Source organism: Micrasema longulum, unplaced genomic scaffold (genome assembly GCF_059751315.1).
Source record: "Micrasema longulum isolate JH-2025_06_02 unplaced genomic scaffold, ASM5975131v1 h1tg000023l, whole genome shotgun sequence".
Classification (NCBI taxonomy): Eukaryota; Metazoa; Arthropoda; class Insecta; order Trichoptera; family Brachycentridae; genus Micrasema; species Micrasema longulum.
In genome coordinates, this window is record NW_028277231.1 from 162,645 (window position 1) to 403,698 (window position 241,054).

Consider the following 241,054-nt stretch of genomic DNA (forward strand, 5'->3'; position numbering starts at 1 on the left):
TATTGCATCGGCCACGCCCCTAACACGACACGCTTTGGTTAAATTTTGACCTTTGTTTGTGCCCGTTTGAATTTTAAAAAAAACGTCATCACGAATCTCGGCGTCACAATAGGGTCTTTCCACGTTTTAAAAATATTTTTTATTTTAATTGAGCAAAAAATTACGATGTTGCTTTTCATATATTTTTCCTGCAAAGTTGCATAAATTTACTACAAAGGTTTGAAATATGCATGTTTTGAATCACCAGAAACGAGACGTTATGCGCCCTGTGGGACAAACGGCACGGATGACGTTTTGGCACCAAACTTGTACGCAATATTTATTAGAAGCCCAGTCGGCGGTCGTAACGCGTGACGTCAAAATGACGTGATGCCAACTATGAGCCGTTTAGTATGTGTTCATCTTTAAACCCAAAACTTATACATGAAAACTCGTTTTGAATACATCGATAGTTGTATCCATAGAATTAAGAATAGCCCAGAAGGAGCGTAGAATCATATTTGAATACATCGGACTGTGTCCAATAATTTCTCCACTTCGCCTTACTTTCGCCGCGTGCATTCGTGAAGTCGCCAAGTAATGTTGCTTGATGGGAAAAAAAATCATAGCACAAATGTAAGGTAAAAAAAAGTAATCTGTTAATTTCACTAAAAATTTTTGCGCACGCGGAAACATTGATTGACACAAAAGAGTAGATAAGTAAAAGGTCATTTAATAAGAGTAATTGAAGTAATGAACTTTGAACTTAAAATATAAAACAAATTTTATTTTACATAAAACATATATTTTTATATCATGTTTTTTGAAGATAATTTTTTTTTTTTTTTTTATTTATTTTTCAAAAATATTTACAAAAAATTCTTAAATTAAAGTAAAGTCCTGCTGAGTTGCATACATACAAATCGTCAGCAGGTTCTTATAAATTACATTAATTATTTACACTTAGCCTACATTAACAATAATTTTACTTGAAAAACAATTACAGATTACATTTTGAAAAATTAAAAACTATCACTAATACAATGTCATTCAAATGTCAACGATAGACTTGTTAATTCCGATATCCAATTTTCATTAGTTCACTCATTAGAAGAGCAAAGTAAGGCAAAAAAAATTACTACCCTGGCAACACTAACGAAATGTGCATTTTGTTTCTTCGACAATCTGACAGATGGAAAAATAATTAAATTTTTAAGTAATGCATTTGTTATATACACATTCATTTACAAATTACAGATGAAATGTGATTGCATCCTGTTTCTTTAAGATCCTAGCAGTATTTCTAAACTTTAAAAGGACGCAACACGGCAGAGTTGAATTTAAATCAGGAGTTGGGTACTGAGCGACGTCTACAAAGAAACTAATGGGTCAAAACGTAAACCTAATCAATTATGAGTAGTTGAGTCGCCTTCTGTTTGATGTGCGTATGCGGTTTCTGGACTATTCTTAATTCTATGGTTGTATCATTAGAATCGTAAAAATCCACTCTAAATACACATGATATTTTTAACGCTATTCCCGACTTGTGATAATATCCTATTGTCGAGTTTTCGATGAGATGTATTTTGTAACAATTTTATTTTCAAAATTATAAATGAAAAGAATTTTCCAAATTTTTTTTTCTAAATTCTAAATCCATTTCACATATTTTCATCGGTATTCGTAGTATGTGATATTTCACTATTATTAAATATATATATATATTTTTTAAAACCTCTAAACTTTCTAATTAAAAATGGTACTTTTCCTCATTGACTAATGGGTTTTACTTGTTACATTTCCAATACCCGTGAGGTGACGACCCTATATTGGTAACCACCTGCTCCAGTGATACATTATATAATATATTATAATGTATACCGTTTCCATATGGAAACGCCACACCGCTTTATTGAAATGTACAACAGGAAATGATAAATGTTCAGCGGATAACAATACAATATGTCTCAATATTAACTTGCCAACACCTCTAGCGACCAAAGTGATCTGGTAAAGCGCCTGAAATGGACTAATTTGCGAATAAGCTCCCTTCACCGCGCACCGGTAGTTTGGTTTACTATGTACATACATTAAATGTTTTGAACAAATTTTGAACTATACAGGTTATTTCGAGGAAAACAATGGCGAGCTATTTTCAAAATTAGTTTCAGATCTATTTGTTAATAAATATTTACCTAACAATGTTTTGAGTATGTCCAAATGTTTTTATTTAGAAGAACATTAATTGTAATTGATTTAGTGGAATTTTGAAGTTTTTGGAACGTGGAGGTGCTGAGACGAGCCAGTGCCGAAAAAGAACTACTGTCCTCAATAAAATAGCCTCAAAAACTCGCATATCTGGGGCATATCATGCGCGGAAGCAAATATACGTGTCTACAGCTGATTATGATGGGAAAGATCGAGGAAAAGCATGAAATTGGAAGGCGACAGATGTCCTGGCTGAGAAACATCCGCGACTGGACGGGAGTGCGCGGGGTTGAGGGCGCTGTTTCAGCAAAACCATTGGCAGGTTGATCCTGTATATTGGAATGTGAAACAGTCTATGCTGACGCTGTATAAGGTAATTATCCGGAACATAAAAGCTAATGCTCCGCATAATTTCAGGGTCGTCAATAATACCGCGCAACAATCGAAAGAAGTGCGTCGTTAAATACACATTCCTTCTGGCCTTCAAACTGCTGAAAACGACCATACCCCGGAGGAACTCAGTGGGATAAAGCCATGGATAATATCTGTTATATGCCGTTTTTGTGATGAACACTATTTTTGAGAAGGTGATTATTACAGTTTTTTGTATGAAAACGGCCTACATATTTTTAACAAAACATATAATTGACCTTACTGCACCCGATAACACCAATATCTCATTTATCCAAAATTATAGACTGGCTGCTTTCAGCATAAATACGTTCAATTGTATCTATCCATGGTCCATAGCGAGCCCGTACAAATATACTACGTTCCTGATAAATGTTCGCTGGGAATAACGTGAGTTACACTGTGCTCCCAGGGGAACCATAACTTTGGAACAATTCTAGATTTCTAACGATTTATACTGCATTGCAACTTCAATCTAAAACGTAGATTAGTAAGTCATTTTTCCAATAGACTAAGAGATAATAATATATTTTTTATTTACCTCCCTATTTTCCACAAAGAACTGTTCAAAAGCTTTCTATGTTAATCGGCATTAAACAGTACGTAGTAATTTACAGATTGGATTCAAACGCTTAGAATATTGTAAAACCTTTTTCAATCCTCTAATTATACCAGATCAGTCTTATCGATTATATCAATTATTAGATTATACCGGACCAGTCTCGAAGATGTCGCGAATATTCCAAATTTGTGGATTAAAGTATCTTCTTCTTCTTTTCCACATCCGCTCCTAAGAGGAGCATGTGGACATCACCAGTTGCCTCCGGGAGACCCTATCGCCAGCCAGCACTCTCGCTTCTTCCCATGTCAATCCAGCGCCCCTTAATTTCGCCGAATGAAGTCTAAAGATCGTCATTGACGGCCTTCCAGGATGGCGTGATCCCGCAGGTTTAAAGAAGAGGCAACTAGGGTTTAGGTTCTCCTGAGGCACGCGCAGCACGTGTCCGAGTCAGGTCCATCGCCGCATCCTCAAGACGCTCGTTATAGGAGGCTGCTGCGTCCGCTCTCGGACTTCAATGTTAGTTATAAAATCGAACCACCTTATACCTAATATTCTTCGCAAGCACTTACTCTCAAAACTCAGAAGTTTGGTGTTTCGAGCTTTGGTAAGGTGCCAAGATTCGCACCCATATAGGAGAACTGGCATTATACAAGAGTTGAATAATCGGCAGTTTGTTTTGACCTAGTATAGACCAGAGTTCCAGACAACACGCATCATGTTAAAAGTTGCTCCAGCAATTCCTAGGCGGGTTACGAGCTCTTTATGCTGTGCATTCATCCATCCTCAGTTATGTGTACTCCCGAGTATTTAAAGCTGTCAACTTTCTCAATCCTCTGTCCATTATTATAGAGAGGCTGATCAGGATCAGGACAGGATTTTTTGCACATAATCTGAGTCTTGTTTGTATTAATATTAAGACCCAGACGAGTTGAGTTTTCCTGCAGTGTGTCAACAATTTCCTGAAAATCACCAACAGACTTTTCAAAAAGCAATGCATCATCTGCATATTCCAAGTAGCACAACTTTAGGGGGGAGTTCACTTCTATACCTTTAGGTATAGAAGGTATAGGATTAAAGTATCACTCGTCTGTTATTTCTATAATAAATTACAATGACCTTAAGAAAGAATTGTCACTTACAAACTTAAATGTATCTCTAATTATAGTTTTGGATGGGTTAGAAATTGCAATATCAGAAAATCTGACGGTTCTCTTAGAACTGCTATCAGAAATAACTTTTACCCAGAGTCCGCGACACTCTTTCCGGAACCACAACTCATCTTTTATTGTGATAAGAAAAATCATTTTGGCGAGAAATATTACTATGCGAAAAAATATTATTAAAATGAGAAAAGTTTTTGCACCACAACAGGTCAGGAGGCTAGAGTTTTAAAATTTTATTACATAAGATTTGTATATATATTGAATAACTGGGAATCTATATAAAATTAAAACGGAGTGTTCTCTGTTTATGATAGTCTCCATCTAACATGGCTCAGCCTGTTCTAAGATGGAGATTTTTTTTGGTGGTGATTTGCAGCATTGAACAGAAAAATTCATTTTTTTGTGTTCTCACTGGGAATCGAACCCGGAACCTTCTGTGCTTGAGCGTCATAACCACTACACAATGAAAATATCATCATTTCAAAATATCACCCCTTACCGTTACTGGTATGAAGGTAAAAAAAACCTAAATAAGATGCTAGAAATTGAATATTTCAACCAGAATTATATTAGTAAACAAAAAGCTAAAATATTTCTTTAAAAAAGGGTTTCAACTAAAATATTTCAATGACCAAACTGACCGTATTTAAGTATTAGCGAAGGCATAATTTTGCGTAGAAATAAAAGAAAATGACAACATTTATGTGATTTTAATGCTTGTATTTATTTTCAAAAACAAAAAATTATGATTTTGCTTCCGCTATCTTCATTTTTAATATATTTATTATATTTAAATCATTTGAAAAAAAAGTTCGATTCCTAGTCTTTATGTGAGAATCAAGGCCCCAAAGTTTAGTCTAAATTTGAAATGGAGGAATCTGCCGGTCAAAAAGTAATTATATTTCAGTTATATAAAACTTTTAAGTATATGTTTTAATAGAAAAACTTTTAAAATAAAAAATAAAAAATTCGTTTAAAATGGCAAAATCGTATGATTTCCTAATTTTTCGCGCGTTTTACCATGCATATTCTCTGAGGTTTTACCCGACTACAGCCTTAATGTTCTTATTTTAATGAATACCTACTTGTTTAAAATAGCTATTTTGATGTCAAAAAACGTCTTATTAATATGTTACCAATTCGTGAGTTATCTCCTGTCTGTCCTGCTCAGTTATTCGGGCGTATAGTGAAACGACAAACAAAGGTGACGCGTATATGCGGAAGGGAGCGAAATACTGAATAGAACTTACAATAGACCGATGTAAACAGTCCGCGCTTTTTACTGTTCTACGTGTTTTGCTTGCCAAAGTCGACGTGATATTACGCGATGACACTTGTTTCCTCCACTTGTCATTCCCTTTCCTTTGGGGACGACTTTTTAGCTCGGATTTTTACGAAGTGCCATCTCTATTTATTATATCTCTATGCCACTACCCTAATTTATTTCACATCCCTTCCTGGATTCAAACGTAGGACCTCAAGCATGCTAAGTAGGCGAACGCGCCAACTAGCTATATTACCAAATTACAACAGGGATGGAGAATACCTTAGAAAAGGGAATATGGAAGTGTAGGTATCTACAGGGCTTATGACCTGTCAATGGCTAGTTTAAGTGGCCACTTTACACACTGTGTAACATTCACCATTTTGCCCATGTTTGAATATTCATATTTCTTCATTTCTTCCATTTGTTGATTTTAGTGAAGTTAAAGAGCTGAAACTTTTATTGTTGTTTTGTCTACAAACATTTGGACAAACTCATATATTGTAATAACTTTATTATGAGGCGGACATTTCCCCGTTCGATTTCTTTTATCGGTTTTTTTAGGTTCCGGTTCTATTTCACACTCAGAACTGTAGTCTTCATCGACCACCCGGATACAAAAAATATTTTTTAGTCCTAAAACAATTATTTTAACAATGCCATAAAAAATGTATCAACAGAAGCATGTTGTACAAAAATACACATTAATTTGTAATTTGGGTATTCTTGCTATGAAACGTTAATATTTTACGATTTCGAACTTGTATAATCTTGGTTTTACGAAAACATAAAATAAATTAACGCAGTTTATGCCTTTTTAAGCATGCAGCATGCGTGTTTAAACCGGCACTAGGAGAGTTATTTGCTACTTTATTATAATTGAATTTCTTATCGCCTTAAAAAAATATTTAGAATTCGTTCGCTAAATAATTATTTATTTATAGTCTGTAAACGCCCGAAAGCGTTGCCTAGTATGTGAAATAATTCGATCAGATGAATCTCTTCACAACAATGAAGGTTTTAGCTTTTTAACATCGCTAATTTTTATTTTTTATTTATTCATACAAACCAATATTTATTTATTTTACAGAAACAAACAGTCGACAGTGATAAAATAACATAAAAAAGATTTAAAGACAGACCAGCGAAGTTTCCAAACAAAAATCATACATATTAAATTGTGGTTCGCGTGACAAGAAATAAGTATTTATTCCATCTGCCAGTCTGTAGCACTAACTATGCACAACACTCTTTTTTATATCGTTCTTGCTCTAACTATAATGCTTTTTTTTCATCTATTGATATATTTTACATGCCTACGAAATATAAAAATATCTACGAAAACGCGCAACGCAAAGATCTATATTTCGCTGGAAACCGCAGGTAAATTGGTTAAGCCGTTTAGGAGGAGTTTAGTGACATCACACGTACAGAAGAATTATATTTATAAAGAAGATAACCACAAAATTAGTGCTTCAAAAATAAATTTCAAAAGAAGTCTTTATTAAACATAAATAAGTCGTTGTTTCCCTAACCAAGTTAAAACATGATTTTTTACTTAACGTGTCCTTGATCAATGTCAGTTACAATTTGGATTTCATTTCATTTTCCAACCCCACCCATCCCTGCTCAATTGTTTTGACCCGGCGGGGATAAGAAACATTTATTATTTAAGAACGTGGCCAAAGTTTCACACGCGGAGGCCCTAAAATAGGGGTGTGAGTTATGTATTTATGGCGCACCCCTCATCGAATTCCAATATTTTAAACATTTACGTGCTTATAAAAGAACTCATCATTATTATATTTATATTTACTTTATTCGTATCTAATAGTGCATTGAATGTGGCACCTGCTATTCCTAGCCGCATTCCATAACATATACTCCCAGGGGCCTTATGCTGGACTCAATCGTCTTTAGAATCGTATGTGACTTCCGTAATTCGACGAGTGACAGCATTCTTGAACCACCCCATAGAATTAAGAATAGTCCAGAAGGAGCGTAGAACCATATTTGAATACATCGGACTGTGTCCTATAATCCCCCCACTATGGCCTACTTTCGCCGCGCGCATTCGTGATGTCGCCGAGTAATGTTGCTTGATGAAAAAAAAAAATTCTAACCCAAATGTTTTGTGCACGCTGTTAATTTCTCAAAAATTTTATTGTGCACGCGGAAACATTGATTGACACAACAGAGTAGATAAGTAGGGGGTCATTTAAAAAGAGTAATTGAATTTATGAAATTTGAACTTAAAATATAAAACAAATTTTATTTTACATAAAACGGATATTTTTATATCATGTTACATAATATTTGATGTTTTAAAAATAATGTCGTTCGAATGTCCCCCACGACGATGTTTAATCCGAGGTCTAATGTTTATTAGTTCTTGCATTTGATGAGCAAAGTAGGGTAAAAAAAATTACTACCCTGGCAACACCAACGAAATTTCCATTTTGTTTCTTCGGCAATCTGACAGATGGAAAATTAATTCAATGTTTAAGTAATGCATTTGCTACTTAAACATTCGTTTGCTAATTACACATGAGATGTGATTGGATCATGTTTCTTTAAGCTCTTAGCAGTATTTCTACACTTTAAAAGAATAGTTGAATTTAAATCAGGAGTTGCGTACTGAGCGACGTCTACAAAGAAACTAATAGGTCAAAACGTAAACTTACGCATTTATGAGTAGCTAAGTCGCCTTCTGTTTGATGTGCGTATGCGGTTTCTGGACTATCCTTATTTCTATGAACCACCCATACGAACGCAGTCGATTGAAAACCCATCTACTTTATCTCGAGTGCCCCAAAGCACTCGACATTCGTTCTCGAATGATAACGGTGAAGTGATTCATCTAGTAAATCAGATAATTGTTACGAAATGCTAGTAAAAAAAACCTCATGCACTTCAATTGCACTTCTTGTGAAATTTTGTCGAACATTGTTTAATATGGCCAATATTAATTTCCCAATTATGTTTCACGTCTTTGTAAGAAACATATAAACAGATACAATAATTGCTTTCCTGGAATAAAGTAATGTATTCGAATTCATTAGGTAAAATAAATGTTTTCAAAGCTGTGAAAGATAAGTTTTCACCAAATAAAAAGAACACAATAACCTCTCATTCTGTTTCGATAGTAATGTCAGTCAATGAACAAATTCCTATACACAATAATACATTCATTAACTGATAATTTTATTCGATCAAAAAGCAAGGTATATTATGTTATCTGAATCAATTATTTGAAATATTTCATAAATACATTTTTTTAATCACCATAATATTTATCAATTTTAAATTTGATTTATATTTCAATTATTATTTTTGAGTTTATATAAAAATTCCATTTTTTGGTTTACAATAATTAGAAAAATAATGTTTGTTTCATGTGGAATAAAAGTATATTATTTTTAATTACTTTTTTATTTAATGAGATTCGACTTAAACGCTTATTAAATACACGCCTAATCATAATTTGCTGATACCTGAGTGTTTTTTTTGCAAGTAATTTACTATCGGGGGATGGATAATATAATTCAGAAAGAAGTAAAAAGTTATATTTACGATTCTTTTTTGTGTAGCACTGACTGAAAACACCGTTTTTTTATAATTTATATGTTATACTAAAAATATTTACCGATTAAAAATAAAATAAACAAATTATTGTAAAACGTCACTTCCCATTTTATACACAAGAATCGTTTTTTTTACGTAAAGCGAAACGTTAATGTAAATATATGTATAAATTGATATAAAATTGTATTTAGTAGTAATGTTGTGTACGTTGTATGAATATGAAATGTTCAAAACAAACGCATAAAATCATGATGTATCAAATTGACCCCACTCCAAAGGGTTGACTTTGATCACCAAGTTTTTATTATTTTCTCGCTCACACAACATAATATTTTCATTTAAAAAATAAAAAAAATAATTTTTCTTTTGCGAAGGTTTGAAGTTCGAAACTGAACAATGTCACCCCATTCCACTTACTCTACTCGAATCATTAATTTTTACGTAAATACTATATTCGCATACGATGTCGTCAAACTTGGTGACGTCATGAGTTGTCTGTTTTTATTTATATTCAAATGACTAGACTTTAATCCTTTATATCTCCCTTATTTCTTAACGAATTTTGATAAAAATAGTACCGATTGTCTTGTGATTTTTTCAATTAATTTATTAGCTAATAAAAAAATCCGTGATAATAGCCCATTATCATTTAACTAAATACTTACTATAGTCCCTAAAATATAGCTTGATTAAAATGGCAGCTGCCAAAATAATGTCACTAGTGACGGGAAATTACTGATCACTGATCATGTACCGATCAAATCGATTTTATCAGTTTTTTCGTTCAAACATGAAACTCTGTTTCCGAAAATTGATATAAAAACGCAAAAACAAGCCTATTATAGTGTGTTTAAGACAATTATTTACTAAAAAATAAGACATTAAAGATAATAGGAATAAGGCTTTAGGTACCGGTCCAGGGACTATAAAATACTCCAGTGTAAAAACACCTCTAGTCTTACAAAATCCAGGTACGCTTATTTGGGTTACTACTGCAGTGCCCTGTGCACCACAGCAAAATGCGCTTACCACTACACCGTGAGGTGGATAATACTTCAACAAAATAAATTCATTATAAAGAAGAAAAAATAAATGAATGTGAAATGAATAAGTCACTCAGATACCAAAATAATATTAAAACACCTAAATTCCAAACAAGTCATGGTCAAAATAGCTTTGTCTTCAAAGCTGTCAAAAATTACAATAATATCCCCAATGAACTAAACACGATTATTATTTTATCCCTCTTCAATGTAGGTATAATTTATACGCTTATTGAAAGTCAATTTATAAATTAATAAACAAAACAACATACAGAGATCGTCAGGTTTCAATAAATAACCACACACTCCAAAAATAATCAAATAAACTAACACAAATAAAATAATACTGTCAGTTCCATATACTGCTATCTTCCATGTACTCATTAATTTCATAAAAGGCCTTTTTTAGAAGTACGGTTTTTATGCAAATTTTGAATTTATTATCCGTCATAATTAGTTAATTATTAATTAGGACATTGTCGGGTATTCTATTGTAGAAGCGTACGCAGTGCCCCACAAACAATGTGCTTAACTTATTTGGCTTTAATTTTGGTATTACTAATTTGTCTTTACTTTTAGTATTGTAATTTTGTTTGTCGCTATTTTTATGAAAGAGAGATATATTTTTACACACATTCATAATATTATCATAAGTATACTGCCTATATATCGTCACAGTGTTTATTTCTTAAAAAATATTTCTTAAATTATTAAAACTAATGTTTCAATAAATAAATTCAAAGTAAATAAAATATTTTTTTGAACAAGTGTAAAAACTGCATTCAAATTCACTTAGTATGAATGTATTATTATTTTCTGTTTTTCCTATTATAATTTTTTTTTTCATCATTTACTCGTGTATTAAAAATTATATAAATTCTAATAAATAAATAACTATAACAACATTGAGAGTTACAGTTACAACATTTACTAAATGTATAAAAGTAGATTTGTATAGAATTTGAAAAAAACACGTACCATTTATAAAATATATTGATTAAAAAAAAAATTAAAAAAACTTTCTACAGATTAACGAAATCGTGTAGTTAACTTCAGCTTTATCTGGCAATGAAAATTACGAAGGGTAAAAATAAATTCACATTATTGTAAGTTCTTACTTAAATGGGCCAATTAGGGGATGATAAGAATGGGGGTTTGAAATTGGAATCATTCCGGTCAGTGCGATAAGGTCATAAACGCCCTACAAAGTTTTAAATGGAGGACACAGCTTATTTTATTTTATTTAGTTAACCCTAATGTATGGAAGCGAAGCATGGAGTTGGAAAAAAAGGGACGAAAGTAGACTGAATGCTGTTGAAATGCGATCCCTCAGGCGAATGTGCGGAAAAACAATGTATGATAGGTGCCCTAATGTCGAAATTAGAGCAGAATGCAAGGCTGAGTTAAGCATTATCGACAAAATTAAGAAAGGTCTTTTGCGATGGTTCGGTCATGTGGAGCGAATGAATGATGAAAGAACGGCTAAAAAGATTTATGATGCGAATGTGTCTGGTTGTAGAAGTCGAGGAAGGCCGAGAAAGACATGGCATGATCAAGTACAACAAATTCTTGAAAGTGGTCATGTGAAAAGTCGGAATAATCGACGTGCGTGCATGAGAAGATGTATGAATGTGAAGGAAGCAAAGGAAGTGTGCCAGGACAGAGTGGTGTGGCGTTCTATCCTCTCTGCCTACCCCTCCGGGGAAATGGCGTGATGGTTAGTTAGTTAGTTAGTTAACTTTTTGTACAACGTTTGTGTCTAAGGATTGCCCAGCAAGACGCTACCCTGGTGATCCAGCGAACTTCCTGACTGCGGTTTCTAGATCGATCGAATATCTGATTGGCCTGAATCGTTCATTTTTACGAAAAATAAATAAAATAAACTTTATAATAATTTTTTTTGTTGTTATTTACCATACCCCTTTTATCATACCACCCTTTTAGAGGAAAAAGACTTGATGTATAAACTCCACGTTTAGTATTTAGTAAACATGGATAAAATAAAATAGTAAATAATTCATTAGTTACGTAAACTTTGACGAAGAAGCTTGTTTGCTTTGAAACCGGTCGGTGGAAAAAAAAAATAGTGTTTAAAAACAAAGTTGTTTTACTAAATGTTATTAAATATTTGTAAATAACCACTAACCGACTTTTCTATGTCTACCGGTTTCGATACGTACCCGTCTCTTCGGCAGGACATCAATTAAACCAACATGCAAAACCCACTATACACCTTCACTATAGTTGTTGCACAAAAATATAAAACCAACACGACATGCATTTTAATAAGCACATGCACTGATTAGGACAAACATGCACTGATTAAATTATGAAAATATTCTCTTGTTAAAGTTGTTTTATTTATTTTATTAAAATAAATTTAATTGTATACTTATTTTAAATAAATAAATAATTACAACACTTCATACTTTTTTTATGTAATAAGTTATATTTACGTATTATAAGTTACTAATTAAAAATACTTGGTACTCTTCCACTTATTTTATCGATCAATAAGCGCTTTCACCCTCTAATGGGCATCTCCAGACTGGTAAATATTATACAGTGTAGAGGTAAGGATAATTTATATAAAACTAAATATTATTTAAAAATAAGTTGAAGGAGATACCATACGCAATATTTCAATGCAACAGAGTGGGACAAATTAATTATGAAAACATGTGTTGGCGGTGTACTGTCAGAGAGGATTATATTCTATGAAAATATTTATTGTTTTATTGCAATCTACAGGGTCCAACTAAGGGGGCTAATAAGGGTGAGTTTTTGAATTATATCTGCTGATTTATTAAAATTCTATCGCTTTTATTTTTTATCCTATTTATTTCTCAAATTTCTAATCTATCTAACTTTGGACCTTTATGTCCTACATGTAAAAAAATATGTCTTTTAATTCGTCATAATAAATAAATTAATAACGTAATAAATTTGTATAGTAGTTTATAAACTACTTTATCCGTCCTTTCTCTCTTTCTCTAACTCTTTCACTATCGTTTTCTTTCACCTACTAATACTACTACTGCCTTTATTTATTTTAACACTTTATATACATATACAGTTTATATACATATAAGGGCGGGCATATTGCCTTAAGGCAATTTCTTCCTACCTACCCAAACCGTTCAGTTTGAGAAAATTACGAGTACATGGACATATTGAATCTTACAATTTTGGACAAAAATTAAGAAAATAAAAATACATAAAAAAAGAACACTATACTATTAACACCTTTACGCCATTTCCCCGTAGGGGTAAGTAGTGAGGATGGAACGCCACACGCGTCTATCCTGGCATACATGCCCTTCGATAGTGTCCGCCATGTATTTTTCGGTCGTGCACGTCCTACTTCACCATTCATTCTGGCCATAGTCTGTTTTACCATTCTTTCGTCATCCATTCGTTCTACATGAGCGCGAGCCATCTGAGTGACCTGAGAGTAGTTTATAAACTACTTTACCTGTCCTTTTTCTATTTCTCTTACTCTTTCATTGTTCTTTTCTTTCAATATTTTGTATTACAATAAGTGACACCCGCAATTTCAACTTATTGTGAAGATGATGTTGTAACCGCGAAACTGGTTGAAGTTTATGTGTTAATTAATGAGGTGTATTCATAATAATAATTTCTACAAGCACTGCTAAAAATAAAAAGAATTTATGAAATGTTGGCGGCTTCGGTGAGGTTGTGGTGAAGGCATATGACTCGGGCACGGAAGGTTCCAGGTTCGATTCCTGATGAGAAACTAAAAATTAAATGTTGTTTTTCTCAAGCCAGGGTGCCTTGTGATGTAATTCTCACTGTAATTAGACTTTCTGGCCTGTTATGGTACAAAAAACAACAATAAAACTGTTTCAAATCGACCTCAAAATGCGAATATTCTTTTCATCATACGCTTATTCGTATCCGATGGTGCGTAGATCACAGCATTGAATAACAAAATGCAGCGTATCTTGATCATTCGTTGAATGGAGGTGAGATTAATAGTCTTACGCTTCAGGTGTCAACCCTGGAGAGGATTGTAAAATCACCTTCAGCACCAATATTTTACACCAACTATAAGAGGAATTTAACCCGGGATCTCAAGCTTGGTAGAGAAAAGCGTCAGGGAGACAAGGGAAAGTATAAATAAAATAAACAAATAAATCCATCACCCAGTTCAAACCCCTTTATGTCGACAGTGATAGGAAACGTAAGTTTCTACTCTCTGGAGCACCAGAACGCCTAAACTAAACTAAAATCAACAGATGGAAAAATTGAAGAAATATGGATTTTCAAACGTAGGCAAAATGGTGAATGTTACACAGTGTGTAAAGTGGCCACTTAAAGCACCCAGGAGAAGTTATAAGCCCTGTAAATGTCTAAGCTTTCTTATGAGAATATTCTAGTCTCTAAAATGTTTTTTTTTCCCTGTTGTAATTTGTGAAACTAAATTATTAAAAAAAAAAAAAAAGTAAATCTATGATTCTAACTTCAGCAACTAAATACGGATTATATTAAAAGGTAGCATTAATTCGACTGTATCAAACGGCGTACCTCAATCTTCTTACTTAAACCAACCCTCTCTGTAAAACAAGCGTACTTTAGCAAAGTTATACATTTGTATGAAAACAGTATAACAGGGTGTCCCAAAAACCAACGTGTTCCTTTCAAGAACTGATATTCCCACCAAAAGATCTTTCGTTTTGGTTGCGAATTATGTGGGTATGTATAGGTCAAGTATTGTCACAACTTCTACATCCTTTTACCCATAACCACTGTTCACTTCCTACATCAGTATTCTTTGATCACCCGCCACATTAAGACCTCGTGTCGTACATCGCGCGTTTATTTCGTTAAACGTGGGTGGCTCATTATAAAACTTTGTTTCCACCAACCACCAATGTTGAGCTCCAGAACAAGGCCTGCTCTCGTGTTAGTGACGTTCGCAAGTGTCAAGTCGGATCCGACAAGTCCATCAAGAAAGGAGATAAGGTTAGTGGCATCCCTTCCTAATCCATCTCATTTGTTGGGGTTGTGACCGATTGACACTGCATACAGCATATCGAGGATACTCACTTGTTTTTCATTAAATTTAATTACAGTCCACTCTGCTCAATAATATCTTAGAAGCTCTAGAGCTTCGCCCCCCGCTGGTTCGCGCCCCGCATCTGCACAGGAATTCATTTTCCTACCACGTTTTAAAGATGATAATAAAAATGATTATGTTTATTTGCTACAGAAATGTTTTTTTTAATTTAAATTTTCATTGATAAACCCTTACGGGTAACATACATTTAACAAAATATTTTTACTTTTTAAAATTCACATTCTACTGTTGATAATAATATTTTTAACATCTTTTGTAAAGATTGTCTGAGTCTTTTGCCTGGTAGTTAATTGTATAATTTCAGTCCATGGCTTATTAGTCTCGATTGTCCATTTTTCGTTTTAGAAGGTTGTATACAAGGTTGTATCATATATGATATTTTTCTGATATTCTCGTATTGTGTTCATGTTTTTCATCTACAATTAAATCAGTGGCTAATTTATGAATAAATTTTAAGGATTCTAGTTTAAAGAGTTCAGTTACATTTAATTATTTAGTTTGTTTAAAAAGTTCTTTAGTTGCTGTTAGATAGGTTAGGTTATGTACCAACTTTTATATTTTATTTTGCTATCTTTGTAGTCTGTTTATGTCATTTTGATTTCCTGTTCCCCATAATAGTTACATATAACAAATTTTAGTTTTTACATAGGCTTCGTATTTTAATTTGTTTTCCGTTTTTGGAACAAAGTTTTTGATTTAAAAAAAATCTAATACTTCTTTTTACTAAGAAGAATCTTCGTGGTGTAGTTGTCAGCGCGTTTACCTACTACGCAGGAGGTCTCGGTTTCGATTCCCGGTATGGTTGACATTTAATATTTATTTAAAAGGGTGTTTTTACACTTTAATCAGTTGCCTCCGTGGTGTAGTGGTTAATACCCGTGACTCATTCACGGAAGGTTCCAGAACCATTTTTCCGGTGAAAACACAAAAATCAAATGTGATTTTTTTCAAGCCTGGGTCTTCTGTGCTGTAATTCACCACTAGAATTGGGCCTTCTGGCCTGTTGTGGTACAAAAAAAAACACAATATACTGCTAATTGGGTTGGGTTGTGGTCCTGTGGCTAGTGTCTCGGACTCACGGACCAAATGTCTGTGGTTCGAATCCCACTTTACCTCAACTTGATTCCATTTTCTAATAGTGAGTTATTTACAACTCGTTGAAAATGGCCCTCAAAATTAAATATTTGGGTAAATCATAAGAACGCAAATATTTATTTTTATAAAAAAAAAAAAATCCTTAGTCTATGAAAAGCGAAAGAAACTTAAAATCAAAAGTGTACTAAATAGCGAATCCATGAATTTTTGTCTAAGTAAAAACTTCAATGTTGGTTTGCCAACAAACAAGAATAGGGAAATAGGTGCGAAGGTTTTCACGGTCAATGTTATCAATATTATGTATCTTTTTTGGGTGATACCGTGTATGTTGGATTTGATCCGACGTTTCAGCTACCATTGCAGGAGCCATCTTCAGGGAAAACTGTGTGTTTTATAGAGAAATGTATGTGTTTATGTACTAGTAATTTGTACCGTGTCACAGTCAGCAGTAGGCACATTTCTAGTTTTGTAGGAGAGAATAATTATGTTTATGTACTAGTAATTTGTACTGTGTCGCAGCCGGCAGTAGGTACATATCTATTCGTTTTTGTCATATGTAGTGCTGGGAACCATGTTGAATTTAATTTAAGCCCGTCGTCATTGTATTTCAATTGCCTCTTTTATTATTCGTGCACTATAATTACTAGGTTTATGTAGAATTGTAGAAAAATGTCCTGTGTCTATAAAGTGTTCCGCTATTGCGGATTTGTCTGGATGCCCAAGTTTACACGCTCTTTTGTGTTCGTCAATTCTCTTCTTTGCTGTGCGCCCTGTTTGTCCAATATACACTTTATACACTTTATCACATCCTTGGCAACTTAGTTTGTACACGGCTTCAGTTTCCAGAGGATTTTTATATTTTGGGTTTACTAAATGGTCTTTTATTTTTCCCACAGTCCCAAACAATAGGGAAATTTAAGGTTTTTTTTTTACGAAATACTGTCCAGTATAAGAATTTTTTTTTTTCGGCTTTTCCTATTAGTAGCATAAAAATACTACTATTAGACTTTGTCTACCTCGGGAGCAAAATAACGTGGGACGGTCGGTCTAAGAGCGAGGTCGACAGCCGTATACATCAAGCTAGACTAGAATAATTTAATCAAATAATATAGACCTAAAACTATGAATACTCCTAATCAAGACCTAAGTATGGAGTATCTTGATGTATGGCTGCGAGACATGGTGCCTATCCGAAAGAGATAAACGGAGGCTAGAGGCTTTTGAGATGTGGTCCTATAGAAGATTACTAGGAATTTCCTGGAGAGACCACATTACAAATGAGGAGGTTCTCCAAAGAATCGAAGGTGGAAGGCACCTGCTCAGGACCTTGTCCGAAAGGCGAGCGAGATGGACCGGCCATGTAATACGTCAAGAAGGCCTCCTGCATGTCATAATGGAGGGGATGACCGAGGGGACACATTCTAGGGGACGCCCACGCCGAGAGTACCTGGAGGACCTATTAGAGGACGTGCGCTGCTCATCATATGCTGACTTAAAAGACCCGCCCAAGACAGGGAGGAATGGAGGAGAAGACTGAATGTAATTGCTGCCAGCCAATCCCAGGATTGAGACCAGAGAAGAAGAAGCATAAAAATATTTTTTAATTTGTAATTTTGAATTCCCGCAAAAACAGCACCATTCCATTGACCATGCCCCTAATACGTCACGATTCATGTTTATTTGTTCCTGCCCATTTAAATTTGCTAAGAACATTATCACGAATCTTGACGTCACAACAACCAAGGCCAAACACGTCGCATTTTCCTTGTAACGTATTTATATAAAATTTATTTTTTGCATTTATATATGAAAACGTTTCTCCACACTATTGATTTTGAAAATACAATTGACTAGTCTAAATTAGTTTTATTTATTTTTATCAGTATTCGTAGAATGTGATATTTTCCTTTTCTAACTTGGCTTTCGTCCTATGTTCACGATGTATAAAGCCGGGTTACACACTTACACAGGTAACAATTAAGATAGTGTGGGAATCAAATCCTTCCCCAAAACCCAATTTACTCGTTCCAATCGTAGCTATAATCCCAGTTAATAATACTTTAATTATTAACCTACATTCCTCAAGCAGTTACGTCTGTCTGAAGTCTGTAGGATACAGGCTCTGCTAGATTTATACCATACGTAATACGCTTGCAGGGGCGAACCGTGTATAGAAGCAATTATGCGCAGCTTACCATTATATTTGACATAATAATGTTTTACGGTAACTTTATTTACAGTTTACTTATTTTTACTTTAACTTTATTTACAGATACACAACAAATGTTTATCGCAGGAGGCTAAACTAGCAGTTCACAACGGAGTTCTAGTGCCAACTCTAATGTATGGGAGCGAAGTATGGAATTGGAAAAATGATGAAAGGTGGTTGAATGCTGTCGAAATGCGATCCCTCAGGCGAATGTGTGGTAAAACGATGTATGATAGGTGCACAAATGTCGAGATCCGTAAAGTGTGTAAGGCTGAGACCTGCATTATTGACAGAATCAAGAAAGGGGTGCTGCGTTGGTTTGGACATGTAGAGCGAACGGACAGCAAAAGAACGGCTAAAGGGATCTACGATGCGAATGTTGATGGATGCAGAAAACGAGGAAAACCGAGAAAGACATGACACGATTAAGTCCATCAAATACTTGAAGATGGACATGTCAAAAGTAGGAATAATCGGCGTGCGTGCATGAGAAGATGTATGAAAGTAGAGGAAGCGAGGTCTGTATTCCAAGATAGAGTGTTATGGCATTCTATCCTCTCTGCCTACTCCTACGGGGAAACGGCGTGATGGTTTGTTTGTTTGTTTGTTATTTAGAGAAAAACAAATAAATAACACTATTTCTTATAAATCATTGCCACCATTTGTATTTTTCTCCAAATAAATAAAAATATTAATAAAGCGCGCCCAGCGCCAGCAATGGGCGAAAGTACTAGCAGATTTTTCCAGCTTATTTCTTCATACAAATGAGTGTACTATATTTTAAACATCTTAAACCCAGTAGCGGGTAGTTTTATAAAAATAATGTTAAAGCATATAATTAAGAAAAGTCCAGAAATCTCATTCGCGCACCAAATAGAAGGCGAATAAACTACTCTTAAAAGAGTAGTTTTATGTTTTGACCCATTAGTTTCTTTGTAGACGTCGCTCAGTACGCAACTCTCAATTTGAATTCAACTATGCCGTGTTGTGTCCTTTTAAAGTGTATAAATACTGCTGGGATCTTTAAGAAGGATGAGATCACACTTCATGTGTAATTAGCAAATGCATGAATAGTAGCAAATGCATTACTTAAAAATTGAATTATTTTTCCGTCTGTCAGATTGTCAGGGAAAACAAAATAGACATTTCGATAGTGTTGCCAAGGTAGTAATTTTTTTACCCCACCTATATATCTAGTGAGAGAACTAATGAAAATTGGATTTCGGATTAAACAACGCCGTAGTGGACATTTGACCGACATTATCTATAAAACATCAAATTTTATTTGACATGATATAAAAATATCCATTTTATGTTAAATAAAATTTGTTTTATATTTTAAGTTCAAAGCTCATGAATTCAATTACTCTTATTAAATGACCCTTTATTTATCTGCTCTGTTGTGTCAATCAACGTTTCGCGTGCACAATAAAATTTTAGAGAAATTCACAAATTGCTTTTTTTTACCTTACATTTGTGTTATGATTAAATTATTTCCCATCTGGCAACATTACGCGGTGGCTTCACGAATGCGCGCGGTGAAAGTGGGGCAAAATAGGGGGATTTTCGGACACAGTTTTATGTATTCAAATATGATTCTACGCTCCTTCTGGAATATTCTTAATTCTATGTGTAAAAGGTACAAAATATAATAATGAACACACATACTTAATTACTGACATCGTAAAACTAAACGGGTGTACTGTCTATAAGGAATCTTTTATATTTCATATTGGAGAGATGAAAAATGTCTGCGTGACCGGAGGGAACAGTGTTATAACAATGACGGGACAGGAAAAATCGTTTTTCATCGAGTTAGCAGTCTTATGTATCGGCAAATTAAATGTAGTATGGAGTCTTGTTCTGTTGGGCACAAGATATTCTAAAGAACTTTTGAGTAAAGGGCAGTCTGTGACGTTAACTAGTTTGAACAGGAATTACTTTACTTTATTTATTTTTTATTTTACGTTTTACATAAAACTTTTTTTAAATATGAATACCTCACTGGGCACAACCCATGTCGACGCTTTCATTTACATGATTTAGTATATGATACTTATAGTCAATATTTTGAGTTTGTCCAAATTTTTGTAGACAAGGGCTGGATTTAACTCCCTGGGGAGCTGCTTATATTAACATATGTTAATGGTCCATGTGGTCCACGAAGAAGTATAGAAATTGAAAAAATAATATTTTCAGGCGTTGCCTAGTATGTAGGTGAAATAATTCAATTAGATGAATCTCACCCGCATAAATAAAGGTTTCAGCTCTTTAACTTCACAAACATCAACAGATGAAAGAATTGAAGGAATATAGATGTTCAAATATAGGCAGAATGGTGAATGTTACACAGTGTGTAAAGTGGCCACTTAAACCAGCCATTGACAGGTCATAAGCCCTGTAGATGCCTAGACTTCTATATTACCTTCGCTTAAATGTTCTTCATCTCTGTTGTAATATGTTGATACTTATAGTGTCTAAAAAATATATTTAAAATACATATAAAATATAACATATTCATATTTAAATCCACACATATATAATAGTAAGAGAAAAAAAAAGAGAAGAAAAAGAAATCAACATTATATTATTAGTACAGCTCACACATTTAACTACTGTGCAGACATTAGGTCGAGTAACAAGCTAATGTCAGCTCCCGGTGGCCCAACATCTGCACAAATGCCAAATATACGAGTATATGACATATATTCATACATACACTGTGTGGATACAAATACAAAACATGAAATGCAACAATAATTATGTATAAACAAGTTTACTGCTTTGGTGGGGTGATCATCTCGAGACAGTTCTCGGGACCCAAATCAAGTAGCCATTTTTTTACAAATAATTTAAATTGCTCAAGATTTTTATCTGCTTTTGTGGCAAATGGTATAATGTTATATATTCTTGGTCCAAGGTATATTTGACTCCTTTGACTAATGATGTTGTCATTTTAGGTGCCATGTCTGTTTTCTTTTAAGCCGCGTTTCATAGCTAGTATTGTAAATTGTATTTCCACCGTGTTTATGAGTGTGAACGAGAAGTGCCTTAGCATACAGTTGCCTGACGTTCAGAACACCTACTCGTTCAAACACCTCAGCTGTAGGGTCCTGATAGGGACCCCGAGAGAGCCTGGAGAACACACTTTTGTGCAATTTCTAATGCTTGAATAGCATTTTTCTTGGCCCCACCCCACGCAATAATACCATACTCAATAAGACTTTGACATAATGAGAAATACACTTTTTTCGAAGTTTTTTTGTCCAGAATTTTTCTTAGAGAGTTGAAAACAAACACAAGTGTTTAAATTTCTATTGTTAAATTGTCCAATTGTCAATTTGAGCAGCCCAGTCTAAATTCGAATCTATGATTACTCCTAAATATTTTATATTATCAACTTTATTTATAAATTTAATTTATTTAAAAATAGGGCACATTTATGCCGTTTTATGAGATTGCAAAAACGGTGCTTCGAGATGTAAATAAAGACTCTCTCACTAATATTGGCTATACCTTCAATCGTGACGTCCATCAGTATAATAGGCGACAGAGTCAAAATATTCACGTACCTGGATCACACACGACAAGGTGTGGTCTAAGGTCTCTGCTGGACGTTGCTTGTAGCGAGTACAACAGGCTACCGGAGTCCTATAGAACGCCCAATAATGACTGGATTCATAAAAATAAATACTACTTGAGGAGGTACGTGGAAGGTGAAATTTAGTTTTAAGTTCTTCTTTTTCCTCTGATATTTCTTTCTTACAATATGTAAATATTTAATATTAATGTTATTATGAATGGTTTTTATTTCTTTGTATTATATTTATTTAACTTTTTGTACATAATGTTATTTGTACATTAGCGGGCATATTGCCAAATGGCAATTTCTTCCAACCAACATTGGTTGGTTATTGAAAATAAAAGTTTTAATTTTATAATTCAAGTTAGGAGAAATGAGATGTTTCTTCAGACGTGATTTAAACAGAGATAATGTAGCATCTTTGATGATGGATGTGAGATGATTCCACGGTCGAGCCGCATGGACACTACATGAGTTAGAGAAGAAAGAGGAATTGTGGATGGGTATTAAGAGAGCCTTGAGAATGAGGAAGTTCAGTGGTTTTTAAAAAAAAAAATATTTGTTAATAGACTGTTAAACCAAGTCAAAAATTATTTTTTTTAATTTTGATATATATGATTTTTCAAAGTTTTGAATTTCTGAAATAACTCCGCGTGTAACGTCAGAGGTTCATTTCCGCTTATTCTCATTCAGTTCTTCCTATTGGTCCAGAAGCGACAAGCAGACCGGAAATCTTCCATAGCTCTCAGATCATAGGTTGATTCACATGAACCAGTGACGTCATTTAAAGTAGTGCGTTTTTATCAAAATATTTTTTATTATTTTTTCAGTACATTTTCAAGATACTTTGTTTTACAATTTAATGCTTTAACTTTTACCCCGCGTAAGAAAACATTTTTTGTATCCAATTTCCCGTAGGGCTGAAGTTCCTCAATAGAACGAAGAGGTAAACCATGAACCTATAAGCGTTGAAATTTTTCACGCAGGTATATAGGAGCGTTAGAGACTATGACGTACATTGAACAGAAGTGAGAGGCAGTGATAGTCTCTCCGCTGTCTAATTTTGAGCCATTTCAGTTGCCTACGGTAATCAGAAATGTGGCCATATTTTCTAAGACCAAAAATGTACCTTATGCATGCATTCTGAAGTCGTTCAAGTTTATCGAGTTGCTCACAGCTTAAATCAGTCATGGAAACATCAGCGTGATGCTTGTACAAGAGTGCATTTAGTATTAATGGGTAAGAATTTTTGCAGTCTTCTAAGTGAGTGGACACTGAAAAATATTTTGCAGCTTAATTCATTAGTATGAGCTCGCCAGCATATTTACAGCAGATTTTCTGCATTGAATATTGGTACCATTGACATTAAGAGGATAAAGTGAAGATACTTCCAGCTTACTAAGCAGTCTTTGACTACCCGCAAACATAATTATATACTCGCTTGCTATCTTATTTCAGTTTTATGTACATATTATTACTTGTTACCATATTATTATTATTACTATACCTTTGTGTAAATATTATTCGGTCCCAAAATGAGTTTGTTGTAAATAAAAAATAAAAAAAAATTGTAAACGGAGTTGGAAAACAACTAATAAAAAATACATGCGTATGTTAATATTATGTATGGAATGTGGTCATTCAAACATGGAATAAAAGCGAAATAAATACTTAAACCATCCAATGACCGGCCATAATCCCAATAAATGCCAGGATTTCCATATTCCCGTACGTGTCTAGTATTTGAACACCGAAACAATCGTACTGGTATTAAAATAAAATAAGATCTGTCGTATTAGCAGTAGCAGTCTGGCGGTTTCTTAGGGTGTAGAAAGTATTATATTATTTAAAATGAGGTAACACGCGTACAGCGTACAGCGTACACGCGGTGCGGTGCGGTGCGGTGTGGTGCGGTGCGGTTTTGCGGTAACCCGGTAATAAACCACGCTTCTACGCCGCAAATTAACGCTGTGCTATATGGTTTTGTTAGGTTACCATGCCTGTAAAGCTCGTAGAATACTTCAGAAAATCATTTCGTCGCTTTAGTTCGTTTTTATTATAAAATTCGATGTATTTATACAAAACAGTTGTAAGTATAGAGAATCAAAAATTATATGACAGTAAATTAAATCAAATTGTTTTTGTCTTAAGGATCATTAACAAAGGGTTTTAGGTTAACTAATGAGTTGGTATAATATTTCTAATGCGTTTAAGTATTGTATGGATATTTATTTATTTGCGGTTCCATGAACCTTTTACATAATTCCAATAAAACAAGTGAAAAAAACACATCTAAAAATAGCATAATAAAGAAGAAAAACATCAAAAAAAGTTTTAAAAAAGTGTGTAAAGTATCCACTTAAACCAGCCAATGACAGATCATAAGCCCTGTAAATGCCTAGACTTCAATATTCTCTTATTTAAGGTATTCTCCATCGCTGTTGTAATTTGTTAAATCTTAATGACTCCGAAGGGGTGAAATACAGTATTTTGTCTTCAAACATTTGGACAAACTCAAATATTGTACATGTTAATGGTTTCAGCTCTTTTACCTCACAAAAGTCAACAGATGGAAGAGTTGAGGAAATGTGATGTTTTAACATGGGCATAATAGTGAATGTTACACAGTGTGTAAAGTGGTCACTTAAACGAGCCAATGACATGTCATAAGCCTTATTAATGCCTAGACTTCCATATTCCCCCCTCAAAATGTTTCTCTCTCTGTTGCAACATATTTAGATCTATAGGGAGGAAATTCGGCACGTCTGCAAACATTTGAACATACTCAAAACATTGTTGGGCGATTTACATTCGTACGGCTCCTGGGTACGTAAAATTTGTTTTTTTATCGAATAGATTAAATGAGATCTTTATAAAACTGACCTTATCTTTTAATACGATTTTGTTTGAAACACGAAAAATAAACGTAAAAAATAACCCTTCGGCTTGTTAATTTATTAGGAACGACGCGGGGCGACCGAACGCTTAAATAAATATGCAGCGGGTACTTTAGAATCGCATTTTTAAGGTTTCATTGGCATAAATTTGAGGTTACGTGGTTAACTTAGCGTTCTTACTGGAAAAGGAGAAATTTGCCGACTCTCCGTGACAATTGGAACGCGGAGCGTGGCTGGAATATGGCCATTCTAAATTTGGGGGGCGTTTAACCGTTCCGAAACTGAAAACTAAATTGGAACAATTAAAATTGACCCAATTTGGTTCCAAATATTCAGGTGATGTCTTTACCTCGCTCGGAGCCGTCTCCTTACGGGGCTTACCATTGGGCATAGTTTCAATGGGAACAATTTTATTTGGTATGAATGTAATTTTTAAAAATAATTTTGAAAAATTAATAAATATTTCGATTCATTAGAACACAGATGGGATATTTTCGATCAGATCCTGCTTTATAAAATTGTAAATAATAAATTTGATTCTTCATAACTATTCATCTACTTGCTTACCGTGTCCCCTCCAGACCAACTGGTTGTCTGATATTTTCTATATTCGTAATATTAAACTAACCACCGGAAACATTCTACGATCCCTCGTATATGTGAAACATTTAGCAAATTTTAATAGTCTCGATGTATTTAACACTCCATATAAAAGGTACAGAAGAGAACTAATTAGCTTGATTCAGAATATCAGAGAATAGATGTTTTGTCCCTTTTCTTCCTCTTAATCATGAAATCAATTGCAACTTTCTACTCCTACTTTCCTTCAATCATCCTTTACCACTCCTTATCAATTTCCTGCTTTTCCTTCCCACTATATCCTTGTTTTGTCCATATTTCTTTTATTTTAATATATGGTATATTAATTTTATTTTATTTCATTAACATAAACGGCAAATCTGCCTTTTACAGAAATTTATAATACTAACATATTTGGCTTAATATATATATATATACGAGTATATATTTTTAAACTTCAATTTCCTTTTACTTAAGATTTATAAAAAAAATTAAACATAAAAATTATACAAGATTCAGTAGAAAGTTTAAACAATTCAAGAATAAATTTAAAAAATAAATTAAATAATAAAATATTTAAAAGTAATATAACAAGAAAATCGTAAGTACTGTTTCATACAGCTGGGCAAAGTGAACAAAAAACAGTATATATTATGAAATGCATGAATAAATAAATATAATTACCATTCACCATCTTTGAAAAAGTTCAAAAGGTTTGTTCTATAGGAACAATACCCTGGAATAACTATTGCCGAGTTCATGAAGTCTATTTAATACGGCATTCCAAGTATACACCGTCCGTGAACTGTTGTTACAAAGCGGTGGCACCTGTCTAGTCATTCTTTATATGGTTTAAATTTTCAGCTATCGTCGCTTTATTGCAGCATAATTTAGTGAATACATATAATTGGATGGCAGGCCCTACTATGTATACATTTTTTTTGTTTTTATTTATATTAATTAAACTTGTACATCTGTTTGTATTCGAAATAAATAAAATAAAATAATAAATGAAGTTATCAATAAAACTTCTTGGTTTAGTTTTACTTTTTTATTATTTTGACCCACGAGCGCTTTAGCCTAAGTAGACATCTTCAAGACTTTTAAGTTTGTAAGTGAAAATTCTTGATGGAAGTTCATTGTAATTTATTATATAAATAAAACACGAGTATCACACAAATTTGTGGATTAAAGTATCACTCGTGTTTTATTTATATAATAAATCTTCAAGACTGGTCTTTCAAGACCATGTCAACCATGTCGGGAATCGAACCCTCTCACATGGTAGGCAAACGAGCTGACCACTACACCAAGAGGCCGACAACAAGTATTAAAATTAATTGGATTTAAATTTAATATAAAGATTCTTAATTTTGTCTTTCAATTTTAACTTTTTAATTTTAATTCTTAATTTTAACTTTTAATTTAAACTTTTCATTTTAATTTTAACTTTTACTTTTAATTTTAATCATTTGATTTCAACTCTTAATTTATACTTACCTACATCTACTACCTGCATCGAATAATTTATTGTTAGTTGTGATTTTTTTTACAATTAAATTGAAATGTTCATGGAAGCAGAGAGAGAGGGAGGAAAGTAGAGTAGCTATACAATGTCTTCTCCTTTTTATGAACTTTTTATGTAATATTTTTATTTTTACTTTTTTAGAATAAAATTATTTTTCCCCTCTCCTCCTGCATTCATTAGTGTGAAATCTGTAATTGGTCTTACTTTTTAAAATTGTTAATTTGTTCCTTGTTTTATATTAAAGACTGTATGATTTCATGAATAAATAAATAAATAAATAATATTATTTTTTATGTTTTAGGTAGTGAAAACTTCCAAGTTTAAGAGATCGATTAGAATAAATTTAATAGTTTTATGTTAATTTATACGATGTTTATACTGTAATAAATAAAACAACAGTTTAATAACTCCGCAATTAAGTTTGACTTCGACTTGTGAAAAAATACAAAAATATACATGTGTAAACAATAATAAAAAACTTTGTTATTTTTAGCCTTTTTTTTGACAGCTATAGATATAATAAATTACAGTTTAAATAACATAGTATAATAAGAAATATCACGTTTTTTAAAAACATTTTTAAAGTAATAAACGTCCATGAAATACTGTCCAGTAAAAAATATTTTTTGCCAATGAGGAACTTCAGCCCTACGGGAAATTGGATACAAAAAATGTTTTCTTACGCGGGGTAAAAATTAGAGCATTAAATTGTAGCGCAAAATTTCTTGAAAATGTACCGAAAAAATAATAAAAAATACTTTGATAAAAACGCACTACTTTAAATGACGTCACTGGTTCTTGTGAATCAACCTATGATCTGAGAGCTATGGAAGATTTCCGGTCTGCTTGTCGCTTCTGGACTGAATGGGAATAAGCTGAAATGAACCTCTGACGTCACACGCGGAGTTATTTCAGAAATACAAAACTTTAAAAAATCGTAGCGCCGATAATACGATATGTAAAAATTAAAAAAAAAAAAATTGACTTAGTTTAACAGTCTATTAACGAATAAAACATTTGAAAAAAACCACTGAACTTCCTCATTATTAGTAGCATAAAAAATACTTTAAAATTTGTAATTTTGAATTCCCGCAAAAACGGTAATTCACGATTCATGTTCATTTGTTCCTGCCATTGAAATTTGTGTTGAACAATTTCACGAATCTTGACGTCACAACAACAAAGGCCAATCACGTTGCTATTTTCTACGAACGTATTTTTATTGAAATTCTTTTTTACATTTATGTATAAAAACATTCCTCCATAACATCCATATTGATTTTGAAAATACAATTAATTATTTTAAATCCATTTCATATATTTTTATCGGTTTCGTAGTATGTGATATTTCGCTATTACCGCAGGAGACGAAATTGGCAATATATACATAACTATGAAATTTGCAAAATCGCTAATAAATTTGGGAATATTGTTGACATTTTTAACACGAGTAATACACAAACCAAAAAATGTCTAGAATCTCACTTTTTACTTTAAATTTAGATTAATTTTATTTAGTTCTCTCCTCATATACAAGAATCTTATCTTTATTTTTGTGTTCCATAATTTTGTTTGGTTTATATAATGCATAAATTTTGCTGTAATGTGTTTGTTTTAATTTTATTATCACGGGAACCAATGTAGTGGTTATATTATATTATATAAAAGGCGGTGAGCGGCTTAAAATATTATTTTTTATTTTTTAAAAAGGATTAAATTAAAACTATCTACAATAAATGTACAAATGTCAAGCAAAATGAAAGGCTAAAGCAAACATCATCCTCACCATGAAACCCTTACCTACAACTGATGGTGTGTAGGCCACTACGATGTTAATTCTAATGCATACCTTACAGGAACGTGAGGTGATCAGTCTCACGTTTCAGATGCCAGTCACTCCTGTCTTAAAAATTCATATTTAATGCTAACCTACCCAAGAATCGAACCTGAGACCTCGAGAATGGTTGGCAAATGCGCCAATCACTACAACACGAGACAAACCTTTTTTTACTCAATTTCCTTTTTCAGAATTCCTAAAACTCGATGGCCAGGTTTTGTGTTGTATTTATATGTTTGCAGAACTGTATTTTTCCTTTGGTGGGCCACAGACATCATTTTCGACAAAATTAATACGAGTTCGAGGTCGCTGCGAAAGAGTTGTCACCCTAATCTTGCACCGGAGTTCAGTGAAATAAGATGTTATTTTTCTTGAATTTGGAGCTAGGAATTAATTAAAACTTGCCAAAAGTACGGTCACAGGATTGAAAAAGAAATTACTGTACTTTTACTCAAATGACGCAATATCCTTAAAGCTCAAATTAACGTGCCAAGTGGATTTCATTATTTAAGGAAACAAGAACGCAATCAGTGAACGCTAGCTTACGGCTCGAGTATTCGAAATAGAACCCTAAAGCTTTCGATACGGAATAAAATATACTCGTTTGATGTGAACAGCTAAATTTTAAAATGTTTAATATTTGTGGGGATCATATTCCATTATTCCACGTGCAATGATTTCACCTGAAATAAAGAGCATCGACCAATGAGGCAAGTTATCATTTTATATCGAATGCAATACATGTTCTGCAAGACTAACAGTATTGCACATAAAACATATGTCTACATAATAGCATGTCCTTCAGTACATTAACTTCGTTCCTCTCACGGAGACACGAAGAACCAAAAGAACACGGCCTATAAAGAGACCACAGGGCGTGGTAACCACTGGCGGCTCCTGACCGAAAACATTGGCAGTGCATTTTTTTACATGTTGTCAACTTGTATATTATTAATTTCAATAATATTATAATAATATGATAGGTCTGACGTGATAAACGAGCAGTAGTATGACAGCCCGCGCATCGGAACTAGAAACGCTAAATGCGCCCAACATAATACGCACGTTATAGTTAACTAAATTTGTACTAATATCATGTCATTACGAATGTTCAAAGTGACATTTCAAACGAACTTCAAATCTGCGCATGCGTCGGCAATGCCCGGAATATGTATATTATCTTCTACCTCTAACGCACAATTCATTGGTATGAAGCATTGTCTGTCTCGCCCAAATGACGATTTTAGGAGACATAATATAGTTCTTACAAATTTAGGGTAAAAGATTGTGCAAAACAGAATATGCACTAGGACGATTGCGCATGCGTAGACAAGATGAGAAAATCGTCCGCTAGAGTCAATCTCGCTAGATCTTTTGGCGCTAGTATTAAATATTCTGATGTTTACGTGTATAATATTGCAACGAATGCCTGTTTCTTTCTACCTACTTGAAACATATTTTTACTGTCAATAAAATTACTAATTTATTTACACAAATTTCACTTGGCAGTGCACTGCACTTATGTACATACTAAGGAACCGCCTCTGGTGGTAACGTCAGTCAACTCAAGCAAGTCAGCCCAACAAGTCAGCGCATCCAAGTCAACCCAGTCGTGCAGTTAATCAGATCCAATATCTAGTTCAAGTGCAGTTACTTCAAACTATCGTCGCCATTACTCTCGTGTTTCGTAAAAGTTACGTATGATATGAGTAAATACACCTTGGAACACCAACATCGTATTTTCTGTCAATCTCCAACTGGGGTAGGAGCTCCAAACCTCAACAGGCAAATTCCCATATATTTACTTTTTTTTATTATTCAGATAACAAATATAAGTATACAAAATTACTACTAAATACAATTTTTTTATCAATTAAATACATATATTTAAATTAACGTTTCCCATTACGTAAATAAAAAAACAATTCTTGTGTACATAATGGGGAGTGACGTCTTACAATAGTTTTTTGTTTTATTTTTAATTATTAATATTTTTAGAATAACTAAATTACAAAAATATATAAAACGTGTTTTTAATCTGTGCTGAAAAAAAATATTTATAAATGTAACGAATCGGTTGTAGTCCTCTAGGTAGTATCTCGGACTCACGGACCCAAGGTCCGTGGTTCGAATCCTACTCTACCGCAACTTGATTCCCATTTTCTAATAGTGAGTTATTTACAACTCTTTTTAATTTATTTTAACAATAAACTAAAGACACCCATAAATAATATAGTAAATATTTCAATTTCTTTCATCAGAGAGGGAAAACATTTCTGAGAAGGAAATATGGAAGTCTAGGCATTTACAAGGCTTATGACCTGTTATTGGCTGTGTTTTTCTGCCCATGTTTTGACATCCACATTTCCTCAACTCTTCCATCTGTTGACTTTTGTGAAGTGAAAGAACTGAAACCTTTATCACATGGGTGAGATTCATCCGGCTGAACCAAATCACCTACTAGGCAACGCCTGAAGGTGTAAAGTAGTAATACAGTGTAAAGTGAATGCCTAGACTTCCATAAGCCCTGTAAATGCCTAGACTTCCATATCCCTTCTCAAAAATGTTTTCTCTCTCTTGAAATAAATTCAAATATGAATAACTCCCTAGGGAGGAAATCCAGCCAGTCTGCAAGCATTTGGACATACTCAAACATTGTATTTACAACTCGTTGAAAATGGCCGTCAAAATCAAATGTTTGGGAAAATCATAAGAACGCAAATATTTCTTTTAAAACAAAAAAAATATAAAAAATTCACTTCTTTCTTAAATAAATTGTATTCCTGACTGCACTTTTTTTTTTCTTCAACATTTTAGTAGAGAAAAATATTCCTCTGTAAGTATAATGATGTTGTGCTGTAGTTGTTTTTAATTTGGGAATTAAGATATTACCACCTGTTCTAGGTCGCGTACTTTTTGTTTTGTGACCTAGAAACACTACTATTTAGTTTGGTTTTATGTATTTGAAGCAAAAAAATATTTTTATGTAACATTTTATTAATTAAGTTTACGGCCTCAGTCTAATGGGGAAATATTACTTTTTTACATTTTTAATGCAGTAAAGGTCTATGAAATACTATCCAGTATTTTTTTGCTAATTATTAGTAGGATAAAAAATATTTTTAAATTTGTAATTTTGAATTTCCGCAAAAACCATCATTCCATTGGCCACGCCCCTAATACGTCACGATTCATGTTTATTTGTTACTGGCCATTGAAATTTGTTTAGAACATTATCACGAATCTTGACGTCACAACAACCAAGGACAAACACGTCGCGTTTTTCTACGAACGTATTTCTTCTTAACATTTACGTATGAAAACATTTCTCCACAATATCCATATTGATTTTGAAAATACAATTAATTATTCTGAATCCATTTCATGTAGGTACATAAAGTCAATCACACAATTCTTCTGGGTGAATTACAAGCCATTGGTATAAGAGATCCTTTATTATCATTTTTCAGGTGTTACCTGAGTGAAAGAAAACAGTTGATTCAAATTAATAATTCCTTGTCTTCCCCAATCACTGTTACTTCTGGAGTGCCTCAAGGAGCCCACCTTGCTCTATTATTATTTAATATTTTTATAAATGATATTATCAATGTTTTTCAAAATACAAAATTCTGGCTTTTTGCTGATGACAATAAGATACTTAAACTTATTGAATCTTTCAATTATTGTCTTCTTTTTCAACATGATATTCATTGTTTTAATGAATGGTGCGACATCAATTGTCTTCAAATTAACATTGACAAATGTAAAATAATATCTTCCTCGCGACGAACAAAACCTATACAATTTAACTACAAACTAAAAAATACTTTCCTTTCAATGGTTTCGTCAATAAAGGATCTTAGCATTACTTTAGATAGTAAACTCTTCTATCGTGAACACATTGATAATATTGTAAACAAATCTTTCAAACTTCTCGGTTTTATCAATAAAATGACGACGGACTTCAAAAATATTAATATCATCAAAACTCTTTATTGCTCACTAGTTCGACCTCATCTATAATACGCTTCTCCTATTTGGTCTCCATTCTACAGGACTCATATTGACCATATCAAGTCTGTCCAACTCCGTTTTCTAAGAAAAGTGGCATGGTTGCTCGGATTACAAAGGGGTAATTATTCTTATTTGAAATAGAGCAATCTATATTTCTATCTTCATTGGAGAAACGTAGAACCAAGATGGACCTTATATGCATTTTCAAAATACTTAATGCCATAAGTGATGTCCCATCTCTGTTGAAATCAATTTATTTTCATATTCCCAACCATGTCGCCAGAAGTCAAAATTTGCTATTTATTAAATCTTCTAAGAGCAACCTTTGTTTTTATGCGCTAATGTTCAGAATGTGTAGATTAGTCAATTCATCACACGACTTGTAATTCTTTGGGATAGATCTTCCGGATTTTCGTAGATCTCTCCGCGTCTAAAACAGTGTGGGATGAAGTTGGATTGGCATGGTTCAGCTCAATGTCTTTCGTTTTTATAAATATATTGTATACCATTATTGTTTTGCCCTTGTTTGTCTTTGCTACATAGTTTTATGTTATTTTTGTTCAGTTACTTGTATTTTTGTTTCTTCGTGTAACTGTTGTAATTTGCCAAGGCCGTGTATATAATAATTAAATATATTTTTATCGGTATTCGTAGTATGTGATATATCCCTATGGCAACATTTAAAACATGTGAATAAGAAAAATGTATATAAGAAATTGAACAAACAGAACATAAATTCATTTAGTAAAGACAAACAAAGACAATGAATTAATGGAATACAGCAGTGTTTTTCAACCTGCGGGTCGCAACCCCCTGTGGGGTCGCGAAGCTTCGCTTGGGGGGTCGCGGCCACAAGAGAAGCGAATCGTCGCGTCGTTGCGCCGGCAATATCTGTTAAGTAACATTTGAAAAAGAAAATGGAGATAATTTAAACAATGTTTTTACCATAGAATTAAGATTAGTCCAAAAGGAGCGTAGAATCATGTTTGAATACATCGGACTGTGTCCAAAAATCCCCCCACTTTGCCCCCTTTTCGCCACACGCATGCTTGAAGTCGCCGTGTAAATGTTCCCAGATCGCGAAAAATATAATCATAACACAAATATAAGATAATTATATTTTTTTTTAAAGTAATTTGTTAAATTCCCTAAAATTTTATTGTACACGCGAAAAAATTGATTAACACAACAGAGTAGATAAGTAAGGGGTCATTTAAGAAGAGTAATTGAATTAATGAACTTTGAACTTAAAAAATAAAACATTATTTTACATAAAACGGATATTTTTATGTGATGATAAATAATATTTGATGTTTTAAAGATAATTTCGGTCAAATATCCACCACGGCGTTGTTTAATCCGAGAGGTTTATTTTTCATTTGTTCTCCCATTAGATTAGCAAAGTACCGTAAAACAATTGACTACCGAGGCAACACTAACAGAAAGTCCATTTTGTTTTCTTTGACAATCTGACAGATAGAAAAATAATTAAATTTTTAAGTAATGCATTTGCTACTTACACATGAAATCTGATACCATTCTGTTTCTTTTTGATCCCAAGCAGTATTTCTACACTTTAAAACGACACTGTTGTGTTTTAAACACATTAAACTATGCTGTGTTCAGCATAGTTTAATTCAACTCGGGAGTTGTGTACTGGGCGACGCCGACGTCTACAAAGAAACGAATGGGTCAAAACGTTCTGTTTGATACGCGTATGCGGTTTTTGGACTATTCCTTGTTGTTTGGTATTTACCTTTTGATAATGAATTTTATTTTTACATATTTTTTTATTGTTGATAAAAAGGAAGAATATACAATTATGTTTCGATTTTTTTTTGTATTTTGTAAATTTATATGTAAAGGTATGTTTTGATAAAACCAAATGGTTTAATCTCAGTGAGATATTAAAAATACACAACGGAACGACGAAAAGTAAAAGGTAAGGGATGAAAACCTAGCATGTTAGGGGAAGGGGGGGGGGGAAATCAGACACCATATATCCTCTTAAAGATGGTTTATTTATTTATTCCCTTTCCGCACCTAATGGTGCATAGGGCACTGTATTGGTACACCAATCTCAGCGTCTTGATCATTTTTGTTACATGAGGGTAATATGATCAGTCTTACGCTTCAGGTACCAGTCCTGGGACTATGAAATATTCTAGTGTGAAAACACAACTTTTTTTTTAATAAAAGAAATATTGGCGTTCTTAAAATTTACCCCAATATTTCAATTTTAGTGGCCATTTTCATCACTATTAGAAAATGGAAATCAAGTAAGGGTAAAGTGGGGTTTGAACCTCGGGCCTCTGGCCTGTGAGTCCGCAACACTAGCCACGGGACCACAAACCGATTCGATTTTAATATTTCATATCAACCATGTCGGGAATCAAGCCCGAGACCTCTTGAATTGAAGGCAAGCGCGCTGACCATCACACCACGAGGCCAACAAAAAGAAAGATGGTTTAGCAAAGTAATATTTCACTCTGTCTGGACTTAATTATTTCATCGTCTCTGGATTCAGATAGTATCAGGTGATGATACTTACATCTAATGAAAAATTATTTGTTTTTAATATCGTTGATTCCCCTTCGTGCTGCTGCGGATATCCTAATCAATATTTTGAACACATCCTGTGGTGTTGTACCTTTCCCTCTCTCTACGAATACCGAATGGAGCTTCTCGCTATCCGTGTCCCTGTTATAGGTCCTGTCGGATATACAGATCTGGTGGCTTCATTTTTAAAAAAAATATTTTAAAGTATTGTATTATAGGATGGGTGCGCGAAAGTTGATTTGAGGCTAAATGAGAAAGATGGCTTACAATTGAAGTTATTTATTGAGTAGATAGATACAAACAAGTTACATCCTATTATTTTATACAAAACGATTTACAATAGCGAACACTGGCGGGGAGCTTGTGGCCGGGCGACACGAAATGCCAAGATGAAATGTAACGCAGTAGTTCTACATTATCTGAGATGTAACGAGTTCTTCCGATGCACGGCGTTTAATATCTTGTCCGAGCTGACGTTGCGGCGGACTACGCATTCGGACCTGTCAACCTCCCGGCTATTAGTGTTGCCCTCCACAGTATTATCATCGCCGTGAATTTTTAAAGTTTTGTAATTTTGACATTACTCCCCCCGTGACGTCACAAGTTCTCATCGGTGAATTTTGCTGACATTTAAAAGTAGGGGCTCTGCTTTTAAATGACAGTTTTTTTTAGTGTAAAAATCGTAGTTCAAAATGGTTCGTTTTTATTAAAACCATTTTATTTTTAAGAAAATTCGCCGTACGTTCTCTAATTTTTACAGCATGTAAGAAAACATTTTTATATCAAATTTCTCATAGCACTGAACTTCCTCATTGGAGTACCAATACATTGCCCTACGTACCGCTGGATACGGATGGGAAAATTAAGATAATTATTGTTATTGAATTGGTTTGTTTATTCATTATTAATTAATTACCTAATAAATACAAACACAATTTTCGAAGAAACTCTTTTGGTATACAAAGACGCCTTGAAATATGCAAGCTGTTTACATAATTCTGCGAGCGATGCTGGAAATTTATTTGAAAAGTATTCAGAGATCGCTACCTACATACTATTTATTTCGTTACAATTTAACAATGGAGGTATTGCTTTGAGAAAATCTGAGGGTGATTTTTTGCAAAGTGTTTATTGAAAACGACGCCGACGGCGAACAACGCTACGCCGACGCGACGCTCCACTATGGTTCAATTAGAACATACTAGCTAGACAAAATTCTTTTTTGCGATTTTTGTTTTCTTGTAACCTGTTGTGGTTACCTAACGCACTTTTAGGGTAATGGAAGGAAGTGTGGTCATTGGGTAGGTAAAAAATATTTTTACTCAAATTCTATAATATAATATTAAAAACACACTACAAAAAACAACAATAAACCAGAATTAGGTATGTAGGTATTTTACAGGTATTAAAACATGACAAATATTACAAAAAGTCTAACTGTTAGAAAACACGTTAAAACGATAGGTACATGAAAAGAAGAAGGAAAGGGTCTAATAGGCAGTGGGTACATGAAAACTCTTGCAAAAAAGGTGTAACAGGTATAAAACAATAGACAGGACAGGAATTACAAAAAGGTCGACATGTTAACACAGGTAAACTACCTTCTGATATGCTAGACCTAATTACGCCTTTCTGAAATTAGCGATAGGAAAGGATTAGTAATTGTAACTAATCTTCGTCACCTCTAATTTTGTCCTCTGATGAATCATTAACAATATAGTCCTGCATGCTAACATTAGGGTTAGTTATCATTCTACTTTCAGAAGTATTTACATGAGGTGGTTTTATTAATTCTAGTACCTCATGAGGGAGTTCATCTGCGTTTTTTTTTTAACCTCTCGTAGGCCGTTTATTAAAGGGTCAGATGTGATTAATAACATATTCGACTTCGATTCTACATAATATGCCAAAGCCTATTCTCTCGATAAGCACCTTTGACTGCTGTTTTCACTACTACTGAAACTATCTTTCATAGATTTGCACTTTTTGGGACTTTCATTTGCATCCCTCATAACAACAGCAAGGCTCCGGTGCCCAGACGATCGCATTGAAAACCCTTCTACGAGCTTAGTAGGTGAAGATTGCTTGTAAAGCAACACTTTAATCTCAAAGTCTTTAGACATCTATTCTCCATTTTTTGTTGAAAACATCTCGCCGCACTTTTTGTGAAAATAACATTTTTTCCAAATTGGTGGAAAATGCACTTATGGTCTTCTTCAGAGCCCTCTCGGAATCTCCAGTAATACTAGAAAAAACATATTTTGACGATATGAATGCAAATAATCCGCTATTCCGGTTTTTTTCCCCGTGTTTCAGCCACTCTTCAAAAAGTTCCGATCTTGAGATTGAGAAGAGGTGCTTTGGAAAAAAAATCATAAAAATTAGTTTCACAGCCGTCCACCGCCTAAATTTATTATTGTTAGAAATAAAAAAAAATAAGCTACAATTTTATATAAGTTTTAGCCTCTTGACTCGTTTCGACCAAGTTTTTCCGGGTCCAAAATATATAAAAATTACAGAAAAAAAATGCGAAAATGAACTTTGGGATAACGTAAAAAAAAACAAGCAGCAACTTGTGTATAATACACACAATAAAAAATAGTACATACCTTAAGCTCTAAAATCTATTACTAAGATAAACAAATACTACTATCAAAGTCAGCGTAATAAGTATTCGCGTCAAATACAAAATTGCTAATGAATACTAGTTCACTTATTCCTTTTCTTATATACTTACCTGCTACCCTCATCTACCGCGGCCCTTGGGGCAGTAAAATTCTTGGAATCCGAGGTCCATGGGTTTTGATTATTAGATTAAGAATGTATTTTTGGGAAATTCGATAGTGAATTTTGTCTAGCTAGCATGTTCTAGACGAACCATAGTGCGCTGGCGTGTCGTTACGGTTTAGTTTAAGTTATCAATTCGAGGAAAATCGTAAATCGTAAATCGTAATACCCAACTTATACAAGCATTTAATTCATTCTAATCATTATTCTTAGGATTCCTATTACTTTTATTATCACAACTCATTGCACAATAATTCGGTAGTCAGATGGCAAAAATTTTAAGTATTCAACAGTTTTAATAAATTATTCGGTAAATATACATAGAAAAAAAAGGTGCGCTAGGCAGGTGATGAAACACGCATAGACATGATCCGTAATGAGTATATCAGGGGGTCGTTCAATTGGCATGGTCGTTCGATAGCTGAAAAACTTAAAGAAAGCAGGATGAGATGATGCGTAGAGATGGGGACTATTCAGTGAGAAGAGCCCTCAACGTCCCAGCTAAAACTAGAGGTAGAGACAGACCCCCAGCAACGTGGTCTACTCTGCCGTCATAAGAAGGACGCAGCTAACATTTTTTTCGAAAATGAGTTAAATACATATTTGGAATCAGGAAAAAAATACGCATATACTGGTGCTTGAATTATCTTCTCTGGCTTCTTGGCTCTATGATGCCTTTGAACGTGGTTCGGTTCGTGTTTTAGACATTCTGAAATACTAAACAAAAATTAAAATAAGCCAAAAAACTGACTATGTACTAATTATACTTGCTGATAATACCGGTCAGCTTGGCCGGAATTGTTCGCCTAGAAACATTTCCGTAAAAAAAAAATTAGCTAAAAAATCTGCGAAGGCAAGTTCAAAATCGAAGATTACTTGAAATGCTTGATAATTAGACTAGAATAATTATAAATAAGGATGTAAAAAACGTAATAAAACAAACGCTCACCTCTTATTGTCTGACGACGAAAATTCACATTGATTTGGCGTGAAAACAATTTACGCTCATTTATCCCAAACGTGTGCTGGTAAAGCTAGGGTTTCCTAGGACAGCGGTGCCCGTATTTTAACGGCCGTAGTGAACAGTGATGCGGTTGACAGCCGTCGTAACGGTGACTAGAGAGTGGTTTCCTATAAAAATGGTGTTGATAACACCGTTAAAAAATAAGACCACTCTCTATTCACCGCTACGACGGCTGCCTACCGCATCACCGTTCACTACGGCCGTTAAGATACGGGCACCGCTGTCCTAGGAAACCCAAGCTTAACTGAGCGGCTGTCGGCACAGCGGCACGGGATATAGTTACGCCACCCGTTTTATATGTGTCTGTGCGCAATAACGTAGTAATACGAGTGATATTGTAATGACCGGTATTACCTCCTGACCGGCACTACCCGGTTTTACCCTATGTCTAAATTGACCATTTTGCAGGAGCAAAAACAAACATTTAAAAATTAGTAATGCTCGTAACTTGATGTATATTGACATTATGATGCCCAGTATTTTATGTGGTATTTGCTTATTAAAATATGAGAACTACACTGTAGCATCATGATAACTGCAGTTTTCTTCACGATATTTTAATCAACTGATTTAAAAGAATATGTTTACGGTATCTCGCCCAAAAAATACAGATACGTGAGTGTTCGCCTAACATAAAAATAAATGTGGTTAAACTGCATTCATAACTCAAAACCGCCAAATTTAGACCTTCGACAGTGTACTTCTGGAGATGCGATTTGGGAATGAGATACAGCTAGCCCACCACATACCGCACACCGAATCTGAAAACACAAGTCTCCTTGGTGGTGCCCACATACACGGTAAAGTTGCTCGTTGCCGAGCGAGAAAAGCTGCCCGAAGGAGCTCTCCGTAATCTGGAAGCCTTAGCATCTTTGTGCTTTAATTAAGTAAAGAACGCGGAGTAAAGTTTCAGCGTCGCTTGTTGGTGTCACAATTAATTTGTGGGAAATAAGAAATACAACACAATTTAATTATAACAAATAAAATATAATCATTGTAAACCTTAGGATATAATTTTGTGAACGTGTGGTGACTAAAAACGTATAAAATTAATATGTAAAATTGCTCTTTAGATAATATTACAATTTGAATAATGTATGTTTCTACAATTAAGATGTATTACAATATTTGAGTTTATCCAAATGTTTGTAAACAAAATACTGGATTTCACCCCCTCAGAAGTCATTAAGGGAAAATTGGAAAATTGTTTTCAGGCGTTGCCTAGTATGTGAAATAATTCAGTTAAATGAATCTCTTCACAATAAAGGTTTCAGCTCTTAACTTCACTAAAATCAACAAATGGATGAATTTAAGAAATATGGATGTTCAAACATAGGCAAAATGGTGAATGTTACAGTGTGTAAAGTGGCCACTTAAACCAGCCAATGACAGGTCATAAACCCTGTAAATGCCTAGAATTCCATATTCCCTACTTTAAGGTATTCTCCATCCCTGTTGTAATTTGTTAATTAAGATGTAATAAACATTGAAATTGCCCTGACTCGACACAGTTTTTCTAGCAAGTCTCGATAGGTCCACAGACATAGGAATTGTTCTGTGTCCTCACTGTATGTACTCGTATATATTTAGTACTTATAAAATAATAAAAAAATAACTACACACAATTAACAGATCATTACGAAAGTAAAATACATCAAACCAATATTTGGAAATTACATTAAAAATTTTAAAACACTAACTTTGTGATTTTCAATTTTGAATAATTTAAGTACACGTTAATTTTGTTTAAAATCACTATTTAATTAAAAATTTAACGTAGTTATGCAGAAAGCAGCCAGTCCACAATTTTGAAAAAATTAAATATTGGTGTTATTGGGTGCAGTATATTCAATTGTATGTTCTGCTAAAAACAGCCAGACCACTTTCATACAAAAAGCTGTGATTACCGCCATCTGAATTTAGTGTCCATCACAAAAACAGAATTTCTCAATTCGCAGAAAATACCCACAGCACTAGAAAAATCTTACGGTACTCTAAAAATCATTAAAACTGGTCAAATATATAAAAAGATTCTTGTTTATAATATTAAAAAACTAATGTATTCATTGTTTATCATTTGTCAAAGTCAAAAACATTCTAACTGTTGTGTAGATTTAATTATTCAATCTTTTCACAAAAGTGCTATTATCTCAGTTTCACCTTTCTATGGCTGGCTGCTTTTTTTTCCAAAACAAACAATTACACTAAATGTTAAACTTATTATGATTTAAAAATATCAATTATCATCAGTTCCTGATGTCGCTTAGAACTCGGCATTTAAACACCAAACACAGAATATCTCGATCATCGATTGTTACATAATGATCATCATCAGCCTCACACTTAAGATACCAGTCACCAGGAACTGTCATTCTTTCTTTTTTTTAGCTGCAAAACTTTTTTCGAAAATTGTTTCTTTTGGAAGCTAAGATAAATTATTTATTTTGAGATTACTTACTCTAACGATAGGCGTGTCTCTATAGTTTTACTCTTTTTTAATAAGCTTATGTTTATCTAGCATAGCTTAGCTTATGCTTATGATTTTTTACACACCAATCAATAAATACTAGTGTGTAAAAAAATTATTTCTCTAAGGCCATAATCCAGGGAAAAAGAACAGGAATACGGTTGTATGAAGAAAAGTGAGACCGCATTTCCCCTTAAGGTCCCTGGTTCGATTTCTGGCAGGGTCAATTTACAGGTAAACGTCGTTTTGCGCGGGTTCGATTTACGCCAATTTACAATTACGCCGGTTGGTGCCGGCGTGGGATTCCCCGGTTCGGCCGACACCAGACGACAGTAGGCGCCACGATTCTAATAGCAGACACCCTTTTACATGTTGTTTTATTCTATTACTGTGTACGCGAGCAGCCTATTGTGTGTGAGAAACTGTTTCAGAGTTAGTTTTCGTTTCGTTTTTAAGAAAAATAAAAAGGTATGATTATATCGAATCAGGTTGTGGTCCCGTGGCTAGTGTTGCGGACTCATGGGCCAGAGGTCCGAGGTTCAAACCCTACTCTACCCCAACTTGATTTCCATTTTCTAATAGTGAGTTATTTACAACTCGTTGAAAATGGCCACCAAAATTGAAATATTTGTGTAAATTATAAGAAAGCTAATATTTCTTTTATTAAAAAAAATTAATATATATTATTATTAAAATTAAAAGAATATTCAAATATTTGTAGTTTATGCTATGATTCTGCAAAAAAGGAAGCAACAATCAAAGCAAATGAAATTGGATGCTTTTTTAAAAAAAGTGTGAGAATTTAATTTAGCACTGACGAACTGGTGAGTTAGTATTTATTTTTAAAAAATTCATTATTTATATCAAGAGATTATTATTTATTTTGTAAACGAATTCAAACTGTATTTAACAATATTTTGAGTTTGTCCAAATTTTTGTAGACAAGAACTGGATTCAACTCCCTGGGGAGCTGTTTATATTAACATATTACAACAGAGATGAAGAACATTTAAGAGAAGGTAATATAGAAGTCTAGGCTAGGCAGATGAAGAACATTTAAGAGAAGGTAATATAGAAGTCTAGGCATCTATATTACCTTCTCTTAAATGTTCTTTATCTGTGTTGTAATATGTTAAACTGTATTTATTAAATACATTTATAATTTATTTTGAATATACGTAGGATACGTATGAAATAAACATGTTAGATTGTTCTTAGAATTTTGACACGGAACCTAACCTTATTTATATCTTCCGTTATATTTGTGTTCATTTTACGCCGTTATCTGTCGGAACGGAACCCCGCCATAAAACGACATTTACCTGTATATTTTTTTAAGTGGTTCACTGCAGTAATTCACTGTTCCTAGACGGCACCCTAAAATGTAAGGCATATCACCTTACCTTCGTGTGACAGATGATCGAAATACGCGGGATTTGCTGAACAACTGACTGAGGATAGTAAAATTATTATTATGGTGATGATGAAGAAATTTAGTTACAAAACCTGTCAGTATACAAATTTTAATGAGAGATTTTAAACAAAATGAATGAATAGTTAAATTTTCAAAGTATTTTATTTATTTCTAACATTTACAAAAAAATGCATAAGATCAACTAATGACACGTCTCTTCAAAAATAGCATCGAACAATCTTTGGTTTAAATAATTTCAATCCTTAAATAATATTTATTTTTACAGGGGATGAACTTATGTTTAACTGGTCCAATATTTATAAAACTTAATGTAGTAATGCATTGGAATGAACTTAAACATACAAAATGATATTTCAATTGAATGTAGTCATGCAGAAAGCAGCCAGTCCACAATTGTGAAAAAAATATTTATTGGTGTTATCAGATGCAGTAAGGTCAATTCTTTGTTCTGGTAAAAACAGCCAGACCGCTTTCATACAAAAAAACTGTTATAATCACCTTCTAAAAATAGTGTCCATCACAAAAACGGCATTTTTCAATTTGCAGAAACTATAAAAATCATACGGTACTATAAAAATCATTAAAACTGGTCTAATACACAATTAGATTCTTGTTTGTAATATTTTTAAAAACTAATATATTACTTGTTTATCATTTGTCAGAGTCAAAAACAATCCAACTGTTGTGTAGATTTGATTATTCTCTCTTTTCATAAAAGTGCTATTATCTAAGTTTCACTTTTCTATGGCTGGCTGCTTTCTGCATAACTAAGTTTAATTGATAGTTCAGTTTATTAGTCAGACAAGTCTAAAAAATAAGATTTAAGATAAGTCCCACCTGAGCGATAATGGCACAAGTCTAAAATTGACATTTTTGAGTTAAGTATGCAGAAATGCCCCTGAATATATTTTCTATCCGCACAATTAACGGCATAATTCTTCAAAACATTTACGTGGCCTTAAAAGCAATAATGACAATGTAATTATTCAAATTCAGGAAATAATAATGGCACAATTATCATTATGCGATTGTTATTTAAAAAAACATTTAAATCTAGATAGCATGAGTCAATTTTAAGTTGTGCCTTTGGGAATGAATATTAGTTAACTGATAGCGCATGTGTATATGTAACTGCTTTCCTGTAAAAATAAGTTTTTTTTTATTAGTGTAGGAAAACACACTACTAGTACACACATAGCTGTATTCCTCATTTCGCCTGCCCACAAGAATTATAAACTATTTATAATAAATGTTACATGAGATTCACAATCAATTTAGCGAAACAAAACCGTTTTTTTATTTTATTAAAAACGAGCAATTAAAAAATACCTTAAAGTAAAAAAATTTTAATACTTGAAAATATTTCCACCACTTGAAAATGTTTTTTTAAAAAGTACTATGTACTTTACTTGTTCTTGTATTAAGAAGTCAAATTGCATTTAAAGATTAGGATGTTGATCTAAGTAGGCTGTAATCTAAAATCTACTCTCCTTTGAGGTACAAAATATCTTACACAATCTAAATTACTCATTTCCAGACCATCATATGGGCCGTGCACACAAAAGAAGTTGGTGTTTATCTTACGGGAAAATCAAATCTGGTGGTCAAATCACAATCTTTTTAAAATGGGTCTAAAAATTTTAGCAAATACGTACGCACAAACATATTTATAATGCACTTGGAGCTGTGAATTTTGAATTTTGGCTTTTAATTTTGTGAAACAAATTGAAAATCTAGTTTGTCGGTCTTATCTTGGCTTTATTATCCATACAGATTGATTATTTAAAAAGCTAAAAAAAGCACTTCACACACTTCAATATTTCAAAATTGGCTATGCAACTAAATTTCTTCAAACAAAACTTCAATAGATGTGTACATTTTTTTCAAACAAACAAACCGCAAAGATGCCACACCGCCCTTGCATACAGACCTCGCATTCTCTATATGTATTTATATATCTTCTCATATTTTTTATCAATATTCCTACAGAGATGAGGTAGAATTTTTTTTTTCTTCAAATTCAGGATTATCGATATTCGAGCGTTTACAGGGCTTACGACCTGTCATTGGCTGGGTTGAGTGGCCACTTTACGTTTTTTAACAACATTCCCCATTCCGCTTATTAGCGAATATCGACATTGGCATCATTTTGATTCCTGTATATATCCTATTAAATGAGAAAGCATTCACTAGCGTGTTGGAGCACCATCTATGTATTGATGTTGAAGTTAAGTTGATATTTTAAGTTAAGTTAATATCTTCTCATGACGCGTGCCGATTACTTCAACTTTTGACATGTCCATCTTAAAGTATTTGTTGAATTTTGTCATGGCATGTCTTTCTCGGTCTTGCACGTTTTCTGCATCCATCACAACATTCACAATATAAATATTTTAGCCGTTCTTTCGCTGTCCATTCGTTCTATATGTTCAAACTGTCACAGCACCCTTTTCTTGTTTAAACATTAAAAAAAATGATTCATAAAAATTTAGTTTAGATTGTCATTAGAAAATAATTGATAGAATTGTCCTTGGCTTTCCCCGTTGCTTTATTTTTACATTTTTTACAAAGTCAAAACATCGCATACCCAGAACTTTTCCAATGCACCTATTCTCAAAACTAAATTGTATTATGGGTCCTAGTGAGGTGCCACGATTCGCATCCATAGACAATATGTGTTTTGCGGACGTCGCATATGTTATACACTTGTTTGATAAAATTTACAACCCATTTTTCTCATTTGGCAGTATAATTTGTCTCCAGTCCTTGTGTGCAGTGCCGAATTAAAGCGCTAGAAGTTCATGACAGTTGCTAAGCATCTTAATTTTTCTAGAACATTCTAAAATGACACAACTAGAGAGTGTGAAGAGAATTCACAAAATTTCGAGTGCAAACATGCGCCAGTGAAAAATATCATTCTTAATCTTTACTTATTACTCACTACCAGAAAACTCAGTGTTTCAAATCATCTTCTTAGACTTTAAACGGCGAATATAACAAATCAAATAATTTAGCCTAATAAAATATTTTTTATTTTAATGGCAGAGTGACACTTTAATCCTCTTTGGAGAAAATTTATTTAAAAAAGAAGCAGTCATAGAAGATCACCGGTAAATAAATGCAGTTAATTTATCACAGGCATTGAAAACATATACATACTTCTTAAAGGGATGTGACCAAAGTTGTTAAAATCAAATCGATATAGTGCAATGATACGGTATTCAAGACAAATCATTATACAAGGGTTGTGTAAAAAATAAGGTTCTCAATTTTTTTTCAGGTTTAAGGCATTTTTTATTTGAACTGAAAAATACATCATTGGAAAGCTTAATTTCTTAACTATTTTTCAACATTATTATGTTATTACTAGATTTTTCAACGAATTTTTGTTGACGACTAATCCACTTTTGGAATCAAGCTTCAAAGAAGTCCGCTTCAAAGAAGTCCGCCGCCAGTCCGTGGAGGAATTTGGTGACCGCTTCCTGCACTCTTTCATCAGTCTCGAAACGTTGTCCACCCAAGTGTTGCTTTAATTTTGGAAACAAGTGGAAGTCACTCGGTGCAAGATCAGGGCTGTAGGGAGCCTGTTAAACGAGATCCCAGCCAAAATTGTCGATAAAATCCTTGGTTTGGCGAGAGACGTGCGAGCGCCCATTGTCGTGGTGCAGTCTAACGCCTTCCGCCAGTCTTCCTCTCCGGCAATTTTGGATGGCTCTTCTGAGTTTTTTCAAGGTCTCGCAATAATTTTCCGAATTTATTGCGGTCCCTTGAGCCATAAACTCAACAAGCAGGACGGTCACCAAATTCCTCCACGGACTGGCGGCGGACTTCTTTGAAGCTGGATTCCAAAAGTGGATTAGTCGTCAACAAAAATGCGTTGAAAAATCTGGTGATTATGTTGAAAAATAGTTAAGAAATTAAGCTTTCCAATGATGTATTTTTTATTTCAGTTCAAATAAAAAATGCCTTAAACCTGAAAAAAATTTGAGAACCTTATTTTTTTACACAACCCTCGTACATATCTTTAAAATTGATATTTTGTAAAATTTGAATAATTGTTACCAACTTTTGAATAAATTTGAATACAGTGGAATCCGGAAATTAGAATTGAGGATAATGTTAATGTTGAGGTCAATCGGTTATCGGTATCGTAATCAGTCAATCCCATAATCATCTAAATTAAAATAATCTGCATGTGAAATAGGCTTATTAGAAAGACAAGATGAGCATATCATCTGATAGCTGCCTGCCCCTAATTTAATGATAATAATAGTATTGTGAACAAACTTCACCTACTATTACACATGGATACATGGTACCAATTCAGTACCCTATGCACCATTAAGTATGGAAAGGGATAAATAAATAAATGAATGAAATTTAGCTGGTTATTTTTATCAAAAGTTACAGTTATCATTATTTAGTACCATATCATTTTGATTTAAACATTTTAAGACCTAACTTTGAAAATATTTATCAAACAAAAGAAAAAAGCAACAACTAATTTTTTCACCTTTCTGAAAATATTGTGCTAATACTTCATTGTATATTTCATATAATTCTAGATGCAAATTATTATTTATCTACATTTATAAATTGCAGCCATTTCAATTTTCATCAAAATGCATTATATAATTATTGAAATACGGCAAAATTCTAACATCGAATATATTTTTTCATAGCAACCTTCACTAGCGTACTTTTCTACCCGCTTTTACTAAAAGCTAAATTTATAACATAATTCAACAATTTTAATTAATTTAATTGTTTTCTATACGAGCCTGCTAAGTATAAAAACTTACATTTGTCAAACACTTATTTAATTCATGAACATGACTTAATTATAAATTTTAAGTATTGTAGCTTTCTATACAATCATGTATTTGTAGAGATCAAATATTATTCAATAATTTATATGTTTGGTAATTTTTTTTTAAATGAGTACACTTTGCATAGCGCGAAATATATAATCATAAATGACACTGTACAAAAATTAATACAAAATATGATATTGAGTGTTTTTGCGAGATTTTGAATCTTTTATAAGTAAATGTTATTTCAGATTTTTTATTTATTTTTTTGTTTTACATTTAAAGCAATGAGTATTAAATATTACTTATATTAATTAATTTAATATTTCATAAAAGTCACATTGTTTTTTTATTTAAAAAATAACCCTGTATTAAGTGTTGTCAGAAAAAGGGCTAAAGTGGGAATAAAATAAAAATGCTGCAACACAAAATTGTCAGAGATTTAAAAAAAACTTATACCTACAAGTCAAGCTACCGATAAACTTTAACAGGAATGTAAATATCACTAGCCAACTGTAAAATATTATTAATATAACAACTAATTTAAATAACAGCAAAAAATAATATTTTTTATATAAGCATAGACAACACAAGAGGATGGATATACATATTTGTACTAGTATATTTCTATGAATCTCCTTTCCCTATTTTCTCTTTACTTGCAACACCGAGACATTCATTTTTTAAATTTTCTGCAAAGCTGTCACCACTGCCAACTTCATGTTTCTTCTCTTTTAAAATGGCCGCCGAGTCAAGGGCCATTTTCTCCATGTTTAGGCCCGAATCTTTTTCATTTGTGCTCTCTGATGACATTTTGTCAGTTTGTCCGGGCAATTGGACTCCATTTTCCGCCGTTGCTGTACCAGAATCGCATTCCTTAGTTTCGGTTTGGACAGATTCCGTTTCTTTTATTTGTTTTTGCTTAAAATTATTGTTTTGTACTGTGAGAGACAGAGAGCATGGTCTGGAGACAGTTTTGTGATAAGGCCACACCCCGGAAGATTCCCCCTGTTTGGAAAATTAACAAATGTTTATTTGTCAATTTATACGCCCCAGGGGCATTAAAATTGTTTTGATACAATATAGTGCAGAAATACAAAAGAAATTGAATTTCAATATAATATATGCTCATAATACAAACATGTATAACAAACAAATCTATGAAATTGCCATTTTGTATGTATAAATTAAACAATTTTGCTAATGAAAATTATACAGGACTATCTCAGTAATCCACCAGTCGATTATCCGACACGTCTATAATCTTTTAGTTATTTTTACTAATTGAAAGCACATAATCAGTCTATAATTCGCCAGTATTCATGTGCCTATAGTTCCTTTAAAATAATTTACTTAGTTCAAGCAAAATAATTGATTCAGAAGGTGACTGAAAACTCGCAACTGACACTAATGTTTTAGAAGAATGGATAACAGAAAGTTCTGAGGAATAATGAAGAGTTCTGAGCCACTTAATGAAGACGAGCCCATAAATATATAAAGGGGCCTGATGATGAAGACAATAGTTGTAAACAGACTGCAGATAATATAGTCAAATCGTCACATAAATGATTCCTCGATAAAAAGTATTTTTTACGAAATATTTGTTTTGAATTTGACCATATTTTGTATGTATGTATGTATGATAATCTGCCATTTTCACTAATTGAACACTTGCCTGGTGGCGAATTACTGAGAGAGTACTGTATATTGAATTAATCAAAATATTATCCCATGTTATCTACACAGTTTTGCCATTTTTATGGTAATTGATTGATGCCTCCATTGTAAAGGTCTTGTGAGTCAGAGTCGACAAATGCTAAGAAGGCATTTTTCAAAAAGTTGTCAATATTTTTTTTAAATGGTCAGGTGGAGCTAAGTTTAGCCCATACAAAAGATTGATTTTGCGTGCTATCTGCTCCGCGTTAGTACAGCAACAGGAATCGTGTGAAAAAATTATGCAGATTTTTAACATATCCATCATTTAATTTATGAAAATATCTGAGATCAAATGTAAAAAAACAAATGACATACCATTTGAATTTGGAATTTGTAAAATAGCTATTTCATAAGTAAGCATCTAATAAACAACTTTTTTTAGACTATTTATTATTATAATTTTTCTTTGCATTTTAAAATGGGTATTATAAGTTACAAATACAAAAAAATCTATTACATTAATACAAAAAAAACCCACAAAGGCATGGCCTGTGTGTAGGTATACATTTTATTTTAAATTGAAATAAAGGCTACTGGAAGAATACGATAGATATCAAAAAGTTAAAAAATGAATGCTAATATAAGAACACAATTTTTTTGTTGCTAAAAATGAGAAAATTATAATAAAAGTATATTCTATTCATTAAAAAAAAAAGCTATTTAAATCTGCTTTTTTCATCCATAATTTCAAGAAAAATGTAAATTGAAACAAATTCAAATAACTAATCTATCAGATTGTCCCTATGAAATGCAGTGAACAGTTTTGAAGCTATGAAAAATGAGTGTCTTTGCCCGAGTCTGGATTTACAATAAGGGATTTCAAGTAAACTATTCAATCTGACTAGGTCTATTAAAACTTTTAGGAAATAAATGTTGGCGCATAAAAACATATTTTAGGCATTGCTGGCAATAGATTTCTCGTAGCTTCAAAAGTTCAGCTTCCTGAAATAATTGGTTGGAGGGAAAAGTTGCATTTTTATAAAGTATAATTTTAATAATTAGTTTTTGTACGGTTTCTAAAGGCTTAATATGATTATTAAAGGCTCCTCCCTATCCAACTATTCAAGACAATGAACTTAAAAGCAGATAGTGAGGAACGAAAAACATCAATGAATCTCATTACTGAGTAACAGAAAAAGACTGTAGAAATAGTAAAATAATTTTGAATACCGGACACTACCACAAACATGAATAAATTACTAAGTGTAGGAATTTTTATATTTAAAAAATCTTTTTTCGGATGGTAAACTGTTCACACATTCACACTTTACCCTGAAGATGGCTCCTGCAATGGTAGCCGGAATGTTGGAACGAATCTGACATATCCGGGATCACCAGAAAAAGATACATATTGATAAAAGTGACCGTGAAAACCTATTGAAGCGTAACTTTAATGTTTTCTTAGTCTAAATTATTTTTTAATTAAATCCATGACTTTATTGTAGATATGAATAACTGTTAAGTTGTCCCCTCGAGTGCCTACCTGAGGAGTGTGGACAGCACTAATCTCAGTTTGGGTGGCCATCCCGCCACAGTCCGGTTGAGATTGGACCCCGGAATGTTTACTGGACACGAACTGAAGTATATCCCTCATGGAGCCTTGTAACTGCTGAACCTGGAAAAAAATAATACCCGAATGAAACAATTGAAATAACTGGAAGAATTGAGGAGATAAAGGCAGTCTTTTATAATGAGGAAGTTCAGCGGTTTTTTATTATTTGTTAATAGACTACTAGACTGAGCCAAAAAATTTTTTTTACAATTTTTATATATCGTATAATCAGCGCAACTATTTTTTTAAGTTTTGTATTTTTGAAATAACTCCGTGTGTGACATCAGAACATCAGAGGTTCTCTTCCGCTTACTCGCTTAATCTCTTCTCTCGATCAGTTCTCCCCATTGGTCCATTCACGGCAAGCAAACCGGAAATCTTCCATAACTCTCTCATCATTGGTTGATTCATATGAACCAGTGACGTCGTTCAAAGTAGTCAATTACTAAAATGTTTTTTTTTTTTTTTTAACATTTTAAAGAAACTTTGCAGTGCAATTTAATGCTCTAATTTTTACCGCGCGCAAGAAAACATTTGTTGTACCCAATTTCCCATAGGGCTGAAGTTCCTCATTGTGAAATCAATAAACTTTTTGCGTCCATATAACCAGTTTTAAGACTTTCAATCTGACGGTTCTCAAATTCATACAATTGTCTTATTTATACAAATTAAAAATGTATTTTTTAGTAATATATTAAAATTGTCTACTGACATTTTTTCTTGGCAGAACTGCATAATAATGCAAATATTCTGATTAGTTTTATGCAGTTTTATTTATAATTTTCACCAGTGATCGGGTTTCGTCATGAATGACATCATCAAACTGGCGGGAGACTAAACAAATTCTTAAGTGATAATAATGATTTTATACAATTATGGTAATAAACGAGTTTAAATCAAACTAATTTAAGTATGACGTTACAATAATATAATTCTAAAATCCTGCAGTGATTTTTATAAAATGTAAATGTATTTCATTTAGTTTTTTAAATTATATTATTGTTATTATTTATTCATTTTTTTTCCCTTATAAACAAAGATTAATAATAAAATAATGTGACCTCACTGAGTTACAAACAAACATGTACATTCAAACAATACTTAAATTCATATAATTATTAGAACTAAACTCTGATAACTATTGTTAGGAGAGCATCAAATTGATTTGTAAAGTGAAGCATAACTTTTAGGTTTTGTTAAAGTGAATACTTTTGAAACTAAAATAAAAAAAAATCAGGAACTAATTACTAATATGTAATTATTGAAAGTTGAAATTTGTACGGTAGACTGGTCATGCTTATTTATATTACCGGTAAATTGGACATTGCAGATACCGGTAAATTGGACGCCGCTGATATATTTATTTACCTGAGCTTGCAACATACTGCAAGTCTGTGTCAACTCCCTCACTGCATTATCTTTGCTAGACTTCTCATCTCTCTTCTCATTGGTCAATGCTAAAATATCTTTCGAGCAGCTGTCATCTTCTAGAATTATTTAAAAAAATATACATATTATGCATTCAATATATTTTTAAATCATGTTGCAACAGCACAGTATTATTTTTACAATATTTGAGTTTGTCCAAATGTTCGTAAACATTGATTTGCATAATTTATAACAATTTTTTGAGCTATACCTTTTTATAACTAAAATGTTGTAAGCTATACAACTCTTTAGAAAATAAATGTTGTAAGCTATACATTTTTAAAACAATAATGTTGTGAGCTATATATATTTTTAAAACTAGAATGTTCAGAGCTATATCTTTTTAAGACTAGAATGTTGTAAGCTTTACTTTTTTAAACTAGAATGTTGTAAACTTCTATATTTTTTTAAGCTAGAATGTATTGAGCTATACCTTATTAAAACAAGAATGTTGTGAGCTACATCTATTTTTAAAACTAGAATGTTGAGAGCTATATACCGTTTTAAAACTAGAATTTTCAGAGCTATACCTTTTAAAACTAGAATGTTGCGAGCTATACCTTATTAAAACTAGCTTGTGAACTGTACCTTTTCCACAGCTAACTTCCATAGCGGATATTTTCTTCCAAAGAGCATTAATGGCTTGCATCTGCAGTTGTTGTATTTTTCTCTCACTGTCTAAAGCTGCCTTTGTGGCTTCCATGTCACAAGATAGTTTTCTACAATGGAAAAAATCTTATAAAATGCACGTGAAAAAGGGTTCATTATTTAAAACAGGTAGGTGTTTTACACTGCAATTTTGCATAGTTCCTGGCACCTGAAGTGAACAAATGCAATCCTTTATGTAGCATTAGGTGCATATAATAGAATATTGTCAATTATGAAAATGAAGTTTATCATTCATGAAGCGTTATGAAGTGAATGCCGATTCAATCTATGAAAAGATTTAACTCACTCGATATACTGTCGGGCCCTCATAGTCTGTATGGAGTGCATAATGCTGCCAGTTTTCTGGTTTAAATTTCTGGTTCTGTATCCTCTCCACAACTTCTGTATGGTGACCGCTGCACAATGGGGAGTGTTGCCTATTTTATTTCCCGATTTGTTTATTCCGGTAGCAACACCTTCCGATGAACCGCTGTCGGATACGGACTGCTTCTGTCGCCTAAAATAATATTTTAATTAATAAAATAAATATAACCCAACTTTGTTTTTATCCACTTTTTTCTCTACTGGCCGGTTTCAAAGCTACACAAGCTTCTTTATCAAGGTATACTTAACTAATGAATTCTAGCCTATTCTATTTTTTACAGTGATTTCTAAATATTACATCGATACATATGGAGCTAATAAGTCAAGTATTTTTGTCATATTGTTCTTAAGAAGTGAAGTGTGAAGTGAGATGGATACGATCTTTAAAACTAGACAGGAGTGGACTAAAGAAAATATTGTTTAGATTAATGATTTTAAATGTTTGGCATTTAGGATAAACGGAAATTATTGAATAACTTAAATATTACATTTTTGGCATTATACAGAAAGGAAGGGAATTTTACAGAGAATCATATTCTGTAAAAAAAAAAAAGCATTTTGAAAAATTGCCAAGTAGGATAGTTCAGAATTGAATAGACGAAATACTCTATGTACATTTTAAATATTTTTAATGTAAGAGCCTTCTGGGCCTTTTTTTAATTTAAATATTATGTTTTTATAAACGCTCAGACGGCTCTTACAATATTTTGTTAAGAAATAGATAAAGTATTATAGCAATGGACATAAAATAGAATCATAATTATTTGACTAATATGTAAATAATTATTTAAAAAAAAAGAAAAAGCAAAGAAAGTAAAGATGAATAGAAATCAAAAAGAGAAGAATGAGGGGACGACCATGAATAATAACATAAAATAATTTACCTTTGATAAGCCGCATCCTTAATGGATTGCAACTTCTCTACACACATTTCGCTATCTTCATCCGAACTGTTGGCTCCCTGAGTATCTGGTGGAGTAACCTACAAAATGATTTTGATAAAAATATATTTTTTTTTAAAATTATTTACTATTGAGATTACCACTTTAGACTCTTCCTCTCTATGTATCATAATGTGTATTAGTGAATTATTCGCCCTTGTTTGGAACTAGCTATCGCGCCGGCAGTGTCCCTAGCGGTGAAGCAGTGAAGAGGAGAAGAGGAGAAGAACTGGTCACGTGGTAGACGGACTGGCCAGCACGATTGTTAGTAAAGTATTGCGCAATATCAAAGTAATACCATTAAAATGCTGAAGGTTTCTATCGCGTCTATGCGCGCAGTGCCCAATGGATACATATAAGGGCGCGGGACACGTCACTTGCCCTTCTCTGCCTCCGCCAGCATTCAAATACACTTTATAGTATTATTTATTTAATTTGTTAAACCACTGTATTTTCCTGTGTTAAATAAACCAAAAATTTAATATTTTACACTTACCGCTGCAAACCAGTAGAGTAAATAAACCTCTAAAAATTATATTTGTTAAAAAAAGGGATAATCCTTAATTGTTTATAAATTAATTTCAAATAAATAAAAAATTATCACTCTGTTACTACATATGTTGTATTCTCCGTGTGTTCTTTCATATAAGATATATTTACAAAAAGTATCATTCTAAGGAAACAACCATATTTTTTTCAGCAGCGCCTATTTTTATATTTTTGATAACCAACGTCGAATTGACATAATCATATATGGCGCCACTGCGCTCGCCGTTCCTGCCAACTCAGTCAACCCTCAGAACTTGCAGGACACAACCGTGCCACTCAGGTAAGTGCACTACTTTCGTGAATATATGCCTACCATACGTCGAAGTGACGTATGGTTATCTTAAATGTACTATAAAACATTGTTATCTTTCTGGGGCTTCCTTGGCATGGAGCATTCCAGTGAAGACACAATCATATTTGTATTAGATCAAGTCAAAATAAATACATTTTTTTAAGTGCATACCTGAATCTCCATTCGACTAGATAATGCGTTAATGGTTTTATTATGTCCGTTACTTTTCTTGACACTATTTGTCTGCAAAGTTTGATTATATAAATTCTTGGCAGACTGTATCTCTTCGTTATTCTGCAGCAACAAACGGGATGAAAAGCTTCCTGAAACAGCACATACATAGCATAACATTAATTTTAGAGACATTTAAAACCTGAATGGAAAACAAAAACATAGTCGTGAAAACTGACACACTATAATATCACAGTTCTGAGAAAAATGACTTTTCTGTTGACAAGTTTTCAATATTTCTGTAATAAATATTGCCTTCAGGCAATATTTATTACCCGATATACTAGTAATTTCAAAAGGAAACATTATCAAAAAGATTGTTACAGGAGATATTAGCTATTTTTCACCAGCAAGTCTCGCAAGCAATAAAATAAATTCTACTATACAAATTTATAAGGAAGAAAAAAAAAATTTTGGTGAATAAGTCACTCTGATACCAACATAATATTAAAATTCCTAAATTCCACACATGTCATGGTCAAAATAGCTTTGTCTTCAAGGATGTAAAAAATTATAATAATCTCCCCAATGAACTAAAAACTATTAAAAATAATATTTCAATAAATAAATTTAAAGTAAATCTAAAAGAAATTTTTTGAACACGTGTAAAAACTACATTAAATTTTAATTGGTATGAATGAATTATTGTTTTGTGTTTTTTTCTCATTTACTCGTATTCAAAATTATATAAACTCTTATAATAAACAATAAACAACTAACTTCACTAAAATCAACAGACGAAAGAATTGAAGAAATATGGATGTTCAAACATAGGCAAAATGGTGAATGTTACACAGTGTGTAAAGTGGCCACCTAAACCAGCCAATGACAGGTCATAAGCCCAGTAAATGCCTAGACTTTCATATTCCCTTATTTAAGGTATTCTCCATCCCTGTTGTAATTTGTTAAACGACAACAGTGTAAGTCACTCTCCAAGCACAAGAGTTGGTCTCTTTTTTGGAGAGTTACAGTGATAACATTTACTAGATGTGTAAAAGTAGATCTGTGTAGAATTTAAAAAAAACATGTACCTTTTATGAAATTTATTAATTTTTTTTAAAATTTAAAAGTCGACACGAAATAATTGTATTTTACATAAACTTTGCATTAAACTGTCTGGATTTTCTTCAGCACACGTTATTACAATAAAAATGTTTATGGCGTACCTTTTCTCTGATCAGTAGAATTTCTCAATTTAGGACTTGACATAGCACTTCTAGATAGCTGTGGAGACCCTATAAAAATCATTACATAATATGAAATTAGCTTGACAATGTTATTTATGTTGGATGTAGAAACATATATTATCAGTCAAATTGAAAATAATTATAATACCAGAGAAAAGTAAAGATCAGACTCCCATTTAGAAAAAGGCAAAGTCACAGAATTTATTTTTATATAAGGTGGCAATAAATTATTATAAAACTAGCAGGCAACAGTCGGCTATCGCTGACTGTTACAAGCTACAATTTTCGGCAACAGGGCCTCAGTTGATCGGCTCTTCGGGCTTCGGTTGATTAGCTTGAGCACCTAGAGACATCGCCTCTTTGGACATCACAATTTATATTTTGTTGTTCGGAGAAATCTAAATGTAAAAAGAAGAATCTGTCACTCAAAATAATGCTACCAATACTACACAAAATTTACAAATATATTTAATATCAGCAGAAAAGTTTCGCTTAGTGAGTGATTAAAATTGAATAGCGAAGAATCTGAAATTTAAAATAATATCAGTCAGCTGTTGGCGACTGTAACAAGCTACAATAGCAGCCAACAAAATAATATTTAACGATGTACCTTTGTTGTTCCGCATATTGCTAGGTGCTGCCTTCACTCCCGTCACTTTCTGAACGGCGATCTTTCTATTACCCGAACAGTTCATCACCGGCAAGTCCGAGTGGGAATTGGCATGCGGGCCGGCGACACCCGCACTAGGTGCATAGGACTGCGCCGAGTGCACCGCAGATCCGTGGCTGTTCGCGTTGTAAGGCTGAGCGCTCCCCGCGGACCGCCGGGCGAGAACTCCTTGTCCAGTTTGGTTGATGATGAGGCCCGGCTGCGCAGTAAAGAGAGGACCCTGGTAGTCGGGGCTCATTAGAGAATCGGGAACCGGAACCATTTTAGATGCAGCCTCCAAAGGCTGGTTGAGAGCTTTGTTAGAGTCGATATTGGCTGAAAAAACACAATTATATTTGTTTAGGCCTTTTTCTTGTGAGCAGATTTCTTGGCACATTTTCTTTTTGTATTTAGCCTATTCTAGTTATGTCTCATGGAGTATGAAAATTATATTTTTTGTATATGATACTAACATTTTCTTTGTACTTGTACTTTAGTTATGAAACTGTAAAGATGTCGGCTTCGTGGTGTAACTTGTTTTGGGGAGTCGGAAACCTTCACCTGCCCTCGTAGGATAGCGATGAATTTTGTTATTACACGAACAATCACCAAACATGTATTCGGGCAATAATAGATTTTTTCATTTAAATATTAACACTAATGTATTTAAAATTACTCTTTGCTTTACCGAAAGCAGGCTCAGTACCATCAACATATGTTGAATCTTCGTATATCTGCCACATCTCAATATCATCCTCATTCCCCTATTCTGAGCTTTCTGCATGACTGCTTCTTAATGTTGATTTTAAATTTATCTTCAGTACAATTTTTAAGCAGTCAGTTAAGTCATCTAATAGTACGGTAAAACCTCGTTTTTACGTTTTCCCACTTTTTACACCGAAATGTTCAGGACCCATTTTTCTTCATACATTCTCATACAAATATTCCCCCAATTAACGTTTTTTACATTTTTCATAACCCTGGTTTTACGCTTAAAAAAAAGCCAAAATTACGTCATAATAATGATGCCGCGGCCCCCGCGGCCCGCGCGCCACCGCGTGTGCCACGCGAATGAAGAATATAAACAGGTAAACAACTAATAAAGGATAAATTATTGTCTTAACCTAAATTCAAAGCAGATGCAGTGTAATTGTCATTTTTGTTTAAGTGTCTTCCTTTAGGGTTAGTCTTAGTTTTCATTTGAACAAAAAAGTCAAAAGTCGATGTCAAAAAAGTATTGACTTGTACAAATCATGATACGCAGTTGACAAACGTTTAGGAACAATACAGTTTTAACATCATTGAATTGCGATGTTTAAAACATAACAATATAAATATTTAAAGTTATAAAAAAGATGGTTTAAAAAGCCGCGATCTATATGACAGTTGTTTTTAGTGATGCCATAGAAAAAAAAGTGATACCGTATAAATAAAATTTTCCAACATTTACGGGAAAATTATTTTATGTTATTTTATGCAAACTCAAAATTCTATTTTGGTTTTTTTTTATTTACACATAAAATTATTTTAACATGCTGTTTTAAATCAAATAAAAAACAGATTACATAATATTGTTTGAAAAAAATATAAAAATATTTTTATTTGCATTTGTTCTTGCTTGCTTGCTTGCGGTGTTTCTTGTTTGTTACTACATTTGTAGAAGTCAACATTTAAAAAACGTTAACATCATCGACACTTACAATCAAATTTTTCCTTCTTTTCATCTTTGGCATTCTGTTCGACGATGCTTCTAACCGCCCTGGTCTCGGTCACCTTCTCCGCGATCTTCTGACTCCTGTTTCCGTCGGGCTCCGAGTTGAGGATAGCGCTCACAGCGGAGGAGTCGAAGCTCTGGCTCATGGTGGCGGGGCTCAGGTCCCCCGAGGGCCGGCCGCAGGACCTGGAGGAGGGAGAGTCTCCGGAGAAGCTGGCAGACATGAGGTTGGACTGGGCCAGCAGGCTGTGGTGCTTGTTTGAAAGGGCAGAGTGATAGCTGCTGGACATCGCACGGTCAGGAGACTTGCTGACCATCCTCCCTGTGATGCGGGCTGAAAGTTGTATCGAAACATTATAAAATACTTTAGAACGAGCTATTTTAATTTATTTAAACACTTTACATGAGGCTCTGAAGGCCATCGGACCTTAAGCGACATTTAACATCAATTTAATCCGAGTATGTAGTTAGATGAAAGAAATCCAAAATTTATAGCCACACTTACTCAAGTACCAAAAAAATGTATGGCTCAATGTCAGTTTTACAAAAAATTTATGTCAGACAAACGTAACTGCTGAATTTATATGAGCTACCATTTTACATGTTTTATTTCCTTTTCATTTATGTTAAGAAAATATTTAGATAGTGACATTTTTATCATGATTACACATTTTCAATTGTGACACAGTTGATTAGACAGCTAGCTGTGAAACTGGCGTCGCGGGTTTAATTCCCGCCAGTTGCAAAAAGGGAATCCAAAAAAACAAAAAAATCCCAATTGGCCTGGGTGTGATGGTGTATTTTTCATAACTTCCTTCCATATTTTCTCTTCCACCTGCTGAAAAGCCTCTAAAATGAGGCTTAGCGGATTATCCTTTTTGAAAAATCACATAGTTATGTTGAACATTTAGAAACATTAATATGAAGTTAGTTTTCAATACAGTAATTCGATAACGCAGATAAAACTTGTAATTTTTTACACCCTGGAACCCCGCTCTACCACAACCTAATTCCCATTTTCTTATAGCAAGTCATTTACAACTCATTGAAAATGAGCCCTCTAATGAAAATATTTGAGTTAATCGTATGAACGCAAATATTTACCTTATTTAAAAAAAATATAAAATAATAATGAATAAATTTATTAATGAACTTAAATTTTCCAACCTTGCATTCTGGGGGAGTGTTTGGCTCTCGGGGGACTGGGTCCTTGTTCACGTAGTTGCTGTTGATAATGTTGAGCCTAAATATAAATTCAACATATTATGAGCTCGCTTATAAATAAAATATAGTGCATAAATCAAGTCAATCAAATCAAGAAGATTTTCAGAATTCTTCATTTTTACTTAAATCTTTTTTATTATCCTTTTAGAATTTTACAGAAATTATTGATAAAGATGATAAATACCATTCTTGTTGTTTTAGGAAGTTAGTATAAGAATATTGTTGCCGTTATAAAATTTCATAATTATGTAGTTTTTAGTTTTAGTTTTTATTTTTTCTTCAATATAGGTATAATTTTTACGCTTATTGAAAGTCAATATATAAATAAATAAACACAACAACACAAAGAGATAGTCAGGTTTCAATAAATAACTACACATTCCAAAAATAATCAAATAAACTAACACAAATAAAATAATACTATTAGTTCCATATACTTCCATCTTCCATGTACTCATTAAGTCCATAATAGGCCTTTTTTGGAAGTACGCTTAATATGAAAATTTTGTGAAAATACTAATAAAATTTGTAAATGTAAGTAAATTATGGAATCACTTTACCTTACTGAGGATGAGTCTCAGTTTCCTCTGCTCCTCAGTTTCCGGAGCCATGTCTCCGTGCGGACACGTGCTACACAGGTACTGTACCAAGAGGTCTTGTTCCCCCTCGTGGAATTTCCGCCCACGCCCCTGGCTGTACAACCACTCTGCCTTCAAGCTATTGGAAAATTTTAAACAATATTTAACCATAGTCAAAAACAGGGCAGTTACACAAAAAAGTTCAAAGTTAAATAATTGAATTATGCCCCCGTATAAGATTATACAGACCTAATAAAGCTCAGCCGAAATCAAGTGAGGGTTATCACTAGAGCCCGCCCAGGGAACTGCAGATTGAACAGACACCTTGCTAGAATGAACCTTTCCGAAACTTCTAGGTGTAGGTTCTGCAGTGCAGATGAGGAAACACCTGTACACATTCTATGTGAATGTGATGCTTTATATCATGAAAGGAGCTTCATCCTCGGGGAACCAATGGTTAAACCTGAGGATGCTAAAGAGCTCGCCCCTTACCTAATAGCCCAATACTTTACGGATCTGGACTTGGAGGGAGAGATTTAGCAAAATGTAAACTCTCGCCTTCCAGACAGTAGCCAGGCTCTTTATAGACCTGGGCTTTGAGGGGGAGATTTAGCAAAATGTAAACTCTCGCCTTCCACACAGCAGCCAGGCTCTTTATAGACCTTGTCTTGGAGGCCGAGAACTATTCACGGGGACCCGTCACAATAGATCTTCACAGGTCGCAGTGACATCAGGAGACATGATCTACTTTATTTTTAGAATTTCAACTATGCATCAAAAAAAATTTTTAGGCAAAGCTCTATCTATAAAATAAATTTCATTGGTTTTTTATTTTCAAATAAAACTATGCTTATTTCACCATTTTCAATGATAGTCAATGGTACCTCGTTGCTACATATACTATTTTATGTTTAAATAAAACAGTGTTTAGTTAGTTTTTTTTCATTTGTATGGTATATGCCTTCTACGTGGGCACAATTCAATTGTCGTGTTTTGTCAAATTCCAAAAAATGGGTTATGTCATCTTAGTTTTTTTCCTGCAACCCATTTTGTCCATTTGACCAGTCTGAAAATGCCCATTAGAGGGTGAAAGCGCTAATTGGTTAAATAAATAAGTGGAAGTGTACCAAGTATTTTTAATTGGTAACTTAAATGTATATATTAGTTATAAAGTTATTACATCATAGCTTTGTTGGTATTTGTAAAAGTAGTTAAGGGGGTTTTTCTGAATGTATTTTTAGGAAATAATTATTTTCTACATTACGTGGGCAGATGATATTGTTCAGCTTGCCGGTCGTAGACAGCAGTGGAACAAGTGTGGCTAGCAGTAAGTAATTATTTTCATATTGAATATTTTAATTTATGCCTTTTGTCAGAGTAGACTACACATTCAACGACTGATCGCTTAAGATGTTCTTATTATTTTTTGTTTTTGATAATTTTTTACTTTTTGGTCAATATGTAGAATCGTCATTTTCTGAGGTAATATTAAAATACATCCGTTTCAATTAAATTATTGTCAAAATTAGAATCAATATAGTTTTATTTTTTTATTTTTTTTATTACAGAAATAAAAGACGGTTGATACTTTAATCCACAAATTTGGAAGAAGATGTCGTGAAAGTCCCAGTCTCGAAGATGTTGGGAAAGCGATGAAACCGGTCACTGGGTATTCCAAATTTGTAAAATAAAGTATCAATTGTCTTTTATTTCTATAGTAAATTATAATGAACTTCCATCAAGAATTTTCACTAACAAACTTAAATGTTTCAATATAATTATTCCTTCAATCAGAGGCCCATCTGGTATTTATGTTTCCCAGCATCACTATCCCAGTGTTTTAACCCCTGGAAGAAAGGATGGTCAAGTAAAAGTTCAAGGCGAAAAGTTTAAAACTTGAATTGAAATGTTCGAAAGATCTGTTGACCTTTTTAACTTATTACCCAGTTTATGTAATAAGTAATATGTAATATTATTACCATAATATTATTACCTATTTCATTTATTTTTTTTAATAAATCACGAGAATATATTTTAATTCCTATAAATGTATTATTATATAATATCCTGACAAAATTTAAATGACTAATATATATGAAATATTTTTATAAATCCCCTTAAATTTAATCATTTTATACATTGCAAAAATAATTCAGTTGTATCCTAAATGACATATGTATTTTATTATTATTATGGATAACTTATAGAGCGCCTGAATATTGATATTAATTCCTATTATGGTTAACTAATATAGCGCATCCGAGATCTTAATAAGCCCTTAGAGCCGATCAACTGAGGCCGATTTAGTAAGGTCTTTAGGACAGATTCATTAAGGCCTGTAGGGCCGATTATATGAGTAAACAAATTTATTCGCATTAAAGATTCTTCATTATTCAATTTTAATCGTAACCGAACTTATTGCAAAGACATTAAATATATCTGTAGTAATATAACTGAAATCCGTAGGGCCGATTTAATAAAGCCGAGAGTACAGATTCATTAGGGCCCGTAGGACCGATTGAATGGGGCACGAAACGAGACACCCGCTAGTTATTTTTGTTGTTCTTCCGAGATTTAATGTGTTCGATGAATCTATTTTATTTTAACAATCACAAAGAGTAAAAGTTAAACATACCTTTCCATAGCGTTGATCGCATAGCCATCCACAGTTTTGACATTCATCACCCAATTTTTCACAAAAGGCCGGTGATCAAATTCACTGCTAATGTTAAGTTAAGGATAAACATATTCAATAAAGAAACTGTCTTCTATATTCCCCTAAAAACATAAAATTCACAATTCTTTCATGTTTAAATATCCAATTATACCCATAGTATATTTGTAGACATTGACAAAGGAATTGTGTCTCAAAACCGGTCAGCACATTATTTTAATTTAGTGAGTTTAAACAAAGAAAATCACAGCTAAAGTTCTATGGAGTTTTATGAAGAAATAATTGTTATTATTTTAGATGATTTATTCGATATACCATTTCCATGAAAATTACATTTAACATCCCGACACGTCTTGCAGGTACAGAGCCCATGGGTACAACAGATAGATATATTTTATTTGTAAAAAAATACAATCAAATAATAAGTAAGATGTTCAATCTTACATTTCAGGTGCCGCCTTTTTAAATAAATATTTCAATTCAACTACATCGGGGATCGAACCCGAGAACACTTGCATGGTAGGCAAATGCGCTGACCATTAGACTACAAGGCCTACTAAAAAAAATTTAAAAAAAACATATTTATACTATGAAAAGTAAAGGATACATTTTGTCTAGTCCAGGCAGAGGCTTCAGACAAGGATTTCCCTCTACGGCGATAGTTTCCAGGTGCTCCAAGTGACTGAGGTGGCATATGGTGTTCAGGTCTGTTAGCATATTGCTGGCCAAGCCCAAGGTCACGAGAGATGCGGGGAGGTATCGATCACATTGCTTCAAGTTTCCAATTTGGTTCTTATCCAAGTATAAATGCTAAGCAAAAAAAAACAACAATATTTAATGGAGATATAGGTAAAAAAAAAATCAATCAATAAATCGTAATGCGAATTAAATGATAATTACTCAATATTTATTTATAAAATACATAACAGATTTTCGCTTAAGTAGCCATCTTCAAGACTAATAAATAATTTACAACAATTTTAACTTGACACTTTTTCTCATATGATCCACTCATATGAACACATATCATAACTTTCTTATTTTTTGGAATATTTCACTTCCGATTGGACCGTAGTTGATGATTTGAAGTAAATTCTATTTTACTAGCATACTGTGACACTATTGTTGCTGACTATTTTTTATAGGGACATAATATCTCCTCCTACCACATAATAGAGAAATATCACATACTACGAATACCGATAAAAATATATGAAATGGATTTAGAAAAATTAATTGTATTTTCAAAATCAATGTGGATATTGTGGAGAAATGTTTTCATACATAACTTTAAAAAAATAGTTATAAAATAATACGCCCCTAGAAAAACGCGACATATGACGTCAAGATTCGTGATGATGTTCTATAAAAAAATTAACAGTTACAAACAAAAATGTAAATTGTTCAGAAGAGGAAAAATATTCATCCATTTTCAATACTATTTTTTTCTCAAAAATAATTGACACATTATCTCTACAGCATTTCAAATTTCAATATTTTGTTACAGAGTACAAATGTAAAAAAAAAAAAAACTGGCGTTATTAGTTTGACAAGAGACAGTACAGTGGAACCTCTATATTCATCATTAATCTGTTCTCGGGGGGGGAGTCTGATGAATACAGGAAAAAAAAATTCCATACTTTTAAATTCTCAAATAGATATCAGTAGCGAGCGGTGACTTTTTATATAGGTAAGCTATAATTTTTTTCGTAATTTGTACCTACATTTAAATACACGGCTTCCTTTTTCTATGGTTTTGTGTGAATACAACATCATCTCTCCGCTTTACCTACTGACAACAGAACACGGAATACTTACTTATTTTTAATAAAAATAATTATTACCAATAGTCCACTAATTAAACTTAAACAACAATTAATAACTTTGCAAAATATGTAGGTATATTCTTCATTATTTTAATACAATACATGTATGCAAAAATATTGCAACAAAAATGTTGCAACGCCACGTGACCACCACCGTCCGCTTCGATTCATCCTAAAAACTAATAATGCCAAAAATTGACGCACGCACCGAGTGGAGCGCCACTATTATTAAGACGGGCAGACGAAAGAACTGGTGTCATAGGTGAATACTATCAAAGGAAAATTATTTTTAGAAAATAATGTTCGAAATGCTATTCTCCAAATAGAGAGGCTTCAAATAATATCGGTAATCTGCGAGCTTACTCGAGGAGGAAAAAACACCGACTGAGTTTTGAGATGTTAAAATGCAGTATACATTTTGTATGAAGAAATAAGCTGAAGTAATCAACCAGTTTCTTTCTCCCACTGGGAACGGGCTGGACGCTGGGTGCGTTTATAGATGTTTTTATTTATTTTTTTAAGAAAATATAAACGGTGACATTAATTTATACTAAGTATAAATTATTTTATTTATTAAAGCTACTATAAAAAAATATTTTCAATGGTCAAATATTATAGTAAGCTGCGCCATAATCGCTTATGTGGACGATTCGCCCCTGATTCTGATACATGGTGGTAGAAGAGGAAGAGAAGGAGGGTTGATGTTAAGAACAAGAGATTCCCTATTAAAACAAAACAGCTAATAGTAATTCCATTTCTGATCCTGTGGCTGGAGCCGAGTGCCGGTGGTGGGAGTGACGACAAATAAGGAAAATATTTACAAATATGCAGGGAAAAAACTGTCATAAAAATGTGGCGATTATCAAACATTATGAATATAGGACATAACAAATATAGAGATTTCACTGTATTACCAATTGAAAGCTCTATTATGATAAAAAAACACCTGTTATTAGTATGAATAAAATATTACAATTTGTTATTTACCTTAAGATATTTTAAGAAGGATATATCAGTTATGTGTGATATTTGATTACCCGACAAATCCAGATTTTCCAGATTAATGTTATTGTTGAGGTGTTCTATTGACTTAATGTTATTACCTGCAAAGTTAGTGAGGGGTACAATGACAGTGTTATGGCTGTATTATACAAATCAGAGTACAATAAATATGCGTTATGCGCACGAAAATTCAGGATTGGAAAATGAATTAATTCTGACAACAGTGATCGAATATGTTCTCATTAGAAAATGTCATTTTATAAAGTCAAAGTGTCATGTCGGCCTTTTATCCATTTTTTAAAATGAAAAGTTGGATAAAAATTCTGTGGCCTTTAGGTAAAGAGGTACATGTTGAGGCAAAAGTCACTAACCCTAAAAAATTCTGTTTTGAGTTGAATATGCCATTCAAAGCGAAAAATTATGTTTTTTAAGAGTAACTAAGTTGGAAAAAAGTTGCGAAAAATGAAATTATTTGTTATTAGTAAAAAACAGTGGTGTGACTTTTAATAAAATCTCATCAAGCCTAAATCACTAAAGGCAGATTTTTATAATTTTTTAAGTATGATAAATTTCTTCCTAAAAACATTTTGTTTGTGTTTAGGTATTTGTATAATAAAACAAACTTGTTAAAAAGTATTTCTTTATATAAAACATATTTTTAATGACAAAATTCAATAATCATTTGTAATATTGAATCGGGTTGTGGTCCCCTGGCTAGTGTTGCGGACTCACGGATCAGAGGTTTGAGGTTCAAACCCCACTCGACCCCAAATTAATTTCCATTTTCTAATAGTGAGTTATTTACAACTCGTTGAAAATGGCCATCAAAATTGAAATATTTGGGTTAATTATAAGAACGTAAATATTTCTTTAAAAAAAAAAAAAAAATATTTCATTCATTTTTTTGGGTTGCATTGTCTAGATTATAAACAAGCGAGAGGCAATAAACCTAATTTTAGCCACCTTGCCACATTAAAAACGTTCCAAGGCCTCAATTACAATGGGAAGTTATAATTTATCTTCATCTTTATCTACAAAGTAAAATTAAGTTTTCTGTATGAAAAGCAGAATATGCATACATTTTTTTTTTATAAACATGTTCAATTATAGGTTACCGACGAAGATACTTTAAATGTCCACACAAATATACTCATTTTCATACACAACTATCGATTTTTCTTTATAGACAGTCAAAGATAACTCTGTAACTTCCGATTGTAATTGAGGCCCAGATATATGAAAATATATCTGAAAGAGATAGTTACCGATGGAATTTATAAAAAAGACATGAAAGAATTGTGTTGTATACGTAAAACTTCCAAAACACAAAAATCAGTTTTTCCTAGTTCTCCAAATTTTCAAATTGCGATTATTCGAAATGAGGTTATTTGGGTTAGTGACTTTGCCGGAACGGCGATGATATTTCTTGTACCGCTTACAATAGGTGTAAGCACATCTATTTCATCCTTAAATTTACGCATTTAAAATTTATCTTAACATAGCACGCAAAATTGGATGTTAATTGATTAAATCAATAAGAAATTTTAAATTGCTCCCTTGCACAATCAGCTAATAGTGATTTGTACCATTTTTTTTAATTTGTTTTCCAAAACAATACCTTAAAACTAGCATACATATAATATTTTTTGCTCCCGCAAAGCCTAGGCTTGTCTGCGGGTTTATTTAACCTATTTACCTAAATGCCACAGAATTAAGATGAGTTGTAAAATTTAGCATTCACATACAAAATTTTAAGCAATTTGTTTAAGTATTACACAGTACACTATTTTCTGAGTCAAAATCTGATTCGTATAATACGGTCTTTGTACAAAATAATGTGAAAACACACACAAAACCACAAACCATAAAGAAAACAAAACAAAATAAATACATTGCACAAATTGATAATTACATATTTAATTGAAAGATGAACTTTTTTTTTTATCGAATTAGTTGTTCACTACAAGCTCATAAGCCCGGATGATTTACAGCACAGACCATCAAAGTTTAAAATAAATCAAATTTTGAATGATAATTATAATCCCCACGCATGAGGCAAGCAATTTAGCATTTTAAGTGTTCTCTCGTTACACCACAGGGAATTCTGCATTAATATTTTACCAAGCATTATATAAATAGTGGGATCAAAAGCCTTCATAAATAAATAGTCATCTTTGCACTAGAAAAATAAGAAGGTCGTCCACTAGAGACGATCTCGCGAGTTTTTTCAATCTAGTTTTGTTTATTTTTTTTGCATAGGATTCATTGAATCTCCTGCAAACGTCAATAAAAATCATAACCATTTAATTCAATTCAACAATTAATAAATTAAAATCAACAAATTCATTAACAGAAACCTGTTGTCAAGCTGTTTTGTCTCGCAAAATTCTAATTCTATAATAGCTCTATCCAAACAGCCTGCGCTGGACAAAATCTTTAAATTATTTTGTTGATAAAGCCTGAATATCAAGAGGTACATTATTATAGAAGCATTTGCAGTCTGAAGCAAAAAAATGTCAATTTTTAGCAGTCTAGTAGTGGGCACAGCTAGTTTTTCTTTATTTTGGCGCTAGTATTGAATAAAATATACTTAAAATGTTGCAATGAGTACCTGTCGCTTTGTATTACATATTTTTACTAACAGTTTAATATATTTTTACTTGCACTGCATGCATATACTAGAAACCATAAAGTCTAACACGTAATGTATATCTTTAAAATTGACCTTTACAAAAATAATACATTTCGCTTGTAATATAAGGGTAGCATATTTATGGCATATTTTAGGAAAAAAATGTTTCAAAACTATGGCAAAACCAATGGTAATAACTAGAGATGAAACGGATAGTATCTCAATATTTAGCGGATACCTAATATTCATTTAACTGCGAAAATTTCATGAAATAATAATAATAATGAATTTTGACAATTTTTATAGCGCCGTTTTCGTGAGTAATCACTTCAAGACAATAAATATCGACTATGTTTAAGAAAAAGGAAGTAACCCTCATTATTTTAAAAATTGACTTTTTTTGCATACAAGCGTTCGTCAGTGTTCAGTATATTATACACTTTAAAAAAAACAATTTAAAGCGCAAATAAAAAATATTTTAACAATATTTGTGAGAAAAAAATAAAGCGCAAGGGGTGAAACTACCAAAAACCATTATAATTAATTAATTAATTAACTAATAAACCATGTCGATATGCAACTTAGTGATCATTAAAAATTCATGAAAATATTTCAACCCCTTTTTATTTTATGTCCATTCAAAGTTTTGTTTTAATTCAAATAAATTCGAGTACCAGGTGTTCTCACTATTTTTTGGTCACCCTGTAAAATTTTAATTTTGTGGGTTACCGCCTTTTGCCTGAACGTGGTCAATGTCATTAATCACAACATTACAGCAGAGTAATTTTACAGCCATTTTGTGACATTATAGTAAACTGTTTGAGGTGTTTGAAACCATTTTCAATAAAAAAAACACTACTATATTATGCATGTGTATATAATTTTTTTTAATATGTGAGGGTATTAGAAGCAAATTTAGAAATCTCCACCAAAAATGGAAAATTAGTTATTGATGCCAGAATAAACTATCCGTAAAAACCTACCTACCTTAATGATAATTGATATGAAATGATAACAATAATTATAGTACTGAGATTAGAGCACGGCTATCGGCAGCAAACAGATGTTATTATGGCTTGTTTAAACATCTAGGATCCAAATTGCTCACTAGGAAAACTAAGACCATTATTTACAAAACTCTCCTCAGACCGGCCATCGCATATGGTGCCGAATGCTGGGTTATGACCAAAAGAGATGCAAATATGGTATAAGTATTTGGAAGAAAAATGTTAAGGAAGATATTTGGTGCTGTCAACCAAAACGGAGTGCGGAGGAGACGGTTTAATCCTGAATTAGAGGCACTGTATGGCGGACCCAACATTGCACAATTCATAAAAATAAGAAGAATACAATGGTTGGGCCATGTGCACAGAATGAATGATTACCGTACCCCAAAAAAGATTATCTATACCACTCCGGAAGGCAGACGAAGCGGAGGCAGGCCAAAATTAAGATGGCTGGATCAGAGCAATTGGCCTGACGAACTGGAGAAGAACCGCTGCGAGGAATGGAGACAGATTCTGGAGGAGGCCAGGGCCCACAACAGGCTGTAGCGCCTAAATAATAGCGTAATTCAAAACCGTCTCCAAAAACAGATTTTAACTATACTACTTGATACCGCAGACTGAGCATTCTCCATTGAGTTGGTGAAGCATAATTTATTAAAAAACTCACAATTATTTTTGCAAAGTTTTTATCAAATATCTCAGTAACTCCTTCAATGCCAGTGGAAACTTAAATCAGCCAATGACCGGTCATAAGCCCTGTAAATGCCTAGACTTCCATATTCCCTACTCAAAAATGTGTTTCCTCTCTGTTGCAACAAATTTGGATCTACAGACAAACTTAAGAAAACTGTATATTATCGAAGGATATCTGGCTTAGGGGTTCGGTGAATCTTCGGTCTCCGGCCAAACCCTATCCGTTTCATCACTAATAATAACAAAGGAAAAACTGGATGAGATGATGGAAGCCGGTTAGTAAATATGATTTAAAAACACAAGAGGAATCGACTTAATTAGAAATAAGTAATAACTCTATAAAACTTACATGAGAGATCTAACTTTTTTAAATACACTAATTCCTTGAGTCCTTCAATAGTAATTATGGAGTTGTTGCTAAGGTTCAAACTGCGTAAACTGGTTAGGGAACTCACTCCATACATACGCATCAAATTGTTTCTGCATGCTGACAACTGAAAGTAAAAATATACGGCATATTTAAGTGAGTGAAATCTTAACACAAAATAATATTTCATTTTATCGATTGAGTTTCTCCACGCCAAGATCGACGAATATTCTTGAGTGACAAAAAACGAAATAACAATATTGGTGCTCGATTTGCATAAATACATAAATATTTTATAAACACAAAGTAATTTACATTTTCCAATCGTGTATAGGAATCTACAGCGTCAAGTTTTTGTAGCTCATTCTCATCGAGTATCAATGTAACAATGGTTCGAGCCTGATTTTCCGTAGCTTTCTCAATTTTTTTCAAGTATTTCTTGGAGAAATCCAATGTTTCTAAACCCTCCTCTGCTGGAAATGAAAACAAAGCAATATAGACAATGCAAACACGGAACAACATAGACATTAGGAATCGTAATTTTATTTAAACAATCTGATGAATACGTATTGTATATGCGTAACATTTATCTTACCCATTTTTCAATTACTCGAAATGAAAACTAAACATTGCCTGCCAATTTTATTGTAATTCGATTGACAGCGACAAGAAAACTACGAAGAAAACAGTTAGACGTCATTTTTATCTATGCACAAATAAATACGTCTATGACTTCAAAGTGATGTATGTTTATGGTTTTTATAATTTTATTTTTCTATTTAACCCTTAGACCGCTGGCTTCGAATTTGCCGGTTGTCCGTAATGTGCCACAAGTACAGATCCCGACTATAGCCGTTTTTAATATTTACTCGCTTACTGTAACCTCTATATGCATTTACATTAACTTTAAGTTTATCCTGTAAATCATTTCTCTACAAGGAAAAAAATATATTTAAATTTTATTATTTTAAACGTATTTTTTTGTAATTTTTACCGTACGCTTCTGTCAAATAAAAAAAGTTTATAATTTTTAAAGATAATTTATTTTTATTTTGTTTGCATGATTGAACATTTCTTAATACATTTTAAGTACATTTGTAAGTACATCTATAAACTTTTTTTGTTTAAAATTAAAAAAAATCAGAAGTAAATTTTAAAGAAATCAAAAGAAAAATGTAAATACGATGTATACTTGCATGTATATCTATGAAGTATGTAAATTAAACCCTTTTTGAAATTGTCCTTTATTTTTATTTGCTAACAAGATTGTGAATATTTGCTCACACCGGTCATCATGGTTTCCGATGTGACAGGGTTTACGTTTCGCGTAATTATAATGCATTTTTCAATAATATAGGCATATTTAACTACAGTAAACTCACTTTTAAAACAAGAATTAAAAAACTGTTTTATTAAAAAAATATATGTTTATTTATAAAAAATATATATTTTTTACATTATGAATTTAAGATTTTTCTATTCACTCATATTAAACACACACTCACCCTGTCCATAAACCCACCCTTACACCCATATACACTCACACACATATTCACATACTTACCAAAACCACACTCCACTCACTTACACACGCATCCTCACACAAAAACTCGCACACATGCACTTTTATGAATGAATCTCTAACTGAACTGAATTTTTATAATTGTATTTATGTGGAATACTGATTTGGCTTCGTTTTATGTTTTTTTTTCATAATGTTGTGTACGTTTTTTTGTATTGCTATTGTTATTCTGAATAAACAAAATAAAATAAAATACACATTCAAAGAACTGTTTTTGCCATATTTAAGTTGTTTCAGCAAATCGCTGTCCCAGTTTTGTATGTTCAATAGACCATTTTTTAAAAAGAGTTAGAAATGCCAATATGTTCATTATCTTATTACGCGTTCTTGTAGTGAAAGAATTATTATTTTTTCAGTTAGTAAATAGTATTTGCAGCATTTTTCGAGTGCCAATCTCCACTCACTAATTTGACTTATTTTACTTTAAAAACAAATAAAATGTGTTTTGTGGAAAAGATCTATTGAACAAACAAGAATTAGGGTAGAGAAATATAATTGTTTTTGTCATAATTAACTAATTGCATACCTGAGAACAAAGTTTTTAACTCAAGGTAAACTTCGTAAACCGATAAGAGGTTTTTGAAGTGTGGCTTCACTGGAGAATGCTGAAAGTCTCGTGGACTGATTTCGAGACCACCGTGAAGGTGCGAGCCAGTGCCGAAAAAGAACTACTCTCCTCAATAAAACAGAGAAAACTCACATATCTGGGCCATATCATTCGCGGAAGCAAATATGCGCTTTTACAGCTAATCATGATGGGAAAGATCTAGAGAAAGCGTGGAGTTGGAAGGCGATAGATGTATTGGCTGAGAAACATCCGAGGCTGGACGGGAGTTCGCGGGGGTTGAGGCGCTGTTCCAGTAGGCACAAGACCGGAATGCCTACTCTAGAGTGATTGTCAATGTCGGGGGCCCGATATGACACAGAAAAAAAGTGACTTTAATATACATATGTGAATATATTTTTATTTTTTTTATTAATTAACGGACATTTTCATTGGCAATCATTTAAAAGAAAAAGATTAGTATTTGAGTTTATATTATTGAATATGCATCTTTGCATGAATAAATAAAAATCAGTCAATGAATTTACTAAAATATTAACATTTTCAGACCATTTCCTAAAATTCATAAATAACTTGTGCTAGGAAAATGAAAATCGAGTTGTGGTAAAAGGTCCGTTAGTCCACAATATTACCATATAATTCAAGTATCAAAATATCTTCATTCATTCAAATTCAATTATTCAGCAATAAAGGGTTTATTAAAAAATAGTTAACCTTTAGTTTTAGTGTAAGTCGGCCTTAATATACACGTAGTGGCAATACATGATATGACGTATGACATTAGCGACTAGTGACAACATGTCAAAAATGGCTGACTCTTGCCCAGCTAAGGGCGAGATTGAATCAATATTTACCAGATTACGAGCTGTCCCAGCGAATAAAGTAAGTCTTTTAGATCCACAATACGTCCAATTAGTGTTGATTCATGAAATTTTTATGGTACATTTTATAACCAGTTGGATTTAAACGAAATATTCATGTTTATGATGCATGGTTTTTGAACCTACAAATCATAAACTATTATTGTCTTTTTTAAAGGTATGCTTCGACTGCAGTGCGAAAAACCCTACATGGTCATCTGTAACCTATGGGGTGTTTATTTGCATAGATTGTTCGGCAGTACATCGAAGTCTTGGGGTACATTTAACATTCGTTCGCTCCACTCAACTTGACACCAATTGGACATGGTGTCAAATCAGGAATATGCAACTCGGGGGAAATGCAAATGCCGTAAGTTTAATGAAATAACAAAACAGTATACTCCGATTATTATTACTCCTGTTAAAGGGTGATAAGATCATGTTAGCCCAGTTTCAAGGTTCCACACAGGTAAGTAAGTGTCATTTCACAATAAAACAATATTTTTATTTATTTACATGTACAATCAGCTTTGCTGCCAATTACATGTACATAAATTATATTATATTAGGTCATTACAAAAACATGTTTTAAAAAAAAAGCACATTAGATTATTAACCCAATTCATAAACTATATTTAGGGTTACATTGTTCATAAACATATGTCTCTGATACACCCTACTTTTAAGGTCACCTAATTTAATAATTACGGGAGATATTGAAAAAAATCTACATAGATTAATTAGAAAAAACTTTTATTTGGAATTAAAACAAAAAAACAATTAAAAAAACTAATCAGAGCATTCTAGGCACACACTCACGGACATTGCACGCCGTACGCTGTGTATGAAAGACGTGTGTTTATGAATCTAGGGTTAAGGTCCAACATATCAATATAAACAATAGTAAACAAAGACGATTAAGTCACTAATACACATTATGATACATAGTTAGAGAGAAGGAGTTTAAAACTGGTAATCCCAGCATGGAAAAGATCCACCTCTCTCGGTTGGCTGTTCAACAGACCAATCATTCTCCCCACAGGCATCATCAACGGTAAATTTGTCCTGCATTCAGGAAGAACAAATGGTCTGTGTTGCCTAGCTCGTAAATAGTTCCTCGGTCACAGGTCGACAGGTCACAAACTCCAATCTGTGTATTCTCTTATATATATATATATATAGTTGGATAATTTATATAGCGCCATTTTTGTGAAAATCACCTCTTCTCAAAGAGGTTCTCGATCTGTGTCGAAATATCTTCAATGTATTTGAAGTTTTATTGATTTTGAATTATTTGTTGCAGGCCCAGTTCTTCCGCCAACACAATTTGGTCACAGATGACGCCCGCCAGAAGTACAGTTCAAGAGTTGCTCAACTTTACAAGGACAAGCTATCCTCCTTGTCTACCAATGCCATGAAGTTGTATGGCACACAGGTGATTGTTATAAAGGCCGTCATATCATGAAAGCATAATATGTTATAGCCCACAAGTGTCTTATCATAAAATGGCGCCATTGAGCACGCCTTATCATAAAATGCAATTGATCACCACCATCATATCTTGATATGCTGTTAATAATTGAGGACTACTTTATCAAAACTCGACATTCGCTTGAATCATATTTATTCAGGAGAGTGTTTTTTTGTGATTTGCGTCAAATCTCTAGAACATTGTTTCAAAAAATTACACCTTACAACTCAGCCTGAAGGTAATCTGAATAATAATTCAAAATTGTTTTTTTAAAGAATTTTCTTTTATATTTCACTAGCTGAACCCGGCCACGCTTCGCTGTGGCTTTGTCTGATATTAATTATTAGGGGAGTAAATAAAAATAGTCTTGCAACTATACATTTACCGACAAAACACAAACATACGGAACCTAAATTTTTATATGTATAGATGGTAGGGAAAATAACGTTTGGTAACTTTGGCTAAAATTGATAAAATGGCAACACTGTGTAGAACTGTCATTCAGTACTTGTTAACTATGACAAATTATGAGTCAATTTAAAACGCATGGATTGTTCCGTTTCCGTTGGAACTTCCGAATAAAAAGTATATAGAAACACTCTTCTGCTAAAATGAAACAATCTGTAAATTTTTTTAGTCAATCCATCGATTACTTGCCGAGATTTGCGGCCACAAACATACATATCCTAAATTTATTTATATATATAGATTAGCACCCAATATAAATTATTAAAATTAGGTATCAATATATTAATAATTAGATGTTTTGAAAAAACTATAAGACTTTAATATTTTGTGTTTTAGTGATTTTTTTTCAGGTAATTGATGCGTCTTGATACTAGCTTTAAATAAAAATAAAAAAAACAAATCTCGCTAAGAATGTTTTTTTTTCTCTTTATTTTAGGTATTCATAGACACCCACCAAGATCATCATAGTGTTAAGGAGGAGAAAAAAGAGGTAGATTTCTTCGAAGAGCACACTAATCAGCCAGAAATATGTGTGCCTTTTGAAACTAACCAATCACTTGTAAGGAATACTAATAACATCACTAGTGTTCAACAGGTAAGTACCCCCGGGTTGTTTGTGTTCCTTTTATTTAAAAAAAAAACCTTCTTTTTGTTCTTTATTTGAAACAAAGAGTTGTGTTCAGTTATTCGGTGTGTACGTTCTAGTGATCAAATACTTCAAAGTATGTTTTTAAATATATCCACTTAATTATTAAAAATATATCTGTTAGAGATCTTATTTCCCTTTTCATAGAAAATGTGCTTTACATAAATTGATATTCTTGAATAAATGCATATAATTGTGTTTTACATAAAAATTATGTAGCACCTACTAACGAAGTAATTATTCATTTATTTATATGCCATACTGTATATGAATGTTATGAATATTATTATTTATAATTAATTATAGAAGTTTTAGTATGTCCAGAATTGGCGAATCGCCAATTCATTCATCTTTTCTTCAATTTCTAATCTGTTGAAATTGTGAAACAATAACAAACGCAATTATTGTTTTTACTTTCATAAAAATAGAAAGAAAATGATATTTGCCTCGACAATTTCACTGTTAAAAATTTTAGAATATTAAAATATTTTGAAAATTAACATATGTACATAATTACATACTTCTAAATTATAATGGCAAAATATTAGTTAGCATGCTAGTGTAAAGCCGGTTCAATTATTTACATCACCTAGTTCTTGAACACAGCCCTTAACATGTTTTTTTTTAAACATGCAACATTAAAAAAAAAAAAAAAAAAACAGCCTGGCTAAAATAATCCACTTGCCTTTATCAAGTTACTCATTAATCCTTTCTCTTTTAAGTAGATTATTATTTCTTTTTAAACAAATTCACAACAGTTTCAAATTAAATGAAAAAAATACAATGTAAATATGTCTGATACGAAGTCTGGCCTTAAACATACCACCATTTAGAATGCTTTCAGAAATGTCACGTGGCACTTTTAAACTACATATGTATGCGTGACGAAAACAAATGAAGGTAGTAAAATATCACAAGTTATCACGGGCATTTTTGGACATAACTTGTATGCTAAAATTTATCAAATTATCTTTTCTAATTCTCATGTGTGTTGTTGGGATGTAAAAAAAAAAGATAGCAGGCATCTTGAATAAAATAATATGACAACCCTTAAATATTTTCTGTTTCAAACAACAATGAAATAATCTTTAATTCATATCGACGCTGGAAAGGAAAAAGTTACCAAGTGACATTTAGCACCTTTACAGAAGAGCCAATAAAAGATTATTTTTTTTATTAATAAAAAAATCTCACACATATCATTTTGGCACGATACCTACATAATTTAAATAAAAAATTAAAATATGAGGTTCTTAATTAATTTTTAAAAATGTGTTACACAGCATGTAAAGTGGCCACTTAAACCAGCCAATGACAGGTCATAAGCCATGTAAATGTCTAGACTTTCATAATACTTTTTCAAAAATGTTTTCCCAAAAATGTTGCAAAAAATTAAAGACATTTTTATTTCTTTATATCGAATTGTTGAAAGTAACACAATATTTACGAAATATGAGATTCGGTTAACATGGGGACAAATTGTCTATTTATTATACATCAGTGATCGATATCATAAATTATTTTAATAATTTTTTATTAATTTTACCCTTTTATTTTCACATAATTTAATGTTTTCAAATAGTCATATTGTATTTTCTAGAAAAATATAACCGTTTTAATTCAACTGTTTTAAAATGGATTCATTTTATTTAATACATTTTCAATGAAACCTGATGACCACAGTAAACTATTTTTAAAGGACCTCATTGTGAAACCTAAAATTTCTGTATCCGGATTTTTGTGTGTTAAAAATCTTGTAGTTTTGTTGTGTTTTTTTTATGTTTATCCTTGTATTTTTTACAAATTTGTATTTACCAAAAATATTATATTTGATATATGTAAATTTATGTGGATTTTTTTGTGTGCATTTTTTTGCAGCGTTTGAATATTTTTCAACAATTACCTGTCAGCATTTTTACGGGAAATATTTATGACCTTTGGAATTTATGTACACTGTAAGAATTTACCAATTTCGTAGTGAAATATTATGAAGTTTACAAATCTTGTAGTAAATATTCTTCATATAAAGAAAAATGTTTAAAAAATTGCTAAAGACTCTCAGAATAACATCCAAAATAAATGCTATTAGAATTTCGTAATGAGTTTTAACAGCACTGTGTATTACGAGCGATATTACAAAATAATGCAGTATTTAATATTAATTTACTAAAAATTTGCTGTTTTTATTCAACATCATCATTTCAAAAAAACATCAAATACCGTCCGTACTCAGAGTAATAATTCACTAGAGAGACCTTTTAGCTCTATTGCATAAAACGTTCCAAATTTTTGGTTTGGTTTTAGTTTGGTTTTTAGTTTAACAACAGTTTAATTAGTTTAACCATTCCTTTGTTAATTAGTTTTTAATAGTGGTACGTTTGTAGGCTTTGTAACTATTATCTTAAATAGTTGCATGCTCATAGAAAAAATGTTCCTGCCTTGATACAGGTGCTCTAAGAAAGGTGTTTAGTTAGAAAAACTAAATATCGTGATATTATTTTATTTTTTTAACATTTAATGATTTTTTTATTTATTTTTACACATAACTAAAATCCCACCAAACTACTTTTAAGAGTATTTAAAAAAAAATCAAAATGTTTTTCATTATAATATGTACAAGTTTATCATCTTGACACATTCTTTCATGGGAATTTGTGTGAATCAACCATTACATACAATGTTTTTAAGTTGTGGTGAAAGTATTTTATCATTGAATTTATGTGAGTTTCTATGTGCTATAATATCCGTGTACCTACTCATACATGTGCTAAACTCATTGTAAAAGCTTGTGGGTTTATTTGAGTGCAAATGACCTAATACGTAATTGACACACTCCTACCATATTCTGTATTTTATTTCATATTCTTATCAAAACAGTGAGTAATAAACTTTAGCATGTTTTGCAAACTTGCTATAAAATTTACTGATAATACTGCGTGTCAATAAAGTACCTTTAGTTTTCCAATAAAATACAAAATAAATTAGTTCAATTATTTCACAAAACATTTATATATTCCTTTAAAATAAATATTTGCACTCTTTGGATTGACCCAAATATTTTCATTTTATAACCATTTTTGATAAGTCATAAATTAGAAAAAATATATTTAAAGTTGCAGTAGAGCAGTATTCAGAGCTCTGAACTCCAATCCGTGCATAAATGGCTGTATCTCGTACATTTTTGACTCAATATATTTAGATCCTCGATAACAATGGCAGTCTCCTTTACGTTATAGAACAAAAACCAAAAAACAAACCGAAACCATCTATAATTTAAAAATAAGTCAACAATACACAGAGTAATTTCTAGCAAAAATTTTAATTTAAAATAATAAATAAGGGAAAGAGATGGCTATGTATAATATGTAACTTTTTTTAGTCATATTGAGTTATATATATATCACAGGATTCATCTCAATGAGATTTATAATCTTAAAAAATATGGTATGTCTTTGTTTAGTGGGGTTAGAGAATATTAGCCGTGTCACTTTATAATTATGAATATTTTTCTATTCCCAAAGATGACAAATGGAGATATGTCACTTAACAACAAATATGACACAACAATTGACGTGAAATACCATCTTAAGAAATAGACTAATAGTTGACAATTTATGAAAAATACGTCTAACACATCTTGTTTTGCCTTAGTTCTAGGTGGCAAAATATGATATGTCAAACATATCTTGTCTTGTCAACCATTACTTTATTTCTAAAGATGGTATGTCATGTCTGTTGAAAGATGGCTAAATATGGTATATTAAACATATCTTGTTTTACCGACTTTGTTTCAGATGCCAAATAACGATATGTCAGCGAAGTCTGGAAAAAATATTGAAATTTTTTTAACACACTGGTTGTAAAATCTTGTAGAAGCAAATGTTCAATGCATCTACTGACATTCGAATTAGGCTTGTAAACTATAATACTGATTTTTCAGAGCCCATCAAACTTTCAGATTGCTCTCTTTTAAAATTTATAAAAAGTTAAATGTTACATTAGCCATCTTTCCACTGAAATTATCCTTGAAGTCTGGGAAAAGCTATAAAAAAACATTTATTGCATATTTTATTTTATTTTTATTACTCAATATGAAAAAATGTGGAGAATACTGTCTTTGTTATAACACGCCTCATATGTATTCATTATGTTTGAATTAGTTTATATGGCTTCTATCGAGCCAAAACACTTTCCTTCGGGTAGTGATTTGAGTCTCTAATGCGTACTATTTAAATGACACATTCCCGGTACTTTTTTGACCAACTAGTATTTTAAAATCATCTCAAAGATGCTGGTTCTTTTCATTTTGTTAATATTTTTCCCTTTTATTCAGAATATGACAGCAGTTTCCAAAATGGCCGCTGAAAGCAATAATCAAAATGGTGCCTCTGCTCTCGGCCCTAAAGTCGACCAGCTAACGGATTCTTCTCTAATCGCTGATGAAAATAGAAAACCTTCTATTGGAGTGCGGCGTGTACAACCCAAAAAAGCTGGCGTATGTTATTTTAATATATTTTATTATTTTGTCATGCCCTACGTAAAGTCCTCAAACTGCATTTTTGACGATTTTGAGATAATTCAACTCTGTTATTGTACGATCCTTATCTATTTAAGTAGTACATATTAGCAAATAAATACATAAAAATGTTAACACATAATTTTAAGATGTATACAATTTAGATAAAAAGATTAATTAATAAAAAAATATGATGATAAAGATTAGAAGCTCTCTCCTACAAAGTAATAGATTTGCAGAAAGAGCAATTTGCTTAGGGCATGTCGATTTTCTCAGCAGATAAATGTTTAAGTAATTAAAGAAGAATGAATGCAATTCTGTGCCCAAGCGGATGAAGAATTACAGCTTTGTGTGTGAAATAAAACCAGAACCCTTGACGAGTGTTTGTGACCCGATGGTTACTCTCATATAAAAATCCTAAATAAAGAAATCAAGTAGAGATAATTCTGCCTCGTAGTGTAGTGGTTGGCGTGTTCACCTACCACACTTGAGGTCTCCGGTTCAATTCCTGGAAATATTTATTTTAAAGGTGGTTCCCTGCAATATTTCGCTATTCCTTTACTGGCGCCAGAAATGTAAGACCGATCATCTTACCTTTATGTGCTGATCTGACTGATCATCTTATCTTTAATGCTCTGCATCGCCGGGTTCAAAAAGGGAAATGACGATGAAATAAATGCACTTTTCTATTTAAAAAAATATATAAAAATGGTTTTGATAGACCTATTAATTTATTTGTTTCTGTTATTTACACAAGGTATACATGACATTGTTTTTATATTTATTTACCGACTTACTAGAATTAAAATCCATGTCAAGTCAGAATCTACACATGAGTTTTTTTGTGATTGTAACACATTAACTTCTCAAACAATAAAAATTGTTAGTGAACAATGCACAATTTGATTATTATCAATTTGTTTTGGGTGCCTATTTTTTTTTTTTTAAATTACAGCTCGGCGCTAAGAAAGGTGGTTTCGGAGCCACAAAAGTAAAGGCAAACTTCGACGAAATAGAGCAGGCGGCATTGGCCGACAAGCTTCGGGTGGAAAGCGCGGAGAAGACGCACACCGTATCCAAAGTGGACGAGGAGGCCGCCGTGGCATCCATGCGACTGGCCTACCAGCAGCTGACCACCGGGGAGCAGAGGAAGGGCAAGGAGATGGAGAGGCTCGGCATGGCCATAACCTCGTCCAAGAACGCCAAGGGCAGCGGCATCTCGCACTCCGCCCTGGGAGACATGCAGGTCATACACCAAGACTCGCCGGAACCGCAGAAGCCCAAGAGTAGTTTCGATGACTACGACGAGTTTTCTAACTATTCCTCTGGATTTACAATGTACAAGTAAGGAGATTATTTTTTTCATTGTGTAGTCTCAATGGGTTCTAAAATGGACTAGATTGTTTGGGAAAAGTTAAAGTGCGCCAACAGCTAACTTTCGGTAAAATAACCTGCTCACTTAAAATTAATAATTATTATATGTATCATGTCGGGGTGTCACCACTTTGGAGATAGGTGAGGTTCGGAAAAATATGAACGCATGTTTTTAGTAGCGTGTTCCTTTATTGACTCTATGCGACTCGTTCTCTTTGACAACAGCAGTTATGCGTGTACATAAGTGTAAGTATGGTAAGAGGTATGCATTGTCCGCAATATCTGAATATAGTCAATTTAAAAAATAATGTACCATGTTAAAATATTTATTGTACAATGCCCTCGAGGTGATACATAGTTTATTAAAAATATATGTTACACAAATATTGCATTTTGGAGGCCATTTTCAACAAGTTGTGACACACTCACTATTGTAAAAGTGTAATCAAGTTGTATTAGAGTGGTAAATTAATTGTCAAACTCCTCTGAAAAATGTATCTGTCTCCGGATGAACCGGGATAGACGGGTGGGGAAAAAATGAAGATCCTAGATGAGTATTTTTGACTCTTATCAAAAACACTAAACCAGGATATTGCTACTATTTTAGACACCAAACTGTATTCTTCATTCACAAAAAAACATTAGATTCCTGGTGAGATCACAAAAACAAGTGTGAATTTTCTCAAATCATATTTGAAATATTAAATAACCCAAAAATAAAAGAAAAATATTTGACTTTTAAAAAAAATGCATTTCCGTATTTTTTTTTTTAAATAATGCAAATATTAAAATGTATTTTTTGACTTATTTTAGAATAGAGTAACTTTTTAAAAAATACATTAAACTTTCTTTTACAAAACAACTTATTGTCGACGGCAATCCGTCACTGCATAACTCAAATTTGACCACTTTATAGGACAGAAATTAAAACATTTTTTTTTATCTGTGTTCAGTAAAATGTACATAGATCAATAGTAAGAAAAAAATTCATAATTTTACTGAACATGCATAAAAAAAGATGTTTTAATCTCTCCTCTAAAGTGGTCGAATTTGAGTTACTCGGAGATGTGAGCTCAAACATGTAGAGCTGTGATAATTGCATGAATAGTTTAGCCATGTAGCTACCGGGAATTCAGTGCTATCTTTAATGATTGGGAAAAGGTGGGTTCAACCACTTTTAGTTTATAAAATGCAGAGTAAGGAACCCCTTCCAATAATTTATATATTTTTGGGTTACTTCACTTCTGCGCTGACTGCCTCAAATGTAAGTCAATATGCCAGTCTTTCAATGGTGTTTGATTTTTGACTTATTTCCGTTTTAGTGAACCATCAAACAAAGGATTGGATTCCTTGTATTTTGACAATGCCAGTTCCAGAGAACGTGGTAGCAATACCACAAGCAGCTCTTCCGGCACTTGGGAGATTATAGAAACGGAATCATCACAACCAGTTAGAGGAATGTTTGACAGTGAACCTTCTACTCCTAAACTTTCCAAAGGCTACGGTAAGTCCACAAACTCATTGTTCAAAAGTATTCAAGTTTGTTGGTGAAAATTCTCTGGAAATTATTGTAATTTTTTGTGGTATGTATTTAAACTCATTAAAATAACATTATAATAGAAATCTTGTATTGCTCAATCCTTTAGACAAAAATAACCTAACCTAAATATTATGCCTATATGTATGTATCTAAATTTTATTTCCCATTCCACAGGAGCCAGTTCTACCAATTCATCATATGGCAGCGGAAACCGCTCTTCCCGCCTGACCTCTGCCAACGACACCACTAATGACGACTCAGCGGTAAAGAAGTTCGGCGGAGCGAAGGCAATCAGTTCTGACCAGTTCTTCGGAGATGATTCCTCCAATAAGTTCGAAAGGGACGCTAATCTCAATAGGTGACAGATAAAAAGATAAATTTAAAGAAAGAAAATGTACTAAAAAGTATAACGACGAGCCACAAAGTTAGCGCTACAAATATCCAAAATATTTTACCATAATGTTAATGCTTAACGGCAGCCAGTTGCCAACACTGAGGTATTCCAATTGGGCCGTGTCGGCCACCGGTGGCTGACACCCTCATCTCCTAAAAAATTTCCTCAAAAATACCTCAAAACAAATTAAATATTTTTTTTCGATCTAATATTTAATTAAAAACCTAAAAACATTTTACGAAAATCCTATTCGCGATCAATGTGTTAAAATATGAATGATATAATTAATACATTTAATGTAAAAATCAAACACTGATTTGAGTCTACTGAAAACTTTATTTTATTTTTACATTATAAAAACAAAAAATTCTGTGATAATTGTTTCGCCTTGTTAGGACATTTTCAAAATTTCAAACATTAGTTGAAACAATTGTCGCAGAATTTTTTGTTTTTATATTGTAAAAATGAAATGAAATGTTCAGTAGACTTAAATCAGTGTTTGATTTTTATATTAAAAGTATAAATACGGAGTTCTACAAAATTAACACCAAATCAATAAATAATATTATTAATGATTTGTTTCAGATTCCAAGGCAGTACCAGTATATCTTCATCAGATTATTTCGGCACCAACGATAAACAGCAAAGTAAGTTTCATTTTACATTGGAGATGGGTGTGCATAACATCGGGAGTGTGGTGAGGTTTTCGAAAGGAAGCAGTCACTGGGTACATAGATGTGCCCACTACTAACACAAGCCATTTAAAATTAAGTACTTAAAAGAAAAAAAAGATAATTCTGGCTGTAATATTTAATTTATAACAACATCTTATTTACGTTTTTATGACCTTCAGACCTGCCTTTTTTGTTTTCGGTATATTTATTGTAGTTACTAAAAAGATTTATTAACGTATAATAGCTGATTTTATTATTAAAAAAAAAAATATTGTTTAGATGTCAAATTTTTACGGAAGCATCGGTTCCATCCAATCTATGGACGGACTATGTACGCGTAACATCTATTGCTAGTGAAAAAAGGGAGGATTAAAAAGGAATATAAAATACTAAAGTTGTGGCTAGTGTTATAATGAGGAAATATGTCTCTTGTATTTCTACTAATTCACTTGCCTATAACAAGTACAGCACAAGGTCACCTGGCACCCAATCTAATGGTGGACAGGTATTACCCAGTGTTGGCACAACTTGACTAATTATTATGTATATAGATATCAGGGGCGAACCGTGTTTAGAAGTGATTATACGCAGCTTACCATTATATTTGACTACCCATAATAATGTTTTACGGTAACTTTAGTTACAGAAAAACAAACAAATAATTACTTTTTTAATAAATCTTGTATTTTTCTCCAAATATAAATATTAATAAAGCGCGCCCAGCGCCAGCAATGATTCAAGGAACTAGCCGATTACTACAGCTTATTTCTTCATACAAATAAGTGTATTATATTTTGAACATGTTAAACCCAATGGCGGGATTTTTCTCCTAAAGTAAACTTTCAGATTACACAAATTCTTTGAAGATTCTCAATTTGGAAAACAGTATTTCAAACACTTTTTCTTAAGGACTATTTTTCTTTTAGGTGATACTTTTGACATATGACTCACAACACATGTGGCGCTCGACGTGGCCGTTTTTGGCATTATTCATTTCTAGAACAAATCGGCCAGTTGACATTTCAATTGTAATGAGAATACCTAATACTGACTGAATTCATTGTTTTATTTTTTATGAACTTTTATATACCTAAGTTAAGTTAAGCTAAGTATGTGTTAAATTAATGGATAATATAGCTACACAATATAATATATCACAAAGTAACGTCTTTTGAGTTGATTTCATAAATGAGAGTTGTTGTATCACACAGAACCACAGAAAAAATAGCAATTTATAGTTGGTATATATAACTTACATTATATTATATACCTACTATGAAGGTACCAATAAATGTTTTTTTTATATAGCTTACCTGCAAATAAAATCAACGTTTGCCACTGATAGATATAGATACCGTAGTTAATAATTTCAAAACCATTTGTTTTTTGTTATTGTACTATATGAAATATGTTTTATTTATAATTAATTTAAGAGTCCTCCTCACTAGAGAAAACTGTTCTAAGGAGGACTGTACGTTTCAAAATTTTATTTACATATCCTATGAGGGAACAATCACATAAGTCAAAATGCTTTACTTTTCAGGAGGTTTTGTCTTTTGAGAATTTAGCATTGGGGAAATTAAATCTAACATTGAAAAAATATCATTTTTTTCTTCGTGCTTATAGGAATTGGATCATTGCTAACAATCAGGAATACATAGTCAGGTGGTATCTCTTCAATGTTACATTGTTTATGGCATAAATTAGAAAAGGTTCTTCTTCGAGAAAACTTTTTTTATAACCGATAATTAATAAATTTATTTTGTGCGATCAAGTACATTGATAATATCTGTACCTCAGAGGCAGACGGATGCAAATCCAGAATTCGATGATATGACATTTCGATTTTCGTATACAGTTTATAATCATGTCGATTGATTTTGAAGAAATGTAAGTCTCATAATGAAAATACCAATGTATTAAGATACTGAACATACAAATTGATATTCTGAATTATTAGAAATCGCTCAGAGAAAGTAGATTCTTAAGGTTATTGTTGAACATTTGATGTTTGGATTTGCATCCGTCTGCCTCTGAGGTACAGATATTATCCCTCATAACGTTATTTGACTTATGTGCTTTGGAACACGTGTGAACATAGTTGCATACTACAAAATGAACAAATAAAAAAAGTTGACTTATGTAATTTTTGTCCTGCCCATAGACATTTCATGTATCACTCATTTAAAAAAAAAGTCTTATATCCTAATTTCCTTCAACCAGATTTTGATTTCTCTTTTGAATATTGTTTGTTATCAGTAAACTTAATTTAATGGGTACCATATTAATCAACGTGGCAGAAAAATCATCTATAATGTTTCTATCAAGGTATACTTAACTAATTAGTAATTAGTTAAGTGTACCTAAAATAAGTGGCTGATATTTTATTATAACGAGTAACCATGCTTTTAATATAAATTTTAAAATTAGATTTCTTTATAGAAAAATAATTCTTGCACCTTTGACCAAATGTCATTACTTTTCATTGTTGTTTTTGTTTACAAAGGAAATAACCCCAGCGCCAGCAGACAGTTCGTGCCTCCAGATCTTGAAGACGTTAAGGAAAGTGTTAGACAAGGAGTCACCAAGGTGGCCGGAAAACTCTCATCTCTGACCAACGGCGTTCTATCCTCCATCCAGGACAGATACGGCTACTGATGAATGTTCTATAAACCCAAGCGATGCTAGCCCCCAAGCCAATTTGCTTCCACGTATGAATATTATAGAATTATAAATACAATGTCATAGACAATATTAGTGTTTATCAATTTATGAGTACTTGCATAGTTTGTTTTCAAACCCCCTATTATTTTTTAATTATTATTTAAAGGCTAAATGACTGATGGCCCTGTAACGTGAATTTCGCGTGAGAATTAAAGATTCTTTTTTTAAATGAAAAATGATAGTTTGTTCCAAAATAATGTAGATGAGACAAGTATTATGTAAAATTATTATGGTTCATCATCATTCCCTTTCCTCACCTAATGGTGTATAGGGCACTGCATTGGTACACCAATCGCAGCGTATCTTGATCATTTTGTTACATGAAGGTAAGATGATCAGCCTCACGCTTCAAGTGCCAGTCCAGGGGACTATGAAATATTTAAGTGTAACTTTTATAAATAAATGTTTCATGTCAACCATGTCGGGAATCGAACCTGAGACCTCTTGCATGGTAGGCAAAAGCGCTGACCACTATACCACGAGGCCGACATTAGGGTTATGTAGGATAAACACCAAAAACAGACATATTACAACAGAGGTGAAGAACATTTTAGAGAAGGTAATATAGAAGTCTAGGCATCTACAGGGCTTATGACCTGTCATTGGCTGGTTTAAGTGGCCACTTTACACACTGTATAAATAAAATTCAATTAGATGAATCTCACCCGCATAAATAAAGGTTTCAGCTCTTTAACTTCACAAACATCAACAGATGAAAGAATTAAAGGAATATAGATGTTCAAATAAGTGCAGAATGGTGAATGTTACACAGTGTGTAAAGTGGCCACTTAAACCAGCCAAAGACAGGTCATAAGGCCTGTTGATGCCTAGACTTCTATATTACCTTCTTCAAAATGTTCTTCATCTCTGTTGTAATATGTTAATGTTAACAGCTCCCCAGGGAGTTGAATCCAGTCCTTGTCTAAAAAAATTTGGACAAACTCAAAACATTGTTGACCAAAACAGATTAGAATCTAAATCTAAACTACAATTTGTAAAATAGTCCAAATTTGTGTGATATAAATCCGTTGATTTAATGAACGCTGTACACGAGGGCCTTTGATATATACGCCAAAATTTACGTCCGATATCCACGAGTGTCAGCTCATACAACCCAGCTTAAAACTCTGAAAAAGGTGGTATGTATAAACAGCTCTATTTCGGCTTTTGTGGGCACGTCAGTCATTGGCCTTTTTATTGTCGAAACTATATTCCCATTACTCTTTGCTCCCTGATAGTAAAAAATTGTCCAGGTGTAAAATAACTAGTATATCTCTTAAATGAGAATGCATTTGATGTTACTTATCCCTTTCGGTACATATTTGGTCATTTTTGAGTAGTTTTAGCCTTTTTCAAGAAATAAGTTCCAAAAATGACTCCTGGGGATCAGATTTGCGAGCTGTCATCCATTTGGTTGTGTAAAATTACTACTTTTACAAATCTCAGTATTGTAATTATGATAGCATGTACCTTTTTTTCAAATATTTTTGTGGTTTGATTATAATGCGGGTTTTTGATTTATTTTTGTAAATATATCGTATTGGAAAAACAACAACTTTAAACATTGCAATTCCTTCATGGTGCGAATTTGTACCACTTCTTTTTATGTAACGAGTTTTTAGAAAAAAACAAGAAATATATATAATAGTTTTCAAGCTAGAAATAATATGATTCAAAAAGAAAAAGTTCAAAAACTCTACTAAATCTATGTTCAGGGAACAAAGTGTTAATATTGAAAGTTAGGAAAAAACATTATAATCCACCCTAGAGAGAATAGTCTAAATTATTTATTAAAAAAACTTGTTATTTAGGAGTCCTTTATAATAATAGGCCTCTTTACGATGATTCAAATCACATACATTGAAAATTGACCAAAAATATTTTTTTCAATGCAATTCATCATTCTCCTATAGCTACAGACCCAAAGGTGGATAGGGTACTGAATTAGAACAGGCAAAATTATCAGTCTAGAAATATTGCACTCAATTAGGAATCAAATCTGAAACCTCTTGCCTGGTAGGCTAAAGACCTATCCACTAGACTGTGAGGCGGATATTTATTTGTGGACGAAGTAGTTTCTCATATTCCACATTTGCGGCGGCCATATCTCTTAGAGAGAGCTGCGTGTATTAAGTCTCAATCAGGGGTACACTTGCAAAATATGCAGTGCTGAAATGCTTTTTTTTTCTTATTTTTTTTTAGATATTAATGTAGTAAAATATTGGGGTTTAGCCGGCCAGCCTAGGCGTGAAACTTACTTATGTTTCTTTCATCTTTTAACATTGTAAATAGTGGCTGGAATTGCCATTTTCTGGCTGGTGTTAGGGTTTAGAAACAAGAAAAAACATTGAAGGAGACAAACTAATGCTATTATAGTAAGGTAATTCTAATCTGTGGTTCGTGTAGTGCCAATCACGGGGAGGCTTGGATACTTTTCAGCACTCGATTAGTGCTGTAAATCTGTCATAACTTTCATCCAGTGTGCTTGATAACGGTTACAGTTATTATTTTTCAAATCATCACCATCATTCCCTTTCCGCACCTAATGGTGCATAGGGCACTGTATTGGTACACCAATCGCAGCGTATCTTGATCATTTTTGTCACATAAAGGTAAGATTATCAGTCTCACGCTTCAGGTACCAGCCCAGGGACTATGAAATATTCTGGTGTGAAAACACCCTTTTAAATAAATATTTCCTATAAACCGTGTCGGGAATCCAACCCGAGACCTCTTGCATGGATGGTAGGCAAATGCGCTAACCATTACACCACGAGGCTGACGATATTAAAATATTTTATTAAATTCAAAGTAAGCACACCAAGCAATTAAAACCCCTTACATGGTTTCACCCTTGGAAAAAAATTATGTATAATTTTTTATCTTAAAACAAGTGCCGGAACGGTGTTCCAGTGCGTTCCGGCACCAGTGCACCCCTGGTCTCAATAGACTATTTAAATTATCTTCGCTATATATGTATGTAATATCATGTCAAAGTACAAAAGCATTCATAATTTTCAAATTCTGATTCCACTGTTTTGTCTTTGAAAAATCATCTTATTTTTTTATCACGAGGAATGTGTTATCACATTTCGCATTTGACTCCTCTAATCCCAGCACATTTTTCTTAGAATATGCAAAAACCCAAGCAATTTGTATAAAAAACAGCTTATATTTTATTCATCAAAGTCAATAATTACTGAATTTTGAAGTTAGAATATTAAGCACAGTTGATTTCGACTAGTTGAAAATGGCTTCAAAATTGAAATTTTTGGGTAGATCATAAAAATGCAAATACATACTACTTATCAATAAAAAGAAAAACCTAAAATTGTTACAATTAAAGTTATTCAACATAAAAACTTAAAAGGATGATCATGATACAAAATATGATAAGAAAAATTCAATTTATGTTTTGTAATTTAAAAATTAAACTAAAACAAAAGCGGGGTTTGAAACTATGTACATATAAAATTTAATAAACGAATTCTATGTATGTATATTTATCTAGAGTTAACCAAATTAAAGGATGCATTCAACTCGACTGTACTGTGCATATAAAGTTTTAAAACGCCATACCAGAATTAGTTACTTAACAGAAAGGTCAAATGCTTTCCTGGGGGACGATTACAAACGCTATATTTGTATATAATGAGGTGTTGCTGTTGCGAATTCCCCGAATTATTAACCCTAGATGGTGCTGACTTCTCTGTCCAACTTGGCTCCGCATTTCTCCTGGTCTGAAGCATTTGTATGTAAGTCGATTTTGGTCCCGAATACGTTTACTGATGCTTTTTATTAGATTTTATTAGAAATATTTTTTTTGATATGATAATTAGTTTAAAAGATAGCCAGGTTTATAAAGGCGGAAGTTATATTTATTTTACGAAGGATGCGGACTTACCTTGGCATATGACAGTATGCTTCGAAGTGCCAGGCACCAACTCCAATAGCATAGAACAGTAACTCATCGTACGCCTATAAAATTATTAGGTGTATGATTACACATAATAAATTTATTTAGCAAAAGGGCGTATAATATTTTGGAAGCAAATAGACGTAAAGCATACATAAACCCCCATAGTTTTACATAAAATGCGACGCATACTATCTTATTTTCATATACAATCATATTGCATAAAATTTTATGGAAGCATAAGGGCGTAAAACTAACTTATGCTCTTTTTGTTTTTGTAATTTTGGTCTCATAAGGTCGTAACTATAATTACGTCATTTTTCAACAAATTCATAGAGGTGTAAAACAATTATAAATTTAAAAATATTTTTTATGCTACTAATAAGTAGTATTTCATAGACCCTTATTACTTTAAAATTGTGTTTAAAAAACCGTGATTTCCCTATTGTGTTGAATTATTTTTTTTAAATACTTGTACTTCAAAATACATATCTCGTCTTCTGCTTAATGTAACCGTTACAGCACCATTTGTAGAGGGATTTTTAGCTGTCTTTTAAGAGTTAAAAAGGCTTGTGTCTAACAAATTACCCATCTCAAAATGATTTAAAATACAAACAAAAAGCAATAAACTCAAAAAGTGGTCACTTGAACATGACTTTTGTCATTTCTAGTGTATAACGTGGAGTACAGGGGCCCTCAATAGTTATCAATGTCTATACCTTTTCCAACTGTCAAAAAATAAAGATACAGAGTCGACCGTTTGGGAGAATTTATCTTCAAATGTATCGTCATTGTGAAGATATAGCTTCCGAATCTTCGGATTGTAATCGCCCCCTGAATTTGGTTTCAAATTATAGAATTCATGGGAATTTAAAAAATCCTTTTGGCTTTTGTCACATGTTGTATTGTATATAAGACATCCAAATTGAAGGCTTTACTTATTTGGGAAATAATCTCGAGATTTTTATATTTTTTATGGTTTCTATTAAAAGTATTGTAAGAATTAATTAATTTTCAGTTAGGTTACTTTATTTAGTGCACATGTTGGCAGCTGCGTAAACTATCATAAGTTGAAAATGCCAACTTTTATAGACAATCGACTAAAACATTTAGATGTGTTAATTAGATATTAGAATGACATTAGAAAGTTATATTTATAATCAATACATAAATCGGATTGTGGTCCCATGGTTAGTGACGTGGACTCCTAGATCAGGCATCCGTGGTTCACACCTCGCTCTACCACTGCCCACGAGACCACAAACCTTTCAATCGTATCATCATAATAAATGTTGAAACGAAACAACTTTTGCAACTCGGCCGAATATTTATATTAATATGATAGAGCGCGATTTGTGACTCACGTTGTCTTATTTTGTAGATTTTTACGTCAACAAGTTACCCTCGCCTTTTTTTTGTCTCCAAAGTTTAGTAAATTTTTAGCCTAAATAACAAATTTAACTTGCAGTACTTTTCTTAGTAACCATTGAATTTTTGCGGAAAATCAAACATTTTCCATGATATTAAAAGAATTCTGGTTTATTACTTGTAATGATTATGTCATGATTTCTTTTTATTTTAATTTACATTATATTGTCTATGCAACCGTAATATGTAATTCTAAATTTTACAAGAGAGCAAAAAAACAAAATTATGTTGTGAACTTTATGTCATTCTTTTTCAGTTAGTGAATTAATAATATTTTAGACGTATAAGTTAATCGGAGAAAAAAAACTTATTATTTTTCTGGGTTTGACATTAAACAAAATGATGAGCATATGCGATGGCTGACAACATATTACGATCGCATGGACGATATCTAATTTTTAATGTTTATTTTAGAATGAATATATATATGAAGAATATTCACTCTATTTTTTAGACTTTTTCTCACTTTGTAGTATTTGAGATATTTTTAGTGAAATAATATTATTTTAAACACAGATCCTTTAAGGAAATGCATTCCTTTACCACTAGACACCATGTTTTGTAGAATATTTCACTCCGCAGCATTATTTATAAATAAAGCATATTTTTTTGTTCAATCTATAAAAACATATAATGGCAGATAAGTTTCAGTTTCCGATCACCTTTTGTATATTAAAAAACCATATCTCTATTTTGTCAAGGTGGCATTTATAATAAAAAATAAGTTTTTAAAAATGTGACAATTTTCTTTTATTCACTAAAACCCAACAGAAATATAACCAGAATCCTGAATGGGTGTTCTCAACTCACGGCGGCTACTATCAGGTAAAAGATCTTGAAAGGGGGAATCGAGTGGAGATAAGTATGCCTCGTCGTAAGTGTAAACCTTACCTTCATGTAATAGATATGTTGAATTTAGTTAACCAATGCAATTAAATGGTAATGATGAAATAAGCTAAAAACTTTCTGAATACATAGGTAAGATCCTATTAATTTGGACATAATATATCGAATATGTTTATGACGAAGCCTTTAAACTACAATTTTGGCCAAGGCTCTTTATTTTTATCTCACATACTTTTTTTTTTTTCTACCTTACTGTTGGTATATCTCAGTCCAAGTGCTCATCAATGTTTATTACGCTGATTAAAAGTCCTTAACCGTCACTTCTGTGGCTTGGATCTAGAAGGGCTGATATCAGATTTTGTATTTTTCTTGCCACCATTTTGTAGTGCCGATGTCAGTTAAAAAACTTGTATATTTAACTAAATATAAATAATTACTCTCCTGTAATATTACAATTTATGACATTTTAGCCATTTATGCCCTTATAGATGAAAACCACAGACTCATCCATTTATTATTGCATTAGTAATTACCGATAAGTGCGGCCATTATGATTGAGCTGCTGGTTGATTTATAAGTTTTAACACTTTTGCCGATAACTGCCAAAATCGTGTCTCATATAAGAAATGGTGGCTATAGCTGTCAGTCTCAAAACATTGTAGTAAAAAGACACCTATAATCTATGTGAAACTGAAGTATTGTATGGTAGAAGTATGTGTCCCTATAAAAAACAGTCTGCAACTTAACTGTCCCAGTATCTAAGAGAAATAAGACTTACTTCAAACCATCAACCACAGTCCAATCGGAAGTGCAATATTCCAAAAAATAAGAAAGTTATGTGTCCATATGAGTGGATCCTATGAGAAAAAAGTGTCCGGGAACGTGTTTTTAACCAATTATGTGGGTCTTATACACACACATTTTGGCTAAAGGATTTCACCGATAGGTGTTTGCGGTCTAATTACTTTTGCTAGAATATGTATAAGACCTATGTGATTGGTTATCTTCTAGAAATCAGCTTATAGAAATGTTTCCCAAGAAAAATTTGACGACAAGATTCGAGGTGTTGTAATCCAGCGTCCCTGTATCTATCTAAGTAACGCAAAAATCACCTTCGAACCTTCTTTATTTCGAGGTAGTGGTTTGATTCAGAAAATGAAACAGCTTTTTCCAAAATTGTGGTTTGAAGCCTTTGTCCTGAAAACATAATGTAAATAAGGGAAAATCATTGGGATGAGATAGATAGAAGCAATGTTATCTATTTATCAGAAAAAATAGCTAATTCTTTCAAAATTATTTATTTCTATCTTATTTGTTTATTATGTCCATAAAATAAAGTACTCTTTGTAGTTTGATGCAGACATCTTTAAAATCATAAATAAGAAATCAAATTACAAAATTTACTAAAACCAAATAAATTAAAAATACGTACAATCGAAATAATTTATTTTCACGGCAAATTTTTACTGAAGAAATTATTGATTAATATAAAAAACAAAATGTTAATTCAATTTATATTTTCAGCAGTTTAAAAAAAACAGATTTGCAAACAAATGCATTCTATGAAAACTGGCTATTTTTTACTTTGCTATAATACAATAATTTGGTCATTGGAGCCAGTTTCTAACCAATGAAAGCAACATAATATGCTACAATTATTTTTTCATACCATTAAAAATGTTGCGTCAGTTCATCGAGAAAAATATTTAAACCTACTGTAACAAAAATGGCCAAGTTACATTTTTGCAGAAGATTTGAAAATAAAAATATTATTTCACATGCATGTTTTAATAGAATAAAATCGATGTCCTAAAAAAATGACGAATTAATCAAGTCTTCAATCCATTTTTGTTGTAATTTTCACTATAACAGGTACATAAACACTGACTTATTTCCCTAAAGATGAAGTTAATAGAAAAAAAAAATATTATTTTCAACGGTACTATAGATGATTTAAATAAATACATTAGGTTATTTGCTAAATCTTAAGCATGGCAAATACAGCAGGTTGTCGCCAGACCTTAAACATAACAAATATATTTGGGTGATGCCAGGTCTTAACTCATTCACCGCGGTGCTCACATACGTCTGCAAGCGCCTATGACAGCACTACTACGCTCACAGCATATGTAAGTAATTTATTATCAAAAAAGTTCGAAGCTTTAGTATTCATCGAGTATAGAGTCTATATATTCATGGTCTTTAACAAAATTTGTTAAAAATAATAAATAAAATGTGTAGATTTTGAACGCGGGGAACGGGTTAAACTTGACAAATACAGTGTTGCCAGGTCTTAAACATAACAAAAAAGCTAGTTGTTGTCAGCATTTAAACATAACAAATACAGCAGGATGTTGTCAGGCCTTAACCTCTTGGTGCGTACCGCCCCAACCGTGGGGCCAAAAATATTAAGTCAAATAGCGTACGGCCCCCCCATTGTAGTTTCAGATTATGTCAAGATTTAGACTGTCAATGACATCTACAAAGAAAAATCAACAAAACGTTTTTTTTTGTTTTACTGACTGATTTCCAATAATTTTAAAATGTCTCTTGATCTTACCATCAATAATTTGGTAAATACATATTTTTTCTCATGAAAATAACTCACTTTGCAGAATGCAACTTCTTCACTAAAACTTACTCATCAAGAGGTTAAACAAGACAAATACAGCCAGTCATTCTCAGGACTTCAACATAACAAATAGAGCAGGATGTTGCCAGGTCTTATACATGACAAATACAGCAGACAGTTGCAGTTGACAGTTGTATTAATGAATAAATGTAGATAACTTATGATATTCAACACAACTATATCTCATCTCTTCGTAATAAAAGTCCTAAATAACAGACTACATACATACATCAATACAACATAATATTATGCACGAGTTCATGGGTTATTCCTAACATTGTGATTATGAAATATTTAAAAGTGATAGTTTTTTAACTCACCAAGAATGGTATCATCTTGGGTAAATCTCCAAGGTATGTATACACTATACACCATTAGGTATGAATACGTGTAAGGTGTAAACCACTAAACATTACTACAGATATTGCAAATTGGCCAAGTAAATGTTTTAGATATAAAATGTTTGTATTTAAATGTAAATCTATATCACATTTATTATAAAAATAAATATTATTTTATACAGTCGTAAAAGGTCTGATTTATTTTAGGTACTAAAATAATCATTGATTGCATTATTAGTCAAATTTTAATAAACTCCGAATTATGATACTACAGAAATATTCCAAGTAAAAAATATTAATTTATATAATTGATTTCATATTTTTAAAGTATTCTATAATCAATACCATATATCAAGAAAATGAATTGAATAAAACTTTTGAATAAAAAGATCCATGTAATCCATAAATATCGTCGCCTTCATTTGAATACAATGTAAGTCTCTAAATCAGTGGTGGCCAAACCGTGGCGCATGCGCCAAACGTGACGCATTGAACGATCACAGGTGGCGCATTGCATTCTTGTTGCCATTATTTTAAAATAGGCGCCATGACGTAAATTGATTAATTGAATTCCGTGATTGAGGTATTCATTTTCCTCTCATAAGCGAAGCAGTTTCTATTCCTATCTCTATTTTACAACCCCAAACGTGAACATAATAAGGTAAAAAAAGTTTGAGTTGTATGGCGCATCTGACCTTGTATGTTAAAAAATTGGCGCATTGTATGCAAAATGCTGGCCACCACTGCTCTAAATGATAACTTTACTTCTACTCTAAATGATAACTTTACCAGTAAATTTATATGAAACTTTGTAGGAAAGCTTCTGGATTTTAAAACAATGTTTTGTTTTTGAAACCATTTTTGTATATAGGTATATTGTTTATTACTTTGTTAGTCATGGTATAACTAGGTGTTCAAATTTTATTTGTACAACTATCTAAAATAAATACATTACATTATACAAACAAATGTAAACTACTGTACTACTGACCACCTACTAACTTACGCTGTATTCCAAAGAAAATATATCTTCTTTAAAACGCATTATTCTAAATAGGTATGTGTTATATCCTTAGAGTAATAAACTAATACAGTTGCCTATATGGTTAAAAACCATTATATGCTTATTGATCACGAAGTTAGCTACAGATTATGGCAATACAAATGGCCGTAGGTACTTGGGTTGAGAATTTCTAGGTGCAAACCAAAACCGTCCATTACAAGTTTGTTGTTAAACTAAAAACCAAACTTAAACCAAATCAAAAACTTGGCCAAAAAACGCTTTTGTTCTATGCAATGAATTACTGCCCTGAGTTTTTATCTCTTTTCACTCAACAATTTCTACATCCAAATGACAGAGATAGATGCTATTTTGGATGGTGAAAAATATTCAATTATAATCTCAAACACAGAAAAAAAAAACTAGGGTTGAATTCAAATTAAGGCGACGATATGTAGTTAAACTATTGAACAATAAATTAGGGTTATCTGCTGACATTTCTCGGTGGAATTGAATTTTAATTACATAAAAAAACACGATCAATTACACAGGAATATTAATTAGTTTGTTAGTAACAATTATTGATGGAAGTTCCTTGTAATTTATTATGAAGTAAAAGACGAGCGATACTTAAATCCACAAATTTGGAATCACGAATCAGATGTCCGTGATTCGACCTCACTCCACCACAATTTGATTATGATTTTCTGATAGTAAGTTATTTACAACTCTTTGAAAATGACCCCAAATGTCAAAGTATTTGAGTAAATCATAAGAACGCATATATTTCTTTTCCCAGTAAAAAAATTAAATAAAATGCTGATTGAATTTAATTTAACGCCTATTCTCCTCTATGGATGCGAATCGTGGCAAGGGCCCAAAACAGTGAAATACTGAGTTTTGAGAATAGGTGTCTCAGAAGAATCTCGGGTGTGCGGTGGTTAAACTTTGTAAGGAATGAAGTAATGAAAGAACGGATGCAGCAAACTCCGGTGGCAACTGCCATTGAGCGGAGACAATACAGTTGGCTGGCCTATATATTGCGGATGTCTCCTGAGAGCCTTAACCACATTTGCCTACTGTACGAGCCATCAGGTTCTCGACGTCCGCTTCTGACTGTCGGCAGTTTGTGTCAGAACTACGGGATGTGAATCTGACTTAGGGAGACGTTCAAGAGCTGGCAGCCGACAGAGATGCTCGTAGGCTCCTTGTGGCCACCATATACTCCAACACCGTAGCCAGCGGACATGGAATGATGATGATGGTGATGACTGAAGGACCTCGTTACAAAGTGTTACGGGGTATGAGTCGAAGATGTCATGAAAGTGATGAAACCAGTCAATGGTAATTCCAAATTTGTGTATTTAAGTTCACTCATCTTTTATTTACATAATAAATATTAATTCATTTTAGCTCAAGAGTTTATTTAGCTCTAACCTCCATTTTCAGAATAAGAATAATTCTGCCTGTAATAAAATTCAATCATATTTTTTCTTGGACACGATAACAATACATTTGTACGACGAAACTTCTCTCAAAAGTAGCAGATGTGTGTTAATCCACATAAAAATTAAAGCATATGGGTGTATAAACACTTTGATGAAGGAACAAAGCTGTGTTCCGAAACCGGTAGGCATATTCTTTTAAGTGTGTGACTTTAAATAAAGAGGAAGTTCAGTGCCACTGGAAATTGGATAGAAAAAATGTCTTCTTTTGCGTGTTGAAAATTAGTGCTTTTAATTGTAGAGCAAAGTTTCTCAAAAGTGCATTAAAAATTCATCAAAATAAACTGCTTTGCAATGTCACAGGTTTGTGTTTAAAATAGCCAATAAATTATAGTGTTGTTATGTCGTTGTGGCTAACATGAGCGATCGTGATTGCACCTGGCAATAGATTTCCAGGGAAGCCATGTTTTTCGACCTTTAGCATGTTTTGGTATTTATTAAGCAGGTACAAACCATAATTGTACGGGGTTCAACTTTTTGTCAGAAACAAAAACAAACTTTGTTGTTCCTACGAACTAATCTGACCATGCCTGCGAGTCAGCGGTTCGCACAGTAAATGTCAGTTAAACCCATTTTTTACTCGCTTCTTGTCAGTTATGTTTCACAGTTCAGATGTGTGTTTTGATCACTCATCAACCAGAACTCGTGACATCGTGGGCGGTGTAATTTCGTAAGTATTCAAAGGTATGTAAAAATTCACAACTTAGTTTTTAAAAAATTGGCATAGTTTGAGTCTGTTAACTTCCTATTTATCACTGAACTTTCTCATTATCATAATTGTTGTGATTTAAAACAAAGTAGACAAATATTTCGAGATAGAGAATCCCTTTGAGAAGAGAATATTTATCAATCTTAAAGAACTCCCTAATTTCTATTAAGATTTGGACTTACTCAAAATACTGTTGATTATTCTCTGTAGCTACAAGTTATGATATAAAAGTATTCATCCTTGTCTAGGCTGAGTTTGCTCACGTATTTGGTGAACTTCGAGGTGCCGGAGTCAGAGTAAACGAGGTTTAGGGAGTTGTTGGCCCTCTCCACCGTCACAAGGGGCTCCGTGTTGGCCTCTTCGGGGGCCAGGTAGACCGTGCAGCCCCCGCAGACCGGCTTGTCGGGCAGCCCGAGGTACAGTATCGTGTCCAGCTCCGTCACTGAGTAGTGACACTTGGGCGGCAAGACCTGAAAACAACAAATCGAACATGGGTATTGACAGATTGTAGACAGAGGATGGAATACAAATTCTTTTGGCTTATGTACAAGTCACTGCATAGTGCTGCGTTAAAATATAAAAAAAAACTATGCATTCAATATGAACTAGCTGACAGACGTGTTATATTTAGATTAGCTAAATTTACAGCGATTGAAACCATAAAAATGTTGATGAGTGTTTGCTCATATATCCGAGATCTCGCTATTTCCAATCTCGTTTTAACCAAGGTTGACTGTTTGTAACTGGTCCCTGTAAGTTGGTTCTCGTCCTCCAAGCCAAGGTCTTTAAAGAGCCTGGCTGCTGAGTGGAGGGCGAGTGTTCTCATAAAGCTAAATCTCCTATTCCAAGCCAAGTCCTCAAGGAAGCGGGGCATTCGGTAGGGGGCTAATGCTCCGACATCCTCAGGTTTAACCAATGGTCCACCGAGGAAGCGGCTTCTTTTGCAATATAAAGAATCACACTTGCGTAAAATATAAATTTCAGAAAAGTTCATTCTAGCAAGGTGTTTATTCAACCTGCAGAGCCCTGTAAAGGCTCTAGTAATAACTCCCTCTTGATTTTTTTAAAGAAACGTTTGGGTTCTAACAATTTACCCAAATATTTCAATTTTGGTGGCCATTTTCAATGAGTTGTAAATAACTCACTATTGGAAAATGGGAATCAAGTTGTGGTAGAGCTGGGTGCGAACCTCGGACCTTTGATGCACGAGTCCACGATACTAGCCACAGGACCACACGCCGGTTCAACAGATCCTTCACGTGGTGCAGACCAGGTACTTCTCGCTGAATCAGCATGCTCTGCTTTCGGCACCATGACTCGGGCAACCCACAGTAGGCCTCAGAACCTGTCGGGGCCGTCTCAGCTCCCAGCTTCACCAATTCATCAACTGCCTCGTTAACGATGTTTGAGTGTCCAGGTACTTAATGTTCATTAAATTGAGAAAAAATATTTGATGATTTTTTTTCTTGCAACTGGTGGGAATCGAACCCGCGACACCAGTCTCACAGTTGGCTGTTTAACCAACTGCACTACGGCGCCTGGAGCTAATGTTACACAGTCTGTAAAGTGGCCACTTAAACCAGCCAATGACAGGTCATAAGCCCTGTAGATGCCTAGACTTCTATATTCCTTTCTCTGAAAAGTTTTAAAAAAAAATTTAAGTCAATTTAAATTTAATACTGCATAGTACTTTTGTAAAGCGCCCTTGAGGTAATATATTACGAAAATGGGCTACATAAAATATTCGTAATAATAATAACTCACAGAATAACTAGCGGCAGTCCACCTTTGCACCTGTAGGCTGTGGTAATTCTTCAGCCGCAGTTCGGTGAACTCAACGAGCAGGCGGAGAAAGTGGTTGGAGCTGAAGATTTGACACACCTGCTTTATCACTTCGCTAGCGTCATCCAACGAGAGGACGTCGTGGTGGCGGAGATGGGCAGGTCCCTGCTTCTTCCATGGCAAACCTAGGAAATTAAAATATATAAATAATGGGAAACACATAATATATCCCAATAGAGTGCGAGTCCCTAACATTGACGGTTTTTGTTGCAGTGTCACAAATGTAAATCTCAACTATAGCCAATTTCAATATTTAAATTTAACCTTTTTTCAACCAATTTTTAAACTCATTTTTAACCGAGATTTCTGCCGTGTATACGGCGTATGCCAAATAAATATAATATTTGCTTAGAAAGATAACAAAGAACTGGTTTTTAACAACATTAAGTTAAACTAATAATTTAAGAAATCAAACACTGATTTGAGTCTACTGAACACTTTATTTTATTTTTACAAATATAAAAAAAAAAAAATTGTGACAATTGTTTAGCCTTGTCAGGGCATTTTCAAAACGAATGTGAAGATTAGATGGATTGAATGTGCTTATATAGTTATATAATTCAATGTACTTAAGTAAAAAATAAAATAATCTTATGAACTACAGCATGTACATTAATCATAATTGTGGGGAAAACCAATAGTTAAGGGCAAGGCTAAGTGTTTAATAGGTAATGGGGAATTTAGGTATTTATATTTGAATTTTGGAAAAAATTATAACAATGTAAGTATTTATTAACATACATGTTTGTATTGTAAGATAATTAATGAAGCTTTAGCTATAGTTTATAAGATACTTTTTATTTTTTACTTAAGTACCTTGAATTATATAACTAAATAAGGACATTCAATCCATCTAATCTTTATATTCGTTTGAAAATACCCTAACAAGGCGAAACAATTGTCACTAAATTTTTGTTTTTATATTTGTAAAAATAAAATAAAGTGTTCAGTAGACTCAAATCAGTGTTTGATTTCTTATATTATAAATTTAAATATGAAGTTCTACAAAATAAACACCAAATCAATCATAATATTAAGTTATTTCAAGAAAATTATATTTGTGTATAAGATTGCACACTAGTGAGCAAAGCATCAAATTGAATAGCGATCTTAAAGCCAAAATTCTATTTTTGAAATGAATCCAACACTGGTGGAGGGATCGCGTCTAATATATTCAGCAGTGAAAGAGTTTTAATCAAATTAATTTTCTATTTTAGTGTATATTTATGTTTAGTTTATAATAACACCTGTAGATGGAAGGAACTGTGCCTTCCGAAACTAGTAGTGTTTTGAAATAAAAATTTAAGTGGTCTAAAAACAAAGTATTTTATTAATTATATATTTAATCATGTTATTTCACAAAGTTAATGCCAATTCAATCAATTATTCTTATGCTGAAATAGAGTCAATGTTAAATATTTCTAGTCTACAAAAACGTAGAACTAATATTGACTCCATATATATGTTCGGCATACTAAATGGTATAATCGATGTTCCATCATTACTGGGACAAGTAAAATTCAATATTCCGACTCGTAGATTGAGAAACAATGAAGTACTGTTCATCGATCAGCATAGAACAAACTATGGCCTAAATTCTCCAATGACCCGCCTTTGTCGTATTGTTAACTCAAGACAGGATCTGGACTTTTTTGGTTTAAGTTTACAACGATTTAAACGAGCACTAAATAATTGGTCCAGATCTTGTCTCGATGTCCCTTATGTTTGTCAATGCTTCTTTCTTTTTTCTTTAAATGTTTTAAACTACTCTTTTATTGTAATATTTAAACCTTATAAATTGTATACATGGACAATGTCCGTTAATAAATAAATAAATAAATAAATAAATAATATATTTTACATGCGACAATAAAAAATACTTACTTTTATCTTGAAGGCTGCTGACAACACTGTCATACTGATTCTTGAGGAAAAATTCTTCTAAACTAATTTCTGAAGATTCTTCGATCTGCTGTTGGATTTTGAATTTTGTTCGTGGTGATAGATATGTCGATGTTATCCAGTCATTCATTGTGGTTTGGAACTAAAAAAAATATTTATTTGTAACAACAACAACAAACCATCACACCGTTTCCCCGTAAGGGTAGGCAGAGAGGATAGAACATCACATCACCCTATCTTTGCTACAGATTTCGCTTCCTCTACATTCATACATCCTCTCATGGCACACGCACCGATTATTCCGACTTTTGACATGTCCATCTTCAAGTATTTATTGGATTTGGTCATGCCATGTCTTTCTCGGTCTTCCTCTATTTCTGCATCCATCAACATTCGCATTGTAAATATTCTTAGCCGTTCTTTCCCTGTCCATTCACTCTACATGTCCAAACCAGCGCAGAGCTCCTTTCTTGATTTTGTCGATAATACTTGTCTCAGCCTTACATAATGTACGGATCCCAGCATTTGTGCATCTATTGTACAACTATTGTACATTGAGAGATCGCATTTCGACAGCATTCAGCCTACTTTCACCCCTGTTTTTGTTTTTCCAAGTCCACACTTCGCTCCCATACATCTCCCATACATTTGCCAAATTTACTATTCTGCTCAATATTTATTTTTTGTAAATTTGTTAAAATTTTTAGTGGCTGGAATTCCGCTCATCCATGCGCTTTGTAGCTGCAAGACAATTGGCTTCATCTTAGGCTTAATCTAGCTTCAATATGTAAATGTTATCATCTCGGTATGTTATCGACGAATCAGATTGTGGTCTCATGGCTAGTGTTGCGGACTCACGGATCAGAGGTCCGAGGTTCGAACCCCACTCAACCCCAGCTTGATTTCCATTTTCTTAAAGTGAGTTATTTACATATAAAGTTTATATTTGAAGCACTAACTTTGTGGGTATTCATTATAAAAGGACCATTTTCAACGAGTTGTAAATAACTCAATAAATAAAATAAAACAACTTTGTTTTTAACCACTAATTTTTATTTTTCACCGACCGGTTTCAAAGCAAACAAGCTTCTTTGTCAAAGTTTACGTAACTAATGAATTGATTCCTTTTTATTTTATTTCTATCATGTTCACTAAATACTACACGTGGACCCAATAAATCAAGTGGTTTTTTCTTACACGGGTGGTAATTTGATATAATTATTTTCGAGGAAAGCCACTTAGTTACGTAAACCTTGACAAAGAAGCTTGTTTGCTTTGAAACCGGTCGGTGAAAAATAAAAATTAGTGGTTAAAAACAAAGTTGTTTTATTTTATTTATTGAGTTATTTACAACTCGTTGAAAATGGTCCCAAAATTGAAATATTTGGGTAAATCATAAGAATGCAAATACATATTTATTTTTCTACTATCTGACAATCCACATGAGATCCATCAGTTGCAAATGCATCCAGAAAAGTCACTGTTTGGTGTAGGTTTTGGTCCAGCATAACTGTCAACTGCGAGAGGAACAGTTGATGATAAACAATTTTCGGTAAACTGAACTGGAAGATACAGATTTCAACGATATGTGATTCCAACAAGATGGCGCTACGTGCCATACAGCGTATGCATTATTGGATCTTCTCCATGACCAATTCGACAGTATGGATATCTTGCGTTTCGGCGATATCAACTGGCCACCGAGATCGTCTGATTAACGCCATTAGACTTTTTCTTATAAAGCAACGTTAAATCACTGGTCTATGCAAATAAGCCGCAGATGTTTGATGCACTAATAGTCAATATAAATAATGTAATTAATGATATTGAGCCTGATTTGTGGGTGCCGTCCTGCAAAGTTGTGGCGACCATTTAGCTGATATTATATTCCATTCAAAATATAATCAATTACTCTTTTAATTAATAAAAAAATATATAATCTCATACACAACTTGTTATATTTAAATTTAAAGTTCAATCAATGGAAAACCCTCTGTAACATGATTTTTTCTAACTTGTGTTGTAACTAAATGCACTACTACTACTATCGTACCATATGACACCGAACTAAACTGAAAGTAGATACCTCAAAAACTATTTTTGAACACTCTTCAAAAGAAAAAGAAAATCCTATCTCGATATATAAATGCCCTATAGGTGTTTAAAAATAAATAAATGAAGATTACCAAGTCAGTGTGAGGTTTCTCAGCAAGTTCACTGTACGGAGTCAGATCGGGGTCCTCCACGTGCTGGTCTGGAGGCTCTCCATCTTCAGGGGGACCGTGGAACCATCCATTTATGGTCAATCGCGGGAAATCAAATGATAATACTTCTGACACCTAGAACATGAAAATTTGTAAATAAATATTACTTAAATGCAATAACAATTACAAAATAAATATAAAGTTAACTGTGTATCACATAAGTCTAGGCATTTGCAGGGTTTATGACATGTTATTAGCTGAGCATGTTTAAATGATCACTTTACACACTGTATAACACCCATATTTCTTTAATTCTTCCATCTTGTCAGCGAACATTTTGATATATTTATTAAATATAGAATTTAGGGAGGGAAAACTGAAAAACATCTAATCTCCTAACTTTAAATTTTTCCCATCTCAGAGGTCATTCATTAAAATTGAACACTACCTCCTTCACATCCAATCCCAGGAAGAACTTCCTGACAAACTGAGTTTGGGAGCAATGGAAAGCCTAAGCAGCCTAAGCCCCAGCTGTTAGCCTTTTAGGAAAGTGATTGGTGCAACTCGGTTGATGCATTCAAAAACCGCTTAGAAGAACACATAAATTTGTATTTATTTTCCCTTTTTTTATATTACATTTTTGTACATTTCTTTAAAACAAAAAAACCCACATAGGTATGGCTTGTGTGTGGGTATACTAAATCTAGAATATGTTATGAAATCTATGACGCGAAAGTGAAATAGAGACATCAAATAAAAATGGAAAGTTATATCAAGTTTTTTTGCTGTTGTTTTTAATGTTTAAATAGATTTTAGCGGAAAATAGAAGAATAAGAAATATAAAATAAAAAATAGATGCAGAGACAAAAAATCATAAAATTAAAGTAGATATTTAAATTATGGAAAATTACAAAAGCGAATAAAAAGTTCACCCAGAAAAGAGATCATTGACATTTATATTTACGACCCAATTTATAAATAAATTTACTATTGAGTCGGCATTCACTTCGTAACACTTCATTATGAATAATTATATATATTTTTTATTCGTTGTTAAATAAATAATTAGAAGAAGCTTAAATTATTGTTATCGAATTTCCACTATCCCCCCCCCCCCCCCCTCACTCCACAAACAGACATTAAGACTTGGTTTATTACCTCCATATGCATTAGACTTAAAGACACTGCTGATATTTTAAAATAGGATTTATATTCAATTCTTTGATTCCTCAATAAAGGAGCACATGTAGCTCCGAAACCGGTGGTAATCAATGAAATAATAAGTGGTTAAAAACAAGGTAGATAGTGATAGTTATTAATGTAATTTATATAGATGGTGTAAAGTACTATGTTTTATGTTTCTTATATTATGTTTTCTTACTATTTTGGATGTATTAACTATATATGATATTATGTACTGTCACGAAAATGTTTTATTTTTATGTACGGTCCCAAATGAGTTTTTTTTTATAACTCCTGGGAGTATAATATCTACTATTTGTATTATATGTTTTACTGATAATAAAAATATTAAAAAAAAAAAAGTGTTTTAATTGTATAATAATTGACTAATGAATCTTATCCTTTTTTTTTTAAACTGTGTTTACTAAAGAGATAAAAAGTAGGGTCTTTTTAAAAGTTGTTTTATTTTTATTTTATTATGAGAAAAAGACTTGACTCCATGTATATTTAGATAAATATATTCTTTTTCTATTGATTTCAATGATACTATTATTTTGTTTGTTTTAATACTACTGTATTTTACTATTACTTTCTTGATTTTAATGATACCATTATTTTGAATATTTGGTTATGTGTGAATCTAAATTTGTATAATTTATATTTCAAACATTATTTCTGATTATCTTTTTGCATTGTATTCTTTGGAATTTTATTATTTATTACTTATACCTTTTTTTCTAGATTGTTATTATATTGCATCACATGTCATTATAATTTAATCTAATTAATTTTACTATGTATTGTTAATGTTAATTATTATGGCTTGACAAGGGCATAGCCTAAAAAGCCTTAATAAGTTCATTGATATTTAAACTAGTGTAATTTTAAATGAAATAAATATTTAGTAAACGCTGTTAAAATAAAATAGGATAAGATTCATTAGTTCATTTTACCTTGATAAAGACGCTTGTGTAGCTTTGAAATCGGTCGATAGAAAAAAAAGTGGTTAAAAACGAAGTTGTTTTATATTTATTTTCACAAAAGTTAGTGCTTCAAATATAAATTTTATCCTGAATAAAATGGTTTGTTTACCTGATGGAATGTGTTACTCCCAACCTTGAAGAAGGCGAACGTGTTATTGGAAGGTAATAATGACTTGACACTTTCGGTGGGCAAGCCTTTACTATCTACTGCAAAAAACTGCAACTCTCCTCCCATTGATTTGGTCCAACCTCGCTGCAAGGAAATAAATAAGGCACTACATTAATTTTTCAACCCAATTTTAGCATATCCGGATAATTGTTACAGTTGAATATTGCGGTGTAGAATCACCTTGAAAACCAATACTTTATACCCTCCCTGCTAGGAAACAACCTCGAGACGGACATACTTCCATTTAATTTCCTTTTTTAGGATTTCCACCTAAGGTTCTGGTTCTATTTCACACACAGAACTGTATTCTTCGTCCGCCCAGACACAGAATCAGGAATAATGGGGAAATAAATCTCACGCAAGAATTCATATTCTTTCATTATCTTTTTATTTCATTCATTATTTTTTAAATTCTAATTGTGTAACTGATCACAGATCCAAAAATGCTTATTTTTTTATGTAATGAGGAAGTTCAGTGTTTTAAAAAAAAATATTTATTGATAAACTATCAAACTAAGCCATATTTTTTTTTTAAAAGTATGTATTGTAATATCTATCAGCGCTACGACTTTTTAAAGTTTAGTAATTTTGAAATTACTCTGCGCATGACGTCACAAATACTTCGGTGAGTTCTGCTGATTGATGAATTGGCTTCCCGTAAACAGGAAATCTATCATAACACTAAACCATTGGTTGATTTGGAAGAACAAGTGATGTCATTCAAAGTAGTCCACTTTTATGATTTTTTCATACAATTTCAAGAAACTTCGCCACACAATATAATTTTCTGATTTTTAATGGGCGTATTTCCCATAGCACTGAACTTCCTTACTGTTAATATTTTAGGGCCAGTTACAGCATTAAAAGTTCCATTTAAAAAAAGATAAGCAATAATTAAATTTTTGTAAAAATTGACAGAATGGGTTTAATGAAAAAAGTAAGGTAAAACAACTTGTTTTGCCCACTTTGACGAAAACGTGACAATGACTCAATTTTGAGGTTTTATGAAGTAATAGAGAAAAAAACCTTTATGCTAAAATAAATGTTTTAAAATAAGTTGGCACTATTTTTTACTTTACTATCTAGATATAAACTTTCTAATCCGTGATAGGCGGCACTACTACGAAACCGCAACATGACTCTTATTTTAAGACTCTTATGTTAATATTTAAATAAACATGTGTCTCTTCTTACCTCTGGTTTTTTTTCATCTTTAGTTTCCGGTACTTCGTTATTATCTTTGGAATCGTTCTGAACATCATTTATTTCTTTTTCCTCCATCTTCGGAGTATCCCATGGCGCCATATAGTAAATAAAAGCCACTTTCCTATCCGTCATGAGATCGTCGTGAACTAATAAGTGATCTCCCGGGCCATAGAGAGCGCACGAAGCAGACAAATGTGTCAATTTTAATTTAGTTATTTGTCCAACCTGAAAATTGGAACAGTAAAATTACAAATGTAAAACATGAAAAACACATTGTTTTTCTTAAATTACAAATTAAAACGTTAATTAAATTTATTACTTTCTATAATTACTTTGTAAAGCGCCTTTGAAGTATTATATTATGAAAATGACGCTATATAAGTTATCCGGGTCGAGTCGGGTTGTGATCCCGTGGATAGTGTCTCGGACTCACGGATTAAAGCTCCGTGATTTGAATCCCACTCTACCCCAACTTGATTCCAATTTTCTAATAATGAGTTATTTACAACTCGTTGAAAATGGCTTTCAAAATTAAATATTTGCGTAAATTATAAGAATGCAATTAATTCTTTTTTTTTAAATAAAAAATCCATAATAATAATAACTGTATCAAAATGTAATGTTATAAATTTATTGAGAAAGTTGTACCAAAAGTGTAACAACTATTAATTACTTTATATCAAAACCATATCAAATGATAAAACAAGTTTGTTTTTAACCACTTATTCTAAGTAAACCTTGAGAAAGAAGCTTGTGTAGCTTTGAAACCGGTCGGTGAAAAAAAAAATGGTGGTTAAAAACCAAGTTGTTTTATTCATTTTAATATACCACAAAGTTGGTGCTTCAAATATTAAATTTACAACTTACCCATTTCATAACAACGTCGTTTAATAACTCATAAAACGATTTGATGGCTCTTTGCCACGACAGGTTAACAAGGTCTGTACTCCTGTGGAACTCGTACAAGTCCATTCTACTTCTGACCCAATCCAGAGTTGTAACATCATCCACAATATTATTAACAATTTCATCGTTCTCCAGAAAGTTATCTAGAACGCATATTCTATAGGGGTCGGAATGCAGAGTAACGTCCGCAATACGCAGGGCCTCTCTGTCAGACCAATGCGATGTTAATTTCTCGACAATATCCTCGGACACGAGACACGGATTGATTATCGCCTCAGACAAGCGAGGAGCTCGCGTTTTCAAAACAGAAATGCAATTGGAAAGTGTAGAAGGTTCCGGAGTTATTACTTTGTATTCGTTGTCATTTTCAGTATCAGATTCGTCTCCGCTTGATCCGGAATAACTTTCTGAAGAAGAATAATCTGGAATTAAAAAACACTTTGTCATATTATCAGTGAGACAGTTTAATTTTGTGCAGCAAATAGACACCTAAAGAATGGTAAAACAAACCATCACGCCATTTCTCTGTAGGGGTAGGCAGAGAGGATAGAACGCCATACCACTCTATCTTTGCATACAGACCTCGCTTCCTCTACATTCATACATCTTCTCATGCACGCACGCCGATTATTCCTACCTTTGACATGTCCATATTTGATACAGCTACCCTGATTCTTAGTCTAAACTCGAGAGTTTTTCTTAATCTTACCAATTCACTTCAGTGCAAAAAAGCAAACGTTCGTACTTAGCTTCCAAAGAAATGCAAAGTTTTTAAAAACGCATGTTTTTAAAGGTCTCGATTTGATGAAATTTACCATGTTTACAACTTGTTCTGGTACAGGATTTACTGCTCCCGGTAACGTTTTTGAAACTAGAGATTCTTTCGTAAAGGACTCATTCGGTTTTCAGTATTTTGCGGAATTTTCTGCTTTCAAATCCTTTTCGCGGTACACTCGCAACAAGCTTGCGGCGCACCGGTTAAGAACCACTGCCTTAACTAATCACTATACCTGTTTTTTTACTGAGCCCTTGGGATTCAAGCAGTTTCTGGAATATATTTTCAATTAATTTCCGGTAATACTAAACAGGTTAAATGTTTAAAATTAAAATAATAATAAATATACACAAACCGCCTCGGATTTTTTTGGCTTCTGAAAAACTAGCTTGGTAAGAATCGATGTGACAAATAGAAGAATCATCGCTTTCCGAGTCCGATGATATGGTTATTACAGATAACCTCCTCTTGGGAGCGTGTCTTTCATTTTCTTCTTTCTTTACGGGTGCATCTTTATGATCAGGGACATCTTCGTTTGTTTCAACTTCCATTTTTTTTATTTCACTTGCCGGAGTCATTTCACTAGATTTCTCTTGTTCACTGTCATTGTTTGGCATCGCTTCTTCACCCGCCAACTCTGGGCTTTCACTCTTAAAATTATCACCCATTTCTAAAGACATCAATTAAAATGTTCAATTTGATCCCACATGTAGCGCATATATTGCGCAAATAATTAAATAAAAATGTTTATATTTTGCTTGCATCGACGAAGCATTCATAACCTATTAGATTTTGACAGTTCTCACAGAAAAAAGCGATTTGAATGAAGTCCAAGCACTTTTCCATAGATAAATTTCCAAAATGTGGCAGCTGACAGTACTTAGGAACTGTAATTTGAAACACTCATGGCTATATAAAATCACACGTGGAAGCCATTCTTAAATGTATGAATAAAATCCCGCGCAAAAAATAATTTCCTCGTGTTGCAAGTTGCAATCTTGTTGAAAAGTTGGCTGAATTGCTGCCGGTGTCCATCTTTTTCCTTTTCTACGTTCTTTCTGTGTAGAGGTAGGCTTTAAACTTATTATATTTTTATAAATCATTGAAAACTTAATTTGAAGCACAGTACTGTGATATTTTACATACGTCTTTATTTTTTAATTTCCCGCAAACTCATTCGCAAATTCGTTGCGTAGTTTTCGAGAATCATTTTGCCCCCATGTGGTCTGGCCGCATCGTGTTTTGTGAATTACGCATTATGTTTTTGACAGACAACGGCGTTTTATGAAAGAAAAAATATTGAAAATGTTTAATTTGAACGCAGTTTTTATATTATCTCGCTGGGACCGAGGAGATTTGTCGATGTAACACTTTTTGTTTATACAAAAAGAATAGATAACCTTGCTAATTGCGACGTTGGTTTCTTGCAATTGTCCGTAGTAACGGGCTAGTTTTTTTTAATAAAGACTCAATTAACTGGGTAGTGACTGGCAGATCTAGAAGGATTTTTATAACTCTGAACTCATTTGAATGTTCTTTTGTTTTCTGTTCCGTAAAGTAAATTTTCTATCGTTCGTTTAAAATATTTTCTCACATCGCCGGGAAAAATACTCTAGTTTAATACATACAGTTATTATTATTCAATAATTATTACAATCATCAGTTTCGAATGCAGTTTTAAATAAGTACGTGCCAAATTAACAGGTACTTTTATACTTCTTCATAATTTTCTTTTTTGTAAATATGTTTTTTTTTTTACAGTATTTAGAAGCAATGTTAGAAGATTAACCTAGTCAACTTTGTACCTTATTTGCACATTACAGCATGTTCTTTTTATTTGTTATTTACAAGTCCCAATTTTTTAACAATTCCACATCACAAATTAATGTTTGATAGTTTTCCATATCCTTTAACTCGTGTGATTCACCAGTGTTTTCCTAAAATAGTCCCTAATTGCGCCAGTGAAAAATTGGAAATTATAGGAGAAAATACTTTGGAAGTTGAAACATTGAGAAGATGTTCAATTAGGATCGAATTGCCATGCTATAAAGGTAGCCAAAGAAACTCAGAAAACAGGTAGTAGGTGTTCCAAGAATTAACAAATATCGGTGTTCAAAGTTAGACAGAATCACTTATGTGTAAGACACGTTATTCCCTTTCTAGATGCATCTTAGATTTAGCAGATATTGCATTGCCCCCAAAGAGATACACATGCATTAATGTTTTGAGAAAGAAATTATTGGCTGTCAGTGTTATTATTTATTTACTTATTCAATGTATTTGATTGTATTTTTAAGAGAAACAACATTGTTAGGTTTTTCGCAGTTGCTAGTGTATTTATCAATTTGTGGGTAATTAATTGCCTTCATTCTCAAACGGACTTTCGTCCTGATCAGACATGACCCTGCGCCACTCTGTTATACAAATGTGAAAAACAGTGAAAAAATTGTTTCATTCGTTAATACAATTCAATTAATTGAATAATTAGATAACTAATCGTGTTTTTACGTAAGTTTTTTTTTTTACGGTCTTACTGACAACCAGCGTCTGTAGCTATGAGGATGATTTACACCGAAATTTGAACTAAGTAAATATGTACACATCTTATTTAAATAAAGACTGATATCGAATTACTAGAAAAAGTCCAAAGATGTGGTACGAAAATCCCTAACTGACTCAAAATAATGCCCTACGACGAAAGATTAAAAGCACCAGGACTCACATCATTGTAAGAACCTTGTAGGATACTAAATTATTACTATGACGGTTTCCTGCATAAGATGTATCGATTAAATCCCAACACCAATTTACGAGGTCATAACTGGAAGCTCTATCGTCTCTATTTCCACCTCAGTTCCAAGAACTTTCCTTTCCAGCGGGGTGGTTGCAGACTGAAATATATTGCCAAGCCTAGATGTCCACTCTGTTTCGGTCAACCGGGGCCTTGATTACAAACTGTATAAAGTAAAAGCAATATTTATGTACGAAAATGTGCATGTTCGTTTAAAAATTGAAAGTACACGTAAACCTTGTTTTACGCCGGGGTTCCATTACGAGAGACATCAGCGTAAAAAAATCGCCGTAAAATGAATACAAATATAAGGTTAGGTTCCGTGTCAAAATTCTAAAAATAATATAACATGTTTATTTAATAAACACAGTTCAAATAAGTTTACAAAATCAATAATAATCTCTTGAAATAAATAATTTATTTTTCATAATAAATACTAACTCACTTTTTTTTTGAAAAAAGCATCTAATTTGATTTGCTTTGATTGTTGCTTCCTTTTCTGCAGAATCATAGCATAAACTACAAATATTTGAATATTCTTTTAATTTTAATAATAATTAATTAAAAAAATATAATCATACCTTTTTATTTTTCTTAAAAACAAAACGAAAAAAAATTCACACACAATAGGCTGCTCGCGTACATGGTAATAGAATAAAACAATGTGTAAAAGTGTGTCTGCTATTAGAATCACAGCGCCTACTGTTGTCTGGCGTCGGCCGAACCGGGGAATCCCAAGCCGGCGCCAACCAGTGTAACTGTAAATCGAACCGGCGCAAAACAACGTTTAACTGTATATTCGTGTGTAACCTATAATTAAACATGTTTAGAAAAAAATTTGTATGCATATTCTATTTCTCATGCTGAAAACTTTATTTTATAGATAAAATTGAATATAAATGTTAACTCCCCATTGCAATACGGGTCCTTTTAACAAACCGTTTGCATGCTTTTTTGAAGGAAAAAAACACTGACAAAAAGCAGAACACAAGATATGGGCACACCAGCAAAGGCTGCTTACCTATTACAAATAATAGTAATAAATTATTGCAGGTGTATCATTATTTTCTATCTTTTTTTTCTAATTGCTGAGCAATGCAATGTTTACTCCGTCTTCCATGTAGCTAGTATAGGAATAATGTGTCTATTGATTGTCACAGATAATTACAGCACAGAGCATCCATATTTAATTATAATCTTATCGCGAATAGAACCTGGAACTCACCATCTGTGAGTCGAGCATCTTAGCCGTTACACCACTGGCTGCCAGTTGGGGAAAATGTTAGTTTTAAGGGTCAGATATTGGAAACATCACTTCGCATCATTCTAACGGAAGCAATTTTACTGTTGATGTAAATATCTAAGGTATACAGCGATTTAAATCTCAAATTCAAAAAATCAGTGAGAAAAAATTGCAGGAACTTACTTAATAACGTGCTCCGTCACCTGTTACATACATTTTATTTAGGAATCTTTTCATAATCTTAATTAAATTTTATTCATATTTAAAACAATAACTTTGTGGTGAAGCATTTTACTTAATGTTATTAAATATTTGGATATAACCACTTACCGACTTTTCTATGTCTACCGGTTTCGAGACGTACCCGTCTCTTCGCCAGGAACCAACATGCAAAACCCACTATACACCTTCACCATAGTTGTTACACAAAAATATAAAATCAGCACGACATGCATTTTAATAAGCAACCCTTACTGATTAGGTTAAGAAAATATTTTACGTTGTGGGAGAAATAGTTGAAAAAATAGGGAGAGGATCAATGTAGCCATGATTAAACTCAGGCCCTCACCTCTTTTTTCAACTATTTCTCCCACAGCATAAAATATTTTCATAACCTAATCCGTGTTAGTTTTATATTTTTATGCAACAACCATGGTGAAGGTGTATAGGGGGTTTTGCATGTTGGTTTAATTGGTGTCCTGACGAAGAGACGGGTAGTCCCGAAACCGGTAGACATAGAAATGTCTGTAAGTGGTTATATACAAATATTTAGTAATTCAATTTTTTATGTAATTCAATCAAACTTTGGAAATATTTCAAAACGCTAGAGTCACCTGTCTCATTTATTCGTCAGTTTGGAGGAATACTTTGAGCCGGACATACGTCAGTTTGAATTAAAAAGTAAGTAATAAATACCCAGTGTCGGCGACCTGCTAGTTTTCTTGGGAATTTCTCAGGCTGTCAAGGGGCGGGTGTAAGGATGCGGAGAATAAAGTCGTTGAAAGGTTTCAGATATGGCTTCCGTGGAGCGCCCCGAGGAAAGTAGTGATATGGAGTCTGCGGAAGAAGAAGAGGCCGTATCGGGAAGGGATCTTGCAGAACTTATTTTGCGAAGGTCTTTCCTCAAATTATCATAACCAACCAGCACGGTTACTAACTAATCCTGCCAGCTACTAACTTAATCCAACTGCAACCAAAAATTAATCTAAACTAACATAACTTATCGGTATCTGAGATCCAGCGCCGCAGCGCCCTGTCACTTTCTGAAAAGGGATGGGATTATACACGCATGTAAATGAATACGAGCATATTATTCTCCCGTCCCTTGTAAGAAAGTGTCTGGTTCTTTGTGCTGACTGAACCCATGGTAGGTAGGTAGGCTCTGCTGAGATAAAAAATACAATTCTGTGTGAAAAAGAACCCGAGATGCTATTCTGTATCTTCTCGTTGGGTAGGGATTTCTACTGTATAATGTGGGGATTTTTATTTTTTGCACACCACTACACTTCATATATGACCACACTGATGATAAAACAACAAATTAATGTGGGCATATATAAAGCAAATAGTAGTCACGTGGAAAAAATAAACAGTAGAGATCTTCTCTACCCTCGCCAGAATATTTAGAATAGCACCCCAGAACCCTTGAGTTTATTTAACATTGGTGCATAGTACACTGATTGGTACACCAAATGCGGCATATTTCGATTGTTTATTTCATGTATAAGGTGATCTGTCTTACACTTAAAATGCCAGTTCCGGGACATGAAGTATTGCAGTCAAACAGCTTTTAAATAAATAATTCACAATGACCCTGCCAGGAATCGAACTCAGGATCTCGAGCGGATTTGGAAACTCTCCCACCACTACACTATTTCCGCTCTATTTACTTTTTCAAGATTTTTACTCGAGATTAGCCATCGCATGGAAGGTGCTCATCAAGAATGAGGAAGCTCAGTGCTACTGGAAATTAGATATAAAAAAAGGAGTGAAAATTAAAGCAGTTAATTGTACAGCAAAGTATCTCAAAAATGTATAAAATAAATATTAAAAATTAGCTGCTTTGAATTAAGTCACGAGTTCTTTTGAATCAATGAGTTAAAATTTTGGTAGATTTCCGGTTTTCGGGAAGCCAGATCACCAATCAGCACCACTCATCGACTAGAACTTGTGACATCACTGGGGGAGTAATTACAAAGCTTTAAAAAAATCGTAACACATGTAAACATTTTTTGGCTTGATTTGATCGTTTATTGGCAACTTTTTTTATTTTTTATGACTGAACTTCCTCAGTTTGGTTCTATTTCACTCCCAGAACTGTATTATTTATCCGCCTGAATGAATCTCAGATATAAAAAAAAACAGGGCATTTGACATGGAATATTTGTTATAAAGGTTCTTTTTATGCTACTATATTTCATGGTCTCCGGATAGCAGATGATCGAGATGCGCTACATTTGGTGTGCCACTGCAGTGCCCTATGCATCATCGGGTGCCGACAGGAGTGTGATGAATATAGTTGCAACGAGTTTCCCGCATTATTTTGTTTGGCTTTGCTTGATTTTGCCTTTTCACAATTTTTAATTTATTACGCATGAATGTTTTATTTTACTTGCACTCATTTGTACATTTTGTATTTTAACTCTGTGGTATCGGTTGAAAACTATTTTTAAAAATATTTTACAGCTTTGTTAAGATATTACCACATAAAACTATTTGTAATATTTTTACCTTGTTCAAAATCTTTACGATGTGCTAGTTGCACTAAAAAAAAAGTTGAATATGTGTTCATAATAATAGGTCAAAGACAAAAAAGTTGAATATGTGTTCATAATAATAGGTCAAAGACAAAAAAAAACTAGATTAAGCAACCTGTATAATTAACAATATGTAAATTGTTCAGTAAAAATAATAATTTTTTTGTGGTTGTATGCATTTTTAATCATGATAATTAAAAAGTAAATTAAAAAAATATATAGTCAAACTTGGTATTTTATTTTTTCATATTTTAATGTAATAACTTATATTTACATAAAACTTATTAATTTTTACTAAACTTAGAATTAGTTTTGAACTGATCTGACATCACCCACTCGTAATTCTTTTTATGCACTGACCATTAAAATAAACTGAAAAACGTAAATTATAATGGGGTGCCAAGCCTGTACTTCCTGGGTTCACAAGCATGGATTTTTGCACGCAATTTCAATCATGTGTGTTATTTTTTTTAATTTTGCCGGCGAAAACACCAATTAGATACATGGACACATCGGTCCTAAGTTAGCCGCCCGTTTAGATTTTATTACTCAGGTTCTTATTTTAAAAATTATGTTTTCAAACAATTGAATCTCAGCTGCATGTTTTAGCTCTGTTACTTCACAAAAGTCAACAGATGGAAGGGTTGAGAAAATGTGGATGTTTAAACATAGGCAGAATGGTAAATGTTACACAGTGTGTGAAGTGGCCACTTATACCAGCCAATGACAGGTCATAAGCCATGTAAATGCCTAGACTTCCATATTGCCTTTCAAAAATGTTTTCCCTCTCTGTTGCGAAAAATTCAATGGGAGGAAATCCAGCCAGTCTGCAAAGTTTTAGGCATACTCATAATAGGGAAATATCACATACTGCAAATACCGAAAAAAATATATAAAATGGATTTAAAATAATTGATTGTATTTTCAAAATCAGTATGTATATTGTGGAGAAATGTTTTCATACATAATTTTTTTTAAATATGTCCCTACAAAAACGCGACATGTTTGGCCTTTATAGTTGTCACGTCATGATGTATTAGGGGCGTGGCCAATGGAATGACCGTTTTTGCGGGAATTTAAAATTAAAAATTTAAAACTATTTTTTATGCCACTAATAATTAGCAAAACAAATTACTTTTTACTGGACAGTATTTCATGGACCTTATAAAAATGTAAATAAAAAAACATGATATTTCCCTATTATTAATTTCAAAGTAATAAGACGAGTTATAATTAAGTGACTAGTGTCCTGTTTCATTGCTTTCGCGACATCTTCATGACTGGTGTCTTTATTATGGAATAAAATGAATTTGTACAAAAATGCTTTCTGTTGTAAGCCATTTTCAGACCGGTTGTTCATTCCAATATATAGATATTTTAAGATTCATTTTCTCCCAGACCGAGTCCCATCTCAAGTCAGTGTTACGCGGAAAACCTGTCTTTTACAAGTCGACCTTGCGGTGTTTGCCCACAGGGGTGCAGCCATGGCAGCTATACAGAACCGCTCGCAGTCGGAGACGCTGGCGGCGCTGCCTCCCGCCGTGCGCAGGAGACTGCGCGCCCTGAAGAACCTGCAGCTGTCGGTGACCAACCTGGAGGCGGACTTCTACCAGGAAGTGCACGCCCTGGAGGTCAAGTACATGCGCCTCTACTACCCCTTCTTCAACAAGGTAATTACTCTCTCCGTGTCGCTGTTATTTGAAGGGTACACGGCGAATACAAACGGTCTCATTAATATAAGCCTAATTTTACAAGATAAAAATAAAAACCTTGTTAAATACTGGGTTCATATCTTTTAATTAACTTCCGGCACCCATAAAGAACTCCACCTGTGCCAATGTATGCGTTTGGTTGCTGCACTTCGATAGGGACGAGGTTGTCAATCTTCTTAAGGCAGTCTGGTAAAACGCTCGCAAAATTAGGAAATCATACAATTTTGCCATTTTAAAATGAGTGTTTTCTTGCAATAATAAAAAAATTAAAAAACATGTATTAGATAAAAACAATATTTTTTAAAGGTATTTCTGTTCAAAAATATACTTAAAAGTTTTATATAATTAAAATATAATTACTTTTAGACCGGCAGATTACGCCATTTCAAATTTAGACTAAACTTAGGTATCTGGGATCTCAATAAAGACTAAGTATTGAACTAAAATTTGTTATAATAATTTGAAGATAATAAATTGAACATGAAAGTGTTTGTTTCATGAAAGAAAATTTTTTGTTTTTAAAAAGAAATACAAGCATTTTAAAACACATACATTTTTTTCACATTTTCCTTTATTTCTATGTAAAATTATGCATTCAGTAATACTTTTAAAAAAATTGAAATATTGTAGCTAAAACATTTTTTATTGAATTGTATTCTCCTTTTTTTAAATAGAAGATAATTCTGGTTGTAATATTTAATTTATAACAACATCTTATTTACTTTTTTATGAGCTTCAGACCTGCCCTTATCGTTTTCGGTATTTTATATAAGTATAAGTAATTGCTATGATTTTTTAATTTTGTGATTCTGAAATTGCTCCGCCCGTGACGTCACTAGTTGTTGGTGAGTTCTCCTGACATTTAAAAAGTGAACCCTGTACGTATGGAAAAACGCTAAACATGGCCTCTTGAATACCGGAAACATATCAAAACACATAATTAATTGGCTATTCTAAACAGCTGTTCTCTAGAACTTGCGAAATTTTAAAGCTAGTTCATTTTTATTATTTTTTTTATACATTTTCAGGAAAGTTTGCCTTATAACTAAATGCTCTAATTTAAATTTCCCATTTTCTAAAAATATTTATTGGGTATACCACAGAACAAGTGTTTGTTTGTCGCAGCGGGCTGACATTGTTACCGGCCGCTATGAGCCGGAGGACACCGAGTGCCAGTGGGAGAGCGACGGCGAAGAGCTGGCCGACGGTCTCGAGAAGGCGGCGATCGCCGACAAGGCCGACGCCGACAACAAGAAGATGGACGAGAACGCCAAGGGGGTCCCCGAGTTCTGGCTGACCATATTCAAGAACGTGTCCCTGCTCGCCGAGATGATGCAAGAGCACGATGAGCCCATCATCACACACTTGGAAGATATCAAAGGTTACTTTTCTCAATTAAATTTATTTCTTAAGAGGATAAGCGGTGGAAGAGTGATTCAATGAGTCGGTATTTGAATATATTATGCCCAGCTAAAATCAAGGTCTCATAATATCCCTTCCCCAACTGACCCCATTTGAATTTTTTTTTTTTTAATTTTCCGGCCTGTTGTGCCAAAAAATACTGCGTTGATTAAAAATGAAAACCAATCATATATGATTCTTTTAATTTATTACAGTTGAGGAAATGTTGATGCTCAAACATAGGGAGAATGATGAATGTTGTGTAAAGCGGCCATTAAACCCAGCAAATGACAGGTCACGAGCCTTGTAAATGCCCAGACTTTCATATTCCCTTCTCAATTTTTTTTCTTTTCTGTTGTAATAAATTTCAGTAATAATAATACTCAAAAATAAAAATTATGTAATAAAATAAACAAAAAATCCGAGAAAAAAAATTATGGTAAAAATACAATATTGATGTAAAAAATTTATAAAAACAGGATTATAGTTTTAAATCCTATAAAATAAATTAGGACAAAATTTAAACCAAATTAACATGTACCGGGAAAAAAAAACTGTGTTCAATTCTCGGTAAAGTCAACGTGAAACACTTATTTTATAAATGGATTTTCACTCCAATATTTCACGGCCCCCGCCTTCATGTTTATCACAAAGATCTCCGATGCGATGATAATGTATCCTAATACGGTTGTAATATCTGTGGCAGTAATTCTCCTGGAGAAGGACCCGATGGGCTTCGTGCTGGAGTTCCACTTCTCCCCCAACGAGTACTTCACCAACCTCGTCCTCACCAAGGAGTACCACATGAAGTGCCAGCCGGATCCGGACAACCCGTTTGACTTCGAGGGACCAGAAATATTTAAATGCACGGTGAGTTTACTTAAATGAGAAACCACAACAAATATTATTTTTAATTGTACAAGTATTTACTTCCTAATTCTTATGTTATTTACATTACACAAGTAGTTATGAAACAGATAGTAGTCTGGCCAGATACCGGATTGGTTGAATTTTAAAATATTATGATATTTTTAATGATTTATATGCTGAACACCGACAAACATTTTTATGCAAAAAGCCACCAATTTTGCAAATAATGAGGGTTCCTTCATTTTTCCTTAACACAGTCAGTATCAACAAATCAATTTTGTGGCTTTGATTTTATGAAATTTTCAGAACATCAACCGTCATATGCATTGCGGCTAAACTGTTTCGCATAAACGTAACTGTTTAAACCATCTTCTTTTCACAGTATATGTATAACTTCATATCAGGTTGTGGTCCTCTGTGGCTAGTGTCTCGGACTCACGGACCAAAGGTCTGTGGTTCGAATCCCACTCTGCCCCAACTTCATTCCCATTTTCTAATAGTGAGTTATTTACAACTCGTTGAAAATGGCCCTCAAAATTAAATATTTGGGTAAATCATAAGAACGCAAATATTTATTTTTACTTAAAAAAAATTAAAAAAATATTTCTATTGCCATATTTTTTAACTTTCTGCATCGTAATTTATTGATGTCAAGATTTTATTCTTCTTAAATTTAGTAAAATGTCCATATAATGAAAAACAAACCCCAAAAAAAATCGGAACGTCACTAAGATTACATTATTTGCTTGAAAAATGTCTCAAAATACAATGCAAAATAAATAGCCTTTAAGAAGATTAGACACATGAACAAAAAGGTCAATTTCACTGCGCCTACTTTAATTTAGTTTGAGACAGTAATTTACTCTATTTTTATTATTTACCTTGCTTTTATTCGCCATTGTGGACAAATGCATAGGCAAGCGGCTCGATGTTTTTTGATACATCTAATGTAGTTTGAAAATTGTTCGACGTTTTACCGGGGTTATGAAAAATGTTAATTGGGAGTGTACTTGAATGAGAATGTATGGAAAAAAAATGGGCACGCTTGAAAACTATCAAAATACAATGCAAAGTAAATAGCCTTTAAGAAGATTAGACACATGAACAAAAAGGTCAATTTCACTGCGCCTACTTTAATTTAGTTTGAGACAGTAATTTACTCTATTTTTATTATTTACCTTGCTTTTATTCGCCATTGTGGACAAATGCATAGGCAAGCGGCTCGATGTTTTTTGATACATCTAATGTAGTTTGAAAATTGTTCGACGTTTTACCGGGGTTATGAAAAATGTTAATTGGGAGTGTACTTGAATGAGAATGTATGGAAAAAAAATGGGCACGCTTGAAAACTATCAAAATACAATGCAAAGTAAATAGCCTTTAAGAAGATTAGACACATGAACAAAAAGGTCAATTTCACTGCGCCTACTTTAATTTAGTTTGAGACAGTAATTTACTCTATTTTTATTATTTACCTTGCTTTTATTCGCCATTGTGGACAAATGCATAGGCAAGCGGCTCGATGTTTTTTGATACATCTAATGTAGTTTGAAAATTGTTCGACGTTTTACCGGGGTTATGAAAAATGTTAATTGGGAGTGTACTTGAATGAGAATGTATGGAAAAAAAATGGGCACGCTTGAAAACTATCAAAATACAATGCAAAGTAAATAGCCTTTAAGAAGATTAGACACATGAACAAAAAGGTCAATTTCACTGCGCCTACTTTAATTTAGTTTGAGACAGTAATTTACTCTATTTTTATTATTTACCTTGCTTTTATTCGCCATTGTGGACAAATGCATAGGCAAGCGGCTCGATGTTTTTTGATACATCTAATGTAGTTTGAAAATTGTTCGACGTTTTACCGGGGTTATGAAAAATGTTAATTGGGAGTGTACTTGAATGAGAATGTATGGAAAAAAAATGGGCACGCTTGAAAACTATCAAAATACAATGCAAAGTAAATAGCCTTTAAGAAGATTAGACACATGAACAAAAAGGTCAATTTCACTGCGCCTACCTTTAATTTAGTTTGAGACAGTAATTTACTCTATTTTTTTTATTTACCTTTTATTCTCCATTTTGAGCAAACGCAGTGACGTGCTCGGTTTGACATTAAACCGGGGTTATGAAAAACGTTAATTGGTGGTATATTTGAATCAGAATGTATGGAGAAAAAAATGGGACCTGCACATTTCAGCATAAAATTAAGAAATATAAAAACTAAGTTTTACTGTATTACATTTACACTATTAGCAACAATATTATTGTTAATCTTAACATATTACACCCTTGTCCAGTCCTTGTCTACAAAAATTTGGGCAAACTCAAAATATTGTTGATAAATCCACCTAGTCCAAAGAAGTATAAAAATTGAAAATATTTTTTTCGGTGTTGCCTAGTATGTAGGTCAAATGATTCAATTAGATGAATCTCAATTGTGTAATCAAAGGTTTCAGCTCTTTAACTTCACAAACATCAACAGATGAAAGAATCGAAGGAATATAGTTGTTCAAGTATGGGCAGAATGGTGAATGTTACACAGTGTGTAAAGTGGCCACTTAAACCAGCCAATGACAGGTCATAGGCCCTGTAGATGCCTAGACTTTTATATTACCTTCTTTAAAATGTTCTTTATCTCTGTTGTAATAACAACAGGGATGGAGAATACCTTAAATAAGGGAATATGGAAGTCTAGGCATGTACAGGGCTTATGACCTGTCATTGGCTGGTTTAAGTGGCCACTTTACACACTGTGTAACATTCACCATTTCGCCTATGTTTGAACAACCATATTTCTTCCATTTGTTGATTAAAGTGAAGTTAAAGAGCTGAAACATTGCTGTGAAGAGATTCATCTGACTGAATTAATTCACATACTAGGCAACACCTGAACACAATTTTTCAATTTTTTAACTTCTTCTTGGACCAGTTGGTTTCATAATATGTTAAACAATTTTTTTTTATACAGAATAATGTTCCCTCACTGGGGTGTCCCATGCCGAGGGAAACATTTTACAAAATGTGAAACATGCCTTAAAGTAGTTATTTAACAAAGTTAACATATTAATAAAAAAAACATAATAAATCTAATTAACCTAATTATCATTAACATAATAAACAATATAAACAAAAATAATAATAAAAAACATAACCAATTTATATAGACCAATACACCAAATTTCATAAACAGTACACACATTTTACCTATATGGCTTGATCCACTCATACATCCGTGTGCAACCCACCTCCACTATCCATTTCTTAATAGCAATTTTATACTGTGAGTACTTACTAATTGTCCTTATGGATAATGGAAGTAGATTGTACACTTTAACCGAGTAGTAGGCCAATCCTCTTTGACCGAAGGTTGTATTAATTTTTTTTTTGTAGCATCAGGGTGGAGTATCTAGTAACTCTTGTATTTGTAACGGAAGGTAGAGAAGAATGTTTATGTGCTTATAGTAACAAAGCTTTTACAGAAAGTTTTATAGATTTCACATCAAGATTTTCGAATATACTGAGGGAGCTAGTTCTGATTGGGACTCTTAAGATAATTTTAATAAAAGCTTTTTGTGCAATTATTATTTGTTTAATCAGTGTGTCATTTGCACATCCCCATCCAATTATTCCATATTCCAAAACTGATTTGAGTTATAGCGTAATATATTTTTACAAGTTCTTTTAGGCTAATTATATTTCTTATAGTTTTAAAAAAGTAAATTTGCTTATTCAATTTATTTTAATTAGCATTAATGCTTTTATTTTTAAACTCTTAGCATTAAAAACTTTTTGTATTTAAGCTATTAGCATTATAAAACCATGGTATTTGTTTTGTTGCAGGGTTGCTCCATCAACTGGTGTAAGGACAAGAATGTGACGGTGAAGACAATTAAGAAAAAACAGAAACACAAGTCGAGGGGATCTGTTCGCACAATCACTAAGACTGTTCAGAATGATTCATTTTTCAATTTCTTCAATCCTCCTGAATGTAAGGCCATCATTATGTTCATCTACTTTTACTACTCTCCAATTATAGTCTACTGCCCTTAGATCGTGTTATAATGAAATTGGATTATTAATTAATTCATTGACACTGTCAATAATTAATAAATAATAATACGTGTTGAAACGAAAATAAAAAATCTGAGTAAATTTCTTAGATTTTCATGGCCGTTCAGATCAGATGCACAGTGTGTTTTTTGCACTCTTTTCTGACGTTTCAGCGATTTCACTGAACGTGTACACATCAGCCTTGATGATGGACACTGCGTTGCAGTCCGCAAATTGGGAAAAGAATGCAAATGAACACGGCGTGATAACCCAGAAAAACTCTGCGCAATGAATCGGAGGTCCAAGGTTCGAACCCACATTTTCTTACACCGTTGTTTACAATGAAAAGGAAATGGCCCCGAAATTTAAATATTTGCCTAAAAATGATTACTCAAATATCTATGTTTGAATATTTTTATAAACCAGATAATTAACCATTTATAAGCAATGCCTAGACTTCGTAATTTATTGACAAAATTAGTGAAAACAAGTATATAATATAGTTATTTTATTTTTAATTTTAAATAATTTTTTATATTTAAATTTAAAACACGAAAATGAAAATTTTTATTAGCTTAAATTACATGCAATGGTTTTTCCCCTAAATGTTGGGAAATTTTATTTATAAGGTATCACCATTTTCACCATGGCACCACTAAAAATTGCTTGAATTTCGAACTGTTATTTAGATGCGTACATGCATGAGAAAATCTATGAATGTAGATGCAGGAGGTCTGTATGCAAAGACAAAGTGAGATAGCATTATATCCTCTCTGCCTACCCCCACGGGAAAAAAATGGCATGATGTTTTTTTTTTGTTGTAATTTTTAGACCCATTTGTAATTTTTTGCATTTTAACAAATATTTTAATATTAACACATAACAAAAATTATACCCCACACACAGCACAGTTAGATTTTTTTTCTTCATGTGATGGTGTAATTTATTGTAAAAAGCGATTTTATAATGTAATTTGAATGGACTGTACTTCTCTACAAAATATGAGTAAAAACATTTCGTATTGATGTGAAAATATTAAGGAAATAATGCTTATTTTCTTCCCTCGCTCAGTGCCCGCGGATCCTTCAGCCGATGTAGCCGAAGAGCTCCAGACGCTGCTGTCCACGGACTTTGAGATCGGTCACTACCTGCGCGAGCGCGTCGTGCCGCACGCCGTGCTGCTCTATACCGGGGAGGGGCTCGACGAGGAGGACGACTTCGAAGAAGAAGAGGAGGTGAGTGCCTTTCTGACAACATTGTCTGCCGATTTAAATTGGGCGCCGAGTACCGAAGATGTCAAACTGAGGAAGCTAAAATATCCGCACTGAACTCTAAATTTCTCCTTATTCTGGGTTTCAAAATTGAACTACTCAGCCTACGCTAAAGTTGCCAATTCAATCCACCAAACATCCGGGAGTTAAAATGAAAAACAGCTAAAATCAACTATTAGTGAATAACATCATCACAATTATAGTCCTTAAAATATAGCCTGATTAGAATGACATTTGTCGGCAAAAGTGGCGACATAACTTTGTAGTGACGTCTAAGTAGTGATTTATATTGACACACGAAAAATCACTCGTATCTGGCGTGTTAATAAATATTTTTAATACAATACTCGACATATAAATTAACATAAATATATAAACTCCGCTTTAAAACTAAAAAAACAGAAATAAACCTAATTATTAACGACATTCTTACAAGGTTACATCATTTTGCAAAAATGTTAGAGATGGGACAAATTGATCAATGTAAATTGATAGAATAAAAAAATAATTCATTTGATGTTGTTCATGAAAAAAAGCATAAATGTCTTATTTTTTGGTGAATAATTGTCTTAAACACACTATAATAGGCTTGTTTTTGCATTTATATCAATTTTCGGAAACGGAGTCTCATGTTTGCACGAATAAACTGATCAAATCGATTTGATCAATAATTTCCCATCACTAGTGACATTAGTTTGACAGCTGTCATTTTAATCAAGCTATATTTTAAGGACTAAGTATGTTTTCTTCAAATTTGACCCTTTTTTTTTACCAATTTTTTTGGCAAAAGTTCATTTACTATCCTAATTTGGCGGGTGCCAAGCAACGCATTTGTGATTAATGAATAAATGCAACATTTTTTATTTTATTTGTTCCCACATTTATCTTTTTATATGCTTTCGCTTCTTGTTGTAGTTTAGATCTTCCTTACCACTCCACATTTCTCTAATCTTTTTTTTATTATATTTTACCTAAATCTCATTTTCATTTGTGCATGCTAGTAATTTTATTTTACGACTTAGAAGGATAAGTTTACATCGAACCTATTATTAGACAACTTGTAGAATTTATATTACGGAAAAAAATAATTGTGGTATGTTATATGAACCTAGACTTATTTTAATTGCATATTCCTTTTGTTTACTTTATTTAGCTTTTAGTGCATCTCAAAGCATGATTTTATTTTATGATTTTAATTTATTTTATTTAAGTTATTTTAGCGGTTTCGGGAACAAAACAATAGGTCCTCCTAATCGGGGAATAAATTGTTAATTGGATATAAAACAATGTTTCCATCTGTCCGCAGCGCATCTTTCAAAAATATTATTCGTCCTAGCGATAGTAGACATCGTGCGGATTTTACGTCTTCGATATTTAAACAAAATACCAGCTCACGTGCCTGGTTAGGTAGAGCATATCGTCAGTCGACAGGTAAAACTCATTAAGTACAGATTTATGGTAGTGTCACTAAGTTCTATGTTTATCAACAATCTTTGAAACTGTAGTGAGTGGAATTATACAATCATAAACCGCTGTTTCAGATTGCATAATGGACTTGGTGACTTTTTCACGTAAGAGATCGTTGAAAAGCATATAAGTTAGTGACATAAAGTTGCTCTACCATAAATCTCTACTTTATTGAGTTTAACCTGTCAACCGACGATAAAGTTTTGACTTTCTAATAAAAAATACTTTGTACTAAAAAAACAATCGACTTCAAATTTTACAAAAGTTCAAATTAGCAAACGTGCTACATATTCAGCATCGATTACGAGTTTTAGTAAGTCAGGTATAGACTATTGAGTCTATTAAAATTTTTCAGATTTATCGAATTATGAATAAAAATTATGTATTCATTTTTCAATCTAATAAAGTATAGGTTAGATGATCCGAAAGGTGCGCTGATCAAATCACTTTTTGATAAAGTGCGTTACGACTCTCGGAAAAGGGTTAGATTGGCAACGAGCCTCCGAATTAGAGCCCCCGATGTATGTGTTGGGAACAAGCGTGGAGCTGATAGTGCGATTGTGTTTTGCAGGAATCGTTTGTCGAGGAAGAAGACGAATCATCGGACGATTAAGGGGGAGACTCCATCTTCCCGTACGGCGGCCCCACACACGCAAGCTCGCCTTAATATTACTGCCCGTAGCATTAGGAATGGAACATTGTTTTATGCACTGCCAACTGTATTAAGTAACTTGTCGCCACTATCAGAATATCACTACGATGTTTAGTGAATGTGTCTTTAGTGGAAGGCCCACAGTTATCGATGTTCTCGCTATGCAATATTATTGATTTAGTATCATTTGAATCTCTGGGTTATCGAGGTCTTATCATGTGCCGGACACGAATACTTGAAACATTTCTCGGTTTCCCTTATTAGTTCTTTGTGAAATTTTAGCTGTAGCGAGAAAATACATCTTGCGCGCAAACATATCCATAGCGCCTGATGTAGGCACCAAGTCGAGTGCTAGTAAAGCCTTCTACCCGAGATGGACGATTCCTATTGTAAAATACTAAATAATACAATATTTATTTTATTACTAATTCATCCGCCTAATTACTAACGCTCCCTTCAATAATCTCCAGCTTTTAAACTAGACTTAATTTTTATCTAATTTTTTTAAGTAAATATGTCAAATCTTCCATTTTATTTAATATTTATTTCTTTCCGTTTGTTTTTAAGAATTTTGAGAGTAGAAAGTTTTCATAGTTAGCTTTGCACATTCCTGTTATTTGTTGCTTATTTTGAACTATCACTTGTCGCCGATGCCCGAAGAACGTGCATTAGCTGGAGGGTTTGTATTATTATTTATATTGATGAAATAGTGAATGACTTGTAGTATGACAGAAAATTAAATGTGGAACATTAGAAATGTTCGACTGACCAATTTTCACTCTCATCACTGTGAAGAAAGAATGTATAAAAAATAAAACTAATTAAATGAAATTTCCTCCTTCGGATGTATTTTTGGATTGAATTAGCAAGGTAGCGTGTAATGCTAATATCGGTGCTAATGGCATAATATTTATGCCTGCTAATATTTTTAAATTTATACGTAGAAATAAATTTATGTAAATATCAGCCCGACTAATGTTGATGAAATAATTGCTGTAAACCCAATGTGTGGTTTATTCAATTTAGTCTGAACTTTCATATCCATTCGTAGCCCTTAGTCTTTTGTAGTCATAAACACATTCGTTAAGTTATTTGAAGTGCAGTATTTATTTCCAGTTACTTGTTCAAAGTTGTCAATTACAATCTTAAGTTTACCATATAACCCACACTATTTTGGCTCTCATTCCAATATGAATAAATTATGTTTTAGTTTAAAACATTTAACCGACTTTCCATTAGATAACTTTCGTTAAATTTAGTATTTGAGGGATTAGCTGGACAATTTATACTATTAATTGCACTAGTCTAAAACTAAAAAAATAAAAATACATGCCAGTTTTACCTCATTTTTACTACCATAATTCAATTAGTATTGTAGATTTTTTACATAAATTTTAAGAGTTTCTAAAAAGCATTAATTTTTAATAAAAAATTATAATGACATTTTAGCATGATCATCTTGTAAATAAGGTTCGGTGGGAATTCATATAAAATAATGAGATTCTAATTCAAAGAATGTATAATTATTTGCCTTTATGCAGAAATACTAATTATTTCATTACATGTTAACATTTCTTGTATGTACATAATTTATTTGTATATTTTCTCTAGAATTGTATTTGGATTGCTACTGTGGTAATGTGGCTCTAATAAAATATTCCTCTGAATCTCTGGTGTTGGCTTTATTACTCTCCTCCCACTAATTGTGTAATACGTATTATGTACATCTTTAGGAATTATCAATATTATTATTATTGCATTTATTTTATTAACCGTTTTAATCTCACCGGGGTGATCATCGACCTCGAGGTTTTTGAGGTGATTTTTGGTTATGGTTGTTGATATTTTGTTAATTAACTTGGTTATCCAACTAAATTCACCATATCAATAAGTATCAACGGAGATAAAAAAATATATAAACTACTTTTTTTTATTACAAAATTACTTGGGATTTTTTTTTGCATATTCTTTGCAAAATAGGCTAGTATTAAATCGGTTAATATAAAAAAATATTAAACATGATTACGGTACGTTGAAAAAACAACAATTTCATTTAGCATTTTAAACAAGCACCACGAAGCGTACACAACAGTCGGCTAATTCATAATGGCATCAACTCCTGTATTCAGTATTTAGACCTATTGGTCAGGGTAAGTACCACGCGTACGCAAAACTGCCATCACAAGAATTACAAACGGAACTTGCTTTCTGGATTTATAGATTTAAATGAATTATGACTATTTTATCAGGGGTATATAATAAAAATAATTCTAACCTCTAGAATAAATTTGACGCTTTAAGTGATTTGTGGATCAAACTACCAACCTGTCTTTTAAAAATATCATCTTTTTAATTGAAGTATGATAATTTTTTTTGGTTTTTGAGATAATAATTGAATATTTTTCACCGCAAAAAATAGCATTGAACAAAGAAATAATCAACAAAAGAGATAAAACACATTTTTCAAATAACGCATATCTCAACGAAGATTAGTATATTCCTTGGAATAACTATGGTGGAGTGGAGTAGTCTACATTTGTTTGTATGAAACACTTAAAAATCGTATATACCTTGCGAACAAAATATTTGGAAAATAAAAAATCTTTAATAGTTTCATACAAAATGACTCATTTATGAGGTTTTTATTGTCTACTGTAAAGTTATCATTAAGTGACTTGTATTCAAATTAAGATGACAATATGTTTTTGCAACAACTGCGTCGAACTTGGTTATTACCAGGTAGATGGGGCCGACTGAATTTGCTCATTATAATGCTTATAAGCATTACTTCCGAGAAAGGTTTTGTAAAATACAATCGCTATTGCATATTGTCACTAAGTAAACAAATAAATATACATATAATTCATACAGACATTTAAAAATAAAACTATTAACCACAATTATAAATACTTACAAACATACCACTTTCTAAATTTCAAATGCAGATAAATAAACATTCTTATTTTTCCACCATCTTGACACTGGATAGAGAAAAATTTTACACTACAACATTTTTCACGCTACGTTCTGTTTCACAGATAATTGCCACTTTTAAAAAAATTAATAGACACTTCCTATTATTAGTAAACATGTCATCGGTTAGTTTTTAACTGAAATGGCATCACCCGCTCGTAATGTTTATTATGCATTGACCATAGAATATTGAAAAAAACTGAAAAACCTCCAAAACAAGGATGTCGTTCATAAACTACAAAGAAGTAAATGTAAATTATAATGAGTTGCTGAACCGGTACTTCCCGAGTTAACAAAGCTTGAATTTGTTTACACACAATTTCAACCATATTCTACTTTACACGAGTGCGGTTTAAAAACAAATTTAACACTTGATAAGTACAAAAGTATAACTTTTGGCACTTGAGTTAGTTACACATATTTTATTTTTTCAAGCCTTTATTATAACCTTTTCAAGATCAAATAAAAAAGATTATCAATGTCGCATTTTTCGCACATTGTCGTTCTTCGATCATGACGATATGTGTAATAGTTTCTCAGTGTTGTCGATGAAAACACCAGTCAGGACACACAAGTCATAAACGTAATCCAATCCCGATGCCCAGCAGCATCGGCCCTAAGTTAACTCCCCGTTTGGATTTTGTTACCTGGGTTCTTACTTTGAAAATTATGTTTCTAAAGATTGAAGAGTTTTTGAAAATATTTTTGTTCGGTATGTCCGAGAAGTAGCTTGTTATAGAAGTGAATAAATGTATGGAGAAAGCCATTAAGGCTGTAGTCTGGTAAAACGAACGCAAAATTAGGAAATCATGCGATTTTGCCATTTTAAAACAAATGTTTTTTTTTTAATCGGGCAATAATAAATTAGATGAAAACAATATTTTTTAAAGATATTTCTTTTAAAAAATATACTTAAAAGTTTTATGTAACTAAAATATAATTACTTGAAGACCGGCAGATTACGCCATTTCAAATTTAGACTATTAATTAAACTTTGAAAATTTGGCCGCGGCCACTTTCATGTTAAATTTATTATCTTCAAATTATTACAACAAATTTTAGTTCAATACTAACTTAGTCTTTATTGAGATCCCAGATACCTAAGTTTAGTCTAAATTTGAAATGGCGTAATCTGCCGGTCTAAAAGTAATTATATTTTAGTTACATAAAATTTTTAATTATAACTTAAGTAATTATTGTTTTTATCTAATTTATTTTTTTAAACTTTTTTATTATTGCGCGATTAAAAAAAAAAACATTTGTTTTAAAATGGCAAAATTGTATGATTTCCTAATTTTGCGTTCGTTTTACCAGACTACAGCCTTAACTACACTGTCAATGAATGTTTCCCCATTGCATCTGAGATCTCGCAATAGCGAGCAACGCGAGCATTATAACCAAGTTCGGCTAGTTCATATTGAAAAATAACTGTTAAACTATAAAATCAGTTCATTTAGAAAAATATAAAATATACATAAATGAGGATATTAGAACCAAACTTAGAAATCTCCATTGAAGGCGTTACGGGGATATTTGCGAAAAACTTTGACAAAAGAATTGTGATATTTCTAATCTATTATGCTTCACTAACTTGATGGAGAATGCTAAGTTTGCGGTGTCAAGTAGTATAATTGAAATCTGTTTTTGCAAGATTTAGACAAGGTTTTGAATTACGCTATCATTTAGGTAGGTAGGTTTTTATGTATAGTTTATTTTGGCATGAAACATGTGGAGATTTCTAAGTTTGCTTGTAATACCCTCGAATGTTGTTTCCCCAAATCTTTATGATGCAATATAAAACTCAACTTGCCATATTTTGGGAATAGTCGAAGAACCTTACGATTATCAACGAAATGTTTCTTTCCAGGAGGAGTGCTCCGAGGATAGCTCGGGTGAGGAGGAAGAAGAAGAGGAATCTCCGGCCGCGCCCAAGGGGGCCGCGCGGCGGAGGGCGGGGCGAGGAGGAGGCGGCAAGGGCCCCGCAAAGGGCGCCGCGCCACCCATCAACCCGGCCGAGTGCAAGCAGCAGTAGGCAGCTAACGACTCCTCGTCATACTGTACCGTCGGGGATGCGACATCGCCTCAAAAACATCCATACGTTTAAACTATCGACATTCTTCTTTACAAACATTGCTGTTTCTTAACTGCTCTGATTTCTACCGACTTCCAGATACTGATTGTATTATTCGGAGATTTTTGTTTCCTATAATGTTTCGCGTATGCAATCTCCTATAACTTTTGGAACATTGTTTTGAAATTAGGAAGTTCAGTGGTTTTTTTTATTTTTATGTATCATATTGTCATTGCTATGGTTTTGTAATTAAATTTCGAAAAACCCCACCGAAAGTTTGAAATTACACCGTCCGCGATGTCACGAGTTCAAGTCGGTGAGTGTTTCTGACATTTAAAAGTAGAACCCCGCGCAATTCTAAAAACAAATTATTTGTACCCGCTAAATGTTGAGAAACACGGCTACCCTGGAAACCGAAAGTCTGTTCCCGGTTGCCACAATATAACAACGCTGTAAGTAATTGATTGGTTTTTGTAAACACGTGGGCTGGTATTCCAAACGAAATTATAGCGCGTTTTTACGTACTAAATGCGCATTATAGCGCGCTGTAAACGCATTCAGAATACCAGCCTTGGTCACATGAACCTGCGATGTCGCGAAGTAGTTCATTTTTACTTAAACCATTTAGATTAATTTTTTTATACATTAAAAAAAAAATCAGTCCAAATTTCAGTAGCACTGAACTTCCTCCTTAAACAAAAAAGTGTCTAATCAAAGTTATCTTTATTTGAAATATTTTATTGTTTTAATAAAATATTAAAACCAATGTATTTTTGAAAATTACATAATTCGGTATACCATTTTTTTAAAAACTAACATCGGTGGTAAACATCAATGTTTTTTAAAGATGTTTTGAAAACATTGATGCATTGTGTGCATCCATCCATAATAATGTGTCTACAAATTGTTAATAGATCATATTTAGATTTCTCAATTTTTTACCAGTTTTTATCGGTCTCGATGACTACTTCCTTTAAAAAAGTGTACAAATTGAGTATTATCTTTCATTTTGTAATAGCTAATATCTTTGTTTTATACGAAAATGCTCAAAAATGGTCAGTTTATGAACGAAAATGATATTCAAATAAAATAAAAAAGTTTTAATCTGCTTTTCTTTCAATTCAATATTATTCTAGTTATCCGCTTCGATAAGTGTTAATTCTCATTTTTTTTTATTATTGACTCAAAAATGCATCTTCTCAAAAATACATTAATTCTCAATTACCTAGCCAGTAAATAAATAGTCGATTATTCTTTTTATGAAAAACAAATTACGGATTTCAAATAACCGTCACAAATATATATTTAAAGTGACCTTTTCTCTTTGTAAAATGTCCCCCCTGATGCCCGCATCCGTGATGTGGCCGCATGGAATCTGAGTTAGTAACTACGGCCTCTCCTGCGAGACTAATAACCCTCAGCGAGACCTAAATTGTATGTTTCTATTTTTTTTTACTGTATGATTAATTTTTAGCTATGTTAGCCATCTTAATTTTAAAGTCGAGTCAGGTGGAGAAGCACTGCCTGTAATCCAAGACCCTTTATCATTAGATATATTATTTTTAAATCGTTGTTAAAATGTGGTGTCTGCCTAAATCCAGTTCTTACTCTGTAATCTCATCTTATTTTACTTAATGTCTGTTCAGGATTATAAAAATCCTTAATTTAATATCATTTCACCGTAAATACATTGAATAATTATTTAGTAAGCCTGGATTGATTATTATATGTTATGTATTATTCCCCACATCCTTAACTCGCGTGATATAATTTATTGGAATGTCTGTCAGCCATAATAATGATGAATTATGCCGATTTTATTTCTCGATAAGTTTTATTTTGGATTTTCCCGAGAAATGTGTATTTTTTAACTGCAGGATTCATATTTCCGGTTTGTTTATAAATCTAGATCGACATTTGGAAAGAAAATTCTACGCTTGTTCAAGTTTTGAGAAAGTTGTTTGATCGGTTATTGTCAGTTATATCTAAATTATTTCGTTGGGTTATTCGGAGAATGTACTTTAAAGTAATTTTCTAAGTGTCCTAAAGGGAAGATTTATACACAGTAAAAGATGCGGAATGTATTGGTTTTGTTAATGTTAATTAAGGTATTAAAGTTACAAATTAATAATTGAAATACATTTTTGGAACATATATTTGCCTTTTTTTTGCTTGTGAATTTTCAATATGTCTAATTATTAGTTATTCGCAATTTCCTGCTAGCTCCTGCCCGGGTTTACGCGACTCCGTCCCAAGAAAAACATTAGTTTCCTAACTACAAGTGATTGACCGTGACAGAATCAAAAGCTAATGCATTTGTCATTACTAACACTGATTTTATTTTGATTCGGCATGATCCAGTGATAGGGTCAAAGATTTCAGATCAAAGGTCCGAAGTTTGATCCCCACTATCATATCTGTAATACATACTGCAAAAATTGTGTTCTTACATTTGACTTGAGTTATATTAGTGTGCGTACAGCAAGTAGTCCATTGCGAACAGTCTGGTTGAAAACCGTTATTTTGCTTTGAAGAATGTTTTAATGAAAAATTTGTGGTTCTTAAAATATTTTTTAAATGATTGAAAGTTGAAGGTTAACAACAGCATTATACAAAATGCAATAGAAAATATTACAAAAAAAGCTGGAAATCACGACTTGATCATGTAAATTGAGGTTATTTTATTGGAACGCACTATTTGTGTTATTTCAATATATTTTAACATATGTAAAAGAATAATGACAAACCTCTCTCTCGACAAAATCGCAGATACATAGCTGCAACTGAAACAATAACTGCAACATTATCTATTGGAAAGCCAAGACATTTATAAATTTATAAGATACAATTATAGCATAAAGTCCAAATTATATAATATAAATAAAACTAGGCTTAACAGTTGGATCAAAGGGGTATATTTATTGTCAAATAATATTACAAAAGTACACGCATTTGTCATGATATAAGATGTTGGTTGCCCGAAGTTATTATTACAACAATAGCTTTGTCTACTAACAATTTAAGCCTTTATTAACTTTCGATATTTGGCTAATAAGTATGTAATTCACATACAGTAGCAAACATCACCATAATCTAAATACTGTATAAAAACAAACTTACAAAATTAGTTCCACAGCCTGATCTACAATAGATAGATGCCGTAAATACTTTAAAACATTATTGAGACTAAAAATACAATACATGTCTTTTTCAGTAAAATTGCGTAACAATATTATCACCTATTAATTTTCAACAACTTTGTGCATATTATAGTTTAAGTTCCTCGCTTCGGTATAACGATAGTGTTTATCCTACTTACAGAAGGGAAGCTCTCACGATACATACACAGTTGATATAAAATACATTCAGTTCTTCAACATTCATATTACACGCCAGCGTGAATAGTGAACTGACTTCCACTTAATTTATTTTACCAATTTAAAAATAATTTCTTAAAGAATGTCTCGGACGCGACGATGTGAAAAAATATAATATCAAAGTCTCGAGGTTTTAAATAATCTTAGGCGGCTTTAGCGAATGTTTTACCTGCCTTCATTTTTGTTCAAACTATTTTACCTACGGAGCCGAAAGATGGTCATAATCTTATTCACGCTTTTATGTAATATGTATATATTTGTCAATACCGAGCATTTCATTGTGACTCGAGGAAGATAAAGCACAAGAGAATTCTCTTATTTTTATGCTTTGATATAATAAATACATTCTAACTAAGTAGTGGTCTGTAGTTGACACTTGCTCGTAGGAGATTCTAGTTCCTAGATATCGCTAGCTCGAAGCGACAGTGAGATAGACTCGAAATTTCCAATTTCAAAATACACATGCAGATATGTTAATAAATTAAATAAATTAATATTTCAAATAATATAATATGGAAATTAAATAGTTCAATAGTATTCATAATCTACTTCAAATAATTTCATTCATTCAGACCCTTTACACACCTCAAAGTCTGACTATCTCGGAATATATTCTTCGGGGATATCTCACTGTTGCTTCGGGCTAGCGATATATGTATCTACAAACAATAGAAAATAACCTTACAAACAATATTAAATATTGGTGTGATGATTTAAATCTAAGGAATACACGAGAGGAACGAGGTTTTAACATTATTATTGCTGATGTTATTTAAAGTAGAGTACTTAAACAACTATGCAATACTCTGTAAATATGGAGAGCCGAGCCTAGGAAGTACATTATTATATGGATGGAAATAAATTGACAATCACAACATTTTAAATCACCTTTTAAAAATATACATTAATACAACAATAATCGTTCATCACCTTATTGAGTTAGAAAATCAGACAGACAAAAAATTGTACATTAATATTTCGTAGATTTAAAAATACAGTTGACTCTCAATTTATTTGGTGCATGATAAAAATACTTTCTGTTAATCTGACGGAGTGAATTCAATTGTTCAACAAAACAACAATTGTTGAAATATTACGCAAAATTCATAGACAAAATCAATAATCTTTGGGTTCTTGTTTGGTCGACCAGATACGAAAAGATTACCAGTTAAAAGGTGTACAAGTTATATGATGAGGAAGTTTCGACTGTACTGTCTCAGTATAGTAATATAATACATATTAGTACCTTTGAATAACAGCTCGGGATACGTAATGTTTTAAATGAGGCATCAAACCACAATTTGAAAGCATAATATGTAAGTTCGGATAAATTGAAAGCCAAAAGTGTCTAAAAATATACATGCTGATTAGTATTTTGGTGCAATATGTCATACTAGCCTTGCGCGACATTAACTGAGCAGTAATAATGAATAATACTACAGTTATTTTGGTATAAGAAAAAGTTTCTAAAGGTGAATACAAAATAAAATTATAGATTTTTCTACAAATGTTAGTAACGTGCTCTGTAGATTATACAACGAAAAGTCCTAATTTATGTCTAGATTGAATATGTCTTAAAAGGGTAAATGAAATGCGACGATTTAAATTCTTCTTCCTTACGCAGAAAACATAATTATATAATAGAGTCCTCGTTGCATTCACTATAGTTATCACATACAAAGTTTATCATACATTATTTATTATATAAATATTTAATCGATAGACAGTGATACACTCCTGTAATCACAATCTCATATTCTCAAACCTCATTCATCATTTAATAAAGTTTGTAAAAATTAATTACGATAATATTCTAATGTCTTTCGCATAGTTATACGTGGATTAATTTGTCATCGTCAAAAGCTCTGTTAATCCGAAGTCAAGATATGTTTTTGTATTTCAAAAACAGAAGTTTCAACTTATCACATATAAAATTTCATTTAATTTTATCTAAAACATATTAAAAACTATTCAACACATCAGATCTACGATTTTACATAATAAAAATATAATTTTGTATGACAGTTTAATAGTACATTGTGCAGCAAAATTGCTAATGCACTGTACATTTCTATTTCATTGGCACTATTTATTGTGTGAATTATATACACAGGAACCTCATTTTACACGGTGGATATGTTCCACGCAATGCCGTCTAAAAAAAGTATACTAAAAAAATCATGATGGCATATAAGTTTCCTTGTTTAAAAATCAATTTGGGGTTTCAAAAAATTTTTAAATGGTTTACTTTTCATCGTAACTATTGGTGGGTAGAAACACTAGATTATTCAATTTGAGTATTTTATGTCTCAAGATGCTCCAAATTACACACACACACACACCTATACACACATCTATAAAAAGTAAGTTAAGCTGAACGAACCTTTTGAAAACTTCTAAATGTAGGTTATGCAGTGCAGATGAGGAAACACCTACACGTATTCTGTGTGAATGTGATGCTTTGCATCGTAAAAGAAGCCTCATCCTCAAGAGACCAGGGGTTAAACCTGAGGATGTTAAGGAGCTCGCCCCCTACCTAATTTAGCAAAGGGGGAGATTTAGCAAAGTGAGTACTCTCGCCTTTCACACAGTAGCGGGGCTCGGAGGGGGACCTTTATTACAGGTCGCAGTGACGTAAGGAGCTCGCATAGCGCTGACCCCCACCTCTAAGAATAAGATAAACCGTCCAAAATCCATCTTCTTTTCACACATTTTTATTGAATGATTGGTGAGCGGGATAGCGAAATTTTCAGATTGTATTTTTTATTATATGGATTGTTAACATATTACGCACATTTGGAACAATATCACTTTCATCGCTTGAGATATCCAGAGCCTGCGCAATATTTCCATCCAAATAAAAAAAAACAATAGTATATTACTACAATGCATTGTTGAATTAAGGTTCAAAAAATTTAATTATTGTATTTTAAAACCATGTATAAAAGAGGTTCCAGTGTATCTGTAACAATACCATACATTGAATATACAAATCTTACGGGTGTAGTGAAAAAAATTAAAATTAATTTAACCTGTAAAAGAAAAATCAATTTCTAGTAAATATAATATAATGAGGGAGTTCAGTGCTACGGGAAATTGGATATAAAAAATATTTTCTACACACGATAAAAATGAGAACATTTAATTGTACGGTCAAGTTTCTCAAAAATGTATGAAAACATTAATAAAAATTAATTACTTTGAATGACGTCACAAGTTCTTGTGAATCAATTACAGCTTTGGCATGTATTGTGATAGATTTCCGGTTTCCAGAAAGCCATTTTTTAAAAATATTTAGTGTATTTTGATAGCTACTACTTTTAAATGTCAGGACAACTCCACCAACGAGAACTAGTAACTTCACGGGTGGAATAATTTCAAAAGTTAAAAAAATCATAGCGATGAGAATACAATGCATGAAAATATTTTTTAAATATTTTTGGCTTAGTTTGATAATCTATTAACAAATAAAAATAAAAACCACTGAATTTCGTCATTTTTACTAATTTCAAATAAGTACTCCTATGATTACGAGTAATAGTCAAACTTTATGCAATCGGTTTAATTGCATCACATGAAATAAAAATAAGTATAAATTAATACGATTACGCCACTCATACTCGTAAATTTACATGGGACATTCGTCAGGCACTCGATTAGACTTTACATATAAAATCACACATTACGAGGATACAAATAGTACCTTATTTCCTACACATTTTTAATTGGTTATCACGCGAAGGGGAAAATTAAAAATACTTATTTTTAAAAAATAAACAATTGAACTAACAAGAGATGTTTTACTTTTGCAAATCTATCACATACCATAATAAATATCGGTATCCCACACCTTTCATATCATTCACCAACTAACATAGTAATTTATTTATTTAGAAGTAATAATTTGGTTCGCGATTCGCGTATTCGATTAACAAACTTCTCTGCCGCGATAATTTTAAATTACATTTCTTTTTATTACATGCTAGTGTCGAATATCAGGATTGGTTTACGCTCGTCACCTTAGGGACTTTTTTGGCAAAGGGAAAATGTATTTTTCTGCGTCTCGGCCGTATTTCTATATCTCCGGTGTTGGACCGGTTGACGGAGGAGATAGACTTGGCTCCCGAGTCCTGCATCAGGCCGCCGGCGGGTAACGACTGTTCCGAGCTGCTCGAGCCCGTCCCGTCCTCGCTAGCTATAGTTTGTTGACGAGTGAGACCGACCAACCTGACAAAGAAACAGTATTATAATCTCCATAATAAGCGGTGGCAAACATTGCGGATAAAATAAATAAACTTCATGTTACCTATTGTTACTATTATTATTGTTTATGCTAGAAACTAAGCGCTGAAAGTCATCTGTACAGTCGTCTAGCCCCGCCTCGGAGCTCTGCGAGCGGATTATGGAACCTGAGAACAAAACATAATATATCAGATGCAGATCAGGGTATGTTAGAAATTGAAAAACAAATTTTAGGGATTTTTTTATTAATAAATAAATTCATAATAAATTTCAATAAATAAATTTCATAAATGGTACATGTTTTTTTTAAATTCTATACATATCTACTTTTATACATCTAGTAAATGTTATAACTAACTCCAAAAAAAGAGACCAACTCTTGTGCTTGGAGAGTGACTTACACTGTTATAGTTGTTTATTTATTAGAGTTTATATAATTTTAGAATAAGAGTAATGAGAAAAAAACAAAAACATAAAACATAAATATAAACAGAAAATAATAATAAATTCATACTAATTAAAATTTAATGCAGTTTTTACACTTGTTTAAAAAATTTCTTTAAATTTACTTTGAATTTATTAATAGATATTTTAGTTTTTAGTTCATTGGGGAGATTATTGTAATTTTTGACACCTTTGAAGACAAAGCTATTTTGACCATGACTTGTGTGGAATTTAGAGATTTTAATATTATTTTGGTATCTGAGTGACTTATTCATCTCAATTTCGGATCTCGGATTCGATAAATATTTATTTCCATTACTTCAAAACTTGAGACAAATGAAAAAATCATAAAATAGTTCAAGACAAGGCAAAAAATATTGGTTGGAAATAGAAGAATGACCATAAAGTGAAGCATAAGCAATAGACGATAAAACCACAGAAAATGGTGTTTTATTTTTACATATTTATCTCTATAATATGGACTCCGGGCATTAAAAATACATACATCAACACCAAACCCTTATCTGCACCCGATGGTGCAAAGGGCACTGCATTGTTAAATCATTTGTTACGGGAAGGTAAGGTAATCAGTCTTGTGCCTCAGATGCCAGTCCAGGGACAGAGAAATACTTCAGTGTAAAACCACCTTTTAAAACAAACATTTCATGTCAACCCTCCTGGAAATCGAACCGGGACCTCAAACGTGATAGGCAATTATGCCAATCACTACACTATGATGCAAACTTATCTCCACTCCATTATCTTATGGTTCTATTTCACACACAGAACTGTGTTCTTCATCGCCCAGACACATAATAATCCAACTGAATTTACAAGGAGTGCAAATTCACATTTGAATATAATAAATATTATAAAATGATGTGTTCATTGCGCGCTACCTGTTTGTGGGACGTTCCTCCTGGGGGGGGGCTGGGGGGCTCGCACAGTAGCGGGGCGGGCGGGGACGGGGGCCGGCCCCCGAGCCAGCTGCAGCTGGGAGCGACTCTGCGCCCGCCCGCCCACACTGTTCAGCTCCTCGCCTGTCCAGTTTATACTACAAACACAATAGATCTATGCATACTGTCATTTTTAAATTCCAGTATATCGACACCTACCTATAATATCGTAACCCACAAAATGCGATGTGACAGGAGAAGGATTTAAAAATATTTTTGGATCGTATAAGTCTAAATATATAGACTGATTTTTTAAAAAATTATAAATATTTATTTTTGTATCTAATTTTATAAAAGCTGTTTTACAGTTTTTGTAAAAATGCAGATACGATATTATATTGCATGAAATACAACATTTTACATCGGGATTTATTGGAAAAAGATTATGGTATGTATAGCATACGATAATTATTTGATACTTGGAAACGATATAAATAATTAGTGTGAATCCAGTTAAGCCCAAAACTGTCATTGTCATGTCAAATCGTCAAAAATGTAATGAAATATATTAACACTTAACCACTGTCTGAGAGACGTCGGTGCGATTGTTTTTGTGTCGTATCTTTTCTTTATTATCTTGCTTTTTTCTTTTAAACGGGTTTCTTAAATACTGAAGAACTTAGTTATATTAATAAATAATACAAATATATTTTAAAAAACTAAATAATCAGGTTACATTAACACAAAAGTCTCGAGAGACGTAGGTCAGAGAATGAGTAAGTAAATTAACGTCGGCAGTTTTATTTTATTTTATTCAGAAAACATACAGTCATACATAATAAGTATTAAAAACAACAATTTTTTAACATAAAAAGACCAATTTAGTTTCCATAAATTATGCAAAAGATGTAAACATTAAATGTGACAAAAAAATAAATAAATAAGAAATTCAAGTGAGAAAAGAATAATTATTAACATTTGCGTTTTCTATGGAGGTTATCGTTGGTAATAAATTAAAATAATCAAAAATACCGAATGCACACTCTGAGACATCCACGCACACACACACATGAACGTACATATAAAACATACACAAACATATACATTACATGTGGCACATATACATAGCATAAACCACTCAAGATGCACATTCAGCAACTATCCCAAATAATTGACCCCATGAAGAAATTTTCTGTACAAATGCATCAATACTGAGTCTATTATAATTTCTACAGGTACATCTAATGAATGAATTTGAGGTATAATTGTTTTTACAAGTTGGTATATAAAAAAGGGAATTTAATCTGGTTGAGGGTCAATAAGCCAGCATGTTAGACACACAATCAAAAGTCCATAAGATAAATCGTTATTTGTTACTTACGAACAAACACAATTATAATTATATGAATGTAAGAAAATTAGTTGAAATTTGTTTTTGCTATATCTCAAAATGTAAATTTTGGACTTGACTGGATTCACACCCCGACCCGGGAATTGTCAGTAGCACTAACGGGTAATGTGTACTATACATACTTGTCTCCTCCCAAGACGAACTGTATGGGGTCCCTGAGCGCGCTCCTTGCGTCCTCCGCGTCCAGCTGAGTGGACTGCGACCTCGCGTCCCTCAGGTGAGTGCGGTACTGCAGGATCCTCTCCATGTACTGGGTGCGCAGCTCCTGCGCCTTGCGCTCCTCAGCGATACGCTTCTCTTCCAACTGGGCCCTGCAACGAAATACATAGATTCCTATCGCATTCGGGATAAGGGCTTCCGCTTCAAACCACAACTTGACTATTTTACACCAATGAAGAAGTTGTGTGTTTTTGAAAAAAAAAATATTTGTTAGTAGACTATTAAACTAAGCCAAAAAAAAATATTTTTATAAATCATATTATCAGCGCTATGATTTTGAAAGTTTTATATTTCTGAAATAACTCCGCATGTGACGTCAGAGGTTCTTCTCTGTCAGTTCTCAAGATTGGTTAGTTTACGGTAAGTATACCGGATATCCTTCACAGCTCTCATATCATCGGTTGGTCCATATGAACCAGTGATAATGTTTAAAGTAGTGCGTTTTTATAAAAAAAATTTTTTGCACATTTTAAATTTTAAAAAAGAAAGAAATATTAGCGTTCTTATAATAATAAATATTTCAATTTTGGTGACCATTTTCAACGAGTTGTAAACAACTCACTATTAGAAAATGGAAATCGAGTTGGGGTAGAGTGGGGTTCGAACCTCGGACCTCTGATCCGTGAGTCCGCAACACTAGCCACGGGACCACAACCCGATTTTAATAAACTTTGCCGTACAATTTTCACGCGCAAGAAAACATTTTTTGTATCCAATTTCCTGTAGGGCTGAAGTTCCTCATTGAATGTTACAAAAAACTCGGTGAATTGTCATGACACTTAAAAGTAGAACCCCGTAGCTATCAAATTATACAAAATGTTGAAAAGGGGGCTTCCTAGAACCAAAAAAATTATCACAACTCATGTCAATGCTGTAATTGATCGGTTAATTCACAAGAACTTGCGACATCATTCCGTTTTTATTAAAACCATTTTTATGAATTTTTTATACATTTTTGAGAAACTTTTCTGTACAATTAAACGCTCTAATTTTAATTAAAACACTTTTATATCAAATTTCCCGTATCACTGAACTTCCTCATTTGGCAGAAAAATAATCCTTGCGCCTTTGATCAAATATTATGTTTAAGGGAGGAATATTGACAGGGATGTAAATTCTTGCCCTTGTCATAAATTCATATCCTGAGCAGGGGGATGACGATATCCATCTCCAAATCTGTATAGCTGAATAATTTTACGGTATATTAGGCATATCTCAGGCGCATCAAAAGCTTTAAAGATTTCTATAAACGGACTTCTTATTGCTCTATCTTTTATTTTGATAATAATGTTTATTTGATACAAGAAAAAAGTTTACAGTCCACTAGATTATTTTCCCAATTCAACATAATACTTCTTCTTCTCTTCTTTTTCCTCATCCGCTCCTAAGTGGAGCATGCGGACAACACAAGACGCCTCCGGGAGACCCTATCGCTAGTCAGCACCCTCGCCTCCTCTCACGTAAATCCCGCGTCCCTTAGTTCCGCCGATTAAAGCCAAAAGTTCGTCATCGACGGCATTCCAGGACGGCGAGAGCCCGCGGGTGTGAAGAAGAGGCAAGATAGATTAAGGCTCTCCTAAAGTAGTTTACGCAAATTTATAAACAGATAGTGCATAATGTATCAGTACCTGGCTTCCGCTAATTTGAGATCCATGGGATAATGTCTGCCTTCCGGTGGCGGGTCAAGTTCCTCACTTCCGGAAGAGTCTTCCTTCCAGCCGAGGGTGTCTAGTCCTGCGTTCAACAAACACAAAATCAAATCTAATCAATACTAGCGAACTCAGGTTCAGTACAAACTGGATTAGGCCCCGTCCATTAACCGATTGATTGCGAAGCATTAGTTTCATCTCTTCACCGGACTTTGTGGAAATTGAAAACACGGGAAATAAGCAAAATAGTGGAAAGTTCCATAGTAGAAACGCAATTATTGATGAATAAGTTCGAGGTTTGATCGATACGCTACTCCCTTGACCCTTTTCAAAGTGAATGAGATAAAGCTTTCGTACCTTATTTTTTGCATTTTTTTAGCGATGCTCGCAACATTTCTATAGCTTCCTAGTTCAATCAACCCTTCTATAACGGTATTCTTACAATGCGGTTTCCATATAGCGCAAAGCGAAAATCGTGAACAGCCCTCCTATAACGCGTTTGTCGTACAAGACAACATTCCAACAACATAAATGACTTGAAAAGTTTATCTAATGTGTTCATCTGTATGTTATTCAATTGGAAAATACAAATGTCATTTATGTACAATCAAGGAATTCCCTTAAATATAAGAAAACGATAAAGCATCTCCTTTAATTGAGTATAAAGTTGTCTTTAAAAAGGGTTAGGTCAATAATATATGACAGATGAATGAAAAGCATCTAATATATTTTAAATTAAAGTTAGAAACAATTTTTTTAGTTTATAATTTTACTATATGAACTAAACCTACACTCAAATATGCAAAATTACAAATTTTCATTACCATTTGTATTATGTTTCCATACAATTTTATTTATTAAACGTATCCTTCAAAACTTGGACTTAGAGAATGAAGTTTTTATATATGGTATGTATGTAATGCAAAACAAAGTGGTCTGATTTATGTATAATTTCATTATTTCTGAAATTTACTTAGCGTGATTTCTATATAACGCGATACGAATAATCTGAGTTTCTTATAGCGCGGTTTCCATGTAAAGCGGCACTGGTTCTTTTATAACGCGGTATGAATAATCTGATTAGTATTGATTGGGGTTTCATAAAACGCGGTAGGAATTAATCGTGTTATAGGAGGGTTGACTGTATAACATTCGTCCGGCCCCCACCACTCATGCTCCAACACACAAGGCGTCAGTGTCGAAGGCCGCTATTCACGAAGCCGAGTTTGAATTGGTTGAACACCCCTCATATGTACTCGGTGCTACTGGCTATTCCGAAAACTCAAGGAACATTTGCGTGGAAATACATTTTTGGATGACAGAGAGGTCGGACGAATGTTCTACCGGAGAGCTATAGAAATGTTGGAGAATTTCTGGAAAGAGTACATGTAAGTCGAGTCGAAAAAATAGTGGAGTATACCGATAAACTCTTGTAATATGAGTCGCAGTTATAAAGCCCGGCTTTTCCTACTTATGAATATACTATTTTCATTTTACAATATACGCTAATCTGTAGTCATACATAAGGCCAGCAAACATTTTCTCAGTATTTAGTTATTTCACAATAAATAAATAAATTACAAAAATAAATGTATTTTTTTTTATACAATAAGGTCTCTTGTTAAAAATAATATCATTTTTCCTTCCTTATTAGTTTTTAACCATAGTAAAGATATATATATATATTTTTTAATTAAAAAAGAAATATTTAATTTTGAGGGCCACTTTCAAGGAGTTGTAAATAATTCACTATTAGAAAATAGGAATCAAGTTGGGGTAGAGTGGGATTCGAACCACAGACCTTTGGTCCGTGAGTCCGAGACAATAGCCACAGGACCACAACCCGGTTAAAGATAAAATATTAACCCGGTTATTAACAAAGATAAAATATTGTAGTAGGAAACTTTCTGGATCAAAGAATCGCTCGTTTTCTGCATATTTTAATGTTTAATTATCACCACTATGCGCAGCAAAAATTTGAAAAAAATCTATTAAAATAAAACATCTTTTGTTCCAAAGCTGGTTTTTGCATATTTAGTTGGGCAACTTCCGCATATTATCATCGGCTGATATTCTATTGTGTGAGAGACAAAGTGAATACTGTTCAAAAGAAGGAAAAGACTAGTTAAAAATAAACCGAATACATACTCGTGTGTAAGAACGAAAGCAAAAATCGTTAGCTAAACATTAGCAAACACAAAAATTATGGTTAATTTTACATGTCCTTTTCCCTCTGTTTGTCCCTTACAGCGAAGATATTATTTTTTTGCTATAAATGGCTCTATAAACTTTCAGAATTGAGACCCAAAATAAATTTAATTGCCTAAAAATAGCATCCTGTTATTTTTCCACCACCATTTTACCTTCACCCGCTTAAACTGAAATGTCCGACAGTTTGAAATGTTAGAAGCGGTTTTATATATTACGTTGAATTATAGTAGTTAGAAGCGTCGGGTTGTTGGATTAGTAAAACACTAAAAGGAAAAGCGAAAATTGTGATGCAATGGTACTTACATAGACACGGGTTATCTTAATAATTATTGTTTACTATTGATTTTCCAGTCGAGAGAGATCTCGGGTTCGATTCCCGACAATGTTGACATTTGGCATTTATTAAAAGGCAATATTTCCGAAGCGTAAGATCTCTTGCATCTTGCCTCCGTGTAACAAAATATGCACTGCGATAGATGTAGCAATTGAGTGCAAAAAGGGATGATGATTATTGATTTTAATCAAGTTTTTGTTACAATACTAGAAGGTATATAAAATGATTAATATAATTAGTTGAATTTCTTTTATATTTCATTTTTTGAGTAATTATTATCAAATAAATTATGTAAATATGTTAAATCCAGACAATTTTTGTCATATAATGCACCAGGATGGCATATTGTTTCCTTTTATATGAATATTTCAAGTGTCCTGTTGTTTTGTAAAATTTAACAAAGAAAAATTGTCAGAAGAGAAAAAAGTTAGAAATTCCCAATACAATAAATTCATTTAATTTTAATAACCTAATAATATTTTGATATCATCTATCTTTTAAACTAAACGTGAGTTCCGGCATATTTTTTCTTACAGAAAAATCACTGGTTTAATCTGTCATCAATATTTTAAGAACCTATTAGAAATTAATAATGAGTAGTATTATGATTGTGGAATTTTAAATCTACAATTTAAATTAATAATTTGTTAAAAAAAACCTACTGCAGACAGAATTAGTTCCTAGAATTATTATCATTATTATATTAATTTTAAGCGAGCAGCTTAAAGCTGATATGCTTAAATCTATTTTAATGAAAGTTAGCTGTTTGCGCACTTTAGTCTTTCCAAAACAAATCTAGTCCAATTTTGAACCCATTCAGATCCGTTTTTGTGGCAGCTTATTCCAACCATCAACAACCCTATTGCTCGGGAAATACTTCCGTGGATTTAGATTGAATCTGGTTTTCTCCAGCCTGAGACTTTAGCTTCAAAGACGAACATCTCGTTTTAGCTTGAACACGGATCCAAATTTGGGCAGCTATAGTGAGTGACTGTTGAGTATCTTTTATGACTATCAGCTCACCCCTTTCTCGCCGTTCCTGCAGCATAGTGAGACTGAGAGTTTTTAGTCTTTCCAACAAGACGGTATCTTAACAAAATAGGGATTGCACATTTGAAACTCATATTTGAAAGTTGGTCTGATATAGGTTTTGTATATTTTTAGTAGCATATTCGGTGTTATATATGAGAAGGCTTCTTTTATCAAGTAAATAATTGAAATTGATTTTTTGTTATGTTTAGTATGTGACATTCCCATTTTAAATCATCTGTTTTTGTTATTCAGAGGTCTTTTAGTTGTTTCACAGCTTTCAAATCTACACCATTTAGACTTTATATAAGCTTGGGGTTTTTTGAGCCGATACGAAGAACTGTAGATTTATTCACATCGAGTGTAAAAAGTCATTTCTTGAAGATGTTTGTAATATATACACAATTCGTTTTTCAACTAAAAATATGCATGGAAAACATTATGTCAAACCTTTTTAGTTTTAAGTTTTTATGAATCCCATTTTGTTTGAAATATATTTACAAAAATTTTATTGTTCCTCCATCCGTTGTTTTAGTACATAATATTTATGTAAACAGTTTAAAATGACTAATATTCTGAAACTTTAAAATATGAAAACATCCTTCGACAGTCAAAAGTCCGCTATGTTAAAGTTAGTTAAGCTTGGCTGGAGTCAAGCTTTCAGCGCATTTTCAAATTATTAAAATTGTCATATCAAAGTTAGCATAATCAAATAAATACTGTAGGAACTGATATCATTATCGAAGGGTTGATTTTATACTCTACACCACAAAAGAATACAAGTTGTATTTATATCTTGCATCGAATGTTTTTATATGCCAACATAAAATAGAGCAAGATAATTTGGAATGAGAACTCGGTACTCGGTAACTTGCCTGCATTAATATATTGCCACCTCGTGTCATAACTAAACTGATGCTGATTAAAATATCCAACTGACAATTTAAGGGGACCAGAAAGGTTTCAACGGCCAAAAACTGGGTGAGATTCGAATGACGATTGTGGACGAACAAATAAACATAAACAAATTTTATTTTTTGTGCATTCTTGATGAACAAAACAAGCTTAAAAATTTCCAAAAACATTAATACTTGGGAGGTATATTTATATCTAAAGGCAACCGCGCAACTCGCGAACTGCTTTCTTCTTGCCGCGATCCGGGTGAACGAGTTTAAGTTTTTTATTTTATTAGCGCCATTTTGTTGGTGATATTTTTCTCTATTCGAATGAACCTAAATTTTATAAAGAATCGTCAAAATTAGAGCAATGGCGGCCAAGAAACAAAAACTTGTTATTTGTGGTTAAAACGGTATTAAAAAATATTTTTTATATGCAGACATTGGTTTAGTTTATGTAATACAGATAAAGATTTATCGTTGATTTAAAAAAAAATCAAGTCGATATCTTTAGCCATTCTAAAAACTAGCGGAAAATTATGTTTTACGAAAAACGCAATCAAACTTTTGAAACAGGATTACGGGCACTATGCCGGCCATGCACGGCCTTACATTTTTGGCTCTCCTAAACTTTAAATTTTGCGAATACTGAAGTTTTTTGGGCCAAAATGTTCTTAAAAGATTGAATTAACCGATTATGTATAAAACCAAATATCGAATTTTTGAAACTTCAAACCTTTCTGGTCCCCTTGAGAGTGTCAAAATACAACAAGACACCAAATTTTATCGCACATATGTCGATATTAGGGAGCAATATATTAATGTTCTAGAGCACATGTGGACAACCCCCGGCCCGCAGAAATGTGGAGTTTTGATCATACCAAAATTCGTTCATACACTCAAAACATCTAACTAGATGAATAATATTTCAGCGAGCTTGGGGTGATTATTCCCCAAATGGTTTATAATAAATTACCCATTATTATTTTCATCAAAATATACTATGTCATATTCAATAGTAATAATATACACACAAACATTTTTTATCCGCATGATTTTTAGTTGCGGGGATAATAGGGAAATATGGCTTTTTTAAACAATTTTAAATTAATAAGATTCTATGAATTACTGTTGAGTAAAAAATTTTTTTTTACTTATAAATATTTTTAAATTCCGGCAAAAATAGTTCATTGCATTAGCCACGCCCCTAATATGTCATGATTCGGTTAGATTTCGAACTTTGTCACGAATCTTGATTTCACAATTGTCAAGGCCAAACATGTCACGTTTTTGTTAAGACATCTTTTTTAACAATTTTATTTTTTAAATCTTGTATGAAAACATTTCTCCGTAATATCCAAATTGATTTTGAAAATATAATTAATTTTTATAAATCCATTTAACATGTTTTTAACGATATTTGTAGTATGTGATATTTCCCTATTTTATGCGTATGGTTAATTTTTAATTAAATCCATTGAATTGTGGACAAATTTGCATAGGAACATTTTATTCTCTGAAAGCAGATTTTTAAAAAATATTTTGAATGAAATACATACACAATAATGTCCTAAATTGTGTATCACAGCCGACAATGTGACGCTCATAACTGAAGCGAAGGCATAACTTATAATCACAAGGGAGGGGGATGATGGGAGAGAGAGTGGGGTACAAATAAAAACACATCCAGGATTGCAATAAAACTTCCCAGGAACATGAGGGCCGCGGGCCATTTCATATGGTGCAGTGACCGTCAGTCTATGTATCATTACTGCGAGAGGCAAGCCAAAGCCGAAGACAAAGTGAGAAGGGACAGAGTAAAGACGACTAGCTGTTAAAATCTATCAAACATACTCAAGAAGTATGTTATGTGTTTTCGATGTAGCTTATCAAAACTAGGAAGATGCAGGTAGTTTCCACAAATATGAGTAAATGTATAATTTGTGTTGATTTTGCGCTGGCGTCTCTCGGAATGGAACCCCGGCGTAAAACGACGCTTACCTGTAGTATGTTTGTATATCAAAAGAGAGTAGAAAAGAGTAAAAATCGACACTAAAATAGATTTTTATGTTGGCAACACCAAAAAGTGGCTTGTTTTGTAATCGGTTAACAAGGTCACAATGTTCTATTCAATTCTGTTGTTTTCAAAGTGTTACCATTAGAGAAAAACTCTCATTAAGACCCTCAATTGATTTCTATTATTTTTACACAGACTATAAATGTTTCAACGAGTCGAAGTGAACAAATATGTATTTGTGTATGTATATGAAATTCAAAATATTAATTAAATTGTCGTCGCAAGCATCACTGTAAAACAGCTTGTCTTGCTCCCGCTTATTTGTTATTTTAAGTAAAAAAAGAGACAACAGGTTTATTTGTCGATGTTGACAGATGATGCGATGTTTTATGAAACATCAACGATAGAAACAAACAACTCGCAGTATAACAATCCAGAAAATATAAGTGTAATAAGTAATATGTACCTCAGATATAGTTTAAAAAATAGGTATTCGGTTATAATTATTACAATAAATTTGTGGAGTTCGAAGTATACATATTTTAAAACAACATCGGATAGGAGATTAATTTACGTAACTGTAAAGTTATTCAAAATTTGTCTACATGAATTGGAGAAGCTAGGATCTACTTTACAGATAGATAATATAGAGTAAAGTATGCGAGAGAGTTGTTAGTTACGGCAGTGTGGATAACTAGTGATTCTGAGACGTATTTTGAGAAGTTCCAAGTCGACAGAAGTGAACAGAAAATGAGTCCAGTCCCCAGAAAGCTTTACAACAAAACCATTTCATAGCAGTCAACAGATTTTTAATAATCTTGTAATAAAACAAAGATTTCGTAAAATACCCAACCAAGTAACACAACATTTTATATCTACATACTTAAATAGAAATATAATAAATAAAAAATATATAAAATTCATGCAATTTATAAAATACAAGTCATCTTACAAGAGGATGCGATCAATTTTGCTAAAACTACAAAATTAACATGATGTTTGATAGATAGAGCATCATACTGTAAAAATGTTTCATTGAAGGCTGAAATTTGGTATACATATTTTTATATATGAGGGTATTAGAAGCAAATCTTAGAAATCCCCAACTAAAAACGGAAAATTAGTTATTGATGCCAAAATAAACTATACATAAAAACCTACCTACCTAAATAATAGCATAATTCAAAACCATCTCTAAACCTTGCAAAAACAGATTTCAATTATACTTGACACCGCAAACTTGGCATTCTCTAGCAAGTTTTGCACAAATATCTCGGTAACTACTCCTTCAATGGAGATTTCTAAGTTTGCTTCTAATACTCTATATTTGTTTATTAAAATTATTTCAAGTACAAAATAAAAGAATTACAAACACAAACAAAAAATCTTAATAGCCTTATTAAAGAGCTTGTATATAGTAACTACAAAAATATCAGATATTTTTTTTATTTAGGATAATTTATTTAGCGCAGTTTTTGTGAAAATCCAGCTCAAGGGCGCTGATTAATATAACCTCTTTTTACACGGGGAATACGTTTCATGCAATACCGTTTTAAAAAGGCGATGGATAGGTTTCCTTGTATAAAAATCATTTCAGGATTTCAAGAAAAAACTGTTTATTATTTATTGTACCTTAATTTTATAAAAAAATACAAGACAACAAAATACTTTTGACAAATCATAACAAAGATTATTCTCAATCACCCTTCCCTTGCGCATACCTCTCTGTGCCAGTAAGTAAAAGAACGATGTAGGATATTCCAAAATATTCCAAATAATATTCCGCATTGTTAAATTAATGTTTTTTTTTTCATTTTTGTACCATGTTATTTTGAAACTGTGTAAAAAGAGGTTCCTGTGTATATCTTGTTCTTTATTTGCATTAAACTCATACTTTAAAAAACCAACTGCCCTTTGCTATGCAAAACCTATGAAATTATTGATTCTAATACAGCAACAAATTTTGAAGTGTAAATGTATCGATAAGAAGATCTGATTTTGGACAGGCAATACTCACAGGTGGTTTTGCCAAAAGACACATTCTCTTGTATGATAACTATGTAATTCTTACAATGTACATAGATACTTATAACAAACATATAAAAATTGATAAATAAACTATATAAAAATACATAATCAATAAATAATTGTATATCTCTCGGTAAACCTGTATAATATCATCAACAATTTCTCTATTAATATAAGTAGGACGGTTTTTCTAACATGATCAAATAACCCGAGTTCTTGAGTAGTGATATCGTCGTGATAGTAGAAAAATGACGATGTTCAAAAAATGTGACATTTACTTTCTTTTATATTAGATCATGAAAAGGTTTTATAAAAGCTTTATATTCCAGGTTGTTAAAAAAACATATGGATAACTAACCCATCAAAAGATATACTATTGTGTTTATCGAATTGTGACATAAAGTGTAAAAAAAAATATTGAAACCGCTTTCATGTAAAGTTGAAGAAAATCGCATGTGTCTTTGTTCTACAATCATGACGATATGATTACATATAACTAGGGATGAACCACATAAAAATAATCAAATGCTTTCAAATTAGTAGCTACACCAAACATAACTGCCAACTTCATACTGAATGATTCATTAAAGAGATATTTTCGGGATGAATGCATTCATTTAGATTAATTGTTTCAAGTTCACACTGGATGAAAATAAGTAGAATTGGTATAACTTGACTGAGTTAATCAATTAGAATGCAAATAAACCAATCAGCGAGTTGAGGAGCTGCTGCAACTTCATACCAAATGCAAATAGACCAATTGTCTTCACACCAAATGAATTCATTCAAATAATCATCTGATTATTTAAATCACTCTACTACTAAATTCATTACTGTATCAACAAATACTGTCTACGCAACCATAATATGTCACTAGTTTCGAATTCCAAATTTTACAGGAGAGCGTAAAAACAACATTACTTCAATAATATTTTTGAATTCGGTTCTTTAAATAAAAATGCCCATAATCTCAGTTAATGAATTAATAATAGTATAAAATATAATATTTTATGAAAAATAACAATTAAACTATTTTTCTCCATAAGACTCTACCTTGTGCAAGATGATGGAATACACAGAAAAAATAAAAATATTTATTTTGTATATGTGGTGGTTTACGACATATTACAGTTGCATGGATGATACTTAAAATATATGTGTATAGCTTAGTGATAAAAACATATTTAGAAAAACCCTATTATTGTCATTCATTGCGTAGTACAAAATTGAATGAATTTTTCAAATATCGGAAAATAATATAATCTAAAGAAAGTTTCCATTATAGCTAATGTTTATATATTTGATTGCATGTTACTAACACGATATTTCAATTTCACTTTCAAAACACTACATATCCATTTAAAAGGTGACATGTTACAACTAAAGTTCACTAAAATATATGTAACTACTGTTGGCACATTAAGTATTATAGGTGACTATTTACATAGTAGCTAGCTATCACAATTAGAAATATTTATAGTGATAGAACTATGAGCTGTACAAGATCAGAAAATAAATATGTATAATGATTTGATCAATTGAATGTTTAAGTTAACATTAGTAAAAGTTATATTATGTAAATTAGCTATATTATGTACATTAGTAAAAGTTATAATATGTAGTAAAATTCAGGACCGGACCTGACGGGATCCGACATGTTATTCTCCTGTCCCTCATAAGCGAATGTCTGGTTTTTGTGCCAACAGAACCTATGGTACCTGAGCAGCTTGAGAAATAAATAAATAAAAAATTGCAGATAATTTATTAAACTAATGAATTTGTAGTATTTATATAAATGCCGGAACCAATGACCATTTTACATAAAAAAATATAACAATTTTCAAATGCTTATATTTTCTTCAAATTTATTCTAAGATATGAATCAATGAAGCACAAAAATGTATAAAATCGAATTGACTACATTGCTAAATCAATATTGGACCCGAATTGACTATTTTACTCAAATAGCGTCGGATATAAACTAGTTAGGGAATAAATTAATAATGACTTAAATTATTATCAAGACTGTGAATTTTGTCGAATAAATAAATGGAAACATATTTAATTACCTAATTAATTATATCATCACATAACTATTTTTTTAAAATGCAATAAAATACATCATGGGAATAATTAATAGAAAATTAATGCACATTTTTAAATAAAATAGCTAAATGACAAATAAAACCTAGAAGAAAGAATACAAAATACTTTTGTAGAAAAATATCATTTTTTTACTGGATTTTCACCAAGCCGTGATTTATACATAACGTGGCGCTTAAAACCAAGCAAAATTAAGTACCTTAATTATTTATTTGGTCCCTTATTCGTGTATATTATATTGTCATTACATAAGTACGCTAAATTAAGTTCTAATCACTCGATATATTGTTTGAAAATACATGATTATTAATATTGATCAAATACAATTTTTTTAGCAAAACATTTTAAAATCTTTCCTTTTACACGTAAATATTTGTGAAAATAGGAGTAGCTTCAATACAAACTTGTGAATTTTTATTAGGGGAAACGAAAAAGAAACTAAATATTTTGACACCATACTTTAGTCAGTTTGTGTTGATACACGGTGCAGTGAATACATATTTTTTTGTAGCTAGTGATGTGTTGTTTTCAACAATTGACGACAAATATTTGCATCATCAATATGCTATTTGTTTAGTAAAAAAATTAAGACCTAATGGCTTTAGTTTTTTAAAAGAGGCCTTCTGTAATGAAAAACTGAAGGAATTCTACAAATCCGGATGAAAACATACGCGAGATGTGTAGAAAAATACTACGCCCGATTGTGTCGTATTGTAAACTTGAGTCGGGATATTTATATCCTATCTAGATTCAAACAATCGCTGAAATAGACCAGATCTTGTCTCGAGGAAGTTATTTTTTTTCTCTTGTTGTAGATTTATTTGTATTTTATTTTAATCGTACCTGCATATAAAAAATAAAAAAATGTATCGAATGAGTCCGTAAATAAATAAATTAAATGTTATTGGAAAATAATGGGCTTGAACTCTATTTTAAACTCTTTTCCTTCGCAAAAATCAACAGGAAAATTGAAGCAATTTTGATGTTTAAACATAGGCAGATTGGTGAATGATATGCGTTGTAACACTTAGACCAGCTAATGAAAGATTATAAGCCTAGCAAATGCCTAGAATTCTATATTCCCTTCCTGCTGGGTTTGAAAGGACTATGACAAAACAGGTGCATTTTTATGACCTAATAATTGTATAAAATGCCCACTGGTATGATCATTTCTCAGATTTACACAGGCTGTGAAATATAACTAATGTTATTTTATTTTTAAAAAATAATATAAATAAAATTCTAACTAGCCGTTTTACACTTACTCGATGGTTTTATTTATGAATGATGATTTCAATTAAAATTTACGATGAAAATATCAAATGCGGGATTCTTTTTAATTTGAAAATAAATAATTAACAATTCAAACTATGATGCGATGATACAGTAAAAAAGCATGCAAACTTAAAATAGTTACAATGTAAAACCTATGCAAAAGTAATGATCTCTTATATTTGTATAATAATATGTATGTACAGTGGAATATAATATGTTATTGCAAACCCTAAATTGATATAAAATGATATTTAAAAGGGCAGCCAAAACATTTCATATAAAAAATAATATTTACCAATAATAATATCTAATCAGGCCCCCAAACCAACGTAAAATTTTTGTTAAAAATTTAATATTAAAAAAACATACACAATTTTTTAAAATTATGTAGGATGTACACATAAAAACATGTATATTCGGAGTCAACGTTCAAGACGCACACAACGAATGCAGTAGTGTGTTGTGACACTATCCGGTTGAGTTTAGATAAAAATTAACCAGTTGATATTCAGGAATATACATTATATTCTAGAATATCGTGGCGCCAATTTTTATAGAAACTCAACCGAGCAGCGTCGAAACACATTACCGCATTGCTTCCATGCGCCTTGAGCGTAGAACAGGTCTATACATAATATGCAAAATGTAAGAATGTATATATTTTCAGAGATCGTTATAACTGTATTCAGATTACATTTAATTAACACATCATTTAATTTGCATAATCTTTTCGGTTTTGCGCTACCAGTAAATTATTTTCATCAAATTAAACCATATTCTGTTGCAGATCGAAAACAAACATTTGAGAGTTTATTTATTTACTAATGGAGTCACAGTCCAGTCCAATTCAAGCGCTGACACGAAATACAATAAAATACAAAAACTTGAACTAAAACAAATAGCAGACATGGATGTGAGACATATAATGATAACGAATAATACACCAGAAATTAACATGACAGATTTTTTAGATATTTGATGAAATAAATATGTCTACTTCACGCTAAAATAATCAACTTCTCGAAGTATCGAGCGGCCTGATCATTCTAGGCAAAGGCGACCGAATGCCATAATAATTGGTCCTGTGATGACCGAGGAACAGTATTCCATTATTTCTGGGAGTGGGAATGCTAAGAGGAATTTATGGGACATCATGAATTTTTTTTATTGTTTTAAAGATACAGATCAAGTCTCATTCGATTTGATACTGACTATAGTTGTATAGTGTACAATGCATATTTTAGTGAGATTATTGTGTTATATTTAACCATGGCGCCTGAGGTATATGCATAGTTCACAATGACGAAAATTATTAACATCCAATATTATATTGCTTTAAGATTTAATTCCTCGTAATATCTTAAACACAAAATGAATTAAAGCAAAAAAGTAGTTTAAAATGATGTTTAATTAGTTTTTACTATTAACGTAATATAGTATGATTTTTCTGAGAACGGTCCCCCTGACTTTGAAGAGACTGCCAAGTAAATGAAACTCAAATTTTTAAATTATTTCAGTATTTCATGGTTGATAGTGATGTGAACATTTTCGTTTTAAGACTTCATTGATATTTTCGATCTTTATAAATAATTTTAATGTAACTTTGGCTGCTTTATTTTGTTTCAAAATCGATATAAAAATATTATTTCTGCAAACATAAGTGTTACTTATACAAGCTGTTCAATTGTTTCACATGAAAAGTTGTTTTGTGCAACTAAAATCATTTCATCGACATCTTAAGTTTTATATAAAAAGTGTCATTCTTTTTTTTGCAACCTAGATTTAATCAATGTAAATCTTATACTGCTATGTTCAAATATAACCCAGAATTTGTAATTTAAAAGAACGCGCTTGAGGTATTGGTATTTTTTTCTTTCTTCTTAAAGTTGATAGGAACATCACAGAAGTGTCAATTTTAAGTGCAATTTGTCATGTAGTTTGTGGTAGCTCTGTGAACAAGTCGATCTTTGGTGTGTTTTGCAAATTTCGTTTTTAATTTCCTTAAAAAATATCAACGCAAATCTGATACTTACCATAGTATTTAAGTAAGAAAAATTCATAAAGATTACCGCCATTCAGCACATCATTACGCGATGAAACGTGAGCGTATGGATATGACGTGGAAACAAGTCAACAATCTTTAGAGTGGCGCTGGCCAACTGAGGCAAAACCCAAAAATTCAAGCAAAAATCTCTTAAAAATTAAGGATGCTGACTGTTTTCTTCTATTATCAAAGTGTTGTGCACTCGAAGTTCCTTCCAACAGGTCATACGGTCAATAAGGAATACTATTTAGGTGTATCAAAGCGTTTGAGGGAGAATATTCGTCAAAAGGGCCAGATTTATGAAGAGATAACTCATAGTTTTGGCGTCAAGGTAATGCGCCATCTCTCAAAATACGCAATTATTTAACAAAGCAGCTCCCTATGCACCGTATTCACTTGATTTGGCTCGGTGTGACTTTTCCTGTTCCTTAAACTCAAGTTACCACTTTGCGAAAAGCATTTTGATTCCATTGAGGTGATAAAATAAAATTTGAAGAGAGAGCTGAAAGCCATCAAGAAATCGGCCTACGAGAAGTGCTATGAAGATTGGAAAAGACATTGTCATATGTGTATTGCTTCTAATGGTGATTAGTTTTAAGGGGATAAATGAAACATTTATGAATAATTGAGCTTAAGTTGTTTTTGTGATTTTTTATAAATTCCGGGACATATTTGAACATAAAGTATTATATGCTAGTGCGCTATTTGCGCGTATGAATCAACTAAAAAGCATGGTAAGTTCTGTACTTAATTTATTCACACATAAAGACTATCACTACACTTGCATCAATTTGGCACATCCCTAAATAGAACTGTCGGGCGACTGTTATTAGAAAAATTGTACTGTAACTAAAGTAACCAATCACATCTCTTTTCCCATTACCCACTTTTTTGGATATTTTTCAAAGTTGTGATGGGAAAATCTCCTCAGGCCTGTCGTGTATAGCCTTACGAGCGATGAAGAAGGCGTATCTCTTAATTTGTGTTAAGGTTAAACCTCTCGCTGCTTGGATTTTAATTTCGATTTGACGATTCCATCGTTTAATGTAGCTGTTCCAATGTATAAATCGAGCGATACGTATTATATTAATGTATTATTTTCAGGCAGAGGAGCGGATAGTGGATATGTGAAATCAATCGGCGTGCTGATGATCCGGTTCTTCAGGTTGTGCGGCCTTACCTGATGCTCCCGCAGCCGGTACTCCGTACAGGGAAGAAGACTCCTCCGCGTCCAGGTCATCCTGAGAGCTGCTCATCCTCATCGCTGCGCCAAGACAAGAAAGAAATTAATAAGATGATGATTTTATCGTGTTTGAAATAATATTTCTGTGTGAAATATGACCAGAGCCCTGGATGAGAATTTGTTACTCGACTACTTGATAGCTACTCTCGGGTAAAAACTCCAAAAAAGAAAATCAAAGGAAATTAGTCCGCCTCACAATGGCGTATTTGTCTACTGTTTTAGAGGTCCCAGATACAATGCCCGACAAGGTCGACATGAAACCTGAGGCTTGCATCTAAAAGGACCAATGTCGTAAATCACAATATTCATCATCATCATTCCATGTCCACTCCCTAGTTGGAGCATATGATATCCACAAAGATCCTCCAGGCATATCTGTCGGTTGCCAGCACCTGTGCACTCTCAAATCAGGTTCGTGTCCCGAAGTTCTGACGTGAACTGCCGACAAACAGTCTGCAGCGGATGTCCAGGAGGTCGAGAATCTGATGCCTTATAAAGTAGGCGAGCCTGGTTTGTGTGATCTCCCCCTTTACCCAGTCTCTCAGACACCTCTCTTGTTCCCACACCTTGCATTAGTCGGGTCAATAATGCCAGGGATGCAGCATTTGAGAAATTCCGTCAACTCGTCTATCGTTTAATGAATAAATAAATAAAATTGAAATTAAAAAAAACTCCCGGTGCCGCTCCATTTTTGAAGCTTGAAATGGTTATTTTTATTTCAGCCACTCGTGGAATGCTTTATGCAACCTCTAGGAGATATTGAGGGTGGAAGGCGGAGGAGAGGCAATTAATTACTCTCTAGAAATGACAACGCCATATTTACTTTATGCGGTCTGTGTCTGATTCGATCGCTCCATCAGAGTGTTTACAGCTCCTGGAGTGATCAAGCGTTTATCGCAGATCTTTAAAAAATTATTCGAGCAGCTTATTCCGCGGTTGCAATTAACGAGTCTAGATGACCGTGTATGTCTAGTCTTGTAGAAAGTTTGGCGCCTATAGGCCTCTATGGGTGTCCACTCAGTTAGGGTCATCTTCGCTATCTCTCAGAGCTTGAAGTTTGGTGCGTTCCACTATTTTCACCCATGTAAAATCTAAAATCCAGATGGGTCTTTTCCCCTGTTTCGGGCCAAATGAAATCATTCTTCGGCATTATAATGAACTGTTTGATAAAAAACATTAATAAAAAACGTTACCATGCATGAGGCGCTGAGAGCGGTAGGAGCGTAAGCGACATTTGGTGTCAGTTTAATCCGAGTAGTAGTTAGATGAAAAAAAATCCTAAGATTTAAGCCACACTAACTCGAGCGCCAATATTAAAGCTCGAAACTAAATAAACAAAAAAAATCTGTATGGGTAAATTAAAGATAAACAAAAAAATCATAACCGCCAAATTTGAATGAACTGTTCATTTATGTTAGAAAAAAATCGTCACATTTGACTTGTCTGTATTTAATTGCATTTTCATTTAAAAAAAACCAAAGTCATAAATGTTTGGAAGCCATTTTGCCGTTTTGCTAAAATGCCTCTGGCTCTCAGCGCCTCATATTTACGTGAATAATTGTAAAATCATCATCATCATCATTCCCTTTCCGCACCTAATGGTACGCAGGGCACTGCATTGGTACACCAATCGCAGCGCATCTTGATCATTTTGTTACATGAAGGTAAGATGATCAGTCCTACGCTTCACGTACCAGTCCAGGGACTATGAAATATTCTGGTGTGAAAACACCCTTTTAAATAAATATTTCAAATCAACCATGTCGGGAATTGAACCTCGAGCCCTCTCGCATAGTAGGGAAACGCGCTGACCATTACACTACGATGCCGACATTTTGAATATAGTTGAATGTATATTTTTATTGATCGAGATCAACTCTCGACAAAAAATAAATCCGACATTGGCCCTTTAAGTCTTATGGTCTGATGCGTCTTATCGTCCGCAAAATACGGTAACATGAGGATTGGTTTTTTTTTTAATATGTACAGCCTACATCTTTTGTTCGTAAGGACAATTAGTAAGTCTATTAAAATGAATGTGCCATACTTACATCGGCTAGGGCGTCCATTATTATTTCTATATAAAGCATTTTCTAGGTAATGCAATCCACCGTTGTTGATAATGTTGAACCCGCAGAGAAGTTCCATTTGCTTCCAACGATGAACTCTTTCCTAGTAGTGGATAAATTTAAAAATAGGTAAAAACTACTAATAACTATTTTTGGAATGGGAGAAATAATATTCGCTACTAAAATCAAAAGAACAATGTTCAACCCAAAGATCGCATGCGTGCATACTGTAATGTGTCACTTTTTCTAGTCGAACGCTCCACCTTTTCAGAATTATCAATGCAACCAATCTTTTTTTGTCTGTGTCTAATACATTTTTGAAGTGTCTTTTTCTAAGTATCTTTCTTGTCTATTTTGGTGAGTCCCTTAAAAAATGTAAGGCGGCCTACGAAAAATGTAAGGACAAAATATAATGCAAGTACGTTGCATTAAATTAAAATAATTTGATTCATTATCTCAAGGCATCTTTTACATAATTCGGTTGAATTTCAACAAAACCCCTTCTTTTCATATATATTTATTATGTAGCTTGCAAATAGTTTAGTTTGAAAATACATATAACCGCATGGTTATATGTATTTGCGAACCAGCCACTTACATAAAATATATTTATTAAATATTTCACACATGGAATTGTGAATGAAATTTCATTTTTACTCTTTTGTTACCTTAATTTAAATAATAATTGAGCGGGAAATTTGCACTGACATATGTCTCGAATAGGCATTCTGGATTTTAAAAGAAATATTTCAACTTAAGAACTAAATTAAAAATGGCAAAAAAACTAGGTAAATAGTGTATCTTGGGTGTAGCTTGGGATTTATAGGATACACGATTTGTTATATTTGTTGTAACATGAGATTATTTATAAAACTGTAAAATAAATATAAAATAAAAGATAGGTTAAGTTTCAATCTAAGATAAAGAAGGTTGGAAAAGGAATCTGTTTAAAGGTATTAAAATAAAATATTGTACACACTTGTAATTCTTGGGTAACTTCATTGAGTGCAGTTCTTGCCTCCACAATGGATCGGTCTACATCGTCTATAGATTTTCCATGAGTGGATACAAATGCACCGACAAGACTGGATCGCTTTTTCCTCAACTTCTCACACTGAAAAATAAAAAAAATGAATATAGTATATCTACCAGTGGGCTCATCTCTGGTTGTATTACCCGTCATTTAATTGTAGTCTCTAGTAAAGCTTTTTACCCATAAAAAACTGAAGCTTTCACAGCATGTCACTGACAATTCTGTAGCATTTAGGTAAAGAGGTACATCATCGATCGGCGAGCATTACCGCCGATCTACAATGAGGAACTTCAGCTCTACGGGAAATTGGATCCAAAAAATGTTTTCTTACATGTTAGAGCGTTAAATTGTATCACAAAGTTTCTTGAAAATGTACAAAAAAAAATATTTTAATAAAAATGAACTACTTTGAACGACGTCACTAGTTCATATGAATCGACTCAAATTAGTAAAACGATAAGTTCATGCTTGTCAAATTAGTAGAACGATAAGTTCATGCTTTTACCAGCTGAGACAGATTAAATGCATACGCAAATATTTGCCAGTTTATGCCGCCTGTCAATTAATAAATGCGCTTGTAGTGTCTAGAGTTGATTATTGTAATGGTACTTACGCAGGCCTACCAATGAATAAAATGGCTCGCCTACAGTCTGTATTGAATGCTGCAGCGAGAATTATTTTTGGAATCTAAGTTCATTCCACTACTTCGGGAATTACACTGGCTACGTTTTCCACAGAGGGCGGAATACAAACTCTGCTGGCTTATGTATAAGACTGCACAACTCGGCTCCGGAATATCTAGGAGAACTCTGCATTCCGGATGAACTAGCTGACAGACGTCTTACGCTTAACGCATTTGCAGTTGCAGGCCCTACGGCATGGAATGCTCTCCCGGCAGGGGTGCGAGGCTGTGAGAGTGAAGTCATGTTTCGGAAAAAAACCCACTTGTTATCTAAATCATATGAATAAATCCTTACCATGTGATGACAAAGTACATTGTTTTTTCTTAAGTTACAAATTAAAAGAGTTGAAATTAAATTTATTCCTTTATTTATTCACTTTGTAAAGCGCCCTTGAGGTATTATATTACGAAAATGGCATTATATAAGCTATCCATAATAATAATAAAAATAATCGATGATAAGAGAGTTGTGGAAGTTTTCCGGTTTACTTACCGTCAACGGAGCAATCGGCAAAACTGACCGAGAAGTTACGTGACATGTTCAGATCGGTGAGTGTTTCTGATATTTAAAAGTCGGATCTCATACAATTATAAAAACAAATTATTTGTATCCGCAAACAAATAATAAATGTAGAAAAACATGGCTACCCCGAATACAGGAAATCTATTGCCGGTTGCCACAGCAACATTATAATTTATTGGTTATTGCAAACACGTGGTTACATAAACCTACGACGTTGCGAAGCTATGAATTTTAAAATTATTTTTTGAGAAACTTCACCATACAATTAAATGCTCCAATTTTGAAGAAAACATTCTTCATATATAATTTCCCGTAGCACTAAACTTCTACATTGAGTAATAGCGCTACGGAAGAGTGTGTAATTACCGCCTCCCTGGCCTGCTGCAGCTGCTGGTCGGCGCTGTGCTTCTTGCGCAGGTAGGCCTTGTTCTCCAGCTCGTGGGTCAACTGCAGCCACATCTGCAGGCCGGCTGGCGGCGCCCAGCAGCGGTCCTCCAGCTCCCCCTCGGCCCTCTGCAGCTCCGACCGCAGTATCTAAGAAAACCAAACAAAATATATGATATTTGCGAGAAACACAAATCCAACAGATAAAGAATGTAATAAAATACCAACATATCCATTTTTCTAAGAACACAATAAGTAGGAGTTTTGATAAAAAAAAAATTAACGGAGTATTCCAATTTCAAAATTAAATCCGTTTGTAAGAGCCTACTTATTTTCCCTAAATTGGTACACTTGTTTATAATTAATCTGTCGATTTGCGGCCATTTTAAACATGTAGTTGGTTTTTGACAAACTAGTACCTAAAATGTGCTGTGATCGGTGAATTTTTCAAGATTATTCCAAAACGAAAATGATAATGCGCCCACTCTTGCCTCGCGACTTGTTTGCGACTTTTTGACATAAAACCAAACCACATTGATGCACCAGCCACTGTATTCACCGAATTTGGCCTTCTGCGATAAATATCAAATCGCTGACAGAACTCATCAAATGCTGGCATAAGCGTATTATACCTGATGGTGATTACATTGAAGGTGACAACAGAAATACTGAGGAATAAATAATATTATTTCTTTAGACTGTGTTTTTTCTATTTTGACAAGCTTTCTAGAAATTATGAATATTTATCAATATAATCAAATTTTCTAAGTAAAGGCAAAATTTTATTTTTTATTTTTATGGCTTATTATAGAAATAAAAGACGAGTGATACTTTAATCCACAAATTTGGAATATCCAGTGACCAGTTTCATCGCTTTTGCAACATCTTCGAGACTGGTATCTTTACTAAGAAATTCAATGCATTTATACAAAACAGAGGTAAGGATAAAGAATTCTAAATTATATTAAAGATAAATAAAAAATAATAATAAGCCAATGTCAAATCTAAAATATGCTATATACAACAACTATGGGGAACAGGAAACCAAAATGACATAAACAGACTACAACGACAGCAAAATAAAATATTGAAGCTAGGATATGACCTCCCTTATCTAACACCAACTAAAGAAATCTTTAAAAAGAACTAAACAATTAAATGTGAATTGACTTTTTTTTTGTTTGTTTGAACTTTTACAACTAGAATTGTTAAAATTTATTCATAAGTTAGCCACTGGTATTTTTGTAGACAAAGAACTAAAACTTGAAAAAAATTGTAATAAATATGGACATAATACAAGAATATCATAACAATATCACATACAACATTCCAAAACAAGACGAGAACAATCGAGACTAATAAATCAGGGACTGAAATTATACAATAAACTACCAGACAAAACTAAACAAACGACTCGGACAAACTTTTCAAAAGGCGTAAAAATATAATTATCAACAACAGAGTTTAAATAAAAAAATATATATTATTTTTGTAAAATGAATGTAATAATCCTTAAGGGTTAATAAATAAATTTCAAATAAAAAAATATGAGAGTAAATTAAATTAAATTATTTTTGTCTTAATCATTAACAAAGAGTTTCTGGTAAACTAATGAGTTGATATAATAATATTTCTGACGTATTGTAAATATATTATTTTTAACTGTCACTTAAAGTATCATCATCATCATCATCATTGCCTTTCCGCACCTAATTGTGCATAGGGCACTGGATTGGTACACCAATCGCAGCGTATCTCGATCAATTTTGTTACATGAAGGTAAGGTGATCAGTCTTACGCTTCAAGTACCAGTCCAGGGACTATGAAATTTTCTAGTGTGAAAACGGAAAGTTTTAATACATTTATTGCATAAAATAAATATACATATTTAATAACAGGGAATCTATATAAAACTAGTGAATAGAGAATTGAAACGGAGTGTTCTCTGTTTAGGATAGTCTCCATCTAACATGGCTCAGCCTGTTCTAAGATGGAGATTTTTATCTTTTAAAGTATAAGTAGTTCTACACTAATACAACAATAACAAAAAAACTTAAACTACTTAATTATAAATGCATAGCTAATAAGATGTAAGAAATTAATTATTGTTATTATACAAATATAAAGTATATATATGTGCCAAGAATAAATGTTGCTTAAACATAAATAATATAGTATAATATATAATAAAAAACAAAAATAAAGTAATTTAATACATATGAATATAAATAATATGTGTACCAATTACATAAAGTACTATGTTTATTAATATACATATATTTTTCAAAAAAATCTCTCGCTACACTATTTATATGTGCAGTTTTTTAATTTTTAAATTTGTTTTACATTTTGAGTCTTTTATATTTGGCATTAAATATTTTATTTCGACCATGTTGGGAATCAAACCCGAGACCTTTTGCACGGTAGGCAAACGCACTGACCATTACACCACGAGGCCGACAAAACTAAAAATGTAAAACTATAAATATTACCAGGATTCAATTTAATAAGTATCACTCGTCTTTTATTTTTACAATAAATTACAATAAACTTCCATCAAGAATGTTCACTTACAAACTTAAATTTTTATGGCTGTTCAGATACAGATTGATTTTTATGGGCTATTACTTTACACACTTGCTGATGATGGACGCGGCAATGCGATACAAAAGAATACAAATGACATGGCAGAATAACCCAGAAGAACTCAATCTGCAAATTTTGAATGTTTATATTGAATTTAAATGCACTATTTTATACAAATAATAATAGTTACCTCGATTTCGTTTTTGAGATGTGAAACCTCGAGGTCAGAGTACGAGGTAGTCAGAGAAATGCCAGACGTTTCTTGCAGTTGCCTTTCTAAGTTCTGCTTCTCAGTGGCTACGTTTTCCTAAAATTAAAAATAAATTATGCATTTTTAAAAAAATAATAATATTAACGTTCATATAATTTACCTAAATATTTCAATTTTGGTGGCCATTTTCAAGGAGTTGTAAATGCCTCACTATTAGAAAATGGAAATCAGGTTGCGGTAGAGTAGGGCTCGAACCTCGGACCTATGATCCGTGAGTCCGCAACATTAGCCACGGGACCACAACCTGATTCCATATCTACTATTTATTTAAAAAACCCTTTTTGCCGTTGTGTGTACCTATTGTCTTAAATATATTAATAAACCAGCTGACGGGCAGTATATGGCAGGACAACGTCTGACCCGACAGACGTCGTCCTGCCCGAACGTTGGCTTGCCTGCTATTACCTTGGAAAAAGACTTTTCATTGATAAGTAGGTAACCTAGGTACTTGACTATGATTGAATTCCAAAAATAAAAATTATTAATATTCAAATGTTGAATTTAAGTAGGTATCTAAGTACTTGTGTATGGTTGATTTCCAAAACATAAAATAATTCATTTTTAAATATACATTTCTTTTTGCAAATGTCAAACTCGGCTATTCTCACCAACAGGGGTGCACTTTATTCATGAATACGATTTTAAAAAACGTATTTAAAGTACTGACTTTAATTTTATTAACTGAAATATTATTTTAGTATTGCCAAAAATTCAGTAAAAAAAAAAATGGGAAGAAATTATAAGGAATGTAAGGAAAGAATCTGATTAGGATCCATAAAATGTGAGTGTTGTTTGTAACCATTCATTAAACGAACTTTTTTAAACACAAAAAAACAACATCCTTCCATTTTTTGTACATGCATTCTCGTCGAATGCAACCCTGGTAGGTCGACGAAAAAAAGATTTATGCTTCTATTAAATTTTAATAGCGCAAAGATCTACATTTCGCTGATAAATCTGTTAAGCTGTTTAGGAGAAGTTCAGTGAAATCACACGTACAGAAGATTTACATATATAAAGATAAACCATTAGTTCTATCTGCAAGTGGAAAAAATCTAATAATTTTGCCATTTACTCCTCTTATGATTTTGAGCAAACAAAAAACAAAATGATTTTTTTAGGGATTTCAATATACAGTGAGATATCCTATTATTAAGCGACTTATCTAGGAATTTCATTATTCATTGAAGATATTTGATCAAACAGGGGAAAATAACAGAGGAACTCGTAATAATTTTAAAAGAATTTCTGTAATCCATCAATAATCATTACATATGCCGTCATGTGATTAAACTATATATTTATAACGAAATACATCTACATCATCATCATCCCTCTTCCCGCACCCGGCGGTGCATAGGATACTGCACTGGGTGCCAGTCCAGGAATAATAAAAAGATTGCAGTTTAAAAAAATCAAACAAACCATCACACCGTTTCACCGTAGGGGTAGAGGCAGAGAGGATAGAATTCCATATCACTTTGTCTTTGCATACAGACCTCGCTTGCTCTACATTCATACATCGCTGCTTAAATTCAAAAGGGCCACAAATCAAAATTTGACTTTTTTCAGAACAGCCAATCAAAGTTATTGAAGTGAGATTTTGCTTTTTTTTTTTAGATTGTATTTTTTATATTTTAAATATCATTTAGATGCGTTTTCTAAAGCTGTATCTATCTAATTATGGGAGTCTTTTTCTCATAGAAAACCGATTTATATCTTGTTTATGCAATACAAAGAAATTTCGGGGTTTTTGATTTGTGACCCTTTTGAGTTTAAGCAGTGACATCTTCTCATGCACGCACATTGATTATTCTGACTTTTGACACGTCCGTCTTCAAGTAGTATACACAATGATCTCTACCGTAGGGGGGGGGGGAAGGATTGACACGGCACACAAAGAAGAAGTAGGAGAATGGTGTACTAAATGTGGTAGGAGAATGGTGTACTAATTGTAGTAGGATAATGGTGTACTAATTGTAGTAGGATAATGGTGTACTAATTGTAGCAGGAGAATGGTGTACCTGCTCCAGACGGGCCCGCTGCAGCTCCTTCTGCAGCTGGTCCAGAGTGAGCTCGGCCTGGTGCAGGGACTCCATGTCCTTGAGCATGCGCTGCATCTGGCGGCGGGAAGCGCGGCCCTGCTGGTAAGCACACCACAGCCCCACCACGGCGCCCAGGATGAGCGTCACCAGCACCCCGTCCTTCCACCGGTGACCGCCATCTGAAACAGTGCCGAGTAATAGTAAACCATAACAGAGACATCCATGGCATGAACATTACGGACAGCCGATTTAAAAAAATTATTTTCATCTTCAAAATAAAATTAAAAAAACAACATATTTAAAAAATTTGGACAAACTCAAAATATTGTTGATTAATCCACCTGGTCCATGAAGAAGTATAGAAATTGAAAAAATGACATTTTCAGGCGTTGCCTAGTATGCAGGTGAAATAATTCAATTAGACGAATCTCACCCGCATAAAAAAAGGTTTCAGCTCTTTAACTTCACAAACATCAACAGATGAAAGAATTGAAGGAATATAGATATTCAAATATGGGCAGAATGGTGAATGTTACACAGTGTGTAAAGTGGCCACTTAAACCATCCATTGACAGGTCATAAGCCTGGACTTCTATATTACCTTCTCTTAAATGTTCTTTATCTCTGTTGTAATATGTTAAAATAAGTATTACTCATTAGTGCCAATCTATTAGGGCCTGTCGATTGGCTTAAATTTTTTTTTTTTAAAAAGTCATTAAAACAAGTTGCGGGATAATCGCATTTAAAGCTTTTTTATTCTTTCAAAGCATTATTTCTCCCACAATTGTCGTAATTTTTTTTAAAAAGCTTTAAAGAGTAATCTTTACTCTAGGCATAGCATAAAATTAAAAACCAACATCTTGCACCTATACCAAAAAATATTTGAAATATTTAAAGACTGTTGACTTACAGCATTCTGTCAGTATAGCCTTGATATATTTCAAATATTTTTTAATATTTATGATATCGTCGCGTTGGGGAAACAAGGTTCTATGTAGATTCATAATTTTTTTGAAACATAAAAGTTTGAAATGAAGACATTATTTAATTTAATATTGTCTTAGTTAACTTAATAATAATTAAAGATTGATTTTGTTTTTCTTTAAAATTTTGCTGCAGATAGAACCGATATTTAAATATAAATATAATAAAAGTTTATTTTATTTATTTATTTAACTATTTGCACATAATGTTATTTGTATATCGGCGGGCTTATTGCCAAATGGCAATTTCTTCCAACCAACCAATAAATTTTATTTTTTTTAAAAAAAAGAAATATTTGCGTTCTTATGATTTACCCAAATATTTCATTTTGAGGGCCATTTTCAACGAGTTGTAAATAACTCACTATTAGAAAATGGAATCAAGTTGGGGTAGAGTGGGATTCGAACCACGGACCTTTGGTCCGTGAGTCCGAGACACTAGCCACGGGACCACAACCCGATCAAAATTGTATTTTTATAATTCAAGTTACAGAACATTTTCAATAGAAAAAAAAATTAAAAAGCTAAAGATATATAAAAGTAGAAATAAACACATTTGTTTATAAATTAGCTTAAATCAAAACTATTACTCAATGGGAAAAGGGAAAGGAGGAGAGATTAAGGAAGAGAAAGGAGATGTTTCTTCAGACGGGATTTAAACAGAGATAATGAAGTAACATCTTTGATGGTGGATGGGAGATGATTTCACAGTCGAGCCGCATGGACACTATATAAGTTAGAGAAGAAAGAGGAATTGTGGATGGGTATTAAGAGAGTGCCTTGAGAATTAGAACGAAGAGGCAAACCATAAACTGATAAGCGTTGAAATTTTTCACGTAGGTATATAGGAGCGATAGGACTATGAAGTACATTGAACAGAAGTGAGAGGGAGTCTCTCCGCTGTCTAATTTTGAGCCATTTCAGTTGCCTACGATAATCGGAAATATGGTCATATTTCCTAAGACCAAAAATGTACCTTATGCATGTATTCTGAAGTCGTTCAAGTTTATCGAGTTGCTCACAGCTTAAATCATTCAGTTGTGAAGAGATTCATCTGACTGAATTATTTCACATACTAGGCAACGCCTGAAAACAATTTTTCAATTTTTAAACTTTTTCTTGGACCAAGACACAACAATTAAGGTTTCAGCTCTTTAACTTCACTAAAATCAACAAATGGAAGAATTGAAAAAATATGGATGTTCAAACATAGGCAAATGGTGAATGTTACACTGTGTGTAAAGTGGCCACTTAAACCAGCCAATGACAGGTCATAAGCCCTGTAAATGCCTAGTATGTCATATTCCCTTATTTAAGGTATTCTCCATCCCTGTTGTAAATTGTTAAACTTAGTACATTTTCATTATTCAGAAAAGAAATGTTTAAAAAGTAATGATTTTAATTTGTATAAAGATGATTGTTAATCTTAATGACTCCCGAGGGGGTGAAATCCAGTCTTTTGTCTACGAACATTTGGACAAACTCAAATATTGTAACTTCAAATGTATTTACTATATCGGCTATTTAGTTGAGGTTCATCATTCAGTATTGAATTGGGACCGAATCAATACAGGTGTCAGTTGTTTACCTTCGATTAAAATGACACAATATGTTAATATGAACTAACACGCTTTGTTTGTTATATTATGAATCTGTAAATAATGATATTATGCTAATCAAAATATTCTAAAAAAGTGCTAAAACGGAAGATCTGAACAGAAAAAAAGACAATTGATAATGTTTACGTCTACAGGGAAGATGCTATTAATTATTGACTAATTTGTTGTAAAATAATTTAAAAGATTACATTATACACTAATTTGTTGATTTTTTGTTGTTCACTTGTTTATTAACAGCGTTCAGTTTGAAAAATAAGAAATACATGGACAAATAGAATTCAGAATAGTCCAGAAGGAGCGCAGAATCATATTTGAATACATCTGACTGTGTCCAAAAATCCCCCCACTTTGCCCCCTATCGCCGCGCGCATGCGTGAAGTCGCCACGTAATGTTGCTAGATCGCGAAAAATATAATCATAACACAAATGTAAGATTAACAAATTACAACAGGGATGGAAAATACCGGGAGTCTTTTGTCTACGAACATTTGGACAAACTCAAATATTGTAATAAATGTAAGAGATTTAAAAAAAAAACAATTTGTTAATTTCTCTAAAATTTTATTGTACACGCGGAAACATTGCTTGACACAACAGAGTAGATAAGTAAAGGGTCATTTAATAAGAGTAATTTAATTAATGAACTTTGAACTTAATAAATAAAACAAATTTTATTTTACGTAAAATGGATATTTTTATGTCATGTTAAATAATATTTGATGTTTTAAAGATAATGTCGGTCAAATGTCCACCACGCCATTGTTTAATCTGAGAGGTCCAATTTTTATTAGTTCTCTCATTAGATGAGCAAAGTAGCGTAAAAAAATTGAATACCCTGGCAACACTAACAAAATGTCAATTTTGTTTTCTTTGACAGTCTGATAGACAGAAAAATAATTCAATTTTTAATTACTACTTACACATGCATTTGCTACTTACACATGAAATGTGATCCCATCCTGTTTCTTTTTGATCACAGGAGTATTTCTACATTTGAAAACGACACAACTCGGCATAGTTGAATTCAAATCGGGAGTTATATATTTTTTTTGCCCCCCAACAGGCCAGGAGGCCCAATTACAGTGGTTAATTACATCACAGAATATCCAGGCTTAAAAAAATTACATTTATTTTTTTATGTTCTCACCGGGAATCGAACCCGGAACCTTCCGTGTGTGAGTCAAGCGTCTCGACCGCTACACCACGATGGCCGCCGAGTTGCGTATTGAGCGATGTCTACAATGAAACTAATGGGTCAAAACGTAAAACTACTCCTTTAATAGTAGTTTAGTCGCCTTCTATTTGATGCGCGTATGCGGTTTCTGGACTATTCTTAATTCTATGCATGGAAATATTTTAGGTATTAATACAGTATCTTATAATTTCATACAATGTTTTAAACTAAAATAAACTAAAAATCTACACTGTACTATGAAGAGAGGAGAGGGGATGCGAAGGAAAAAAGAATGAGAAAGGTTCTTGTTCTCTTCATTTGAAAAAAAAAACGCACACAACTTATGTTAAGAAATTATGCTCGGAATTAGAAATAATAATTTTATTTAAAAAATTGACTAACAATAAATTCATTGTTGAGCTCCAAAATAAACTGATTTTGTCACGGATGACATGTATTTATTTTATCAAGTGGGTATGTACCTACTTTCAATTAATCGAAAAACAAATTAATGAAATGAAGCATGCCAAAACAAATTATCGGAAATCAATTGAACATTGGTATTAGAATCGCCATTATGCGAGGCTGATTCATGGGCACAATGCGACAATCGCATCGGCAAACCTTGATATTTATAATGCATTCGGGGGCACAATGATCATAGCAACAAAAAACATCATCGAAGACTGAGGAAGTTCTGTAATTCCTACAACTACCACCACGCCATTCCTCTGTACAAGTAGGCGGAGAAGAGAGGATGGAGAGCGAAATAGAGAGCTCGACGTGTGACGGGTGCGGAAGCCAGGAACATTTAACGATAACTCCGACATAAGAGCCAGACTATCAAGGCGTCCACTGAGTATGTCATGTAGGACCCCCATGTCTAATAGCAGACGGCGATCTTCTAAACTAAGCGAGTGGTGCTTTTTGCAGGAAGACATATAATTGAGATCGGTATTCCTGCATCTCCAGTAAAGATTTAAAGTGACATTATATTTTCTGATTTAAAATTGAGCGTATGATAAACTAAAGAAGTGAGATTTTAGTTGGAATCTGAACTGACTAAGAATGTCGATGATTCGTAAGTTTGAAGGCAATCGGTTCCAGGCAGAGGGGGCGGCGTCGGCGAAAGCACGATCTTCAAATCTAGTGTTTGGGGAGCGCCGGATTTCGACAAGTTTTCCTCTGCCTGAATCAAATGCTGACCTAAGAGAACATTTTCTTTGACATGTATTTTCCCTAATACAAAGGTCCGATAGGTATTTTTGAGCCATTTCATGCAGGGATTTGAATACTGTCCAGCAAAGCTTGTATTTTATTATTTCTGGGCTTTTTAACCAGTGCAAACCTCGAAGATGTTGTGAGATATGAGAATATTTTTTGGCTCCCATAATAAGCCTCGCTGCTGCATTGAAAACAGATTGAAGGTTATCAGTTTTATATTTTGGGAGATTTGCGTATATTCCATTGCAGTAATCTATACGCGAAACGACATGAGCATTTACAAGAGCTTTAGTTGCGTCTATGGGAACATTTCTCCGTGCGGATTTGATTTGTCGGAGATGGAAGAAACCAGCACATACCGTTTTATTGACCTGAGAATGAAGAGAAAGATCTGAATCTAAATGAACACCCAGTAGTTTAACATTTATACTAGGGGCAAGATTAAAATTGGAGTAAAATTAGAATATAATATATCTATTTTACCATTCGTTCTACAGGACCGGACAATCTTAGTGACCCTTTGTTAATCTTGTCAATTACACCTAATCCCAGATTTGCACGCTCGCCTGATTTACATTTTATGTATCGTATTATCAGCGCTACGATTTTTCAAAGTTTTGTAATTTTAAAATAACTCTGCCTGTGACGTCACAAGTTCTAGTCGGCGAGTTCTTCTGATAGGTGAATCGGCTTCCTGGAAACCGGAAATGTATCATAACACTATCATCGGTTGATTCTTAAGAACTTGTGACGTAGTTCAAAGTAGTACGCTTTTATTATTTTTTCGACCGATTTCGAGAAACTTCACCATACAATTAAATGCTCTAATTTTTACCGCGTGTAAGAAAACACTTTTTATATCCAATTACCCGTAGCACTGAACTTCCGCATTTTACATAAAGCAATAAATTGACTCTTTCGCACTTGATATTTTATTAAAACAGACGTGTAATATTAATTTTAAAGGTTGTAAAAAAACTACGATAATTAATTGTTTCTGAACTGGAACTTGAAGTGTAAAACTAATCACCTTTACATTCATATAACAGAATATTAAATACGTTACATTTGGTCTACCGATGCAGTGCCCTATGCACCACAAGGTGCGGAATGGGGTCTGACGATGATAATGATGATGATGAATTTAGCATAGCGATAGGATTGCACATGCTAATCAATTTAGCGCGCTAATTAGATTGAATAAAATTACCAATAATTTCTTTTAGTAATATTAACTTTTGTGTGGCTGTAATGTCACACTAGTCGACATAGGACACAAGACTTGATATATCTCTCTTATTTTCTTAAATTATGAACTCGTATTTTTTACAATCTTCAAATTGACATTTTCACACCGGATTTGGAAAGTAAAATTTGTATTTGCTGGATGTTAATACAAAAACTATTTATCCTTGCTACGCGAAGAATAAATATCCGCTAATTCAGCAACACATCTGTATCTGTAAAAGAGAGAGCACGAAGATAGAACTCACAACAAGGAAGACAGAAACGCTGTTCTGTGGCGGGTGTTGTGTAATACAGATTCAGTCTTCAGTCGGTTGATGATGTGATGGGGGACGCACGCGCGTAATATGAGCGGCGTATTTATGATTTTTTATTTATTTTGCTAAAACAGGGCAAGTTATGGAAAAATAATTATTATACAGCACGTCTCCATATTTTTTTTCAAATGTCTGAACTTTAGAATATTCCGTCTTTTACATGTAGTAACACGATGTTACATCACCGCGCGCAAAGGGATTATTTACCGAGTCTGTGCAGTGCATTGTTTCCTTGGAAAATGATAAATACAAGTTTTTTTAATTTGTCACTCATTTCCTGCGAACAATATTTTCCAGCGCGGCGCCGACCGGCAGACGGGCGTTGTATGCACATGTGCAGTGCACACGGTATGTAAATCATTTAAGACCATGAAAATCATCATTTAAATACCTTGAAAACGACATGCAACTAGATGTTCACCATCTTGCAAGTTGGCTTCGTATCAATAAGCTCAGTCTCAACATTAAAAAATCTAACTACATAACATTTGGTAAAAAACGAGATATTTATCTCAATATTGCTCTTGGAAATGATTATCTTGTAAAGACTGGCGTGACAACATATTTGGGAATGTACATAGATTCACAGCTCTCATGGATTCACCATTTTGATTATGTTAAATCTAAAATCTCTTTAATAACTGGTATAATGCATAGGTTTAGGGGAGTTCTTCCGATCTCACTTCGCCGCGCAGTGTACTTTTCAATGATACACTCTCATTTGGTATACTTGTCGTGCATCTAGGGATTTGCCACAAAAAAGTGTACCTATATCAAAAATACAAGTAATACAAAATAGAGCTATAAGAAACATATACGGTATACCAATGGAAACGCATGTCAAAGACATTTACAAACTTACTGACATTCTCCCATTTTTGGTCATACCGTATTATGAGATTGCAAAAACGGTGCTTCAGGGTGTAAAAAAGACTCTCTCACTAATATTGGCTATACCTTTAATCGTGACGTCCATCAGTATAATACGCAGACAGAGTCAAAATATTCACGTACCTGGAACACGCACGACAAGGTATGGTCTAAGGTCTCTGCTGTACCTTGCTTGTAGCGAGTACAACAGGCTACCGGAGTCCTATAGAACGCCAAATAATGACTGGATTCATTAAAAAAAATACTACTTATTTACCATTAATTTGGTTTTAAGTTCTTCTTTATCCTCGGATATTTCTTTCTTACAATATACTCGTATAAACAATAATTTTAATTTTTACTATGGATTGTTTAAATTTCTTTGTATTATATATTTGGTTGTTATTTTATTTCAGTTTTATGTACATATTATTACTTGCTATATTATTATTATTACCATACCTTTGTGTAAATATTATTCTGTCCCAAAATGAGTTTGTTGTAAAAAAATATAAAAAATTGTATGATTTAATAAAAAAATAAAATATATATATATATATGTGATGTGTACATAATACCTGGTACAGGTGACATTGGCAGATGGCATTGTCACGGGCCGGCCATAATAATGGCCGTATGTGTAATACATAACAAGTTATATAGGCGCGCAAACTACCGCTGGCGCTGTAATTGGCCGACTGACCCGCTGATTTTTCACGGGCGATGGAATCTGTAGATTTCCCCTGAACCGATCGGGTGTTATCACACCAACCGATCGATTTCAAATCAGTAGGTAGATCACAAATAACTATCGACGTGCTAATAAGCGACGTGATAACAATTTCTCACCGTGGTTGTTTATCGTATTCGCAATCACAATGCAACACCCGTGAACACCTAATATTCTTCTTCTTTTCCACATCCGCTCCTAAGTGGAGCATGTGGACATCACCAGTTGCCTCCGGGAGACCGTATCGCCAGCCAGCACTGTCGCTTCTTCCCATGTCAGTTCAGCGCCCCTTAATTCCGCCGAATAAAGTCTAAAGATCGTCATTGACGGCCTTCCAGGACGGCGTGATCCCGCAGGTTTAAAGAAGAGGCAACTAGGGTTTAGGTTCTCCCGAGGCATGCGCAGCACGTGTCCGAGCCAGGTCCACCACCGCATCCTCGAGACACTCGTTATAGGAGTCTGCTGCGTCCGTTCTCGGACTTCAATGTTAGTTATAAAATCGAACCACCTTATACCTAATATTCTTCTCAAGCACTTATTCTCAAAACTCAGAATTTTGGTGTTTCGAGCTTTGGTAAGGTGCCAAGATTCGCACCCATATAGGAGAACTGGCATTATACAAGAGTTGAATAATCGGCATTTCGTTTTGACCGAATATAGACTAGAGTTCAAGACAACACGCATCATTTTAAAAGTTGCTCCAGCAATTCCTAGGCGGGTTGCGAGCTAATATTAAATGTAAAAATATTTACGTTTCGCGACGTATAATCCTGCTGCGCAATCACATATTTGAATTTCACCGGGATAAATATGGAAAATATTATTATTATTTATTAACGGACACTGCCCATGTATACCATGTATAGGGTTTAAATATTACAATAAAAGAATTGTTAAAAACATTTTTTAAAAAAGAAAAGAAGCTTTGACAAACATAAGGGACATCAAGACAAGATCTGGACTATTTATTTAGTGCTCGTTTAAACCGTTGTAAACTTAAACCAAAAAAGTCCAGATCTTGTCTTGAGTTAACAATACGACAAAGACGGGTCATTGGAGAATTAAGGCCATAGTTTGTTCTATGCTGATCGACAAACAGTGCTTCATTGTTTCTCAACCTATGAGTCGGAATATGGAATTTTACTTGTCCCAGTAATGATGGAACATCGATTATACCATTTAGTATGCCGAACATATATATGGAGTCAATATTAGTTCTACGTTTTTGTAGACTAGAAATATTTAATAATGACTCTATATCAGCATGAGAATAATTACCTCTCTCTAGTCCAAGCATCCACGCTACTTTACGAAGCAAGCGATGTTGGACTGACTCAATGTGATTTATGCGATTGACGTAGAATGGAGACCAGACCACGGAGGATATTCTAGAAGAGGGCGAACAGTTGAGCAATAAAGAGTTTTGATTATACGGATATTAGTAAAATAAGAGGATATTCTGTTAATGATGCCGAGTAATTTCAGTGATTTATTTACTGTATTATCTATATGCTCGCTGTATGTCAGTTTATAGTCCAAAACAACTCCTAAATCTCTGATGGACTTAATTACATCAATTTTGGCGTTTTCTATTAGGTACCCTAAGGAAATCAGTTGTTTTGTTCTATGAAATGACATTATTTTGCATTTTTTTAGTATTTAGTTCTAATCCAAAACTGCTTTTATATTTATTTATTTATCATTTATCACGCTATTTATTGCTTTCAGCCGGCGTTTGGCAAGCTAGATGTCAAGAACAGCAGTCACCATAGTAATTGTAATTTAATTTTCACTTATTTGTATTAGATACTCCTTACTATTTTGCAAATGCAATATATTGTATTATATTTTATAGTAAACGCCGATTTTTCGCCAGTGAACTATATTTATTTACGAGAAAAACAAAAAAAAACAAACCGACACGAGCGTTGACTTAGAGATTACACACGTGTTGACTTATGACTGCGATAACTTAAGCATGTTCATTATTGTTCATTGTGATCGCTCAAATAATTAGCATGTTGTTTAAGTACGTCGATAGTTATTTGCGATTGCGGTACAGATCAGTCAATTGTCATTATTTATGTACATACTGTTTGTTTACCCAATATAATAAATAAACACTGAAAATGCCTAGACTTCCATATTCCCTTCTCAAAAATGTTTTCCCTCTCTGTTGCAACAAATTTAGAATAGAAGAGCGTTCAAAAGTAATAAAAAACGGCCAGCGAAATCATTTACTAAAATGATTTTTTGAAGGGGATTGTTGACGTTTTTAGCATAGCTTACCGTGGACTCTAATAATAATAATCCGTATGGATCCGCCGGCGAAAGGATTTTTAAGTCCGAGTAAAAAAAACCTTTTTCTTTTTTTACTTTTTTATTAATTTATTATTACTGTAATTTTTTTTTTTTTACGTGTGCAATGATACGGAGTGGCTATTTCAATGTACGTTTTTTTTCTTCTTTTTTTGACATTGTATTTAGTAATTTTATTTTATTTTATTAGGTAATTCAACAAAGATACATACTAGAAAACAAACAATTTGAAAGCATTTGTCGATACAATTTTACGTGCATATATCTTCAATTATAGAATTACACAAAATAGATTTATACATTAAGTTGTAATACATATTTTTTTATATTTTTTTTATACAGGATACAATGCAATAAAAAATAAGTTGTACGTGTGTACTTATTAAATAAGATTTATTAGCATTTCTAGTTATATTATTATTTTTTGTTTTAGATACTCCTTAGTATTTTGCAAATGCAAAATATTGTATTCTTTTTTATAGTAAACGCCGATTTTTCGCCAGTGAACTGTATTTATTTACGAGGAAAACAAAAAAAAACAAACCGGCACGAGCGTTGACTTAAGAGATTACACACGCGTTGACTAATGTCTGCGATAACTTAGCATGTTCATTATTGTTCATTGTGATCGCTCAAATGCTTAGCATGTTTTTAAGCACGTCGATAGTTATTTGTGATTGAGCTACTGGCCGATTACCTTTCGTTCTCATTCTTCCTTTGACCCATCCTTATGGTACCTACCTAACATCAAGATAGAAGAAATTCAAAAGTAGAAGATTCGGATTTAGAACAAAAACCAAACAAGATTTTTGACTTCACATAAAATCGGATAAAAAGTGGTTGGATTCGTCGCGCGTCGTTAAAAACATTGTTACATTTTATATAGTGCATTTTGTCATCCAGTGCCCGAAATTCAAGAACATTCACATTAAAGGTAGGTATCCATTCCATGTTCCTATCCTTTCTTCAAATATTTCCCAATTACAAAATTGAATGAAAATCGCTTTTCATTTACAGTCCGCCTTTTCGTTTCGTGTTTCACGCATTCGCGATAATTCTAGTGAAAGGAAAACGCAGTTCACAGCTGACACCGCTGACACAGCAGACACAGCTCACACATCGTCACATCAAATATTATGTTGGTTGCTATGCATTTTTATAATTTCATAACATTTTACTTTTTTTATTTAATAAAGCTAACTGCAACTTAACATGCTCGGTACTAGCTACAACAGATAAAATTAAATATCTAGGTGTATAAACAGACCAAAACCAAAAATGGAAAGACCATACTAGAAACAAACAAAACATCACGCCGTTTCCTCGTAGGGGTAGGCAGAGAAGATAGAACGCCATATCACTCTGTCTTTGCATATAGACCTCGATTCCTCTACATTCATACATCTTCTCGCGCACGCACCCCGATTATTCCTACTTTTGACATGTCCATCTTTAAGTACTTGATGGACTTGCTCGTGCCATGTCTTTCTCGGTCTTCCTCGTTTTCTGCATCCATCAACATTCGCATCGTAGATTTTTTTAGCTGTTCTTTCGCCGTCCATTCCCTCTACATGTCCAAACCAGCACAGCACCCCTTTCTTGATCCTGTCGATAATGCATATCTCAGCCTTACAAAGTTTACAAATCTAGGCATTTGTGCACATATCATACATCGTTTTACCACACATTCACCTGGGGGATCGCATTTCGACAGCATTTAACCTACATTCATAATTATTTTTCCAATTCCATACTTCGCTCCCACACATTAAAGTTGGCACTAGAACTCCGTTGTGTACTGCTAGTTTTGCCTCCTGCGTTAAACATTTGCCAAAGTAGATTTCAGTTCACCATTCTCTTAGTAAAGCCTATTTTATCAGTTAGTGTAAACACGTTGTTTTCAGTTGCTTTTTTAATAAGCGTTAACACTGGATTTTTAGTTACATTAACTTGATTTTCAGGTAGCGTAAAAGTGTGCTTTCAGTGAGTGTAAACACGTTATTTCCAGTTGCCTTTTTAGTAGCGTCAAATCGCATTTTCAGTTAGCGTAAGCACGGGTTTTTCAGTAACGTCAAATCGCACTTTCAGTTAGCGTAAGCACGGGTTTTTCAGTAACGTCAAATCGCACTTTCAGTTAGCGTAAGCACGGGTTTTTCAGTAACGTCAAATCGCACTTTCAGTTAGCGTAAGCACGGGTTTTTAGTAGCGTCAAATCGCATTTTCAGTTAGCGTAAGCACGGGTTTTTCAGTAACGTCAAATCGCACTTTCAGTTAGCGTAAGCACGGGTTTTTCAGTAACGTCAAATCGCACTTTCAGTTAGCGTAAGCACGGGTTTTTCAGTAACGTCAAATCGCACTTTCAGTTAGCGTAAGCACGGGTTTTTAGTAGCGTCAAATCGCATTTTCAGTTAGCGTAAGCACGGGTTTTTCAGTAACGTCAAATCGCATTTTCAGCTATCGTAAGCACGGGTTTTTCAGTAACGTCAAATCGCAGTTTCAGTTAGCGTAAGCACGGGTTTTTCAGTAACGTCAAATCGCACTTTCAGTTGGCGTAAGCACGGGTTTTTAGTAGCGTCAAATCGCACTTTCAGTTAGCGTAAGCACGGGTTTTTAGTAGCGACAAATCGCATTTTCAGTTAGCGTAAGCACGGGTTTTTAGTAGCGTCAAATCGCATTTTCAGTTAAGCTAGGGTTTCCTAGGACAGCGGTGCCCGTATTTTAACGGCCGTAGTGAACAGTGATACGGTTGACAGCCGTCGTAACGGTGACTAGAAAGTGGTTTCCTATAAAAATGGTGTTGATAACACCGTTAAAAATAAAACCACTCTCTATCGACTACTACGACGGCTGCCTACCGCATCACCGTTCACTACGGCCGTTAAGATACGGGCACCGCTATCCTAGGAAACCCTAGCTTTAGCGTAAGCACGGGTTTTTCAGTAACGTCAAATCGCATTTTCAGTTATCGTAAACATGGGGTTTTGCTGTATTGGTTTAGGTTTTCAGTTTAAGTTCGATATGGTTGCATTATCTTGCGTTTTCAGATTCAGGTTTTCGTAAATAAAATAGGAACGTAAATAAACAAACACATGTGCATTAGGGTGGGCCGATAATTTTTTTTTCCGAATTTTGAAATGAAAGGGGTCTAAAAAGTTGTCTTTTGGATTACTCGGGACGCAAAAAATATATAAAAAAATATTTGATACTACTTTTGGCTCTCAACCAGAGCTTGAAGTTTTCGAAAAAGTCAATTTTTTGCCCTAAATCCAAAGGCGCGAGTTGCACTTTGTTTAGTAAAAAATGGGTAGCATTGTTTTAATGTGCCATTGTTTTCGTCAATTTTAGTCAGGCGCTCAACGGAATCAGTTCCGCGGAGTGTATTTTTTTTGCATTTCGGTAGTTTTAAAACGTGTTCGAATTCGTAATGTGATTAAGTTATATCTTTACGAACAAAAAAATAATTTTATCAATATAGATAATTAAAAAATGTTCAGACAGTTATAAACTTAAGACTTCTGTTGAAGGCCAAAAGTAGTATGGAATATTTTTATAAATAATTTTTACGTTCAATGCAATCCAAAAGACAACTTTTTAGACCCCTTTCACTTTGATATCTAAAAAAAAAAACTTCATACATCATCGTCCCACTCTAATGTGCATGAATAATTGTTGTTGAAGGGACATTTCATTGTGGCGGGACAGAGTGGGACATTTGATTCCAGAATTGGAAAAAACTTTAAGTTGTAACTATGTCATCAGAATTCATACAATAGTGAAATATTTTTTAAAACAAGATAAAAAACCATTTTATTATACTGCTTTAAGAAAAAGCCAAATAGTGACTATGTTCTGCGTAATTATTATTTTAATGAATGCAACTGGTGGGACACTGGAAAATCTCACCTTTGTGCATTTGAAGACGAATTTAAGCCGAACTACTCAATATTAATTACAGTTTTTTTTATGTGTTATAAAGCGTGTAATATTAAACACTTATGTTTGAATGAAGTATAAATCCAATATACAGAAAAGTCATTATTTATTATTTTGAAAGACGTTTAGCTATATGTCATTATTTAATTAGAGATGATAAATGGAAATTCAAAATCAAGGTCAATTTCCCACTTTGGATGGAATGTCCTTGAACGTTAAATTTTCATGATTATTTATTATATTTAATTTTAGAAGGTAATTCAACAAATATACATTCTAGAAAACATACAATTTGAAGGTATTCGTCGATGCAATTTCAAATGCATATATCTTTAATTATAGAATTACACAAAAGAGATAGAATTACATTGGTTTTTTAAATTATCGTTATAAAACAACGCGTACATAAAGTACAGTGCGTTCAAATGTTTAATAAGCCGGTGTTAATGTGTAAGTACCTGTCGGTGAACCAAGAAAACATACATGTTTTGTTTGTGAAAACACGAACATTTAAATGATATACATGAAAACTTTTTGATACGCACACATATACAAAGATTATTAAAGATTTGAATGGACTGTATCTACATTATAAATGTACACCTATAAAATGTTTTTTTTCTTTGCGGTTTTAGCTGTGAGCTGCTTTGACAAGCGAACAGATTCGTCCTATGCAGATACTAAAAATAATAATTTCGCTAAAAATAAAATAGGTAAAAGAGGTACTAACAGTCTTCCGTGGCCCCTTTGCGATCGAACAGGCACATCATGGCGATTCATCACGTATCTCGAGAGTTCCACTCAACACTTCACTATGCAAGTTGCCATAACACTTCATCGGGACGGGCGCAAGAGCAGCACTTCATCGCGAATGTAAACGTAGCACTCCATCACGAACGCAGACGTAGCACGTCATCACGAATGTAAACGTAGCACTTCATTATCGCGGAAGCCGTAGCGCGTCGTCACCAAACCACCGGCACAATCGCATGGGTACGTTTTCCTTTTTTGTTTTTACCAAATAAATAAAGTGTTAGTGCAGATATTTAATAGTGTGCTAAAAATTCCATATTGTAGATTAAGACTCGCAAAGACACTATTTTTTTAAAGCTCCAAAACTGTTTAATGCATTCTTTAAGATGATATTCAGTGTAAGAGAATTGTATAAATATGTATCTGAACATAGTTAATGCCTCCCTGATACTGTGCAAAAAAAGACCACCGCACGTTGGACTGATTATGCCTAACTAAAATCAATGTTTCGCTCTCCTGTTTTTATCATCATTCATGATTCCCTTTCCGCATCTAATGGTGCATTGGTACACCAATCACAATGTATCTTGATCATTTTTGTGACATGAAGGTAAGATGATCAGTCTTACGCTTCGGGTATTAGTCCTGGAATTACGAAATATTCTAGTGTAAAAACAACAACAGCAAAACCATCACGCCTTTTCCCCGAAAGAGTAGGCAGAGAGGATATAACGCAAAATTACTCTATCTTTGCATACATATCTCGCTTCCTCTACATTCATACATCTTCTCCTGCACGCGCGCCGATTATTCTGACTCTTTTGACTTATCCATCTTCAAGTATTTGTTGTATTTGGCCATGCCATGTCTTTCTCGGTCTTCCTCTATTTGAACATCCATCAACATTCGCATTGTAAATATTTTAGCCGTCCTTTCGCTGTCCATTCGCTCTTCATGTGCAAACCAGCGCAGAGCTCCTTTCTTGATTTTGTCGATAGTGCCTATCTCAGCCCTACATAATATACGGATCTTGACATTTGTGTATCTATCGTACATAGTTTTACCACACGTTCGCTTGAGAGATAGCATTTCGACAGAATTCAGCCTACTTTCATCCCTGTTTTTCCAAGCCCATACATCAGAGTCAGGACCAGGACTCCATTGTGAACTGCTAATTTTGCCTCTTGCGACAAACATTCATTTTCCAAGGTTGATTTCAGTGAACCGTTCACTCTGTTCCCGGAACTCACCCTCCTTTCAATATCTTTCTCAGTCATTCTATCCCTAGAAAACATACTTCCCAGATACACAAATTCCTCTACCTGTTTTATTATAACGCCATCATTCACTGTGATTTCACATTTCTTCCTAAAACCATCACACTCGATTTATCGACATTCATCAGCAAATCGCTTCCCTCGCATACATCGTTGACTTTTGTTAACAAGAGTTGCAGTTCCTCTTTGTTGTTCGCAAGAAGTACGGCATCATCAGCATACAAAATGCACCTTTTTAAATAAATACTACATGTCAACTATGTCGGGAATCGAACTCAAGACTTCTTGCATGGTAGGCAAATGCGCTGACCACTACATCACGAGGCCGAACAATCCCGTTTTCCGCACCCTAAAATTAAATCGATTTTTTTTTTTTAAATATCAGAATGAATTTTTCTGTGTCGGTACCTTATTCGTTTTTTTTAAATTATTTACAATATGTGTATTCCGTACGTCCGAAGACGGCAGATAAAACTGGGTGCTTTTTTGAGTTTTTGGATGGACCTAGCTCCCATAAGAAACAATTTATCAAAAAAAACGAAACGATAGAGGCGCGACAATAGTAAATATCTATACTGTGTAAACAAAGCACATCTCTAGTGCCATAATCCCGGGAGAAAATACGGGAATACGTTTACATGAAGAAAAATCAGACTGCGTTTCCTTTTTACCCCCAGAATTTAAATTTATTACGCCTGTAAGGTTCATAGTCCATAATCGATGACACACACGTGCTAAAACATTTCACCTGAAATAGTGCGATAACCGTAGAAAGCAATGTCATCATTTTCTATAGAATCCAATACAACATATAGTGCAACTTCAACAGTATTGCACATTAAATCGGGAGCATCGTTCTGCAGTACAATAACATCGTCCCTAGCATGAAGAAATGAACCACAAAGGAACGTGGCCTATAAAGAGTCCACAGGGCGTGGCAACGCCAGTCAGTCAGCCCAACAAGTTCAGTTCAGGCAGTCAGTTCAGTTCAGTCCAGCAGTCCAGAATATTTTGTGACGACTAAAAATATTTTTTGTAATTTAGTTTTTGATGTACGACGCTACGAAGAAGACTCGCAGAAGGTAGAAAAAAACTGGTTGTTTGTTATTCGAAAACAGAAGGTTATTTTTTTCCCAAGTAATATAAATGGTTATATAACAATACCACTAGTTTTTGCAATAACAGCAGTAATGATATTTGATGACAATTGCAATGTTTGGTCGTAAAAAAATACAATTTTACCTAAGCACAACTGGCTTTGAACTATTACGCGACAGGGCCGGATAAAGAACCCCGGGCGAATACTAAAATATTTAAAATGACCAACTTTAACATTTTATTGTTCCTGGGCCCCGAATACAACGGGAAGTTAGCAGAGTTATCTTCGACTGTCTATAAAGAAAAACCGATATTTGTGTACGAAAATGAGTATATTTGCATGAACATTTAAAGTGCTTCGTCGGTAACCTATAATTGAACATGTTTAGAAGAAAAAATTGTATGCATATTCTGCTTTTCATACAGAAAACTTAATTTTACTTTGTAGATAAAATTGAAGATAAATGTTAACTTCCCATTGTAATCGGGGCCCTGAACGGTTTCATAGCGCGTCATAGCGAGTATTTACGTACTGAATACGCGTTATACCACGTTATAAAAGCAGCCCAGGGCTGGTATTCTGAACGGAATTGCTCGCTCGCGGAAGAGGTCGCTCTGTTAGCGTGTATTTACGCGTCAAAAGTGAGTAATCTACGCGCGCTTTTGCATTCAGAATACCACCCCTAGGGTGCAATTATGGATATTATCGCAGGGGATTTTTATTTTTTGCATGCGACGACTCTTTGCTTCATACATGGCCACACCGATGATTAAACACCAAACGATGTATAAAACTGTTTGAAAACGGAATAAAAATTATACAAGGTTACAATAATTAAATAAATGAAAATAATCGAGTTTGGTTTCACGGGCTCGTGTTTATTTTATAAAAAAATGACGATGGGAAAATCATCGAGGAATATGTAGATCGGTGTCGGAAAAACGCGGGCAAACAGTAGTGCCTAACTTCAGACACGAAAGGCTAACGAAGAAAAACCATTTGACATACTGACTTCACACAATTAGTATTTTTACCGACCGGATTTTGCAAATCACTAATACCACTTTTTATACGTTATTTAATTTTCCTTCAGAACGCGGAACACAGTTTGATACCTCAACTAATGTCAAAATGGCGGATTTGGCGGCAATCTAAAAAAACACTAAACTAACTTCACACAAATATCATCTTATTTGCGCGTGATATGCACCTGAATCTAATGTGCGTGAAAATTACATAAGGCCGCTTTTCGCGAATCACCAATGTCATAATATAGTAATTCGGATATGTTCGGGCCACCGAGCGCGCGACACCGCACCGTTTGAAATTTGAACAAATGTCAAAATGGCGGATTCGGCCGGAAGACCGCCGCGGTTTGCGGATGTGGGGAAACTGAGCGACTATCGCGCCTGCAATGATAAATCACATGGAATGAACGGCGGTGCTTAGCATTGTTATTTAGTGTTTTATCTGCCACTACACTTAACACAGGTATAATATTGTCGTGATCCAATCCTCTCGAAACTGGTGATGACAAAACAAGCATTAGCATGGATAATTCATCGTTAATTCACGATATACATAGGAAGTTCACTTGCTAATTTTAATAAAAGTTAAAAATAAAATTGATTAAGGCCGCGATACCACCGAAACGGACTAAACGCTTTAGGTATTTAACGTACATACTTTTTCGCTCAGGCCAAGTATGACTCAACGTTGAGAAGCTTGGGGCAAACACTGGCAGAATTGCATGGGGTAAATTTGACTTAATTGGACGTACAAAGATAAACATTTTTAAACGTTTAAAATCTCAAACTAATGTTTTTTTTTTTTTAAATAACTGACATTTAAAAAAATGGCGACAAAGTAATGAAGTCTGAATGTATAAATAAATATATTTAAGTGAGGTAGATTCTATCTCAATGAAAAATATACATGATTTGGTTATAATATCCCGTGCCGAGGAATACATTTTACAAGGTTTTTTGGCGAATAACATTTGAAAAAATAAAAATAAATGCATAACGGCGGCTAGGCGGCCTCCGTGGTATAGTGGTCAAGACGCTTCACTCACACACGGAAGGTTTCGGCTTCGATTCCCGGTAAGAACACAAAAATTAAATGCAATTTTTCTCAAGCCTGAGTTTTTTGTGATGTAATTAACCACTGTGATTGGACCTACTGGCCTGTTGTGGTGAATATATATATATATATACATAATGATGAAATGAATAAATAATATTTGGCTCATTACATTGCATTGTTGCCAAAAAACAAAATATCATTACTGTTACAATTTATATGAACTGGGTGGCCATAATGTTCTTTTCCCCATTTCGAAAACCTGAAACACGTTTAAACAATTGTGTAGTTAGTCGAATAGGTAAAAAAATAAATAAATAAAAAATATTATTAGTTATTTATCGAGACGAACTGTTGCCTCGACTTCACTTATACGATTTGTTTTCGAATTTAAATGTAATTTGTTTTAAGAAAAAACAAAAAAAAACACAATTTCAACAAACTTCATCCCACTTCCAAGTCTCACTCTGTACTGAAAAATAAATGATTTTGATTTTTTATATATTTTAGAATTTCGCGACCGCCGCGCCGTGCCGTGCCGTGCGCTTACAAATGTTCGTACAAAATGGCTATTTTAACGATTCGAATTATTCCCAAAGTTTAACTGAATTACAGTGAAAATTTAATTACTTTGATGCAGTTTCAATGCATTTAGAATATTAGTTAACTTATTTTGTCTTGGATTATGGAATGATTTTGGAATTAAATGTCTTCAATAGCAACAAAGATGCATATAGAAAAGGCATTCTGGTGTGTTTTTACGTAAGTTGCATAATTTATTTCTCGTGGGATTTAGAAAATTTTAATTCGAAATTTCAATCAATGTATACATTAGATATTTACCGAACTATCGGTAAAGAATTAACAATTCGATCATTAGTAATATTCATTCTGATTCGGGTTACGCGAAGTGATGTTCCTGTGACCTGAACCTTGAGCAAAATAATATATAGTACGGTTTATATTTCCAACACGCTGGTAAAAACGATCGGAGCGGTTATTTGTTACATCACGAGTAACTATCACACGCTAACTATTTACAAATATTTTTTTATTTCACATTTATTAGCAGATATTAATTTTAGATATGCAGAAACCCGGATAGTTGGATTAACCATTAAATTAGATTTTTTAATTATACAGAGAAATATTTCAAAACACAGGGAAAAAAAGATTTTTATAAAAATGAACTACCTCGAACTACGCCACAAATTTCCCGAATCAACCAATGAGTGTTGTGATAGATTTCCGGTTTCCGGAGAGCCAACTCACCACCTTTTTTTCATTTTTGTAATAGATATTCGATAGCCTCACATACTCACTAAACCAAAATATTAAAAAATCAGATCGGCAAAGCATAAAGCAGAAATCTAATGTAAAATCTGCAATTCAGCAGATACGACTTTTAGCCTTAGCAGGGCACTATGTAAAGAGCTGATAAAACGATACTTTGTTTTTAAATTTTGGCTTAGTTTGATAGTCTATTGTCAAATAAAAAAAATAAAAAAAATCACTGAACTTCCTTTATTCTTAAAGATCCTGAAAACGCATTTTTGAAAATACTAAAGGCCAGCCAGTTTCACTAAAAAACGTTTTAAGTCAAATTATCGTTGCGTTTTCGTCAAAACTGACTAAATGAAAAAAAAAACGAAACATTTTGTCGACACAATAATCACTATCGACCATTTAACTTAACATTAACGTAACTAAGTGAAAGAGAAAACAAGACATTTGTAAAACTAACCGAATACTGTAAGACCTAAAACAACGATCTTGAAAAAAGGTCCTGAATATTTTCAATATTGAGCGGGAATTTTGCGTACCCATTGTAAAACGAAATAATACAGACCGAAATGGATGTCATTGGAACAATAGGCATCATCCCTTCCCTGCTAACTACACGTGGGCATCAACCATCTTCCAGGAATCAGCAAACAGCCTGTTAGCTACACGTGCGACAGTAACTACTCACAATCTATGAAAGCTGCCCTGCGGATATTTTTTTAGTGTTGAAACGGTGCTTTATCTGTTTAGTTTTTTTATTGTTTACTTTTAAGCATGAGTACTTGAGAAATTTACTATTATGCTCAATGTTTATTTTTGTAAATTGATAATTTTAAGTTGCTAGAATTTCACTCGTCCGTGCGCTTTGTAGCTGCAAGACGATTGGTAATCTAGCTTCAATAGGTAAATGTTATCAGCTATCTACAACCTTAATTTTGTAAATGGGGTCTAGAATCCCAACACTCCATCCGCTCAGTAGCTGCATCACTTGATTGAATTTTAAAATATCGCTAAAACTCTAAACTTCATTGTCAAATAAAAAATAAATAAATGGGGGCTAGATTTCTTACTGTCCATGCGCTCTGTAGCTGCAAGACGTGCTGTAATCTAGCTCATATATATCATAATTGTAATATACCATAATTGGAGACGAGGAACTAGAATCCCAACCGTCCATCCGCTCTGTAGCTGCAAGACGTGCTGGGATATTTATTTATTAAACAGCGCCCTTGAGGTGATTTTCACAAAAGCGGCGTACAAATTATTCAAATATAATAATAATAATATAAAATTTAGAATAGCAATAGCATTTCACATGCTAAGCTAATAAAATTTACACATAAATTCAATTAGCAATAATCGCCATCACTAGTCAGACTGGCGAGAGACAGCTTTATGTATGTATTATGATTATGTTAGCTAGTTAAGTTATAATAATTGAGTATGAACATAAAAAATGCAGAAAAAACACGCTCGGGAATAAACAGTTACATTTTGCTAATAGCCGAGTATTATATTGTGTGCATAACTTTAATAACACATCTTCTGCATGTTTAAAATCGTGGTGAGTGGAAGCAATATGGAAATGTACACATACGAGTAATGAGAGGACATAAAACATAACATATTTTATAATACATTACATTACATACATTGTTCTGTTTCAGAGAAGAATAATATTTTAAACAACTTAAGACTTCGTTTGAAAAATTATTTTTTTAAGCAAAAAAAATATTTAGCGTTCTTTTAACGTCGTCCATCTTTCAAAGAGGCGTATATCGAATTTTATTATTTTTGAGACGACTTTTTAAGAATCTGCTTGGAAAATTTTCGCATTTAAAAATAATCTTACTGTATTTTGCCAGGTTTTTATTGTTATTTTAAGACAGTATGATGCCCATTTAAAACATAATTATAACTTATTTTTTATTAAAATATTCATTAGGCAAATACTTGATAAGGAAGAGGTACCCGAACTTTTTAAAAAGCAAGGGTGCCTGTCCGTAAATGCTATTCTATGGCTCAAATTTGTTACTAGATATCGATTTGATAGTAACTACCAGAATAGGGATATATCCTTATATAACAAACACATAATACGAGGCTAGCACGGCAATTCAAGGCTTGTCTGTACCGAGGTTTTTAAACCAGTATGGCCAAAGAACACTTCATTATACAATTCCTAAAATTTTCAATAAGATTCGTAAGGAGATCTTAAAAGAAAATGTTGACAAAACTTTTAAGAAAAAAATAATTAAATGGATAATATGTAACAAGGCTTTACTTTTGTTATTAGTCACCTATTCAAATTTTTATAAATACATTTTGTGTAAAAATTAGGAATGGTTTTAGTTCTAAATAATGTTTGTATTACTTTTTAAATTTTTAATTAATTTTTAAGCATTGACTTTGAGGTCAAACATTTTACTAAATGTTATTAAATATTTGTGTATGACCACTTACTGAGTTTTCTATGTCTACCGGTTTCGAGACGTACCCGTCTCTTCGTCAGGACACCAATTGAACCGACATGCAAAACCCACTATATTTATCATACTTGTTGCACAAAAATAAAAAAAACAACACGACATGCATTTTAATAAGCACATGGACTAAATATGAAGGGATGTGATTTTATACTCAATTGTTGCATAACTTGTATATTAAATTGCTTATTAAAATGCATGTCGGGTTAGTTTTTAATTTTTGTGCAACAACTATGGTGAAGGTGATAGTGGGTTTTGCAGGTTGGTTTAATTTGTGTCCTGACGAAGAGACGGGTACGTCTCGAAACCGGAAGACATAGAAAAGTCAGTAAGTGATTAAACACAAATATTAAATAACATTTAGTTGTATAATTTCTTTAACTTTTTCCATTGTAAAGGAAAAATAAGAAACTTGCTGACAAGCCGGTTTCGCAGTTTCGTGGGTTTTATTTTATATTTTCTGTTCATGTTTACCTTTCTTACATAAAAATAAATACAAAAAAAACTCAATATCGACAAAAAAACGAGATACGCCTTTTTGAAAGATGGACGACGATATTTTACCCAAATATTTCCATTTTCATCATCATTTTAAGCCAGACAGATTTAAGCATATCAACTTTAAGCTGCTCGCTGAAAATCATAAAAACTACCCGTGTGAGCTAAAATTAAACAAATAAAATCCATTAATAGACTCACCTTTAGGAGGGCCAAAGAGAACAACGTCCATAGCTTTGAGGGCGATCTTTTGCTTGTGGATGGGGTCTTTTATCCCGAGGATTCCACTCAAGTACTGCATATTGTGCACTGCCATTCTGAAACAAAAAAAAAATACATCAAATTTCTATTTGAAGCACTAAGTTTGTGGTTATTCATTTTAATAATATATAGATAACAATTCCGACCTTCTAATCCTATTTAAAATTCTTAACTCACTCTTTGATGCGCCTGAACTACTGAGCTCAATAAAATTAAATATCCCAACTAGAAACCTCAGACAAAACTTACTCTTTCATACCGATAACCATATAACTAACTATGGTTTTTATTCCCCTATGCCCAGAATGCTTATGTCTGCCAACAAACATACCAGTATTGATTTATTTGATAACAAGTTGTCGTCTTTCATACGATCACTGAATCAAATTCAATTATAAACACCTCTCTCCCGCTTCCACACCATTGTGTCCTTCTAATTTCCTTTATAATTTTCAATTGCCCACTGGGCGTATATATTAAATAAATAATAATAATAAAACAACTTTGTTTTTTTACAATATTATTCATAAGTAAGTAGTCTAAATGTAAGTTTGTCTAAATGTTTGTAGACAAAATACTGAATTTCACCCCCTAGGGAGTCATTAAGATTAACAAATTAGAACAGGGATGGAGAACATTTTAGTAAAGGGAATATGGAAGTCTAGGCAATTACAGGGCTTATGACCTGGAGTTTGCTGTAGTAAACCCAACTGGTCCAAGAAGAAGCTTAAAATTGGAAAATTATTATCAGGCGTTGCCTAGTGTGTGAAATATTTCAATCAGATAAATCTCTTCACAACAATAAAGGTTTCAGCTCTTTAACTTCACTAAAATCAACATATTTACAGCGTTTTTTTACAAAAAAACATATACTTATGTAAGTCCCAATAAACCACTTTTGAAGCAATGAGGAACCGCGGCAAATTGCATACAAATTTTTTTTTCTTGCGCGCGGTAAAATATAGAGCATCAAATTGTGCGGCAAAGTTTCTAAAAAATGCACAAATAAAAAAATATAAATATTTCAATAAAAACGAACTAATTCGATCGATGCCACTAGTTATATGAATCAACCAATGATAATAGAGTTGTGGAAGAATTCTGGTTTACTTACCGTCAACGGACCGATCGGCAAAACTGGCCGAGAAGAAGCGGAAGAGAACTTGAGACGTCCACATGCGGATTAATTTCAAAAATACAAAACTTTGAAAAAATCATAGCGCTCATAGGAAAACATTTAAAAAAAAACTCTTTGGCGTTATTTTAGTTAACAAGTAATATTGACATACCTCGGAAGTGTGGCTCCAGTGACCTTGTGATCAATGAAGACCTTAGTGTATTGGGGAAGTTCCACACTCTTCTCCAGCCATTCTGTAGTCTGTTCCACTGTCCAATTGTGGACCTGAAAATTAAACAAATTACGTAACTATTACACATATTTTTACGTGAAACGAAAATTTCAAAAAATAAATATGTATTTTCACAAGGATTCACTGTTCTACGGGAGGACTGCAAAGTTTTTTTTTCTTTTCTTTGTTTTCATCATTCTCAACAACCAATCAATCAACCTTGAAAAAAAAAATGAAAAAATAATCCTTGTATGTAGGGTACTACTGTTACCCAAAATAAACCCGACTAATGTTGTGGTGGGCGGAGTTATTGTAGTACGGGGTTCTGCCAGCAGCATCGTGCAGAGCTACCTTTTCTCAGTCGTGATGATAGATGTCGTCGCTGGAAAAGATTCCGTCGGTTGTTTTGATTTTTTTGTGACAGTTTTTTTATGTCCTCGTCATTTTTGCGATGGATGGCCGTGGAGGCTTCCTGCTCGGAAAAACTGGTACAGAAACTCTCGAAATATTAACAACGGCCTGCAAACATGATGCTTTGGGGAAAACTTGAGCGTTTGAGTGGTTTTCCGATTTTAAGAGGTGAAATTTCAATAAATGACCAACCCCGTTCTGGACATATATCGACCAGAACTGACGTACATGTCGTTAAAATTTTCCAAATCCAAAAGACGACAGACCACCAAACAAGTTGTGGAGCTATTTGGAGTGACGTGAAGTTCGGTGCAGCGAATTTTTAGTGAACATTTGTAAATGAGAATTTTCATTTGCTCTCACACAGCCCTCTCTGTGTGCCAATTTTTGACCAAAAATTGTAGGACCGCTGTGCCTTACCCCTCCCCCTCAATATTCTCCCGATCTGGCCCACTGAGACTTCATTTTATTCCCTTAAATGAAAAAGTACGCGAAAGGATAGCGTTTTGCCGACGTTGCCAAGATGAAGAAAAAACGAAGGAGGCGCTGTCAAACATCACGGAAAATAAATTTAAAAAATGATTACAGCATAGAATATTTTACAAGTCCATTAACTCCAATGGAGAATACTTTAAAGATTATCAAAGGTTTTTTTTTTGTAAAATAATTGTTGGTGTCTTTTGGGCGCCCCCTCGTATTTGTGAAAGTCTTAAAAGGATAAATATGGACATTAATCAATTAGGTCATTAGTAAGACATCTCAAAGTTACAAGTTCAGAGATAATGGGGAAATAACGTAATAATGATCAAATAAAATAGATAAAATATTGTCGATTTGTGTGACATTTTTTGTTTCAATCGATGCTTATTTGCCTAGAATAAAGATTACTCTTTCAAAGCTTTAAAAAAAATTAAAAAGAAAAGAAAATTGTGGGAGAAATAATGCGCTGAAAGAAAAAAAAGTTTTGAATGCGATTATCCCGCAACTTGTTTTAATGAATTAATGCATTATATCAGTAAAGCCTTGATATATAGTATATACCAGCGGACCCGACAGACGTTATCCTGGCCGAACGTTGGCTTGCCTGCTATTGGAAAAAGACTTTTAATTGATAGGTGGTACCTAGGTACTTGTTTATGATTAAATTCCAAAACTAAAAACTATTAATATTCTAATATTGAATTTAAGTAGGCACCTAGGTACTTGTTTATGGTTGAACTCCAAAACATAAAATAATTCATTTTCAAATACAGAATTCTTTTTGCAAATGTCAAACTCGGGTACACTGATGTATTTAATGTCAGTTAATATTATTTTAGTATAATCAAAAATCCAGTAAAAGGAAATAAATGGGAAGAAATAATAAGGAATGTAAGGAAAGAATCTGGTTGGGATCCATAAAAAGCTAATGTTGTTGGTAAACATTCAAAAACAAACTTTTTTTAAACACAAAAATACAACAACCTTAATTTTTTTTTTACATACATTCTCGTCGAATGCAACCCTGGTAGGTTGATGAAAATTTGAATATCTACTATCACGCGCAGCGCAAAGATCTACATTTCGCTGAAAACCGCACGTAAATCGGCTAAGCCGTTTACGAGAGTTCATATGTACAGAAGAATTATATATATTAAGATATAATATATGCAGCTTTAGAACAGGTATTTTTGTATTTGGTGAAGCTGCTAAGAATATTTTCTTGCAATTTTTACATGTGAAACAGTCATTTTGTTTTATTTTATATTCCAAGTATGTTGCAATACAAAATAAAAATTTCGGCACTGAACTGAATTATTATTTTTATATTTTTAAATAATATGTATGCTTACACTGGCATTATGTTGTATCCCAACTAAACACAGAGCTTTTGGTCTCCAGAAGTTTGCCATATGTTATACATGCAATTTTGTAGTAAAAAAGGCGCCGTGGCGCAGTTGATTAGACGGCTAACTATGAAACTGGCGTCGCGGGTTCGATTCCCGCAAGTTGCAAGAAAAAAAAATCAAAAAATATTTTTTTTCTCAATTGGTCTAAGTGTTGTGGTGTATTTTGCATTACCTCCTTCCATATCCCCCCTTTCCCACCTGCTAACAAGCCTCTAAACTCTAAATAGAGGCTCAGCGGGTTAATCCTTTAAAAAAAAGTTATATATATTGATTTGATTTAAGAAACCGATTAAATACATCATATACGGCTTCATATAAGCAATATCCATCAACCTATTTCTACAGTTTATAATAAAAATCAGTATAAACCGACATCAAAGCTCCTGGGAGTATTTATTTAGACTGGATCCATCAATACACTACACAATCTAGTCTCTAGTTAGAAGGGAATCAGTAGAATTCATAACGCTTAATTACTATAAATCAGATAGAGTGCTAACATATCAATTGATCCTAAGCCAAGATGCGCGTATACAAACATACATGCATAGAGACATACATCAAATAGGAAAATATTTTATTTAATGGGACTCATATCTGTGATGTGTTGAAATGCCAAATGTCAAAAGATCGTAAACGCTTCTAAAAAATCATGTTTTAAAATATTCTGCTTGTGGTTTTGTTTAAATTGTTGATTTGGGATGATCTTTAACTAACTTTAAAAGTGTATATGGGGTTTCGCCAGCAAAAATCAGATCTCGGATATACAAGTTCTTCAGAACAGAGCTCTGAGAACCATTCTTGGACTGAAATGGGATTTCCATGGATATCTTCCGACAGTCAAAAATACTCCCTTTCAAGGTGATGCCACTGCATGACATCACCAAGACTATTTTAAATATCATAAACTTTTCTGCTCACACAAATTGAAAATACACATTTAATCATGACATTCGTAACATAACCATAACACACGTTACTCAAAAAATCTTCATGTTACTAAATTTCGCTCAACGAAGTTCGGAAAAAAGTCTCTGGAACATATTGGCCATTCCGGTTTTAATAAACGGCCGGGTGAGCTTAAAAACGAAAAGCCGAATAGAAAAATCAAAAGTGTCGCAATTAAAAAATATTACTAAAATTATTCGATAGTGATAGCTATTAATGTAATTTATATAGATAGTGTAAAGTATAGTGTTTTGTGTTTCTTATATTGTGTTTAACTTATTAACAATGTATGATATTATGTATTGTCACAAAAATCTTTTTTTTTATGTACGGTCCCAAGTGATTTTTTTTTTATATAACTCCTGGGAGTACAATATCTACTAAATGTAGGTATTATATGTTTTATTAATAATAAAAAAAAAAAAAAAAAAATATATCACATTGATAAAATTTAAGTAACTAACTTGTCTCAGAAAACCGACGATATATACCTTAGTATCAAAATGGGAGAGTAGCCATTTTCATAATTTTTCAGTTGAGATGATTTTCTCAAGAACCCAATGTCAAATATATTTTTAAAATTTTTATATTTTAAAGTAAAATCACTTTGTTTTTATGTACCACTTATATTTTGACAACCAACTAGTTTCAGCAATACTATGCCTTTTTCAGGGTTACTTAAATTACAAACTAACATTTACATAAAAAAAATTCACAGTGAGGGTAGAGTGGGCGTGGCTACGGAAGTAGAGAGGAGAGGGGGTTTGTATGTGGTTTTAGGGAGAGGGAACATATTTAAAATAGGACTATTACGTATATAAGATTTATTTGATTATTGCTAATATTTATTTTTTTATTTAAATGTTGTTAATAATCAAACCCCCTCTCCTCTCTGCTTCCGTAGCCACGCTCACTCTACCCTCACTGTAAAAATTTTATAAATGTTATGTTAGTTTGGAATTAACCCTGAAAAAGGCATAGTATTGCCGAAACTAGTTAGTTGTCAAATTATAAAAATATAAGTGGTACATAAAAACAATGTGATTTTATTTTAATATATAAAACAATGTTCCACAAAGTAAGTGCTTCAAACATCAAATATATATTTGTATAGCTTCATACAATAAATGAGTAAAGATTCATTTTGTGCACTTCGGATATCGCTAGCCCAAAGCAGCAGTGAGATAAACCCGAAATTTCCTATTTTGAGACACACGTGCAGATATGTTCATAAATGAATGTTTTCAAATAATAAAATATTGATGTTAGATAGATAGTTAACCCTTTGCATGCCTCAAAATCCGATTACCTCAGAATATGTTCTTCAGAGATATCTCACTGTTGTCTCAAGTAAGAGCTGGTATGAAATATAAAAATTGGAAAATTGTTTTCAGGCGTTGCCTAGTAGGTGCTTGGTTCACCCGGATGAATCTCATCCACATGATAAAGGTTTTAGCTGTTTTACTTCACAAAAGTCAACAGATGGAGGAGTTGAGGAAATGTGGATGTTTAAACATAGGTAGAATGATAAATGTTACACCGTGTGTAAAGTGGCCACTTAAACCAGCCAATGACAGGTCATAATCCCTGTAAATGCCATATTACTTCACACCATACTTCCATATTCCCTTCTCAAAAATGTTTTCCCTCTCTGTTGCAACATAGCTAGAATTTTTTGTGCTTTATTGAGTTAGTTCATAAGGACCTTAAGAACTATTTCAAACATTGTATTTTTTTTATAATTGAACGTCCAGTAGCTCAATCACAAATAACTATCGACGTGATAACAATTTCTCACCATGGTTGTTTATCGTATTCGCGATCACAATGGAACATCCGTGAACACCTAATATTAAATGTCAAAATATTTACGTTTTGCGACGTATACTTCTGCTGCGCCATCACATATTTAAATTTCACCGGTGTAAATACGGAAAATATTCCAAAACTGCTATTATTATTTATCCAAGAAAAGCAGTCGCCATATTAATTGTAATTTAATTTTCACTTTTTTGTATAAGTTGCACCTTACTTTTTTGCAAATGCAATGTATTGTATTATTTTCTATAGTAAACGCCGATTTTTCGCCAGTGAACTGTATTTATTTGCGAGGAAAACAAAAAACAAACCTACACGAGCCTTGACTTTGAGATTACACACGCGTTGACTTATGACTGCGATAACTTAAGCATGTTCATTATTGTTTATTGTGATCGCTCAAATGCTTAGCATGTTTTTTAGCACGTTGATAGTTATTTGTGATTGAGCTACAAGGGTGCTATTCTGAACCACTCTCGCGGCACGACAAAACAGTTTTTGTCGTGTATTTTTTATGTAAATACACGAGACAATACGGCCGCGAGAGCGTTTGGAATACCAGCCCAGAGGGCTCTTACAATGAAAAATCGTTTTTCTCCTCCCTTTTCAAAAATGTTTTCCCTCTTAGTTGCAACAAAGTTAGATCGAAATAACTCCCTGGGGAGGAAATCCAGTCAGTCTGCAAACATTCGCACATACTCAAAACATTGTTGAACAAACATTTCATTTAATAATAATATAAGCGTTGGAATTCACTTCATAGTGAATTAGCGAGAACGTAGAAACAGACGCAATTTACATACATACATAGCTACTCGACTTGGTAAATTAGAATGTGTATAGGATATATTACCGTCTCCATAAAACCACAGACATAATGGTTACGACAGGAGTCATCAGTTTAATCTATTCTTTAAAAAATTAATGGCCGCTAAAGCGACATAAGGAAAACATAAAAGGCTCTTGGGATAACAGAGACAATGAAATGTAATAAAACCATTTAACTAAGACATGTTCACATTGTTCATCTAATTAATATTTGAAGCGTTGGCTTTGTAATTTTCCATATAAAACAGTTTATACAGAATGTCCCAAAACTCGATGAATTTCCTTCAAGGGCTGATACATTTAATACATCATCACTCCTCTTTATGCACACAATGGTGCATAGGGCAGTGTTAGAACGATTGCAGAATATTTGTATTCATTATATCTTTGATCTTCGCAAATTTGACCACATAACCGAGTATTGCACGCAACTACACTGGCTCAGTATCAGGCATAGAAGAAACATTCACATTCTATCACTTCTACAAAATATTTTAAATAATCCCACTTTGCCTGTTTATCTGAGAGAGCTCATCCAACCTCTTTCACAACACGGACTATCTCTTCGTTCTAGTAACGAGAGAACCCTTTTAATACCCTGTCGTCGCTCTAATTTCTTGCCTCCTCTTTCACAGTGGTAGCCGCTCGATTGTGGAATAATCTACCCACTAATGTTAGAGACCCTTCTTTATTAACATTTAGGTCAAGATTGAAATGGCACTATCTAAATATTTTAATTGTTCCTTTATCCTTCTTCTTTCCTTCCCATCCCATCTCCTCTCTTCATAGTACAGTGCTAAATTTTAAAAAAATATTTTTTTTATTTTGTTAACCTTTGTTTTTAATTTTTGTATAAAATTGTATGATTCAATATATTTTTAAAGAAATATTTGCGTTCTTATGATTTACCCAAATATTTCATTTTGAGGGCCATTTTCAACGAGTTTTAAATAACTCTCTATTAGAAAATGGGAATCAAGTTAGAGCAGAGTGAGATTCGAACCGCGGACCTTTGATCCGTGAGTCCAAGACACTAGCCACGGGACCACAACCCGATATTTTTTTTTGTTTTTTAGAAACTTCGCCGTACATTTGAATGCTCTTATTTTTCCGGCGTGTAAAAAACATATTTTATATCCAATTTCCCTACTAGGCGGACTTATGGTTAATGGATTTCCCCTTTTCAGGATGTTTACGTGTTGCAAGGTTCTGCATGCTTCTTCTGTCACAATTTTGTTTCTTAAATTCGTTCGTACGCCCTATATATATTTTTTACCGGTTTGAACCGGAAACCAGTCAATAGAAAAGAAAAAAGTGATATAAAATAAAGCGGTTTTTATTTTACCTCTCGAATCTGCTCAGAAGTCAATAATTAAAATAATTTTTAAAAAGCCCTTCAGGTACCCACCCCAGCATCAAATTATTTGAGGAATTTGTTATAATTAATTAAATACAATTAATTTGCCATATAGCTTCGAAGCCAGGGTAAATTTTGAAGAATGTTTTCAAACATTTCTCCAAGTAAATTATTATGAAAATAAAACATTTTTATTAGTGTTACACAATTTTTATTATTTTACAAGAACATTACTACAGTTTCGGGAGAGCACTTCTCCCATCGACGGGTGATATGAAACAAAAACTCTATATTCTGTAAAATAATAAAATTGTGTAACACTGATAACAAAGTTTTATTTTCATAATAACTTATAATGAAGTGTTACGAAGTGAATGCCGATTCAATTGATAATATTTCTCCGAGTTTCTGAGAGAATATCTCTGTCAATTCGGAATTCAATTGACGGATTTTACTCATCAATGAATGGATTCATTCAAAATCAAAATACGAGGCTGAAGTTTTTCAATTCACAGATATGTAGGAAAAAATAGTGCCAATTATCAGTAAGCCCAGTATCTAAGCAAAATAAAGAATATAGTTGTGTGTACTATAAAACACTAAAAAGCAATTAAGGTACTGGGTTTAATTCCCGGCAACATTGAGATAAATATATCAATTAAATGGGTTTATTTTGTAATATTTCATAGTCCTTGGACTAGAGCTGAAGCGTTAAACTTATCATTTTGCCTTAATATATATAAAAAAAGTTATTTACTTTTATTCTTTGAGCGATTTACTCAGTTTGACGAACGGTGGAGATGGCCACGTTTGTTTTTTAGCGTACAATCTGCGCTGTCGAAGTCATTTAACCTTTAATGACATTGAAAGGTTGATTGAAGAACAGTACAGCTCGTACGAGCCACCCTTACGAGCATACCTTTCTCTTACTGTTCCGGTGCTGTATAGTCAATACACATACGAAAATGAAGGATTTAAAATCTTATATTTAAAAAGTTATATTTGAAATATAATGGCTAAAAAACATGAAGAATCATTTGTTAACGCTCACAGCACAAGCAAACGGTCCACCCTTAGCGGAGCTCTGAGAGCAACTGTTCGTTTTGTGGCAGTGGTACAGGATCGCCAGCGTCACGCGTGAAATTGTCGCTCTCAATTTCAACGATCTTAAGTCAGTATTTATCATATTTACAGAGATATAAAAGTTATTAGATGGAATGTGTACTAGCTACACATCACCGCGAAGGGAGAGTTAAGGTCGGCTACAACTATATGTCTATAAGATCTGTAAAAATAGCCCAAATATACCCCTTCGGCAAGTTTTTAGTAAAACATACTAAAACCTGTAAAAATAGCCAAAACATACGACGAGCAATTATAATGGATTTTTTGTATTAGCTAGTAAATTAATGTTAAAAATCACAAGACAATCGGTACCATTCTTATTGAAATCTGTTAAGAAATAAGGGAGATATAAAAGATCAAAGTCTAGTCGTTTGAATAAAGATAAAAACAAACAATTCGTGACGCCATCAAGTATGACGTTTTCGGATTATGTGTGACGTCGTAGGTTGTTTATTCTAAAAAATATATATGATTCGTAGAGCACTGTGGAATGGGGTGACTGATAATTTTTGAACTTCAAACTTTTATAAATATGTTATTTATTTAAAGACCTCTAGTTATAAGGCATGAACCCATATCGGAAGTTTTCAATCCGGTTACCGAGTTCACTAGTGCAGTAACCACACGCACTGTCTACACACTACATACATGTGTCCACCGAGTAAAATAAATATTTCTGTGTCCTATGGCAATCTCCAAGCTAGGTATTCAATTAACTTACATGCATATAATTAATCACTCATGCCCGAGTACACACGGTGACTCATAGCTCATGGCGATAAAATATACAATCTCAACTGTGCAATGAGATATGATTGTATCAAACAAGAAAATGTCACCGTACGACATAATTGAAGACCTTGTCTTAAAAAACCTCAAATGCCACAAACCGACAATTTTTCAGGAGAGTGTTGAAGCTAAATCTTCTTCTTCTTCTTCAGCCTTATTCTCTTCACTGCTGGATAAAGGCCTCTTCCGAACGTCTCCATTTCTTCCTTTCACCCACTTTCATCATCCATGTTTTACCGGCTATCGAGGCAATGCCATCGACCCATCTTTTCCGTGTGGCCTCCCAACACTTCTTTTGTTCCCACGGTCTCCAATTTATTATTCTGGGTGTCCACTTGCCATCATTTTGCCTCGCTAAGTGTCCTGCCCACTGCCATTTTAATTTTGCTAAACGATCCATGATATTCACGACTCAGGTTCAGCGCCTTATTTCTTCATTTCTTATTATGTCTCTTAGACATATACCGAGCATCTGTCTTTCCATGGTCGTTGCGTGCAATTTAGTTTCTGGCTACTTTGTTTGTACTACAGACATGGTTTCTAGTCCGTATGTTGTCACCGGCAATATACAAGATTCATAGACTTGCCTTTTTAAGCATACAGGGACTTGTTTATTTTCAGAAATATATTTTAGTTTGCCGAAAGCGCCCAACTCAGCCCTATTATTCTTGGCAACTCCCCTGTCTAGATATCTTTACCAAGTTTGACTTTGTGTCGTAGATACATGTATTCATCAACCACTTGGATTTTATTATTGTTAATGAAAATGGCTCTCTTTGTTTTATGAATATTCATTTCCAAACCAATCCTTTTTGAAGCCTCGTGTAGTTCCATAATCGTTTCCCCTAGTTCGTCCATGTCTTTACTAATGACCACTATGTCATCTGCGAATCTGGGGTGACTCGAGTACATGCCATCGATCTTTACACCTTTATTCTCCCAATTTAGGGTTTCAAATACATCATCCAAGGCTAGTGTAAAGAGCTTTGGCGATATTGTGTCCCTTTGTCTGATACCTTTCTATATTTTGACTTTATCCGTTTTTGTGTCCTCATCAATCCTCACATCTATAGTAGCGTTGTTATCGATGAATTTCATTGATCTAATGTATCTAGAATCAACAGTGGCATTTTGGAGTGCTTCAATAACAGCCCATTTTTCAACTGAGTCAAACGCTTTTCGATAGTCTGTAAAAGCTCAATGTAGTGTTGTGTTGTATTCAGTTGACATTTCTATGAGAAGTCGAATTGATTGGATGTGGTCTCTAGTCCCGAAGCCTTTGCGAGAGCCTGCTTGTTCTACAGGTTGATAGGAATCAAGTTTTTAATCGGTTTGTTAAATTTTTGTTAACAATTTATAAAGATGTGACAGGAGACTGATTGGTCTGTAATTTTAGAGATTGTCATTATCACCTTTTTCGAATAATAATTTGATTTCTGCATTTTGCCTATCATCGGGTACTTTTCCTCTTCTAAACATTTATCGAGTAATATTTTTATGGCTTCTGTTAGTTTTCTACCACCTAATTTTAACATTTCGCTAGTAATTTTGTCTTCACCTGGGGCTTTATTATTTTACATTCATTTTACACACCTCTTCTTACACGCTATGAGATTTCATATTATATATTCTCAGAGAACAATAAAATACAATAATATCATTTTTGAACATTTTGGACCTTTGACGTTTTCAGAACGAGGTCTGTAATTATATTACTAGAAAAAAATAATAGAATAAGACTTAGAATAATGCATAGAAAAAATACAGAATCACAAAATTATTTAATATATATATTGAGTTTTTCCACTGAAATTTCTTGGTGGAACTGCATTTTAATTATAATAATAAAAATACTTTATAGTTTTATTCCACTTGTATTATATATTTTTTTATTATTTATGAATTTTTAACCAGTGAACGGGATTCGTCGTGACCGACATCACCACACCACGACACCAGTCTGACGATGTCAGTCACGACGAAACCCGGTCACTGGTAAAAAAATAATTAAAAAAATATATATATAAATAAAAGTGGCATAAAACTATAAAGTATTTTTATTATTATAATTATATTTATTTATTTAACACTTTATATACTTATGAGGGCGGGCATATTGCCTTAAGGCAGGTAGTACCCTAAGGTAGGTAGGAAGAAACTTAGAGAAAGTTAGACAAAATAAGAAGTACATGGACATATTTTAGGTATTTTTTTTCCCTCTTGTTCCGGTTATTTATTGCTTTGCTTATGCATACAAAGCGTTTTTCCCTAGTATGTATATTTTGTACAATAGTTAATTTTCACGGGTCTGGGTCCGTTTCTTCATTGCTTTTTTCATTTTTATAATAAGGTCTTCAGAAAGTCAGTGTATCTTTCCGCAGTGGCTTCATTTTTTATTACTTCCTCTGGGTTTTCAAAAATTTGGCCGTATTGTGCGCACATTTGTTTGCAGTTTAACCTCCCGACGTCATTGGTATTAATACAGAATCTTATAATTTCATGCAAAAATTTAAACAAAAATAAACTAAAAATCTGCACTATACTATAAAGAGAAAAGAGGGGAATATACTGAGCTGTCAAAGATAAAATAAAATTTTAAGATAAATATTCAGGACTGGATTTTCCTTAAGAGGAGGGATTTCTCAATGAGTTCAATTTGTGCTTGGTTATTTTATGTAAACTTAATATTTATCTATGCTGTTTTTAACTTTTTTTTTTGTATCCGAACGGGTGAAGAAATAGAACCGGAAACCAGGATGAGTACTTTCGACTCGATGGCTACTTTCAGGTAAAAATCCTGAGACAGGAAATCGAGTGGCGATAAATCCGACTCGTTGCGTGGAAGGGTGGACGTGAAATACTGATTTTCAAAATTGTTTAAACTACAATATTTTTTTGTTCCTGATCCTGTTTTGTATTTGTGCAGTGCAGAACTGATCACCTTGCCTACATGTAACAGAAGATCAAAATGCAGTGCCCTATGCACCACTGGGTTCGTAAAGGGGAATGATGATGATGATAATAATGAAACTTAATCAAAATTAAATTCTTTTAAAATAGGGAAATTTCACTTTTTTTACATTTTTTAAGCAATAAAGGTCTATGAAATACTGTCCAGTAAAAAAAATATTTTTTTGCTAATTATTAGTGGCATAAAATTTTTATTTAAATTTGTAATTTTGAATTCCCGCAAAAACGGTCATTGCTTTGGCCACGCCCTAATACGTCACGATACATGTTTATTTGTTCCTGCCATTGAAATTAGTGTAGAACAATTTCATGAATCTTGACGTCACAAAAACCAAGGCCAAACACGTCGCGTTTTTCTACTAACATATTTTTATTGAATTTCTTTTTTACATTTATTCATGAAAATATTTCTTTACAATATCCATATTGATTTTGAAAATACAATTAATTATTCTAAATCCATTTCATATATTTTTATCGATAATCGTAGTACATATGTGATATTTCCCTAAGCGTAGTGTCGATGTTTTCAAATAAAACATTATTTTTTTAATTAGAAATTCTTAAGCACGACAAAAATTCAAGAGTCACGCGGTCAATTGCCACAATTGGAGCAGATCATTTGCTCAATTGATTTGTAGACCCATTACCTACATACAAGACGATTGTCATGTCAATACGCCTCACTTAGGTCTCAATGCTAATCATTCCACATTCGGATAATTTAACTATCGTCCAAAAGACAATGCCAATTTATGCCATAGTGAGTTTTGTAGGGATGAGAGTGTGAAGAGAATGTAAAGTGGCCACTTGATACGGCCAACGACAGGTCATAAGCCCTGTAGATGCCTAGACTTCTATACCTCCTAGTCTAAAATGTTCTTCAACTATGTTGTAACAATTGGCAGTAATGATTTTTTTTCATACATTTTAGAGAAACTCCGCGGTACAATGAGGAACTTCAGCCCTACGGAAAATTTGATACAAAAAATGTTTTCTTGCGCGCGGTAAAAATTAGAGCATTAAATTATTGAACGGCAAAGTTTCTTGAAAATGTACGAAAAAATAATAAATAATATTTTAATCAAAACGCACTACTTTGAACGACGTCACTGGTTCATATTAATCAACCAATAATATGAGAGATGTGAAGGATATCCGGTTTGCTTATTGAAACGAACCAATCGGAAGAACTGACAGAGAAGAACCTCTGACGTCACACGCGGAGTTATTTCAAAAATACAAAACTTTTAAAAATCATAGCGCTAATAATACGATATATAAAATTTTAAAAATAAAACATTTGGCTTAATTTATTTTGTCCGCAAGTTTATATGAATTTATTGTGTTTTTTATGATAATTTTAGTTTATTTTGCTTATTATGTTTACGGTGATAATTAGGTTAATTAGATTAATTTCGTTTTTATTTTCTTATTGTGTTAACTAGTGAAATAGCTAATTTAAGGCATGTTTCATTTTACTTATTAAAAAATGGTTCCCTCGGCACGGGACACCTCGGTGAGGTAACATTATTCCGTGTAAAAAAAATAGTACAAAATTGTAAAAGTATAAATAAATAGTCTTTTAACAAAACATTTTTTGTATCCAATTTCCGTAGCACATAATTTCCTCATTGACTGGTAGATTTAATCGATGTCCGCGCTAATGTTTCTAACATTTGAACAGGTGCCAGGAGCGTCTGGCAGGGAAATGGAAAAATGGCATCCACCGTACGGCGTGCCGTGCTGCCGTGTAGCGAGTCTGGCGGTCTGGCCACCGAATGATTCGGGATATTCACAACACAATGCACTGTGACGAAGGAGAAAATTTAGCACTTACTAGGCGCAGTGCAATTTCAAAACACTGTAACTGAATTTTTTTTTTTCATTTAATATTTTTTGACAATGTTTTGAGTATGTCCAAATGTTTGCAGACAGACAAAAAATATTTATCCTTTTTTTTGTTCTGTACACTATTTTGTGAAAAGGACCTAAATTATATTGTTACGGTATTTTTTTTATTTATTATTATTGGGGATATCAACAGTAATACATGTAAAAAAATATATAACAAATAAAATATACAGATAATAAAACCAATGACAGATATCCACAGAAATACATGAAATACTCGTACAATACATGTTAGTGTGTTTGTGTGAGTGTAAGTGTGTGAGAGGGTGTGTGAGTGGGTGCTATAATGGAGTGAGGGTGGACATGTGTGTAAATATTATTGCACAACTATCAAAACTATATAAAATATGAAGAATTAGATAGAAAATAAGATTTTATTATAGAAACTACTTATAAGACAAAAATGTGTGTTTTAAAACGCGAATTTTAAATGTTAATTTGTTACAATCAAACGGATCAATAAGGGGAAATTTCAAATAATACTCACGAGCTAAACGTATAAGTGGAGAGTTCTGGGCATAGTTTGTACGAACTGCTGGAACATGAAATAGAGAGCTCGGCATGTGACGGGTTCGGTAGCCAGGGACATTTAATGATAACTCCGACATAAGAGCCGGGCTATCGAGGCGTCCGCTAAGTATGTCATAAGGACCCCCGTGTCTAATAGTAGACGGCGATCTTCTAAACTAAGCGAGTGGTGCTTTTTGCAGCTTGCTTTTTGTTACAATCAATGTAGTGTAAAGTTTCCGCAAACCAAGTTTCGTAAAATTTCCATTGAAAATAAAACGTAAAAATGGCATTTTTGAGTAAAAAATTATAAAAGCGCCATCTATGAATAATTAGTTTCATATTTTCGTTTAGAATAACCTTCATTTCCTCAATCATTCAAACGAGTAAGAAAAGGGGCATTCGTTCTAATTCGGGGCTGGAGCGTCAAACACAAGCACTGTCAGAAAATCTTTATCTTTTTCAATAAATTGGAACGCAATAGTAACATCTTTGTTTCGAGTTTGGAACAACAACACGTCTCTCTGTCTGACCGACTGAGCAAATACGCCCTTAATTTTATGGATTTTGATAGATGAGTTTATTTGCCCCGTAGTTACTCTTGACCCACCTGTCCTTAATAATAAATGTTTAAAATACATTTAGTAAGTTACCCTTTTTTTATCAATCTGCAATCAAAAATTTTGTTGCGCATAAGAGTATTCCTTTGTTATCTGGTCTCCATATTATGATGTTCACATCAAAAATATTGAATCAGTTCAGTTCAATTCAGTTTTAAGAAAGATAGGCTGGAGGTTGGGCTTATCCAGAGACCAATATACGTATAATGAGTTAGAAACTACCTTAAATATATCTTCTCGTCAAGACCGTCGAAATAAATCCGACCTTCTAGTCCTATTTAAAATTCTCAACTAACTCTTTGATGCGCCTGAACTACTGAGCTCGATCAAATTAAATATCCCAACTAGAAACCTCAGACAAAACTTACTCTTTCATACCGATAACCATTCATAGAACTAACTATGGTTTTCATTCTCCTATGCCCAGAATTCTTAGGTCTGCCAACAAACATACCAGTCTTGATTTATTTGATAACAAGTTGTCTTCTTTCAATCAAATTAAATTATTAACACATCTCTCCCGCTTCCACTCCCACCAAGTTTACTAAATACTATTGTGTCTTTCTACTTTCCTTTATAATAATTTTCTATGTATAAATATGTCCTTAAAAATGCCCATTGGGTATTTATATGAATAAATAAATAAGAGATTTACCAACAGTTGAGGAAATACGTAAAAAGAGGTTTAGTATCTACTTTACACTAAAAAACTTTTCAATCGAAATAATAAGTACATTAGTATATCCCTCTTTAAGTTTTTTTTTTATTATTCATTATCAACATGAACATGCATTGTTTTAGAGATTGCGATTTAAAAAAAACATGACTAGAATTAATGTGCAAGGTCAATCCTTAACACACATGTATACCGCATAGATGCATTATGCACTTGAAACACAATCTAAAACACATAATTTGTTTAATGACTTGTGTTATTATTGCAATTAGGGATTTGCATAATAATTCCACGGAAGTATCAAAAGTGCAGCTAATTTTTAAAATACCAAGAATCGTGCACATTTTGTACGTATCTAAAATGGATTCGCTCTGTCAAGGTGCGAGAGAGTTACCTTGTAAAATATGTCGATAGTGGGTATATCCGTCATTTAATGAATTGTACGGGACAAACAATTCATTTCTTCTGTCACATAAGGAACTATTTGCTGTACCCGAAGCGTGAAAAGAACGGCTGAACCCCATATTTGACTATGGCCATTTTGAAAGAAGCTCTCGAGCATGAGCGTGTGGTGAGGTTTTCGATTAGAAAAGCAGTCACTCGGTACTACTAGGTACATACATAGGTAAAAAATTTGCCTACTACTAACACAGAAATTGAAATTAATGCAATTTTATGCCATAATTCTAGCATAAAAGAGTTACATTTCAAAGTTTAATATTATAATGCCATCGTCTAAAGCGATTAAAGTGGTAAATGTGTTATAAAACCGACACAATACATGAAAAATAAACCTGGATGTGTTTCTTAGAATTGGTTCCACGGATACTAAAAATCTCTATTTGCGCATGCGCGGACTTGTGAAATTCTGCTCTGAGGGACTGCCTTAGAAGAACTAAAACACTTACGCAGTTCCATATTCCAAAATCAGACAGAGCGCAGTGTATTTTATAGCAGTCTTCAATTCCCGCAAAAACGGTCATTGCATTGGCCACGCCCCTAATACGTCACGATTGATGTTCATTTTCAACTTTGTTCCAAACCATTCAAATTTTTGTAGAACATCGTCACGAATCTTAACGTCACAATTATCACTGCCAAACATGTCGCGTTTTTCTAGTGACATATTTTATAATATTTTATTTTTTTAAGATATATTATATGGAAGCATTTCTTCACAATATCCATATTGATTTTGAAAATATAATTAATTGTTCTAAATCCATATATTTCGATCGGTATTCGTAGTACGTAATATTTCTCTAGTGTACTCTAGTGTACCTTTTCTCACTGTTTTGCAAAAAAGACATGTTGTTGATGTTGACAAATTTAAAAAAATGTAATATGTGATTTAAAGACTCCCAGTCCGAGGCTAGAGTTCTGCTCTACAACTTATTTTCCATTTTCTAGCAAGCTTATTTACAACTAACTGAACATTTAAATATTTGATTTTTCATTATTGCATTTTTTTAAATATGATAAAAACAATATTTAAATAAACATGACAGTGGTGATGGCGACCTCGCCATAGTCGCTTCAAAACTGGTAAACATCGTAAAGTTGTATAAAATAAACATTTTATTTACTTAAGATTTCGTTATTTGTACATACATATTCATATCCCAGTAATTTTTACTGAAAACATGCAAATAACTCAAATTCATGTAAAATTCAAATCAATATTTTATGCATTCAATGTAATTTTTTTTTCATTATTTTGAACACAACAAAACTCAAAAAACCCATTTATAATCAATGACGTATTATACATTTATTTATTTTATTTTATTTATTTATTCAATTAAATACATACGTATTATGAAAAAATACTATATTTTAGAAAAATACTATGGAAAAATAATCATATCTCGTTATTATCTTCACCAATCTGTCCCATTTTATGCATGCATCTAGCCAAAGATATATTCTTTACATAACAATCTAATTTGTATATCGGTAGCCCGCGCTTGTTCTGACGTTTGTGTTTTATAACGATTGTTTTCTCAATTATTTCATAATTTTAAAAAACTTCAAATAATAAAGTTTTTAAATTTTTTTATTTATATATATGTATAACTTTTAAAAATATCTCATATTTTTATTAATTTTATACGTTTTTTATGTAAAGATATATGAAACAGTAATATATGCCTTTTGTACTCCGTACCTTTATTTTACACCCCTTGAGCCCCAAAGTCATTCCTGAAGTACATGTTTGTTTTGTAAACTATGCAAGCTTAAAAATAATAAAAAATTAAACTATTTGAATAAACAATAGAATTTTTAAATGCAATATTTTTTTTTTTACTTTGGTACTGAAAGGGTTAAAATTGGTATTTTATTTTAACGATTTTTTTAATATTTTTAATTTCAGTCAATGGTTATTTTAGATTAAGGTCTATGAGTTGTTTATTGTCTATGTTAAATGATTAACCAATAGTAGTTCGATTTTAGCTGTCAAAACAATGACAACTGACAACAGGTTCACTCTTTTGTGTGACAACAATATTTAGGTTGATGATGCCAATTTGAAATTTAAATTGTTTACTCAATGTGACTTGTTTTCTTGGATGTATTTATTAATTCTATAATAATTTTACTGAAGTTCAGTATGGAGGCATTAGTTATTTTGTATGTCGTTTATTTCAATTTATTTTCAACTTTGTGCAAGAACAGATTAGAAGCGTCAGGACTCGCTCACTTAATTTAGATCTCGCATTGATCGAGAAACGACCGGAATGAGACAGAAGACATGGCAAAGTGATTTTGTTACACGACAATGCTCCGTCTCACACAGCAAAACCAGTGAAAGACACATTGAAATCGCTCGGATGGGACATCCTTCCGCACCCGCCGTACTCCCCCGACCTGGCGCCATCTGACTATCACCCCTTCGCATCAATGGGGCACACCCCAGCAGAGCAGCACTTCGGCAATATGGAGGAAGTTAGAAAATGGCTCGACGAATGGTTTGCCTGAAAGATGGGCGAAGTGTGTAGAAGCCTATGGCCAATATTTTGAATAAACAAAAAATAAACTTTCCTTGAAAATTATGTTTTTTTTTTACCACAAAAACATATGCATACACCTAGTATATAAATTAATTATAACAATAAAAAATTTCATTACTAACAGGATAACAATGCATGCAATTTATTTTTTTGTAAATACTATGTAAACTACGGTGATGGTAAATGTGAAAGTGTATTATAGTATTTGCATGTTGGTTTAGTGAGTGTCCTGACAAAGGGACGGGTACGTCTCAAAACCGGTAGCCATAAAAAGTCGTTAAGTGGTTAAATACTAATATTTGCTAACATTAATTAAGGATAACAATAAATTTCTTTACAAATATCAATATGTATATTAAAAATCAATAAAATAGAATATCCCAACTAGAAACCTCAGACAAAACTTACTTTTTCATACCGATAACCATAGAACTAATTATGGTTTTCATTACCCTATGCCCAGAATTCTTAGGTCTGCCAACAAACATACCAGTCTTGATTTCTTTGATAACAAGTTGTCTTCTTTCATACGATCACAGAATTATATTCAATTATAAACACCTCTCTCACGCTTCCACTCCTACCAAGTCTACTATATACCATTGTGTCTTTCTACTTTCTTTTATAATAATTTTCTATGTATACGTATGTCTTTAAAATGGCCATTGGGCGTAAATATAAATAAATAAATATTTATATGGAATACTACACCCTTGAATCTCATAATATATTTCTTAAGAAACATTTGTATAAGCTGATTTCTGGAAGTACAGTAGAACTCCGTTTATCCGAACTCCAAATATCCCGTTCGTTATCAGGAAATGAAAAATAAAGAAATTTTAATTTAACCTTCAACTTTGCTGGATACATTAATCTGGATAGCTGGAGTTTTACCGAGTATATAATCCAAATAAACTGAAAGAGATCAGTTTGCGAGATCTCATGCACTGTTCTACACACCCAGAAGCCGTACAAATGCGAGTCAGAACTCACCCATTAATAGGACAATTTACTTGCTGAATATGGCTTCTTCAGATAATAAGGACATATTTTTCTGTACATGTAGGCAGTTTAGCAACTATCTGCTTTGCATTCATTCATTTGACAGGCGCTGTAGCGCAGTCGGTTAAACGGTCAACTGTGAAACTGGCTTGCGGGTTCGATTCCCGCCAATTGCAAGAAAACAATCCAACAAAGATTTTTTCTCAATTGGTCTGGGCGTTGTGTGTATTATTCATAAATTCCTTCCATATCCTTTCTTTCCCACCTGCTGACAAGCCTCTTCTATAATAGAGGCCGAGCGGGTTATTCCTAAAAAAAATAAATTAATACTTGATAATCGCAATGTTATCATACCTGATATTTACAGTCTACCTGTCAAGTAAAACTAACTACAATTATCAAATAAATAAATTCTTGTACTTTTTCACGGTGCATTTTATGTTAGGTACGATTTACCCCGTGGATTCTGAATTACAAAACATTTTGTTATTTAAAGATATAAATAGTGAAATTAATTTATCTACAAGGACAACGGTAAGACAAAGCCAAAATTGTATTGACCAAAGGTCCGTGGTTCGAATCCTACGCTACCCCAACTTGATTCCCATTTTCTAATAGTGAGTTATTTACAACTCGTTGAAAAAGGCCCTCAAAATTAAATATTTGGGTAAATCATAAGAACGCAAATATTTCTTTTTCTTTAAAAAAAATAAAAAATTCCTAACATTAAACTTAACTTTCTATAATCTACATAATATACTGTGCCTCTTTTCTTTACAGTCGCACTCTATATTAATTAGTTTTAAGTCCAAGATACAATTATTAGATATACTAAACATTACAGACTATTTTTTTTTCACTGCAATACGTTCTGTACATTTTTGCATGGGTAATTAATTCCTTTTTCTAGCGAATATCCAAACACAGGTAGATTTTTGCAGAGAAAAATACACAACGACAAAACATATTTTTCAACGAACCTCCTTTACGCATACATGGTTATGTGCGCGTGATAAAATATGCAATAGGTGATGTATTATTAAATGTCTCCGCATGCTAAGTATGTCAACATTGAAGTAGGAAGGAAAAATTGGATGCAATGTCATTTAACAAAGACTTTTCCATTATTTCACATATAAACACTACACTTATTCATGTGCTTGAATTATAAACCATATTTCTAAGGCCAGCGCCATTTCTTTGAATATAAAATACAGTTCAAGAGTGTACTGAAAGAGACTTGTAATTTTTGCATATTTATTAGTGACCGAATGAATAAGATTTTTAGTACTGAAATCGAATTTTGGCTACTGTTCTAGTCCTAAACTGAAACTTATCTGAATAAGTTAAAAGTCACTTCAAAGCGTCCAAAATTAGGATTTTTTATTTTTAAACTTTATGAGTTCATTAAAATAAGCGTTAAATAATACACAGTGAGATAAAAGACATGAATTTAATGAGTAAATTTGTGTATTTTGAGCGCTTTTTGGTTCGTTATGTTATACATATAACTTATATGTAACAGTTCTTCAATGTACGCTATAGGAACTTGTAAACTATAAAGAAATTACAAAAATATAAATATGAAAGATCTTAGAACTACTAACTATAGTCAAAAAATCACAAAATCAGCCTAGTTTTTGTTTTTTGTTAGACAATGGCAATACAATAACTAATTATTTGAATGGAAAACAATCCAATAATTTTAAAAAGTCTGCTTGTAAAAAAATATTAAAAATCGGTGGTGGGGAAAATTTAAAACGCCTGTCCGACGCGTACGGATGCTTTAAAAAGGACCTTATTAAACACATTTAAAAAATAAATAAATAGCATTTTTATAATTTACCTAATTTTTTTAATTGTAGTGACCATTTTCGACGAGTTTTAAATAACTCACTATTAGAAAATGGAAATCAAGTTGGGGTAGAATGGGCTTCGAACCTCGGACCTCTGATCTGTGAGTCGGCGGCAACAGTAGGCACGGGACCACAACCTGTATTTATTTGTTATTTTATTTTACATTCACGCCTCGAAGGCCTTATGCAAAAACTAAAACTACATAAATAACAGCGTATCGAACGTAATCCGACACATCCCGACCGCAGGTCGCTTATATTAGAATTAAAATTAGAAATTTAAAATCACGGTGAAAGAAGAAGTAACTATCGAAGAGGTATTCACGAAGGTTTGCTTTTGACCTAATGAAACTCAGCCAGAACCGAGAGAGGGTTATTGCTAGAGCCCTCACAGGGCACTCCAGATTGAATAAACACCTTACTGGAATGAACCTTTCGGAAACTTCTAGATGTAGGTTCTGCAGTGCAGATATACATAATAGCCTGATACTTCAAGGACCTGGCCTTGGAGGAGATTAAGCAATATGAGAACACTCAGTAGCCAGGCTCTTTAAAGACCTGGGCTCGGAGGGTGCGAACTAATTTACGGGGAACTGTCACATTGGATCGACACAAATCGCAGTGACGTCAGAAGCTTATTTATCACTGACCCCCCTTTTTTCAGAATAAGAATAAGAAAGATGCTTGCTTTAGACGAAACCACTCAAAAGCCAATAAAAAAATATGTTTCATGAAGGACTTGGATTGATTTTGTTTTACCTTGCAATTTCATCAAGTAGTATCTATAAAAAACATCAATAAAACGTGTTGTGGTCATGTGCTGCAGACTCAAGGTTGAAAGAAGGTCGGAGGTTCGAACCCCGCTCTACCACAATTTAATTCTAATTTTCTTATAATTTATTTATTTATGCTTTATTAAGTTAGTTCATAACATCTTAAAAACCAATATAAATTTTTTATAACGTTACAATTTTTTGTATCAAAATTTCTCAATAACATATTTTTTATATTTTTAAGAAGACGAAGAATTTGTATATTTTTAATTTCTCCTTCATTACATAAAAAAAGAATGGAAGAACGGTAATTTATGTGTGGACATATGATTGTTTTGAATATAAGAACACTACTCTTTATATCTATTACATTTCGTAATCTTCCCATAAATGTTTTTTTTTGTTTTGTTACATTTAGAGAATGTGTTTTGAAATTTAAATATCTATCCAAGTAAACTCCGAGATACTTTATTTCATCCACAGAATTTATATTTAAATTATCAATATTAATATTGTATCCCTGGGGTATATTTTTTCTCCCAATATTCATATATTTTGTTTTTGAGATATTAATTTAAATTTATTCACCTTAAACCATTTTGATATGTTTCCTAAATTGTAATTAATCTTATTTATCCCTGTATCATAATTATCTCCTGATAGGTAAACTAGTGCATCATCTGCAAAAAGTTGGATTTTACAATATAACTAGCGGACCCGTCAGACGTTGTCCTGCCCGAACGTTGGCTTGCCTGCTATTAGCTTGGAAAAAGACTTTTCATTGATAAGAAGGTACCTAGGTATTTGTTTGTGATTTAATTCCAAAACTAAAAATTGATAGTATTCAAATATTTCAAATGAGTTCTCACCAACAGAGGGGTGTACTTATGTGGGAATACGATTTTAAAAAATGTATTGAATATAATATTATTTCAGTATTATCAAAAATCCAGTAAAAAGAAATTAATAGGTAGAAATTATAAGGAATTTAAGGAAAGAATCTGATTGAGATCCACAAAAAACAAATGCTGTTTGTAAACATTCAAAAACAACCTTTTTTTATATGCAAAAAAAACAACATCTTTCCATTTTTTTGTAAATGCATTCTCCTCAAATGCAACCCTGGTAGATCGATGAATAAAACATTTATGCTCCTTACTTCTTTTTTACATTTAAGATTGAAGATTTTAATATCTACGAACACGCACAATGCAAAGGTTTATATTTCTCTGAAAACGGCGGGTAAATCGGTTAAGCCGTTTAGGAGGAGTTCAGTGACATCACACGTACAGAGGAATTATATATATATATATATATATAGATGGGTTATTTACAACTCATTCAAGGTGACCCCCAAAATTTATATATTTGGGTTAATCATAAGAATGCAAATACAGTGGAATGTTATCAGGAAATAAAATAAAAAAATAAGAAGTTATTAATTAAATTTAATTGTGCAATTAAAATTGCTGGACATGTTTATTAAGTATGTTTTAATGGGATTCCAATTCGCTGTATTATTTCAAAAGCAATTAAATCTGGCACTCGTTAATCTGGATAATAGGAGTTTTTCTGTGTTTATTTTTCAATTAAAAAAAGTAGTGTAAGTGATTTCTGTTGCAATGAATTCATTTTCGTATGCCAATTTTGTAACGAGAAATAAAATAAATTATTCATTAAATCTTCTAAAAGAAACTAATGTTTTTATGCTTTGATTATAATTATTATGGATATCTTATATACCGCCATTTTCTTTAGAAAATACCTCAAGGGCGCTCTACAAAGTGATTATATAAAGATATAAATTTAAATGTCAAGAATAGATTGATAACTTCCTCACATGACTTTGAAGATTTTTCAAATAGATCTTTATGCATTTTGCAGATCTTTTGCAGTGTGGATTGTGGGATAATTTACATGGCAAAGCTCGAAATTTTGAGAAGTTTTAGATTTTTTTTACACATTTTTGAATGTTTTTATGTGTTTATTTTAACTAATTTTTACTTCAATTTAAGCATAAAACAATTGAATGGATGGAAAGTAGATAGCCGCTTAGATGCAGACATATACAGAAAAAAATGTCCATATTATCAAGAAAATTGCCCTATCAACGGGTGAATTCCGACTTGCATTCGTGCGGCTGGGTGCGTAGAACAGTGCATGAGATCTCGCTCTAGAATAATTATTGGGAACATGCAAACAAATAAATTAATTAACAATAATGATTGAATGTTACTAACCTCCGAACGTAGCCAGGCTTCCCAGAGTTCTCTGGCGGAGATGTGTTTATCGTCGTTGTGGTGGAAGGCCTGTTGTCTCCTTTCATAGCCGGAGTCATATTGTAATTCCTCTCTGAGAAACTGTAATCAGAAAATATTACAAATATTATTTATTCACTCGATTGGTAGCAATATTTGTAGAATATAACAGGAAATAATCATCACCACTCTATACATGTATTTTAATAAACATTTATTTTCATGCCAACTACAACTATTGATTTAAACAGTTCAAAGACGGTGATTTTTCTCTGATTGACAACTAAAACGCACAGGAGGCCCTCAAAAGTGCGACAAAGGTTATTTGAACGAACTATTGCTGAGAATTCAGCACAAACGCAAAAAGAACTAGCTGAGTAGCTGGGAGTCTCAATAAACCATTTCCAAACATTTATGACAGAAGATGGGAATGATTCTTAAGGAAAGAAAATGGGTCTCACATAACCTAAGCCAAAAAAACTAAGATGGCTGTATGGACACTGGCAACATTAAATCCCGGGTCCACATATACCAACCTAACAAGGCACTAAGCGCGGCAAAACGGAAATGCAAATGAGACTCTCTCTGGTCAGCACTGGTACCGGTTGACCGACATGATACAGCTAATGACATTCATCGTAATTGTAAATTCAATTTGCGTTCATTTAACAAGGCTAGATTTCATTCAGTAATGTGAACATCTCTCTTTTACTATTGTCATAGCTAATTAAGTTATAAAATTAGCAAATAAAACTCCACAAAATATGTAAGTAAATCTTTTATTTAATACACGCAACCTTGTAACGAAACTTCTGGTAAGCCCAATTTAATATAGTCATTTGCTACATAGAAACAGTTTACTACAGCTGAATTAAGACATGCTTTAACCTCTACAACAAAAAACAAAGGAAGTTTTTTCTATGGCAAATTTTGACTAAAGATGATAATCCCAAAGGCAAAATTCCCGGGTTGCTTCTGGCGAGCCTTCCACACCGCAGCCGAAACAAAATATTCACAGAAAGAAGATAATGTTGGTCATATGATAGGACTGGAAAGGCGTGCTGTACTATTATTAGCTGCTCGAACCGAACCAAACAGTTACTGGAAATTACTACACGGAAAGACAGATGCTCGGTGTATGTCTAAAAGACAGAATAAAAAATGACGAAATTAGGCGCCGAACCGTAGTCGTAGATATGGATCATACAGCAAAATTAAAATGGCAGTGGACAGGACACTTAACGAAACAAAATGATCACGGGTGGACACCTAAAATAATAAAGTGGAAAGCCAAAAAAAGATGGGCCGAAGACATTGCCTCAATAGCCAGTAGACCACAGATGAAAAAAGCGGGGGATAGAAAGGAGTGGAAATGTTTGGAAGAGGCTGATATCCAGCAGTGAAAAGAACAAAGTGCAAGAAGATGAATAAATCATCATGTTATTTATTGACGATTATTCTCGATGGAATTCCATTGTTATAACTTATATAAATTATTGGCTAATTTATTATCAGTGATGATGTAAGTAAATGGTAAATGGAATATGATAATAATGAATTATAGATTTGAAATGTTCATATGTTTCAATTTATTGTAATTTTGTGATTGGATTATCAAAACAGTCTGGCTTAACTCGAGCATTGGATAAGTTTCAATAAAATATTTAAATCCTTGGTATCACATTTGAATTACACATCCGGCAACACAGCTTAATACTATTGGGTAATTTCACACATTTCAATATTTACATAAAACATTATTTCGATATGAATGTGTCTGTCTCGGGGTTTTGAGAATGTAGAAGATACATATAAGTAAAAGATGACAGTATCTAAATTTCCATAGAAAGGAAGATTAATGTATTATGGGCTGGTTTTATAAACAATCTACCAAATTTCTGCCAGTTTGCCCAGCTGTATGAAACAGTACTTATGATTTTCTTGTTAAATTATTTAAAAATATTTTATTAATTAATTTGTTTTTTACATTTATTCTTGAATTGTTTAAACTTTCTACTGAATATGTTGTATAATTTTTAGGTTAATTTTTTTTTATAAATCTTGGATAAAGGGAAATTTATGTTTTAAAAAAATATATATATTAAGCTAAATATGTTTTATTATAAATTTTTGTAAAAGGCAGATTTGCCGTTTATGTTAATAATGTAAAATAAAAAAATAACCAAGATTTTTATTTAATTTTTTTGTTAACAATTTCAACTTATTTGATCATTTTCTAATCCACACCTATTGGTGCGTTGGGCACTGCTGTGGTGCTCCAATTGCAGCGTGTCTGGATCATTTTTGTTACATGGAAGATAAGGTTATCAGTCTTATGCCCATGTGCCAGCCCAGGGCAGCGATTACATTGGGAAGCTGAGGTCGTCATACCTTCACCATGACGGTATAGTTAAAGATAAATTATCACGAGCGATTATAAATATACACTACCGACCCCCCACCTTCAAGTTTTGAGGTAAGTACACCGGTTTGTACCGACGGGTCTAGTACCTCATGGTACACGTATCTACTCACTGGAAGTTACAATTTTTTTTTTTTCCGCTGAGCAGTTTCTATTTTATTACAATTTATCTAACTTTTCAATAGCTCTGAGGACAGTTTTTTTCTTAAAAGCCTATTTCAAAAATGAGAGCGAAATAAATCAATTTTAAAGTCAAATTAAATTCTGACATAACTGTTAGTTTTGAAAACGAAGGTCTAAATGCACAGATAATGTGAATAGAATCTGCCCTATTAACATCTAGGCGTAAAAATATTGCCACAAAAAAAAAAATTGTTATTACATTTTTTCCATCTGTTTTACTATTTTATTCAGAAAACATACAGTCATACAAAATAAGTATTAAAAACAACATTTTTTTAACGTAAAAAGACCAATTAAGTTTTCATAAATTAAAAAGATATAAACATTAAATGTGACAAAAAAATAAATAAGAATTTTAAGTGAGAAAAGAATAATTGTTGACATTTGCGTTTTCCATGGAGGTAATAAATAAAAATACCGAATTTACACTCCGAGCCATCCACGCACACACATGAACGCACATATAAAACATACACAAACATATACATTACATGCGGCACATATACATAGCATAAACCACTCAAGATGCACATCTTATCTTCCTTAGTGTGCGTATTGAGACGTTAAAAGAGCCGGCTTTGTAATAGTTCAGTAGATAAATACAGACAAAAGTAAAGCATACCGTCTTGGTAATTGTCAAAAGTCATATAAAAATCATATTCAAGCGAGCATTTTTTTGCTTGAATTGGGATTTATTGGGGTTTATAGTGGCATTGAAGTGGCCACTTTTTATCACAGAAGCCTATTTAAAATGAGAACTTATTTTAATTTCAATTAAGTAAGGAAAGCGAACTAAATTTTCAGGGTCATTCATTGGTTGGATTCGATCATATGATGTCGAGATGACAAGTCGGTAGAACATACTAGGGTAGATAGAACAGAAGTATACCGTCTCGGTATGTACTGATGAAAATAGCCTTTATAATCGCGGCCCTGGAACAGTGAAATATTACACCTTTAAAACCAACCACAACACTACGAGGCGCACTTGACTTCTTTTCGATTTTCTGGTTCTATTTCACACACAGAACTGTATTCTTCAGTCCCCTGGACAAAGACACTGGTTTCCGACTTACAGTCTAAATAAAGATAATCTGATTGGTATTTGCATTTTTACAACCAACTACCTTATCATGCACAGGATTAAAATAAATGAAGTATCAACATTGAGTATGCGTACATTACACTGGTAACAATAGCTATCTAAATTGGCAGTGCAGGTAAATGTTTGTACAACGCTTACTGTAACACCAGTAGCGACATTTTAATAGCGATAATAAGCGACGTCTACAGAAACCTAGAAATAACATTGACTCCATAATTATTTATTTATTTATTAACGGACATTGTCCATGTATACAAATTAAAGGGTTTAAATATTACAATAAAAGAAGAGTTAAGAACATTTTTTTAAAAAAGAAAAGAAGCATTGACAAGGGACATCAAGACAAGATCTGAACTATTTATTTAGTAAATATAAAGTTTATATTTGAAGCACTAACTTTGTGGTTATTAATTATAATTTTTTTTTAATAATTAATTTAAGAGTCAATTTATTTTTAAAATTTATTAAAAATTAATTGACTCTTCTGTAAAGTTTTGCTTGGCAACTTTTTCCTTTCCAGCGTCGATATTATTTGTAAATGTAATTTCGAAGGAGTTCCCTCATATATATTCTCTTAAAAGATCAAATACCTGAATACAAACTAAAAAATAGAGGAAATGTGAGAAAGAGGTATTATTCGAGAAGAATTCAAATTTCAAAATGTGCTGTTTGCCAAGTAATATTGTAACATTATTATGCAATACATTTTTTTATTTTAATGTGATGATTAAGTTTATTAATGGAAGAAACATGCGGCAAGAAATTAAATTGAGTTAGGTCATTGTATAAATATTTACAAAGTAGACGGTATGAAAAGAGAACAATTATAAATATATAATTAATTGATTAATAAAATGTGTAATTAAAAAAATTATAATGAAATGTGTATCTTTATGCGTATCTGGGAAGCATTTTTTTCAAGAGATGAAAGAGTAGAAAAATATGTTGAAAGGAGAGTGAATTCGACCAAATAACCAAATATCGTACGCAACTACACTGGCTCAGTATCAGGCATAGAAGAAACATTCACATTCTATCACTTCTTCACATTTTTTTTAATAATCCCACTTCGCCTGTTTATCTGAGAGAGCTCTTCCAACCTCTATCACAACACGGACTATCTCTTCGTTCTAGTAACGAGAGAACCCTTTTAATACCCTTTCATCGCTTTAATTTTCATGCCTCCTCTTTCACAGTAGCAGCTGTTTGATTGTGGAATAATCTACCCCCAAAGGTTAGAGACGCCCCTTCTTTATTTACATTCAAGTCAATATTGAAATGTCACTATCTAAATATTTAAGTTATTCCTTTCTCCTTCTTCTTTCCTTCCCACCCCCTCTCCACTCTTCATAGTATAGTGTTAATTTTATATACTTTTGATTTTGTTAATCTTTGTTTTGAATTTTGTATGAAATAGTAAGATTCAATATGTCCATGTACTTGTAACTTTCTCAAATTGAACGGTTTAGGTAGGTAGGAAGAAATTTCCTTAAGGCAATATGCCCACCCTTATATGCATATTAAGTATTGAATAAATAAATGCGGGCAACAAAATGAATGGCGCACTAAGCACAGTAATTGCTAAAATGAATAATATAAAATATAAATATGTCAATCGAAGCTAAACTGGCAGTGCACAACGGAGTGTTAGTCCCAACACTTATGCATGGAAGTGAAACATGGAATTGACAGAGAAAGGATGAAAGCCGAATGAACGCGGTTGAAATGCAATCTCTTCGACGAATCTGTGGAAAATCAATGTATGACAGGGTTACGAATGATGAAATCAGGCGAGAGTGTAAATCTGAGTCTAGTATAATTGATAAGATTAAGAAAGGGATGGTTTGGTCATGTAGAACGAATGGACGACGAAAGAATGGTAAAACAGGTATATATGGCAAAAATGAACGGTAACATGAGACGAGGACGACCAAAGAGGATCTTAAGTCTAGTCATGTCAAAAGCAGACAGAACTGAAGGGCATGTATGACAAGATGTATGAATGTGGAAGAAGCTAGGAATGTATGCCAGGATAGACGTGTGTGGCGGTCCATTCTCTCTGCTTACCCCTACGGGGAAATGGCATGATGGTAGTAGCCTATCTTGCTTAAAAATTGATGTTGAACTGATTCAATATTTTTTATGTGAACATCATAATATGGAGACCAGATAAAAGATTGAAAAAAAAAAAATTATAGCAGCAATGTCCGCTTAAAAGTACTAAAAAAAAAATCTTATGGTAAAAAAACTCTTTTGAGATGCACTGTAATTTAAATTGATCAGAAAGGGGGATATTAAAATAAAAATAATATACCATAATTTATTGGTTGCCAAGAAATCGGTTAAAATATTTTTATGCTTCTTCCAACATTTCAATTTATCTTCATTCACTAAACACAGTCGGGAGAGTGTGGGGACCCTTTGGATGTGTCCAATAACTCACTTGTCAGCCTTGCATTCTTCCCAGATCAACTCACCTTCGCGTTACTCATAAGCATTCAGATTTAGTGTTACACGAGACCGAAATTAGACTTCATCAGCTGGGAAACGATGAACTTCGTCCTCGGATTTTGCGATACTCGATTATAAAATGTATACTTGGATTTGTAACTCCAAACAAATTAGGCGATTTAATTAAATTTAGCATTAAATCAGCAGGCTCATTGCCAAAAAAAAATTTTAAAATCACTTAGTGAGGATGGTCTAGGATGGATGGATAGCGACATATACATTGGAACTTATTTTTGCGTGGAGGATACATTCCACACAGTACCGCATAAAAAAGATGCATACACGTTTTTTCAGGGCCAGACCGCAAAACTTCAGAGGAACATTCCTCATGGTAAACTTTTTCAAAAATCCTAATAAATATGTTCTGAAAAATGGATTATCCTTTCCCTTACTGTGCCAAAAACATCAGCGACATATTATTTTGTCGGCGCAATTCTTTGAGCAGTTTATTTCTAAAATTTACATAATTTTCGACCTTTGCTGCATGCGTGAAGAAATTTACAACTCCACATGATTTACAACCGCTGCTTGCACTTGCTCGCTTGCACATAGAAATTTGTTAAGTCTCCCACCAGTTTGACGATGTCGGTCACGACGAAACCCGGTCACTGGTAAAAATTAATAAATAAAAGTGGAAAAAACTTTTTAAAAAATAAAAATATTTGCAATCTTATGATTTACCCAAATATTTAATTTTGAGGGCCATTTTGAATGAGTTGTAAATAACTCACTATTAGAAAATGGGAATCAAGTTGGGGTAGAGTAGGATTCGAACCACGGACCTTTGGTCCGTGAGTCCGAGACACTAGCCACAGGACCACAACCCGATCTTTAACTATAACTATATACGTATTTTTATTATTATTATTATTAAAATGCAGTTCCACCAAGAAATATCTCAATGTATTTCATTTGTTTAACCTTGAGATGAAAGAATTTTTAATTTCTGCCGATGATTATGTAAAAATATATAAAATGTTTCTTACATCATCAGACTCGGAGACATCAACGTTCCCGTTAGCATCATCATCCAGCTGCTGGTGGAGGAGCTGGATGGCCTCCAGACCCTGGCGGTCGGAGTCTGACAGGCTCTTCTCGAGGCAAGCCAGGTCCTCGCCACACCCCGACCCATCTGGAACAAGAACGACATAATGATTTTATATATTTTCCACAAATATTATATTTATTTATACCAGTTGAAATGAATAAATAGAAAATATAAAATTGGAACAAAAAACTAATGGCATAAACTGGTATCTGTAATACATGCAGAACGAGGGGGAAACCCAATATTCTTGTCCTATATGTGCTTTATCTATTAATAATAATTGATAATCTTAGCCCCTTTCTTGGCAATGTCCTATAGGATACATATCGCTCCTTTAGGACAAAATCGACTTAGCTAAAAAAAATTACTCATTGGGAAACTGCAAAAGAAGAATGTAAATTGTGACACCTTCGTATTCTTTAGTCGATTGTTTTGTATTTTACGAAGTAAGCACCAAATTTTGAGTCAAAAATTATATCGAAGACATTTAGCTATGAAACTATGAAAAAAAAGTGTAATAAAAATAAATTATTATAAGTTTAAACGAGACATTTATTTAACGAGTCATAATTAGATTGAAAAAAAACAAACAAACAAATGCAATTTGATAAATAACATAATTTTTATTAGGTCAGATCAGGTCACCAAACACATGTTTTTATTTATTCACGAAATGATATAAACTTAAATAAGTCACTAAGTATTATCGGTAAGTCAGAACAATCACAAAGCTAAATTGGTTGTTTTAATATTTTTAAAAATAAAGTAAAGTTGCCATTTGTATCGGAATAAAATCGACTCAACCGGCTTTCGGTCACTATATGTTTGTCTGCGTTGCGTCCTTCACACAGCAATAAAAACTCAACACTAAAAGCGTCGCTTCTGTACTGACACGGAACCTAAATTCTCTGAGTAACAAATAGGCCGATGTAACGGTTTTGTCCTATTCCCACCCGAATGTTGCATTTTTTTAAATGCAGAAAGATGGATAATGTTCATTAAAGTCGTTTTATGATCTTAACTCATTTTAAGGTTTTTTTGAGTTAAGTCATTTTCATTCTAAAGGTGCGATGATATGTTCTTATTTTTTTCATGAACTAAAATAAAAGTAAATCAGCATCCAGTTAAAACTGCTTTACCATATTTTACACTCTTGACTGCTTTATCACATTTAATAATAAACATTAATTAAAACAAATATATATTTTTGTTTGGGAATCGAACCAGAGACCTCTTGCATGGTAGGAAATCACACTGACCATTACACCACAAGGCAGACATTATATATAATATTATGTAATATAATATTAAGAGCAAAGTATGGACTTAAAAAAACAGGGATGAAAGTAGGCTGAATGCTGTCGAAATGCGATCTCTCAGGCGAATGTGTGGTAAAACTATGTACGATAGATGCACAAATGTTGAGATCCGTACATTATGCAAGGCAGAGATAAGCATTATCGACAAAATCAAGAAAGGAGCTCCATGTTGGTTTAAACATGTAGAGCGAATGGACAGCGAAAGAACAGCTAAAAATATTTACGATGCAAATGTTGATGGATGCAGAAAAAGGGAAAGTACGAGAAAGACATGGCATGACCAAATCCAACAAATACTTGAAAATGAATGTGTTAAAAGTCGGAATAATCGGCGCGCGTGCATGAGAAGATGTATGCATGTAGAGGAAGCGTGATCTGAATGTAAAGATAGAGTGATGTGGCGTTCTATCCTTTCTGTATACCCTTATGGGAAAACGGCGTGATGGTTTGTTTATTTGTTAATATTATATTTAATTCACAAAAAATCTCTATGTAAGGGCGAGCTGGGCCATGTTAGATGGAGACTAACCTAACCTAACCAGAGGACATTCAATATTAATGTTAGAATGCTCTAGTGTTACCTATATAGTTTCCCTGGAAATTAATATATATATGTGTAAATGTGATAAATAAAAATAAATTAAATACGCATCAGACCTTGAGAATTAAAAGAAAGTGGGCAGACATTTCTGTGGAATACGCTCACTGTTGGGTTCCAAAACATTTAGAATTGGGATGACTCACCCGGTGACACTTTGTACAAAATTACATTTCATAGAAAGAATGCTCCGAAAGAATTCAATAAAGAATTTTGGTTATCGTGATTAACTCTTATATTCTGAGTAACACCTATTTTATCAATTCCCCTTCTTTTAAAAAACACGCACTATCCTGGATTCAAACTAAAGATGATTTTTTTTTTTTAAATTAATTATTAATATAATAATAATATAATAAATATAAATATAATATAATTAATTAAATGAATTATTTTTTTTTAATGTTTAAGGGGTTTTTAAGGAATTGTGTATTAAGTTATGGTCATTATTTATGTTGATTTTATAAAAAAACTTTAATGCTCTATTTCTGCAGATTTGTGTTTTGGTTTGTTGGATAAAAACAAACTAAAAATAAGTTTTAAAATTTTTTTTTTTAAATAAATATTTGCGTTCTTATGTTTTACCCAAATATTTAATTTAAGGACCGTTTACGACGAGTTGTAAATAACTCACTATTAGAAAATGGGAATCAAGTTGGGGTAGAGTGGGATTCGAGCCACGGACCTTTGAGCCGCAAGTCCGAGACACTAGCCACGGGACCACAACCCGATTCATTGACAAGGTACTGTATTAGCCTTACACATCATGTGCAAGGCTATGTCACTCTGGAAAAAATGCAATTTATTCTCTTGGAAATGGAAAGATTTATCATTGATTTTGGTTAGTTACTTTGATGACAATTAACTTTGCTGGACATTTTATTTATTTTATTTTATAAAGGCAAAAGATTTATTTTAATTTTATAAAGACAATAGAATAATTTAATTACAAATTCAAAAAGTTTAAATTAAATTTATTTATTTATATAATCACTTTGTAAAGCGCCCTTGAGGTATTAAATTACGAAAATGGGGCTATATAAGTTATCTATAATAATAATAACAAATATATCAAAACAACAGGTAGAGAGAATAATTCTTACGTATAAAATGTCATTTTAGTTGCATTCCAGTTAGAGCCTAAATTTGTTACTAGGTATGTCAAAACTGTCAAAACAGGTTTAAGTGAGTTTTTAATGTGATTCAAATTCACTGTTTTATTTCAAAAGCAATAAAACCTGGCACTCATTAATACGGATTATTGGAGTTTAAGTGACAATAGAAAATATAACGATATAATGAGTTAGTTAGATATACAAAAATTAAAAAACAATATTAAAACACGAGTATAAAAAGAAAAAGAAATATATATATATATACATGTATGTATGTCAGTATACAAAAGATAAAAAAAAGTCAGTATACTATGAATATAAAATGAGTTAACACCAGATCGTTAGCATAAGCAGTTTTTGCAAATAATTTGTTAATCGTTACTATGGAACATCATAAAATATTTATAAAGAGATGATTTGAATTCACAGAAGACAGAGTAAAAAAATGTCAATATGAGAGTTACATTCATTGCCTAGTCTGTGTATACGCGGTATAGGTGAGTGACAAAAATAGCTGGTTTGAGAAAGGTGACAATAATATGGAGAAAATATTATTATTAATTACCTATGTATTTTTACTTATCTTTTTGTAATTTCTACCAACCAACCAATAAAAATGTATGAAAACGAAAGATGAAATAAAAGGAGAGGAAGATAGGAAATTAAATTACTTGGATTTGCACAGCCGTTCAGTTACGCAAAGAGTTTTTCTGGGTTATTATGCCATGTGACTTTCTCACTCTTTTTCAACGTTTCAGATCGCATTAGAGGTATATCATAAGGGTTATTTTTATTATTCGTTATAAGCAGGCAGCCTTTGTTAGTGCGCCTATATCTTGTGTATTGTATTGGTATATGATATGTATAAATTTAGTAAATGGGGTCTAGAATTCCAACCGTCCATGCGCTCAGTAGCTGGAAGACTTGTTGTAATCTAACTTCTGTTTTTATAAATTTGTTTTTTATTTAATTTTTTTAAATATCACTAAAATTCTAAACTTCCTTTTCAAATAAAAAATGTAAATAGGGACTAGATTTCTTTCTGTTCATGCCGTGCTGTAATCTAGCTCCTATATATCATAATCACTTTTTAGCATGAACACTTAAAAAAAATAAAAATATGCTCAATGTTTATTTTGTAAATTTAATGATAATTTTGAGTTGCTAGAATTTCACTCGTCCATGCACTATATATAATAATTGGAGACGAGGAACCAGAATCCCTACCGTCCATGCGCTCTGTAGCTACAAGACGTGCTGGGATATTTAATTATTGTACAGCGCCTTTTGAGGTGATTTTCACAAAAATGGCGCTGTATAAATTTTACAAATATATATATATATATTGCCTTTTGTCTGCGTTCCTCTTCCTTAAAAAAACCATCCAAACGGTTTTGGTTGACAGAAATGGAATGGACAACTAGGCTCGGCAATTTATTACAGTCTGGAAAGGAAGTTTTTCTCGGGACCGAGGTGGAATTGGGGACGATAGATTTTCCAGTTATGACCCCGTAAATTTGTGTAGGGATTTAGTAATTGATACGTCTCGTGCAAGGGGCAGTCATAGTAATAATTTAGTATCTTTATAAGTTTCTATCAAGTCCCCTCTCTTCCTTCATTCTTCCAATGATATAAGTCCTCATCAAATATTCTAGTGTGAAAACACCCTTTTGAATAAATATTTCATATTAACCATGGCGGGAATTGAACCCGAGACCTCTTGCATAGTAGGCAAAAGCGCTGACCTTTCTATCAAGTCCCCTCTCTTCCTTCATTCTTCCAATGATATAAGTCCTCATCAAATATTCTAGTGTGAAAACACCCTTTTGAATAAATATTTCATATTAACCATGGCGGGAATTGAACCCGAGACCTCTTGCATAGTAGGCAAAAGCGCTGACCATTACACGGATATCGTGCGATGGAGCAGTGACAGACTCGAGTACTCTGCAGCCAATAAAATCCTATCTGGACAACGTCTGCCCTGAAGACCACCGAAGGAACAGTTGGACCTCATCATCTCAGAGAACTAGTTTTCTGTAACACAGATTTTAGTATCTTTTAAAAGATGAAGAAGAAGAAACATAAACTAAGTATCTAGTTAATTAGTTATATTAGCACCTACCTAAAATAATATTTTTTTTAAATAATAAAACAAAAAAAAACTAAGACTTAATTTCAATTAAAAATGCCTAAATCATTTTGGCTAAATAAACAGGCTTAAAATTGATGACAGCAAACATTATAGTTTACTTTCTTAGTTTTTTATTTATGACTTCTTTTAAGATAAGATTTATACAGGATTATAATAAATATTACATGTTTAGAAAAATGTGGTTGGTCATTAAGCATTTTTTCCCCATCGATTACTTACCACAAATATTTATATGAAAAATTACAAAGTAGTTTCCTATCTATCATTGACAGTCACATGTCAATAAATTTATGAAAACTTAATGTATGTACATAAAAATATTGTTGATTTTAGAAGAAACAGAGATTTCCATAGGTTCAACACGAGAAATAAAGATATGCTAGATGTGCCCACTACTAGACTGCAAAAAAATTATAATTCTTTTGCCTCAAACTGCATACGATTCTACAACAATTTTTTATTTTGTAAACATTACTTAGGAAAAAATACTTTCCAAAAGCCAACAGATGGAATAGTTCAGAAAATGTGGATGTTAAAACAAAGGCAGAATGGAGAATATCGCACAGTGTGTAAAGTGGCCATTTAAACCAGCCAACGACAGGTCATAAGCCCTGAAAATGCCTAGACTTCCATATTCCCTTCTCGAAATGTTTTCCCTCTCTGTTGCAACAAATTTAGATTTATCTCTGTTAAAAAAATATCTAATATATTTATCTGTTTATATACATAAACTAAATTTTATTTCAAGTTCAAAGTGGAAATGGAAAATATTTGCGGAGAACGTAAACTCATCAATCGAAATCTAAACAAAACACTTTCTTGTTAGAAGAATGAAATGCTCTTAAAAATTAGTAGCGCTGGAATCAACATCAAAAAAGAATGAATTTACCTTGCGTAGTTCTTGGATGAACGTTTACATTTTGCAGAGAACTTTACAATGCAATAAAATCTTTGTTTACGATTCTAAATCCTATGTAAGATAATTTTTACGAGTGAATATTGTATCGTAAAGAAAAAATCACCGAACCCGTGTCAACAAGCAGGGTGGCCAGGGTGGCCAGGGTGGGTAGGATGGAATGGAAACCGTAAAAGGGAAAGTGAGAAATAGAATTAAAAATTATGTTCATTAAAACCTTATTCGCAAATAAGGGATCACTATTTATGGGAAGATCAACAAAACCAGTAGCCAAATGCCTATTTCTTTTAAGTTCAACGAGCACATTCAACTTAAAACTAATAGTATTTTCGTTACCTGTTATACCACGCACAAGTTGCACATTGAACTTAAAAGAAATAGTCTTTTTGCTGCTGGTTTAGTTGGTCTTCCCAAAAACAGTGATCTTGCACGGTGGGGGTTTTGCCTTTAAACCCCTCAAATAGACTTGCTGTACCCTCGTCTACGTATTCCTTTGAAATTAATAATTTTAAGAAAAAACATTCATTGATCTAAATATGTATGTGTATTTAAACAGACTATTATATGGGACATATTTAATTTAGGGTATTGTTCCTATAGAACAAACCTTTCGAACTTTTTCAAAGATGGTGAGTTAACATTTAATTTAAACCTTTTAGTATAATTCGGGGGCTTAGGGTCATAAGGGCGAAACTTCAAAAAATGCTGTTTTGTGTTAAGTACTAATCTGATATCCAAACAAAATATCCTGTTAGTGACAAAAAGATGAAACTCATCCGATAAGTAGTTGCCTAGATAAATTTGTGTGAAACTACAGATGAAGCGTTTTGTTTAAAGTCAGAAGAATAAAACACCTTTTACATCATTTTGTTAATTTACTAATGTAAGCGCAAGTTAGGGTCATATAGACGAAAGCGTAGTTTCATATTTTTGTGTCTAAAACATTTTATGCTCTATTAACTGTATTTTTTATTTTCTTTATTTGTTACCCTTAAAAGACAGTATTATTTTTTGAAAACTGTTTTATCATTTATCTCAAAACTGTGTTTTTGTAGTTTCGCCCTTATGACCCTTAACCCCCCAATTATTACATGAAACAGTAACTTTATTTGATTTTAACAATTATTTTAAACTTCTACTGAATGACAGGGATGGAGAATACCTTAAATAAGGGAATATGGAAGTCAAGGCATTTACAGGGCTTATGACCTGTCTTTGGCTGGTTTAAGTGGCCACTTTACACACTAATAAAATGCTTTACACACTAGAAATATGGATGTTCAAACATAGGCAAAATGGTGAATGTTACAGTGTGTAAAGTGACCACTTAATCTATACATATCTCGGTTATTTACAACTCGTTGAAAATGGCCCTCAAAATTAAAACAAACCATCACGCTGTTTCCCCGTCCATTCTATCAAACATAAACCAATTGGCCGCAGATTGAAGGAACATATTTCGAACGCTTATGTTTACTCTAGTTATATACCTCAATGTGTTATCTATGGCATTTATAAATAAATTAATAGAAAATAGCCCCCGCAGATCTAGCATAGACGTTCACATTATGACAGAGGTCTCAGTTTTAACTGTGTGAAAAGTTATAATGGGTTTCCTGAGGAGATCACTCTGATCAATTTGGAGGCTTATTCTGTCACAATTTCGTTTAGTAAGTTGGTTTGTTTATCATATATCCATCTTACTCCAACGCAATCAAAATCGTATTTTGCTCTTGTTCCTTCTCACGCAACACGAATGAATTTACGAAACGAATCACTTACAGAATAAGGCCACCGATCTTTTCTGCCGCAGCTTTAAGACAGGTCTGTGGAATTTCCACAGGCTTCACTTTTAAGTACTTAAGTATGCATTTAAATAAATTATTGTATAGATTTAAAATATCTTTTACTCATGTGTCAAATTTGGGTTGAGGTAACTATCCACAAAAAATTAAGTGCTTTATTGTTGTATAGAAGCCAGTATTGTCAAATGTTGTGCAATAGACAGCGAAGTAATAATCTTACATATATTAGAGTAAGTAAATAATATGGGTTGCTCTAGAAGGGATTGTAACATTGGAGAATTTGTGCTGCCGGTAAACATAATAATAAATTACTTATATCATTTTGACCTGGGGCATCAGGTTTATTAACTGAGTCGAATAAATAAACCACAACTTTACTGTACACCATACGACGTAACCTTTTCGTAAGAAAAAGTATTTAGTGACATTGACACCAAAAACAAACATTCGATCTTACGGATTCGAATCACGCGATCCAGTAAATTATAATGGGCCTCTCGATCATTCACAATTTCACCGGCATTCGTGGAAGTGCCGACTTACGGTAAAAAAATAATATAAAATTATAAATTCAAATTCCGCTGTTTTGCAATGCAAATTTCGCTGTTTTAGGGAAGTCCGACAGAGCTATTTATATAGTATAGCGAGCTATTGTCGGCCCATTGACAGCTGTCAATGATTCGGGAGTCGGTGGGTGACAGAGCGATGTGGACTAGAGAACTTCTCGGGTCTCGAGGACTTACTCGAATCGTGCGATGCGGCGTGAGAGACGGCGTCGCTCAGCAGGGAATAGGTGCTCTTGGGGCCCCCGGGGCCCGCGTTGACCTGCCACTGTTGCTTTCTGGTAGGAACATGATTGTCCTCGACCTTATTCACTTCATTATCACACACACAAATATGGACTGCGAGAAGACATAAAAATAAAACACCCTTAAAACGCATTGTAAATACCGCTAAACACTAATCACGTAATACGAAACACTCGGCACAGCTTTGACGAAACTGAGGCACATACTTCGACTTTTCCTAATTTTAATGGCACATTATCACCGTACGCGAAAACTCACGGGACAAAATTTCGATCGCAGCTAGAAAAATCTCGCATTCAAGGTTGTCCCGCTGCTTGTCGCTGCGTCCAGTTCCGTCTTCCGTCCCACTCTGGCGTGATGGCGGCGGAGCTCTTGCCAAACATATTTCTGTTCGAGTGTCTCCGCCGATCGTACGATAGCAGCTTCGGCAAAGCGAAAGAAGCCAATATTACTTTTGTTTCTTTCACACATGTTGCGACGATCTTACCGCGAAAAACGCGACTTTTGAAATAATTCGAACTGTGAGTTATTGTTTTTATTTAGTTAAAAACCCCTATAATGAGTGATTTTACACAAAATATATCCGTACTTAAATTATTTAACATGGACAGTGCCAACTTCGTTCAAATATTAATTTATCTCGTAGTTGTTTTTTGTATGGGAAAATTATAATCGAGAGGAGAAACATTTTTGAGGAGAGATATGGAAGTCTAGGCATTTACAGGGCGTAGACTTGTCATTAGCTGGTTTAAGTTACCACTTTACACAATGTGTAACATTCACCATTCTGTCTGTGTTTAAACACACATGTTTCCTCAACTCTTCCATCTGTTGACTTTTGTGAAGTAAACGAGCTAAAACCTTTATCATTTTGGTGAGATTCATCTGACTAAACCAATTCACCTACAAGGCAACGCCTGAAAACAATTTTCCAATTTGTATACTTCTTCTTTTACCAGTTAGTTGATTCAACAATGTTTTGAATATGTCCAAATGTTTGCTTCAGGCTGGACGTTCCAGCTATCAGGTGAATTGGTTCAGCCGGATGAATCTCGCCCACATGACATAAAGGTTTTAGCTATTTTACTTCACAAAAGTCAACAGATGGAAGAGTTTAGGAAATGTGGGTGCTCAAACATAGGCAGAATGGTGAATGTTACACAGTGTGTAAAATGGCCAATTAAACCAGCCAATGGACAGGTCATAAGCCCTGTAAATGCTTAGACTTCCATATTCTTTTCTCAAAAATGTTTTCCTCTCAGTAGCAACAAATTTAGATCTGAATAACTCCCGAGGGAGGAAATACAGCCTGTCTGCAAACAATTGGCCATACTCAAAACATAATCGAGAGAGTAATAAAGGTGATGAAAGATAAAGTGTGGGAGGTGCAAGGAGCCTTTATGAGTGGACGTGGATGCACGGATCAAATTTTTGCGCTACGATGCTAAAACGGACTAGTTTTTGGCAAAAAGTCAGAAACTATTCTGCGCATTTGTTGATTTGCAAAAAGCGCATGATAAAGTAGATAGAATAAAATTGTAGGGCGTGTCGGAAAAGTATGGAGTAAACAATACACTTATGTAGCCTCGCCACACTATGCTCCTTGCGCTGCTCCTCACTTTGCTCATCGCGCTGCCGCCCTCTCGCCCGATGTTGCCCTCTCCGCCACACACTGCTCTACTCGCGCAATTAATCGCGACACTCCACACTTGTCATTTGTCTTCCTATACAATGGACGATGAAACTGTGGCAGCGTGCGCGCTATGCATTTTTAGTATAGCTAATTATATCAATGTCATACAAAGAAATATACATCATTCAAAAATGACGCGTGCGTCTTGTGTGAGCGCTCGATGCAAACTGCGACCGCGTGATTATGTGGCCTGCTACTCGCACTCATATTGCCGGTCCTTTGACTCGCTCTCAAAAACCGACAAAATAGGGAGCGGTGGGCACGACGAGGAGCATGACGTGCGGCATGACGAGTAATGTTGCCACACTTCGTCTGTGCCTCCTTTCCTCGCTACTTCCCATACCACTCGTCGAGTGTGCGGCAGGATTCACATCTTGGTTTGCGATCTCAAAAGGCGTGAAATAGGGATGTGTAATGTCACCATGGTTGTTTAATCTATACATGGACAACTGTATGAAAGATATGGAATGTATGGGTATTAGAGCAAAAATGAAAAAAAAATCAGTAAGCTGCTTGCTGGTGATGCAGTTCTGTTTGCAAGTAGCAAGAATGATTTGCAACCAACAGTCTCTATAATGTATGATGTATGCCTGGAGAATTGGCGATGGTCGAAAGTAAGTCAAAAGTGATGGTATTTGAAAGGGGAAGTGAAGTTACTGACTGCATAATAAATTGAATGTGCGGGAAATCAATGTATGACAGTGTTACGAATGATGAAATCAGGCGAGAATGTAAATCCGAGTTGGGTATAATTGATAAGATTAAGAAAGGGTCTCTGAGATGGTTTGGTCATGTAGAAAAATGGACGACGAAATAATGGTAAAACAAGTATGTGTGGCGAAAATGAACAGCAATGTTACGAGGACAAGACGTGGCATTTGAGCTTTTTTCAAGCTAGGGGTTTTTCTGATTCACAGAAAATACCTATTTTAATGTGATAAACCCGAAGTTTTCAGAACCATTATTTCTTTTGATTTTTCAATAATGTTCGATGCCTGTTTTAACAATAACTCATACAACACTAACTTTTGCATTCCGAAATAATATA

The 241,054-nt window shown here is 33.1% G+C and overlaps 5 protein-coding genes across 17 annotated transcripts; 2 read left to right on the plus strand and 3 right to left on the minus strand.

The window, feature by feature from the left end:
• Nucleotides 1–48,571: 48,571 nt before the first annotated feature.
• On the minus strand, nt 48,572–72,174 carry Cep97 (centrosomal protein 97kDa). 8 transcript variants are annotated; one of them, XM_088243418.1, is made up of 18 exons: nt 72,034–72,148; nt 71,754–71,911; nt 71,421–71,565; nt 66,725–66,840; nt 64,519–64,721; nt 63,873–63,956; nt 61,220–61,376; nt 60,603–60,678; nt 59,422–59,769; nt 57,683–58,057; nt 57,052–57,120; nt 55,826–55,977; nt 54,757–54,854; nt 53,796–54,005; nt 53,429–53,559; nt 52,781–52,899; nt 51,344–51,475; nt 48,572–49,152 (listed from the first exon to the last, which is right to left on the minus strand). In XM_088243418.1, exons 1-18 carry the CDS (start codon nt 72,035–72,037, stop codon nt 48,772–48,774), a joined length of 2,958 nt encoding a protein of 985 aa, XP_088099544.1. In that variant the 5' UTR covers nt 72,038–72,148; the 3' UTR covers nt 48,572–48,771. The 8 variants fall into 8 exon arrangements, with proteins under 8 accessions (XP_088099544.1, XP_088099536.1, XP_088099560.1 ...); XM_088243410.1 differs by having other exon boundaries at nt 63,873–63,959; XM_088243434.1 differs by having other exon boundaries at nt 71,754–71,908; nt 72,034–72,116.
• Nucleotides 72,175–74,331: 2,157 nt separating this feature from the next.
• Nucleotides 74,332–88,304, plus strand: ArfGAP3 (ADP-ribosylation factor GTPase activating protein 3). 2 transcript variants are annotated; one of them, XM_088243507.1, is made up of 10 exons: nt 74,332–74,467; nt 74,624–74,815; nt 75,749–75,880; nt 76,821–76,979; nt 81,364–81,525; nt 82,502–82,890; nt 84,243–84,424; nt 84,635–84,818; nt 85,440–85,501; nt 88,035–88,304. In XM_088243507.1, the coding sequence occupies exons 1-10, from the start codon at nt 74,360–74,362 to the stop codon at nt 88,184–88,186; spliced, it is 1,722 nt and encodes a 573-aa protein (XP_088099633.1). In that variant the 5' UTR covers nt 74,332–74,359; the 3' UTR covers nt 88,187–88,304. The 2 variants fall into 2 exon arrangements, with proteins under 2 accessions (XP_088099633.1, XP_088099644.1); XM_088243518.1 differs by having other exon boundaries at nt 76,821–76,874.
• An 11,598-nt stretch (nt 88,305–99,902) lies between these two features.
• sud1 (Prolyl 3-hydroxylase sud1) lies at nt 99,903–112,642 on the minus strand. The gene is made up of 8 exons (XM_088243556.1): nt 112,154–112,642; nt 110,985–111,445; nt 110,106–110,342; nt 108,852–108,995; nt 106,560–106,712; nt 104,356–104,515; nt 102,394–102,596; nt 99,903–101,099 (listed from the first exon to the last, which is right to left on the minus strand). The coding sequence occupies exons 1-8, from the start codon at nt 112,476–112,478 to the stop codon at nt 100,827–100,829; spliced, it is 1,956 nt and encodes a 651-aa protein (XP_088099682.1). The 5' UTR covers nt 112,479–112,642; the 3' UTR covers nt 99,903–100,826.
• A 136-nt stretch (nt 112,643–112,778) lies between these two features.
• On the plus strand, nt 112,779–137,215 carry LOC148285574 (nucleosome assembly protein 1-like 1). 4 transcript variants are annotated; one of them, XM_088243566.1, is made up of 8 exons: nt 112,779–112,866; nt 116,837–116,946; nt 120,063–120,258; nt 121,426–121,681; nt 122,408–122,571; nt 126,418–126,565; nt 127,699–127,862; nt 134,858–137,215. In XM_088243566.1, the coding sequence occupies exons 2-8, from the start codon at nt 116,846–116,848 to the stop codon at nt 135,020–135,022; spliced, it is 1,194 nt and encodes a 397-aa protein (XP_088099692.1). In that variant the 5' UTR covers nt 112,779–112,866; nt 116,837–116,845; the 3' UTR covers nt 135,023–137,215. The 4 variants fall into 4 exon arrangements, with proteins under 4 accessions (XP_088099692.1, XP_088099704.1, XP_088099697.1 ...); XM_088243578.1 differs by lacking the exon at nt 134,858–137,215 and adding an exon at nt 129,937–131,684; XM_088243571.1 differs by lacking the exon at nt 116,837–116,946.
• A 4,659-nt stretch (nt 137,216–141,874) lies between these two features.
• Stim (stromal interaction molecule) lies at nt 141,875–238,664 on the minus strand. 2 transcript variants are annotated; one of them, XM_088243534.1, is made up of 16 exons: nt 238,248–238,664; nt 229,535–229,680; nt 222,310–222,429; nt 197,516–197,628; nt 196,167–196,282; nt 172,052–172,251; nt 169,947–170,063; nt 167,153–167,320; nt 165,528–165,662; nt 164,531–164,651; nt 162,417–162,500; nt 147,279–147,384; nt 145,554–145,742; nt 144,024–144,178; nt 142,745–142,847; nt 141,875–142,665 (listed from the first exon to the last, which is right to left on the minus strand). In XM_088243534.1, exons 1-16 carry the CDS (start codon nt 238,444–238,446, stop codon nt 142,434–142,436), a joined length of 2,304 nt encoding a protein of 767 aa, XP_088099660.1. In that variant the 5' UTR covers nt 238,447–238,664; the 3' UTR covers nt 141,875–142,433. The 2 variants fall into 2 exon arrangements, with proteins under 2 accessions (XP_088099660.1, XP_088099669.1); XM_088243543.1 differs by having other exon boundaries at nt 172,052–172,247; nt 196,166–196,282.
• Nucleotides 238,665–241,054: the final 2,390 nt, after the last annotated feature.

What these genes read in the sequence shown, in the direction of transcription:
- Cep97 (XM_088243410.1), bottom strand. An exon ending in TTCTACTGATCAGAGAAAAG is followed by an intron (nt 55,978 to 57,051) that starts GTACGCCATAAA and finishes GTGCTGTTTCAG; the next exon opens with GAAGCTTTTCATCCCGTTTG. An exon ending in CTAGTCGAATGGAGATTCAG is followed by an intron (nt 54,855 to 55,825) that starts GTATGCACTTAA and finishes ATCATTTTGTAG; the next exon opens with GTTACTCCACCAGATACTCA.
- ArfGAP3 (XM_088243507.1), top strand. Translation starts at nt 74,360, where the DNA reads ATGACATTAGCGACTAGTGACAACATGTCAAAAATGGCTGACTCTTGC. An exon ending in GAGCTGTCCCAGCGAATAAA is followed by an intron (nt 74,468 to 74,623) that starts GTAAGTCTTTTA and finishes TCTTTTTTAAAG; the next exon opens with GTATGCTTCGACTGCAGTGC. An exon ending in TACAACCCAAAAAAGCTGGC is followed by an intron (nt 81,526 to 82,501) that starts GTATGTTATTTT and finishes TTTAAATTACAG; the next exon opens with CTCGGCGCTAAGAAAGGTGG.
- sud1 (XM_088243556.1), bottom strand. Translation starts at nt 112,478, where the DNA reads ATGTCTTTAGAAATGGGTGATAATTTTAAGAGTGAAAGCCCAGAGTTG. An exon ending in ACGACGTTGTTATGAAATGG is followed by an intron (nt 110,343 to 110,984) that starts GTAAGTTGTAAA and finishes TCCAATTTTCAG; the next exon opens with GTTGGACAAATAACTAAATT. An exon ending in GGAGTAACACATTCCATCAG is followed by an intron (nt 106,713 to 108,851) that starts GTAAACAAACCA and finishes TTCATGTTCTAG; the next exon opens with GTGTCAGAAGTATTATCATT.
- LOC148285574 (XM_088243566.1), top strand. Translation starts at nt 116,846, where the DNA reads ATGGCTTCCGTGGAGCGCCCCGAGGAAAGTAGTGATATGGAGTCTGCG. An exon ending in ACACTTGGAAGATATCAAAG is followed by an intron (nt 121,682 to 122,407) that starts GTTACTTTTCTC and finishes TATCTGTGGCAG; the next exon opens with TAATTCTCCTGGAGAAGGAC. An exon ending in ACTTCGAAGAAGAAGAGGAG is followed by an intron (nt 127,863 to 134,857) that starts GTGAGTGCCTTT and finishes GTTTCTTTCCAG; the next exon opens with GAGGAGTGCTCCGAGGATAG.
- Stim (XM_088243534.1), bottom strand. Translation starts at nt 238,446, where the DNA reads ATGCGTTTTAAGGGTGTTTTATTTTTATGTCTTCTCGCAGTCCATATT. An exon ending in AAGTTACCCAAGAATTACAA is followed by an intron (nt 164,652 to 165,527) that starts GTGTGTACAATA and finishes ATCCACTACTAG; the next exon opens with GAAAGAGTTCATCGTTGGAA. An exon ending in TAATGGACGCCCTAGCCGAT is followed by an intron (nt 162,501 to 164,530) that starts GTAAGTATGGCA and finishes GTCTTGGCGCAG; the next exon opens with CGATGAGGATGAGCAGCTCT.